Here is a 246648-nt window from a genome sequence, read left to right as displayed (position 1 = left end):
CCCCCACCTGGCTTTGGCCCCAGTCCTATCCCAACTGCTGTGGGCATCAGGAGATGTCCTGATGTCCCCTCTCCCCAAATAAAAATTTTAAAGAGGTAGGTCCTGGTAGTAGGCAGTTAAGTCATTGGAAATGCTGCCCTTGGGATCCTTTCCTCAGCTTAGTATAGAAATAAACAGGAAACAATTTGCAAAAAGGCAGAAACTTTTATTTGATAGAAAAACGTCTGTTCTAAGAGAAGACCAGTCTCCTTAGGGGCTAAGTCCCCTCTTCTACTAGCTCTGGGTGAAAGATTGCACCCACCCGGAAGGTGTGATTTAAAGCAGCAAGGTCACACATGCAGCGCAAGAAGCTCTTAGTGGGGGAGATGCTGGCCAGTCTGGAAACAAGCTTCCCAGCCACAGCTGACAGCATGTTTGTGGAGGACATTCTACCTGTGTCTGAGGGGCCCACAGACCCCTAGCCCCACTGGACTGCCTCACCCTTCTAAGGGATAAGGTCATTCTCATGCAACCCCAGGTAGTTCTCAAGGGAGTTGTTACTAAAATGAACCTGGTCCCTGCATCTTTCTCTCTGGCTGCTTCTTTTCTATTAAAGGGTGACAGTGGGGCAGACGTTTGGCCTAGCCCGTCTTTATCAGAGTGCCTGAGTTCCATACCGAGCTTCTGCTCCTGACTCCAGCTTCCTGCCGGTGGCAGCAGTGATGGTTCAAGTAATTGAGCCACCCACCTGGGAGGTCTCGGAGACCAGGAGTCCCAGTTCCTGACTTCAAACATTTAAGGAGTGAACCTGAGGGTGGACATTGCCTTATTTGTTTGTTTCAGAGGCACACACACACACACACACACAGAGCTCCCATTTGATGGTTTATTCTCCAAACATCCACAATGGACAGGGCTGGATTGAGGCTGAGACCAAAGCTGGAAACTAAAACTCAATCAAGGTCTCCTACATGGCTAGCAAGGACCCAATTACTGGGGCTGACGCTGTGGAGTAGCAAGTAAAGCCACTACCTGTGGTGCCAGCATCCCATATGTGCAGTGGTTTGAGTTCCAGCTGCTCCACTTCCAATCCAGCTCCCTGCTAACGTGCCTGAGAAAGCAGCGGAGGATGGCCTAAGTGTTTGGGCTTCTGAACCCATGTGGAAGAACTGGACCCGAAAGGAGTTCCAGGCTCCTGGCTTAAGACCGGCCCAGCTCTAGCAGTGGTAGCCATTTGGGGAGTGAAACAGCCAATGGAAGATTTCTCTGTCTCTGCCTGTCTATATATAACTCTGCCTTTCAAATACATAAATCTTTTCTTAAGGCAGAGTTACAGATAGCTAGAGGCAGAGAGAGAGAGGTCTTCTATCCTCTGGTTCACTCCCCAGATGGCCACAGCAGCCAGAGCTGCACCGATTCAAAGCCAGGAGCCAGGAGCTTCTTCCAGGTCTCCCAAGTGGGTGCAGGGGCCCAAAGACTTGAACCATCTCCTACTGCTTTCCCAGGCCATAGCAGAGAGCTGGATTGGAAGTGGAGCAGCCTGGGTTCGAACCAGCACCCATATGGGATGCCAGCACTGCAGGTGGTAGCCCCCAAATAAAAAAAAAATCTTAAAAAAAAAAAGGACCAATTACTTAAGCCATTACCTGATACCTTCAAGAGTCTGCACTGGCAAGAAGCTAGAGTCAAGAGACAGAGCCAGGTGTTGAACCCAGGAATCCTGAAATGGCACACAGACCCCCTAACTGCTAGGCCTAATCCCCACCTGCCAGATATATAGTAAAACTGATAGGTCAAATAAGTTTGTAAACTTTTTGAGTCTTCTGATGTATATTAGAATATTGCTTGGCTCATTCAACTTGGTGGTCCCTGAACCTGGTGTACTTATGCCTTGTATCTCCTTTTCATCCTCTCCAGCTGCTTTTAAACTGCAGACCACACTGTCATGGGGCCATATGAACAGGTGTTGGTTGACTCACTTCATAAATAAAAATACGAAAATAACAGGTGGGAAAACAGCAGCCTGAGGCATCAGAAACTCATCAAACAGACAGGCATGATGATTGGTGATTATTTAGACTGATTATAAAGTGAAATTTGACTTTTAGAAGAGACAGGCCCTAAAATACTTGTAGTTTTTGTACCTGCCCAATTCATTGATTAATCAGATGGCATAAAACCCCCAACATGCCATATTGAGCCATCATCACCCTGAGCTGTAGTAGGAAGTTACCTGTTCCTTCCTTCTCCATTCAGAATGACTTTCTGGCAGTTGTTGATTAACCAAATATCTATTCTGCCCTTCTTTCTCCTAAGAAAATGTCTATATTGGCCGGTGCCGCGGCTCACTAGGCTAATCCTCCGCCTAGCGGCGCCGGCACACCGGGTTCTAGTCCTGGTCGGGGCGCCGGATTCTGTCCCGGTTGCCCCTTTTCCAGGCCAGCCCTCTGCTGTGGCCAGGGAGTGCAGTGGAGGATGGCCCAGGTGCTTGGGCCCTGCACCCCATGGGAGACCAGGAAAAGCACCTGGCTCCTGGCTCCTGCCATCGGATCAGCACGGTGCGCCGGCCGCAGCGCGCCGGCCGCAGCGGCCATTGGAGGGTGAACCAACGGCAAAAAGGAAGACCTTTCTCTCTGTCTCTCTCTCTCTCACTGTCCACTCTGCCTGTCAAAAAAAAAAAATGTCTATATTGTTGGTTGATCACTGTGTCTAGCTGAAATTGTAAGTTTGGCAATCCTCACTTGAAAATCTGGTCATGGTCAATGAGATATTAGGTGACATTATACATGGAATTTCTGGAAGCCTCCTTTAAAAAAAATGCATATATTTGAAAGGCAGAGTGACAGAGGAATTCAGAAGAAGAGACAGAGAGATCCTCCATCTGCTGGCTCACTCCTCAAATGCCTGCAATAGCCGGGGGTAGGCCAGACCAAAACCAGGAGTCAGGAACTCCATCCTGGTCTCCCACATAGGTGGCAATACTTGGACCATCATCATCTGCTGCTTTCCCAGCCACATTAGCAGGAAGCTGTATCAGAAGTGGAGCAGCCAGCACTTGACATCATAGGTGGCAGTTTAATCTGCTGTGCCATAGCATAGGCCTCAGGAAACATTTAAAAGACCCCTCAGTGCTGTGGCCTCAGGTAAAGCCTTCACCCACAGTGCCAGCATCCCATAGGGGCACCAGTTTGAGTCCCAACAGCTCCACTTCCGACCCGGCTTCCTGCTGAGGCACCTGGGAAAGCAACAGAGGATGCCCCAAGTGCTTGTGCCCTTGCACCAATGTGGGAGACCTGGAAGAAGCTCCAAGCTCCTGGCTTCAGATAGGCCCAGCTCCAGTTGCAGACATTTGGGGAGTTAACTTGCAGATGGAAGATTTTGCTCTCTATCTCTCTCTCTCTCTAAGTCTGCCTTTCAAATAAATAAAAATTTTTTTAAAAAAGGCCCTTTAGTCTTTTCTTTGCTCTCCCAGCCTGGAAGATAAACGTGATGACTACATATCTCATAGCCATTTTTAAAAGAAGGAAGTTGAGTCCTTATGATTTAACGCAGGAGCAGCACTTACCTCGCGTGCATGGTTCTGGGTATCTTTTATTTGAGAGAGAAATAAATTTCAGTCTTGCTTATGCCACTTTTACTCCTAGAATACATTACTAACAGTCAAAAGCCATTCCCAATAGGTATAATACTTATACCCAAGTCAGATTTTAACTGACTGTCTCTACTGAGAAAGTGGTAAGGTCCACAGCTGCACACCCAGTGAAGGTGCATGACTCCCTGCCACGTGTAGTTGTGCCCTAAAGGGACCACTCACACAGAGACCACTGTCTGGGGACTCTGCCTTCTGGAGGTGGACACATGACTGGTTCTTGGCCAGCAAATGTGAGCAGAAGTGATCTGTGTTATTTCCAGACTAACAACATTAAAAGGAACTATGAGTTCTCCATACCATCTTTCTGCTGCTGAATACAGAGATCTAACCAATGACACTGGGGGCTTAGGATATAGGAGAGTCACAATAGGGAAGGAGGTAGTTGCCCTCTATCACTACGAGGAGGTAAGCCACCGGCAATTAAAAATACCATGGTGGGGAGGGAGGGGCAGGGAGCAAGTGTTGGCCACAGCAGCCACTTGGACACCTGCATGCCAGATTGGACTGCCTGGGTTCAAGTCCTGGCTCTGTTTCCAATTCCAGCTTCCTGCTGGGAGGCAGCAGGTGATAGCTCAAGTAGTTGAGTCCCTGCCACCCATATGGAAGATTCAGGTTGAGTTCTGGCTTCCTGGCTTTAGCCTGGCCCAACCTTGGTTGTTATGTGCATTTGAAGAGTGAACAAGCAGATGGGATATCTCCCTGTGTCTGTCAGTTTCTGTCTCTCTGCCTTTCAAATAAAAATAATTAATTGGAAACATCATGGGATATCATATTAGTGAAGAATATGCATCAATCATGTTTGAGCTACCATACATTTAAAAAATTTTTCATTTTGCCTGGCACCACGGCTCACTAGGCTAATCCTCTGCCTGCGGTGCCCGCACTCTGGGTTCTAGTCCCGGTTGGGGCGCCGGATTCTGTCCCAGTTTCTCCTCTTCCAGTCCAGCTCTCTGCTGTGGCCTGGGAAGGCAGTGGAGGATGGCCCAAGTGCTTGGGCCCTGCACCGTATGGGAGCCAGGAGGAAGTGCCTGGCTCTTGGCTTTGGATTGGCGCAGCGTGCTGGCCATAGCAGCCTTTGGGGGGTGAACCAACGGAAGGAAGACCTTTCTCTCTCTCTCTCTCTCTCTCTCTCTCTCTCACTGTCTAATTCTGCATGTCCAAAAAAATTTTTTTAATTAAAAAATTTTTTTCATTTTTATTTGAGAGGCAGAGAAAGAGACCAGAGAGAGATTTTCCATCTGCTGTCTCACTTCCCAAATGCCTTCAACAACAAAGACTGAGCCAGGCCAAGCCAGAAGCCCATGACTCAATCCAGGTCTCCCACGTGGGTGGCAGGGACCCAAGTACTTGAACCATCATCTGCTGCCTCCCAGTGTATGGCCTAGCAGGAAGCTGGATCAGAAGCAGAGTGGCCAGGATTGAACCAAGCACTCCTATATGAGGTGCAGGCATCCCACATGGCAACTTTAACTGCTGCACCAAACATCATGCACTAAACATCCTGCCCCATCAAGCATGTTTTCATTTCTTTGTTACAGCAGCCAAAATTACCTTATCTAATATAGAAATTGGTCCCAGCAGTGGGGGGTCGATAAAGCCCGAGTTAGTGATCAGGTGGAAGCAGTAAAGACACTTATATCGAAGTCTTTGATAAAGGCTGTACCTCGCACCCACAGGACATTTGGTGAAACTGTCTAACTGATATGGTGGAAGGAGGAGCAGAGCTCTATTGAATCAATAAAAGAAGTAGTTGGTAAGAGTGTGATACTGTGTGTGTGTGTGTGTGTGTGTGTGTATATATATATATTTTACAGGCAGAGTGGACAGTGAGAGAGGCAGAGAGAAAGGTCTTCCTTTGCCATTGGTTCACCCTCCAATGGCCACCGTGGCCGGCGCGCTGTGCTGCTCCGATGGCAGGAGCCAGGTGCTTCTCCTGGTCTCCCATGGGGTGCAGGGCCCAAGCACTTGGGCCATCCTCCACTGCACTCCCTGGCCACAGCAGAGAGCTTGCCTGGAAGAGGGGCAACCGGGACAGAACCTGGCGCCCCGACCGGGACTAGAACCCGGTGTGCTGGCGCCACAAGGCGGAGGATTAGCCAAGTGAGCTGCGGCGCCGGCCTAGAGTGTGATACTGTATATTGACTTTTACTATCTTCTTTTAGCGAGTTTGTGTAAAAAAAAGAAATGGACTTCAGGAAATAACAGAAGGGCAATAGAGAAAATTGAGAATAGAGAAAACACTTAGGGTCTTTAAGGGTTGCAAAATATATTTGCAGGGGCCAGCGCTGTGGCACAGTAGGTTAATCCTACATCTGCAGCACTAGCATTCTATATGGGCTCCGGTTCTAGTCCCAGCTGCTCCCCTTCTGATCCAGCTCTACTGCTATGGCCTGGGAAAGTAGTAGAAGATGGCCCAAGACCTCCGGACCCTGTACCCATGTGGGAGACCAGGAAGAAGCTCCTGGCTCCTGACTTCGGATCAGCACAGCTCCAGCCATTGCAGCCATTTGGGGAGTGAACCAGCGGATGGAAGACCTTTCTGTCTCCCTCTCACTGTCTGTGGCTCCACCTCTCAAATAAATAAATAAATAAATAATTTTATATATATATATATATATTTGCATATATACTCCAGCTTGGGCTAGTGATCTGGGCCTGGCTGAACATGGATGTAAATACCCTGCTGTACAGCAACCCAGGACAGCCCAGTGACTCAAGTCCGCTTTTCTGAGCAACCACTGAAAGTGAAATCCTCCCTCTTTCCCTGCTGTAGTTTAAACTGTAAAGCTTTGGGGCTGGTGCTGTGGTGCAGTGAGCTAAGCTGCTGCTTGTGATGCCTATTTGAGCCCTGGCTGCTCTGCTTCTGATGCAGCTCCAGGCTAATGCACCTGGGAAAGCAGCAGCAGATGTCTCAAGTACCTGGGCCCCTGCAACCCACATGAGAAACCACTAGATGGAGTTCCAAGCTCCTGGCTTCAGCCTGGCCCATCACAGGTTGTTGGTGGCCATTTGGGAAGCAAAACAGTGGATGGAAGATCTCTCTCTCTCTCTCTCTGCCTTTCAAATAAGCAAATGTCTAAAAAACAAACAACAAACTCCACAGAGGCTTTAAACATGGCACTACTGGGCCCATCTATGGAGACAAATTGGTAAAAGCGAAGCCAATATAAATAAAATAAAGGGAAGTGAGGGGGAGAAGAGATATCAGGTTCTGATGTGGTTTATTCTTGATCCAGCTATGCCTGTTTCACTCTTGGATTTTTTTCTTGAATAAAGTCCTTTATTTTACTTACTCTAGATGGGTTTTTCTGTTGCTCACAACTTGAAGGATCCAGAATAAATGAGAAAATTAGTTCCAAATCCCAAATTATTTAATTCAGCCTTGATTAAAGTTTCAACTAGAGATCAGATTTTTTTTTTTTTTTTTTTGACAGGCAGAGTGGACAGTGAGAGAGAGAGACAGATAGAAAGGTCTTCCTTTGCCATTGGTTCACCCTCCAATGGCTGCCGCGGACGGCGCACCGAAGCCAGGAGCCAGGTGCTTCTCCTGGTCTCCCATGGGGTGCAGGGCCCAAGCACTTGGGCCATCCTCCACTGCACTCCCTGGCCAAAGCAGAGAGCTGGCCTGGAAGAGGGGCAACCGGGACAGAATCCGGCGCCCCGACCGGGACTAGAACCCGGTGTGCCGGCGCCGCCAGGCGGAGGATTAGCCTAGTGAGCCGCGGCGCTGGCCGAGATCAGATTTTTAATGGTAGAAAACTGAGAATGAAAAACTGCAGTTGGTGCTTCCATTGTGGTGCAGATTAGTTAAGTCGCCACTAGGGGCGCTCCCACCCACGTTGGAGCACGTGGTTAGAATCTCAGCCTCTGCTTCAGCCTCCAGCTAATTCACCTGGGAGGCAGCTGATAGGCCAAGTACTTGGGTTTCTGCCACCTGTGTGGGAGCCGTGCCTGGAGCTACGGGCCCCTGGCTTCAGCCTGGCCTAGCCCTGGATATTGTGGCCAGCTGGAGAATGAACCAGCAGATGGAACATCTTTCTATCTCTTCTTCTCTGGTACTCTGCCTTTCAAATAAATAAATAAATCTTTAAAAAATAAGTTTTAAATTAAAAAAATTAGAATTCCATGCAGTTTCTTCATACCATGCATTTGTCATGAACTTTTGGAAGTGCCCTCATACTGTGTACTTTTTTTTAAGATTTATTTTATTTATTTGAAAGGCAGAGTTAGAGAGAGATGTAGAGAGAGAGAGAGAGAGAGATCTTCCATCTGCTGGTTCCTTTCCCAAATGGCCACAACGGAGCTGAGCTGATCTGAAGCCAGGGGCCAGGGGCTTCTTCTGGTCTCTCGCGTAGGTGCATGGGCCCAAGGGCTTGAGCCATCCTCTGCTGCTTTCCCAGGCACATTAGCAGGGAGCTGGATCGGAAGTGGAGCAGCCAAGACTTGAAACAGCGCCCATATGAGATGCTGGCACTGCAGGCCTGGGCTTTAACCCGCTGCGCCACAGCACCAGCCCTGACCGTGTACTTGTTTATTCATTTGCTGTGGTAAACTGAATTCAAATTGACATATGAACCTAAGGATAGCTAAACTGGAAACTATAACTCCATTGATCTTGGAGTTATAGCTCAAGTGGCATAGATCAGATTCTTGTAAAGAAAAATATTCTTGCTCTTGCATATGTTATGCAAGTAGAAACAATTACAAAATAATGCAAGTTAGTATTTGTTTTGCTTGTTTGGGTTCCTCAAGTTCTTTTAACATCATCCGTTAATTTTGCAAAGAAAGGTAACATAATGGAGAGCAGTAAATCCAGTGGTAAAGCAGCAGATGGAATGCAGCTCTTTGGGGAGGGACAGGAACACACAGCCTGGACCCTTGTGGCACAGAGGCTAAAGCCTAGGACACCATCATCTATCAGAGGATAGTTTATGGCCTGGCTGCTCTGATTCTTTTTTTTTTTTTTTTTTAATATTTATTTATTTGAGAGACAGAGACAGAGAGAAAGTCTTCCCATTCACTGGTTCACTCTCCAAATGGTCACAACGGCCGAAGCTGGGCCAATCCAAAGCCAGGAGCCAGGAGCTTCTTCCGGGTCTCCCAGACAGGTGCAGGGACCCAAGAATTTGGGCCATCTTCCACTGCTTTCCCAGGCCATAGCAGAGAGCTGGATCGGAAGTGGAGCAGCCAGGACTCCAAATGGCAAACCAGAGCCCATATGGGATGCTGGTATCCTAAGCAGCAGCTTTACCTGCTACACCACAGTGCCAGCCCCTGCTCGGATTCTGATCCAGCTCCCTGTTAATGCACCTGGGAAAGCAGCAGATGATCCAAGTATTTGGACCCCTGCCATCCATGTAGGAGACCTAGAAGGAGTTTCTGGCTCCTGGCTTCACCATGGCCCCAGCCCTTGCCATTGCTGCCATTTGAGGAGTGAACCAGCAAGTGGAAGATCTCTCTCTTTCTCTCTCTCTCTCTTTCTCACTCTGCCTTCTAAATAAACAAATCTTAAAAAAAAAAAAAAAAAACTCAACTTGACCTGGTCCTTCCCCTTAACCTTCACATGGGTTTTGCCATCTGCATGAAATTGAAGGCAATAAAAGGTGTATGTTTTTAGACTCTTGATTGGTTTTGTTCTGGGAATTTCAAGTCAGCCTGAAAGATTTTAGTATTTAGTATTTAGTATATTTGGTCTCTTGGCATTATTCAGAATCTATACTTTATTGCTTTTTCAGTGTGCTTTATTTTCTATGCTTTATGGATGTGTGTATGTTTCTGTTTGGTATTATAATTACTAAAAATTGTTTTCATATCTTGGATTATTGCAAACATTAGCCTAGTAAATTAACCACATTAAACCTAATGTTGCAAATAACTCATGCTAATGTTTTGGAGTTGTATTTTAGGAATGAATATGAAGATGTGTTCTTTAGCAGAAAAAATAGCAAAAAAAATATGAGACTGCTTAATAGGTTACGGTCACTGAGGTCTGCAGTAATTAACAGTTTCATAAGAAATTAATGGGTGGGATCGTCACTATTGTGCACTAAGCTAAGCCCCCACCTGTGACACTGGCATCCAACACGGGCTCCAGTTCATGTCCCAGCAGCTCCTCTTCCTATCCAGCTCTCTGCTATGGCCTGGGAAAGCAGTGGAAGATGGCCCAAGTCTTGGGCCCCTGCACCTGTTGGGCAGACCCAAAAGAAGCTCCTGGCTCCTGGCTTCAGATCAGCACAGCTCTGGCTGTTGCAGCCAATTGGGGAGTGAACCAGCGGGTGGAAGACCTCTCTCTCTCTGCCTCCCCTTTCTCTCTGTAACTGACTTTCAGATAAATAATTAAATCTTAAAAAAAAAAAACACAGACTGAGCATTTAGGATTATGGATTCCTTTTCCATTTTCTGTTGAAGGAAAATAAAAGCTGATTAGGAAGTACCTAAGCAAGATGCTCTAATAGGATGCTTTGGGATGCAAGAAAGAAATACAACTAAGAGGAACTTAAACAGAAGGACACTTATCACCTTACATAATACATCTGAGAAAGTGAGGTTCCCCAGTGGGTTACGCAGCTCAGCACCCCCAAGGATCAAGGTGTTCTCCATCCCTTTGCTCTGTTCTCCTCACGATCACAATGAGGACCAGCACCTGGCTTCACATCCTCCTCATATAACAAGGATCAGAGAAGTGGGGAATAGGGGGCCAGCATTGTGGCACAGTGGGTTAAAGCCCTGGCCTGCAGTGCTGGCATCCCATATAGGTGCTGGTTCTAGTCCTGGCTGCTCCTCTTCTGATCCAGCTCTCTGCTATGGCCTGGGAAAGCAGCAGAAGATGGCCTGAATCCTTGGGCCCCTTCATCCACGTGGGAGACCTGGAAGAAGCTCCTGGCTTTGGATCAGCTCTAGCTCTGGCTATTGCAGTCATCTGGGGAGTGAAACAGCAGAATGGAAGACCTCTCTCTCAGATCTCTCTGGCTATACCTAACTCTTTAAAAAAATAACAAAAAATTGGGGGATAAATAAGAGATTTACAGGTGTAAAAAATTTTCCCAGCTTCAGATCCATTCTGCCAGATTTGTGCCACAAACCTACTCCTACACCAAGGGAAAGACAGGGAATGATTTAGGATTAATCCAGCTAGCCCTTGGAAGGAGCACTACTTGCCCCTGGGGTGTACAATTTGACACCTGAACAGAATCCAAAATGTCAGAGGGAGAAAACAGCTGTAGGACAGGTAGCTGAAGCTGTCTGTGTTGGTGACCAGGTGAGATGTCTTGGACGAAGTCCAGCCCAGCATTCTCCTGGGCCTCCGGGTTTCAACCGAATATCTCAAAAGAAACAAAACCCCAAACACAACATGTCCAACATGGGTTCTTTGGCTTTTTTTTTTTTTTTTTTATCTACTTGAAAGTCAGAGATAGAGACAGAAAGAGATTTGCCATCTGCTCGTTTACTTCCCGAATGCTCAGAGCAGCTGAGGCTGGACCAGATGGAAGCCGGGAGCCAGGAATTCAATGCAGGTCTCCTACGTGGGTAGCAGAGATCCGGCTACTTGAGGGGCATCACCTGCTAGCTCCTAGGGTGCGCATGAGCAGGACCCAAATCAGGCTCTCTGACGGAGCATGTGGGCGTCCCACGTGTCGTCTCCACTGCTCAGGCTCCATGCTCGCCCCTGGGACTGAGCCCCTAATTGTCATCCAAGTGTTCCATCCCGGGACTCTATTTCTTTGTGATTAGCACTACCGTTCCAGAAAAAACAGGAGTCCTCATGTTCTCCCTCCTCAGCGCCCACACCCAGGGCACCCCCACGTCCGGCCGGCAGAAACCCCCATTCCTCGGCTCTGGACTCCACTCTTGGCACCTCCGCGGCCACCGCGTCACTATCCCTGCGGGTTCCACCTCCAGCCCCTCTATCGCAGCCAGGAAGGCCTCTTCAAACCCAAACCTGCTCGTGTTCAAAGCCGGTTTCCCACGGCTCTTGCAATAAGGACCGACACGAGCAGTAGCCCTGGCGTCTGGGCGGGGACCCCCCCTTCTCCCTCGGCCGAGCCGGCATCGCCTAAGGAAAGCCTTTCCCGGCTTCCCCATCGTCGGGTCACGAAGCTTCAACCAAGAGAGGAAAACAAGAAACACGGACCCACTCGCCGGGAAAACACGCGTGCCGGCCGCTGTCCGCCCGCCCGCCGCGCCACCACTGATTCTCTTCACAGGTTTCTCCTCACAGGAGCCCCGCCCCTGGCTCCGCCCCCCGCGCCCGGCCGGAGGGGGCGGGGCACACGCGTCGCGTGACGTGACAGCAGCCGGCCTGTGATTGGGCTTCCGGATGCAAAGGCTGGGGGGAAAGGGGCGTGTCCGCACACGCTGATTGGCTATCGGGCGCCGGCTGGGCGGGCGGCGGCGGCGCCGGGGCGGGCACCGGGAGGGACGGGACCGGGTAGGGCAGGGAGGGCGGTGGCGGAGGCGGGCAGGATGGGTCTTCGCTGCCGTCTTCGCTGAGACTCGATCGCGTGGGCTGCCCGCGGCGGGGCCACAGGCGGCCGCGGCGGCATGAAGGGCGCTCTGGGGAGCCCCGTGGCCGCAGCCGCCGCCGCCGCGATGCAGGAGAGTTTCGGCTGCGTCGTGGCCAACCGCTTCCATCAGCTGCTGGACGACGAGTCGGACCCGTTCGACATCCTGCGCGAGGCCGAGCGCCGGCGCCAGCAGCAGCTGCAGCGCAAGAGGCGCGACGAGGCGGCGGCGGCGGCGGCGGCAGCAGCAGCAGCTGCGGCGGCGGCCGGAGCCGGCGGCCGTGGGGGCCGGAGCGCGGCCGGGGCCTCGGGCCACAGACCCGGCGCGGGCGGCGGGCGCAGGGAGTCCCAGAAGGAGCGCAAGAGCCTCCCGGCCCCCGGCGCTCAGCAGCCAGACAGCCCCGGCGGCGGCCCGCAGCCGCTCGGTACGCGCGTCCCTCCGGGGCTGGGGATGAAGGGGAAGGGGGTCACGGAGGTCACCGCTCCTCGACCCCCGTGGTGGGCCGGGGGTCTGGGAGAGACGAGTCAGGGTCGAGTTCAGAGTTCTGTGGCCTTGGCCGAGGGTCTGCGCTCCTCGGGCAGTTCTGGGGGTCGGCGGGCTAGTGCGGGCTGGCGGGGCTGGGGTCCGACGGGCTGGGCAGAGTTGGGGGTAGTGCCGGGGAAGCGTGTGGTGGGGTCGCTGCCTCCCGGCTCCCGAAGGTCGAGCGGGCAGCGGGGCGGGGGCCGGCGGAGGAGCCAGGGCGCCCCCTGACTCGGTGGTCGGGTGGCGCGGGAGCAAAGGCCCGGGTGGGCGCCCGCGCCCCGCGCCCCGCGCCTCTCCGCACGCACGTGGCTGCCGGGGGTCGGCGGCGGGGCTGGTGGCGCGGTGGCTCCCCCTCAGAACAGCAGCCTTCGCCAGCCGGTACCGGCCCGGTTCCCTGAGCGCGGCCCTGGCCTGCCTCGGGGCCCGGCGCCCTGGCCCGGGCCGCGTCACTGCCACTGTCCCCAAACCGGGGCTTGCTGAGAGCGGGCGGTTCCACCGCTCCAGCGTCTGTCCGTGCACCCCGGCTGGGGAGAGGACCTCCCGGTTAGAGTGTTAGGGCTGTGACCTCTGCGACCAGGTAGTGTTTACCTGCGTCTGGGAAGTTGAGCCCAGGAGCCCCAGTCGAGAACCAGAAAGTCGAGTCATTACAGCAAAGATGTTGGAAAGCTTAAGAAATGCTGCCTGCCCGTGCTAGGCCGGTAAATGTATAGGCTGCTTTGATCTGGGAGGTTGAGATCCTGTTTGCGTTATGGCCTTTCTCTTAAGTAAATATAATGGCAGTTGGAGAATCCAGCAAGGCTAGGCTTTCCGCTCCCTGCTTATCCTGTAGAAGGATGTCAAAGTGCAGTGCGTGCGGTCAGTATGTTCATCTTTAGCCCTGTAACAAAATGCCCTGCATTTGTGTTACAAAAATGTTAAAACAGTTCCCGCATGAATGAGGTGAAGTGAACATCCTCTTTTTCCCGTTGCTGGCACTTTCTGTTTGTATACATACATGCATAGCACTATTTTTTTTTCTAAATTTAAAATATCTGATGGAAACTGGGTTGCAACCTACTTCTTTTGCTTGACATTGTAATCACCTGTAACGTTTTTCTGTCAGTTCGTGGTACAAGTGCTCTGACTGTTGAGGTCCAATATTAGAGATATGTAGTTGACTTTTTTGGTTAGAATGAAAATTTTTTTAAAGATTTATTTTATTTATTGGAAAGACAAAGTTGTAGAGAGAGGTAGAGACAGAGAGAGAGATCTTCCATCTGCTGGTTCACTCCCCAGATGGCCGCAATAGCCAGAGCTGCACCAATCCGAAGCCAGGAGCCAGAAGCCTCTTCTTGGTCTCCCACGTGGGTGCAGGGGCCCAAGCCTGGGCCATGCTCTACTGCTTTCCCAGGCCACAGCAGAGAGCTGGATTGGAAGAGGAGCAGCCGGGACTAGAACCTGTACCCATATGGGATGCTGACGCTTCAGGCCAGGGTGTCAACCCACTGCGCCACAGCGCCAGCCCTAGAATGAAAATCTTGTCATTCTAGGTTTTTTTTTTTTTCCCCAGTATGTTATTTCAGGAGCAAATATCTCATTAATTTCTGCTTATGTAGTTACTGTGCTAAATCTGTCTGCAATTAGTGCTGGGGAGCTTCTCTCTCAAGGTTTTACAGTCCTAATTGGTATGAAGGACTAAGCTTTTCCAACAGGCAAGATTTTAAATTTGGTAAGAATGTCACGAGTACTTAGTGTAGACAAAAACCAAGCAGCTTCGATAGATAATGGAAATGTTTATTAATCTCACAAAAGTGTATCATAAGATTTTCCCCCATGGTTTTTAGAGTCTGTGACTATCTAACAATGTACATAAATCCTGTGGCAAGCCTTGCTCTGTAAATTCCTTCTTGAAGCGGTCAGAAGCTAAATGAATCAGCTCTGCTTTTCCTAGAGCTGAAGTTCAGCTTCATTTAGTAGGAAACCTTACTGCAAATGTTGTTGCATTCTGTTGTTGCATATGAACTTGGGTTTAGATCAGTGGTCAAACTGCGTGTGCCAGCCTTTTATTGGAAAGGGTGGTGAAGTGCAGTGTTTGCATTATCTGCTTGGAGCTGCTGATCCAGCACACAGACACAAGCTGGGTTCAGTGGCGGTCTTGATCTCTTGGGTCTAAATTGTGGAGGAAAAAACAACACTGGTTATCTTTGTTTTGAGAGGGAGGTTTGGGAAGAGTAAAATGTTTGCAGGGCATTCACAATCTAATGCTTGTAAATAGCCAATTATATTTAACTGTTTTCAAATTTTGCACAAACTCTGGAAGAGACTTTAATATATAAAGTATGCAGTAAATGTGGTATTTTAAGTTTTGAATGGTGAGTTCCAAGTTCAGTTGATACAATTACAAAATAACTTGGAAGAGGTAGAAGATGAGCCTAATACCTAAGTGATTCTGCACTGAAGTGGAAAGTAAAGATTTTTTAAAACTACAGGTTACAAATAGGAAATCTAAGATTGTATTAAAATAATGTTACATTGAGGGGAAAATATTGTTACTTTGACAGATTTCCTGATGATTATGCCATGGTCTGTTACAGTTTCAACTTGTTAAATAATTAACTTTCCTAATGACATTTTCTGCCTTGTATTTCAGAGACTTCCAGTTTTGAGCTCTTTGTAACATGTGCACCCACAGAGCTGACATTGCATGCTCTCCGGTGCTGTTGCAGCCTGGTGTCAGCCTCCAGTAGAAGCATAATGCTCTTCCTTTACCCTAGCATGTTACACACTCAGACTGTCACCTCACCACAGGATGCAAGTTGGACTGAAATTAAAATCACAGCGAATGGAACTTAGAGCTGTGTGCAACTTTTCACATTAAAAAATCAACCTTGTACGAGCAAAAAATAAGTTGTGTCTATGTACTTGAATGGAAGAGGAATCCAGCAGCTTAAAAATTTACCCATTAACTTGAATAAGTTTAACATTTTATGCCCATACAACCCTTGTGAAGAATATACCAGAACAGTCAAGCTGCTATAGTAAAAAAATAATAATAATGTTTGAGAGATCTTCTAAATATGTACAAAAGAAATGGACATTTCTGGGAGAGGATTTAAGAGCAACAAAGCTCTTCACAACACATTTACCAACTCTTAGCTGGCTGCACAGATAGGCTTTTCTTAAAATCTTTAAATCACCAAAACTAAAGGGACCAAAGTTAGGTGAGAAGAGAAAAGATTAGAGTGGCCCCGGTAGCCTGTCCCTACCCCAGCTGGTTGCTTGCTGGGCTTTCAGGGGACAGAGTGATACCCTCTCTGGTAGTAACCAGCTCTTGGCTGAGTTGGCAAATTCCAGTTTGGGCTCATGTTTGAGCAGTGATCCCAAATGTGTAAATCCTATCAGAGAGCAAACAACTCTTCCTAAGAAGTCGTATACTACAAGCTATTTAAAAGGAAAAATCTTATAAAAAAAATACGAAGCTGATGATAAACCATTGTTGCCCTTGGGTTATGACCAGTCAGGTTTCTCAAATTACAGTCTGAAATGCAGGGTATTTTACCTTTAGTTTTCTGGGTGGAGCTTTGGTGCCATGTTTTGGTAAAGCTGCTTTCATGAAATGCAGGTTAGTGAAATATACCCACAGTTGTCAGTGTTTCTGTGAGATACCAGTCATTACAGGCTAGCTTGTGTGGTAGTACGCTTTTCTAGGACAAGGGAAACCATGATTAAGATCATTAATAAAGCCTTTTATTACTTTTTTTTTTCTCTGACATTTTTCAAAATAAATAATTTTGCTTGGATGAGGATTTGTAGAAAAGTGACGTTTACAAGCACCTGCGAAGCCCAGGTGTCGTGTTCCAGCGCTCTGCTTTGATTTTCCGTTGGCAGGCCAGAAACGAATTCCCAGAAGAGGGGAGCAGCAAGGATGGAATGACAGCCGGGGCACGGAGGTGACGCTGGACAGAGCAGAGCGGAGACCCTACAGGGAATATCGCCCCTATGAGACCGAGAGGCCGGCGGACTTCGCAGCCGAGAAGTTTACAGATGAAAAGTATGTACCGCAGTGCTGGGGAGGGCGAGGTGGGCCAGCACAGAGGGTGTTCAGGAAGCTTGTAGCCTTTGTGGCCTTCTCGTGGCTCCAGTCCTAGGAGCATTTTGCCAATTTAACCAGAAAATTTTATTACCTTAGGTGACACATGAAAAATCTTCAGTTCATCTCAGATAGTCATTGATCAGTCAGGAAATGATTATACAGTTAAAAAAGGAATTGTTCATTGGTAATTATGAAAAGCATCCTGAAAATACACAGGAGCAAGTAGCACAGGTTAATTTTCCTGTTACGTTCTAGACTAAGGATGCAGTTTGGGGCTAGGGACATAATTGTACTTTTGAGTGAGCATTACTAGTTTAGACTATATAAAACTGATCTAAACAAAAGTCCATAGGCTATCATAATGAAATCTGAAAAAAAAATCTTGCATGATGGGTAATACCTGATTCTGGCTCACAAGCTTTCTCTCTAGTAGTATTAGCTGCAGGCCAGTACAGTCCTGCCTCCCTCCTTTGTTGTCCATGGCCCACCTGCATACAGGTAGCAGTTACTTTATATGAGATGAAAAGAGGCTTGTTAAGTAACATATGTATGTTAAGGGTAGGGGTAGGGTAGGACATGGAATTGTGGAGGGATGATTTTTCTTTTAAAATTTCAAATGTATAGACATATTGTAGGAGTTATACAAGAATTTCCATGTGCCCTTAATCCACATTCCCGAAATGTCACCTTTTTAAAATTTCTTTTATCTTAGATTCTCCCTCTCTTTTTAAATACAATTACACTTTTTTTCACTCATTTGAGAATAAAGTATAGAAATGCCTCTTTATTTGACATGTATTTCCTAAAAACATGGTATAATTATCATACTTATTGATACAATGCTGTTTCCTAATTCTCTAAACTGTATCATCTACAGATTAATCAGATCTTACTCAGCTGCCTTCATGATAGGCTTTTAGCAAAAGAGAAAACATTTCTGGTTCAGATTCCGTTCCAGGAATGAGCACTGTGTTCACTCTTCTTTAATCTGGAACAGCTTCTTAGTCTTCCTTTGCCTTTTATGAACTTGACATAGAAAATTTTTACTTACTTGTTTGAGAGGCAGAGTGAATACACTCCCATGCCTGTGGGTGGAGGCAAGGCAAGCTGGGAGCCAGGAACTCTACCAGGTCTCCCATGAGAGTGTAGAAAGTCTGCTTGGGCTGTCATCCATGCCTCCCGGAGTCCACATTAGCGGGAAGCTCAACTCAGGAGCTGGAGCCAGGAGGCAAACCCAGGCACTGCCCTGTGGGACAGGGGCAGCCTACCTGCTGTCCTAAGTGCTAGGCCAAGTGCCCACACCTGAGTCTGACATTGTGGAAGAGCAGGAGCCAGTTATTTTGTGGCACATCTCAGAGTTTGAATTTGTGTGCTGTTTCCTATGGAATGAGGCTTTGTACTTTTGGTGGGAGCACCACAGAAGTAATGTATTCTTAGTGTATCACATTAGGAAAATTTCATTTCCAAGGAAATTTGAATTTTAAATTTCATCATATGGCATTGGAAAAGATATTTTCCTTTTTTTTAAAAAAAAAAAATCTATTATATGAAAGAGTTACAGAGAGAGAGATCTTCCATCTGTTGGTTTACTCCCTAAATGGCCACAACAGCCAGGGTGAGGCCAGGCCGAAGTTAGGAGCCAAGATCTTCTGGGTCTCCCATGTAGGTGGGCCATTTTCCACTGATTTCCTAAGCATATCAGCAGGGAACTGGATCAGAAATGGAGCAGCCGGGACTTGAACCAGCATCCATGAGGGATGCCAGCTTCGTGGGTAGCAGTTTACCCACTGTGCCACTACACTAACCCCAGATATTTTCCTTCAAAAAAATTTTTGAGAGCAAAAGATAGCACCTATTTGCTGGTCCACTCCCGTGCCTACAGTGACTGAAGCTGGGCTGAGGCTGAAGCCAGGAGCCAGGAACTCAATATAGATCTCCCCTGTGAGTGATAGGAACCTGATCATTTGACCCATCACTGCTGCCTCCCAAGGTCTACATTGGCAGGAAGCTGGAGTCAGGTGTTGGAACTGAGTATTGAACCCCAGGTACTATACTGTAGGAAGTGGGTGTCTTAACCAGCGTCTTAGCTACTGACTAAATACCTGCCCTCATACCTTTTTTTGCCATTTTTTTAAAAAAAGATTTATTGTATTCATTTGAAAGGCAGAGCTACAGAGAGAGACCAGGAGAGGGAGAAATAGAGGGAGAGAGATATGTAGAGAGAGATCTTCCATCTGCTGGTTCACCCCCACAAATGGCCACAATGGCTAGGGCTAGGCCAGGCTGAAGCCAGGAGCCAGGAGCTTCTTCTGGGTCTCCCACATGGGTGCAGTAGCCCAACCATTTGGACTGTCTTCTGCTGTGTTCCAAGGCACATTAGCAGGGAGCAGGATTGGAAGTGGAGCAACCAGGACTTGAACCAGTGCCCATATGGGATGCCAGCATTGTAGGCAGAGGCTTAATTCATTATACCATCATGCTAGCCCCTTTCTTTGCTTTTTAAATACTCTTCTGATAATAAAGGGTCATAAGATCTTTTGTATATATACATATTTATGTGTGTGTGTATAGTTTAGATAATTTGGGATAATGTATAAAATTATAAACAAAAAATACCTATCTCACCATCTGAGGTGATTACACTTTGGCCCATTTTATTCTCTTTTAAAAAAATGATTATTTATTTGAAAGGCAGGCTGACAGAGAGAAGAGATCTTTAATCTGCTGGCTCACTCTGCAAATAACCACAACAGCCTGTGCTGGTCCAGGCTGAAGTTAAGAGCCTGGAACTCCATCTGGGACTACCATGTGAGTGACAGGGGCCCAAATCCTTGGGCCACCTTCTGCTACCTTCCCAGATACATTAGCAGGGAGTAGAATTGGAAACAGTAGCAGAGTCTCCAACCAGCACTCCCCTATGGGATGCCAGTGTTGCAAGTAGTGATTTAATCCACTGTGTGGCAACAGTGACCTCTTTATGTATTAATAAACTTGGATTTTTTTAAAGATTTATTTATTTATCTGAGAGAGTTACACAGAGAAGGAGAGGCAGAGAGAGAAAAATCGTCCATCCGCTGGTTCACTCCCCAGTTGGCCACAATGGCCAGAGCTGCACCGATCTGAAGCCAGGAGCCAGGAGCTTCTTCCTGGTTTCCCAGCAGGTGCAGGGGCCCAAGGGCTTGGGCCATCTTCTTCTGCTTTCCCAGGCCATAGCTGAGAGCTGGATCGGAAGTGGAGCAGCCTGGAGTCAAACTGGCGCCATATGGGATGCTGGCACTGCAGGTGGCAGCTTTACCCACTACACCACAGCACTGGCTCCTGAATTTAGATTATAAGATAATAATGCAGCCGGCGCTGTGGCTTACTAAGCTAATTCTCCGCCTATGGTGCTGGCACACCGGGTTCTAGTCCCGGTCGGGGCGCTGGTTCTGTCCTGGTTGCTCCTCTTCCAGTCCGGCTCTCTGCTGTGGCCCAGGAAGGCAGTGGAGGATGGCCCTCTGCACCCGCATGGGAGACCAGGAGAAGTACCTGGCTCCTGGCTTCGGATCAACGCAGTACGCCGGCCGCAGCACACCGGCCGCGGCGGCCATTGGTGGGTGAACCAGCGGTAAAAGGAAGACCTTTCTCTGTCTCTCTCTCACTGTCCACTCTGCCTGTAAAAAAAAAAAAAAAAAAAAAAAGTAAAAAAAGATGATAATGCATCCACAACTGAGCATTTACTTTGCTAAACCTCTCACTGTGAATTTTCTTGGATTTGTCTAAGATTTTCTATTTTTTAAAATTGGTATATTTTTATTTGAAAGCCAGAGAGAGAGAAAAAGAGAGACCTTCCATATGCTAGTTCATTATCCAAAATGCTCGCAGTAGCCTGAGCTGAGCTAGGCTGAAGCCAGGAGTGAGGAATTCAACTAGGTTAGGACTCATTGAACCATCAGCTGCTACCTCCCAGGGTGCATGTTAACAGGAAACTGGAATTGGGAGCAGAGCTGGGGCTCCAGTATAGGGTAAGGTATCCCAAGTGACATCTTAACCTCTGCACCAAATGTCTGCCCTTTTCTTCTTTTTTTGTTTTTTAATTTTAATTTATTCTTTTGAGAGCCAGATAGAGCTCCCATCACTAGTTCACTTTCATAGATAACTGTAGCAGGGCTGGGCTAAGTGACTGAATCCAGGAGCCACGAACTTAGTCCAGATCTCCTACCTGGATAGCAGCAGGGACCTGAATACTTGGATCACCACCTGTGGCCTTCCAGGGTGCACATTAGCAGGAAGCTGGAATTGAAAGCAGAGCCAGGACTCAAACCCAGGCACTGTGGTAAGGCACATGGGCATCCCAAGCAGCATCTTAACAACTGCCCCCAAAGCCAATCCTCTGTACTTTGTATTCTGTTTTCTGCTTGACATAGGATAAGCCTTTTTTCCATGTCAATAACGATTTTTTTTTGTTTATTGTTGTTTTTAAAGATTTACTTAGTTGAAAAAGTTAGAGAAGGAGAGAGAGACATCTTCCATCTGCGGGTTCACTCCCCAAATGGCCACAGTGGTTGGGCTGGGCCAGGTCAAAGCCAAGAGGCAGAGGCTTCTTCTGGGTCTCCTCTGCGAGTGCAGGGGCCCAAGCACTTGGGCCATCTTTAACTGCTTTCCCAGGCACATCAGTAGGGAGCTGGATCAGAAATGGAATAGTTGGCACTTGAACTGGTGCCCATATGGGTTGCTGGCGCTGCTGGCAGCAGCTTAACCCACTGTGCCACAACTCTGGCCCCAGTGACAATGTTTGGTAAGCATTCTTAATAGCTCTATTAGGATTTTTTGCATGTATCATAATATATTCATTGCTTTTGTATTTAACCTTTGCTCTTCCAGATTTTTTTTTTTTTTTTTTTTACAGGCAGAGTGAACAGTGAGAGAGAGAGACAGAGAGAAAGGTCTTCCTTTGCCGTTGGTTCACCCTCCAATAGCCGCCGCGGCCGGCGCGCTGCGGCCGGCGCACCGCGCTGATCCGATGGCAGGAGCCAGGAGCCAGGTGCTTTTCCTGGTCTCCCATGGGGTGCAGGGCCCAAGCACTTGGGCCATCCTCCACTGCACTCCCGGGCCACAGCAGAAAGCTGGCCTGGAAGAGGGGCAACCGGGACAGAATCCGGCGCCCCGTCGGGACTAGAACCCGGTGTGCCGGCGCCGCTAGGCGGAGGATTAGCCTAGTGAGCCGCGGCGCCGGCCCCCAGATTTTTTTTTTTTTAAGATTTACTTATTTGAAAAAGAACAAGAAAGGGAGAGATAAAGAGATATCTTCCATCTACTAGTTTGCTCCCCAGACAATCACAATATCTGGGACTGGGCCAGGAACCAGGAGCTGTTTCTGGGTCTCCCACATGGGTTGCAGGGGCCTGAGCACAAGGAGGCATCCTCTGTAGCCTTCCCAAACCATTAACAGGAAGCTGGATCAGACATGGAGCAGCTGGGACACAAGCCATCTCCCACGTGGGATGCTGGCATCTCAGGCAGCATCTTTACCCACTACACCACAACACTGTTCCCCACCTCCTGGCCCCCACATTTTTAATGTCTTTGTGTGTAGGTGATTTCCTAGGTGGAGTCCCAGCAGTGGAGTCCCAGGTAGCTATTCTTGGTTGTGTGTTGGGTATCCAGATGGGGATCCATCTCGTGATTCACAGCAAGGTTGGATGATCGCACTGTGGGGACCAGAGCAGTTGATACATGGTGACAACTCACTTATCCTAGTAACATGTCAGTTGGTTTTAGTGCTAACAATCTGTGGGAGCTTTTTCCTTAGTACCGTCTCCAAGCTTGAATATAATGAACTTTGCTTTGCTTATCTGATAGAAAAAAATGGTATCTTCTTGGGCCAGGCATTTGACTTGGTGGTTAAGCTGCCATTTCAGACAACCACATCCCATATTGGAGTGCCAGGTTCAAGTCCCAGATCCACTCTGCATGCTAGCTTCCTGCTCGTGCATACCCTTGGAGGCAGTAGGTGATGACTCAGGTACATGGGTCTTTGCTTCCCATGTGGGAGACCCTGGTAGAATCCCAGAATTCCAGTGTCTTGTCTTCAGCCTGGCCTAGATCTGGATGTTGCAGGCATTTGTGGAGTAAACCTGCAGAGGGAAGTTGTTTTTTAAAGATTTATTTATTTATTTGAAAGATAGAATTAGGGAAAGACAGAGAGATCTTCCATCTGCTGGTTCATTCCCCAGATGGTAGCAACTTCTGGAGCTGGGCCAATCCAAAACCAAGAGCTTCTTCTCGGACTCCCATGTGAGTGCAGGGGCTCAAGCACTTGGGCCATCTTCTGCTACTTTCCCAGGCACATTAGCAGGGAGCTGGATTGGAAGTAGAGCAGCCAGGACTTAAATCAGTACCCGTGTGGGAATGCTAGCATTGCAGGCAGCAGCTTAACCTCCTGTACCACAATGCTGGCCCCTGGAAGCTCTTTCTCCATCTGTCTCTGTCTCTGTGTCTCAAATAAATAAAATAAATACATTTTAAAAATGGTATCATCTTGAATTTTTTGATTCATATACATGTTTTTTGACAGGATTATACTCATGCATGGATTTCAAAGTTTATTTGGTACCAAAATAAGTTTATCTTTTAATCCCATTTTCCATGGATTTGTTTGAAGCAACCTCATGGAATCTCTGTATGAATCCCTGCTCATGGCTGGCTGACATGGATTTTCACTCTGCTCAGACAGCATGTTTTCCCGTAGATGCAACGCAATGTGCTGAGATTGACTGTCTGCCCGTCTGCCCCCCAGAGCAGCTCCATCTCTGGGAGTCCTTATTCTGCGAGTGCAGCTACTCTTAAGGCAGTAGGAATTTTTCCTTTGGCTGCAGAGGAACCTAATTGAGCCCTTAGGACATAGAGTGTTAGGACAGGAGTCTGCCTGTCTGAGAACATGTCTGTAGTTTACTGCTGGTCACTTAGAGTCAATTCCAGTTTTGAGAGAGTCACTGGGCTCTTTCCAGCGCCTTTTCCCGGAGGAAGTTTTCCAAAGGTTCGTGGTAGCATTCACTGTCTCACTCACTTCACGTGCTCTGCTGATGGGCGTGAGGCGCACTGCTGTTTTTGTGTAGCCTCACCGCCACCCAGCTGCACATCTGCTCCCAGACTGAAACTGGGAACCCACTACACAGGAACTCCCCCGTTCACGCCGCAGTGAGCACCCTCTCCTGTAAAACAGGCACTCCTGTCCCCTAGAGCTGTTCTCAGAGTGAGAGTTAGAAGTACGTAAAGCGAGGTGCTTGGCTCTGATTCACTTCCCTTCCTCCTGCTTGTGAGCTTATCACAAATAAAACTTCGAGTAGAGCGCATCCTCAATCCTCTCCAAGCCTTTTATAAAGGTTGTTATACGTATAGAAAAGGTTTATTTGAAAGATAGTCACAGAGAGGGACAGAGACAGCTTTCATCCACTGGTTCACTCCCCCAATGCATACAATAGCCAGGAGCCCAGAGCTTCCTCTGACTCTCCCATGTGGGTGCAGGGGCCTAAGCACTTGGGCCATCTTCTGCTGATTTCCCAGGTGCACTGACAGGGAGCTGCCCAGTCTAGAACCTGCGCCCATATGGCGTGCTGGCACTGCAGGCAGTGGCTTTACCCACTATGTCACAATGCCAGCCCCAGAGGTACATGTTTTAAGTAAGCAGATTATAAGAAAGTAATTGAGGATGTGTTTAATTGGAGGTGGGTATACACTTGCAGAGGAAAGAAAAGAGGGTTTAAGGGATTAAAATGACCCAGAACACACACAAAGCAATTTTTAGAGTTGGATTCCTTCCTTATTTTTTAGAAACTTGGTGTTTCCTTTGTGTGTGAGCTCGGTGTCCACAGACACAGATGTGGTCCGATGGTGATGTTTTATTCCGTGTATGTTTTGCTCTCCATTTTCAAATGGACTTCTTATCCTTTATTACTCTGTTCGACTTCCTAGTTAAAAGTTCACTGTTACTTTTCATTTGTTACTGTTTTAGAACTTTGCTTGGACATTTACTATATTTTACAATCAGGTTTTACAAAGATTTCTGTTTGAAAATCTGGTTTTGTTTGAGGGGAGATGGGAGACAGAAAAGCCAACTGTAGAATTTATTTAGAATGATGTTTCCTGTAAGAGACTGGCATAAAGTTAATCATCTGTACTCCTCTGTATTTGTTTTCAAGTAAGGAAAATTGTATTTTGTATCTTTTTACTCACTGTGGCATAGCAGCTTTTTTTTTTTTTTTTTTTTTTTTTTGTAACATTTATTTTATTTTTTTGAAAGGCAGTTAGAAAGAAGGAGGGAGGGAGGGAGAGACAGAAGTCCTTCATCACTGGCTAACTTCTCAAATGGCCGCAGAGCTTCCTCTGGGTCTCCGGTGTGGGTGCAGGAGCCCAAGCATTTGGACCCTCCTCCGCTACCTTCCCAGGTACGGCAGGGAGCTGGATTGGAAATGGAGCAGCTTGGACATGAACCAGCGCCCACATGGGATGCTGGTGCTGCAGGTGGTGGCTTAACCCACTATGCCACAGTGCTGGCCCCAGTGTAGCAGCTTTTTAATGTAACATTTCTAGCCTGCAGCTTACCTTTAGTGCTGATGTTTGTGCCACTAATGCCACTAGATTTCTTAATGCCCAAACCTCTATTAAATAAAGAATACATTGTCACTTTAATCTTACTAGGATTATAATGGTGGAAAAGACGTGGTCCCTTCCTATAGGGGGCGAGTCTGGTAGAGGAGAGACAGGGGCTCAGAAACAGCCGTGGTAACCAGAGCCAGGACAGGAGGTGGGCGTGACAGGAGGTGGGTGGGCAGCCTGGAAGTGGCAGGGGAAAGAACAGGGAGGACTCGGAGTGGACATTTGGTGCAGTGGTTAAGCATGCGACACTTGTATCCCTTCTCAGAGTGCCTGGTTCAAGTCCAGAGGATCTGCACAGGGAAAAGAGAAATGGGGTGCTGGCATAGTTAAGCACCACAGGTACCCCAAGAAGGAGGGAAGCAGCTCTGGGCAGTGTACCCAAACATGGTTCTGTGCAAAGGGCAAGGTGTGGACCTTCTCCCTGTGTGTGAATCTCGAAGGGGCTGCCTCTCGGAGGTGGAATTGGGTAGCTGAGGAGCAGTGTAGATTTTGCACCATGTTTGGGTTTGTCTATTCCAAAAATGACTTCTTATGCTTAGGTAGGGAAAGAGAAGCTGGAAAGAGCAAAGGAAAATTAGTGGTTGGCAAATAATATTCAGGGGTCAAGTGACTTTTTTTTTATAAATTTGTATTTTATTTATTTTAATTTATGTGAAAGAGAAACAGACAGATCTCCCATCCATTGGTTTGCTCCCCAAATGTACACAACAACTGGGACTGGACCAGGCGGAAGCCAGGAGCTTAGATTTCAATCCAGACCTCCCACATGGGTGGCCTAAGTACTTGGGCCATCACCTGCTGCTTCCCGGGGTCATACTAGCAGGAAGCTGGAATCAGAAGCGGAGCAGGAACTAAAACTCAGGCACTTTGATATGGGATGTGAGTGTCTCAAGTATCAAAATGCCTGCCCTTCGACTGACATTTAAAATTTTTCTTTATTTTTTAAAGATTTATTAATTATTTGAAAGGCAGAGTTAGTGAGAGGGAGAGGCAGATCTTCCGTCTTCTAGTTTCCTGCCCACTTGGCCACAACAGCAAGGGCTGGGCTAGCCCAGGAGCCTGGACCTCCATCTGAGTTTCCCACATGGGTGCAGGGGCCCAGGCACTTGGGCCATCTTCCACTGCTTTCCCAGACACATTGGCAGGGAGCTGGATCAAAAGCAGAGCAGCTGGGACTCGAACTGGCACTCACAGGGGATGTTGGTGTTGCAGGCAGTGGCTTAACTCGCTAGACTACAACATCCAGCCCCTGAAGTGACATTTTTAAGACAGAAGTCTCTGTTGGCTATTTAACTAAGAGCTTTCCAGCTGTCATTGGAAGTTTATGTGTGGTGATGAGGTGGAAGTCAGGTTATAGCAAGTTAGTTTTTAGTCCCAAATATCACCAGTTGGTTATGTGGGAGAGAGATTTAGGAAGGGCTGTCATTTTTTTTTTTTTTTTAAGACTTATTTATTTATTTGAAAGAGTTACACAGAGAGAAGGAGAGGCAGGGAAAGAAAAGAGGTCTTTGCTGCAACAGCTGGATCTGCACTGATCCAAAGCCAGGAGCCAGGAGCTTCTTCCAGGTCTCCCACGCGGGTGCAGGGACCCAAGGACTTGGGCCATCTTCTACTGCTTTTCCGGGCCACAGCAGGGAGCTGGATCAGAAGTGGAGCAGCCAGGACTCGAACTGGTGCCCATATGGGATGCCGGCACTGCAGGCAGTGTCTTTACCTGCTATGCCACAGCGCTGGCCTGAAGGGCTATAACTTGAAGTGTAACCATTTTTTTTTTTTTATAATCAAAAGGTGTCAAATGTAACTTGAAGATTTAGTGTTAGGACAGAAAGGAGCCTTAGAGTTTCTTAATCTAAAGTGGGCATTTGTAAATGAAGGAACCATAGCCAGAGGAAAGGAACACCCTGCTTGGACCAGTGTGAGGCCTGCCTGGCACCCACCTATCCAGTGCTCAGTCTCCCCACTCATGGGCAGTAGAGATTTGCCGTGAGAAGGTAAAAATGACAGCTGTACAGGATTCAAACTCAGTGGCAGCTGACTGTTCATGGATTATTTAAGCCACCATTCTTTCCAGTATGTTATAGCCGTGATGTTCTGAATTGTTCCCTTGGAAAGACGCTAGGCCTTCAATTCACTGCCTTTTGTCACACCCCTGTCTTCCTAGACCAGTGGACAGATTTGATCGTGAGAGGCCTCTTCGTGGACGTGGAGGCCCGAGAGGAGGCATGCGAGGCAGAGGCAGGGGCGCTCCCGGAAACAGAGCCTTTGATGCTTTTGACCAGAGAGGAAAACGAGATTTTGAAAGATACGGTGGGAATGATAAAATGTAAGTTTCTCTGTTCTTTTACTTACTGATTTTTGGTAATATGTGGTGCCCATCTGATAGGTGCTGAGATGTAATTAACTGAAACTAGGCTCCCACGGGAAGCATTGTGGGATGACTTTGCTGATGTGGAGACTGGCTGGAGAGCAGCTTCCATCTGAAAGGCGTCTTTATTCTCTCTCTCTAGAGCAGTCAGAACTGAAGACAACACGGGATATGGAGTGCGCACTTGGGCATCAGGGAAAGACACCAGGTATGGTGTGCGCGTGTGGCCTCCGAGAACCTGCAGTGCAGTGGGAATTCTGGCTGGGTTTGTTTTTCTCTAAAATGGTGTGCCCATAAATGGAGATAGAGCTTGGGCTTTTGGTTAGTAAGATAACTTTTTTTTAATGTTTATTTTTATTTACTTTTACCTTTGAAAGAGTGTCAGACAGAAAGAGAGGAAGAAGAAGGGAGAGAGGGAGGTATCTTTTACTCACTACCCACTGGTTAACTCCCCAAATGCATGCAACAGCCAGGGCTGGGCCAGGCTGATGCCAGGAGCCTGGAACTCCTTCCTGGTCTCCCACATGGGTGGCAGAGGCCCAGTTACTTCCATCGCAGGATGCATGAGCAGGAAGCTGGATTGGAAGTGGAACAGCTGGGACCCAAACCCAGCACTCTGATGTTGGATGCACTGTTGGATGCAGTGTTCCAAGTGGTGGCATAACCTGCCAGGCCACACCACCCATCCCCAGTGAGATACTTTAAAAATAAGTTTTCTGTTTCATGATTATATTTGAAACTACTTTTAATATTTTACTATTTTGGTCAAACTTGTGACAAATAATCACATATTTGCCAATGCCCAAAGCACATGTCCATTTGTACATGCCTTTGAATGCTTTGAGTTTTCTAGATAGCTAATACTTTATTTTTCTCTGACTTTGCAAAAACTCTTTTTTTAAAGATTTATTTATTTATTTGAAAGTCAGTTACACAGAGGCAGAGAGAGAGAGAGAGGTCTTCCATCCACTGGTTCACTCCCCAATTGGCCACAATGGCTGGAGCTGTGCCGATCTGAAGCCAGGAGCCTCCTCCAGGTCTCCCACGTGGGTGCAGGGTCCCAAGGACTTGGGCCACCTTCCACTGCTTTCCCAGGTCTTAGCAGAGAGCAGGATCAGAAGTGAAGCAGCCGGGTCTCGAACCGGCGCCCATATGGGATGCCAGAACTTCAGGCCAGGGCCTTAACCTGCTGCGCCACAGCACCGGCCCCGCTAAAACTTTTGTTAATCCTTGATGTTGCATGGTGGTTTTATAAAATCACTTGCGGATGGATGCTCATCCACAAGTTTCACAAGGTCAGGCTGGGTGTTTCTCTGAGGCGTCAGGGTGCCTGGGTCTGTGCCAGTTTTGCTGGTTGGAATAGGTACTTGCTTGGCTCTTCTTTTCTTTCATTTCTCAGTGGCTGAGAAGCGGTGTTGCAGGAGGGGTGGGATGGGAATGTCCTGCAAGCTGCAGGGCTCAAGGGGGCCCAGAGTTCCACTTGGCTGCTTTGAAGAGGAGAAACTTTTATTTTTAAATTATTATTTATTTTATTTATTTGAAAGGCAGAGTTACAGAGAGAGAGAAAAAAAGAGAGACCTTCCATCCACTGGTTCACTCCCAAGTTGGCCACAATGGCTGGAGCTGGACCGATCTGAAGCCCAGAGCCAGGAGTCTCTTCAGGGTCTCACACATGGGTGCAGGGGCCCAAGGACTTGGGTCACCTTCTACTGCCTTCCTAGGCCATTAGCAGGGAGCTGGATCAGAAGTGGAGTAGCCAGGACTCAAAACTGGCACCCATATGGGATGCCGGCGCTGCAGATGGTGGCTTAACCATGTTTTATGTAAACATATGTAAATCATTGTCAAGGGTCCTCAGAAGCAGATTAAGCCACTGCCTTCATGGCAGCATGCCATATGGGCACCAGCTGCATACCAGGCTGCTCCACTTCTGACCCAGCTCCCTGCAATTAGCACAGAAAAGCAGCAGAAGATGGCCCAAGAGTTTGGGTCCTGCCATCCACATGGGAGACCTGGATGAAGCTCCTGGCTCCTGAGTTGGACCTGATCTAGCCCTGGCTGTTGTGGCCTTCTGGGGAGTGAACCGAAGTTGGAAGATTTCTTTCTCTCTGTAACCCTGTGTTTCAAATAAATAAATAAAAATCTTCTTAAAAAATGCCATTGTCCTTAAAGACAAATGAGTATACACAATAATATCAAATGTAAAGTTAGTTTTATTATCATTGCTCATCCTATTGTCCTGAAAAAAGACAAACTCCTTTTATGTGTCTCAGTGATTTTGACAATAAATCTTTTTTTTTTACTTTAATAATATATAAAAATGTAATATAGGCCTCTCCTAAATCATCTCATTTACCACATTACCTATTGTTGCCACTTGAACCTGAAGTCATTTCGGCTGCACCTGGCTATTTACCCTGAGGGGCCAGCACTGACCTGGCAACAGGAGCAGGTGGCTATGTGTGCCCCTGACAGGCACCCAAGTCCCAGTGTTAACATGATACTTGCCCTGTGACACTGGTTTGGATTGAGTTGTGAGTTGCAAAGTTAATGCCCTTAGATGGTAGTAATTCATAACCGAAAGGTTGTCCTAGAATGAACAATGCAGTGCAGTGGGGTTGCATGCTACCTTGGATGAGTGAGAAAAGTGGAGGTGAGCCCGACACATCGAGTGATGCTCTGTGGCTGGAAAAGGCAGAGCTGCACGGGGCATTGTGGGTGTGAGGGTTTTGCTCTAGTTTCATTTCCTTACTTGAAGAACTGGCAGCAATAGCTGCCATTAAGGACAAGAGTCTTTGAAATGGTGTGATGGAGCCATTTGCAGTATTATTGGTTTTCTTCAACGGTTTGATAGTGTGCTGAAAATAGAACCTTTTCCATCTGCAGTCATTTTAGAAGAGTAACATCAAATACATTTTCTTGTTAGCAATTGGAATAGACACTCGTGATGTAGTTTTCAATGATGCTCCTTCCAACTTTTATTGTGAGGAGCAAGACAGTTTATGTCAGTATTAAGCACCATCAGGTGGAAATCTATTCCCAGTTACAGGTTTGGTTAAGTGTGAAGTCTGATGAAATCTGAACTAGTGGGAGTGACCTTCTAGCCCAGGTGGCTAAGATGCCTGCATCCCTTGTTGGATTACATGGGTTTGATACCCTGCTCTGCTCCTGATGCCGGCTTCCTGCCAGGGCACACCCTGGAAGGCAGCAGGTGATAACTCAAGTAGTTGGGTTCCTGCCACCCATGTGGGAGACCTGGGTTGAACTTCTGGCTTCTAGCTTCAGCCCCAGTTAGGAGCTGTTGTGGACATTTGGGACGTGAACCAGTAGATAGGGGCTTACTCTCTTGTCTGTCTTTCTGCCTATCAAAGGGAAATAAAAAAAAACCAATTTAGGTAACAAACCTTTGAAGTGTTTGGCATTGTTTTTGGCACACACTTGCCAGAACAGGCATTTTCTGCACTAATCTAACTGAAGTAAAGACATGGGCCCTGGGCTGCATCTTCCCCATCAGTCCAGCCTCAGCAACTTAATTTCAACAGAAGGACATACTGTGAAAATTGATTGTTTTGTTATTTTGCTCACATGGTTCTGAAAGAGCTTTAAACAAGAATTAGTTTCATGTTTATTTGCAAAATAATCTAAGCCAACACGGAATAATCTGTGATTTTGCTTCAAGTTTACAAAACAATGAATTTTAGTCTCTTTGTTATGTGTATTCTGCTTCATTTTTTTCTTCCTCTTCACTTTGTAGCCATTTTATGATATTTTGTTGTCAAAAGATATAAACTTTCGGCCGGCGCCGCGGCTCACTAGGCTAATCCTCTGCCTGCGGCGCTGGCACACCAGGTTCTAGTCCCGGTCGGGGCACCGGATTCTGTCCCGGTTGCCCCTCTTCCAGGCCAGCTCTCTGCTGTGGCCAGGGAGTGCAGTGGAGGATGGCCCAGGTGCTTGGGCCCTGCACCCCATGGGAGACCAGGAGAAGCACCTGGCTCCTGCCATCGGATCAGTGCAGTGCGCCGGCCGCGGCGGCCATTGCGGGGTGAACCAACGGAAAAGGAAGACCTTTCTCTCTGTCTCTCTCTCTCACTGTCCACTCTGCCTGTCAAATATATATATATATATATATACACATACTTTCATTAATTGTATTTTGTTAATGCCCTTGGTTTATTCATGCTAAGGGACAAAGAGAACGTCGGAGGAACTCAGTACTGCTACTATTGCTAGACTTTGGGACTACTCAGCGCTTAAAGTTCCAGTGACTCCCCTTGAGTCAGGCAGATGTTCGGGTGTGGCCATTTGTGAAGGCTGGCAAGTCTGCAAGTCTGCAGCATCTTTTTTTTTTTTTTTTTTTTTTTTTTTTGTGACAGGCAGAGTGGACAGTGAGAGAGAGACAGAGAGAAAGGTCTTCCTTTTGCCGTTGGTTCATCCTCCAATGGCCGCCGCGGTCAGCACTCCGCAGCCAGCACACCGCGCTGATCCAAAGGCAGGAGCCAGGTACTTATCCTGGTCTCCCATGCGGGTGCAGGGCCCAAGGACTTGGGCCATCCTCCACTGCACTCCCTGGCCACAGCAGAGAGCTGGCCTGGAAGAGGGGCAACCGGGACAGAATCTGGCGCCCTGACCGGGACTAGAACCCGGTGTGCTGGCGCCGCAAGGCAGAGGATTAGCCTAGTGAGCCACGGTGCCGTCCTGCAGCATCCTCTTAAACATAGAACATATTTGATTTAGGATCTATTTCCTTTAAATTTTTATCTATATAAAGGGACCCACACTGTGGCATTGTGGGTAAAGCCGTCGCCTCCAGTGCTGGCATCCCATATAGGTGCTGTGGCCTTGGAAAGCAGTAGAAGATGGCCCAAGTCCTTGGGCCCCTGCACCCACATGGGAGAACCAGAGGAGGCTCCTGGCTCCTGGCTTCAGATTGGCACAGCTCTGGCCATTGCAGCCATTTGGGGAGTGAACCAGTGGATGGAAGACCCCTCTCTCTGCCTCTGCCTCTGTTACTCTGCCTTTCAAATAAATAAGCTTTTTTTAAAAATTTATTTATATGAAAGGCTAAGACAGAGACAGAGAGATTGTCCATCTACTGGTTCACTGTGCAAATGCTCTCAACTGCCAGGGCTAGACCAGGCCAAAACCAGGAACCTGAACTCCATTGTGGACTCCTCTTCGGTGAGAAGTAGTGGCCTAACTACTCAACCATGGCCTCCTGCCTTTCAGCTTGTGCAGTAGCAGGAAGCTAGAATCAGAAGTGGAGCAGGGACTTGGATGTAGGCTCTCCAATACGTGATGGGGGCATCCCAGGCAGCATCTTAATTAACCACTATGCCAAGTGCCACCTATGGGACCTATTCTTTTCTTTCTTTTCTTTTCTTTTTTTTTAGAGATTTATTTATTTATTTGAAAGGCAGAGTTACAGAGAGGGAGAAACAGAGAGAAACTGAAATCTTCCACCTGCTGATTTCACTCCACTAATGGCCACAATAGCTGGGGCTGGGTCAGGCCAAAGCCTGGGGCCCTGAATTATATTTGGTGCTCCCACGTGGGTGGCAGGATCCAAGCACTTTGGCCATCTTCCACTGCTTTTCCCAGGCGCATTAGCAGGGAGCTGGATTGGAAGTGGAGCAGTCGGGACTTGAACGGGTATTCATATGGGATGCTGGTATTGCAGGTAGCAGCTTACCCTGCTGTGCCACAGAGCTGGCCCTCCAGGACCTATTTTTAAGAAAAGAAAAATATTACTCAAATTTTCTGTTAAAAAACAATGTTTTTAAAAATTGATTATAATTTAGAGAATAAAAAATTATAAATTGAAAAAGTCCATTCTGTTATTACAGTTCAATTTATATTTATATTTACTTTTTAAAAAATAACATTTTTAAGCTCATTGCAGCTTTTTAATGAAAAGAGTTGAAAAAGTGCTAGATTTCCAGTGTATATGTTTATGTTGGTTAATTTAGCAGTTTACTGAAGGTGAAATTTCTTTTGCTGGGAGGTTTTATTTAAAGTGCTGTTTAGATAGGATTCGTGTTAATATAAAATTAACATGTATATTAACGTTCATATTTTTTCATCGAGTTGTCGTTTCTCACCTATGGACTGTGTTTATTTGGATGCGATGGTGCATAAGTTTCAAAGCTCTGGCTTTCTTGGACAGTTATCACTAACTTATTTATAATCACACATACTCGTTTTTGTGAGGCCTATTTCTACTTTCTTATCATTTTTCTAAAAGATATGGCATATTCTTAGATTTAATGAATGGCTTAATCCTTGTAGTTTAAAAAGAGGAGGACTTGGGGGCCAGCGCTGTGTCTCAACAAGTTAAGCCATTGGCTGTGATGCTGCGTCCCATGTGGGCACCCACTGAGTCCCAGCTGCTCCATTTCTGATGCAGCTCCCTGCTGATGCACCTGGGAAAGCAGCAGAAGATGGCACAAGTGCTTGGGGCCCTGCACCCACGTGGGAGACCCAAATGGAGTTCTGGGCTCCTGGCTTCAGCTAGGCCCAGCCCTGGTGGTCACAGCCATTTGGTGTGTGAACCAATGGATGGAAGATCTCTCTGTCTCTCCTTCTCTCTCTGTAACTCTGACTTTTAAATAAATAAATAAATCTTTAAAAAAAAAAAAGAGGACGACTCTTTAAGAAGTTCAAGGAAATGCAACTTTTGAAAAAACTATGCATGGATTTAAATTTTTATTGCACCATTATAAAGTTCTCTTTTAATTCCATTTTTTTTTTGGGGGGGGGGGACAGGCAGAGTGGACAGTGAGAGAGAGAGAGACAGAGAGAAAGGTCTTCCTTTTCTGTTGGTTTACCCTCCAATGGCCACTGCGGCCAGCGTGCTGCGGCTGGCACACCGTGCTGATCCGAAGGCAGGAGCCAGGTGCTTCTCCTGGTCTCCCATGCGGGTGCAGGCCCCAAGCACTTGGGCCATCCTCCACTGCACTCCCTGGCCACAGCAGAGAGCTGGCCTGGAAGAGGGGCAACCGGAACAGAATCCAGTGCCCTGACCGGGACTAGAACCCGGGGTGCCGGTGCCGCAAGCGGAGGATTAGCCTATTGAGCCGTGGCACTGGCCTAATTCCATTGTCTACAAACTTTTTGAAGTCCCTTCATATTTATGTTTTTTTTTTTTTTTTTTTTTTGGACAGGCAGAGTTAGACAGTGAGAAAGAGATACAGAGAGAAAGAGAGAGAAAGGTCTTCTTTCCGTTGGTTTACCCCCAAAATGGCCACTACGGCTGCCGTGTTGTGCCGATCTGAAGCCAGGAGCCAGGTGCTTCCTCCTGGTCTCCCATGGGGTGCTGGGCCCAAGCACTTGGGCCATCCTCCACTGCCTTCCCAGGCCACAGCAGAGAGCTGGACTGGAAGAGGAGCAACCGGGACAGAGTCCAGCGCCCCAACCAGGACTAGAACCCAGGGTGCCAACGCTGCAGGTGGAGGATTAGCCTAGTGAGCCGCGGTGCCAGCTCATATTTATGGTTCCTTTTAATACTTCAGGTTCTCTAGTATAACTAGGAGTTTTGAATACTTTTTCCTGATTATTTACAGTCTACTGTTAATTTAAGGTCATTCATGGAAACTTCTGTTTCTTAAGGAACTTTTCACATGTTTGGAAATTACATATATAGATAAGCAGCTCAGACTGTTACCTATTAATGTGGGTATATATATATATTTCCTTGAAGGACATATCCTTAAGAAAAAGACAGTTGAAACATTTTCTCAATTTTTTTTTTTAGATTTATTCATTTGAAAAGCAGAATGAGAAAGGAAGGGAGGGAGGGAGGGAGGAAGAAAGAGAGAGAGGTCTTCCATCCACTGACTGGTTCACTCCTCCAAATGCCCACAACAGCCAGGGCTGGGCCAGACAGAAGCCAGGAGCCAGGAGCTCCATCCTGGTCTTCATGAGTGTGGCAGGGGCCCAGGCACTTGGCGCCATCACCTGCTGCCTTCCCAGAGGCGTTAGCAGGGAGCCAGATCAGAAGCATGGAACGGTCATGACGCAAACCAGCACTCTGGTATAGGATGCGGGCCTCTCAGGCAGCACCACAACCCCTGCCCCCGTTTTCCATCTTGATTATATTAGGACATGGATGTGAGCACACCTGTGTGACCTGAGGGGCTCTTGCTGTCTTTCAGTGACATGGAGCCGACCGCCGCAGCAGAAGAGGCCGCAGTGATGGAGGAGTCCCAGGCCACCCTGGAGGAGGAAACCCCAGCCAAGTAGGGTGTTGGGTTCCTTGTCCCCAGTGGGTGGGTGGTCTTTTTCTTAGGTGTCTAAGAGCTCAGCCCTTTGTCATATCACATCCTATGCACTAATGGCTAATGGTCAAACTAATTAATGATTTGTTCAAGTAATCTCTTAAGGACTATTAATAACAATTGATAGGTTAGATTCAAGTACCGTGTCCTCGGCCCACAGCCTCTCTCCCACCAGCTGCTTGCTGAGCCCTCCATTGCGGTCAGGACTCCTGTCTTCCCATTGTCCTCTCCTGGTCCTGCTGCCTCTCTCTTCCTCATCTGCAGCACCTGTGCCAAGTTCCTAACCTCCCTTGCCCTTTGAACTTTGTGTTGCACCTTGCTTCAAGCCCCCTGTTGGGTGACTGCTAAGTGCACCCTCCCTTTGTCCTGCCCATAAGCCTCGAGCCCTGCAAGTCGCATAGTGGGGCCAGCGGGGCCCCTCAGCAGCACCTGCCGTCCCCGTTTTTTGGACTCACTCTTTCCTCCACCTGCCACTCTTCACTCCCCTCTGACCTGGCCCCCACACAGCCCCCCACCTGATGAGCCCCCCATCTGTTTCTTGACCTTTCGTAAGCACCTGGCTGCCGATTCCATCTTCCCCACCCTCTGCCCGTGGTTTCTGTGGGGATGACCGCCCTGGTTTGCCCTTGTCCCTCAGCACCTCCTTTGCACGCTCACCCTTGTCTTTCCTCTTTAAGGTCTAGTAAATCGTCCAGGTTCTCAGGGCTCTGGGATAGGCCTCTTCAGTCTCTTTGTAGGACCGTACGTGTGCACCCCTGTGATGTGGGTTGTCATCTGTACACAGACTGCAGGACACACGTCTCTGGTCCAGGCCTGCTGTCCACCTGCCCACTGGACACCTCCTCTTAGATAGCCAGCTGCTTCTCCTGCCTGGCATGTCTGGCACCAAGCTGATCGCTCCCCTACACCTCTGTCCCTCACTGAGCATTTCCATCTGGTGGAATCACACTGCCATGCTTCCAGCTGCACAACCAGAAACCTAGGAGTCACGCCCTCCTTCCCTGAAATTCAGCTCTCTCCTTGCCCTAGCGATCTGTGCCTCCTGCATCCACCAGCACCATCTGACCTCCCTGTAGCTCCTAACCTGGCCACCTGCATCCTCACCTTGTGTACCAAAGTGCCTTTCACAGTGGCTTTCTGATTGCCGTGCCCCCAGCCCTGCCCTGAAGCCCCAGGGGCTTCCCGTCCTTCTCCCGTCCCTTGTCCTGACCTGTGTGCTCCTGGGAGACAGGTTCCCTGTGCCTTCTCTGGGCTCACATGTGGCGTGTTTCCTGTCCTCAGTCCCACCTTCCTCTGCCCCCACCTCACGCCTGCCCCGCAGCCTTCACAAGTGCTGTTTCCTCAAGCCCCTCGCCCCTCACGTGTGAGCCCTCCCTTGTCCTGCTGTTGCCAAAGGGCAGGTGCCCATGTGCTGAGTGCAGCTTCCCGCGCTGCCACTCACCACAGCGGACGTCCTGCGTGGTCTCTCTTCCTTGGTGGCTAGTTTGGTTTATGCAGTTTTGTAAAATCAGAATAATAAGGCATCTATTCAGAGGTTGTTTTCAGGACTGGTTGTGTGTGTGCGTGCGTGTGACCTGCAGTGATGCCTGGCAGGTGGTCAGTCCATTTGAGTATGTGCTGTTGTGATTTGTTGCGAGAGTAAAATCCCACAGTGAGCGATGATACTGAACACTGTCCTTTTACTATTCAAGATGACTGACAGATGTGGAGATTTTCAAAGATTTGTGTATTTATTTGAAAGATGGAATTACAGAGAGAGACATCTTCCATTTGCTGGTTCAGTCCCCAAAGGGTTGCAATGGTCAGGATTGGTCTGGGCAAAAGCTTAATCAGGATCTCCTGCATGGGTTGCAGGCACCCAAGCACTTGGGCCATCCTCTGCTGCTTTCCCTGGCTCATCAGCAGGGAGCTGGATAGAAGTGGAGCAGCCAGGACTTGGGCTAGTGCTCATAGGATGCCAGTATCACAAGTGGCAGCTTAACCCTAACCCTAACCCTAACCCTAACCCAACCCTAACCCTAACCCAACCCTAACCCAACCCTAACCCAACCCTAACCCAACCCTAACCCTAACCCTAACCCTAACCCTAACCCTAACCCTAACCCTAACCCAACCCTAACCCAACCCTAACCCTAACCCAACCCTAACCCTAACCCTAACCGTAACCCTAACCCAACCCCAAGCCCAACCCCAACCCCAACCCTAACCCTAACCCTAACCCAACCCTAACCCAACCCAACCCTAACCCTAACCCAACCCCAAGCCCAACCCCAACCCCAACCCCAACCCTAACCCTAACCCTAATGCTAACCCACAATACCAGCCCAGAAATGTTTAAATGAATAGGATCAACTATTCATGTGAATAGTTAGACAGTCCTTTAAGGAAATAGATAGATGGTTTATGTGGATGTTAAGGCGAGTTAACTAGGTAGCTTCCGGAAAATATATCCCTCTTGAGTCAATAAACATTTATGCAAATTCAGTTAATGTAAAGGTAAATTATAGCATCTTTTTCATCTATTGAATTGAGATAGTCTAACATTCATTAGATAATAATTCTTCATTTTAAAAAGATTTATTTATTTACTTATTTGAAAGGCAGAGTTACAGAGAGAGAGGGAGAGACAGAGAGATCTGCTGGTTCACTCCCCAAATGGCAGCAATGGTCAGGGCTGGGCCAGGCAGAAATCAGGAGCCAGGAGCTTCTCTCAGGTCTCCCAAGTGGGTCCAGGGACCCAAGCACTTGGGCCATCTCCCTTTGCTTTCCCAGGCTATGCCACAGCGCTAGCCCTAACAAAATTACTCTCTAAATTAGTCACTCTGAAAGGCAAGATAGTGCTGATGCGTTGGTGCCGCCTCACTGTCTGTGATACCCTGCCAGCGCAGACCAGCAAATCTCCCTCTCTTCTCTCCTGTCGTTGCGCGTGAGCATCTGTTTAGAACTGTAGGTGCTGCACGGGGAGCAGCCGTGTTGCTGACTGCTCTGAGCAATTGTTTCTGCACTGCCACGTCAGATTCTAAGTCGCTGCAATTCCTGGTAGCACAGTCCTGACTCTTCCGTGGCTCCAGGTCGGGGCTGGCTTCCAGGACGTAGATCTGGCGGTGGTGACGCTCCTGCCGGCCTAGCCCCCAGGCCGAGCAGCCCGCGCAGCGGCACGGGCAGCATGCCCCCTCCCTTCCTCTCTCAGGGCCGCTTGCTGCATGAATTGATGCACTCTCACTTCTCAAGCACACGGCCCAGACCCCGTACATCCCTCTCATATTTGACACACTTCACGATGCCCTTCCTCCTTCCTTTCACTAGAATTTATTAAATTTTGGCTCGTCACGTAGTATTCCAATGTCTGAGGATCCTGTGACAACTTCTTTAGGAGAAGTCTAAGGTTAGTGAAGCCCTTGCCCTTTGTAAGGACTGCTCTGAGTTCTGTGTCTCCATGGCACTGAGGCACAGCGGTCAAACAACGCACCTTACGGTCACACGGCCAAGCGCCGAGCCAGAAGTTGAACCAGGTGTTGTGCAGACGTTCATGCTGTAAACTGTAGTGAGTGGTGGGAGCAGTCAGAAGTGCCCTTTAGGTGGCCTTGTTGTTAACAGCAGAGATGTTGGTTCTGTAAGCATGAGGACGAGCTGCCAGGTCATCGAGGGTTTCACTGCTCACAAGTGTGGAGCAATAGCTTCCTTCTTTCAGTATACCTTTTTTTTTAAAGATTGCTTTATTTATTTTGAAAGAGTTATAGTGAGGGAAGGAGAGAGAGAGATGGAGACGGAGATCTTCCATCAGCTGGTTTACTCTCCAGATGGCCCCAGTGGTTAGTGCTGGGCCATGTCAAAGCCAGGAGCCAGGGGCTTTTCCAGGTCTCCCATGTGGGTGGCAGGAGCCCAAGGACTTGGGCCATCTTCTGCTGCTTTTCCCAGGCCATTAGCAGGGAGTTGGATCAGAAGTGGAGAAACTGGGACTTGAACCAGCGCCCATGTGGGACCCCAGCGTCACAGGTGACAGCTTTACCCACTACAACAGAATGCCAGCTTCATCTCTCTGTAAAACGTAAAAGGCATGATGAAAATAAAATGTTGAAAAGGCATTGATATAAAATATCTACAAGTAGGCCGGCTCCGCGGCTCACTAGGCTAATCCTCTGCCTTGTGGCGCTGGCACACCGGGTTCTAGTCCCAGTCGAGGCGCCGGATTCTGTCCCGATTGCCCCTCTTCCAGGCCAGCTCTCTGCTGTGGCCCGGGAGTGCAGTGGAGGATGGCCCAAGTGCTTGGGCCCTGCACCCCATGGGAGACCAGGAGAAGCACCTGGCTCCTGGCTTCAGATCAGCACGGTACGCCAGCCGCAGCGCGCCGGCTGCGGCGGCCACTGGAGGGTGAACCAACAGCAAAGGAAGACCTTTCTCTCTGTCTCTCTCTCACTGTCCACTCTGCCTGTCAAAAAAAAAAAAAAAAAAAAAAAAAAAATCTGCAAGTAAGTATTAGTTTTTCATTCGTGAGGCAGAGAGCTCCCGTCACTGGTTCACTCCCCAGATGCCTGTAACAGCTGGGGCTGCACCAGGACTGAAGCCAGGAGCTAGGAAGGTAGTCCAGGCCTCCTGCGTGGGTAGGAGGAACCCAGCTTCTTAAACCATCACTGCTGCCTCCCAGGGGCTGCAGCGGTAGCGCGCCTTGTCCATGAACTTTCTGAAGACCCTGTGTACGCTTGCACTGGTCCTTCCTGGGACAGAGGGATACATCTCTTCCTGTTGCATACCGGGTTTTCACTGGTAACACTGCATTCAGTGCCAGTTCAAGTGGGAGGTGGAACACGTACCACTGAACTGTCCCATTATGTGTTTTTGGTAATGACTTTTGTTCAGTAGGGAGCAAGGTTAAGGAGCTTGACCTTCATGACCCCATACTGCTCTGCAGTGTCTTATTGAAACAGTTGATAAGCAGAAAGACAAAGGGCATCTACAGCTATATTCTTGAGTGAGAATGGGGTACATTCAGATAAATACTAGCAAGCTCTGATACTTTTAGTGGAGGATATCTCATGTAATTATATATATATGGGTAGATAGATGTATTTATTTGAAAGGCAGAGTTACAGAGAGGCAGAGAGAGAGAGAGAGAGAGAGATCTTCCACCTGCTGGTGCACTCCCCAAATGGCCAAAACTGCCAGTGCTGTGCCAGGCCAGAGCCAGCAGCTGGAAACTCCATCTGGGTCTCCCATGCAGATGCAGGGGCCCAAGCACATGGACCTTCATCCACTGCTTTCCCAGGCACATTAGCAGGCAGCTGGATCAGAAGTGGAGCTGCCAGGACTTGAACTGGCACTCTGAAATTTGATGCCAGCCTCACAGATGGAGGGTTTAACTCACTGTACCACAACAGTGGTTCCCATTCCCATTTAACAATCAATAAGAGAAAGAAGAAAGAAAAAAAGAAAGGAGAAAGGAAATTAGGAACATAGCTTCTCTGAGCTTTAGTTTCTTTTCATTTGAAGTTTATTTATTGGGGCTGGTATAGTGGCTTAGCAGGTAAAGCTGTCACTACAACTCTGGCATCCCTTATGAGCTCCAGTTCGTGCCCCGGCTGCTCTACTTCTAATCCAGCTCCCTGCTAATGGCCTGGGAAAGCAGCAGAAGATGGCTGAGTCCTTGGGCCCCTGCCACCCACATGGGAGACCTAGAAGAAGCTCCTGGCTCCTGGCTTTTGTCTGGCCCTGCTGTGGCCACTTACGGAGTGAACCAGTGGATGGAAGATCTCTCCTCTCTCTTTGTCTATTTATTTGAAGGCCAGTGTGACAGAGAATCTTTTGATCTTCTGGTTCACTGCCTGAATGCCTGCAACAGCAAGGTCTAGGCCAAGGGGATGCCAGGAGCCCAGGAGGCAGAAACACAGAACCCAAGAAGTTGAGCCATCACCTTTTGCCTCCCAAGGGTGCACATTAGCAGGAGCTACAATCAGAAGTGGAGGCAGGGCACTGTGGTATAGTGGTGTCTGCAGTGCCAACATCCCATGTGGACGCCAGTTCTAGTCCCAGCTGCTCCACTTCCGATCCAGCTCTCTGCTGGGAAAGTAGCGAAAGATGGCCCAAGTCCTTGGGCCCCTGCACCCATGAAGGAGGCTGGGGTGAAGTTCCTGGTTTCAGCCTGGCAAAGCCCAGGTCATTGCAGCCATTTGGAGAGTGAACCAGTGGATGGGAGATCTCTCTCTCCCTCTCTCTGTAATTCTGACTTACAAATAAATAGAAAGGGCCGGCGCCGCGGCTCAATAGGCTAATCTTCCGCCTTGCGGCGCCGGCATACTGGGTTCTAGTCCCGGTCGGGGCGCCGGATTCTGTCCCGGTTGCCCCTCTTCCAGGCCAGCTCTCTGCTGTGGCCAGGGAGTGCAGTGGAGGATGGCCCAAGTGCTTGGGCCCTGCACCCCATGGGAGACCAGGAGGAAGCACCTGGCTCCTGCCTTCGGATCAGTGCGGTGCGCCGGCTGCAGCGCGCAGGCCACGGCAGCCATTGGAGGATGAACCAACGGCAAAGGAAGACCTTTCTCTCTTTCTGTCTCTCTCACTGTCCACTCTGCCTGTCAAAAAATAAATAAATAAATAAATAAATAAATAAAATAAATAGGAAGGAAGAAAGAAAAGAAAAGAAAAAGGAAGAAAAAAGAAATGGAGGCAGGACTCGATCCTAGGCATCCATTATGGATTGTGAGTGTCCCCGGAAGCTGTCTGAACCATTGTACCAATAACTGCCTCCACTTATGTCCCTTTTAACAGTGGCTTTATAGGGAGTTCGTTCACATCCAGTAAACAGCACATGATTAGTGTGCACAGTTTCACAGACTTTGACATATGTGTACCCTTGAGAAACTCCCCATGGTCACAGCCCATCACCCCAAAGTGTGTCTGTGTCCCTTTGTCGCTCCTCCCTCACCCGTTTCCCCCAGGCAGCCAGTGGTGGACTTTGTTGTCACCACAGATGTGTCACAGTGGCTGTGGTTTTCTATAGCTGGAATCACGCAGCTGTACTCATTCTCAGTGTGCTCTGAGCAGGCGTGTTTTAAGGTTCGCCCAGGTTGTCGCATGTGCCAAGGTTTGTTCAGCTTTATTGTGAGTAGTGTTGCACTGTCCAGCCGGACCGTGGTTTACCTGCTGTCCTGGTGGCACTCTGTTTCTGTGCCCTTCATAACGTCCACTGTAGTTGTTTATGTGGTGATAACATCCCACTCACCATCACCTCTCCGCGACTGAATCCTTACCCTTTGCTTCTTTTCCTTGCAGTTGATTGAATAAAGTGGGTCCTGGGTCCCAAAGAATTTCTCAGAGTCAGACTTCTGCTGACTACCCCACCGTGGCCCACTACTCACGGACCCCGCATCTAGGTCTCTGGTGAACAAGCCCTGAACGAGCACTTCCGCCAGTGTCTGTGCTGTGCGTATTCCCACCAGCTCTGACTTAGTTTTCCAGTGTGACACTGGCACTGGCTGCGCAGTTGAGGGCATCAGATGCAGCAGTAGGAGAAGCACAGGGGCGTGGGTCATAGTAACGTCCGCGAGATAATGAGGAAGCAGTGAGTTGTGTTTGTTACCCTGGTTTTAACCTACCTAATGATGAGTTTGATAGCTGGTTTATAAAATTCCTCAGTGTCTGGCAGTTGGCTCTTATGAACTGCTGTGAGCCAGTCCCGGCACAGTTCTCTTTTCTGTGTTTCTGGAAAACGAGTAGTGAGAGGCAAAGGTTGATGAAATCAGGGGCGGCGGCTCATTTTCACTGCTTTGTCATTTATTCATTAGGGTGCAGATTGGGATTGATTAATCCTGTCATTCCTTCTTCGTTAGCAGGCGTGGTTCTGTCAAGAGAAGCTCACCTAGAACCCAGTAATCACACTGAGAGCACACTTGTTTAGGAGGTGCAGGATAATTACTTCTTACCTGTTACTTACCCTAGCATCCTGGGAAGGTGCCGGGGACTCTACCGGTCACTATGAACTCACAGTGCAGCCACTGAGTTCTTATGCTTGTGGGTGCTTAACCTGGCGCAGGTTTTTGGCTAGAAGGAGCTGTGGATTGATCCCCAGTCCTTTCAGTACACACATCTTAGATAGTCTCTTTCCTTTCTGGCAAGACAAGTTACTGCCGGCCCCAGACTTCCCAGCCTTCAGACGCAGCCATTGTTCCAAGGAGCCATACACTTTTTAAAATATTTGTTTATTGGGGCTGGCGCCGTGGCTCACTTGATTAATCCTCTGCCTGCGGCACCGGCATCCCATATGGGTGCTGAGTTCTAGTCCATGTTGCTCCTCTTCCAGTCCAGCTCTCTGCTGTGGCCCGGGAAGGCAGTGGAGGATGGCCCAAGTGCTTGGGCCCCTGCACCCGCATGGGAGACCAGGAGACCAGTGTCTCTCTCACTGTCTATAACTCTACCTGTCAAATAAAAAACATATATGTTTATTTATTTATTTGAAAGTCAGAGTTACAAAGGGAGACAAGGAGAGGCAGAAAGAGAGAGAGAGAGAGAGGTCTTCCATCCACTGGTTCACTCCCCAGTTGGCCATAACGGCCAGAGCTGCACCGATCCAAAGCCAGGAGCGAGGAGCTTCCTCCAGGCCTCCCACGTGGGTGCAGGGGCCCAAGGACTTGGGTCATCTTCCACTGCTTTCCAGGCCACAGCAGAGAGCTGGATGGGAAGTAGCAGCTGGAACTCGAACCGGCGCCCATATGCGATGCTGGTACCGCAAGCAGCGGCTCTACCCGCTACACCATGGTGCTGACCCCAAGGTGCGGATTTTTATCTAAACTTTCTTAGATTTGTTTCTCCTTTTCTACCATTCTGAAAACCTAATTCTCAGCGACATCACACAATTACTCATTGACTACATGCATACAGGTCACAAGTGACATTGCCAACAATGCCGTCAGTAACATGACCACTGCACAGTTACCTAGAGGGAGACGGTAATCCAGTTTGTATTTAAAATCATTTGAGATAGTTTCTCTTCATGGTCATGTCGCCAACTTGATATTTGGGTGAATTTGATTTATTTTACTTTCAAATTTCAGAGATTGAATTTTAACTCAGTCCTTTTATAATTAAGTAAAATATGAACATGTTTCCCAAGTTAAGTCTGAAAAATATGGTATTTTAAAATAGCTTCTATTCCTGTGTTTTCCTGATGTATGTTGGAATTTTTTTAAAAAATACATATAGGGGCCACTGCTGTGCAATAGCAGGTTAACGCTCTGGCCTGAAGTAGTGCCATCCGTGTGGGTGCTGGTTCGGGACCCAGCTGGCCCTCTTCCATCGAGCTCTCTGCTATGGCCTGGGAAAGCAAGCCACACTTGTTAGTATACACAGACACTGCAGTGTGAATGTCTAGTGCCGGGTGCACAGCTGTGCTGACTCATGCCGCACTGTTAGTGTGCACACACTGCAGTGTGAATGTCCAGTGCCGGGTGCACAGCTGTGCTGACTCATGCCGCACTGTTAGTGTGCACACAGTGCAGTGTGAACGCCCAGTGCCGGGTGCACAGCTGTGCTGACTCATGCCGCACTGTTAGTGTGCACACAGTGCAGTGTGAACGCCCAGTGCCGGGTGCACAGCTGTGCTGACTCATGCCGCACTGTTAGTGTGCACACAGTGCAGTGTGAACGCCCAGTGCCGGGTGCACAGCTGTGCTGACTCATGCCGCACTGTTAGTGTGCACACAGTGCAGTGTGAACGCCCAGTGCCGGGTGCACAGCTGTGCTGACTCATGCCGCACTGTTAGTGTGCACACAGTGCAGTGTGAACGCCCAGTGCCGGGTGCACAGCTGTGCTGACTCATGCCGCACTGTTAGTGTGCACACAGTGCAGTGTGAACGCCCAGTGCCGGGTGCACAGCTGTGCTGACTCATGCCGCACTGTTAGTGTGCACACAGTGCAGTGTGAACGCCCAGTGCCGGGTGCACAGCTGTGCTGACTCATGCCGCACTGTTAGTGTGCACACAGTGCAGTGTGAACGCCCAGTGCCGGGTGCACAGCTGTGCTGACTCATGCCGCACTGTTAGTGTGCACACAGTGCAGTGTGAACGCCCAGTGCCGAGTGCACAGCTGTGCTGACTCATGCCGCACTGTTAGTGTGCAGATACTGCAGTGTGAACGCCCAATGCCGAGTGCACAGCTGTGCTGACTCATGCCGCACTGTTAGTATACACAGACACTGCAGTGTGAATGCCCAGTGCTGGGTGCACAGCTGTGCTGACTCATGCCATGCTTGTCGGTGTACAGAGCACTGCCAGTTGGCAGGAAGCCCCTCTTTGCTCCTCAGGGCAGCCACTGCTTTCTTTTCCTTCTTAGCACCAGGTATTTTAATGTTGTGCAAATGTGTCTATTTTGGATGTTCTGTGATTAACTTCTGCCTTCTTTTTGCTGTGTTTCTCATGTTATTAACCTGTATAGATATCTATAAATCCTTAAATTACGTTAGCCCTGCAGTGAAGGTATGTTTGTAATGACCTCCCCATTCCCTACTTGCTGTTTTTCTCTTTTAAACGACTTTATTATTCTCATATTCTATGACCCAGACATTTAAAGTATACAATTCCATGGTTTGAGGATATTACATCAATTTTTTAAAATTATGGTAATGTAAATAATATAAAAATCGCTATGTGTACCCTTTTAAAAAAAAAGGTTTATTTATTTGAAAGAGTTACAGAGAAAGACCGAGAGACGCAGAGAGAGGTTGTCCATCTGCTGGTTCGTTCACGTGGCCACAGCGACTGCTGGGCCAGGCTGAGGACAGCAGCCTGGAGCTCCATCCAGGTCTCCCACGTGGGTGGCAAGGGCCCAGGTACTTGGGCCATCTGCTGCTGCTCTCCCAGGCTCATTAGCCGGGAGCTGGATCCTATGTGAAGCAGTGCGAACTCTAACTAGCACTCATACAGGATGCTGGTGTTGCAGTAGTAGCTTAACGCCAGCCCCATTTGTACAATTTTAAAATATACAATTTGCTAGCATGAATTACATTCACGTTATGTATAGCCACCTCTAGAACTTACCACCCCAAATGGAAGCTCTACCCATTAAACACGGACTTCCACATCACCTCCCCTTAGCCCATGTGGCCTCTGTTCTACTTGGTTTTTGTGAAGTTGCTTATTCTAGAGGTACCTCCTGTTTACATTAGAGGAGTCTTTTAATTGTTTTTCTTATTTAACATAATGTTTGAGGTTTATATATGATGTGGTGTGTGCCCGTACTTTTCTTTTTTGCCTGATTTTTGTGGGCTGGTAAAATACTTAAAAAGTTTACAATTTTAATCCTTTTAAAGTTTGTGATTCGGTGGCTTTGAGCACATTCACAGTGGTTTGCAGCCATCACCATGATCCCGTCCCAGAATGCTTTTGTCACAAGGAAACCAGGCCCTCCCCCTGCCCCGCTCCCCTAGCCCCTTATGCCCCCGATCTGCTCTTGGTCTCTCTGAATTTGCCCCTTCTGAACATGGCATCTATATGGAATCAGGCAGAAGTATTGTTGTGCCTGGCTTATCTCACTTGGCATCAGGTATTCAAGGTCCATTCCAGAATACCCTATTTAGTGTATCCATTCATCAATTGATGGACATTTAGGTTGCTTTCACCTATAATACTCTATGACAATTTGTGTCCCAGTTTTCATGTGCATGTATGTTTTCCTAGCGTGAAATTGCTGCGTGGGGTACTGACTCTAGATTCTTAGAACACTGCCAGGCTGTTCTCCCCGCTGACCACACCATTTTACATCCCACCCGTGAGGCGTACGGGCTCCGATTTCCCCACATCCCCGACAGGACTTGTTAAGTGTTCTGTTGTGGAGTGCTGTAGCTCATGGTGGTTTTGATGTTCACTTCTGATGGCTCCAGATGTAGCACGTCTTACCCGGTACTTGTACATCTTCTTTGGGAAAATGTTCAGATTGTTGCCTCATTTTAGTTGAGTCATTTATCTCAACATAGAAAAAACTCGCTATGAATTCCGGGTGATCTCTGATTGGAAGTATTTTATCCTTTCTCTGAGCTGTGTTTTCACTTTCTTGAGGCATCCTTGGTAGCACCAGAGTTTTTAATTTTAATGATGTCCAGTTTATCTGCTTTTTCTTTTTTTACCTATGCTTTTGATGTCATATGGAATAAACCATTGCTAATCTACTCTTACGAAGGTTTTTTTTGTTTTGTTTTGTTTTGTTTTTTAAGATTTGTTTATTTGAAAGGCAGAGTTACAGAGCGAGAGGAACAGGCAAGAGATAGAGAGAAATCTTCTATCTGCTGGTTCATTCCCCAGATGACCACAACAGCCAGGGCTTGGCCAGACTGAAGCCAGAAGCCAGGAGCTTTTTCTGGATCTCCCACATGGGTTCAGGGGCCCAAGGACTTGGACCGTCCTCCGCTGATGGATGGGAAGTGGAGCAGCTGGGATTCAAGCTGGCAACCATTTGGGTAGCCGGCATTGTAGGCAGTGGCTTTACCCACTACACCACAACTCTGACCCCTATGCCTATGTTTTATGTCAAGATATTATACTGGTAGCTCTTGTGTTTATGGTGTGAGGTAGGGGTCCAGCTTCATTTTTGTACATGTGGATATCCAGTTATCCCAGCACTGCTTGTCACTGTTTCTTTCTCTGAATTAATTGCCTTTGGCAACCTGGTATAAGTAAATCAGTTGACCACAGATGTGAGAGTTTATTTCTGGATTCTGAATCTTTTCTATCGATCCATATGTCAGCTTTCTGTTTTTAAAACTGATTAACTTAAAAAGGATACTTACAAAAATATACATTTGTGAGCCACTGTTTTAAAACTTCCATTCATGGTTTCCTACAGTTTATTTCAATAGCTTCTACTATTTTCTTCCACAATTACTCATTTTGTCTGCAGTGCCATCTGGAAGGGAGCACTGGTAGGGAAGTGTAACGGTAATGTCATTTGGATGGTGATGTTCCCATTTCTCATAGACCGCTTTGAACGCAGGAAGTATCTTTGGTTGGAAATGATAGCATAAAATGACGGAATTAGCATACAGGAGCTTATGATTCAAGTATTTTCTTACCTTATTTACATTTGAGATACACCACCACAAAAGTGTGCTCAGCTCTTGGTAATAACTCTGTCTTTGATGAAGTAGACCTTTCAGCCCTGTCAAAATTATTTTTTATGACTATTCATCTTATAGAGTTCCTGAGTTGGAGGTAGAAGAAGAAACTCAAGTTCAAGAGATGACCTTAGATGAGTGGAAGAATCTTCAAGAACAGACCAGACCAAAGCCCGAGTTTAACATCCGGAAGCCAGAATCCACTGTCCCTTCCAAAGCAGTGGTGATTCACAAGTCAAAATACAGAGATGATGTAAGTCTGCGTCTCATCCGTAGAGGGGCCTGGACTCTTGCTCGGTTAGACACAAAATGGGCCTGTCCGCTTCCATTCTAGTATGCAACATTAGTAGTCAGCATTCTCCTTTCTACTTAGGAGTGCTCAGAGGTGATGTGTGTCTAATTTTACTTTGTGTTTACTGTCTATCAAGAAAAGGAGGTGCATTTTTGCTCACCCTGGGGCTGCGCTGAGACGGCAAATACTGTGTGCTCATTGTGTTTCATTTTTATCTCAAGGGAGAGTTAAGACTCCTTCCTGTGTGATGCTTTTCAAAGGATAACTGCTCTTCATTTTCGTAATTAGGTGACTTTCCGCTGTGGTTCTCGGTAAGAGCACTTCATTGGCAGTGGCAGCTCTGGGCTCCGTGTTGCCCTTTTCACGCTGTTTCGGCAGCTTTGCGCCCCGTGCCTCCCAGCAGAAGCTACAGCAGGTAGCGGCAGCCGGCACAGTCAGCTTGCTCAGCAGCCGGCTCTGCTGCGAGCGGGGCCCAGGCAGCTCCCGTGTGTGACGGCCTCTTCTCCTCTGTTCTTCCTCGCCGGGCATGTTCAGTCCTCAGGGGAGGCTTTGGGTCCTTTTTTTTCCTAATGTTGATTTTTTGTGTGTGTCTACTCGAATGGTAGAGCAACAGAAAGACAGAGTGAGTGAGATGAAGGGAAGAAACAGATTGGTCTCCCAGCCATCGATGCACTCCCCAGATGCCCGCAACGTGGGGCTGGGCCAGGCGCCTGAAGCCCCATCTGGGTCTCCCGTACGGGAGTGACGGGGTCCAGGTCCTTGTGCCATGTGCTGCTGCCTTCGCAGGCACAGTTTCAGGGAGCTGGGTCCGACCAGCTCTCTAACGGGATGCGGGCATTTCAAGCAGCGTCTCAGCCCTCTGCGCCACAACACCCGCCCCGGACCAGATGCCTCAAGTTCTGAAAGGAGACGTTTCAGGGCAAATAGCACATTGTGTTTAAGTTATGTGCCATAGGGGTTCACCGAGAGATTTAAATTACAGAATTTGGGATTGGTACTACGCAGTCATAGCTTACGGCCAGTCACCACGGAGGTGGTGGTGACAGCACACGCCTCCTGCCTGTGGGGGCCATTTACTGGTTTTCGTCAGGAATGCATCGATGTGGGTTTGTCTGTGTCTCCACTTTCATTTGAGGGTCATTTGTGACAGTGTCCCCTGCCACCCATCCGTTCTGGTCAATCTGAGCCCTTGGAGGCCCGGCTGGTGACTCCGGAGCCAATTCACTGGACCGGCTTTCTGTCGGTGAGGAAGCCAGAGCCCCCTCTGGGGAGCTGTGTGAGGGCTGTGACAGATCTGGCAGCGCGTGGGGCCTGGCCCTCACCTGTGTGCCTTCTTGCTTCGTTCTGGTTGCTGGCTGACGTGAAAGAGCTGGCAGGATGTGCAGCGTGCAGCCCTTCCTTGGTCCGCATCACATTCGCTCCCCGGCTCAGGGCTCTCGGAACATCTGAAGCAGCCACCTTAGCTGAGTCATTGAACTTGGCCTTCATCCAGCTCACGAGTTTGGTCCTTGCTAACCTTACAGCACTGGAGGATGTATCCAGGGATTGTTCTTGTAGCAACATAGGCCAGCTCTGAGGGTCACCTACTTTCTGTGTTCTGGGCACCCCGAGACAGCAGCACTGGAGCCGTCCGTGTTGACCGCATGGAACTTTGTAGCCTTGGCAGCAGCCTCATGAGATGAGCCCTGGGGCCCCCAGAGCTGGGGGAGGAACCTAAGCCGCAGACTGACTTCTCCTGCATCCCACTGCCCTGGTCCTCGTGCCGGCGGGAGGCCGGAGGCAGCCCTCACCCCCACGTCCTGTTGGTGCATGCTGATGGCCAGCTGTTTCCCGGAGGAGGCAGTGGCTTGCTGCTGTGTCCCTCACTCTTCTGTGTTGATCCTTCCACCCCAGGGCCAGTGCTCCGGCGTGGTCCTTTCAGTTGCAGCTTCAGGGCCCGTCCGCCTAACCCATGTATTTTGTTTTACTCTGAAAGTTTGAAGGGGGCGTAAGAGTTAAACATGAAACCTGCAGTAAACACAGGACCCAAGGATGTTGATATGCTCCTGGAAATTTTATGCCATTTCCTGAAGTTAAAAAAAAAAAGCTGTAGGAATGGTTACCTTTACAGCACTTGGGAGATTCTCATCCAAGCTCATTGACATGTTTCGTTGGTTTTTGTTGTTGTTGTTTAAGGTATGTTTATTAGTTTGAAAGGCAGAGCGACAGAGAGTGAGGGAGAGACCGAGAGAGGTCTTCCATCTGCCGGTTCACTCCCCAGATGGCTGGACCAGGCTGAAGCCAGGAGCCTGGAACCCCATCCTGCTCTCCCACGTGGGTGCAGGGGCCTGAGCAGTGGGCCGTCTTCTGCTGCTTTCTCAGGTGCATTAGCAGGGAATCGGATCAGAAGTGGACTCAGACGGGCACTCTGATATGGGGTGCCAGTGTCACAAGCAACAGCTTAACCCACTGCACCACAGTGCCGGCCCCCGACAGGTTTTCTTATATAGTATATGTTTACATATATGCTTATTATATTTTAACATATCTCTAGATTTTGAGTGAGAATTATTATAAGTCGTGCTGTTTTTAACACATGGGTATTTTGTGCAGTCAGCACCCACAATGACAGACTTCCCCATAAGTGCTGTTCTGGGAAGGCGCTGTGTCCTTATTTATCCAAGTCGTCATTGTGAGCAAATGAGACGGAATAAGCAGGACTGAGGACGTTTTAATCACAGCAGGATGCCCCTTAGCCTGCTAAACTGATGGACATTCGGTGTCCCTTGAAGCAACTGAGTTCAAAGGCGATGTGGGACGCAGGTGCGTGGGGCGGCTCCTCCCCGGGACGCAGCGCCCAGCAAGGGTGCCGGGGGCTGTGCGAGTGATGCTGTAACTGTGTTGTAGATGGTAAAGGATGACTATGAGGACGACTCCCATGTTTTCCGGAAAGCTGCAAATGACATCACGTCCCAGCTGGAGATTAATTTTGGTAACCTCCCTCGTCCCGGGCGTGGAGCCAGAGGCGGCCCCCGGGGAGGCCGGGGAAGGATCCGAAGGGCAGAGAACTGCGGACCCAGAGCGGAAGTGGTGGTAGGTGTTCGTACGCAGGCCCTGGGAGGTGAGCTGAAGGAAGTGACAGGCGGAGGCCGGCCTGGGCCCGCGCAAGTCACTGCGTCCTCCAGCAAGGGTGGCTCTGAGCTGGGGCACTGGGAAGCTGAGTGCACGCCCAGAATCGGAGAACAACTCCCTGCAGACCGTGTCAGCCTTGGGAGTGCACCTGGTTGGCAGCGTGCCCCAGTGCTGCTGTCCTGGCACTGGCCATGACCGGTCCGTGGTGCTGCTCCTGCACCCCTGCCTGCTCGGCTGGAGCAGCCCCTCCCCCCTGCCTCCTCAGAGGCTCTTTGATCGCACCCCTTTGAGAGCAGCCAGGCTTCTCTTTGTAGCATTTGTATCCGTGTCCCCACAGGGGTGACTGTCGATTAGTGCCTGCTGCCTCACAGTGGCCAGAAGCCACATCTGCTTCTGCTCGCGTTTATGTTTTTTTTTTTTATTTTTTTTATTTTTGTTGTTGTTTTCTTTTTTTTTTTTTTTTTTTTTTTTTTTTTTTTTTTGACAGGCAGAGTGGACAGTGAGAGAGAGAGACAGAGAGAGAAAGGTCTTCCCTTGCCGTTGGTTCACCCTCCAATGGCCGCCGCTGCAGCCGGCGCACCGCGCTGATCCGATGGCAGGAGCCAGGATCCAGGTGCTTTTTCCTGGTCTCCCATGGGGTGCAGGGCCCAAGCACCTGGGCCATCCTCCACTGCACTCCCTGGCCATAGCAGAGAGCTGGCCTGGAAGAGGGGCAACCGGGACAGAATCCGGCGCCCCGACCGGGACTAGAACCCGGTGTGCCGGCGCCGCAAGGTGGAGGATTAGCCTATTGAGCCACGGCGCCGGCTCGCGTTTATGTTTTTAATTTATTTGACGGGCACAGAGGCAGAGAGAGCTTCCACCTGCTGGTTCACTCTCGAGTGCCTGCAACAGCTGGGGCTGGGCCAGGCTGAAGCCAGGAGCCCAGAACTGCATATGGGTCTCCCATGTGGCTGGCAGAGGTCGGAGGACGTGGGCTGTCACCTGCGGCCTCCCAGGCACGTTAGCAAGGGCCTGGGATCTGAAGTGGAACAGGCACTCCCGAGTGGGATGCAAGCGTCCCAGGCAGGGTCCGATCTGCACCGCAGTGCCTGGCCCGCTTCCGCTTGTTGTTGGCCTCCAGAGCGGAGCACAGGGCTTGGCACACAGGAGGTGTTTCCTAAGTGTTCGCTGAGCAAACACGGAGTTTCACGTCAGGGGGTCGAATGCTGGGCCAGTGTGAGGCCTTGGGGGCAGCACCTGGAGCAGGAGCAGAGACACGGTACTCCTGGGCACAATGGAGCCAGGATGGAGAAAGGATCCACCTGGGAACGGGTTATATACGGTCAAGCCTCTCCAATGGCAGCCCCGCTCCAGCCCCCTGCAGTCCTGGCCGTGGGCCTGGCACCCCGCCCCGGGCTCCCCCTGCCCAGAACTGCCTACCCCCTCATGGCCGAGTCATGCTTTGCAGATCCCTGTTCCCCAGGCCCTGCCTGCCTGTGCTGGCCGCTCTGCCACCACATCGCACGGGATGTGGGTCCCGTGAGCCCCCAGGGCCCGGCCACGTGTGACCAGCATTCCCGTACCACTGTGTGTGATGCCGTGAGCTCCGGGGGCAGGCTCTGTGCCCAGCCCTCCGTCCCCGCCCAGCATGTCACACACGTTCCGCTCACTGCGTGCACTCACCGAGGATTTGTGGGAGGGCCGCAGGCCCCGGCTGCCTTGCTGGCCGCCCTGTGCCCCCCCCCCCCAGGCCAGGCCCCTGGCTTCCTCCCCTGGGTTGCACAGCTGCGGGGAGGGGAAGCAGGGGGGCAGCTGCTGACTCAGCCCTGACTTTGCCCCACAGACGCAAGACACGGCTCCCAACCCCGACGACCCCGAGGACTTCCCTGCCCTGGCCTGAGGAGACTCGCCTGGCCGGGCTCTGAGAACAATAGATGTTGCTTTTCCCGAGCCTGGATTCCTTGCACTTTGTTTGGTCTGGGTGTGGGAGGCGGCACTGTCCCAGGGAGGGGAGGGCTGGCGGCCGTGTTTGCCGAAGGCACTGCGGGTGGAGTTGAGTGAGGCCTGCGGCGCGCAGACTGGAGGGACTCCCACAGGGAAGCAGCCTGGCAGGCCGGGGGGCGAGCTGCGGGGCCCCCCACTGTGCCCCGCAGTGCAGAGGGCCACGGAGAACGTGACCAACTCATTTCAAGCAGTCACAGCCTAGTTCTCGGAGACCAGGAAACTAGAACCCAAGCGGATTCATGCTGACTTGGAGCTGTCACTGCCAGAGCGCCCGCGCTCTGGGTGCCATCCAGCAGTGGTCCGAGAGCTGCTGTGCAGCCACTGGCCACCATCTGTGACAGAAGTGGAAACAATGGCGATTTTAATGGTGAATTAAACTACCTCGTGGTGCGTGCGTGTGTGTGAGTGACACACACTTAGTGCTCATGTGCATAGAGTGCAGGTGGTTTGTAGGCTGAGCATCGAGTGTGTGGTTTGAAGTCATGTTGTTTAACCCACAGCCTGAGGAGAAGGGTCTGGCAGAGGCCACACCAAGTCCTTTCCTCCCTCAAAGCTCACGCCAGAATCCCGCGGCCCGGCCCAGCCAGGCTTGCGTGAACAGCCCTGTGCAGCTTTCCCCCGTGGGCCTCGCCCCACTTCTAAGCTCCTCTGTGGTGGGAAGTTCGGGGCTAGATGCCGCCACCTCCGAGGTTCGGTCACCCACCCCGAGTCCCACCTGAAACAGCGGAGCTGAGCCCCGGGGCCCAGCATGTCCCCCACGGAGCCGCGGGGAGCTGGGCCGATGCCTGCCCGCTTCCCTGACGCCTGCCTGCGTCACAGCTGCACGCTTGCGACGGCGCGGGCCCCTGCTCCCAGTCTGCCCTGTCCCCCACTTTGCTTGCTCCACTGTAAGGTGGCTTTGAACTGGAACCCACGTGCAAATAAAGGTTGGTATTCTCTCCTGACTCATGTGTGGAAGACTGAATCCTTCTGGGCACACCACGTCGTGGTGAGAGGCGGAGCCTGGCCCCGGGTCCGAGAGGCGGTCCCGGTCAAGAGTGTTTGCCTCGGGCAACAGCCGGCTCTTCATCTCTTGTTGGTAGCCAAGTACTAAGGTATATTAAAAATATTCTTTTATTCTCTCTCCATGGGAAAAGGCGGCAGATGTGGATAACCTCATGGAAGAGCTCTGGGGAGAAGTGGGTGTTGGCGGTGAGGGCTGGGTGGGCACTTGGCGGGCGTGAAGCCATCACTGTCCGTTCGCCTCAGCCTGGCTCTGAAGATGGGCCAGGCGGGCCCCCGTTTAAGGAACTTCCCTGTAGCGTTATGAGTAACACGTGGGAAACGCATGGATTCAATGTTAAGTTTCCAAACACCATACCCTAAGAGTCACGTGTCAGAAACGGGGGGGGGGGGGGGCGGTACAGTCTCTGAGCCTCACGTGCTCTTCTTGCTCACCAGGCCACCTGTCAGTGCATGGGGCAAATGGCTGCAGGGCTTTTGTTGTGCCCTTTCTGGAGTGTTCTAGGTTGTCCACACCCTGACTGCTGCAGGGAAGTTGTTAATGTGTCCCAGGTAGGACCGCGTGGGGACCCGAACCAAGAGGCGGCCTCCGGCAGCTCCTGGAGGGAACTGTGTGACCCTCGGCACGGCTGCTTTGGGGAGCGTCGTGAGCTTCCTGGCGGGGCTGGCCCTGCTGGCGTCACGCACACTGCAGATGCTCCCTTCCAGCCGTCCGGCGGTGGTGGCCCGTGCAGCGGGCAGCTGGGCTCCGGGGACGAACACCTGCTCCCCACCGAGCTGCGGCCAGTGGCAGGGCCACCTCCGCCCTGCTCATTGGCTTCCCACGGCATCCCTCAGGGCCTGTGTGTCAGTGGTAAAGGCGACGAGGTAGACAGCAGGACGGTTTAAGAACCTTTTTATTGCTAAATAAAACTCAAGTGAAACACATGGTTTCCTTGTAGCCACCATCCAACCCAGGCCCCTGAGTCCCCGGGAAGTTGTCCACACAAAAGGCGATACAAGATGGTGGCTCTACCTTTACCTGGACAACCTGTGTGACCCCTGCACGTGGCCCCACCCCGTGCCCGAAGGTGACCCTGGGCTACTGAGGGACGCAAGCTTGCCACCTTGTTCCACAGGGCAGCTAACAGCAAGGACACCGGTCTCCTTTGCTCACGCTAGCCAGGATTTCAGCAGGAATGGAATGAGATGGGGTGGAAAAAATTCAGTCCCCAAGCCCAGGGTTCTTCCTACACTCTTGAAATGCCCCATTAAATAATTAGTCTCAGGCAGAGCTGCTGGGGAGCAGGGACAGGGGACAAAGGAGCCCCCACCCCCACCCCAGGAGATGCTTGTGCAGGGCCGTGGTGACGGTAGCAGTTAACACTGACCCTGAGGCCTAGCCTCACAGGTGCTGCACGCAGCGGTGGGGAACCAGGTGTGCCTCTGACTCAACATGACCGTCACGGCCCTGACCACAGCTAGGGGACAAAGGGATCCTGCGCGGGGAGGGAGGTGGACCTCAGGAGAGCCGAGACACCTGCCTGCTACGCACTGTTTCTAAGAACGTGCCCTGTTCCCGAGCGCTGCCCTACCTAACTTGCGGAGCACAGAGCTGTCAGGGGCAGCAGCCCTGTCCTGTCAAAGTGCGGTGGCTTCGACTGGCAGACGCCCCAGGCGGCTTCTGGGCTGTCTCAACTGAGCCAAGGTGAAACCGTTCTTGGGAACAGCCACCCCACCGGCCGCCCCAGGGACACCCTCCCCACACCTCACGGGCGCCCCCTGGGGCCTGTGCTGTGCACTGCCCAAGCTTGAGGCTGGACTCTCGTGAACCTGTGTGCACGGCTCCTCCCTGGAGCGGCGTGATGACCAACCTGAACAAGGGAGCCGGGGGCCCCTCAGATCCTAGCTGCTGGCCTTGGGTCAGCAACAGCGAGAAGCAAAACTGCTGAGGTCTCCAAGGCGGGTCCTGCCCCAGCTCAGCAACGCAAACTGGACAGCGCTCGCATGGGAATGCCAGGGGGCCAAGCAGAGACCTGCTGAGGGGCTTTAACTGGGGTCCTGGGAAGGGCCCAGCAGAGCCACCAGACACCTGCGCCACACGTCTGGGGCAGGGCACAGCCAGCGGGGTCCTGGTGAGCCTGGCCAGGCACTTTTCAGGAATTCGGCAATGAGCTTCCCTTGGGACACAGAGAGCCTTCAGCTTCCACCAGGGCGCCTGAGCTCAGGAGCAGCAGGCGAGGCAGCGGTGAGGACGCTGCTGGGACCCCGGCCAGCCTGCACCACAGTGCCAGGGCTGTCCCAGCTCGGCCACCAGCCCCAGCTTCCTGTCCACGCATCCTGGAGGCAGCCGGTGGTCAACCAAGTACCTGGGTGCCTGGCCACCCGCCTGCTAGTCTCCCCAGCTCCGCCTGGCCAAGTTCTGGAGACTGAACCAGTGGGTGGAAGGATGCACTCGCTCGCTCACTCTCTCCCTGTCTGCCTCTCAAATAAATACTTTTTTTTTTTTTTTGACAGGCAGAGTGGACAGTGAGAGAGAGAGAGACAGAGAGAAAGGTCTTCCTTTTGCCATTGGTTCACCCTCCAATGGCTGCCGCGGCCGGCGCGCTGCAGCCGGCACACCGCGCTGATCCGAAGCTGGGAGCCAGGTGCTTCTCCTGGTCTCCCATAGGGTGCAGGGCCCAAGCACTTGGGCCATCCTCCACTGCACTCCCAGGCCACAGCAGAGAGCTGGCCTGGAAGAGGGGCAACCGGGACAGAATCCGGCGCCCCGACCAGGACTAGAACCCGGTGTGCTGGCGCCGCAAGGCGGAGGATTAGCCTAGTGAGCCGCGGCGCCGGCCTCAAATAAATACTTTTAAAGTAAAAAGGTTCAAGAGGCACTGCCCTAACTGGGTTTGGCGTTGAGCAGTTCCCAGGGAGCCCCTCCCAGTCCTGGCCACCCCAGGCCACTGAAACCCCAACCCCCGTGGAAGGAAGGAGGCAGAAACACTGCTTCGCCGAGAGCCGGGCACGGGCCCGGGGCGAGAGGCTTCAATTGCACCAGAAGACAATGTCTAAGTGGAGGCAGTGCCGGGCTTCCAGAAGAGGGATCTTCTCCGGGGGGCCTAGTCCCTGTTGAAGCCGAGCCAGATCAAAAGGCGGTCTAGAAAGGTGACAGCACGGGACAGCCAGCCGTCGCTGCAAGAGGACACGCGGCGTGGTCACCGCCACAGCAAGGCCTGGCTTCCCCTGGCTACACCTGCTCCAACTCCTGGCTCACTGCTGGGTAGACCCAGCACGGGCCAGAGCTGTTGGGGGCGGGGGGTACACGCCCTCCCTCCGGCCTCTGCCTCTGCCTGCCCGAGCAGAATGAGGCACCTGCCCAGGCAAAGCTGTGCTCCTTATTTGGTTGGTTCCGGTCCTAGGGGCGGCCCTGCCCCCATGGCGGGTGACAATGTGTGTGGACACGTGGACTGTGCCATGCTGGGAATGTCACACACACAGTAGGGGTGGGCGGGTGCCAGGGATGCATCCTCGGGAGTCCTTTGGAAGGAACCGACCCAGCAGGAAAGCTGTCCCCTTCCTCCTGGGGACACACACAGCCCCGCAGCCCCTCCGCTCCACCCTTCCCCACCCACAGCCGGGCCCTGGCTCGGGCGGGGGCCTCCATACCTGGGGATCTCGGTGTGGACAGTGCACCCGTCCTGCAGAAGCGCATCAAAGCCATGCAGACTTGCTGGCAAAGAGATGAGACACAGTCAGAGACGGGGCACGCCGGCCACGCATGCGCGGCGGTGGCAAGGAGCGCTCCCCACCTCCACACCAGCCTCACTCCCCAGGGTGAGACGGTAACACAGGGAGCAGACGGTGACACCCAGCGGGAAGACACACCGTCCCAAGTCTGAATAAGGGGGCAGCCGAAGGACAGGTCTGCGTAGACACTTCAGAAACGCAGTGCAGGGCTGGCGTGGCGGGCCAGCGCGTTAAGCTGCCACCCGTGACGCTGGCCTCCACATCAGAGTGCCAGTCTGAATGCTGGCTGCTGTTTTCAACCCGGCTCCCTGCTAATGCTCCTGAGAAGGCAGAGGAGGAAAGGCCAAGGCCTTGGGCCCCTGCACCCATGTGGCAGACGCAGAGGAAGCTCCTGGCTTCTGCCTGGCCCAGCCCTGGCTGTTGCAGCCACTTGGGGTGTGAACCAGCAGACAGAGGATCTCTCTCTCTCTCTCTCCATCGCTCCATCCCTCTTAATTCTTTCAAATATATTTTTTAAGATTTATTTACTTGAAAGAGTTATAAAGAAGGAGAGAGAGAAAAAAAGAGAGGTCTTCCATCCACAGGTTCACTCCCCAAATAGCCACAAGGGCCGGAGCTAGGTCAATCTAAAGCCAGGAGCCAGGAGCTTCTTCTGGGTCTCCCACACAGGTGCAGGGACCCAAGGACTTGGGCCATCTTCTACTGCTTTCCCAGGTCACAGCAGAGAGCTGGATTGGAAGTGGAGCAGCTGGGACTCAAACCAGCGCCCATATGGGATGCTGGCACTGCAGGTGGCGGCTCTACCCACCATGCCACAGCACCAAAAAGCCCAAATACATTTTTTTAAAAATATGGTAAATAGTAGGCTAAGCTTCCACCTGCAGCACTCGCATCTCATATAGGTGCTAGTTTTGGTCCTGGCTGCTCCTCTTCCAATTAGCTCTCTGCTTATGGCTGGGAAAGCAGTAGAGGATCCACATACTTGGGCCCCTGCACCCCTGCACCTGCATGGGAGACCCGGGTGAAGCTCCTGACTGTCCCAGCTCTGGCCACTGTGGCCATTTGGGGAATGAACCAGTGGATGGAAGACCCTTCTGTCTCTCCGTCTGTCTCTAACTCTACCTCTACCCCTCACGTAAATAAGAAAAATATTTTAAAAATGTGGTGGAGGGGCCGGCGCTGTGGCACAATAGGTTAATCCTCCGCCTGTGGCGCCGGCATCCCATATAGTAGCCGGTTCTAGTCCCAGCTGCTCCTCTTCCAGTCCAGCTCCCTGCTGTGGCCTGGGAGGGCAGTGCAGGATGGCCCAAGTCCTTGGGTCCCTGCACCTGTGTGGGAGACCAGGAAGAAGCTCCTGGCTCCTGGCTTTGGATAGGCACAGCTCCGGCCATTGCAGCCAAATGGGGGGTGAACCGACAGAAGGAAGACCTTTATCTCTGTCTCTCCCTCTCACTGTCTGTTCCTCTGCTCTCAAATAAACAAATTAATTTTAAAAAATGTGGTGGAACCCAGCACTGGGACACAGTGGGCTAAGGAGCTGCCTGTGAGGCTGTATTTTGAGTTCTGACTGCTCTGCTTCCAATCCAGCTCTTGCTAAGGAGCCTAGGAAGACAGCAGATGATGGTGGCCTAAGTGCTTGGGCCTCTGAGCCCACATGGGGAGACCAGGATGGAACTCTGGGCTCCTGGCTTAGGCTTAGCTCAGCTCTGACCCTTGCAGCTGCTTGGGGAGTGAACCAGCAGATCTTTGTCTTTCAAATACATCTTAAAAAAAAAAAAAAGTTGTGGAGAAACAAAATATGCTTATTTGGGTGTAAAAAATTATAAATGCTGGCACTTTTTTTTTCTTTAATATAAACTTTCCAGGCCAGCGCCAGGGCTCACTAAGCTAATCCTCCACCTTACGGCACCGGCACACCGGGTTCTAGTCCCGGTCGGGGCGCCAGATTCTGTCCCGGTTGCCCCTCTTCCAGGCCAGCTCTCTGCTGTGGCCAGGGAGTGCAGTGGAGGATGGCCCAAGTGCTTGGGCCCTGCACCCCATGGGAGACCAGGAGAAGCACCTGGCTCCTGCCATCGGATCAGCGCCGTGTGCTGGCTGCAGCGCGCCGGCCGCAGCGGCCATTGGAGGGTGAACCAACGGCAAAGGAAGACCTTTCTCTCTCTCTCACTGTCCACTCTGCCTGTTAAAAAAAAAAAAAAAAATTCCATGAACTTTTTGAAGATCCTTTGTCTATCAGGGCTGTGATGGTGACCTATGACCTATGGCACTGGGGCCCCACTCCTGCTACTAATGAACCAGCTCCCTGGTGTCACAAACTGTCAACAGCCAAGAAGGGAGAATGAGTGGTGTGCACTGTTGTAGTCCTGCTGCAGACTCTAATGGCAGTACTTTATGTTTATTTTATTAACACAACACGTGCAGCCCTCAGAAACTGCCAAGCACTTTTTTTTTTTTAATCTGAGTTAGAGGGAAAAAGAGAGAGGAGAGAGGTGTCTTCCATCCGCTGGTTCACTCCCCAAATGGCTGCAACAGCCGGGTTCTGTGGCAGGACTTGGGCCATCTGCTGCTGCCCTTCCAGGTGCACTAGCTAAGTAATTCACTTAGCGGGTAAAGCTGCCGCCTGCAGTGCCGGCATCCCACATGGGTGCCGGTTGAAGCCCCAGCTGCTCCACTTCCGATCCAGCTCTCTGCTATGGCTTGGGAAAGCAGTGGAAGATGAACCAAGTGCTTGGGCCCCTGCACCTGCGTGGGAGACCCGGAAGAAGCTCCTGGCTCCTGGCTCCGGATTGGCGCAGCTCCGGCTGTTGCGGCCAATTGGGGAGTGAACCAGTGGATGAAGACCTCTCTCTCTGCCTCTCCTCTCTGTGTAACTCTGACTTTCAAATATAATAAATACATCTTAAAAATAAATAAGCACTATTAAAAAAATCCACCAACACTACCTCAGTGATCCTGGAGGTAGTTCACTGTGCACTTGACCCAACCCACAGAGCAGTGAGCCGCGGTGCCATGGCCCACACCCCAGCAGGCCAGGCCCCGCATCCCTGCTCCACACAGGTATCCCAGCGTGCCCTTGGAGGCAGCGGACAGCAAGACCTGAGAAAGTCGCCCAACTATGGCCCACGGGCTCCTTTGCCAAGGGCGTGATCGGCATTGCTAGAATTCACACCCTCCACGGCCAGCACCAAGTCACGGCAGAACCTGGGGAGGCCGTGGGTGCACTGGGCGGGAATCCCTCCCCACGTGCTGCCTTCCAGCACCCACAGCTGTGCCTGGGCATGCAGAAGGGAAAACGGCAGAGCAGGCGGCGTCCTGCACAGCAGCATGGAGGCCATGCTTTTCATCCACACGGCACGCACTTACCATTCTGCCAGGCATGCTTGGGAGGCAGGTACAGGAACCCCAGAGCCGCAGACCGAGCGGCAGGACCAGGCTAGGAAGCACATCCCTGGAACCTGGTCCCACCACCTGTCACCTGCTGTGGCATCACTAAGGGGCCTCCCCACCGGTGACCCCTGTCTACCAGCCAAGCCCGAATGAGGGCACACTCTCCTGCCCGTCAAGTCATGGCAGGTTACGCTGGGACAGGTGCACAGAATTGTGTCAAAGGTAGCACACACTCGGACTATAACCTGCTATCGAAAGTCTGTCTTTAACCCGGTTATCTACAGCGGGTTAGAAAGCAGGACAGGCAACTACTGACAGCTCTGTGCCTGATACGGTTTGTTAGCACACTGCATCTATCACCTCCCTTAATTCCCACACAAGACTGCTAACGCGGCGGTTCTTTTTATTCACATTTTACTTCGGACACAAAGGGGCCAACAAGTTGCTAGAATGGGAGATGGGCACTGGCCAGTGTGGCTCCAGATGACAGTGCAGGGGCCCCCAAGGCCAGGGGCCTCTGTGGCAGCTCACCACGTAGCCCCTCCCCCTGTGGTGAGGAAGTCCCACCTGTTGACCCTGGCACCATGCTGGTCCATCCCACCACCCACAGACAGGAGCTGGTGGCTCAGCAGGTGGGCAGGGTGCAGGGCACAGCCTTGGGGGAAGCCACTGAGGGGTGGGTAGGTGCTGCCACTTTCAAGGGGCCAAGCTGGCAGCCACCCCACTGGGGGAGTGCAGGAGCTCGGGAGAGCAAAGCCCAGCTCCCCTGGAGTGTGAACAGGAAGAACAAAGTCCTGAGCCCAACACAGCCTCCGTGAGAGGAGAGAGCACTGGGTCTCAGGGCTGGGTCAGCACCAGACCTCCTGGAGGGAAGACAGGAAAGAGGCCGCACCCCACAACCCACTGCACTGCCCTTTGCCCTCCCCGCCTCACCTTACAGCCTCCCAGAGCCAAATGCTGACGCCTCGGCTGGGCATATAGGTGGAATGAGGCCGCCAGGTGGACCCTACTCCACTCCAAACTCCTGGGTAGGTGGACAAAGGCCATGTCCATCAGAGAGGAGGCGTCGGCCTCAGGACACAGCACATGGGTGGCGGTGGGGAGTGAGCTTCCATCTGAGGCGCTGGGCCTGCGGTCTTCCACCAGGGCAGCCGGGGAACCAGCAGAGGACGGCTCCCTCTGCTTGGCGTGGTCCCCACCACCTGCCCTAGCCCAGACCGCTCCAGAAGGAAATGCACCAAACCAAAGGCTGCTCGGTTAATCCTTTTAATGACACAGTTGTAATTATACAATTCCCACTATTCAACATTTTATATAAAACTGGGTAACAATACGCAAGATTTCCAAATGCAACAATATGTATCAAACTACATGTATCTGCAGAGATCACAGCCATTGTGAAGCTTTATCTTAAAAATACCTTCAGGAAAATAAAACATCCACCCAGCCAGTTCTCTCAGCTTTAAAAAATAGCATTAGAAATATACATTTTGATAAAAAAATCAAGACGATCAAATACTGATTACTCAGTTACATCTTAAAACTTTTAATATCTGTACACGAGTGCACATTAGATAAAAGTCTGCAAATTATCTGTATAAAACCGCAGTACTCTTGTCAGAGGACCGTGTCTGCTGACAGTGAACTTGACTGGGTAAGTAAGGAGGTAACTTCCTGCACAGTCTAGGCCAGCTGTCCAGTCACGGGGCACTCCGCAGTGCTTCTGCAGAGAGGCAGGCGGGGCATCAGGAGCAGCGGGCAGCTCCCCCCGCCCCCCAGGACGGCTTCAGCGGGACACAACGAGGAAGGGGCAAAGCGGTTCAAGGTCGTTCGCGATGCGCCACTGCTTTCCAAAGCGCAATCACGGTTTCTTTAAAAAATGCATGAGAACAAGCGGTGGTGATATTTCTGGAATACACAGCGACACAGTGCATTGCCCATTTGTCAAGACGGGTGGCGCAGGCGAAGGGAAGGTGCCAGGAGTCCCGGGGATGCTCGGGACTCCTCTCACCCTTGCAGGACCCAAAGAGGTAGAAATCCCCCAGGGAGGGGGTGGGCAGAGGAGGCTGAAGCCTTCTGGGGAGCTGGGGACCAGCCACACTGCACCGGGGAGCTCCCTGCTGGACCCTAGGGCCTCGGACAGCTTCGTGGGAAGGGCCTGCGGGCCACGGGCGCTGCACGACAGAGACCTGGGAGTCCAGCTTTGCAGACACCCGTCCCCTGGGCCGTCCCTGGCTCTGAGGACTTGAGTCTCCCAGAGCTTCAAGGGCGCACTGATGATTTAACCCACTGCAAAGGGTCGGGGGCACCTGCGGGTCTGACAGGCGCGACAAGGACTCCATGTGAGAACCTCAGAAGCTGCGGGGTGTTCCAGGGTTCCCCCTGGGTGAGGGAGGGTCTGCTCTTCTTCGTGGCAGGAAGACCCTTCCACAGCTCGGATTCAGAGCCTCCCTGGACTCCAACCACGGCCCTAGTCAAAGTGTGCCCGCTGCTGTGCGATCGGCCACCCGGCGCTCCCGGGAAGGCTTCCCGACCGCCTCCCCAGTCTCCGGCAAGCAAAGCCACTACAAGGCTTTCCTAGCAGGGCACAGTGATGGCGGTGCTAGCTGGGAACACAAGAAGGCAACTATGCAATACAAAAGTGACACAGTAAACAGCGAAGCCCTAACGTCCCACTCTTGGCCAAGCCCGAGTAGCCTGTGGCCTGGTTCCAATGGACACAAAGCCAAATCCAGAAGGATTACGGGGGTGGGTGGGGGATGGGGGAGCTGGGCCTTCCTCGCTCCCTGGGTCACGTGAGGAGGGGACGGCCCTGACAGGAGTAAGGGAAGAAAGGTGCCCTGAGAATTCCATGTTTCATGCTTGGAACAGTCTGGATACTTGGCATCACCTCTTGGCACAACACAGCGAGTGGGAGGTTCCTCCTCCCACCCAAACCTTACACCTGCTGGTTTCTAAGGACACAGAACCACTGCTGTTCTGTGACCTGAGAGCCAGCAGTGGAGAAAGGGCACCTGCCAGGCTAAGACGCTGGCCATGTCCAGCAATCCGCCTGCTACCCATGGGAGCAGCGCCGAGACGTAGCCACCGCCTGGCCATGACCGGCTGTGTTAAGACTAACCTGCTCATCCCAACCACTTCTTACTCCTAATAGCTCTGTGGCAAAGGCAGCTTTATAAACGGAACGGCCTTGCTCGGCCTGGACATTCATCCTGCCTTTTGCCTCTCCGCTGCCTTTCAACAGTGCATCCCTCACGCTCCAGCCCGGGGCAGGCAGGAGCTGTTTCCCAGGAACTAAAACCAACACTCCTTCGTCCAGCAGCACCCAAGGCGACTGCAGAACGTTCCTGCGGTAGGGACCCCGGTGGTTTTTTTTTTTAGCAGCAAATAAACTGGAGTTGTGCGATTGCTTGATGTCACAGCCCTGCTGCGTGTCAGGGGCTGAGGGCAGAAGGCACTCTGCTTGGAGTTCCCGGCGGATTCCCGAACCCAAGGCAACAGTGAGTTCTCTCACCACAAGGGTGTGCGGGCAGCCTCGGGCAGCTCCCAGGAGAAAACATTCCACGCTGTCACGGAGAAAGACTAAATTTTCAAAGGCATCAACGTCTTATGTTCTGTTTTGTTTTGAAAGCCACTACTGTTCAGGACTGCTCTTTCCAAGCGCGGAACCCAATAGCGTGGGTGCTTTTCTTTTTTATGCACGGAAGGAAACATGATTTGAAGGGCAACCAAAGAAAGGGTAGCCTTGTGCTCCGTCAGTTCCTGCGTGACATAAAAAGGAATGGCTTGCAACCATCTTCCAGCCAGAGCCGGCTTCGCCTCCGAGTCTGCGCGCTGTGGGCTGGCAGAGGACTGCTCTGTACGACGCGCGTCCCGGGTGCACATCTGGTTTCCACAGACACGTTAATAAAGCACTCTTTGGTGGGAGACAAGCAGTGTGGGTACTTCACAGAGTAACCACCCAACACTATTAACCGAGGGTAAGGTGAGGACGCGCAAACCGAATCGTGTCCCATGACAGGAAGTACCGTTTCGTCTTCAGGAATGTGGACACGGGGCCACGGGGTGAACAGAAAATAAATACACGAGGAACCTGCACGGCAGCCTCCGGCCAGCACGCACCTGCACCTCACCGGCGGGGCAGCTCCCTGCACAACAGAGGGCCTGGGGATTCACACCTGAGACTACATTTATGACAGCTTTTCTGTGGTTCAACATGAGCCTGCTCTACAGAGCTGGGCCCTTCTTCAAGGCGTCCGCTCGCACCCCAACGTGGGGGAGTTATGGATCCAACTCCAGTGCACGGTGTCTTCACTGAAATCGACTTCTTAGGTGGAAAGCAACTAAGGCTGTTGCAATTCTGCGTTTTGTTCGGGTGTAAATTGTGCTAAGTCTGGTCGCAGCCTGCGGTGCCCGGACTCTTCCTTCTGTTCGGGCCACAGGTTTGACTTAACGCAGGACTGCTTTAGTCCTTGAAACGGAGGGACTGAGGGAGGAAAGGAGAGAAAGGATTTTACCACGGAGGTTGGGGGAGAGTCCCAGAGGCAGCCACCCGAGACAAGGAAGGCGACATAATAAAAATATCGACATGCTAGGAAGTCTACACTGTGTGGAACCGTTCAATGACAAATACTGTGGAGGAGACAGGACGATGTCAACCAGAAAGTAAAGACAAACAGGAGAGGAAGGGCAGAGAAAAGGCTCAGCTCTGTAAACAAATAAATCAACACAATGAGAAGAGAGACACAGAAATGGACAGACAGGAGGGCGCGGGCGGCACAGCAAGGCCAGTACCAGAATGCCGTCAAGGGCATTGGTCGCAAAGCACTCCTTTTCCTTCTGCCCCTCTGCGGAACCAGGCTGTGGGAAAAGTGGAAAGAACGAGAGGATAAGGAAGGGTTACTGGGCGATCCCAAAAGGCAGGGTCCGCTCAGAGGAAGGCTCTGGCCGGCCTGTCTGCCAGGCCACGGCCCAGGCGAGGATATCCAAGGAGCCCCGTCCTGCTCCCGACTCTCCCCCGCCCTCCCCCACTCTCCCCATCACCCCGTTTAGGATGTTACACCCGCAGCTCTACGGCAGCTTTCAGAGGAAAAAGGCAAAAGCAGAGTGAGAAAAACCACTTCCAGTCTGGAGGAACCCTCCCACAAAAACCATCATCGGTCAGTGTCCAGCCACCCCAAGAGAGCCCCGAGTGAGAAGGTACGAGTCAGCGGGTGCAGCCAAGGGCAAGACAGCTGGAATTTCAAAGGCACATTAATGTTTCAAAAGATCAGCAAGAACCAGCACTTATCAAAGGCCCATTCAGAGAGAACACATTCTGGGACTCCCACACGAATGTGCTTTTGGAGTTGGCAGAAGAACCACAACAACAAAAAAAATTAAAGGCCCAGAGGCAGCGGCACAGGCACTGCGATCCACCCAGGACCAGGAGGCACGGTGACAGGTGTGACGTGGCGAGAGCTGCGGGCGAGAAGACTCACAAAGCGGTCAAGCCAGCTGGGCTCAGAAGCGCAGGGGACAACCCGAGTGTCTCTCTCCTGCTGCAGTGTGAGGAACTGGTTGAAAAAAAAAAAAAAGCAAACCAGCAGACGTCCACGACTGGTTTGGCACCTGCAGTGGAGAGTGAGGATTCCCAGGGATGCGACTCACAATAAAGAAGTCACGTTCTCAGGACGCGGATGGAGCAAGGAAGAAAGCAAAGACGGCCCCCCGAGAACCACGTGGCACACGCGTACGAAAACGCGCTCAGCGGAAGCTGCGCAAGGCCAGGAGCGGCGGCTGCTGGGGTCTCGACTCCAGGAGAGCTCTCTGAGAGCCGATGCAAGAACACGGGAACACAGGCCAACTCCGTGTCGCCAGCTGCTCGCTGGACGCCCTGGCATTGACAGAGACATTTTCAAGCGGACCTGCAGCTCCAAGCGGGAGGAGGTGCCACACAGTCTCGTCTGCGCCCCAGGCCACTTGATCTAGGGGTTCGCTGTGCCTGGACTGAGGCTCTCAGGTTTAGGTGTGCCTATGTCCACTGGACACATGAGCAATAACCATCTGTCACAGGAAACACAAGGGGGCACTGCGAAAATGTCATGGAAAATGAAACTAAATTTTGGTGCAAAAAAAAATTTTTAAATCCACTCAGACATCTTCAGATTCCATTTTCCATGAATTTTTTGGACAACAGCATTCGTATTTCGTCAGCTCCTCTGCCCCAAGTCACGATTCTTCTGTCTGTGAAAACGTTCTCCTAAGGCCAAGAGCCTCTCAACAAACTGTCCGGAATAGAGGGGCAGCTCGGGGCAACGGGAGTCTAGCTGGGGTCCTCATCCGGGAGCCTCTAAGAACAGAGCAGAACAGGTAGTGAAAGGTCATGGCCAAGGTCAAGCTCTTAGCACCAGAGACGATGGAGACGGACAAGAAACCAACCTGCAACAGAGAGCGCCTCAGCCAGGGTCACAGAGCCGCGGGCGGCCCCTGCGCCCTGCAGCTTCAGGTGAAAATGCACTGAAAATCTGTGCGGCGTTTTCTTTCTAAGTATTGCTGTTTAAAGAAACAATTACGATGCAGGACTTGCAATTGCTCAGCACTTTTAGCTCAGACTCTTTTCCCCTGACTCAGATGATGCAACAACATGTGAACTCCCTTGTTACCCTCCAGTAACAATGAGTAGCAGTCAGCAGGACAAGAGCGCGAGGCTGTAGCCTGGCTGTCCTCAATTCTCCTTAGGCCCTAGAGGCAGGAGGGGGACCATCAGTCATCTACTTCCCTTGGATCAGCTGTAGGAGTAACACGTGATACCAACACAGGCCAAAGCTCTGAGACCAAACAAAACTGAAATGGAAACCCTGCATAGGACAAGGTGGTAAAGGACCAGCCCACTTCACTCCTTGGCTCTGCAAATCATCGCTCAGGGTCCAACGTGGAATTTAAATATAAATATAAATATATATATAGTTTTTGGCACTTTCTAAAATTCCGGAAACGGCCGTGGGCCATCTCAACATTCCAACCTGCTTATCCAGTGTGAAACCCAATCTAGGTCCTCCAAGCCTTCCATCCAGGGGCTCTGTGTGATCGGTTTAGGTCGCTGGAGTGACACACAAAAAAACCCCACAAAAACCTATGTGCACGAACTGATGCGTGGCCAACTCCCCTCAGAGCACTGAGGCATGGCTCAGGAAGCTGCCTCCAGGCTCGTGGGCTCTCTTCCTCTGTAACAGGAAAGCACAATCCAAGAAAGTAAAAGTGGCATTAAGTGTGCAAGACAGCAGGCTGCAATGAAGGCCTGAGCACTTAGATCCATTCAACCCAGGGCACAGTGACCTGGTGTTTGAATTTTTAGTATTCCTACTCACCTGAAAATGCCAGTGCTAAAAAACAAAAAATATCATTTTCCCCATTATAATTAGAAAATAAATCATAAAAAAGACCTCCTGTGGTGTAGCAGGTAAAGCCACTGCCTGCGGTGCCCGCATCCCATATGGGAGCCAGTTTGAGACCAGGCTGCTCCACTTCCAATCCAGCTCTCTGCTGTGGCCTGGGAAAGCAGTAGAAGATGGCCCAAGTCCTTGGGCCCCTGCACCCACATGGGAGACTCAGAAGATGCTCCTGGCTCCTGGCTTTGGATCAGTGCAGCTCTGGCTGTTGTGGCCATCTGGGGAGTAGACCAGCAGATGGAACACCTCTCTCTGCCTCTCCTCTCTCTGTGTAACTGTGACTTTCAAGTAAAATAAATAAATCCTAAAAAAAAAAAAAACCAAAAAAAAAAAAACCTCCCCCTAACTTTCCTACCAATCAGAAGTGAGAAGTGTTATCATTATAGTTTATTTTTCTTTATTCTTATTTGTATACATCTATAACGGTATAAATTATGTTAATAGAATAAAGTATTATTTCTGAATGTTTATGTGTGGTTCCTTATAACTTACTGCCTGGTGAACATTATCTAAGTTCCTTAATTTTCTTTAAAAACATGACTTCCAATTCATTTGCCACAATTTAACCATCTGTAGCCCAATTCCTATGTCTCACTGTAGGAAGAGCATTCTGATGTTGTAACTTTGATGTTTTGTCAGTATTCCTACAATGTTCTTCTCAAGTGCAATCGGAGTAAAAAAGGTATGAACGGGGCTTGCGCTGTGGCTTAGTGGATAAAAGCCGCTGCCTGCAGTGCCGACATCCCATATGGGTGCTGGTTCAAGACCCAGCTGCTCCACTTCCCATCCAGCTCTCTGCTATGGCCTGAGAAAGCAGTAGAAGATGGCCCAAGTCCTTGGGCCCCTGAACCCACATGGGAGACCTGGCTCCTGGCTCCTGATCGGCACAGCTCCAGCCGCTGCGGCCAACTGGGGAGTCAACCAGCAGATGGAAGACCCCTCCTCCCGCCTCTCTTTCTTTCTCTGTGTAACTCTTTCAAATAAATAAATAAATCTTTAAAAAAAAAGGGGGGCGGGGTATGAGGGCCGGTGGCATGGCTCACTTGGTTAATCCTCTGCCTATGGTGCGCCGGGCATCCCATATGGGCGCCGGATTCTGACCCGGTTGCTCCTCTTCCAGTCTAGCTCTCTGCTGTGGCCCGGGAGGGCAGTGGAGGATGGCCCAGGTGCTTGGGCCCTGCACCCACATGGGAGACCGGGAGGAAGTACCCAGCTCCTGGCTTTGGATCGGCACAGCCCTGGCCATAGCAGCCATTTGGGGGGTGAACCAACGGAAGGAAGACCCTTCTCTCTGTCTCTCTCACTGTCTAACTCTATCTGTCAAATAAAAAAAAAATTTAAAAAAGGGTATGAATGTATGATACATTCCTAACAAAAAATTTTAAAATCCTAAAATCATGAGTCAGAGCGCATGACAACTCTCTAATGCTTGTGCTCAGTCGTCTCATGCCCAGCTGAGTGTAAGTGTGCAGGAACACCCTACAAAGAAAGGATCGGCAAAGAGAGAAAGGGATAGATCTGACCCACTCCTTACACACACGGCCCAAGGAGCTCCTCTGTGCACCTGCCCCTGGGGCCCGCGGGCCTGAAGCCTCCAAGACACAGGGCGGAGAAATGGAAAAGCAGGAGGGAAACTGCCAGGGATGACTGGATTCTGGGTCTCACTCTTCAGGTGGTGTGTGGCAAACGTCTAGAGATCGGTCGGACCCCGAGTGCAAACACAGGGCTGCCTGGGCTGCCAATGCCACACAGAGATGCACGAAACAGGAGAGGGGGTCCCCACCTTCCACGGCCGATTCCCTCTGCCCTCCAAAGGACCTGCTGTTGGAGTGCCTGGAAACTGAAATGTCCACCCTGGGCTCCTGGTGAGCAGCCAGAGACAACAGGTGAGTCCCTGGCCTCAGCGCATGTTCATCTTCTGGTGCCTTCGGGCATGAGCAGAGAACTCTTAGGTCAAGAAGGCTCTCAACACGGCCACCAGCACACTCCTCTGCTGCACATTCTCCAGCAATTCATTTGCTGGGTGATTGACAGAGAGACCCCTGCTGAGTCCTGACAGAGCTGGGGAAACCCTTAATGAAAACCTCTCAACTCTCCTGTGCCATGCCCTGGAGAATTACGTCTATACAACAGAACAGAGCAAAAGCCTACACTCAAACGCTCCAGACTTTCTCAGATGATGGACAAGGGAAAACACAGCTGGTTAAGTCCTGGTTCCCAGGGACTCTGCCGCCTCCCGTCCGCACGTCCATCTCCAGAAGCAGGAACCAGAGGGTTAAACTGGAAAAGCAACGCCTGGAACGCGTCAGGAGAGTGGGACCTTTTCTCACCTTTTAAAACTGCTTTTCCTTGAAGCAGACCTGGTGGTTCTGTGAGTAATGCCTGCACTGCCAGAAGCGTCAGGTTCAGACGTTTTACAGCTCTGAACACTGGACTGCAGAATTACTCTGGAAACAGTGGGAAAAAACAGGATTACAGTCACCAAAACAACGTCGAACACCCGACAGGGAGGACACTTGAGTGCACACTGCTGGTTGAGAATGTATCAGGCTTTTCCCATCGACATATCTTCCGGGAACACATTTTCACAGCCAGGCCTGGTGAGGGTCACACGGAGACAGCCGGGGTGCTCCATTTTGGGAAATCCCCATACTGAAGGAAACCGCCAGCCTGGTAAAGCTCTGGGCCGCAAAGTACAAGGAGAGCCTCACGTTTCTAGTCATAAAAACAATCCATCGTTAGGGAGCCCCAAGCCCTTAAGAATATGCAGCTAACTCGGGGAACACCTACACCACGTGCACTCCTCAGAACCGACGATATGGGCAATCAGTCGGTATTATTTTCATGAGAGTTACAAAAATGTTAAGTCTGTTCAAGAAAAATTCAAGGTTTGTCTGGATTGTAACCACTTACTAATCTCCAAGAGCCATTTAAAATCAAAGTGAAGCCATTAGAATTTGGAGAAACTTGCCTTAAACTCTCATCAATTTTATGGAACTGACTGATGCCTCATGGGCACAGACAGACTGCCCAGGAGGCCAGTTATCAGAGAGTAAGGAACAGCCTCGGGTAGAGGCACACAGACCACTGCTCATAAACAGAGGTCTCTGGGCTTTCCTGATTAAATGCTTTAGGGAAAACAGGGGGAAAAAATATCCAACTTGTCACATGCTGTTCCTTTCTTGAAGGGATCATCACTGAAAAACAGAGCCACTCACACACATGTTTACAAGCATCAACTGTGACTTATCCTCCCATACTCGGACATAAAGGAGACACGGCCTTCATGAACAAGCAGTTCCATCTCATCCACCTGTGTCACCCCCGTGGTACTTAACAACCAACGCCAGGTCATTAAAATGTAGTAACAAGGAGTAAATCTTGGCACTGTAGTGGTACCCAAACCCAGGACGTCCAGCGTGTAGTAAAATGCTCCCTTCGTCACCAGAAGAGTGGCCAGCTTTACTGTGCCAGTGAAACCTGCAGCTGGGCGAGGCAGAAGGGAAGGGCAGGGGCTGCTGGCCCCTGGGCTAACTCCCTCAGCCAACCCCTGACTGCATGTTTCTCAGCAAGTATGGTCACTGCACACATGGGCTGTCCTAACAGAACAGAGAAAGTATATGCAGACGTGGTCGCTTCTCCTTAAAAGAAGGATTTGCTGAGACGTCTGGTCTGCTGCGGCAAAGTGAGGGGGAACCATTTATTCCTCCCTGTCTGGGATCTGAACGTAGAATTCTGCACCAAACAAACGGCTGATGCACCCCCAGCTCCTCCAGAGACCACAAATGGAGGAAGCAATACTCTTACAAGAATTTGAGGCCAGTGATGGCCAAAAAGTACAGCTGAGCACCACGCTGTAAAATCACTAACAGGAGGAAAAACAAGTGACAGCACATTGCCTACTTGGGGGACCAACGGTCTCACTTGTCAGATTCACCACTAATGGAGGGGCTGGCATTATGGCGCAGCAGGTAAAGCTGCCGCCTGCAGTGCCAAAATCCCATATGAGTCCCGGCTGCTCCACTTCCGATCCAGCTTTCTGCTATGGCCTGGGAAAGCAATAGAACATGGCCCAAGTCCTTGGGACCCTGCACCCAAATGGGAGACCGGAGGAAGCTCCTGAGGCCTGGCTTTGGATCAGCCCAGCACTGGCCATTGCAACCAGCAGATGAAGACCTCTCTCTCTTTGCCTCTGCCTCTAACTCTGCCTTTCAAATAAACAAAATCAATCTTTTTAAAAAAAAATCAGGAGCACTGCTGTAGTGTTCCATTCTTATGCTGATGGGAAGCATCTTTTCAACCTATTTCTTTCTCTGTAAAAATTAGCATAAATTAACGTGAACTAAGTAATCTTATCCACTAATGATATATGCAGAGCTTTGAAACCAAGAGAATGGAAGAAATTCAGAGTGTGTCAATCATACTGGGTAGGCTGCTATGATTCTGCACTAAGAACAGGCAGTCATCACACCTATGGCCTGCGTCAACAAAGGGGAAAAACCCCAGCCACTGCACCTGCAAATCACACTGACAGCCTGATGAGACGCACGCAGCTGACAACAGTGGAACAGTCACCCTTTCATTCCTTGCTGAGCAAACTTCAGCACACGTACTTGTCTCCCTCCTGTCTTTCCGTCAGTCCTACTTATCTCCAGGCTTGGTCACCGTATACTCTTTTGTATCTTTAGGGCCTCAGGACTCCCAGATTTTACATGCAGTGGTATCTGCAGCTTAAGCAAAGTAAACACTGAAAAGCCAAGTCTCATCTACCAAGATACAACACGCCTGAATGCTCCATTCCAAGTAAAGAAGCCATCAGGGCACCTCTGCACTATCTATGCTGTCCCCACTAATAAAAAACTCTCAGGAGAATGGGCCTGGACGCCTCACACAGCAAGGCCAAGGGTTGTTCCGGACGAGCACTCCAGGCACTCCTGGAAATAGTGACAACTCACCAAACAGTGCTCCCTCACCTGCCAGCACAGGTGAACAACGGTGTGCAAGAACAGCCAGCTTCATAAATGAAGCCTGGTTGAAGGAAAGTAATGGGGAGAGGGGGGGGGGGGTGCGCACCTGTGGACACTGCTGCACTCTGCCCGCTAGGAAGGTCTCGGCCACCGGGAATACCTGGGGAAGAGTGAATGTCGGCAGAGTACAGCACTCTCAAGTCAGCAAACGTGAAAACTGACTCTTACCAAGAGACAGGAGAAAACCTCAAAGGTGAAATTACATCAGAAGCACAGCGTACGTGAATACGCCGGGATAGGCCTGTGCTACTAAGCCAGTCAAGAATATGCCACGAGTGGGAACACATGAAGCAAGTTTCCCTAACTGAAAAGTGGAATCTGTTCAGTTTTGAAACCTTTCTCAGCCCTAGGAAGGAAAACACTCAATGAAACCACAACGTACCAGAGGTGGATGCAATGGAGTCTTACTTTGGAAGAGTCCCCGGAAGGGACTTCTGCACTCTTTAGTTAGTTCCAAAATCAAGTTGGGGCAAGAGAAGACATTTTTGAAAAATGAGTTAAAGAAAAAGCTTCAGAGGAAAAACAAAAGGACGCAACCTGGATACAGAGCCGGCTCTTTGCCTTTGGTCTCAACTACGATGTTCCGTGGAGTAAGAAGGCACTCATTCTGTGGATGAAAGATCTCAAAAAAGTCACAATGGCCTCTATTCACGTCAAAAGACCTTCTGGTTACTCTGGGGCAAGCGCAAAAGCAGGAGCAGAGCGAGGGCCAAGCAGGGGCACAGATGTGGACAGCACACTCATCTCCCCTGCGCTTCCCCTTCTCAGTGGAACAGCCCTGCCTGTGTCCCCCAGGCGGGAGGAGGGGACTCGGGAGAGCTGCTGTCCAGTGGAAAGCCAGGCTAACACACTGGTCAGTAGCGCCACAAAAGCAAATATTTACTGAGAGCAGAAGATGAGCGGGGAAACTTTTTTTCTTTCTAGAAATGGAGAGGACATACTCAAGGTACACAAAACTAGAGGGCGGTCACTGCCCGACTGACCAAGCTAACTGAACGTCTTCTACAGTGAAGAGAAATTGCTCCAGTGTCTTTACTTATAAACTGCTATTTCACAACGTCTGCCAAAAGCAAGCACAGATAAAAACAAGGTAAGCTGCCTTCAATATCCCTTCTGTGAAAGAAACAATGAGGCCTCCCCTCCCCGCCACCAACCCATTCACGGCAAAGTTTCAGAAAAAGAACCTTAGAAAATAGGCAAACCAACAAAGCCAAGAGAGCCGCCAGGGGAGGGACATGCACCGGGGAGGACCACGTGGGAAACCAGGAGAGAGCGGCGGGAGGGGCACGAACGGGACACTTACACAGCAGCTCTCTGCAAGGGGTCCTCAAGGCTACTGTGTTCTGAAACCATCGAGACAGAACAGCAGGACGGGAAGAATGTAGTCACACACAATCCACCAGATGACAACACTACACAGTGCAGAGGTCAGCACAGCTAGGGGACATCTGGAAAGGGGTGAAGGGGAAAGAAGAGACGTTCAAATCGGGAAGCCAAAATAAACAACGCACCAAACACACCAATAAAGCCCCAGATGAGTATCACACACCCTAAAAGGCCCAGAGCGGGGAGCTGGGATGCAAGGGGGCAGGGAAGCCAGGACCAGGCTTTGCCACTTATGCGGAGACAAAGGATTCATATTTAGGAACAAAAGGTTGGGCTCGATCTCTAGGTGGACACTGCCCCTTGTTAGTTAAACCTGCCGATTCTGAACTCAGTCATCGGTGGCTGGCATTCTTCAGAGAGCACAAGATACACAGGCGAAACTCAACCAAACCATGGAGAAAAAAGAGGCAAAATCAAACTACCAACGAAACCCAACCAACCAGAAAGCCCTAGACTAGACTAATGAACAAGAGCACAGGAGGCAGAGCTACGCCGGAACGGGCCCAGCAGAGCTAAGCTGCTCTCACTGCCGTGGAGGGACACTTCAACCCCGGGAGCACACTGTGCATTCTGCCAACACGGCCCATGCTGGCACCCACGCCACACCAAGTGAGCAACGGTCCACTTAGGTGCCCTCCACACCTATCTTCCCTGAGCTGGTTTTCTCATTTTTCTCACATTAATCCCCTGGCCTGGGTGCTGGCAGTGAGGGACGACAGCCCGCTCCCATGGAAGGGTGGCAGCTCCCTCCAAACACTGCCCTTCCAAATGGCCTCCTGTTCCACCCATGACCACATACCAAAGGCTCTGTGGGGCACCTGGTGCGGGGAAAGCACGGGCCAATCAGGTAGGAAGTGACTGTCGGGGTGCCCTCAGCATCATCGACATCATTAACAGCTACGTGCCAGGGGTCCTGCCCAGGACAAAGGGATTACACCAAAGGCTGGGCCCAAAATAAAAACCCAGCCTCACCCTGCAAGTCACACTCACGCTATCTCCGCACTGTGTGTGTTCCTCTAGTGAAGCTCACGGCATGAGAATTCTTTCTAGCTGCTGACTCACACACGCACCCCTACTGCGCTAGCTACAGAGGGGACCGAAGGGTTTTTCCAGGCTAACTGTATTTCTCTGCTTACTTAATCCCACATAAGATGCAACTGCAATCTTTGTAAGGCATTTTATTTAACATTAAGGCATTTTCTTTAACAATCAGCATGCACAAAGACAGGCCTCCGGCTCAAGTCAGAAAACCTACCAGATCAGTTTCAGCACAGGGAAGAGACCTGCCCTCAAGTCCTGGAAATGAGCCCAGTGTCACGGTGCTGCGTGACCTACAGCCTCCATGGAACACGGGATCGGGGGGGCTCTCAGAAAAAATGGCCACATCACAACTTCTGACAACTTAAACTCTCCCAAAATACTGACCGCTGATAAAAGAGGAAGCAGTAGTTGGAACAGCATTTTAACAACTACAGCTTTCTCCTGAGAAATCACCAGTGCTCACGTATTTCACTAACTTGTATTCTCATCTGACCAAGCAACCGGTCTCAAAGCAAAGTAACTTGCCCATGGCAACGGGTGAGTCAGCGACTGAATACATGGGAGGCCAGGGACTGAGTTTACGATTGAATTTAGATTTGATTTAAAATTTAGGTTTCCCAACCAAAGCTGCTGTCGCACACGGCTGGGGACCTCACATGGACTTCCTGTTCTGAGGCCACAAAAGCTACAAACCAAAAAGGGTAGGTACAGGGACAACCAAAGTGGTGTTAAAAAGGCCAGGACCAAGATTTGCTGTGACGCATCGAAAAGCCCACATATAATTAACAGCTTGGAGAAATTTAGTGTTTCGCTTTCTTCTTTAGAAACGTGGCCTAGAAATCTGTTAGCTGTGTAACGTGGAGAGGGGACGGTTTTGAGGCGATTCTCTTGTTTTTAGAATTGCCATTATGAAACGGATCCTGGGTAACTTGATGTTGTAAGCCTTTGCCATTTCACTTGATTTAACATAGTGCCCGGTATAGGCAACGCTGGAGCAGAACCAGGAAACTGAACCAATGCTGGCCTGGGAGCCATCTCCCTCACCCCGCCATGGTCTTAGGGTCTTCAGCTTCTTTCCCTTGACCAACAAGAATCCCTTCTGGGCCAGCGCTGTGGCTCAATAGGCTAATCCTCCGCCTGCGGTGCCGGCACCATGGTTCTAGTCCCGGTCGGGGCGTCAGATTCTGTCCTGGTTGCCCCTCTTCCAGGCCAGCTCTCTGCTGTGGCCCGGGAGTGCAGTGGAGGATGGCCCAAGTGCTTGGGCCCTGCACCTGCATGGGAGACCAGGAGAAGCACCTGGCTCCTGATCAGTGTGATGCGCCAGCCGCGGCAGCCATTGGAAGGTGAACCAACGGCAAAAGGAAGACCATTCTCTCTGCCTCTCTCTCTCACTGTCCACTCTGCCTGTCAAAAAAAAAAAAAAAAAAAAAAAAAAAAAATCCCTTCTGACATTCATCTCAGCGAACCTCATCAATCCTGGCAAATAGAACCCTACAGAGGCTTTGTCATCTGGTGCTGGTAGTATGTAAAACTGGCATCTTTGTTGTTTTCTGCTACCACACTTATGGCTGGGAGAGACTTGTTCTGGGGTATCTTTTTTTTTTTTTTTTTTTTTGGACAGGCAGAGTGGACAGTGAGAGAGAGAGAAAGGTCTTCCTTTTGCCGTTGGTTCACCCTCCAATGGCCGCCGCGGCTGGCGCGCTGCGACTGGCACACCGCGCTGATCCGATGGCAGGAGCCAGGCGCTTCTCCTGGTCTCCCATGGGGTGCAGGGCCCAAGCACTTGGGCCATCCTCCACTGCACTCTCTGGCCAGAGCAGAGAGCTGGCCTGGAAGAGGGGCAACCGGGACAGAATCCGGCACCCTGACCGGGACTAGAACCCGGTGTGGCGGTGCCGCAAGGCGGAGGATTAGCCTAGTGAGCCGCGGCACCGGCCTGGGGTCTCAATTTTCCTGGAAAAGGGGAGCAGGTTGTGATCTGAACTCTTCAGAAACCACATTCCAGAAGGCACCAGTCTCTGAGGGGCACCGAGGAGATGCTCCAGCAGCCTACTTAACACGACCTTTTCACTACGCAGAATTTCCGTCCCCTGGACCTAATGCGGCAATAAAACACTGACGTGGATGCGGGTTCTCGAGATGAAACAGTGGGGCACAAGCTACAAGCAACCCACAAAGCATCCATTTTGTGGGCTTGTAAGCTGAGGGGTGGTCCCTGCCCCCGCAGTAACTGCAACATGGGGGAACTTTCCAGACACGCAGCACCTCAGGCCCGGCCCGCCTGCGTGGCCGCGGCTCCCCCAGGTGGCTCAAAGGCAGAGTGGAGGCTGAGCACTGTTCCAGGCTCGTCAGGGCAGGAGATCCCTTCAGGACGATCAGCTGGAGGCACGCGGTAGGCAGAAGCAGACCCACTGAAACGTCTTACACCAGGCTGGGGCCATCCGCCCTGCCAAGCCAACAGCAGGCAGGACTCCCCAGCTGATGATTTTAATGGCCCACGAATGATGCTGACAATATCCAAATAGCCCTCAAAAAGAAAAAAAAAATTCCCCACCCCTGACTTAGATGAAGACTTTTAACAAAATCCAAATGCAAATGGCATCTGGAGTTAAAATACGTTACACCATGTTTTCATGCAGACTAAATTATACAAAAGGTACCATTTGTAAAGCAGTCTATAAATGCCTAAAGTCGACAGTGATGCCCTAACTTCACGTGGCACCTGATCCTCTGTGCCGGGTGGTTTAAGTACCTATGAGGACACATTCTTTGTGTATGTCCACTTCATTACTTTAGATTAGAAGGACACAACCTGTGGGGAACCAATTTTAGTTTAAAGGAAAGCCTGGTCTGCCTACATCTGGGATGTGCCATTACCATAACAAGACACTCACTGCCTTCCTCTCTCCACCTCCCTCCAAACAGGCAGGAAATGTGACTCCCACAGGAAAAGGGAGGCTCCCTGGAGTGGCACAGGTAGAACCAGCTCCTGAAGCTTGGCTTGGATTGCACGGCCCATGAACCTTGACTCTAAGCACTTTCTAACAATTCTGGACATTCCATGAAGTTGAATCCAACCTAACACCACACAAGAAACCATCTGCAATCGGAACATTACTATAACACACACACACACACACACACACACACACACACACAGATGTGAGTAAGCCATCATGTCACAGCTGACTAAATGCTACGGTATCAAAACAAATGCTCTGGGGTTGGCACCGGACTTGGCAGTTAAAGGCACCAGTTAGGATGCCCTCAGCCCGTACCAGAGTATCTGGTTCTATACCTGCCCCTGCAGCTCCACTCTTCATTCCAGCTTCCTGCCAATGCAGACCCTGGGAAGCAGAGGTGATGATGCGAGTAACTGGGTCCCTGCCATTCATGTGGGCAAACTGTGTTAAGTTCCTGGTCCTGGCCACTGTGGGCATTGGGGGAATCAATCAGTGGATGGGAGCGCTCTTTCAGTCTGGCTGTCTCTCAAATGAATAAATAACTTTTTAACATTAAGAGAAAATCCCAAATGATCTGTAATGTGGTAGTGAGTTGAACAGAACTGACAGCTGTAGTAGCCATGGGCAAGTCTGCTGTTCTGAACTTTACATCCGCTGTCACTGTCACTCCCCTGAGGCTAGCCCATGCTGCCCATCCATGGAGAAAAGCACTGTTAATATTGCTTGCCCACGGATAAAGGCTCCTGAGGTTACCCCAAGAGCACGTAAATAAACCTAGGATGGCTGGGAGAAACACCCTTGGGTTTTCAAATAACAAAGAAATTAACTGCAAAGTGGCACAATGGACATGCAAATTCAGAGAGAAATGCATGGGGCAAAGCGTTCGCCAGGAAACCCCCCCACACCACACAGCACCATCACCCCACAGAGGGAACCGGACTCACGTGAGGGGGACAGCCTTTGCTTTTGATTGTCTTCTGCTTTTCAGAACCCGAAGTCTATCACCTTGTGTCACGCCATTCATTTCGTCGTCATCACTGTACTGTGTAAGTAAAAAAACACTGAGCTAATGGTTTAAGTTGCACTAGGAATGCAGTCAAGCGCAGCAGATAGACACAAACCCTTACTGCTACACACCCCCAAGTTTCTGCTGAGCTTCCTGCAACATGGAGCTACAGGTCCCATTTTGAGATGACCAAAGTGGACCCGCACAGAGAGACGAGACCCCAGCAGCCTCCTGTCATACACTGAAGAGGCACCATGGGTTTTCATGGGTAAGAACGTTCTTGTTACGATTTCCCCAGGTACTTACCACCACTTAACTGAGTACTGCTACTCCCTAAATCCCTAAACTCCACGTGGAAACTAATGAGCTGTCGTGATGAGAAAAGGGATAGGGGCAGAGCAGTACTAGGTCCATCTAAAGAGCTCCCTTCACCGTCCTCTCTCCCACCTGTGCCTGGTAAGTAAGAGATACCTTCGGTTTTATGGACACTTATCCTTCCGTTAACTGATTTGACTATGATGTTCCCAGAGAGGGCCGTACATATAAAAGGCTGTGTGACGATAATCCCTCAAAACGCGCTTTATTGTTTTCACCTACAATTTTCTGCATGCCCTACAAGGTTCTCAACAGCATTTAAAGCAATAACAACAGCGCGATGAGGGTGGTTCCATTACCGGTTCTGCTTCCTGCTTGTCTCGGTTCTCGACCCCATTTATTGAGATGTCATCGACACCAGAAAGGAGTCTGGAGAGCGAGGTTCTGTGTTGTCCATTCTCCTGCCCCGGTAACTTTTGTCGGAAATAGTCCCCTTCCAGCCACAGGCTTGCTTGTTTCCTAGAGCGTTTAAATGACAACAAAACACAGCTTTCCAGAAAGACACATCAATAACCTAACCTCTTCCTATTGGACAAGCAGATGTCACTGGAGACTAACAAAATTCCACTTGCTGTCAGTTTCCAGGGGAGACCACAAGAGCTTTCCAGCTACTTACATCACCAGAAACTGCTGCTGAGGCCCAATCACCGAGCCGGGCCTACAGATTCGGACCCACGCGATGGTCTCGGCTGCTGTCATCCTGTAATGCTTCATGATGTAGCAGGCTATCAGGGTGCCTGTTCGACCGAGGCCAGCTAGGGAAAGAGACAAATCAGTGACACCTAGTCTCATGTACCCCACGATTCTGTTGGCTTCCTATGACAGTGCTTTCCCTCAAAATACTACTCAGTCAGCTGCGTACTAACATGAGCTAGAGAAAAACACTGGTGGACTGATCTTACCACCCCTGGGATTCTGATTTACCACTCAGCAGCACAGCTGGGATGCAGAGATTCTCAAATCCCCCTGATGATTCTATGTACAGCCAAGGTTAAGAATCATTTTCTGGGGGCCGGAGCTGTGGTGAAGCGGGTAAATCTGCCACCTGCAGTGTCAGTATCCCATATGGGCACTGGTTCAAGACCTGGCTGCCTACTTACGATCCAGCTCTCTGCTGTGGCCTGGGAAAGCAGTGGAAGATGGCCCAAGTCCTTGGGCCCCTGCACCGGGCCCCTGCACCCATATGGGAGACCCGGAAGAAGCTCCTGGCTCCTGATCAGTGCAGCTCCGGCCATGGAGGCCATCTGGGGGGGAATCAGCGGATGGAAGACCTCTCTCTCTGTCTCTCCTTCTCTCTCTGTGTAACTGTGACTTTCAAATAAATAAGTAAATTAAAAATAATAATAAAAAGCGTCGTTTTCTGAACAGTGGTGCTCAGGTAAGGGGGGAAGGTTTTCTGTCCTGGGTGTTGTTGATGGTATCACCATCTTTCCCAAAGCGAAGGCTTGAAAGCTTCACTTAACTCCCATACCCAACAAAAGCTTCTACTCTGGCTTGATACCTAGTTCCACTCTTACATATACCGCATCAGTCCGCTGTTTCTCCTAAACAGATCATCTTCCATGTCAACGTGGAAGATATCTGGAGATAGCAGTGTGAACTGGTGACCCCCTCAGTAGGCACAGGCTCTCTGCAATGTAGCTGTGCCTCAACCAATCAGCTGAAGGTCTGCACGACAGAAAGACCAACCTGCCGGGGCCGGGGAATTCTCCAGGACACGATCTTGGGATTTCTTCTGCAACATCCACAGATCGGCTACCCCACGCTGTGGGTTTTGGACTCTCCAGGCTTCATATTCACAGAGCCAGCACCTCAATCTCCTGCATCTCTAACTGCTCTCTTGATTTTACTTCTCCGGCTAACTCTAACAGAGATCAGGATCACAGCACAGGGCACTGCTCTAACACACTCATAAAGGAGGAGAGTAAAAATTGAAATTGTTGAGTTAGAAGAATTCTCAAGGCCCTTGTTAAGAAAAGGAATTGTCTTGAGAAAAGCTGTTGGAAGGAGTTATCTGTGTGGATGTGAAAAGTGATTCTGATTCAATGTCAGCCAGAAATCAATAATAAACTAAAAAGGGTGATTCTGGAGCAGACTTGACTAAGCCTAGTGGTTAAGTAGCCTACATTCTACACCAGAGTGCCTGGGTTCAATTCCCAGCTCTAACTCCTTACTCTCTGCTCCCTGCTAGTGGACTCACAAAGAGGCAGTAACGATGGTCCAAGTAATTGGGTAACTGGCACCCACACAGGAGACCTGAATTGAGTTCCCAGTTCCTGGCTTTGGCCATGGCCCAGCCCCAACTGGGGCATCTGGTGAGTGAGCCCTGGGATGTAAACTCTCTGCCTCTCAAATAACTGGAAGAAAAGGAAGGCAGGAAGCAGGAGGGTGGGAATCCTGGATCCCTTTGGATAACTCAGCATAGTAGACTTGTAAAGAAAATACTGAAGGTACAGCCTGGTTTCTCCTTACTGATCATAATAAAACAGAAGAGCAGAGAGATGAACTGAATAAGGAACCAGGAGGTAGATTCAGAAAATTCTCAGCCTGTACATACTAGACAAAATGAGAAGGTACACCCTGGAGGGAATATCGAAGATGTGGCTGGATAATGTTCCGTGGAGATTACCCAAGGATTTAATCACCTGTCTCAGCAGCGGTGGCCAGACAGAGATGGGATTACACCAGCAGACACACTACTAGTTTGGACTAAAGGGGACAGATGACACGAAATAAAGGCCCACCGCCACCAACACCCAGAGCACACAGGCCAAGACACTGCATTGAAGCTGCAAGGTGCACCTAAGGAGGTGGGGTGCACAAACCAGAATGTCACGGACTACAGTGCAACTCCCAGTGCGATTGTCTCTGGAGACAGGGCACTTACAAAGGCAAAGCCTAAGCAAGGTTGTAAGGATGCATCCTGTTCCAACAGCCCCTATAAAACGAGGCAGACACACGCAGAGGAAGAGCCGCAGCATGACAGCAGCAGAGCAGGTATCGGGAAGCAAGGGAGGCCTCACCAGTAACCGCCTTCTACTGGACCCAGATCTTGGACCTCCCACCTCCAGAACGGACTGTGAGAAATGCATTTCTGCCATTTAAGCCATCGTGCTGTATTCTGCTACACAGCCCCAACAGATTAACACACTGCCTAATGAATCTCTATTTTCACAGCACAATCCAATTTTCATACGGTCATCATCTTTCTTCTCGGAAGAAAGCTCTAATCACATGAAATCTTCTTGTAATTGGTCATCAATCTATTTCAGGGTTACTCAGCCTCAGCAGTACTGAGTGACATTTCTGGATGATTAGTTGTTGCAGGGACTGTCCTGGGCATTGTAAGATGTTCTGTAGCACCTTTGGCCTCTCCCCACTACTACTACCTGTACCCAGACATGCTGAACTGTGAAAATAAGAAAATGTCACTGGGGCCGGCACTGCGTCGTAGCAGGTTAAGCCTCTCCATGAGATGCCAGCAACCCATATGGGTGCTCATTTGAGACCCAGCTGGTCTACTTCCGATCCAGCTCCCTGCTAATGTGCTTAGGAAAGCAGTGGAAGATGGCCCAAGTGCTTGGACCTCTGCACCCATGTGGGAGACCTGCAAGAAGCTCCTGGCTTCAGCATGGCCCAGCCCTGACCACTGCAGCCATTTGGGGAGGGAACCAGCAGATAAAAAATTCTCTCTGTCTCTGTCTCTCCATTTCTCTCTCTGTAACTCTGCCTTTAAAATAAATTTTGAAGAAAAAAAAAAAAAGGAATAAAATGTCCTATGGGGCAAGAGGCTAAAAGTACACTGGATAAGAATAATATTAACCACTTATTGCAGTAAGAATTTTTAAAAGGGGTGGGTGTTTGGCAAATCAGAATGCTGCCTGGGACAGTCACATTTCAGATCAGAGTGCCTGGGCAGCTTCCTGCTAGGGTGCACCCTGGGAGGTGACGGCTCGAACACTTGGCTCTGCGCTAAACATCTGGGAGATGTGGATGGAGCTCTGGGCTCCTGGCTTTACCCTGGCCCAGCCCTGCCTGTTGTGGGGATTGGGAGAGTGAATCAGAGGACAGGAGATGTCTGCCTTTCAAACGAATAAAAAATAGGCAATTTTTTTTTTTTTTTTTGACAGGCAGAGTGGACAGTGAGAGAGAGAGACAGAGAGAAAGGTCTTCCTTTTGCCGTTGGTTCACCCTCCAATGGCCGCCGCGGCCGGCGCGCTGCGGCCGGCGCACCGCGCTGATCCGATGGCAGGAGCCAGGAGCCAGGTGCTTTTCCTCGTCTCCCATGGGGTGCAGGGCCCAAGCACCTGGGCCATCCTCCACTGCACTCCCTGGCCACAGCAGAGGGCTGGCCTGGAAGAGGGGCAACCGGGACAGAATCCGGCGCCCCGACCGGGACTAGAACCCGGTGTGCCGGCGCCGCTAGGCGGAGGATTAGCCTAGTGAGCCGCGGCGCCGGCCAAAATAGGCAATTTTTAAAAACAGAAGGATGTCATATGCTGGATTTTATTTTTTATTTATTTGAGAGACAGAGAGACAGGGAGGTATCTCCTGTCCATTAGCTCGCTGCTGAAATGTTCACAATAGCCAGATCAGGGCCAAGCCAAAGCTATGAGCACAGTGAGCACAGAACTCAACCCAGGTCTACCACGTGAATGGCCAGGGACACAAGCACTTTTATGGAAGAGTCACCTGCTGCCTCTCAGGGAGTGCTCAGCCAGAATCTGGAATGGAAAGCAGAGCCAGGGCTCAAACTCAAGTATTCCCATACCAGATGTGATATATGAAGTGGCGGCTTAACCCTCTGGGACAAACGGCCACTCTAGATTTGGTTTTTAAATCGAGGTAAAATACGTGTAACAAAATTCACCACTTTTATCACTTTTGTTCATGCATCATTTTCCTGACTTCATTTAATGGCTCTCTGAGTTCTTTTTTAGCTCACTGAATATTTTTAAAGTATTTTTAAAAGATTTATTTATTTGAAAGGCAGAGTTACACAAAGAGAAAGGGAGAGAGGGAAGAAAGAGAGGAGGGAGAGGGAAAGAGAATATCTTCCACCTGTTTGTTCACTTTCCAAGTGGCCACAAGGACCAGGCAAAAGCCAGGAGCTTCTTCCAGGTCTCCCACGTGGGTCCAAGCACTTGGGCCAACCTCGGCTTCTTTCCCAGGCACATTAACAGGGAGCAGGATTGGAAGTTAAGCAGCCAGGACTTGAACTGGCATCCGTATGAGATGCTAGTGTTGCAGAGGGCAGCTTTACTTGATAATTTAAAAAGACAGTTAATTTAAATATTCTACTGAACTCAGAGACCTATGTTTTACTACAGTGAGTTCTGGGAAATCATTTCAACCATTTTATATGTGTACAGTTCAGGAACATTAAATAATTCAAGTTGCTGTGCAAACATTAGCACTACCAACCTCCGAAAGACACTTCATCTTTCAGAACTAGAACTCTGTACCCATTGAACAAGAAGTCACCAACCCTGCCTCCCCTCAGCCCTTGGCAGCCTCTGTCCTACTTTTTTGAATGAGATTACTCTGTGCGCCCGATGTGAGTGAACTCACACAATGCACCTGACCTTGCCCAACCAGCTGACTTCTATTGGTTTTATGTCTCCAAGGTTCATGTTCATTGTTTTTAAGGCTGCATAATATTCCATTGTAAACATGTCGATCACATTTTGTTTATTCCTTCAATTGCTGAGTGACCCTCGTTGCTGCTACTTTCTGGCTACTGGAAATAATGCTGCTATAAATACGATGTACAAATATCTGTTCATATCCCTGTTGCTAATTCCTTTGGAGATAAACCCAGAAGAGGGATTACTGGATCATGGGATAGTTCTATTTTTAGTTTTTTGAGACACTCACATGCATCTTCTTACATTCCCACCAGCGCAGACAAGGGTTTCAATTTCTGCACATCCGGGCTAGTACTTGCTTTCTGTTTTGTTTTAGACAATAGCCATCCTAGTGAGTATGAGTGGCAGTTCACTGAGGCTGTGATTTGCTTTTCTCCAGATACTGGTGATGCAGAGCAATTTCTCACAGGGTTACCGGCCATGCCACTTGAGCACCTTTTTCAGAGGATATTTACTGAGGAATGTTTCCATTTCTGAATTGGATTATTTTCTGTTGTTGAATGGTAGGTGTTCTAACCAAATATTCCAGGTGTTACTATCTTACCAGATACATGATTTGCAAATGCTTTCTCCCATTCCATGGTTTGTCTTTTTATTCTGTTTGTGTCTTTTCATGTAAAAAAGCTTGAAATTATAATACAGTTTGTCTTATATTATTGTCTGTGCCTTTTGTGTCTATCCAAAAATCATTGCCAAATAAAATGTCTTGAAGCTTTTCAATAATGTGTCCTAAGAGCTTTGTGATTTCAGGTCTGACATTCTGATCTCTGGCCCATTTTGAATTAATTTTTGTACTCTGTGTTACATAAGGGTTCAATTTCATTCTTTTTCATGTAGATATCCAGTTTTCCCAGCAGTATTTTTTGAAAGACTGTTCTTTCCCATTGAATGAATTTGGCACCATCATTGAAAACCATGTGACCATATACATGAGGACTTCTTTCTGGGATCTATTCTAAGCACCACTGATCTATTTATCTATCTTTGATTGAGGTAGCTTTGTTCTAAATTTTGAAATTGGGAAGTACGAGACTTCCAACCTTGTTCTTTTTCAAGATTGTTTTGGTTATTCAGCATACGATGAGATTCCACGTGAATTATGGGATGAATTTTTCTATTACACAAAACGCTAGGTCTCCCATATGGGAACTAAAGACAAGGTACTTAGGTCATCATCTGCTGCTTTCCCAGGCACACTAGAAGGAAGCTGGATTGGAATAAGAGCAGTCCAGACCCACAGCAGCACTCTGACAGGGGATGATGGGGCTGCAAGTGGTGGCTAACCCACTGTGCCACAAAACTGGCCCCTAGAACTTCTAATTCTATGCTGAACAAAGGTCACAGCACTAGGCGTTCTTGCCTGCTGCCTGTTCTTAGACGAAAAGGTTTCCTTCCTTTTTTTTTTTTTTAAGGTTTATTTTATTTATTTGAAAGAGTTACAGAGAGAGGTAGAGACAGAGAGAGAGAGGTCTTGCATCCCCTGGTTCACTCCCCAGATGGCCACCTCAGCCAGAGCTGAGCCAGTCTGAAGCCAGGAGCCAGGAGCTTCTTCCAGGTCTCCTCTGCCAGTGCTGGCCTCATACAACGAGGGAGTTAAGTGTTCTCTTCCAATTTAGGGGAAAAGTCCGCAAAGAAGTGATGTTGCTTCTTCGAGTGTTTGGTAGCATTCCCTGTGGTGCCATCAGGTTTGGAGGTTTTGGATTCACTCATGACTCATGACTCCATCTCCTAACTAGTTGAAGAGCGAGTCCCATTTTCTATTTCTCTGTGGTTCAGTCTTGGCAGGTTTTGTGTTTCTAGGAATTTGTCCACTTCATCTATACCACCCAGATTGTGTCCTAAATTTGCTTTCAGGCTTCTACTGTCCTTTCCATGTCTGTAGAATCAGTAGTAACAACTTTTTCCCTTTTTAAATTTTAGTACTATGACTTTTTTTTTTTTTTGACAGGCAGAGTGGACAGTGAGAAAGAGACAGAGAGAAAGGTCTTCCTTTGACGTTGGTTCACCCCACCATGGCCGCTGCAGCCGGCGCACCGCACTGAAGCCAGGAGCCAGGTGCTTCTCCTGGTCTCCCATGGGGTGCAGGGCCCAAGCACTTGGGCCATCCTCCACTGCACTCCCGGGCCACAGCAGAGAGCTGGCCTGGAAGAGGAGCAACCGGGACATAATCCGGCGCCCCGACTGGGACTAGAACCCAGGGTGCCGGCCTAGTAATATGACTCTTTACATCAATCTAGCTAAAATGGTCGTCAATTTTGTTAATTAACTTGAAAAACCAATCAGTGACTCCTGTTAACCTTTCCAGTGTATTTCCACTCTCCGTTTTAGAATTTACAGGAACGCACCACACGCTATCGTACATTCCAGTGGTCTCAGCCTTTAGCTGTCTTGTCTCTCCTCATGATCTTCATTTCTGCTAGTTACTATGCAAGGTCCTTTCTTTCCACTTCAACGTGAGGCATTTCTTGCAGGATAAGCCTAGTGGTAACACATTGCCTCAGTGTTTGATTACCTGGAACTGTCTTAGTTTCATCTTTATTTTTGAAGGAGTTTTTCTACATGCAGGATTATTGGTTGGAAAGCGTTTTTGTTTATTTGAGAGGCAGAGGCACAGACAGAGAAAGGGAGAGAGAGAGAAAGAAAGGTTTTTCACCTGCTGGCTCACTTCTCAAATGGCTCCAACAGCCGGAGCTGGGCCAATCCAAAACTAGGAGCCAGGAGCTTCTCCCGGGTCTCCCATGCAGGTGCAGGGGCTCAAGCTCCTGGGCAATCTTCCACTGCTTTCCCAGGCCATAAGCAGAGAACTGGATCAGAAGAGGAGCAGCCAGGACAAGAACCATACGGCGTCCCATATGGGACGCCAGTGCCACAGGTGGAGGCCTAGCCTACTATGCTGGAAGGTGTTTTTATAATTCAACTGTTTGAATATATCAGGTACCTCTCCTCTGGCTCTCATAGTTGCTGATTTAAAAAATCTGCCCGTAAGTTTAGTAGTTATCCCTTGTATACTCTAAGTTACTTGTATATTGCAGCTTTCTAAATTGTGTCTGCCTTTGGACAGTCTGATTATAATGTAACTCCCTGTAGGTCTCTGAGTTTATCCTGCTTAGCTTGCCGACCTTCTTAGACATTTACATCCATGACTGTCATCGAGTTTCAGAAGTTTTCAGTCAAGTAACCTCTCTGCTGCCTTCTCTCTCTTCTCTTTCTGGGACTCCCATTATCCTTATGTCGGTCTCCTTGGCTTTATCTTAGAGATTCCTTAGATGCTGCACAGTTCACTTCATTTCACTTGAATCTCAGAGCTGATAATTTTTAATAGCATTATCATCACTTCTGTTGATTCTTCTGTATCTTCAAATCTGCTCTGGAATTCCTTCAACGAATTTTTGTTTCACTTACTTAATTTTCAGAATTTATTTTTCATTCACTTTTGTGTTTTCTTTCAATTGCTATTTTCATTTTGTTCATTCAACATGTCCATCAACTTGAGTCCTAGCTCCACTCTGGATTCCAGGTTCCTGCTAATTTGTATCCTGGGAGGCAGTGGCAATGGCTTAAGTACCTGGGTCTCTGCCATTCACACTGGGGAGACCTGGATTGAGCACTGGGCTCCTGGCTTCATCCTGGCTATTAAGGGAATTCAGGGAATGAACCAGATGGAGAAGATCTCTCTGTCTCTAACTGTCTCTCTGCCTTACCAACAAATGTAAAAATAAATATACAAAATAAAAGACCCTTTCTAAAAATTAAGTATTTGTCTGGGGGCCGGCGCTGTGGTGCAGTAGGTTAACTGTTTGCCTGCGGTGCCGGCATCCCATATGGATACTGGTCCTCTTCCAGTCCAGCTCTCTGCTGTGGCCTGGGAAAACAGTGTAAGATGACCCAAATGCTTGGGCCCCTGCACCCACATGGGAGACCAGGAGGAAGCACCTGGCTCCTGTTTCGGATCGGCGTAGCTCCAGCCGTTGTGGCCATTTGGGGAGTGAACCAATGGAAGGAAGACCTTTGTCTCTGTTTCTCCCTGTCTGTAACTCAACCTCTCAAATAAATAAATAAATATTAAAAAAAATATTTCTCTAGTAAGTAGAAAACATCTGGTTCTTCACAGAAACAATTTCTGTTGATCTATTTCCCACCCCCTCATTAAATAGGCTCTTTCCTGATTCTTTGTATGTCCTGTGGTTTTTTTCACTGAAAACCAAATATTTTAACTATAGTTATATTTGGAATTACAAATATAGTTCAAACTCTGGAAATCAGTCTCATCATTCCCCATAATTCACTGTCTTTGTTTTTTCAATGTTAAATTTTTCTTAACAATAATATATTTCTCTCTCTTTTAAGATTTATTTATTTATATGAAAGTCAGAGTTACAGACAGAGAGGGAGAGACCATCCATTGGTTCACTCCTCAGATACCCACAATGGCCAGGACTGGGCCAGGCCAAAGCCAGGAGCCAGGAGCTTCTTCCAGGTCTCCCGCATAGGTAGCAGGGGCCCAAACACGTGGGCCATCTTCCACTGCTTTTCCCAGGTAATTAGCAGGGAGCAGGATTGAAAGTGGAACAGCTGGGACACAAATTAGGGTCCAAATGGGATGCCAGCATCATGCTTGGCAGCTATACCCGCTATACCACAATACCAGCCCTATTTCTTTTCTTTATTAACTATGTAACAAGAGGAGAAAAACTACATCAATCCAAGTGCATTCCTACAGTATTACTGCATAGTGATTCACTGATAAAATATGAATTAGTTAATAAAATATTAAGTAATCTGTTGTAACTGCTGCAAACAGAAACTCATTAGAAAACAGTCTCCACAGAGATAATTTTTAGTCTGCTCAACTCTCTGGTGCTTTCTAGAAATGATCATACAGTGGCTGCCCAAGAGACAGCTGATGAATGAGTGAATGCATTTCAACGTGAAGCCTTTATACTATGGTTACTTATGAAAAAACTCAACATACTACACTTTTCACATGAAATTCAGGTTTTTAAAAACATTCGTTTAAAAGTAAAGGCAGTTCCAAGCGTCCTGGTGAAACAATTTGTTTCTATACCTGCATTCCACATGTCCACCATTTTTTAACCAACACTAGAAACATACCTTTACAATGAACTGCAATGGCGCCCTCGGCATTTTCACAAATATCCAGAAATTCTTTGACAATGGTGTCGGTAGGGGTGCTGCCATCCGCAAAGAAAAGGTCATGGTGATCGAACCCGGCATCTGTAAAGCGCTTAGCATCGTACATCTTTTTATTCAGGCGAATAATGGTAGTGACATTGTGATTCTTGAAATAGGGAATGTAAGTCTCAGGAGAATGTTGGTGGTAACCTGTATAAAGAAATGCACCACTTGTAAAACGCATAAAGAAAACAACAAGTAACAGTTATACCTATAATTGGGCGGAAACATCAGAGTGGGGACTGAAAACCAATTTGATGGTAACTGCTTAAAAAAAACATAAAAAAACAAAAAAAGTTAAAATCCAGGATGAATGGTAAACAAAAATGATCAAGGATATTTAAATAGTTAATACTTCATCAAGTTCGTTCTAACTCTCTTTCTAAAGAAAAATACAGAATGGACACTTTCAATAAGAAGACTCAACACAGTTTTTCCTACCACTTTCAAGCCTGGATCTTGCGTGAGGTCCACAGAAGGCAATAAATCGGTCTGGTATTATCCAATTAAAGTCTCCATTTTCTGCTTTCTGCAGAGAGAAAACCAGCACAATTCATTTTTAGAGGCAACCTTCTCCCCCACCTCCTTTCTCAATACTCAGTCTCTGAAGGTCTTTGAAACCATTTGTCTTAGCAGAAGGCTGTTTATAAACAACCATGAGACGGGAATCTAAAATTCACCCTGCTCTGTGTATTCCCAGGGAACAGTTAGGTAACTGAATAGTGTTTCTTTGCTAGGGTAGTCAGACCTTGGAAAATAGAGCTAACTGCTGCCATCCAAAACACAGTATGTACTTGGCTTTTGATCCAAAGTCATTTGATTACCTGAATAAATTCTCATCTGCCGTTGTACTTTCCTTAAGAGGGACTTGTAAAACTTCCCTCTTTTCCTAAATTTACTGATTCCTTAAATAAGGAGAAAAACCTTACCATTTGTTTCTGTTTTTTCAATACACCTTTCCTTCATTTTTCTATTTAATAAGAAAGCAATCAAATTTCAGTAAACCAACCAGGAAGTTAAAAATTACAAGTATACTGAGAACAGAGTATGTCACCACAAAGAAAATTAGTGTAAACTGATATGTAAAACACGTTACTTCCTGTTACGCTAACTCAGTCATTTGGATTGAGTTACCACTACAAAAGCCCTAATAAGAGAAACATCTCTTAACGAAATGGATAAGGAAACAGAACATACTTGATGGTGGAGGAAGAGACAACCAGTGTGTGAGGGGCAGACAGATCAGCTTGGCATTGAGGTACTTAGATGTATATTCAAAACGAGTAAGAAATAAATAGTCTATGAACATCTACATGGTCGGTCTAAGCAGGGAACCCAAAACCAAATTCAGATAAGATAGGAAAAAAATGGACATTCTGTAATCAATGAAATATACTAATTTCAAATTTTAAAATAGACCAGTGGTCTGTGCCTACCCTACCTCTGTGTCTCAATGCCCTTTCAGTAAAGGTTAAAAAAAAAATAGAGTGGTGTCCTTGCTCCTCCCCCATCCTCAGTGCCCCCATTTTTCACAGCAGTGAAAGGGAAGCAATCCAGTTCCTGTATTACTCCTTAGCACCAAAAGGCACCCCTTCTGCCACAGAGAACAAACGCCAATTAGTGTTCTCAGTAGTTTTGCTTACCTACATGAGAAAGTATATTTTACTTCAAATCTTTATTTTCAAAACACAAGGGCAAAAGAAGTTATTTGGTAGCAAAAGATGGCCCAAGTGCTTGACCCCTGCTACCCACAGAAGTAGGGTACCCAGATGAAGTTCTTTTTTTTTTTTTTTTTTGACAGGCAGAGTGGACAGTGAGAGAGAGAGACAGAGAGAGAAAGGTCTTCCTTTGCTGTTGGTTCACCCTCCAATGGCCGCCGCTGCAGCCGGCGCACCGCGCTGATCCGATGGCAGGAGCCAGGAGCCAGGTGCTTTTCCTGGTCTCCCATGGGGTGCAGGGCCCAAGCACCTGGGCCATCCTCCACTGCACTCCCTGGCCATAGCAGAGAGCTGGCCTGGAAGAGGGGCAACCGGGACAGAATCCGGTGCCCCAACCGGGACTAGAACCCGGTGTGCCGGCGCCGCAAGGTGGAGGATTAGCCTATTGAGCCACGGCGCCGGCTTAACCAGATGAAGTTCTATCTAGGCTTCGACCTGGCCAAGGTCCAGCCATCGCAGTCACTTGGGGAGAGAACCAGCAGGTGGAAGATCCTTCTCTTTCTCTCTTAGTCTTTCCCTCTCTCTGTGTAACTCTTTCAAAGAAATAAATGAATGAATAAATAAATAAAACTATCTGTGCCTGAAAAATGCCATTAACATAGTACCTAAGTCATTATCTATGTGGAGCATAGAACACAGAATCAAGTATCTTCTTTTTCACAAACATACTGTATTAGAAAGACACCCGTGGTTTTAAAGGCCTGAACTCTCTCAGTGGATGGACAGGGCTGACCCCGGGATCCTGGCTCCTCAGATGGCCAGAAAACGAAGACTCACAAAGTATTCCACAGCCCCCCAGGGCACAGAACACAAGCTGGTTCAGGGACTGGCAGGGTCTCCTACTGCAGGCCGTAAGAGGCTTTTGTGGGTCTTCTGCAGGAGCTAAGAATATTCTTTTCTGATAAATCAAAGCTGTTGGTAGCCATCCTGATCACCATGGAGGGGACTAGCCTAGAACCAACGTTGGCTCCAGTCCAGGTCCTCTAAGTGGTTGGGCACCTGAATGTGGTCATGCTGGAAGTCACACCTGCCCCAGGGCTTTTCATTTATGAAGTCCAGTAAGTTTCCTTTTTAAATTTAAGCCATTTGTGTTTACTTTTATAACATAAAACTAGGATTTTTTTTTAAAGATTTTATTTATTTGAAAGGCAGAGTTACAGAGAGAGGGACAGACAGAGAGAGTCTTTCATATGCTGGTTTACTCCCCAAATAGCCACAATGGCTGGAGCTGGGCTGATCTAAAGGCAAGAGCTTCTTCCAGGTCTCCCATATGGATGCAGGGGCCCAAACACTTGAGCCATCTTCCACTGCTTTCCCAGGCCATAACAGAGAGCTGGATTGGAAGAGCAGCAGCAGTGCCTATATGGGATGCCAGTGCCACAGGCGGAAGCTTAGCCCACTATGCCACAGAACTGGCCCCAAAAGGATATGATAGTTCCCCAAGGTAATTAACAAGATGATTTAACAACTACTGATGGGGCCAGTGCTGTGGCGTGGCAGGTAAAGCCACTACCTGCAGTGCTGGCTTCACACAGCAGTACTGGTTCAGCTTTGGCTGCTCCACTTGCAATCCAGCTCTCTGCTGTGGCCTGGGAAAGCAGTAGAAAACAGCTCCAGTCCTTGGGCCCCTACACCTGCGTGGTAGACCCCAGAGAATGCTCCTGGCTTTGGATCGGCCCAGATCTGGCCATTGCGGCCATCTGCGGAGTAAACCAGCAGCTGGAAGACCTCTCTCTTCTCTCTCTTGCCTCAGCTTCTCCAATAAATAATCTTAAAACAAAACACAACACAACTACTGATGTACTAAATGCCATCTATCCCTATGCTAAAAAATTTACAAACTCAACCACCTTGTGGAAATCAATAAATACCAACAGACAAAACCAACAGGAAAAATATACGGTGCACACTCATTTACCACGCATCAAATGCAGGAATCACCACAAAGTGCTGGGACTGCTGAAACAGGGAAATGAAATGAAGACTGAACTTTTTTACCCTACACACGTCTCAACTGTTTGACATTTCTGTCTTTGAAAGGTAAGGATATTACTTCCATAAGTACAGTGAATGAAGAAAATCGTTAAAATGGGAAGAGAAAGAGGAATTCTGGTCAGTGAGGACAGACTCTGAGTTCTAAGATTAGTAGGTACGGAGGACTGATGTAGACAGTGTGTATGAGAAATCTACTGAGTAGATCTTCAGTGTTCTTGATACAGGCCCAAAAAGGTGACCATGTGGGGTGACAGGCACCTTAATCAGCTTGACTGGTAGTAATTCCACAATTACATGTGTATCAAAGCATTAGTCTGTACTCCCTTAGATATACACAATAGCTATCTGCCAATCACACCTCAAAGTTAGGGGGGAAAGAGTTCGAACCTTTATTCTGGAAGACTTACTTCATAGTGCTCATATTCATCAAGGTTAAATGTGTTGAAATCAAGGAAGCCATACTGCATTGCCTAAAATCCAAAAGAAAGCTATTAAGAACAAAGACGGGAATAAGCCATATTTTAACACTCTAGAAAAATATGTCTATATTTAAATTACTTTACACTAAAATAGTCTCAAAGGAAGTAGACTGTACCTTTTAGGTGCTTCATTATCTGGAAATCAGGTCTAACAGTATTTCATGAGACTTGATTTTTAATCTGAACTCCGAAGTCCTCTTATCCATACCTAGTTAATTCATCATGCCTCCAAAGTAATCCTACAGTACTACATCACCACCCACCCTTGGCTGAAGATTCAGAAGTTTAAGACTCAAGTACGATGCACAACACAATGGTCTCTAAATAAGTAATAAAGAGGAACAAAACCATGGGCTAGCTGATTCCAAACAAAGCCCACTTCATAAATATGTACCTTTTTAATACTTGAATTACGAGATCATTGTTCCTGACACTTTTATAGCCCAGACAACAATCCTAAAATGCAAATTTGAGGGTGAAAAAAGTACCCTTTCCACAAGAAAATAAAATTTGTGTTTTTCAAGAGCCTCACTGAGATGCAGGAACAGAGCGTGCAGAGGGGAACAAGCAGAACCCAGACCTTCTGGGTCAAGGACAAAGAGTCAAAGTCTCTGAGAAGTGTTCTGGTTCACAATCACTGAGGCCAGGGGGGAGGAAGCCAGAATTCTGGTCAACAAGGCAGTCTTTATTCAAGGGGGTGAACCTTGCAAACCCAGTTTTCAAAATTTAAACTTCTGAAATATGAATGAAAAACAAGAAGGCCAGAGTGCAGATCGAAGAGTCCTCCTTTTATAAAATAACTGTTCACACAATCATTTCGAGAGCAAATCCATGACACACTTTATTTCCTTAAATTCAAAATGCTTGACACAATTCATGATATTTGGAGTAGAGGTGCTCCTAACAGAATAATACAGTAACTTGTAGTTCACAGGTAACTTCTTGGAATTACACAAGGTGATGCTATTCAAAGTAGAATGAAAATGAAGACATAACTACACTGATAGTGTTGCACTATGCAAGAATATTCAGAATCAGTCACAAATATAAAATGCTCCAGCTGAAAATCCAAAGTTGCTGACCCCTAAGTAAAATGAATATAGTTTGGTGTGGGGGACAATCTTTGACCTGTCAAATACCAGTTAATCACTCGGGGGAAAATGCCTCATTAAAAGAACAAGCCAGGCCAATAAAGAACAACTGAAACTGCTAGGCAGTGTTACAGAAGACCATTTCCAAGCTCCACCAAGCTCTCCTCTTCTCTGTGTAAAGGTGAGAGTACCCACACGTCAGCCATCCCCCAGGGTTCACCTGGCAGGGATGGCCGCTGACCTTAGAGAAGCCCAGCTGAAGGAGCGAGAGGTCTGCACTGGGCCTGCTGGCTGCACAGCCCAAGTGAACGAGTTCATGGAGAATGTGGTTATGAAACAGGGTGGTCCCAGGGTGCAGGGCAGCAGTCCAAGTTGAACCACTGGGCAGGTTTTAGAAACAGTTGTAACAAACCAATTGGCTACTCAAATCCTGTTGAGCTTGAGATTTAATGCCTGAAGAAACAAACCTGTGTTTGACAGCTATGTTCTCAGTACTATGGTGGTAATCAGACCCATAAAAAACACACATCAGCGGCAACCTGGACTAGTCATCTATTAACTTTTTGTTTTTCTTTTAAATCACAACACACTAAAATCAATACTGAATCCAGAACCAAAGTGGCTTTCGACCCAAATCATGCCAGGAAGTACCCAGAAATTCTGAATGAACCGTGTCCTAACGCCAGCTGAGAAACAAAGGGCATCTGACATCACACAGATCCTGAAAGAAATTCTAACCACGGGTCTCTGGAGGAGTGCGACTTCCATCACACTGGAAGCAACCTCTGGGCACTTACCTTCTTTACTGCATGGAAACAGTCAAGCAGTGTGATGTAGTAATTGCAGCTTCCATAGGCAGCGTCTCTGAAATTCCAGAAGCATGAAATAGACAACTCAGTGAATCAGATTTCAATTATCTACAGTACACCTACCTCAAGATATGGCTGACTAAAATTTAAAAAAGAAACACATACTCAGAGCACCTTTCTGAAAATTGATTCCAAAATAAACCCTTGCCTTTGGTTTTAAAATAAACGATAACACCCTGTTGGAAATTTCACAGCAGTTCCTACTGATTTCAATAGGTATTATTTCATGGACTTGGATCCATGAAGACCACTTCCTACAGTTTAAATGATCTGCCGTTTTTGGCTCTTGACAGATGAGCTTCATCTTGAATCCACCTTATCAATAATATCTGTCCCTTCCCCCCAAAAGGCAGGCCATTTGAATTTTTTCTTTAAACTGGAAAATCCCATATAAAATTGTTAGCAGGCAAAATACACTTTTGAATAAAGTGTGTCTTACACAATGTTGCAGGTGTCTCCATCCAAATAGAAAATACTGAGAAACTGAGATATTTGAAATATTAGATGCAAGGTGCTAAGCATTTTATCCTATAATTACAATAGACTTTTTTAAAAAAAATTTTATTTATTTGCGAGGTAGAGTTACAGACAGATGGACAGACAGAGAGAGGTCTACCATCTGCTGATTCACTCCCCAAATGGTGATAATGGTGGGCTGATCAGGAGCCAAGAGCCAGGAGCTTCCTCTGAGTCTCCCACGTGGGTGCAGGGGCCCAGGCACTTGCACCATCTTCCACTGCTTTCCCAGGTCATTAGCAGAGAGCTGGATCAGAAGATGAGGAGCCGGGACACAAATTGGTACCCATATGGGATGCCAGCCCTGCAAAGCAGAGGCCTAAACTGCTGTGCTATAGTGCCAACCCCTAGAGTTGGACTTTTAATTATTTAACAGGATTTTTTTTAAAAAAAAGATTTATATAAAAGAGAGGGAGAGGGAGAGGGAGAGGGAGAGAGACAGAGACAGAGATCATCCATCCACTGGTTCATTCCCCAAATGGTTACAAAGGCCAGGGCTGGGCCAGGCCAAAGTCAGGAGCCAGGATCTTTACCCAGGTCTCCCAGGTAATTGGCAAGAGCCCAAGCACTTCAGTCATTTTCTGCTGCTGTCCCAGGCGCCCTTAGCAGGGAATTGGGAGTCAAAGTGGAGCAGCTGGGACTTGAGCTGGCCACTGCACCACAAGGCCAGCACCAACAAGATTAACCTCCTTCTAATTCTTAAGGGCCAACAGGAATGAAGAACAGGAATGAAGGGGTTGGTTACCTTGGTAGAATCATTTTAGTCTTGGGAAAGTACTTAGTTTACAAACAACTCCACCCAAACTCTGCATCAACACCTATCAGTATTTTTACAACAAATTTTTTAACAGGTAAGATTTTTTTTTTCCCAGAAGAGTAAGACATGCCCACCCCTATCAGCTTCTCCTTTTGAAGGCTATCTTGAGTCACTACAAGATGATACTTCCTGGAATCAGGAAAGGCAAAAATAAAGTTACTGTCGCTACCCTAGGTCCAAACAAATGTGCCTACCTTACTGGCACTCATTTGTTCCCCAAGTGGAACAGGACTGCTCCTGGAGCCATCAGTAACCACTGCCTTAGCTGGGTTTCCTGATGATAATTCTTGCCTGAGACATTAAACTACACATAAACTTTTGATTCTCACACAAGCCTTAACAGCCAACACTGTTATTTATAGCAACATCAAACCAATAACCAAGGAAAGAGAGAGCATCCTCTTCAGCTAAAATGTTTTTTTTTTTTTTTCATGAAACAAGGAGCATTTTTTGCAAAAAGAAATTATGGCAAGGAAATTAAGTATTTTATTTAACACAAAGCAGCCCAAAGTTGTTCATGGGAATAGGGTGAACTCTCAAATTGCATGCCAGTGATTCTGACCGTGTCTCCTGGGTTAGCCACCATCATTACTGCCTTCCCAATGACAGCTCTCCCAAGCCAGCGAAAAGAACGCTCATTCAGTCGTGGTGACAACTCAATGGACCTAGAAATTTCAGACCCTACTATGGGCCAAGCCGTGCGCTATTCAGCAAGGATTTGAGAAGCTATCGTCTGTACTCAGCTCAAATGCTGCCTCCTCCTACACATTATCTGAATAGACTGAATCTTTGTTTATTCACTCAGGTTTCATGAACACCTCCAACTTCACACATACCCGCACCCCTCCCTCCCACCCAAGCTTCCTGAGGCTTCCTCACAGGCAGAACTGCAGCTATGCAACTGGAGGTCAGCTTTCAGGAGGGAAAAAGCCTTCTCACCAAGATCATTCAACGAACTTGGGAAAGTAGATGAAAATCAACAAATGGGTGCTGCTTGGAATTTGTAAAGCAATGTGTAATACAGGTTTTGAAAATAGCAACTCTTTTTTTTTTTTAATTTTATTTATTTGAGAAGTAGAGTTACAGTGAGAGGTAGAGACAGAGAGAGAGGTCTTCCATCTGCTGGTTCTCTCCCCAGATGGCCTCAACGGCCAGAGTTGCACCAATATGAAGCCAGGAGCTTCTTCTGGGACTCCCATGTGGGTTCAGGGGTCCAAGCGCCTAGGCCATCTTCCACTGCTTTCTCAGGCCATAGCAGAGAGCTAGATAGGAAAAGCAGCAGCTGGGACTAGAACCAGTGCCCATATGGTATGCTGGCGCCGCAGATGGAGGCTTAACCCACTGTGCCACAGTGCCAACCCCAAAATTAGCAACTTTCATAACAGCTTGTATTCAAAATCCAAAAAGAAACCCATCAAAAAAGCAATGGATACATAAAATGTAGTATATTAACAGAAGGGAATGCTATAAAAGCAATAAAAAAGATTGACTATTCAAATGTACAACAACATGAATACATATTACAGATATTATATATTTTTTGCTTAAAGATTATTTATTTATTTGAGAGGCAGTTACAAAGAGAGGGAGAGACAGAGAGGTCTTCCAACTGCTGGTTCACTCTCCAGATGGCCACAATGATTAAAAGCTGGCATGATGTGAAGCCAGGAGCTTCCTCGGGGTCTCCCACATGGATGGAGGAGCCCTAGCACTTGGGTCATCTTCCACTGCTTTCCCAGGTCATTAACAAGGAGCAGGATCAGAAGAGGAGCAGACAGTTAAGCTGCTGCCTGTGGTGCCAGCACCCTATATGGGCACTGATTTAAGTCCTTGCTGCTCCACTTTGGATCCAGCTCCCTGCTAATGCACCTGGGAAAGCAGCAGAAGATAGCCCGAGTGCTTGCACCCCTGTACCCATGTGGGAGACCCGTGAAAAGCTCCTGGCCCAGACCATGACATTTTTGACATCTAGGAGTGAGTCAGTAGATGGAAGATCTCTCCATGCACACCCTGCCCAAAACCACATCTCAAAACTCTGTCTTTAAAATAAATGAAAATAATTTTTTTTGAAGAAAAGGTGCCACCTTTCCAAATACAGAGTGTGTATGATTGCAGTTACATGACATTCAAAGGCGAGCAAAAATAATTTATGGTAGAAGTTAACTGATACAATGAAAAGTGACTGCAAAGGGCTGGGATCTCTCGAAGTTCAAGGCATTTTTGCACCGTAAACTGTGTGGTTGCTGCACATACAACATTAACACTTTGCTGTATACTTAAGATCAATGGTTTCTGGGGCCAGTGCTGTGGCATGGTGGGTGGGGTCGCCACCTGCAGTGCCAGCATCCCATGTGGGCACCAGTTGGAATCCCGGCTGCTCCTCTTCCAATCCAGCTCTCTGCTATGGCCTAGGAAAGCAGTGGAGGATGACCCAAGTCCTTGAACCCCTGTGCCTGCACGGGAGACCTGGAGGAAGCTCCCGGTTCCTGGCTTCGGATGGGTGCAGCTCCAGCTGTGTGGCCAATTGGGGAGTGAACCAGCAGACGTAAGACCTCTCTCTCTCTCTCTCTCTCTGTCTCACCAGCAGACATAAGACTTCTCTCTCCCTCTCTGCCTCTCAAATAAATAAATACATAGATCTTTAAAAAAAAAAAAAAAGAAGAAGAAGATCAGCAGGTTAACGGCCTGGCCTGAAGCACCAGCATCCCATATGGGTGCTGGTTCAAGACCCAGCTGCTCCACTTCCCATCCAGCTCTCTGCTATAGTCTGGGAAAGCAGAAGAAGGCCCGAGTCCTTGGGCCCCTGTACCCATGTGGGAGACCTGGAAGAAGCTCCTGGCTCCTGATCGGCGCAGCTCCGGCTGTTGCGGCCAATTAGGTAGTGAACCATCGGATGGAGGACCTCTCTCTCTCCCTGCCTCTCCTCTCTCTGTGTAACCCTGACTTTCAAATAAATAAATAGATAAATCTTAAAAAACAAAACAAAAAAAAGAATTGCCTATAAGCTATAAACCAACTTATGAATATTTAATAAATGTCAGCTAAGGACAAAAACACTACACCAAGTGTTTTATGAGCAGAATGTCCCTTATACCTCACATCCGTTTTAGGGCTCAGACTTGGAAAAGACCACAGAAATATTAGCAGAGCTGTAAGCCAAACCTCCACCAGTCTGCTGTCAACAGCTGAGCTTTAACAACTAGTCAATATTATCTCTCAAGGAAACAGAAAGCAGATAAATAAATCACACACACACACATTCTTAAAACTCAGTGGTTGAAGAATTTTACCCATGTTGGATTAAGCCCAATGAAACACTGCTATTGAACATAAAAACATGATTTACTGCAAATGAATGTTGTGTTAGCAATACTTTGTTATATTTATTTTATACAAAAGAAGTAGCAAGGATTTAAAAATATATAGTTTTATCAGGCTTCTTAAATTCGGGTTGGTGTACTTTCCAATTAGTAAATGCTACAAAACAGTAAAATGAGATGAAGCACCAAATTTTAAAACTTAAGTTCATCATAGACTGATACCAGTAAAATACAGCAAATATGAAATACAATAATATTGTTACATACTCAAAATAATGCAATAATCCTAGTTTGATAAAGAAAAATAAATTACAGAAGGAATGGAAAGGGGGACATGAAATACAAATGCGTATCTTCTATTATTTGACTCCAGACATACAATTACTATATTAAATTACTATAAATATCTCTAAAATCTAGTCTCAATGTCTGCATTTAATCCGTCACAGGTTGGCGACAAAAGCTAGAGAGACTGGGACCAGTTCACAGGCCACAGTTACAGAAACACTGCTCTTAAGAGGAATCAAGTGTCTGAGAATTTTAAGTCTTGCTTAAAAGTTTCAGAGAACTGGGATCAAAAGTAACTATTCATTTCTCATGAAAAATTTCAGTAATTTTTAAAAAAGATTTACTTATCTTATTTGAAAGGCAGAGAAGGACAGACAGAGAGAGGTAGAGACAGAGAGAGGTCTTCCATCTGCTGCTTCACTCCCCAAATGGCCTAACCCAGGAGGAAATTAGGAGGACTATCTGGGGCTGGCACTGTGGCACAGCAGGTTAAACTGCTGCCTGCAATACTAGTGTCCCATGAGCACCTGAGCATGTCCTGCTCCGTTTCTGATTCAGCTCCCAGCTAATGTGCCTGGGAAAGCAGGGGAAGGTGGCCCAGCCTCAGCAACTGTGGGTATTTGGAGAGTGAACCAGTGCATGGAAGATTCCTGTCACTCTACCTTTCCAATAAATGAATAAACCTTTAAAACAAAAGGGGAGATGCCGATTTCAAGTCACTTTTTCTAATTTGCTGAATCATTAACATAACCTTCAATGCTATATTTTCTCTAGTTCATGATGTGGGGGACACATCTCAAAGCTCCCCTGTGACAAAGCCAGGTTCATAACCAAGTCTTTGTGACAGCAAAGCCACACCTGCAAACTCAGGCCTTAAGAGATCCATATAGCAATCCCAGAACAACTATGGGTGTAGTGTCCCTAATCAGGCCTTGAATTGAGCAATGTTCAAATGGTACAGTCTATACAGATACTCTCAAATCTGAAAAAAAAAGAAAAGAGAAACCCACTTCTGATTCTCAGCATTTTGAGTAAGGGATTCTCAACAATAACTAATTTGTGAGTGACGAACAAGGCAGTGTTTGCAAATATCAATAAAATAAAATGATGCAACAAGTAAAGTTATTTCACCCATCTGCTACCCACTAATTACCATAAAGTATGTAGACTATACAGCTAAGTATTTTGATAAACAAGCAGAGAAATTTTTAGGGCTAAGCCTGATTGACAAGGGAGAATATCTTCTTTCAAAACAACTCCCACACAAGCCCACGGCTGAGAGTGAGACGAGGTGGCATCTGTGTGTGTAAGGGCGTCAGCGCCCTCCACCTCCCTGCACAGCTGCTGGACGGGCTTTCCGGCAGTGGTGCTGCACTACAGCAGCCTCACTATCCCCTCTGCTGGTTGTCTCCCTGGGAGAAAGGGTTCTCGCCCCAGAAGGCAACTCCAGGTTATTGGAGAAAAACTAACTCCTGGGTGGTAGTCCAAGTCCTGTAACTCCAGGATTCTCAGATGAATACAAAGCTTAGCTTTCAATCAGTGGCTCTCAACCAGGGCAGATTTCGCTCCCTCCACCCCAACACCACTTCCAGGTACACTGGGTATTTTTTGGAGATATTCTGGGTTTTGACAACTTGCACTAGTGGGCAGAGGCCAGGGATGGTGCTCAATACCCTTCAAGACAAGATAAGATAAAGCTGCTGCTGAGAAATCAAGATTAGATCTATAGCATCAGTCACACATTCCTTAAAACAACTCCCCCCATCTCACCCCACAACAACTGCTGAAACGGTTCTGGTGAGGATCTGATGAGATCAACCTACCACATCACTTCTCTATTTACCTGAAAGGGATATACGACGTATCTCCAAAGATTAATATTCTATATGCTTCTTCCGGAGTTCTCCCCAAATATATAACCTGTTTTCGAAGAGAAGAAAAAGCAGTTTACTTGTAAGTGAAGGTACAGTGCTGTCACTGAAGCACAGGTTGCGCACTTCGCACTTTCCAGCCAATCAGTGGAGCTTCGGGGGCTGCTGGGTCATGCAATGAATCCCTTCTCTGCTTGGCTTGTGGTACCTGCCTTCGGAGCCCTGCCCCATGATGTTACAAATCCACCTGTAAGAAACACAGCACTCTGAAGGCAGTCTGCACGTCCAATGTTAGAGGCAGCTCATCCTCGTCTCCCTCCCACAGGTATCCTCCTGAGCTGACAGCAAAGTGCCAGGCATGGTCTGGGACCATGGTGAAGCAGAAATACAAAAAGGCAGAAGAGATTTTGACTGGCTCCACCCACGTAGACAATTAGAACACTGCACACGGTTCCTGTAAAACTGCATTTGTGTCCTATACTCATTTATTATTTCTGCTTTAGAATTATGATATGCGTCATTTTCACTTGCTTGAATATTTCCAAATACAGGTTGAATATCTTTATCAGAAATACTTGGGACCAGACATGTTTCAGCTACTGGATTTCTTTCAGATTTTGGAATAAATGCACAAACACAATGAAGTGTTTAGGGGCTAGGACCCAAGTCTAACCATGAAGCTCATTTATGCTTCCTTACACACACAGTATTTCTCCCGTTCCTGTGTTCTGACTCCCACCTGTCCGTGTGATCAGGTGTGGAATTTTCCACCTGTCCTGTCCTGTCTGCACTCGGGAAGTTGTGACCTTAGTGCATCTTGGATATCAGATCTCTGAATCAGGAATACTCAACCTGTATGTTCTTTGGTATTTAAGATGCATGGCTGGTATTCCTTGCATTTCCAAAATTTCCTCGTTTTGCTGTTACATTATTTTTGGACCATGAATAGGACATTTTTGGTCTGTGGTTTGTTTCAACAGTTTAGAGATATTAATGTTGCTCTACCTGCCTTTTCATTTCTAGTGTTCTGTCCTCCCCCTCCTCCACACAAATAATCTATTCTAGCTAGAAACTTGGAATTCGAGACTCTTACCAGTATCTAAGTAAGTCATCCGCTGAAGCTAGCACTGTGGCACAGTGGGTTAAGGTGTTACAGTGCTGGCATCCCATGTGGGGGCCGGTTTGAGTCCTGGCTGCTCCACTTGTGACCCAGTTCCTGCCACCGTGCCTGGGAAAGCAGAGGAGGATGGCCCAAGTGCACCCATGTAGAGACCCAGATCTCCCAGCTTCAGCTTGGTCCAGCCCTGGCTGTTGTAGCCATTTAGGGAGTGAACCAGTGAACTGATCTCTCTCTTTCTCTTCTTCCCTCCTTCCCAGTAACTCTATCTTTTAAGTAAATAAAACAAGTCTTTAAAAAAAAAAAAGTCAACCCCCCTCTTGGGACACCTATATTCCATTTCAGAGTGTCTGGGTTCCATTCCCAGCTTCACACCCAATTCGAACTTCTTGCTAATGTAATACCCTAGAAGACAGCAACTGAAGGCTCAAATAGTTGGGTTCTTGCCACCCACGTGGGAAATCTGAACTGGGTTCCCACGTCTTAGCTTCAGCCTGGCCCAGCCTCTGTTGTTGTGAGCACCTGGGGATGAATCTGCAGGTTTGGAAGGGCTGTCTGTCTCTGTCTCCCTCCGCCTCTGTTTCTCTGCCTTTCAAACAATTTTTTAAAGACAAATTTAAAAGGCTTGTCATCTTCATATAAAAATGACAACATTTTTAGAAATTATTACATTTAGATACATTATTTTTATTACATTTAGATACATTATTTTTCCAAAATCAAAGACCCAGAAAGGATCTTGGAACTTTAGAGAAAAGAGGTATCCTAAAATCAATCAGTCACTAAGGGTTTCCAGAGGGCACTTAACCAAGTTTCCATTTTAAGACTCGTGAATGGAAACTCTTCCCAATGCACAGATGGTGTGATTTCATCTTACTTTAAAAAGAATGGACGAGGTCAGCGCCACGGCTCAATAGGCTAATCCTCCGCCTGCGGCGACTGCACCCCAGGGTTCTAGTCCCGGTAGGGGTGCTGGATTCTGTCCCGGTTGCTCCTCCTCCAGTCCAGCTCTCTGCTATGGCCCGGGAAGGCAGTGGAGGATGGCCCAGGTCCTTGGGCTCTGCACTGGCATGGTAGACCAGGAGGAAGCACCTGGCTCCTGGCTTTGAATCGGCGCAGCGCCGGCTGTGGCGGCCATTTGAGGGGTGAACCAACGGAAGGAGGACCTTTCTCTCTCTCTCTCACTGTCTAACTCTGCCTGTCAAAAAAAAAAAAAAAAAAAAAAAAAAAAAAAAAAAAAAAGAATGGACGAGTGGGTACTGGGTCCAGTGGTTTAGACACCTACATCCCATCAGATTACCTGAAACTCAAACCCAGTTTGTTTGTTTTAGATTTTAATTTATTTATTTGACAGGCAGAATTAGAGACAGTGAGAGACAGACAGAGAGAAAGGTCTTTCTTCTGTTGATTCACTTCCCAAATGGCCGCTACGGCTGGTGCTGCGCCAATCCGAAGCCAGGAGGCCAGGTGCTTCCTCCTGGTCTCCCATGCGGGTGCAGGGCTCAAGGACTTGGGCCATCCTCCACTGCCTTCCCGGGCCACAGCAGTGAGCTGGACTGGAAGAGGAGCAACCGGGACTAGAACCGGTGTCCATATGGGATGCCAGAGCCGCAGCCAGAGGATTAGCCTAGTGCACCAGGGCGCCAGCCCTTCAAACCCAGTTTCACACCTGACTCAACTTCCTGCTAATGCAGACCCTGGGAGACAGCAGTGATGGCTCAGGCAGCAGCTCCTGCTACCTACATGGTCGACCTGGATTACATTCCTGGCTCCCAGCTCTGGCCCCCATTGAGAGCCACACCACATCATGGGCATTCAGGGAGTGAATCAGCAGATGGTAGCTCACTGGCTCACTCACTCGTTCTGTGATCCTCAAAAAGAAAAATATACAACTGTTAACTATATAGAATCTTTAAATATTTATTTGCAGCAGCGTATGACCCTCAGAAGATCACCTCCAAGAAAAAGAAATACTTTGTTAAATCTTATCAAATATCATACAAATTTTAAAACACATTACTGACTTGTGTGCAACTATAATTTATCACGAACTAACTAACAATATCATCTGTAGTCTCACTCAACAGATTGTATTTGTGAAACGTGCTTGTTCATACATTACTCACTCTACATTTAGATCTCCCAAGCGTCAACTGATCATCAATTTTCTATTTTACTACTCTTTCCTTGGAAAAACAGTGCAACAATTACTTCATGAAAATTTAAAATTATTTTAAATCCAGCATATTTTCTCGTTCCCTTCTACTTTCCAATGTGTCTTCTGTCTCTTCTAAGAATTAACCCAAACCATCCGTTACTTTTTTCTTTTCTCCATTCCATTTTAGGACTACCCAACAAATCCCTTCCAACAAAAACCTTTAAATCAAAACCAAAATTTAAAAAAAAAAAATAGTTTGAAGGCCAATGAGGGTAAGAACAGGGTTTGAGAATAGGGTTTGACTGATTTGTATACATGGAGGTATATGTGTATGCCGCATGTGTGTATATTTAAAACAAACTAATAAAATGAAACCTAGAGGTCTCTTTGAGAATTTTCCTAAATTTGTAAACCTTCTGCCAAATTATGTAAGTTTTCCTTAAGCACCAATTTAAGTTAATTCTTTCTACGTAAGACTATGATTCTTTGGTTCCTTTAATTACTAAAACTGCAGTGGTATTTCCCTCTAACTTTCAAAAACAAAAATAGTCTGCAATGCATTAAATTACTGTTGGTCAGTCTTGGAACACAAGCTCAATTCAAAGAGCACAAGAAGAATGGAACATTTTTTCCTACAGGGGAAAAATTCCTAGCAATGAACTTCTAAATATCAGAATAGTTAAATCCAGTGGGAGAAAAAAATAGACTCTTGTGAGGCACAATTACTTGTGCTTAATGAGGTAAACTAAGGAAACTGAATAGATTTAGAATACATCTATTATATATATGTTGTCAAGGAAATATTTGCTCAGATCTGTAATTTTTGCTTTAACAGCTACTCCACTCTAATTCGAAACTTTCCCAAATGAAATTATTCTGAATTTATTTAAGAATCTCATAAATGACTCCTGTATTAACAGAAATTCTCAGATGAGTACATTCTAATAAATAAATCAAAATGAAATTTATGATCAAATTGTTTTGGCAATTTGGACTCTAGGTGCTTGTTAGATCTATGGCAAGTTATATACATATAATGGCCACTCTAATTCCACAGGGATATTTAAAAACAGGAAAATGACAAATGACAAAGAGAGATGATGAACAGCTGTGACAGCCAGCTTCCAAGACAGCCCCAAAATACCTCCTGGTATTTCCAGCCCTGGAGACTCTCCCCCCTTGGCATGTTCTCTGTCCCACAATGAACAGGGTACTGCTGTACAAACACTAGGACAGTGCAGCAAGGACACAGTGCGACTCAGGCTAGCTCACAGAAGACCTGGCGGCTTCTGCCTAGCTGCCTCTTGGATCCCTCCTCGTGGAGTAAAGCAAGCTGTCATCGGGGGAGCATGCTCACGAAGCTGTGTGCTGAGAACGGAGGTCTACCAACCCCACTAACTGGCTGGGCACGGAAACAGGCCACCCAGGCAGATCCAGGAGACTCACTCAGGGGCAGCTACTTCTGGATCCCAACCCACAAGAACTGCCTGAGATAATCTCTACCATCGGCTGAGGTCTCTCTGCCCTGGGGTAACGACAGCGCAGTATCACACCTCACCAAGGAGTAAGGAAAGGATCGCTGCAGTTTGTTGGAAGCGGCTGAGCAGAGGTGAGGCTTAGGAAGCTAGCTTAGGGGCTAGCATTACGGGACTCCGGCATCCCACACAGGGGCTGGTTCATGTCCCAGCTGCTCCACTTCCTATCAGCTCCCTGCTAATGGTCTGGGAAAAGCAGCAGCAGATGACCCAAGGGTTTGAGCCCTGTACCTACTTGGGAGTCCTGGATGAAGCTCCTGGCTCCTGGTTCCTGGCTTCAGCCTGGCTCAGCCCTTGCTATTGTGGGCATGTGGGGAATGAACCAGTGAATGGAAACTCTCTCTCTCTCCTTCTCTCTATATAGTTTCAAGTTTCAAATAAATAATTAAATCTTGAAAAGAAGGAAAATAAAAGGAAAAACAAAGAAAAGTTCTCTCGGAGCCAACAGCAATCCCAGAACAACAGGCAGAATAAATACCACGGTGGCAAATACACGGGAAGTCAGCAGTGCTTTCAAAACTCACAGTGCAAGAACCCTCTCTTGCTCAACAACATCTGACCCATTCCTAGGACTTTGCACCACCCACCCCATTTCCAAGACCAGCGCCTGCATGCCCAGCCCGTGAGGATGTCCGTGCTTCAAAACCTGGGAGGTGCTCAGTAGCAGAAGGGCCCCAACTGGATCACGGATCGGTTCAATTCTGACAAGCCAGGCCTCAGATAATAAAAACCTCATTAGACATGTGTTTCTTATTTCTATGCTTACACACGACATGTGAAAGCTTTATCAACGTACTCCAAGAGTCTCTAGTGCCGTTTAAAAACAAAAAACATTACATAAGTCATCACGCCCAAGAGGAAAGAACAAAGGACACTGAAATCCCTACAAATGTGGCAGCTTGAGGAACCATTAACTATTTCCAAATTTTTTTTAAGAGATTTATTTCATTTACTTGAAAGGCAGAGTTACAGAGAGAGAGGCAGAGAAAGAGAGAGGGATCTTCCATCCGCTAGTTCACTCCCCAAATGGCTGCAATGACCAGAGCTGGACCAGGCTGAAGCTAGGAGCCAGGAGCTTCTCCCAGTTCTCCCACATGCGTACAGGGGCCCAAGCACTTGGGCTATCCTCCACTGCTTTCCCAGGCGCATTAGCAGGAAGCTGGATTGAAGTAGAGCAGCCAGGACTCGAAACAGCATCCGTATGGGATGCTGGCACTGCAGGCCGGAGCTTTAATCCGCTGTGCTGAAATGCTGACCCCTCCAAATAAATATTCTTTGTGGGGAAATGTCACACTATTTCCAGCACTTACAAGTTCTTGCAAGTATTTTCACATGTCAGCCAGATGACAGCCTTCGCTCTGCCAAGAAATTCATTGATCACTAAAAAATAATTCTCTACAATTTAACAGAGAATGTTCCCAAAAAATCAGTGCAAGTTAGAAATAAGCATATATGTTCACCTGCTGGACACAAAAGGGAAGCAAGGGATAGGATGTGTGTAATACATATATTATGTGATAACATAAGTAAATCGTCACATCTCCTCCACAGCAAAGAAAAAATTCTGCATCACTTAAAACTTTTTTTTGAATTTGAGAGAGAATATACACGAGCACACGACAATCTACTAATTCACTCCCTGAATGCCCACCACACGTGGGGACTACATCAAGGTCCCCATTACGGATGGCAAGAACGCAATCGCTTGATTCATCACCCCTGCCTCCCAAGGTCTGCACTAGTAGGAGAAAACTGGAGTCAGCAGGGAGCCAGATATGCAACCTAGCAATTCGGCTATGAGTATCTTCACTGCTAGGCTAAACGCCTGGCCCCTAAATCTCTTTAAAAAAAAATTACACAGCCTTTCAGTTCAATAGTTTAAACTTTTCAAATTAGTTCAGCTAATGAAAATGAGTGAATTGTCCCTGGATATGATTGCACATAAGATATATTGTTTGTGTAGCAGGGACATTTTTTTAAACATCTTTTTTTTTTTTAAAGATTTTTATTTTATTTTTTTGAGAGGTAGTGTTACAGACACAGAGGGAGAGACAGAGAAAATGGTCTTCCAGCCACTGGTTCACTCTCCAAATGGCCTGTGCCAGGCTGAAGCCAGGAGCCAGGAGCTTCCTCCAGGTCTCCCACGCGGGTGCAGGGGCCCAAGCACTTGGGCCATCTTCCACTGCTTTCCCAGGCCATAGCAGAGAAAAGGATCAGAAGAGGAGCAGCTGGGACTAGAACCGGTGTTCATATGGGATGCCAGCACCACAGGTGGAGGCTTAGTCTGCTATGCCACAGCACCAGCCAGCAGGGCCATTTTTAAGACAACAAAAACAACAAAATCTTGGGCTATTAAAAACTGTAATCTCTCTCTCTCTCTCTCTCTCTTTTTTTTTTTTTTTTTACAGGCATGGTGGACAGTAAGAGAGAGAGACGAGAGAGAGGTCTTCCTTTGCCGTTGGTTCACCCTCCAATGGCCGCCGCGGCTGGCGCGCTGCGCTGATCCAAAGGCAGGAGCCAGGTGCTTCTCCTGGTCTCCCATGGGGTGCGGGGCCCAAGCACTTGGGCCATCCTCCACTGCACTTCCTGGCCACAGCAGAGAGCTGGCCTGGAAGAGGGGCAACCGGGACAGAATCCAGCGCCCCGACCGGGACTAGAACCTGCTGTGCCGGCGCCGCAGGGCGGAGGATTAGCTTAGTGAGCCGCGGCGCCAGCCAAAAACTGTAATCTCTTAACACTGGGCAGGAGGAACCCCACAACCACTTAGAAATACTCTGAGTTATGGGCCGGCGCCGCGGCTCACTAGGCTAATCCTCCGCCTAGCGGCGCCGGTACACCGGGTTCTAGTCCCGGTCGGGGTGCCGGATTCTGTCCTAGTTGCCCCTCTTCCAGGCCAGCTTTCTGCTGTGGCCAGGGAGTGCAGTGGAGGATGGCCCAGGTGCTTGGGCCCTGCACCCCATGGGAGACTAGGAAAAGCACCTGGCTCCTGCCATCGGATCAGCGCGGTGCACCAGCCGCAGCGCGCCGGCCACGGCGGCCATTGGAGGGTGAACCAACGGCAAAGGAAGACCTCTCTCTCTGTCTCTCTCTCTCACTGTCCACTCTGCCTGGAAGGAAGGAAGGAAGGAAGGAAGGAAGGAAGGAAGGAAGGAAGGAAGGAAGGAAGGAAGGAAGGAAGGAAGGAAGGAAGGAAGGAAGGAAGGAAGGAAGGAAGGAAGGAAGGAAGGAAGGAAGGAAGGAAGGAAGGAAGGAAGGAAGGAAGGAAGGAAGGAAGGAAGGAAGGAAGGAAGGAAGGAAGGAAGGAAGGAAGGAAGGAAGGAAGGAAGGAAGGAAGGAAGGAAGGAAGGAAGGAAGGAAGGAAGGAAGGAAGGAAGGAAGGAAGGAAGGAAGGAAGGAAGGAAGGAAGGAAGGAAGGAAGGAAGGAAGGAAGGAAGGAAGGAAGGAAGGAAGGAAGGAAGGAAGGAAAGAAAGAAAGAAAGACTGACTCCGAGTTACATAAAATTGGCAGACTACATCTTTCCACAGTGTGGCATTCATGGCTCCTCCCCCAAGACCACACTGCTTGTTATCGATGGGAGAGGGCCTATGGCTCAGGCTTTATTTTAGACAAGAAATCAACCCTACTTTCTCAAACAAGGCCTGAAGCCAGGACGCCTAACAGATCTGCAACCAAGGATCATAAATGATCAGAGGGCCACTTCTCTCCCCCAGGATCACAGGCAGCTGAAATTCAGGCAGGTGCACTTGGGTGACGAGACAGTGAAACTCTTTAGAATGTGGTGAGTGCAGCCAGCTGCCTCTGCCACAGGTCATTTCTTACTGCCCTCACGCCTCCACTCCTGGCTGCTGTTCAGTTGCCTAGTAACTGGTGGCCCTGCCCTTCACAACACCCAAGAAGGGTGTGTCCCCGGGTAGGTGTTTATGAAGACTTCGGCCAATCCACCTGTTCAATCCTCTGGTTTCCGTGGCTACATATGGATAGTCATTTGCTGAACTGGATTTCCACCTGCTGGTCCCACATCTTCATCCCATGATCCCTTTTCCCTGCAGCCACCTCAGCCCAGCACTGACCAGTCCAGAATAACTAAGTCATAAAATAGACCACCACGTCAAAAGATCATCATTAAATAATAGGTCTCAAGACTGTTATTAAACTGCTGAGGCAACCTCAGATTGGACACAATTAGTATTCTACTCACAGAATGCTGAGTTAATGTAGTCCTAGAATTTAATTAGCATCATAATTTTCCACATAAATGCTTACAATGTAAGCCACACTAAAGGCTATACAAACTGCTTGAGAATAAAAAATAATAACATTTTGAAAGGGGAATCTACATGTTACACAATCAGCTCTACCAAAGCAAACTATTAAACACCGGAGGAAATAAAATTTGCAAGCTATGCACCAATAGTACATGTGTGCCATTACTTTTCTTTCAAACGCTTCGTATTGGGGCCGATGTTGTGGCACAGCAGGTTAAGTCACTGCTTGTGATGCTGGCGTCCCATAGGGACACCGGTGCATGTCCTAGCTCTTCACTCCTGATCTGGCTCCCTGCTAATGGCCTGGGAAAAGCAGCAAGGATGGCCCAAGTGTTTGGGCCCCTGCTACCCATGTGGGAGATCCAGATGAAGCTCCTGGCAGAGGCAGAGAGAGGGTTCTTCCATCCGCTGGTTCTCTCCCCAAATGGACACAACAGCTGGAGCTGGGACAAATTGAAGCCAGGAGCCAGGAACTTCCTTCAGGTTCCCCTCGTGGGTGCAAGAGCCCAAGCACTTGGACCATTTTCTACTGCTTTCCCAGGCCATAGATCTTGTATATGCAAATGCAGTAAAAGCCTCAATGACTGCGTTTACCAAAGACACACAGTTGGACCTCAGTGCTCAAGAGGGACTGATTTCAGGACTGTCCTCAGATCCTAGAAGCCCTCACAGAGGCCACACTAAGCCCAGCAGACACCCATGTGCCACCAGGAACGCCTGCTCAGCTTCTCGCTGAAGCAGACCTCAGGAGGCAGCAGATGATGGCTCAGGTAGCTGCAGTAGCTGGAGTTATGTCACCCTTAAGGGAGACCAGGACTGACCTCCTGGCTTCCAGCTTTACCCCTGGCACAGACAGACAGACAGACAGACACACACACACGCACACACACAAAGCTAACAGCATAATATGTGCATATATCCTCTTGAATACTTCAAATCATCTCTATAATGTTTAGGGAATATGACAAGGAAAAGTCTGTGCATGTCCCCACACACACAGAACTGCTTTCAGTAATTCTGAGCTGTGGTTGGTTGAATCCATGGAGGTAGGGCTCTCAGATTTGAAGGCTGACTGTACCCATTTTTTAAATCCCAATCAACCATGAAGTACACCTAATTACTCAAGTTCCAACTTCCCAAATGCTAATAAGTTGGTAAAAACCAATGGGAAATTGCTCTACCTTTGGAAATTTATTTAGTAAATGAACCCAAAACCTACTGAAGCTCTGTTCGATGATTTTAAAACAGATTGTAAAATTCTGCTTTGTGGCTACTAGAACAACACTTAACCATGAAAACTGTTAATTAAAAGGAAACAACTATTCATTCTGCCTCTTCATCAGGAAATTTGGCTTCAAGGTAACCAAAAGCCCCATCTGTTTGAGGGAAAGTTAAAATATCATAAAAGAGAGCCAGCTAATAAATGAAGGATGAATGATATAATTAAAATAATATAATAACTGGCATTGTGGCACAGTTAGGCAGCCGCCTGTATCCGGTGTCAAGAATGTTGGTACGAGTCTTGGTTACTCTGCTTCCAATCCAGCTCCCTGCAAATGTGCCTGGGAAGGTAGCTGATGGCCCAAGTGCTGGAACCCCTGCTATCCACATTGGAAAACCACATGGGAGATCAGGGTTCCTGCCTTTGGCCTGCCCAAGTCCTGGCATTTGTGGCCACTGAGGGAATAAAAAAGAGGACGGAAGATCTCCACACCAACCCCACCCCCAATCCCTAGACCCCGGCTACATTCCCTCTGGGCTCTCCAATTCTCTCTGTCACTTTACCTTTCAAATAAATATAGCAAAATCCTAACAAAACTTATTCAAGTAAGTCTTGTCAATTGTTTAAACACTAAATGAAAGGTTGATTGCACGGAATACTTCAGGTCAATTTTGGAGAAAAACCCTAAACACTGAAGGGATCTGATTGCACCTAGTTCAGTGGTTGTTTTTAGCCACCTTTGATGATAATGTATTTTATGTTTCTGATGAGATGCAACCTTCACTGTTAACAAACAAACCTTTAGATAGAACTTCCCATACAGAAGAAATATACAGAATGAAGAAACAAGCTAAAATTCACCACCAAATTCAAAAGGTAGCACATTCTACAGGACGACAGGGCTCATCTCTTCAGAAAGCCAGTGTTGCCAAGAAAGAATCATATGGGGGGTGGGAGGGCAGCGGAGAGAGGTCAAGGGTACAGCTACTTCACCTGTGGTCCATGTGAGGTACTGGGGAAATGGGAATACCATCTGGGTATAAAGACGGTAAAACTAGCACTGAAATGGAAGAACAGATCCCTGACAGAAAGTGCATGTTTGTGTGTGTACAACGCACACTCATACATATACATGGGCACATGTCCGGCTTCCACAAATACAAGATTTTCTTCTTAAGAGAGACTTATCTAAATGTCTCAAGGGTACAAATATTTGTTTTGTACATGACATCATGTTTTATTTACAATGAAGTGACAGAACAAAATTATAATCTTCCATTTTCAAACTGTGCTTTCAATACATAAAAATTTGCTTTAAAAGCCCTTAGGTTTCCACTTAAAATTTCACTCTGCTTTGTAATGATGGGTTAAGTACCACCATCCCAAAATCTGCTAAGTTTCAGCCACTGACTTATCACAGAACACAGCAAACTAATCTTGGAAGACAATAAGAGAGAACGAAGGAAGAAAGAAAATCCCAAAACTTAGGGCATCATTTATGTTCTTCAACATTTTCACAGTGGTGCCAAAGATGTTTAGCTTTGCTCTGACTTGTTACGGAGGATTCTACCAATTGGATAGGAGAACGGGTAAATCTATTGCCAGTTCATATGAGGCATAATGCTTTCAAGCATGCTGAAGACAATGACCAGGCAAACTGCCCTTCCCACTCCTTGTGGGCGCCTCAGCATCTGAGAGAAGGGCTAACAAGGACAAGTGGTATCTCAATCTGCACCTTAAGTATCGGTGAAGCCTAATCTCTTTTAAGATTAAAAAAAAAAAATACTAATGCTTTATTCCTGTGACTCAAAGGATCAACTCACACCACCTCCCCACTCCATATTGTCTTTTTTGTGCATATGAGGCCAGATGGAAGAAGACTCCTTTCAGAAGCCCAGAGTTTAAAAGGGCACATAAACAGAGGGAATCCATTTGGAATATTTCCTCCCTGACAATTCTTCCTCCAGATCTTCTGCTTTTGTCTTAACATGACCATGCCACGTCGATCTCTAAAAAGCCTGTCTCCAAAATTTCTCAACAACACCAGAAAAGGTCACCAAGCCTGCACATCAATTTTGTACAGGATTATTACTCATCTGTACAAATCTTTAATCCCAGTATTTAGAAGATTTCAACCAGATCAAAGCTGCACTTTGGCTTTTAAAAAAATTATTTTATTTGAGAGGCAAAGAGAAAGAGAGGCCTCCCGTCTGTTGGTTCACTCCCTAAATGTCTTGGAGCAGGGAACTTGATCCGGGTCTCCCACATGAGTGCCAGGGACCTAACCACTTGACGTGCGGCAGGAAGCTGGAGTCAGGAGAGGAGGCAGGACTCAAACCAGGCACGCCCACATGGGGTGCAGCCATGCACGGTCGCGCCTCAGCTGCCACACGGATGCCTGTGCCTCCCTTTGACCTTCTGAAGCGTCTATATTATATCTTGACATAGGAGGGGGCTTTCAGGGGAAACGGTCATGGCAAACACCACTGATGAACGTCTACACGAGGATGTCAAAAAATCGTGCACTACAATAAACTTATCTTTGAATTTAATTTCCCACAAACTTCTTGAGGTACCCATGTATGTTTTACTATATTATCATATATATACTTAGGCTGTCTTATCTAGCATGGGTGCAGCTCTAAAAGGCCGCAGTCCTGGTCCTGGACTCCAATCATATCGTATCTAGCTTTGAAACGAGCAGAGTACAAAGCTAGGGTCAATGACTCCATGAGCTCACCTGGAATTTTCCTAACCAATCAAGTTAGCACTGACCTGAATGTGTAAGATCCTGGGAGGCTTTCTAAATCTAAAATATATTAACTATAGAAAAACAAACTTCTATGCCAAATGCAACCACAGAGTCAGTCAAAATGTGAATCCAAACTGGGAACAAATAAGCCAAGAAACATTCAGCAAAAGTATCAAGGGGTTTTTGTTTCTCCACTAGCAGTTTTTAAAAAAAGACAGCAACAAGAAATGATTTCCCTTTTTGTTTAAAGAATTATTTATTTACTCAAAAGGCAGGGGAGGAGGTAGGAAGGGGCGTGCCAGTAAGAGAGACCTTTCACCTGCTGGTTCACTCTCCAAATGTCCACAACAGATGAGGCTGGGCCAGGCCAAAGCCTGGAACTCCATTCCAGGTCTATGTGGATGGCAGGGACCTAGCACTTGAGCCATCATCTGCTGCCTCCAAGAGCGTACAGTAGCCAGGAGCTGGATCGGAAGTGGAAGGACCAAGCACTTTTACGGGAGGTGGGACATCCCAAGCAGCCAGCATCGGAACTCCTGCACCAAATGCCTCGCCTGCCCTGGCTTTTGTTCTTAAGACAACTCTGAGTTCCCGCCACCCCCACAGCCACCTCCTTAGTGGTTCTTCACGGTGAAGTCACCACACCTGGCTCTGACTCCACCACCTGCCAGAGGTAAGTGACTGAGCCGGAAGCAGCCCTGCAGGGCTTGTCTGCTGTGTGAGTTCCACTCAGTGGCGTCCAGTCTTAGAGCTGCCCCAGCTGCCCAGACTTTCTCCTGGGCAGGCAGAGGCAAGACTCAAAGATGCACACCAGGGATCCTCTGGGTACGATGAGACTGCTGGCTGTATGCCTTGCTCTGTGAAGCTGTCACAGGGTGCCTCTCCCTGCTGACTGGCCAAATAAACACCCACCTCACCATACGCTGTCTTTCCTGGGGTCCTGGCACTGCACAGACCCTTTTCTGCCTTTTAAAAATGTTTATCAAGGATGTAGCCACAAGCACAAGAACCACAGAGAGAGAGTGGAGCAGCCACACACCTGTGCACACGCTCCCTCGCCTGGGTGAGCGAGGACTGAGACTTCAACAGACCTCAACCACTGCCCGGGTTTCACACTTTCCGGGATGACAGTAACAACACCTGAAGGTTTCTCAGAAACCCATCTCTCGAGTACTTCTGTGAGTACAAGCAGGAAAATGAAACAACCCCACCCAAAACAAAACAAGGCCTTGGTCACTGTTAGTGATACACCTTACACATCAAAAAGGAAATTACAAAGCAATTTCAAATAGTATCAACCAAAAGTACAACTTTTGGGCTAACGGTTGTAGACGCCACATTATCAAACTGTTTACCAGTACAGAATTTCAAGTGGGGGAAGGCATGACAGGAGCCAGTGGGGAACTGGAGGTCAGGAGTGAAAGAACTCACCCAAAGAGTAACAGCTACACCCCTCACTCTGCGGTGAGGGTAGGGGGCAGGGAGTGGAAGCAACACCCCTGCCCCGGCTTCTCCCTCCACTCCACAGCACAGCGGGCTTCCACACGGATGGGGATCCACCCTGAAGTGGCTCTTAAAACCCACTAAGGGTAGACAAAGCCTGACTTCAAAAACAATCTAACTCTTGTGCCAGTGCTGCCTGTTTTGTGCCTGTGACCTCCTCAGTGAGGTGCCTGTTCTCCTCTACGGCTGACCTGCTCAGTTCCCCAGGGACATGTTCTGAGGCGAAGGAGATGATCTTAGTTAGAAAGAAACTGTCTATCTATATTCAGTTACAAAGCATTTATACCTCTTGTGATATACTCTTAATTTTTCTTTAATCAGTATTAGTCCTGATCCGGTCACCTATCCTCACAACTCACAGCACTGATCAGGAGTTAATAAAAACAGCTTTGTGGGCATCATTTTGCTAACTTTAAGGATCATAACATAATTTTTTAAATGATCTGTTTTAAAATCATCTTTAGGCTCATTGCCAAATAAACTGGAACACGGAAAGATCCAAACCCCCTCAACATAAACCTTCCTAAACTGGTCATTTTTAAAAACCAAGGCATACACTTTATGGAAAGAAATCGGGACATTATCTTAGAAAAAGTAACTTCAAAATTCCAGCCGCAAATCTGAAGGAACCGCAGCTGTGCACATTTTCACTAACACATAGGAACTCAGCACTTACCATATAGCATCCAACAAGGAAAGCAGCATTTGCTTGTTTTCTCTCATCTGAGCCAGTAAAATGAATAATTTTCTTCCTTAGCATTGTAATGGACTGCACAAAAAAAACAGCTGTTAGTATCTTCTTTTTAATTGTGAGTTTTCCAAAATTTTACTTCGTGATGAAGACAAATCCCCAGTCTTACACCTAAGTATTCATATCAGCAAGATGTTTGAAAACATTAGCACCGACACCTCCCAAAATACCATCTCCCTTCTTCCCACAAAAGCCATCTCCTGGGATAAAACAAACGTAATTGAAGAGCAGGAGGGGAAGGAATAGACAATTCTAGAAGCACAGCCCACCTCTAGAAGGAGACACAAGCCAGTCAAGGTCAGGGAAAACTTTCTTTCCTCTTCCTACTATTCAACTTTTTTTTTTTAAAGGTCTTTTCCAAAAGCCTTTAAATTAATAAAAGGGTATACAGGACAGGGCAAAAATAACCCATGATATTAGGGATGCTGACAGTGAGTAACCAGGGCAGGGGTGCTGTAATGGCGAGAAGTGAGGTGCAAGGGGCTCTTCCAGGGTGCTGAGGCTCTGTTCCTGACGTCAGGGTCAAGGTATTTACGCAGGGACATTCAGTCTACAGAGATTCACAGAGCTGTACTCACACGATCTGTGTTTGCTTCTGTATGCCTGTTATACTCTTACCAATGAAGAGTATGGCGTTTTAAAATGAGTGGAGCAATGCACGACCGGTTAGCACTTCCTGGGCCGTGTGCTTCACTCCCGTTGAGTGAAAATCGATTTTCCGGGATGAGTGAGGGAGCAGAATATATTCCACTCAACAGGCATGTCTTTATAGGCTTCTGGAAGTCACTGTTTCAATGAGGAATGTGTACATCTTTCCCAGTACTTGTTACACAGAGCAGGAGATCCAAGATCATTAAGAAAACAGAAACCCAACCAGACATCTAGCAGAACAAGCACAAGACACTGTCCACTCAAACTCTCATCCGTTCTGCTGTTACTAACTGAACAGGAAGTCATGCTTCAGTCAGGCCGCCTGGTCCACATGTTCCCAGGTCCTCCAGTAAACAAAACCTGTTGGGTTCCGTCTTTAAGGGCTAGGACATTTTTGGCTGACCCAATGGATAAAAGTGTACAGATGGCTGAGCCCTCCAGGGGGTGGGGTGGGGCCTGGGACCTTCCAAAATTAAAGCAAAGCAAAGTCCCAGGAAGAAGCAATTATTTTTAGCTTTCTGCCCTGTCTGAAACCAAAGAGCTGCCACCAGCAACTGAAAAAGGGAAGGAGAGATAGGAAATAGAGGTCCTAGAGGAGAGTCCCTCCTGCTATGAATGTGCAGCGGCTAAGACTTAATGCTCAAGGAAAGGACCTGCCAAGTGATCCATACATTGTTAACTGCATTAAACTTTTTGATTAAAGACAAGTTTGACTGACTCTCTAATTCAGTAACTTATTTTTTTAAAGTATCTGCCCTCTTCCCCAAGTTATCGTCCCAAATGCAGTATTTTCTACTAGGGAATCTACAGTGACTAATTGGGAACTGCCAGCAAGCAGTACACAAACACATCTTAAACTCAAATCAGTGAAAGTGCGTGTGTGTGTGTGTGTGTGCCTGTGTATGTGTGCATGCGGGCACACATAGCTCTCAGTGGTATGTTCTCTGCCTTGTTTCCCCGCCTCCCTCATGATATGCATGTATGAAATGTCACCGGGAGAGGTCACAGTTACTACAGTCACATGGGAGCTCCCTGATGGGGCAAGAGCATTCATTTACAGGGGTGGGGCTGTTTGTGGGCACTCCCTGTCACTGCAGAGGCAGAAAGCACACAGGCCGCAGCCAGGAAGAGTTCCTTGCTAGGTTTCGGTGCCATCAGGTCACACAGTAAGAGGTTCACTTCATTTCCACTTTGGCTTTCCAAGTATTTGAAAATCAAATAACTCAAATTTAAACTATTTAATCAAAACTCTAGAAAATGGGGGTAGGTGTTTGGACTAACAGTTAAGACCCCAGTTAGAATGCCTGTTTCCCTTATCAGAGTACCTGGGTTCCAATGCTGCCTCCAGTTTCCTGCTTACTGTAGACCCTAGGAAGCAGTGGTAATTGATTCAAACAGCTGGATTCCTGCCATCCACACTGGAGACCTGGACTGAGTTCCCAGCTCCAAGCTTTGGTCCTGGGGAGCTTTGGGCCCTGGCCATTGCATGTGGGAAGGCAAAAGAGCTTGGAGCGCTCTCTCTCTGCCTTTCCACAATTTTTGAAAAACCTCTATATACATTTATTCTACGCCTGTAGTAACGAAACATCATGTATATGTCCCAAACATCCCTGCAGTGGTAATATGGCATTTCCTTAAAAAAAAAAAAAAAAAGACACAGTAGTCCCCCCTTATCCACGGTTTTGACTTCCTAAGTTTCTGTTTGCAGAGGTTAACCATGGTTCCAAAATATTCAATGGAAAAATTCCAGAAATAAACAATCTGCAAGTAGTAAATAAATATTATAGTATATTGCTATAATTGTTCTTTTATTATTAGTTACTGTTAACAAATCTTTTACTGTGCCTAATTTATAAGTTAAAATTTATTATAGGTATATTCTTATATCTTGAAGTACTCTTTTGAGTACTTCAAGAGTTTGTGGGAAAATGTAATTCAAATGTAGGCTCACTTTGATGCAAAAAAGTTTTGAGATCCATGTACAGTTAGGTTTTTCATAATACATACTTTCTGTGAACGTTCTGAAAACCTCTCATATGGATGGACTACAAATTTTCTTTGCACCACAGCTTAACTTTTAATCTCATTTTCTGCAAACTTTTGGAAGTACTTTTATACGTGGGGGGTGGACCCCTCACAGGAGATACAGGGCGTGGTTCTACCTGTGGTTTCATGTATCTCTGGAGTTCTTAGAACAGACAGCCCCCAAAGAGAAGGACAGACTACTGTGTGTTTTCCTTACTTTTCTCCCCACGATTTAATGAACAATGATTACTTTGGTCAAATCTTAAGTAAAAGAGACTTTACCTTTAATTTCTTATTTATCTTGCAACAATATCTGTAAACCATTGCCAGATTGAGTGGTCCAAAATCTGCATAAAAGCTTTAAAATGAAAAATAAAAACAGACATGTATATTCTTGTGCTCTGAATAGAAATGCCCTGTTTGGGGTCTACAAGATCAGATTAAGACAAGAAAGCATACACTGAATGGCTATTAAGTCACACAATTTAAAGGGACTGCTGCCTTACGTGGAACAAACAATCCGGAAAACAGTGCCCACTAACAAATCCCACAAGGGCACCACCCTAACACCTCAATCTAACCTCAGTTAACACGACAATCACTTCTAAGCAAAAATTTGCTTTTCCACTAGCCAAAAGCCCAGTAATCTTACTTTAGGACATGTTTATATCTCATGGCAGTGTAAGTTATCAGAACAGCAAATCTAAAAGTTTAAATTTAGAAAGGTTCTCTCATTTTAATTTTTCCCCTAAAGATCTATTTTCTTGCCAAGGTTAAAAGTATTCTGCAATTAGCAATGAACAGGTAAGTTTCCAAGGCTACTCCACTTATAACCATACCTTTAGATTTAGACTCTTCAAAATAAAAACTGTTACCAACAATCTTTTAAAAAGCAATACTTACTTCTCATATTCAAGTTCATTATCTATGCTGAAATAATGTTCATTTGATGCACTCTTTGGTCTGCTGTAGAGAATGGCAAAACAAAGGCGATCTGAAATGGAAAAATTGCAATGTTCCTTCCTTCGGACTATTAAGACGTTTCACTTATGATGCAACTCTTCAAAAATGAAGGCAAAATCTTACTTTTCCTATGCATGTTTTGTATGACAGAGGTGGTAATGGGTAACTTCAAAATATTCTATTTTGGTAGGGAACAAATGAGCAAATCTTTAAAGGGGAAATTGCGTTTCACCGTTTGAGAAGTAGTACGTGGTTTTTCTTGTTGGATGTGGTTTAATTCGTGAAGGAACCACTTGACCTAAAACGCCGGCTCCCCTGGACTGACAGGCATCGGCGTTGGATGGCTAGCTTCTCGATCCTTTTGGCTACCTTTCCAAGACATCCTAGAAAGTCGTTTCAGTGAGAAAGCGCCACTTTTTAGGTAATGACAAAGAATGCTTTCAAAATCCCTTCAAAATTACCACTTACGGCTCCAGCACACAGCACAACAAACTATGTGTTTAACCAACTGTTCTGAAGGACCACTACTTTTTTTAGAATTCAGACTCACTACTTGGGGATTCGTGCAATTAGGCAAATTATCATTGCAACAGCAGCAATGCGCGGTTTCTGCAGGATGAGTCTGAGAGGAGCGTGTGTTGCACACACAGGGCTCGCCTGCAGAGAGGTTTGCCAAGATGGGCAGGTAAGCGGAGGGGCTACACCCTTCCCTCCCCCGCTCCCCGAAAGTCACCAACACCTCACAGTAGTAACACTGGTGGGGCTCCAACCCGGGGCAAAGCCAGCGCAGCCTCCCAAATCCGGCATGCGCTCGCTCTCAGCACGGCCGCGGGTGGGCAGAGCGGGGACGCCAGCTGGCTCGCTTCCCCGAGTCCTGGTTTAAACATTTCTTCCTTCCTTTCTTTTTGGTCTGCAACTCAATTCGCACAACGGGCGCCCTCACTTCCTCTAAACCCAGCGACAGCGGCGCTGCACTGCACGGCGGCGGCGGGTGGGTGGCCGGCCCCGAGCCACCGGCGACCTCCGGTCCCGCGAGGGGACCCGGCACGGCCCAGGCCACGGAGTCCCCGAGCACCCACGGGAGCGCGCCCAGCCCCCGGCCAGCGTCCCCCCGAGGCGGCGGCAGCGGCCCTGGCCTGAGATCTCAGGCACCTTGCGCCCGGGCCCCCGCGGCAGCCCCGCACACTCACCTTTGATCACCTCCGCCCGCAGCCGCGGCCCCGCGCCCGCGCGGCTCATGACTCCCAGGCATCTGGAAGGCGGAGCGGAGGGAAGGGCCGGGTGGGTCGGGAACAAGCCACTGGCCAGAGAGAGGCGGCTCCGCGACCACACCCCCAAGTTTAAAAAACAAAGTTTAAAGGGCCGAGCCCCCGGGCCTCACGGAGAGCGGCCAGCCCGGGGAGGCAACCCCGGAAGCTCGCGACTCCTCGCAGCAGCCCGCCGCGGCGCGCTGAGGGAACAGAGGCCGCAACGTGGCCCTGCGCCCCGCAGCCTGCCCAGGGCCATGGGGCCGCGCCGGGGTGCCGCCGGCGCCCCCAGGGACCCAGGGAGTCCGAGCATCTCGCGAAGCCCCTCGGTGGTGACAGGGGGTTGGCGGCCGACCAGCCCCAGGGTGACGCGCCACGCCCGCCCTGGCGCCGCCCCCCCGGCCGCCGCGAGGGGGCGCTGCAGCCGGGCCGCGGCGGGCAGGCGAGGAGGCGCCGGGCGGCCCTGCAGGCCTACGACTCTCCAACTCGTCAAAGACATGCGATGGTTTAAAAACAAGATTTCTGAGACACCGTTCGAAGTAACTACTGAAAATATTTTCAACACATGTTCGTATTTTAATCTCAAGCGAGAAACTTAAGTCACGCAGGTTTTGTTATCTGCTCTCCTATGGTGCTGGAATTGTGGTCATTTTCTTTCCGTATTTCCCCAAGTTTTCTACAGAAAACCAACAGTTCTCTGAGGACGTCTCCTTAAAACCTAATACAGTTAACAAGTCTTCCCCGAGAGCTGCACTTGACCGTCTCACTGCAGTACGTGCAATCCATATGGTGTGTACCTCAGCAGGAACCTGCACCCCTCCTAACCTTACCCGAAAATGCAGGAGGGATCAAAGACTTGAAACCCTTAAAACAAAACTCACACACACACACACACAATCACGAATTCTCTCATAATCTCAACTGGGCAAGACTTTTTTTTTTTTTAAGTCAGAATTAGAGAGAGAGGAAGGGTTAGAGATCTCCCATCCGTTGGTCACTCCCCAGTTGGCCACAACCGGCTGGCCTAAGCCAGGAGCTTCTCCGGGTCTCCCACATCGGTGGCAAGAGCCCAAGCACTTGGGCCATCTTCTGCTGCTTTCCCAGGAACATGAGCAGGGAGCTGGATGGGAAGCTGGGCAAACAGGACATGAACCAGCGTCTATATGGGATGCTGGGCATTGCAGACAGGCAGCTTAACCCACTATGTGCCACAGTGCTGGGGAAGGCTTCTCTAAGAAATGATTCAAAAGTCTTAAGAGAACCGATTGATAAATGGATACACATTTCAAAACGTTTATTATGGCAATAACCACATAAACCAAATTGAGATGAACTGGAAAAAATTCTGTAAATTCATCACAAGAAGATGCTTGCCTACGTTGGTATGTCATTACAAAACTACAAATGCAACTTGCAATATGGGGTATTATTTTTTTTTTTCCCCTCAGACTGGCAAAATTCAAGAATTGGCAAACTATGCCAGGGAAGCTGAGAGTGAAAGCAAACTATCCTATCAGCTGCCTGCAGGGGGACCAAAGCCCAGGGCAACTGCATGAAGGAGGTCTGGCAAAAATGTTTAAGACTGAGACCTGAAAAGAGCACCAGGACAGCCCGTGAGCTACCACCTTCACCTGTGTGTACATAAAATCTTATTTTATTTCATATACATGAAGCATGGTACAGGAAACTCTCCACAGCCAGTCTCTGCAAGGAGACACAGTCTGCTGGCAGTGGGTGCCTCTGTGACATTGAAGTGGGTCTCTGGGAAACAGGAAGGTGTAAAGAGAGGGGCCTTTCTGTAGCTTCTGCATTTTACACCATGTAGTAGCTATTCAAGATTCTGAGGCTCTGGAAACAGAAACTTGTAGGCTTACAGTGTTTCCCCAGAGCTGGCTCCTCATGGGGGGGGGGGGGATGCAGTCGCAGGCAGCTGCATACATTCACACAAGGGCACCGACTGATGACTGCTTTTGGTTTCTACACATCTCATGAAATTGCAGTTTCCAAGTCCAATTCTGAAGTTCAATTCCCTAAGGAACATTTTACTATCACACAGAGCCAAGAGGGACAAGAAATCACGTATTTTTGATGTCCACTTACCTCTCACCTCTCTCATCAGAACTGCAATAAAGCACCATAGGAACTAGAGGGCTAAGCAGATGGACGCTCATGGGGTAACTGGAGCTAGATTAAGAGCTTATAATAGTTTTCCTTAAATGTTCATTATTAATCTTGTAATCCTACGAGGGGGCTTCAAAAAGTTCAGGGAACATGTGTGTTATGAAAAAAAACTATACACTGAAGCTGGTACTGTGACTTAGTGGGCTAAGCCTCCCTGCGGTGCTGCCATGCCAGCTCCACTTCCAATCCAGCTCTCTGCTGTGGCCTGGGAAAGCAGTAGAGGATGACCCAAGTCCTTGGGCCCCTGCACCCATGTGGGAGACCCGGAAGAAGCTCCCAGCTCCTGGCTTCAGATTGGCCCAGCTCCGGCCTTTTCGGCCATTTGGGGAGTGAACCAGTGGATGGAAGACCTTTCTCTCTGTCTCTCCCTCTGTGTCTGGAACCTCTCAAATAAACAAAATCTTTTTTTTTTAAATAAATTAATAAAAACTATAATGGACTTCAAAATTTCTCTACACAAGATTTGTTTTTTTACTTGAAAGGCAGAGAAATAGGAAAAACAAGACAAATCTTTATCCCTCAAATGGTGACAACATGAAAGACTGGGCCAGGTCGAAGCTAAGACCCAGGAACTCCAACCTGGTCTTTCACATGGGTGGCAGGGGCCCAGTGCTCTTGGGCTACCCTCTGCTGCTTTCTCGGGTGCATCAGCACAGAGCTGGATCCAAGGCAGAACAGCCATGACTTGAACTGGCATTCTGATACGGGATGCTGGCTTCTCGCTATAACTCTATAACAAGCAGCAACTTAATCCTCGGTGCCACACTGGCCTCAACATCTTCTTTTTTTTTTTAAAAAATTATCATTATTTGGAGGCCGGCACTGTGGCGTAGCGGGTAAGGCCACTGCCTGCAGTGCCGGCCTCCCACATGGGCGCCAGTTCGAGTCCCAGCTGCTCCACTTCCAATCCAGCTCTCTGCTATCGCCTGGGAAAGCAGTAGAAGATGGCCCAAGTCCTTGGGCCCCTGCACTCATGTGGGAGACGCAGAAGAAGCTCCTGCCTCCTGGCTTCAGATCGGTGCTGCTCTAGCCATTGTGGCCATCTTGGGAGTGAACCAATGAATAGAAGACCTCTCACTCTCTCTCTCTCTGCTTCCCTGTAATTCTGCCTTTCAAAAAAATAAAATAAACCTTTAAAAAAATGATCATTATTTTAAAGGTGGGGATTGGGGTGGGCTGTTCATTCCCCAAATGTGCATAATACCCAGGACTGAGTCAGGAGGAAACCAGGAGCCAGGAACTTCATCCTGGTCTCCCAGGTAGATGACAGGGATCCAAGTACTTGGCCATTACCTGCTACCTCCCAGGGTGTGCATTTTGCAGCAAGCTGGACTAGAACTTGAACCCAGGCACTCCCACAAAAGATGCAGGTATCCCAAGTAGCACTGTAGCCACTGCCCAAAATGCTCACAACAATAAACTTTTAATCAACTTTGAAGTCCATTTCCTGCAGCTTTTTGAAGTACCCCCGTATCATAAACTCATGTATACACCTTTTCATGTTTTTATTTTCAAAAACAGTAATAAATCTTCTTACCTAACCTCCCTGCCTCACTGACTGTTATAACACAGTACAAGGAAATGAAACCTCATGATTTTAAAATGTTGATAAAGGGGCCGGCACTGTGGTATCGTAGGCTAAGCCTCTGCCTGCGGCACCAGCATCCCACATGGGCGCCATCTGTGTCTGGCTACTGCACTTCAAATCCAGCTCCCTGCTGATGGCCTGCGAAAACACTGGAAGATGGCCCAAGTGCTTGGGCCCCTACACCTGAGTGGGAGACCAGTAAGAAGCTCCTGGCTCCTGGCTTCAGATCAGCCCAGCTCCAGCTGTTGAGGCCTTTTGGGGAGTGAACCACTAGATGGAAGACCTCTCTCTCATGTCTCTCCATAACTCTGTCTCTCAAATAAATTAATAAAACTTCAAAAAATCATCACTGTAACATGTTTTAAAATGTTACTAAAAACGTTTAAAGGGCCTCATTTACCTGCAGATCTCTTTTAGCTTTTTTGGGCTGACATAAGCACTGCCTCCTCCTCTAATAAATGTTTGTTAGAGAAATGAAAAACACGTTCCTGTATAACAACTCGATATTAGGGAATAATTAATCATAAAACAGTGAAGTATGTGTTCTAAATTACTGAGAAGGATAAGTAGGAGTCAGCGAGAACAACAATATGATGTCACTTAACCTCTGCAATTTCAGTTACCTGAGTCAGCCGGGCTCTGAGAATATTACTATCTATCATACAGGGAGAAATCTAGACATGCGAGGGAAACAGAGAGAGAAAAGGGAAAGACACAATGCAGGGAGGGACCAGCAGGACTGATGACAGATGATAGAGACAGATTACCGTGCCTAACTTATAAATGAGTATCCGTTATACTTATACCTGAATAGATAAAACATAGTACATACAGGCATGCTGTGTGGTTTCAGGCATCCACTGAGGGTCTTGGAACATATTCCCCCCAGGTTAAAGAACCCCACGTGGACCTAGACACACAGCAGGCATTCTGCACTTCACACTTGCCCCTGGAAGTGCACTGACTTCACAGGTCATAGCACAGCTACTGGAGAAATGCAAGGCTTCCCACAGGGTGGGCAAGTCACTGCAGGACAAGCAGCTGACAGGTGGACTCCCACCCCGGCTAGGGAGCGAGCGAGGAACAGGCCCCCATCTCAGCTCCACAGGAACACAGACAGTAGATACCAGATTCTCATCAAGGGGAGCTGGGGAGAAATGCTTATACAACACTACTCTAGGGGCCGGCGCTGTGGCGTAGCAGGTAAAGCTGCTACCTGCAACACTGGCAGCCCACATGAGCGCTGGTTCAAGTCCTGGCTATTCCACTTCCGATCCAGCTCCCTGCTAATGGCCTGGGAAGGCATGGCCCAGGTCCGTGGGTCTCTGCACCCACGTGGGAGACCTGAAGGAAGCTCTTGGCTCCTGACTTCGGATCGGCTGGGCTCCAGCCATTGCAGCCCTTTGGGGAGTGAACCAGCTAATAGAAGATCCCTCTCTGTAACTCTGCCTTTCAAATAAATAAATAAATCTTTAAAAAAAAAAAACCACTAATCTAAAAAAGCAGACACATAACCCCTAAAATAACAGTGATGGCCAGCAGTTACTCAGAGTTAGTGCCAGATATTAAACTTAATTAACATCCATGCAGTCGGGGCCTGTGCTGTGGTACAGTAGGTTAGGCCTCTGCCTGAGCACCAGCATGCCATAAAGGGTGCTGATTTGAGTCCTGGTTTCCAATTCTGATCTATCTCCCTGCTAATCGTCTGGGAAAGCAGTAGAAGGTGGTCCAAATTCTTGGGCCCCTGCACCCACACGGAAGACTCGGACGAAGCTCCTGGCTCTTGGCTTCAGCCTGACCCAGCCCTGGTTGTTAAGGTCTTCTGGGGGAGTGAACCTGTGAATGGAAGATCTCTTTCTGAGTTTCTTCCATTCTCTTTAAAAAAGAAAAAAAAAAATCTGAACACAGGTCATTTGTTTGAAGCCTCAGACTTTTAAGTATCAGCCTCAGAGACCTGCCCTAATATAAACCAAGAGTAATTAAAACCATGTGATTTTAGCATAGCACTATACAAACTGGACCTCGGCATTTCAATACCTAGTATATGAGAAAAACCAGTGTTTCGACTCAGTGACAAAGAAGGTGAAAAACATCCATATACAGTCAAATTATGAGTCAGTAATTCCTTCTAGGCCTCTATACAATGGAAATTGCTTAAATAAACCAAGAAAGGTATAAAAAATGCTTATACAGTGGACCTGGCGCGTGGTGCTGTAGGTTAATTCTCTGCCTGCGGTGCTGGCATTCCTTATGGGCACCGGTTCTAGTCCCGGCTGCCTCTCTTCCAGTCCAGCTCTCTGCTATGGCCTGGGAAAGCAATGAAGGATGGCCCAAGTGCTTGGGCCCCTGCACCTGCATGGGAGACCGGCAAGAAGCTCCTGGCTCCTGGCTTTGGATCAGCACAGCTTTGGCTGTTGTGGCCATTTGGGGAGTGAACTAACGGATGGAAGTCCACTCTCTGTCTCCTCCTCTCACTGTCTGTAACTCCATCTCTCAAATAAATAAATAAAATCTTTAAAAAAAAATGCTTATACAAAATTGTTGTTCATCGTGGTCAAAAACTGAACATAATCTGAAGATCCAGAAACCGTAGAATGAAACAGTGTGGTAGTGTCTTACAGTGGAGCACCATACAGCGTGAGTGGGCTGGGGCCACACACAGCACGGACGACCCTTACAAACATCGCTTTGCGGAAGGAGCCAGAAAGAAGGGTACACACTAAGACTCCACTCGTACAGATTTCAAAACCAGACAGATTCATGACAACACGAATCAGAAAGGCATTTATCCCTAACAGGGGTGGTGACCAGGGAAGGGCACAAGGATTGGCTTCTGGGGTGTCGCTGCATTTTCAGCTGCTCCAGCAAAGTATCCGAGGTTAAGCACTTTGTCAAAAGGAAAATGAGAGACAGAAATATATTTAGCTCTCAGTCTTGGAGACTGAAAACCCAAGGTTTCACCCCATCCCCACCCCCAGCTGTATCCACGGCGGAGAAGCAGAAAGGGAAGTAGCTTCCTGCAGAAGATGCCAAAGCACAGGGCGGGGGATGGGCTTGCTTCCCAATGGCTCCTGAGTGCGCCAACCGTGGAAAATGCGCGAATCACCACTCCTGCAGGCAGCTCAACATCCCACCCCCCCTCAACATTGCCACACTGGGGACCCAGCTTCCAGCACAACCTCGGGGCACACACAGACCACAGGAGACCTTCGCAGCTGTGGCAGTATTATTTCCTGGTCCTGCGCTAGTTATCACCCAGGACATACGCAGGTGTTCACCGAGTTACTCTGTGGGAGTACCTAGGATTACAAATACCTCTATGTATAGATGTGTGTGTGAGTATATGCATTAAGGTAATTAAGAGCTGAATACACTCATAGGTAGTAGCTGTGTTCCACCAGCCTGGGTTGCAAGAACAGTGATGGGTATGTGTCATGAACAGAAAATATGCTTGTTGTATTGCATGAAGAGTCTGGAAGCAGCATCACAACATATCTTCACCTATCCTGACTGACACATAATTTAAGATTTACACACCGGGCTGGTATTGTGGTGCAGTGAGTTAAGTCACCACTTGCAAATGCCAGCATCCATAGGGGAATGCCCAGTTTCCAATCCATCTCCTTGCAAATGCAAACGCACCTGGGAAAGCAGCAGCAGATGGCCCAAGTGCTTGGGTCCCTGCCACCCACATGGGAAACCCAGATGGAGTTCCAGCTCCTGGCTTCGGCCTGGTCCAATCCTGGCCATTATGGCCATTTGAAGGGGGAAGATCTTACTCTCTTTTCCTCTTTCAAGTAAGTAAAATATGTAAGTACATGATATTGGATTGTAGGAGCTGACATTGTGCAGTGGGTTAAGCTGCTGTTTTTATAACATCAGCATGCTTCTGTCAGAACACTAGGTAGAGATCCAGCTGCTCTGCTTCAAAGCCAGTTCCCTGCTAATGTGGGAAAGGGCCTGGGGGGGGGGGGGGGCACACACACACACATGGGAAACCAGGATAGAGTTCCAGGCTTCTGGTTTTGACCTGGCCCAGCCCTGGTTGCTGCAGCCATTTGGGGGAGTGAATCAGTGTATGGAAGATCAATCTCTCTCCCTCTCCTTTTTCCTTGTCATTCTTTCAAAGGAATAAAATAAATCTTGAAGAAATTATAATACCAGATTACAACCCAAAGTGCAAAATACCATGCATCAACATATACTATTGTCAGGAAGGAACTGGATAGAAAAGAGACAAGTCTTCATTACACGGGAATTCCAAGTAACATACTTCCCTCTGAAAAGCATGGACTTTCCAAAGGAGAAAGCTAGTAAGCACTGCTTTCACCAAGTGATGCTGATAACCCAGCGGGACCAGTGAATGTCACACACCCCAGCAGACAATGTGGCGCTCATGCCCAAAACCCCCAAAACCCTGTACCAGGAGACTATCAGATAAGTAACCCAAGCTGAGGAGCATTCTACAAAACACGTGACCAGCACTCCGCAAACCCATGACGGTCATGAAAACAAGGCAAGATTGGGAGACCTTCTGCAGCCTTAAGTGACTAAGGAGATGGGTGACAACTAAACACAAGGTGGCATCCTAGACCAAATCTTGGAGCAGACAAGGGACGTTAAAGGAAAAGCTATGCTATCTAAATAAGTGAGGAGCAGGATGCTAACAAATGTTGGTTTCTTAATGTGCCACAGCAATATGTTATGAACTGAACAAAACTCATCCGTGGAGGCCCTGGTGCCCAATGTGATGTTGCAGGAGACAAGGCCTTGAAGGCGGTAACTCGGGTTAAAGGAGGGGTACACAGGTGGAGCCCCGTGTCACTGGGTGTCCGCTCTCCCCAGTGCAGAGGACAGGCCACACGAGGACACTGAGAAGGGGGCTCCCTGCCTTGGACTTGCAGGCCTCGGAACTGAGAAAGTACATTTCTGTTCTTTAAGGCACCCTGACCATTCTGTGTGGAGCTAAAAATCAATGAGGCCACCACCAGGAACCAAAACTGCATGAAGAATGAACAGAACACTCTGTACCATCTTTCTTTGCAATTTTCTGCGAATCTACACATAACCAAAAGGAAAAAATACCTGTAGCATGCATAACAAAGAATACAAATACTAAAAATAGTCCTATAAAATCTTAAAATTGTACAATTCAGTAGAAAACTAAGTCATATATAAAAGATGACCAAAAGACATGTTTTATTTACATAATTTATTTAAATTATAAAAATGAAAATTGGGCTGGCGCTGTGGCACAGCAGGTTAAAGCCCTGGCCTGAAGCGCTGGCATCCCATATGGGCACCAGTTCTAGTCCCGGCTGCTCCTCTTCCGATCTAGCTCTCTGCTATGGCCTGGGATAGCAGCAGAAGATGGCCCAAGTCCTTGGGCTCCTGCACCCACGTGGGAGACCTGGAAGAAGCTCCTGGCTCCTGGCTTCAGAGGGGCACAGTTCCAGTCATTGCAGCCATCTGGGCAGTGAATCATCGGATGGAAGACTCTCTGTATCTACTTCTTTCTGTAACTCTTTCAAATAAATAAAATAAATCTTTAAAAAAATGAAAATTATAAAATAATGTAATCTCATTTCCTCTTGTCAACTTGGAAAAAAATGGAAAATACTGAAATTGAGGCAGGAAAACTTGTGAAGACATTGCTACTTCTACACAAAGGTGGCAGGACTGACAGAGTGTCCTGGGGATGGTCTGGGAGTTATTCCTTATAACGTAACCTTTGAGATCTTCCCCTGGTGGAAATGCTGGCCAGGGAGCCCTGGAAGAAATTCTAAGGGTGTCACTAAGACTACAGCAGTCTGTAGTAAAATGTGATGAAAATTAAAAGTCACCAATATGGAGATAATCACACACAACATGACTTACTTACACCATGATGGGAAATTAATAAGGGAAATCAATACGTAATCTTCCCACAGCAGTACAAAGATAAATTACGTATCTTTTTTTTAAAAAGACTTGTACAATATATCTCCAAAGGGTAAAACAAAACTCAGCCACAATTCTACAGGTGAACTGATTTGTATGGAAACAGAAAAACAGCTGAAGAACACCTGCACTCAAGTTACAGCGGTTGCTATGGAGACAAGACTGCCATTAGAGGACAAGAGAAGAAACTCTGCTTCAGGAACAGATACCAGAAAGCTAATGCACCTGGGACAGCAGCAGAGGATGACCCAAGTGCTTGGGCCCCTGCACCCACATGGGAGACCCAGAGGAAGCTCTTGGCTCCTGGCTTCAGATCGGCCCAGCTCCGGCGGTTGCAGCCATCTGGGGAGTGAACCAGCGGAAGGAAGACCTCTCTCTCATTCTCTCTGCCTCTCTGTAACTCTGCCTTTCATATAAATAAATAAATCTTTAAAAAAAAAAATGGGTCCAGTGCTGTGGCATAGTGGGCTAGGCTTTCGCCTGCAGTGCCAGGGTCCTATATGGGCACCAGTTTCTATCCCAGCTGCTCCTCTTCTGATCCAGCTCTCTGCTTATGGCCTGGGAAAGCAGTGGAAGATGGCTCCAGCACTTGGGTGCCTGCACCCCCATGGGAGACCCAGAGGAAGCTCCTGGCTCTTGGCTTCGGATTGGCCCAGCTCTGGCCATTGTGGCTACCTGGGGAATAAACCAGCAGATGGAAGATCTTTCTCAATCTCTCCCTCTCTCTGTAACTCTACCTCTCGTATAAATAAATAAATTTTTTTAAAAGATTAAAATTTTTAAAAAGTGATGTCATAAAAAGAAAAAGAAGTAAGCTGGCTCTATACCTTAACCCCACCCTCTTCCATGCCAAAACAATGTACCCACTTTCCCATGATGCACCTGAGTCTCCCACAGGACCAGGAAGGAGAAAGTGCCATGCTGGGCAGGTGTGCACAGGGCTGCATGTGGAGACTCTCAGAAGGCCTCATGAGTAACCCATCCCATTTGTATACTCATTAGGGCAGCATCCCCTGCCCCGCGAAGGGGACTGACCACTGGACAAGGAGCCCTCCCCCGTTACGGCCTTCCCACATGCTCTCACATGCAGGTCTTCTCCTCTGGCCCTCTCACAGGCAGCTTCTCTCATGGGCTTGTCCATACTCACACCTGAGTTCCCACTTTCTCACTTTAAAAACATGTTGTCTTCAAGGCCGGCGCCGCGGCTCACTAGGCTAATCCTCCGCCTTGCGGCGCCGGCACACCGGGTTCTAGTCCCGGTCGGGGCGCCGGATTCTGTCCCGGTTGCCCCTCTTCCAGGCCAGCTCTCTGCTGTGGCCCGAGAAGGCAGTGGAGGATGGCCCAAGAACTTGGGCCCTGCACCCGCATGGGAGACCAGGAGAAGCACCTGGCTCCTGCCATCGGATCAGCGCGGTGCACCAGCCGCGGTGGCCACTGGAGGGTGAACCAACGGCAAAGGAAGACCTTTCTCTCTGTCTCTCTCTCTCACTGTCCACTCTGCCTGTCAAAAAAAAAAAAAAAAAGTTGCCTTCATTACTGTGCTTTTCACGTGCCTCTACTTTGAATTCTTATCTCACACCGGGACAAGGGTCTGGAATAAAAACTGGGAAGCACATTCCTATAACAAAACATCATGTTAGAAGTCGCGCCCTACCATGTCCACAGTCATTTGCATCACAGCCATGGAAGTCGGATTCCTGATCAAGAGGGAGAAGTTGCACAGAAATACTGCAAGGCAGACAATCCTCCAGGATCATAAGCCAAGAACTTTAATGAGAAAATTCTAACATTTATATCTAAATATTTCAAAGGAAGAGAAACAGAAGCAAACGTCTATCATTTCAAATTCCCTGGCAGTGAATAAAAGACTTCCTGTAATGAGTATTTTGAATATATAAATGCTTTATGGGTAGAAAATTCTTATGCATAATACTTTATCACTAATGGTATTTCAAGTCCCTCCTAACAATTCTTAGGGGATGTCACTAGTCTAGGCCATTGACCACATTAATATGTAATTTTTCTTTAGAACAACTCAGGCAGGTGCTATGGTATAGCATGTAAAGCTGCCACTTGCGATGCTGGCATCCCATACAGGTGCTGGTTTGTGTCCTGGCTGCTCCACTTCCAATCCAGCTGCCTGCTAATGGCCTGGGAAAGTAGCAGAAGATGGCCGAAGTGCTTGTGCCCCTGTTACCCATGTGGTATGAGACCTGGAAGAAGCTCCTAGCTCCTGGCTTCAGACTGTTCCAGCCCTGGCTGTTGTGGCCCTCTGGGCAGTGAAACAGCGGATGGAAGATTTTTCTAATTCTTTCAAATAAAATAAATAAATCTTAAAATGAAAAGAAAAATAGGGGGCTGATGTTGTACTGTAGCAAGTTAAGCCTCTGCCTGCAACACCAGCATCCCATACGGGCTCTGGTTTGAGACTCAGCAGCTCCACTTCCAATCCAGTTCCCTATTTATGCACCCGGGGAAGATGGCCCAAGTGGTTGGGCCCCTCTACTAACGTGGGAGACCCAGAGGAAACTCTAGGCTCCTGGCTTTGGCCAGGCCCAGCCCTCGCCATTGCAGCCATTTGGGGAATATACCAGCAGATGGAAAAGCTCACGCTCTTTTTCTCTCTCTCCCCTCTCTGTAACTCTGCCTTTCAAATAAATAAATAAATCTTAGGTAGACTTAGAAAGCATTAGCATGCCAATTTGTATGTGTTTTTTAAAATGGTGTAGAATGGAATAGATTAATTACACATATATTTTCTCAGAATAGTAATGCAGGCAAAAGATTTTGAAGGCATTTCACAAAAGTTAGATTCACATAGGAATGGCCCCCAAGCTCTAGAAAAGCATTCCACGTCAGGGAAATGGAAATTAAAACCACAAGGAAATACCTCTTTACACCCACTACAAAGCCTAAAATTAGAATGACAACACCAATCGTTAAGAGAAAATAAAGAGCAATTACAACTAATGGGAATGTGAAAGGACTCCAGACACTCAGAGCCACAGCTCCCTACAGTGACGTGGGCTCTGTCCATAACCCAGCCACTCCACTCATAAGAATAAACCCGGAAGAAACTCCTGGCTCCTGGCTTTAGATCAGCTCAGCTCTGGCCACTGTAGCCATTGGGGGAGTGAACAAGCGGATGGAAGACCTCTCTCCGTCTCTCCATCTCTCTGTAACTCTACCTATTAAATAAAATTGTTAACAACAACAAAAAGACTTCAATAACATGCACGGAGTTCTCTCCTCTCCATTTTTCTTAAAGGGTCCAGCTCTCTCATACTACCTAGATCACCGCTGTCCCACAGAACCTTCTGTAGGGTCTCTATGTGCTCTGTCCAGTCCAGCAGCCACTAGCCCCTGTGGTGAACAGTTACTCTGATGTACAGCACAGACTTGGAGGAAGGAGCCTCAGACAAGAGGGAGACTGGAGAACAGCAGCCCTCCCTCAGCAAGGCAAACCCAGGGAGCCCACACTCTCCTGCAATGGGGGCCTTGGGTTACAGGAGGCCTGACCGCTAGCTACCAAGCACCTATGACCAGAAACATACCCTCCCTGGCACAGTTCCTAATACAAACAGGCACTCAGCCAATGCCTGTCTGACAGATGAACGTACAACGGAGGAAGGGCAGGCAAGGACCGATCAAAGGCAGTCTCATTCTGGAGTACACCCTGGCCAAGACACATGGTGTCTCACTTAGCTCCAACCAGTCACACAGGTATCAATAGTCCATCTTACAGAGCTAGGGCAGGGTCACGGAGCACTTGGCATCAGGGTCAAATAAAGCCAAGGAACTGTGTAACCCAAGCACTCCCAATCAATTAATATTCAGGAGCATACAGACCAGCAACCAGCAACCCCCCTACAGCATCTAAGAACAAAAGGCAGCCCTCGCACTTCTTGAAAGCAAGCTATGGAAAATTAAGTGATTTCCAAAACTGCAGTTTCTGTGACTTGGCTTTCAAGATTTTTTTTTTCTTTCCCCTAATAAGAAAGGCAAGGAAACAGAAAACACAATGAAACTGGTTCATGTAAGGAAGGTGCTGTTGTTGAGCTTCCCAAAGGCTTGACACTGACTTTGCCTCAGGTGGGGGCTGAGCCACACAGAACAGCAGTGTGGGTGGCCCAGGAGGGGAGGCAGGGGCTGCTCCACTGAGTGTCGGAGCCCGTGGGGGGTGCCAGCAGGCCATGGACCTGGACTGGCTTGGGCCACCAGGATCTTCCCAGCAGGGGCACTGTCCTTGCCCAGGGCAGCAATTTGTACATGCTGAGAACGCGCAAGGTACTTAAGCATGAGGTTTTTACAGCATTGCTTTCCCTGTGTGAAAAGGCAGTTTCACAAGTTACGACAAATGAATTTTAATGTCAATACTGAATTCTATTCATTATATATTTTTTAAAGTGATATTTAGCTTGTATCTATGGGCAGCTTTATACTTTAAAGCATTATTTGGACAGCTGTAATAGAAAAACACTGCCTCAAAGCAGGAATTAAATCGTTCTGTGGAGAGGAAAAACCATAAAATCTCCAATGAAATTTATAGCAATATATTTCTATTTTTTGTTTAAATTAAATGTGTATTCTATTTATGCTTAGTAACACAACATGAATTTTTCCAAACAATTTTAATTTCAAATATTCTGCTCCATTCCTAGAAGAAATCCTTATACTTGTCAGGCACATTTATTTACTGAAGATACAAGTAAAACATTCATTGAGTTCTTTTTCAAAATTTAAGACTTTTTATTATTTATAGGAGGAACAGAGAGCGCCCATCCATTAGTTCAGTTCCCAAATGCCTGCAATGGTGGGCGGCTGAAGCCAGATCCAGTTCTCCCAAGTGGGTGGCAGGAGCCCAAGTACTGGAGCGATCACAGCTGCCTGTGCACATCATCAGGAAGCTGGAATCAGGGACTCAGGATCAGCAGCCCATGCTAACCCAACACCAGCCCCTGAAATTTGGATTCTTTTTATTTTTAAATTTAATGTGAAAGGCAGAGTGACAGAGGGGAAAAGACAGAGACAGACAGACTTTATCTTTCCTCTGCTGGTGCACTCTCCAGGTGGCTGTAACAGCCAGGACTGGGTCAGGTTGAAACCAGGAGCCCAAGAACTTAAGGTACCACCTGCTGTTTCCCAGGTGCATCTGCAAGGAGCAGAGCCCTCTGGGACGCAGATACTGGAAGCGGCAGGTTAACCCCCTCCATACCATAACGTCGGCCCTGAAATTTGGATTCCTCATCTCACATAACCCAGGAGAATATACTTACACAAATAACAATATTTTTTAAATAAATTTTCTTTTTAAGATTTGAGAGGCAGAGTTGGACAGAGAGAGGGAAACAGAAAGAGAGATCTTCCATCTACTTGTTCACTCCCCAAACGGCCAGTCAGAGCTGGGCTGATCCGAAGCCAGAAGCCAGGAGCTGCTTCTTCCTGGTCTCCCATGTGGATGCAGGGCCCAAGCACTTGGGCCAATTTCTGCTGCTTTCCCAAGGCCTCAGGAGGGAGCTGGATCGGAAATCAATAGCCAGAACTCAAACCAGCATTGCAGGCAGAGGCTTAACTGGCTATTGCCACAGCACCAGCTGCCACAAATTACAATGTTCAGATAGCATGCACGGGGCTGGTGCTGTGACAGAGTAGGCTAAGCCCCCGCCAGCGGCACCCACATTCTACTGATGCTGGGGAGTGAGCCAGCGGATGGAAGACCTGCCAGCAGGTGAAAGACCTGTCTCTCCCTCTCTCTGTAACTCTACCTTTCAAATAAATAAAATCTTAAAAAAAAAAAAAAAAAAAAAAAAAAAAAAAAAAAAGATTAGCATCCAGGCATCCAGAAATGAAACTGAGCTTTTTTAAAATCACAAATTTTTAAACTGAAGTTAAAAACACGTTAACAGGGGAAAGTGTTCGACCTAGTGGCTAAGATGCCACTTGGATGCCTGCATCTCACACTGAGTGCCAGGGTTCCAGCCTCCTGCTAGTGCATACTCTGTATATCTTCTTTAGGAAGAGATCATTAAGGTTCTTGGCCAGTTTTTAAATCAGTGTTTGGTTTTTGTTGTTGATTTGTAGGAGGTCTTTAGAAATCCTATATATTAACGCCCTTGTCAGATACATGATTTGCTCCCATGCCAGGTTTTTTCTCCCTAGTGTTTGCTCTGCTGAGCACAGATGTCTGATGTAGTCTCATTTATCCACTTTTGCTTCTGTTGCTTGTGATTATTGTTTAGATCAGAGAAATCACTCCCATGCGTTTTCCTAAGTGTTCTTCTAGGAGTTTTATTATTTTAGGTCTCACATTTGGGTCTACTGAGTCAATCTTTATATACAGGATAAGAACTCCATTTTTCCCCTGTGGATGTTGTTTTTCCAACATTGCCTGTTGAAGAGACATTTCCCCACTACTGCAACTTGGCATCATGCCAAGCATCACCCGATCATGTATGTGAGAGTCTAGTTGTCCATTCCATCCCACTGTCTGTATGTCTGCTTTTATGCAGATACCTTTCTGCTGTAAGGTTGTAGTATGTTTTGGAACCAGGAAATGTGAGGTTTTTTTTTTTTTTTCTTTCTCAAGCTTGCTTTAGCTATTGTGTCCTTTGAGATTCCACAAGCTGTTCTTCTTTTTCCACAAAAAAATGTTACTAGGATTGTGATGGGGATTTTACTCAATCTGTGGATCACGCTGGGTAGTATGGACATTTTAGCACAGGATGTCTTTTCATTTATTTTTATCTTCCTTTGGCTACTTCCCTTCTTAAACAAATTCCTGTTCACTTATCAAACAAAGATCTAGTCATTGAAATATGTTCATCATTTTGCTGGGCTGGCCCAACTTAGTCTACTTACTACACAGATAGCTAACGGGCTATTAATAGAGCCTTATTTACAAGGGTAGCCTGTAATAAATTACCCACAAGATTTGGTAGTGTAAATACTAGGATGTTAGAGCAACTCCTCACTCTTGACTTCTAAACTTTTTATTTTTAAAGATTTATTTGAAAAGCAGAGAGACAGATCATCTATCTCCTAGTTCACTCCTCAAATCGCCACAATAGGCAGGACCGGGCTGGGTCAAAGCCAGGAATTCCATCTACATCTTCATTTGAGTGGCAGGGACCCTTGGGCCATGATCCTCTCTGCCTTAGTAAGAAGTGGAGCAGCCAGGACTTGAACCTGCGCTCTGATTTTGGATGCTGGCCTCAGGCATCCCAGGTGGCAGCTTAACCCTTTGTGCCACACAGCAGCCCTCAATAGGGGCAGGGAAGCTTTTTTCCTAGAAGGGTTATTAGGAAATTTAAAATATCATTCATGGCCATGCAAAATTACCACCTTAAAAATTAGCCTATAATAAAGATTTATTGAATTTCAAGTGCCACCTATGGTTGCCTTGGCAGGGCCAGACCAATGATTTCAAGGGCTTTATACAGTCCCCATGCCTGTCAACAGCTGCTTCTACCTGCTAACCCCTATGCTCAGCACTAGGAGTCAAAATCAAGTAAAATAAAACATTTTCTCAAAGAGGCCAGCTAGGCATTCAGAGAAGGTCAATATGTGAAATAAAACAGAAGGGGAAAAGTCCCATTCACAATAGGAACAATGAAGACTGAAGACCTAAGAAGTAGTTGGACAAGTGATGCCTAGGACAGGAATGGAATTTCACCACCTTCCGAGGAGACAGACCATGCTTATGAACAGCAGCAGGTCATCCTCATCAAGTTTCCTAGATCAACTCATATATTAATCAGGAATTTTTGTTTAGGCAATAGGCGAGTTGATCCTAAATCTCCCTAAATATGGGAAAATAAGCAAGAACACAGAAACAAAGAGCAATTGAAGGGAAAAGCAGTCTAACAGGCTGAGTACTACCAGATTTAGTAAAAGGCCTCTATCACCAAGACACAGCGTTCCAGGCACCTGCTAGACATACACAATGGAAGTACTAAAATAGATCCAGGCACATCCAGGAATATAATTCATAGTAATGATGATAAATCACACCAGACATCAACTAAATGAAAGATACTGGGTAGGCATCTACAAACCAATGATAGTGGCTCCGTAACTTCACAGTAGGCTAAATTTCAAATGCAGAAAATACTTAATCATAAGGAAGAATATTAGAAAATGAAAACATAAAACCTATTTTTTCCTTTAAAGATTTATTTATTATTTATTTGAAAGAGTTACACACAGAGAGAGGAGATGTAGAGAGAGAGAGAGAGGTCTTCCATCTGTTGGTTCACTCCCCAATTGGCCGCGATGGCCAGAGCTGCGTCCATCCGAAGCCAGGAGCCAGGAGCTTCTTCCAGGTCTCCCACATGGGTGCAGGGGCCCAAGGACTTGGGCCATCTTCTACTGCTTTCCCAGGCCACAGCAGAGAGCTGGATCGGAAGTGGAGTAGCCAGGTGTCGAACCGGCACCTATATGGGATTGCCAACGCTTCAGGCCAGGGTGTTAACCTGCTGAGCTACAGCGCCAGCCCCATAAAACCTATTTTTTTAAAAAGACTTATTTCACTTATTTGAAAGGCAGAGCTAGAAAAGGAGGCCCTACATCCTCTGGTTCACTCCCTAAACAGCCACACAGGCAGGAGCTGGGCCAGGCCAAAGCCAAGAGACAAGAGCTTCTTCCAGGTCTCTCACATGGGTGCAGGGGCCCAAGGACTTGGGCCATCATCTTCCGCTGCTTTCCCAAGCACATTAACAGGGAGCTGGATCAGAAGTGGACCAGCTGGGAATTGAACCCACACAGGATGCCAGTGCTGCAGGCTAAACTTTAAACCACTGTGCCATAGTGCCAGCCCCACATAAAACCTATTTTTAAAAAAGAACAACTCAAGATTTCGATTGCTAGCTAGCCAAATTGGATTATCAAGAACCAGACTTACTGTTCTTCCTGGGGAGAATAAAAGAGGAAAACAATCTACAAACAGTCAAAATGCATAAAGTGATTTTTGAGACTGAGTATCAAGCAATGGAGGAGAGTGGTCCCTGAGACAAGAGATAAAAAGGCAGCCCTTGCAATGGCCTCCCCCTACTGCTGCTGCTGCAGAGGGTAAACTGAGGCAGCACCTGGCAGACCGGAGTAAAGAGATGGAGCTGAGCCAGGGAAGCCAAGGCAGGAAGAATTCACAGGACAGAGAAAGCTACAAAGAGAGAGCTCAGCTAAAGGAACTACTGGAGACCCAGGAAGGAACCATCCAGAAGTTTTAAAGCAAACAGCGCCTGACACTCCCAGGGGCTGGGACGACGTAAAGACTCCTACACAGGGCACAGGATAGGTGCTCAGGAAGGCTGACCTCAATAACGAACCCTAATCAGACCTCAAACAAGGCTCTGATCCACAGTAGTCCAACAAATCATACAAGCAAGATCTGAGAATGCCAGACAACTTCCAAGTCAACAACCGCATCCCTGAAAACAAAGCCCAGGATTTACCGAAAGATGAAAGCATTTAGCACCTACTATGGTACTATTTGGTTTCCACTCAGGAACTGCCAGGTACGCAAAGAAGCAGAAAACCATGACCAATACAGAAGAGAATACAGACCCAGAACTGATGCACAAATCATAGAGTCATAATTATATTATATTCAACTTATTACAACATATTTCACAGATGAAAATATGTATCTACATGAAGACTTGCATAGGAATGTTCTTAGCAGCATTACTGCAAACAGTCAAAGATGGAAACAGATGCTCTTCCGCTGGTGAAGAAACATGGTGTGACTGCAATTATTATTCAGCCTTAAAAAAAAGTTGGCGGCACTGTGGCTTAGCTGGTAAAGCCGCCACCTGCAGTGCCCGCATCCCATATGGGCGCCGGTTTGAGAACCAGCTGCTCCTCTTCTGATCCAATTCTCTGCTATAGCTTGGGAAAGCAGTAGAAGATGGCCCAAGTCCTTGGGTCCCTGACTACGGACTACGTGGGAGACCACGAGGAAGCTCCTGGCTCCTGGCTTTGGATCGGCCCAGCTCCAGCCATTGCGGCCATTTGGGGAGTGAACCAGTGGATAGATCTCTCTGTGAGTCTGCCTTTCAAATAAATAAGTAAATCTTTCAAAAAAAAAAATGAAGTACTACATCCTGCAACATGGACAGAAACCTGTCACCAAAGATGATGAAGGGGACCGGCGCTGTGGCGTAGCAGGTAAAGCCGCCTCCTGCAGTGCCGGCATCCGTGTGGGTGCCAGTCTAAGCCCAGGCTGCTCCACTTCTGATCCAGCTCTCTGCTAATGCCCTGGGAAAGCAGCAGGAACCCTGCTGTCCGTGTGGGAGACCCTGATGGGGTTCCTGTATGCAAGGTGCCTCTTTTTTTTTTTTTTTTAAGATTTATTTATTTATTTGAAAGTCAGAGTTACACAGAGAGAGAGAGGCAGAGAGAGAGAGAGAGAGAGAGAGAGGTCTTCCATCCGCTGGTTCACTCCCCAATTGGCCTCAACGACCAGAGCTGCACCGATCCAAAGCCAGGAGCCAGGAGCCAGGAGCCAGGAGCCAGGAGCTTCTTCCGGGTCTCCCACGTGGGTGCAGGAGCCCAAGGACTTGGGCCATCTTCTACTGCTTTCCCAGACCATAGCAGAGAGCTGGATCAGAAGTGGAGCAGCCGGGTCTAGAAAAGGCACCTATATGGGATGCCAGCGCTTCAGGCCAGGGTGTCAAACCCCTCCGAGGTTCCTCTTGTCAGCCTTGACCTTTGCAGGCACCTAGGGAGTGAGCCAGCAGATGGAAAAGCACTCTCTCGCTCTCTCTCTCTCTCTCTCCCCCTCTCTCCCTCTCTCTGTAGGTCTTTCAAATAAAAAAAAAAAAACTTTAAAAAAATTTCTTATATTCTCTTTAAATAGTGATTGTTTTAACAAAGGTAGCAATAACACATTACGGAGTTCATAATATATGTGAAAGTTAAATTCATGGGATTAATGGGAGAAACAGAACACAGCTGAATTTAATGATTCGGTTAAGTTCAACCATGACTTAAAATCCAGAAGCCAGAAGATAAAGATTTGTAGGCTCAGCTATAAATTTTGCATAGCAAACACACTTGGTTCCACAAGTATAAGCAAATCAAAGGGCAAGTGATGGAATAGAAAATACATTTGTAATTCATCACAGATAATAATTTTCCTAATACTGACTGGGGATAGGTGTTTGGTTCAGTAATTAAAATGCCATATTGGAGTACCTGGGTTCAAATCCCAATTTCCCTCCTAATTCCAGCTTTCTGCTAATGCGCACCCTGGGAGGTAGCAGGTGATGGTTCAGATAGTTGGACTGGGTTCTCAGTTCCCAGTTTCAGCCTGGCTGTTGCAGGTATTTGAGGAGTGAACCAGGGTACAGAAGATTTCTGCCTGGGTCCGGCGCTGTGCCGTAGCAGGTGAAGCCGCCGCCTGCAGTGCTGGCATCCCATATAGGTACTGATTCGAGACCTGGTTGCTCCACTTACGATCCAGCTCTTTGCTGTGGCCTGGGAGGGCAGTGGAGGATGGCCCAAGCCTTGGGCTCCTGCATCCGCATGGGAGACCTGGAAGAAGCTCTATCTTTCTCTACCTTTCCCTGTAACTTTATCCTTCAAATAAATAAAATAAATCTTAAAAGAGAGAGAGACAGAGAGAGAGAGAGAGAGAGAGAGAGAGGTCTTTCATCCGTTGTTTCACTCCCCAACTGGCCACAACGTCCGGAGCTATGCCGATCCAGAGCCAGGAGCCAAAAGCCTCTTCTGGGTCTCTCATGTGGGTGCAGGGGCCCAAGGACTTGGGCCATCTTCTACTGCTATCCCAGGCCATATCAGAGAGCTGGATTAGAAGAGGAGCAGCTGGGACTAGAACTGGTGCCCATATGGGATGCCAGCACTTCAGGCCAGGGCTTAAACCCACTGAACCACATGCCAGCCCCTCTGACTTTCAAAGTAAATAAATAAATCTTAAAAAAAAATCTCTGCTTGCCTTTCAAATAGATAAATGAAACAAGAAATTTAAAAATAGCAATTCCCTTCATGTTCAAGGACCTTAATACATAAAAACTTGAAACAGACAATGCCCCAAGAAAAAAAATGAGCATTAGAGTATTTATCGCTGGTTTTTAGAAACTCAATCTATACTCACATAAAGGAAATATAAATGAATACTACATTTGTTAAATATAAATGAATACTACATTTGTTGAGAATGTGATTTTCCACCTCCCAGACTGGTAAGAGTCTAAGATCTGTAACCCACACGGTACAGTTTAAAGAAGTGCTCTCATACATTGTTAGTGGGACTGTAAAGTGTTATAACATCCATCAAAACTGCAAATGTACGTGCCTTTAACTCAGCAATTCACTTTTTTAAAAATTCCCATGACTTTTTTTTAATATTTTATTTATTTGAGAGGTAGAGTTACAGAGAGAGGGGGAGACAGAAAGAAAGGTCCTCCAACTGCTGGTTCACTCTCCAATTGGCCACAACAGCTGGAGCTGGGCCAATCCAAAGCCAGGAGCCAGGAGCTTCCTCCGGGTCTCCCACTTGGGTGCAGGGGCCCAAGGACTTGAGCCATCTTATACTGCTTACCCAGGACATAGCAGAGAGCTGGATCGGAAGAGAAACAGCCAGGACTCGAACCAGTGCCCACACGGGATGCCAGTACTGCAGCCGGCGGCCCTACCTGCTACACCACAGCGCTGGCCCCTAGCAATTCACTTTTGAAACGTCACTCCCTACATACTTCTATACAAAAGTGAAATGACATATGTCACAGGTTATTCAAATACCATTTCTTCACAGCTAAAAGCTGTAGATAAATGAACATCATCAGTAAGGGCTAGAGTAAAGACCTAGGTACATTATATAAAGTGAAATTCCATGCAGCCATAAAGAAGAGGAAACTATAAAGTTGAAAACTCTCCAGGATGTGTATCATTCTGCATCCATTCTAAAGTGTACATTTGCCCATATTTGAACATTCCTGAAATTAGGCCATATCTTACTCAGTGGCTCACAGTGGTAACTGGCAGCATGTCTGCTTTCTGGGACATACTGAAAATAGGAGTTCTCTTCTATCGTATTTTACACCTGCTCTCAGCCAAAATGCCGAGCATCGACATTCTGGTATATTTTAGAATGAATGAAATATGGTATCAGCTGAGAAAAGCAAGATAAAATATGCTATATTTTAGTTCAAAAACAATTTGTTTAATGCAACGCAGTATTCTGGATTGTATCCTGGAATAGAAGAAAGGAATTAATGAGAAACCTGGGGAAATCCAAAGAAAGTCTGGAGGGTTTTTTTGGTGTGTTTTTTTTTTTTTTTTTTTTTAATTTGACAGACAGAGTTAGTGAGAGAGAGAAAGATCTTCCTTCCGTTGGTTCACCCCCCAAATGGCCGCTACGGCCGGTGCTGCACAGATCCAAAGCCAGGAGCCAGGTGCTTCCTCCTGGTCTCCCATGTGGGTGCAGGGGCCCAAGCACCTGGGCCATCCTCCACTGCCCTCCCGGGCCACAGCAGAGAGCTGGACTGGAAGAGGAGCAATTGGGACTAGAACCTGGTGCCCATATGGGATGGCAGCACGGCAGGCAGCAGATTAACCTAGTGAGCCACGGCGCCAGCCCAATACATGTTTATTTATAACAGTGAAAGATCCTACTACAATAGATGAAGTTGGGAAAAGTAATGCTATAATAGTGATTACCTTGTTGATGTAAAAAGATAGCTATTTCTCTAAAGACATCTGTGTATCTAAAGATGCATTGGACCGGGGTTGGTGCTGTGGCGCAACAGGTTAAAGTCCTGGCCTGAAGCGCCGGCATCCTATATGGGCACCAGTTCTAGTCCTGGCTTCTACTCTTCTAATCCAGCTCTCTGTTACGGCCTGGGAAAGCAGTACAAGATGGCCATTGCACCTGCATGGGAGACCAGGAAGAAGCTCCTGGCTCCTGGCTTTGGATCAGCTCAGCTCCAGCCGTTGTGGCCATTTGGGGAGTGAACCAGCTGATGAAAGACCTCTCTGTCTGTCTCTACCTCTCTCTGCAACTCTGTCTTTCAAATAAATAAAATAAATCTTAAAGAAAAAAAAAAAAAGATGCACTGGACCGTATCCAATGCTAAACATGGTAGTCACTAATGCTGTTCACCAAATACTTCTGGCTCCCTGCATCACAGGCTCATTCCAGCCCCTGCCTCATGGAGTGGGACCATTTAACCCTGGCCAGGGAGTGAGTGGGAATGAGCCTTAACCGTTGACTCAAGACAGGTGCGTATGGCTCTTCTTCCTCTGGCACTGTAGCCAGCAACATTTTTGGAAAAGGACTGCTCATCAGCCCGGGCCCCTGAGCCGCCACAGTGAGCAGAAGCCCCTGCGAACCCACAGCAGGTGTAGAACTGACTCTTCACTTGAAGCTGCAGAGATCTGGGGGGCTTGTCTGTTCTTACAGGGTAACTCAGGGGACTGAGTCAACGGCCTTGCTAGTCCATCACTGACACCTATTTTTTTCTTTTCCCTGCTGTCTGTTTTAAATACAATGAGCACTTACATCACAGCCACTCTGGCAGGGAGGGGGTGGGGAGAGCCACAGAGCTCAGCCTTCTGAACTCAGCACTGAACAGACACGGCCCACGCAGAAGCCATTAACATCACATTTCCATCAAGAGGCTCTCCAGCTCCCTCTGTTCCGATTCTGTGCTCACGCAGCAACCTAAGGGCAGTGAACAAAGCGAGCTGCAAAATGTGGGGCTCAGGCTCTGTGATGCCAATGAGGTAATCAGACACACACACTGCTATGGCTTGTATCCCCAAAAGTCCACAGGAAACTCAGGCCTCTGAGAGGTGATTAGGATTACATGGTGTCACGAGGGTGAGGGAGGTACCCTTGATGGCATTAGTGGTCTTATAAGAAGAGAAAAAAGGGGGCCAGCGCTGTGGCGCAGTGGGTTAAAGCCCTGGCCTGAAGCGTCGGCATCCCATATGGGTGCCGGTTTGAGTCCTGGCTGCTCCTCTTCTGATCCAGCTCCCTGCTATGGCCTGGGAAAGCAGTAGAAGATGGCCCAAGTCCTTGGGCCCTTGCACCTGCATGGGATACCTGGAAGAAGCTCCTGGCTTCGGATCAGCTCAGTTCCAGCCACTGCGGACATTTGGGGAGTGAACCATTAGGTGGAAGACCTCTGTCTCTCTCTCTCCCACTCTCTCCCTCTCTCTCTCTCTCTCTCTCCCCCTGTCTCTGTCTCTCTATCCCTGTCTCTGTCTCTCTCTCACTCTGTCTCTGTCTCTCTCTCTCACACACACACACACACACTCTGCCTCTGCAACTCTGTCTTTCAAATACATTAATTTTAAAAGAAGAAGAAAGCCCTCACCAGATGCTGGCACCATGACCTTGGATTTGCCACTGTCTGCAACTGTGAGTCAATTAACATATTTTCTTTATCAATTACCTGGTCTCAGGTATCTTGTTACAGCAACAGAAAACAGAGTAAGACACAAAGGAACATCTCAGATAAGACATGGAAGAGGCTAGTAGTGCTGACGGATTCTGAAGAGGGAAAACAAGCAGCCAGGTGTCTTCATCAGTACTGTACACTTTTTTTTTTTTTTTTTTTTGGACAGGCAGAGTTAGACAGTGAGAGAGAGACAGACAGAAAGGTCTTCCTTCCGTTGGTTCACCCCCCAAATGGCTGCCACAGCCAGCACGCTGCGCCAATCGGAAGCCAGGAGCCAGGTGCCTCCTCCTGGTCTCCCATGGGGTGCAGGGCCCAAGCACTTGGGCCATCCTCCACTGCACTCCCGGGACACAGCAGAGAGCTAGACTGGAAGAGGAGCAACCGGGACGGAATCAGGTGCCCCGACCGGGACTAGAACCTGGTGTGCCGGCACCGCAGATGGATTAGCCTAGTGAGCCGCGGCGCAGGCCAGTGCTGTACACTCTTGTCTCAGATTCTGAACCACAGGCATGTATTACTTATTCAAAACATAAAATGAAAAGCTAAAATTAAGCAGACAAAAGCCAACTCCTGGGCATGTGCAACAGTGTTGTCTGGTGGGCATGTTCTTGTTGATGTTGTTTTTAGGATTTACTTATTTGGGGCCGGCGCTGTGGCATAGCGGGTAAAGCTGTGGCCTGTGGCATCAGCATCCCATATGGGCATCAGTTTGAGCCCTGGCTGCCTCACTCCCAACCCAGCTCCCTGCTAACGTTCCTGGGAAAGCAGCGGTACACGGCCCAAGTGCTTTGGGCCCTTGTACCCATGTAAGACCTGAATGAAGCTCTTGGCTCCGGATCAGCCCAGCCCTGGCTGTTGCAGCCATTTGGGAAGTGAACTAGCGGATGGAAGATCTCTGTTTCTCCCTCTCCCTTTCTCTGTAATTCTGCCTTTCAAATAAATGACTCAAAAAAAATTCACTTATTTATTTTGAAAGGCAGAGAGATAATCACTTCTCAGTGTTCTTGCTAAGATCAAATGAAAGGCAGAGTGAGAGAGGAAGAGAGAAAGATCTTACATCCACTGGTTCACTCCCCAAAATGGGGGGTAGGTACCCTAAGACTTGAGGCCATCTTCCACTGCTTTCCCAGGCACATGAGCAGGGAGCTAGATCCGAAGCAGAGCAGCGGCTAATACAGGATGACAGCGACGCAGGCAGCAGCTTAACCAGCTGAGTGACAACACCAGCCCTGGGCTATGTTTTAATAAACATATGAAGCACGTATGAAGCAAGGATGAACCTAGAATTGTGCCTACTTCAAATGCAAGGAACAGGGAGAAAAGATCCCCAGCACTATTTTAAAAAGTTCTAAAAGCTGCCCATGAAAGAAACTTAAGAAAAATTATTTCTAATGCTTCCAAAGACGAGGCTTTTATTATTGAATCCTGACCTCATATGAAAGCTTCGGCACTGTTGAATTCCACCTCTTACAAGATTAGCAGTATGACTTATTTTTCCCCTAGGCTAAGAACAATAGACTGAATTCTTCTTCCCAAAGGAAAAATGAAAAGGCACTGTGCAAGGCTTTAATAACGTTAGGGAAAGCATCCAAAAAGCTAACAATGGAAAATAGCATGTAGTTACACACATGTCGGGGAACCTGTGGCTCCCTCACTTCCTATCTGCTAACACTTTGTACAAACATACCACATTCAGATTATGAACGCTCCAGCAATTAAACCAGTGGATTTATTTAGCTTGAAACATTCCCAAGAGTACCTACGCTTGTTATCTGACCTCATCAAAAATAAAAGACTTCAGGTGGTTGGCTTCACACCTTGCGCATTAACTCCATCTAGCTGACTATGAGGAGTTCCTGGAAATGAACTTGAACGGAATCTGAACCTGCAAAGTCTCCATGGAGATCCATTCCTGGCATCCTCTGTTGGCAATGGCTCAGCTCTTTCGGTCACTGCACATTCCACAAGTCAGGAGTTGTCACTGATCGTAATTCTTCTAGATGCTAATCACACATCGCTAGTCAAACCTCTAAGCTACAGTGATCTTTATAAAGCCGTTAAAAAAAAAAATCAAACAACTAGTAACAGTCCTTAATGGCACACCGATCTTCACCTTCTAACATTCTTTTGGAAGGGCCTCATTAAGCCTACATTTTAGACATGCTCTATCAGAATCACCGTATGGTGACCATTACACACTCAACTCAGGATAACGGTTGATATCCAACCAGCTAAGAACTTAAAGTAGTATTAGAACTAAGAGCACAGGGGAAGAAACGAACAACACAACTGGATGCAACAAGCCCTTTAAGAACCCCACGTACCCCTGACCCTCCTCCACCACCACTTCCAATTGCACTGACACCTCTGTAGTAGGGCTGTCTCTCTTCCTACAGGGCCCATTCTGCATACCCTCCCAGCACTTGAAAATTACTACTCACTCCTCCCCTGCAGTCCTCAAACAGTAACTGATTTACTGGTGTACTAAGGTCCTTCAGAAAGTTCACAGAAAATGAGTATTTCCCCCTGCAGGAAAAAAAAAAAATCAGGGTCTGCAATGTGGCACAGTGGGTTAAGCAAACACCTGTGATGCAGGCATCCCATACCCCACATCGGGGTTCCAAGTCTGGGCAGAGTCCTGACTACTCCACTTCTGATCCAGCTCCATGCTGATGCACCTGGGAAGGCAGAGGAGAGCAGCCCAAGTGCTTGTGCCCCTGCCCCTGCCACTGTCACCCACGCAGGAGACCCCAAATGGAATTCCTGGCTCCTAGAGTTGGCTCGGGCCCAGCTCCAGCCATTGCAGCCATTTGAGGAATGAACCAGCAGATAGACAATTGCTCGCTTTCTCTCTCTCTCTCTTTCTCTCTCTTTTTTTTATTTGACAGAGTTAGACAATGAGAGAGAGAGAGAGAGAGAGAGAGAGAGAGAGAGAGAAAGGTCTTCCTTCCGTTGGTTCACTCCCCAAATGGCCGCTATGATCGGCGCTGCACCGATCTGAAGCCAGGAGCCAGGTGCTTCTTCCTGGTCTCCCATGGGGTGCAGGGCCCAAGCACTTGGGCCATTCTCCACTGTCCTCGCGGGCCACAGCAGAGAGCTGGACTGGAAAAAGGGCAACCGGGACTAGAACCCAGCACCCATATGGGATGTCAGCACAGCAGGTAGAGGATTAACCAAGTGAGCCACAGGGCTGGCCTCTCTGTCTTTCAAATAAATAAATCTTTTTTTTTAATGCATGGATTTTAGGGCCGATGCTGTGGCATAGCAGTTAAAGCCACCGTCTGCAGTGCCAGCATCCCACTTCCGATTCAGCTCTCTGCTATGGCCTGGGAAAGCAGTGGGGGATGGCCTGAGTCCGTGGGCCCCTGCACTTACGTGGGAAGACTGGAGGAAGCTCCTGGCTCCTGGCTTCAAATTGGCGCAGGTCCGGCCATTGCGGCCAATTGGGGAATGAAGCAGTGGATGGAAGACCCCCCCAGACACGCCTCTCCTTCTCTGTGTAACTCTTTCAAATAAATAAATAAGTCTTTAAACAAATAAAAATGAAATAACGTAAAATGCATGGATTTCAACTTTTTGAATCAAAATGAACATATCTTTTCGTTCCATTTTTCCGCTAACTTTCTGAAGCAGCCTCACACAAAAACATCCCAACCTCCATCACCCTCAAAGTCACCCCTCACGTGTGTGCTCTGGACTTGCTCCCGGGTTTCCCCAGTGGGCTCAGACTCCAGCTATGACCAAAGTAATCTGGATCATGAATCCGCTGTCTGCCTTCCCCAACCATCAGGAAGTCCCTGTCCTGGGATCCTGGAGGCTGTGTCTGCTCTGGGGAACCCAGCTTTACATATGCCTGTTTATGCTTTGTTAAATAGTTCAAAGACAATATAATTGACAGCAAAGCAGCCCAGGACAGGATTATGTTAAATGGGGTGTGTAATAAGTACACAAAAATTCACGTTATTATTGCTTATATAGCATAAAACTCTACATTCCTACCCATAAATCTATATATTAGAACATCTACTCAATGAACTCATTTTAAAATAAGAGTTCTCAACTCGAATGTTTGCTTCCTTTGGGGAAAAAAAAAGTCCTAGTTTATCTGTTAGCTTTCAGAATATCCCACGTTTGTTTTGTACATCTCCAAAACTGTCATATCAAGAAAAAACAATTCCTTTAGCACTTTAGCTGGAAATGGTTAACGTCGGATTTTCCCAAAGCTAAGCTCTAAAAACGTATTTGGATCAGAGCCATCTCACAAGGTCCTCATAGATACAGGCTGCTTCTCCTGCCCCCGCAGTAACAGGAAGTTCACGGGTGCACTGCTTCTTCATCTTGGAACACAGCTGGTACTTAATGCAGGTTCAATGTCAGTCTCCAGGCTCCTTAGTGACAGAGTGAGGGTGAGGCAGCCCTGGGGAAGGATGAAGAGGATTATCCTGACTGGGAGAGTCTGCCCATCCCAGCAGCCACTCCACGCCCAACTGCCACTATGGGGCGGGGCAGGGGAATGGCCAGAAGAAGGCATATTCTGGGGCAAGTGCTTGGCAGTGGTCAAGCTGACATTTGGGACACCTGCATCCCACAGCAAAGTGCCTGGGTTCAGGTCTCAGGCCTGCTCCCTACTCCAGCTTCCTGCTAATGGAGACCTTGGGAGGCAGCAGGGGATGGCTCAAGTACCTGGGTCCCTGTCACTCTCGTTTAACAAGAGACCCAGATTTGAGCTCCCAGCACCTGGCTGGGCAGTTGGGAAGTGAAACAGGGTACAGAAGACCTTTCTCTGTCTCTGCCTCTAAAATAAATAAAAATAAAAGAATAAATATGTTTAAGAATAGCACCAGCTGGTAGTGGAGGGGACAATTTCGCACCCAGCTGGAAAGCTCTTCGGCAAGGCCCCCACTCATTCTGCGAGGCGCTGACAGGTGAGCTCTTCCCGCGACACAGCCGGCTGCACCAGGCTACACCTGTCTCACCCAGTTCCCCGTGCAGGTGTCACTTCCTAGACATCATTGTGGTCCTGTCTGGAATCTTCCCTGCAGCTCTCGCAGGAGCCACTGCAAGGACCAGACTATAAAACATGTCTTCATTGAGTTTATGCTTTCGGCCACCATAGCTTAAAATTAGAATATGTTACAAGTGAAGATAAAATCCCAGTCTCAGCTAGCTAAACTCAAAGCTTTTCTGACAGTGCACTGTCACAAAGGAAAGAAATGCACATCAAGAGACTTCAGTTCCATGTTTTAGGAGCTTCCAACAAGCTATCTAATATTACAATAATAAATTCCAAGAGCAAACTGAGAACAGCTCCCAAAAATTTAAGACCATAATTTGAATTCTGTTTTACATTCCCTGTCAAAGCAATGCTTCTTTAGCACCCGGAAGAGAATGTGAAAATCAGAAATCTTCTCGGTTCAAGTCACCCAGAGCAGGTCTGGGTCCTTGAAGTATTTAGTCATCTTTACTGCCTTCCATTTAAGAAGCGATATTCAGTGTAAAAGGTGTTCTGTAATTACTTCCTACCAAGAATAAACAAGGAATCTCATTTTTAAATTATCCCCTCTGGGATACTAGATATAGAATTAATTGAAATGTAGACCTGGTTCTGTTTTAGTGGAGGAAGGGTTTTCAGTAAATTAACTATGTGCATTTATATGTGTGTGTATATGTATATATAGACACACCATCCTTTTAAAGGTTAAAACACACACATGAGAAAAGACAGATCCAACCAGATACTAGGAAAAAAAATTCACCTCGTGTAGGAATTACCAAGCACACTGTCTGAGACGTGACACTTTAAATGAAGAAGGGAGAAAAGCGACACAGTGCCTGCTTCCTTCCTTCCCTGTCTTCTCTGATGTGATGACTTCATGCACCTGCCGTTTCGCAGGCCTCGGGGCGGGGCGCATCATCAAGACCCAATCCCTTGCTCCAGGGAATGCTCACGGAACAGACACAAGAATGACTTCCCTAACACTCAAGACACATCCCAGTGAGCATAAATGAGTGGAATGCAGAGAGTGATTCAGCTGAGATGGTCCTGACATAGAGGACTTTACAGGACTCAGCATCTGTAATGACATTATACCATTAAGGACTGAGCATAAAAAGATCCATGTCATAGACTGCATGGTGGTGTGGTGCCAAGACGGTCATTTCACTCTCAAATGAGAACGTGGAGGAACAACAAACACCATCCACATCAGGAACAAGATGTTTTTCTTTTGTGAAAAGTGCACTGCTAACCAAATTTTAATGGTATAAAAGCGAGCTACCTGAGAAATGAAGTCAATATGTGATACGCACCAAGAATTAATTTATCAGGCCTAGCTTACTCAGCTTTTCAAAGACCCAGTCTTTGAAACGACTGGCGAATAAAGCATTCTCTAGACATGCCCTCCCCCTAGAATATAAGAATTTAAAGAGGTTCTATAAAAGATCAAGAGAATGAAAATAAAGCCAGAATTTCTTTTTTGAACACTCTGTGGCCATTCAGATTTGTTCTTTCATTTAATTGTCTTTATTTGAGTAACTTGAAAATCCTGAATGAATCAGAATACTCTTTAATCTTTTAGAAAATACAGGCAAGCATTGTCACACATCAGGTTAAGCTACCACGTGCAAGCCTGGGGCCCAGCGGCTCTGCTTCTGACCCAGCTCCTTGCTATGAGCCTGGGAGCACAGCCATTGTGGGAGATCCAGCTGCACTCCCCGGATCCCAGCTTTGACCTGCCCTAACCCTGGTGGTTGTAGCCATGAGGAATGAACCAGCAGAGGGAAATCTCTTTCTGTCACTCTTTCAAATTAATAAAATGTTTTTTTAGAAAATAGAGTATCAGGGGCCAGCGTTGTGGCATAGTGGGTGGCTATTCTCCAGGCTGCTCCACTTCTGATCCAGCTCCCTGCTATGGCCTGGGAAAAGCAGCAGAGGATGGCTTAAGGGCTTGGGCCCCTGCCACCCACATGGGAGACTAGCCTGGCCCAGCCTTGGCCATTGTGGCCATTTGGGGAGTGAACCAGTGCATGGAAGATTTCTCTGCCTTTTGAATAAATAAATATTTTAAAAAAAAAGAAAGAATCTCTTAAGTACTTCCTTGTTCCCCAAGTTGGAATGAATGTTAACATTTCATGTCCCTCTTGCCAAACACAGTAAATGGATATATCCTGTCTATTACACAAAGAAATGACTAGGATGAATAAGATAACCTAGGGAAAAAATAAAAAATAGCTTTCACACTAAAAACATGGTAAATATCCTTTCAGCAAAGGCCTACAAAACTGAGGTTCGATTTTAAAAGTTCAGTATTTCCAAAAATATCCATCAATTACAAACTTGGCATTCATAGTTAATGGAATAAAATGTCACAGAAACTACTTTCAGCATTATCTATAAACAGAAACCAACAAAACACTTCATATAAATTTCAACTGAAGTCAAAAACACATCAAAGATACTCTACAGATACAGGAAATCAGACCTGCTACCCAAGACTGAGCAGCAGAGGGGAGAACCAAGAATCACAACTAACAGACTGACTACAGCTGAACATCATCAGAGAGCTGAATACCTTTGTTGGCGCAGATCCATGAGAAGCTACAGAAAAGAGAGAGAGAGAAGGGCGTACGACTTACACATCACCTAGAGAGCCGGTCAAGAAGCACACATTCCATGTCAACATTTAGGACGGTTAAAATTCACTTGATTTTGGAAAAACTGTTCCATAGTAATCCCTAAGGTAGAAGTCAGAGCTTCCTGTAAAACTAGAAATGACTAAGTCTGGAAGCTAAGAAGTCAAAGAATTGTGGGAAGGAGTATTTGAAGACAGGCCAGCTCCTACACAACCCAGGCCCTGGGCCCCCTTATTTCTGGTTCCCAACCACCCGGGGCAGCCACTGACCTCACTCCTAACAGTGCTCTAAGCGAGGACCTGTTTGGAGGCACTCAGATCAACACTCCACCTATGTTTTTCACTTCAACGCACAGATCAAAACAAAACTAATTTTCATGTTACCTTACAAGATTTACTTAGAAAACAGTCTGTAGCTAGGAAGGGATGGAAAACAAAACAGTGGCTACTAAAATTCATTTTGTCCAATTGTAATAAAGAACTAGATTTGGATATGATGTCTTATTTTATATCCAACTCCCAACCCTCCCCAAAACTTGTGTCTTGGTGCTACAAGTCAGACATGGAAAGAAGGCACACAATGCTTTACAACAAAACAAACACACATACGTACACATACCTACACACACAAGGCCGACCTGCCCATAATATGCACCACCAGTACGAAGTCTTTCAGATAATCATCCGTGAAATGCTACTTCAAAGTGGGCATTAGGGCACAGTCATGAAGCACATTCGTGTTCACAAAGCCTTATTATTCTAGCAGCAAGAAACGTTATACATTAGTCTAATTTTCGTAACCTTCTACCTGTGGCTCTCCCAAGAGGCCTTGCATCTTTCTGAACCCCATCACCACCACCAGCAGCCGCAGTAGAGCAGCAGCTCAGCCGCGATTTAGTATCAGACAACCTGCAAACCCTTCCAAATGATAAAATACCTAACAGCAGCCGCAGGAAGGAAGTCACAGCTTTGCTTTATTCTTCTCCTTAGAAGGAATCGTTCCAGAAAGCGGTAACATAGCTCCAAAGGCACCAAGACAATGAAGGAAGCCAAACCTCCTCGCCTCTGACAAGTTCTGAGCCCGCCGGCTGCGGAGCAGCCCTGCCCTGGGCTCGCTCTCTGCTTTTCCACTGTGCTGATTCACTCAAGCATTTGTGCACACAGGCAGCTGACGGGGAAAGCTGGAAACCCTTCTAACCATGACGACCGTGCTCCCAGCCCCCAGAGAACACGCATGCAGCGGTGGCCGACGGCAACTCACCGGGCACTGCACACGCTGCCCCTCCGGCTCATCCTCACAGCAAATCCGTGACACATCAAAGAATGGAGAGGCAATTATCTGTGCTCAGCCCCAGGGAGGGGCAGAGACAAGCTTTCCAGGCTGTCTCCTCGCCTACCAGCTAGCCTCATACAACTCTGCAAAAACTCTTCTTCCTCCAACTTTTTCTGCCCCAAACACTTCCACCACAGCTCGGTCCTTCTGTGAGCTATTCTCCCTCAGACCCTTTCCGGTTGATTTTCTCAACCAACACAGAAAACAAAGGCCAGGAGAGCAGGGCGTATCTCCAGCAGTGCTCTATTTTTAGCACTTGATGGGGAAAAAGAAAAAAGAGGTGACATTCATTATGTAGTTGCTGAATGAATGAAACCTCTTGAAAATGTGGGCTGTAATGACAGTCAACTTGGAAATCAGCATGCACTGGTGCTCCTTCCTCCAAACTCCCTAATTACTCATCCCTCTCTGAATTCAACCTTACAGACACTACTTAGGAAGCACCTGCTTCAACACTGTCCTGCAACTCAGTGGCACGGGACTGGAGGAGATGCTCAACCAGTCATTTGCAGACACAACTCTTTGAACCAAAGTTCAAGGTTAGAAAGAGTGAAAGTGAGACAGTGAAGGCTTCACCAACAGGAAACTGCATCCATGTGGCCAAATCAGTTATGGCTCTGGCCCTTGGCTTGTTGCGGGGAAGGTTACATTATTTATTTCTCGATGATCTCCTCAAATACTTTGAAGATAAAACAAAACACACCTGTCCTATCAATTCAGAGAGTCCCAGAAACTAAGAACTCTCCAAGAAATGTGTCATGTATGCACCAAGGCCCTCCTTCCATCCTGAAACTGCAGGATTCGGTTCCAGTGCGCCCTAACCCCAACAGGAACTGGGGAAATTCTTCCCCATTCAAAGAGCAGTTATAAAGCGTATAACTCCCTTTATTCCTTCCTCTTCTTCTGCAGGCCCAACCACTCCTTATGTCCATTTAAGCAGGAACACTTGAAACTGTGCCAATTTTTGCCTCCAGGTGATACTGGATCAATTAAGGACTAAGATGTAAAGTAGACAACTTCCATGAACCATCAGAAGTGAAGATGTTAAGAGTTAAGCAAGCACATCAATCAAGAAAACAATTTCACATTATGCACAAATTTGAAAGTATGGAAACAAGTCACAGGCAAGAAGAATAAAGAACACTACATTCTTTGATGAGCTTCAATCCCAGAAACACAACCATCTACTACAACAGGAAACTCCTACTAAAAACAAATGGATTTATTGGGGCTGGCGCTGTGGCATAGTAGGCCAAGCCTCTGCCTGTGGCACCAGCATCCCATATGGGCACAGGTTCAAGTCCCAGCTGCTCCTCTTCTGATGCAGCTCTCTGCTATGGCCTGGGAAAGCAGTGGAAGGTGTCCCAAGTCCTTGGGCCCCTGCACCCATGTGGGAGACCCGGAAGAAGCTCGTGACTTCGGATCAGCTCAGCTTCGGCTGTTGCAGCCATTTGGGGTGGGGAGTCAACCAGTGGATGGAAGATCTCTCTGTCTCTCCCTCTGTCTATAATTCTACCTCTCAAATAAATAAATAAAATCTTTTAAAAAATGGATTTGTTTTCTCTGACTCAGTGCTCCACGTAACAGCATTACTTTTCTATCAAGAAAAATAGACTTCTATCACTGCAAACAGTTAATATGCATGGTCATTTTACATAGTAAGCATTCAATAAATACTTCTTGAATTAATGAATAAATTTTTCCTAATGATGTCTGCTGTGATTTTTAAAGATCCTAAAAATAGATGGGGTAGGAGGGGAGACGCTGTATCAGGTTAATTTTATTTGGTGAGTATCCTTTATTTGCTGAGTATTGCTTTAAAAGGGCAATCCTGACCTTAACTAGCTTCTCCAATAAAATTATTTGTTATAATCAGACACTGGAAAACTAAAAAAGAAAAGAAAGAAACTTAAGACAAACCACCAAGACTGTTTTGGCCAACAGTTATTACCAACTGTCTTTACTAAGCAGACACCTAGAAAAGGAAAAAGTGGAATCAGTCGATGCTCTGCAACAACTAGTTAAGTCCCACAAATTATCAAGCGGAGATTTTACAGTAGTGCTAGTCTTCAAACAGAGTATCCATTAATCAAAAGGAGCGGGGACTATGTACTGTCCCTTATAGTGGGCCTATGTAAGAGATGGGAAAATCTAGATTAAAAAAAAGATCTGACCTCTGGCACCGACCGAGGAGGCTGAGAAAAAGCACACAGCCATGGCCAGTGCTCAGAACTCGATCATCCTCTAGAGGCCACCCAGGGGAAACCCTCCTCACAGCCCCTCTTCTCAGCTCTCTGCGCCGGCAGCAACTGACTCTGCCCTCTTCCTCATCACCCCTTAGCATTCATGCAAGTTGTTTTCACTGCATATTGACCTTGGGTCTCACGCTGTGCACCTGGATACAGCTGAAGTGGAAAAAAAAATCCACATCACTGCACAAGGAGTCAATGTCCAGTACCGTGGTGTGACCACATAACAAGGGCCAACAGGAACAAAACCAGGCATCAAGTACCCGATACTAAACGCACACAAATGAAATCCTCACATCAATGGGAGTGCAATTTACAGATTAAATAGGCTGACATTAAAATGTCAGATGACTGAAGTTAAAAATTTTTACTGGGGCTGGCGTTGTGGCACAAAGGGTTAAGCCACTGCCTGCAACGCCAGAATCCCCATGTCAGCATCCCACATGCAGGACCATTCAAGTCCCAGCTGCTCCACTTCCGATTCAGCTCCCTACTAATGGCTTGGGAAAGCAGCTGGGAAGGTGGCCCAAGTGCTTGGGCCCCTGCACCCACGTGGAGACCCAGAGGAAGCTCCTGGCTCCTGGCTTTGGCCTGGCCCAGTCCCAGCCATTGTGGCCATCTGGAGTGAATCAGTGGATGGAAGATTTCTGGAGGAAATCAGTGGATGGAAGATTTCTCTCCGCCCCCTCCCACATACCCAACGCTCTTAAATAAATAACTAAATCTTAAAAAAAAAAAAAAAAAAAAGGTGCAGGCATTTGATGCAGTAGTTAAGACTCAGCGTGGGACACTGACATCCCATTTCACAGCCTGGGTTCCAGGCCCAGCTCCATTTGATTCTAGGTCCCTGGGAAAACGCACCCTGGGAGGTAGCAGACAATGGCTCAAGTAGCAGGTCCCTGCCACCAGCCATTGTGGGCATTCAGGGCTGGGTGGAGTGGAAGCACCAGCTAGATCTCTGACTTTCAAATAAAATGAAAATAAATTCTCAAATCTTTAAATAAAAAACTCTATCCAAGGGCAAAAGTGACAACATGCATTAACACCCCATGTTTACAAACCAGCTCCCAGGGGTCCCCGGGATCTAGTAACAAGCGTTGGCAAGGCTGTGGAATGCGGTACACTGCTGGGGGGATGCTAGAGCCACAGCAGCTTTGGAAGGGAGTCTGGCGCCTTCTCAAAACATCAAACACAGAGCCACCACGTACCCCAGCACTCCTGGGCAAACACTCAAAGTTACTGAAAACACGTCCACGCGAAAACCTCACGAATGTTCCCAGCAGCATTATTCAGAATAGCCAGAAAGTCCACTGAGGGATGGACAAGGCCGTACACACTTAGGCCTGGCATTTTCACATCCGGAAGTTTACAGACAGAGCTGCCAACACGTAGACAGACACACACAAACACAGATGCCACTGCATCCGCCTGTAACTAGGGCCTGGAAAACCCCAACCAACCACTTACTTCTCACCACTCAACAAATTACGATTCAGCCACACGAGGCGCTACCAGCCAGCACTAGCAAAAATGCTGGATGGCACAATTTGTGGAAACTCGAATATGTGCAAAACACTGAAAGGGGGAAAGTGTCACCAAGGGAGGCAGACTTTTAGAAGTGCACGTGTACTGCTTTTCAAATTAAGAAAACAGCGACCGAGGGCAAAACAGGCTGGGGAGGGGGGGAGTTCATCTGCCATTTGCAGGCCTCAAGCCTTCCCTGCAAACCCAACGGAAAGCGATGCAAACTCTGCACCCAACTTGCCTTCCACTGGAAGACTGGTTTAGTGTCGTTCCTCCAGGCGGGCGGGACGCCCTCCCTCAGGGACACTTGGAGAAACCCCTAGGGGAAGCTGACCCTGCACCCTCTCCCTCTCCAGCCACCTTCCACAAGACTGGACCCTCCCATGATTGTAGCTTGCAATCCGGCATTTTGGTTTTATGCTTGGTGATGCTTAGTTAATTAATCGGTCACCGCCTCACCTCAGTCATTTTTTTTTATGTCATTGAAAGGAAAAGAAGATTTACTACAAGGACTGCTGTCAAAAACCTTTCCGACCGGAAACAAGTGTTTACCAAGAGCGAGCTAAGCAAGTTAATAAAAACATTTAAATTTCCCCATCTCTCCACATTAAAATTCAAATATATATTTTACGGCTTTACTCTTTAGAACCACATCTACTTTTAGCCCCAGCAGGGAGCTTCGTGTGTACCACTACAGAACAATGGTTCTGCTAAGAAATACTGTGACAACAGAACAATGCGTAACACACGCTGTGGCCTACCATGCATATATATAAGAAAATATATATATATATATATACACATAATACGAACACATGAAAACCTGTTTCTGGAAGTTTCCACGAAACCACCCACAGCGGCCTGGACACCAACTTTTCTGTCTACCCTTAGAGTCTGGGTCGTGGAACCGTGTTATTTGCCCTACAATACAGTGCCAAGAAACACAGATCCTGCAACACAGAAAAGGTGTCAGAAGCCAGGCGCAGGCACCCACCCCTCCCCGGGGTGCACACGGTGCAGAGGGCCCTGAGCTCAGCCTCAGCAAGGTGGCTACAGGTCCTGCGGCACCCCTCTTGTACTTTGGACCCAGGCAGGTGCCAGCCGGGGATAGGTACTTACAGCAAGCCCGCCTCTTCCCTCCTCTGCTCCTCGGATCCATCCACCAAACCCAACCTCCCTCCACTCGCAGCTAAACCTTCCGTGGACCGTGCTTCTCGGCAACCCGACACGGTAACGGGTCACTCAATGTACGTGCAGGCTCTCACCGCTCCGGCACACCTGGCTCATCAAAGGCTAAGGGCGGGAAACTCTTTATTAAAAAAAAAAAAAAAACCACAGGCACCGGCTCACGCAGTCCGCGGGACACAGTCCTGCGGTTCACAGCACCACACCGGACTCCTGCACGCTCGGGGTCAAGCCAGGCAGACCCAAAGGCTGCCAAGTCCCACTCACTGGACTTCCGGAGTAACATCATCCATCAACTCAAATGCAACAGCCACCCCAAGGGCCTGGCTGGGACTGTTCCCAGGTGACAACCCTGCCCGTTCGGCACGCCGGCGGGTTACGAAGCGACAAACGCGACCCTCCTCTCGGAGTAGAGGAACAGCAAGACCCCCGGTGTGTGGGGGGGCACTGGAGAGTTGCGTGCGTGAGCGCATACTAGGGACAAACAGGACCCGCGGTCGGCCGGGGACGCCGCGCCACGCGGGACGCTTCTGTCCACTGGGCAGCGGTGGCTCGGCCAGCCTTGCAAGGGGGCAGCTGCCGGGCCAGGCGTGCCCGGCGCACTCGGGGAGCCCTCTGGGACCGACCCCCAGGGTCCAGAGGCCACGAGCTCGCAACCCCGGGAGGTGGCGTGTAGCGGAACGCCGAGAAAAGCCCGCGGGGAGGAACCGCACGTTCCGGGGCGCCGAGCTGACGCCCGCAATTTAGGAAGGTGACCCTCGGCCCTCCCCGCGGGAGGAGGGTGCTGCACGGATAAAGTTACAGCTGACGCCGCTGCAAACTCGAGGCGGGGGGCTCTCCCAGGGAGCCCGCGCCCCGCAGGGGGTGTGGCGGCCGGGACACCCACGGGCACTGGGGGCCGAGAGGCCCCCGCAGGCGCCTCCGCAGCCCCGGGGTGGGCAGCGGGGTGCGGCCCCCCGCGCGCGCGCTCGCCCGCCGGCTCACCGGTGATGTCCAGGTACAGGTCGTCCTGGTCCAGGCGGTGCAGCTCCTGCGGCGTGGAGCTGCGGCTCTTCTTCACGCCCGGGGAGGTCGACGAGCAGCGCCGCGAGCAGGGGGGCGCGGCGGCCCAGCTCGGCCGCCGCTCGCTCTTCCGCTTCATGGAGGCGGCCGCGGCCCGTCAGGGGACCACGACCATGGCCCCGCGCGCCCGCTTGTCCGCCGAGGCCCCCGCCAGTCCCGCGCGCGGGCGCTCGGGGCGGCAGGCGCGGAGCAGCAGCGCTGCGGGGACAGTAGCAGCAGGCGCCGGCCGAGCCTGCTGGGAGGCGGCCGCGCAGGAGCCGGAGGAGGGGCCCGGCCCACGGCGCCTGCCCCGCTCCCTCCCGCGGCCGCAGCGGGACCCGCGCCGCAGCCCTCGCTACAGCGCCTCCTGCCGCGGCCGGCGCCCCCCAGCCCGCCCCCAGGTGCCCGCCGCCCGCTGGCGCGGCCGAGGCGCCGCTGCTGCGGCCGGCGGCAGGGGCTGCCCGGGCAAAGCGCGCGCGCCCACCGCGGCCGCGGACGCTGCTGCCGAGGCGCCCGAGCACAGCGGGCCGCGGCTCCCGGGGACCCCAGGAGGGCTGTTCCGTGGAGCTTCATTCACAAAAAAGGGCCCACAACCCTCCTCGGGGCCCGCAGGCGGAGGCCTTTCATTGGCCGGCGCCGCGTGACGTCACGGGGACGGGGCCTTTCTACAGGCAGGTAGTCGGTGACGCCATAAAGAAAAGTCTGAGCGGCTTCACCAATCAGAGACAAAGCGCGCTCGCGACCCCCGGAGGGGGCCCCCAACTTTTGTTTGGCGTGCGGCCTCCGAGGGCCGGCCGGACCGCCTCTGAGTTCTCTCAGGCAGACCCTCCCCCAGCGTTTACGGAGACCCCCGCCTGGCCACTCACTCCGGGTCTGGGGCACGCACAACTCTTTTAAGTATTTTTGGGCGTCCCTCGTTATTCGCGCCAAGCGAAAGGAAAGGGACCCCTGCCATGGCCGCCGGCTTGGAAAGGAGCCCGGAGTGGCTAAGCCGTCCGCACCTCGCAGGCTGAGGGGAGAGCTGGTTTCGGACCTTGCCGGGCCGTGCGAGGCAGGTACGCCCCACGTGTCTCCCAGCAAGCCGGAGCCGGGCTCCCCTCAGGAGGTGACGGAACTACTCCCGCCGAGACGCGGCGGAGCGGGCGTGCGTGCGGCTCCGCGCCTCGGGGAGCCAGTGCCCGCACCCACCCGGGGAACAGTGTCTACACCTGCGGTTGCGGGTGGCGGAGGCGTCCCCAGGGCAGGGCCGAAGCTGGGAGGACGTCCCGAGGCCAGCGGCTGAGTTTCGTCCTTGAACTTCTACCTAGCGAGCTGTGGGGGCGGGGGGTCACAGCCCCTTCTTGTTTCCTCCTGGGTTTCCAGACCGTCCCGTCCTCGTGGGAGCTGTCATTTATTTACACGGATGTCCGTGGTAGCATTTAATGGCGGGGGGGACTGGAAGGCAGCACTTCGGTTTTCTGGGCCCCCGAATTCGCGGTCTGCGAGCCGTTCCCATCCCCCCCTCCCCCCCGGCATTCTTCACATTTTACCCCGCGGCGACCACCGCCAGCCTCCGGACGAGGAAGGTGGCTCCGAGCGGGTCCCCCGGAAGCCTCTCAGAAAGGCTAATTTCTCGGGGAGGGGCCGTTGGGCTCCCACGGTCGGTGGACGGACCCCCTAAGCAGCGCTAAATAAGGAAGGCGGGGAGTGTGGCCGGCCCGCCTCCGTCCGGCACCCGCGACCCGCAGCCCAGTGCCCCCGTCTGCCCCCAGGAAGCCGCCGAAGGCCGAGGATCCGCGAGTGCGGAGCCCGTGGCGGGGCGGCGCGCCCGGGCCTCGGGGAGCCTGAAGCGCGGGGCTCGCGAGCCTGGTATTGGGACCAGGAGGAAGGGGAGGCCTTGCGGCAGACTGCTGGCCGCGGCAGTAGCGAGCCCAGCTGTCGGCCCAGGCTCCGAGGGGTTTACCCCAGTAGGGCCTCCGAGCACCCAAGTAGGGACTCCACGTGGTTCCCCCAGACTCAGAGAAACGTAAGGACCCCCAGGGCGCTGGCACTAGAAATCCCAATAAAAGGCACAGACTGTACAGAATTGTCATAAATACCGCCCGAGCATTCCCCTAGTATATGAAGAGGAAACCCTATCATTATGTGGAAATAACTTCCCTTCCTGGGAAACAAGGAGCCTGGGAAATGCATATTATGGGGAAAAAATGTGGATTTCAAAAGCTTTTCACACCAAAATGGACACCCTTTAATTGCATTTTTCCATTGTCTTCTAAGGGTGGATGTTAAGTTGTACAGAGGCTAGGAGGGAGAACTAGTACCTGCAATTCTTCCATGACTGTTGTAAGGTGTATATCCACAGGAGATGTAACAGGTAGATCAAAGGGTATTCACTTTTTAAAAAATTCTCATTGAGGGGCCCGCACTGTGGCTTAGTGGGTAAAGCTGCCTCCTGCAGCACCGACATCCCATATAGGCGCTGGTTTGCGTCCCGGCTGCTCCACTTAAGATCCTGCTCTCTGCTATGGCCTGGGAAAGCAGTGGAAGATGGCCCAAGTGCTTGGGCCCCTGCACCCATGTGGGAGACCGGGAGGAAGCTCCTGGCTTCTGGCATCTGATTGGTTGCAGCCAATTGGGAAGTGAACCAGTGGTTGGAAGACCTCTTTCTCTGCCTCTCCTCTCTCTGTGTAACTCAGACTTTCAAATAAATAAATCTTTAAAAAATTTTTTCATTGATACTATATTTAAGACTACTTGTTTTCCCCAATATAACCAACATTTTAAGTTTGAGAATAAAAATTCTATCTCATTATTTTCTTTTAAAAAACTATTTATTTATTTATTTGAAAGGCAGAGTTACAGGGGAGGAGGGACAATCCTCTGGTTATTCCACAGATGACCACAATGGCCAGGGCTGGCCCAGCCCCAACCCAGCAGCCAGAAGCTTCATCCCCAGGTCTCCCACGTGGGTACAGGGCCCAAGCACTCAGGCCATCTTCTGCTGCTTTCCCCAGGTGCCTTAGCAGAGAGCTGTATTGGAAGTGGAGCAGAAGTTCAAGTCCAGACTCGAACCTGCGCCCATATGGGATGCTCCATCATAGGCAGCAGCTTAACCCGTTACGCCACATGCCAGCCCCTCACCTTTATTTTCATTGCATTCCCCTGATCACAAGTGAAGCTGAGCATATTATAGAGTTCCCAGATATTTGCAATACTTTTTCTAACAATTTCTTACTCATCTCCTTTGCCTATTTTTCTACTTGACTGTTTTCATTTTCTTTTAGATTTGTGGGAGCTTGTTATACATTATGGGCAGCAGCCCTTCAACATTTTGCAGATTCTGCCCATTTAATCTTCATGACATACTCTCTCTATTCATGGTGCTCTACAATCGATTTGTCAAGTCAGTTTCACCAGTTTTTTTTTTTAAGGTTTCTAGGTGGTGTAAATTTTTTGTTTGTTCTATTTACTTTAGACATATTCTTGAATAAGTATTTAGCTTTTTATCTGGAATTCATTTGGGGGATACAGAATCTATTTTTATCCCAAAATGTTGTACTACACAGATCATTTTCCATATTAATTGAAAATGTTACCCTTTTATAAATCGGTTCTCTTTTATACTGTGCTCTGATTCTGGTCTTTTCTATTGATCTTTTTGCCTATTTGTATCTGTGCACATTATTTAAATTACAGTAGCTTTATAAAAAATGGTTTGATGTCAAGTGGGATAAGTTCCTCTTCCTATTTTTGTTTTCCAAAAATATTTTATCCTTTTTATTTTATTTACTTTTAGAAAACTTTTTTATTTGAAAGATAGCAATCTCCCATTCTTTGGCTCATTTCCCAAGTGCTTACAACAGCCAGGACTGGACCAGGCCAAGGTTGGAAAACAGGAACTCAATGTAGGTCTCCCATGGAATGGCAGGGACCCAAGGAGCTGAGCTCCCACCTTCACAGGACGCTGGACCCAGGACTGGAACCCGGGCACTCCAGTGTGGCACTCCAAGTGGCATCTTAACTGCTGCACCAATGCCTGTCCCCAGAAAAACCCTATAAATATGGCTGTCACCACCTTAAACTCTACATCAAATTTTGCCTCCCTGAAGAGTGAGCGAACAAGGTATTTTGTGCTTCCTGTTGTGATACAACAGGATGAGCCCAGGAATACTTACAGAGTATTCCAGTCAAAAATGTTTGCTGTGCATCTAATCAAGCCTGGAGACCTAACTTCATTTTACAGGCTACCTAGGGTTAGAGGAACACTTGGAAGACTTGTAAGGAAACAAGGGCCCTGTGGTAAAGGAGCCGTTTAGTACTCAGATTTTTCTCTCTATACCCAATGCCCAAACATAATTGCATCAAGTCGCTATAATCTATTAACCACTTACCTTAAGTAATTAACTGTTCACATAAGACTGTGGGATTTAAGCATCGGTATGAGTGAGGGAGCCAAACGGTGCTCAAACCATAGCAACCTTAAGATGCGTGACAGGGGCTGGCCTTGTGGTGCAGCAGGTTAGGCTGCCACTTGCAACCCTGGCATCCTGTATCAATCACCAAACTCAGTCCTGGCTGCTCTACTTCCTATCCAGCTCCTTGCTAATGTGCCCAGGTACTTGGCCCCCTGCCATCCAGACCCAGACAGAATTCTGGGCTCTTGGTCTCGGCACGGACCAACCCTGGCCGTTGCAGCCATTTGGGAAGTGAACCAGAGGATGGACAATCTCTCTCTTTCTGTCTCCTCCCATTATCACTCTGCCTGTAGAAAAATAAGTCTTTTTAAAAAAAGATTTTATTTATTTGAGAGGTAGAGTTACAGACAGTAAGAAAAACATCTTCCCTCTGCTGGATCACTCCCCAAACAGTCGCAATAGCCGGAGCTGAACCGATCCAAAGCCAGGAGCTTCTTCCAGGTTTCCCACGTGGGTACAGGGGCCCAAGCTCCTGGGCCATCTACTGCTTTCCCAGACCACAACAGAGAGCTGGACTGGAAGAGGAGCAGCCGGGACTAGAAGGGATGCCCATATAGGATGCCGGTGCTGCAGGCAGAGGATTAACCTACTGTGCCACAGCGCCGGCCCCAGAAAAATAAATCTTTAAAAAATGCAAAGCAACCTGAGGGGAGAGGAGACATTTAGCCTAGTGGATAACATGCATGTATGAGGGCTGGCACTATGGTATAGCAGGTAAAGCTGCCGCCGGCACTGTGGGCATCCATATGAGTGCCGGCTCCACTTCTGATCCAGCTCTCTGCTAATGCACCTGCAGCAGAAGATGGCCCAAGTGCTTGCACTCCTGCACCCATGTGGAAGACCCAGAGGAAGCTCCTGGCTCCTGGCTTCTAATTGGCCCAGTTCTGGCCATAGTAGCCATTTGGGGAATGAACCAGCAGTTGGAAGATTATTTCTACCTCTGCCTTTCAAATAAATAAATCATATATATATGTATATATATATATATATATGGGAACATGTTTGGGACAGTTTGATGACACTGGGAACTACTGTTAAATATTTGAGGTGTGATAATAGTAATGCATGTATGTAGGTGAGTGGCATTATTCTAATGTCACAGATTGAATTGTGCCTACCCCCAAATTTCTATGTTGAAGCCGTAACCCCCACACTGTATTTGGAGCAGAGGCCGCCTTTGGCAGCTAATTAGGGTTATATTTGGTTATGCAGGTGGGGCCCTCCTTATGGGATTACTGTTCTTAGAAGAAAGAGTGATATGGTATTTCTGTCTGACATGCAAGGACACAGTAAAGGGGACCTCCTATATGCCGAAGACCCTTTTCAGCAACCTAGTCGGCCATCACCTTGATCTTGGATTTCTCCAGACTCTTGGAGAATAGAAATAAATGAAATGAACAGACTGAGAAATTCGTGTCTGCTGCATTTTATGACAGCAGCCTGAGCAGATTAGTAGATCTAAGGAGATGCAAGCAGTGTTAAGAATCATGGACCAAGATAACATCAGCCCACTTGAGAAGGAAGAATTAAGTTTACTTGGGGCTCATTAGGATTGCAGTATGCAAACAGAAAATTCAAGCCGAGAGAAAACGTGTTGCAGGTTTTACACAGCTGCAGTTGGTTCCACGGCCCATATAGCAAAGGGACCGCCCTCCCCCACCCTTTGTTAATTACATCCAGTGTTTGTCAGGAATTAGGATTGGTCTCACCAAGGTCAAACTGTCTTGCCAGACAGGGTTTGGACACAGTGTCTGCCCCCAAGGGGGATGTTTTCACAATCTGTTGCAGAGGCTGGTGAATTTCACTCCAGAAATAGGTTTGTACCAGTCCACGGGGCCTGTCTACCTGGGTCACCCCGTGCAAGAGTGGAGCTGTCTGGACAGGAAGCCTCCCCCCACCACTGCACCTTCTGCTCCCCAGGTGAGGGCTGCTCCCCTTTCACTATCTTTTTTAACAGAAGTGGGAACTTTACAACACTTCAGTGAAGGCAGACCGCATGTCTTTAGCCCTTCCTGTTAATGAGGCGACTGTAACAAAGTATCAAGGATGGTTGACTGGGATCAAGGATCACTGGTTTTCCAGTCTCTTTCTGTTTGAAAACTTCCATAATACAAGCTTACTTTTTTTTTCTATGTTCTTATTTTTTTTTAATTTTCACTGTGACTTTGCTTTGGGAATAGCCTTCAGTTTTTAAATTAACAAGGAAAGTGTATATATTCACAATACTGAATTTCTTTAATCTGAAATTTTTAAAGATTTTTTTAATTTATTTGAGAGATAGTACAGACAGAAGAGGCAGAGAGAAAGGTCTTTTTTAAAATATTTATTTATTTATTTGAAAGTCAGAGTTACACAGAGAGGGAGAGGCAGAGAGAGAGAGAGAGAGGTCTTCCATCCGATGGTTCACTCCCCAATTGGCCACAACAGCTGGAGCTGCACCAATCTGAAGCCAAGATCCAGGAGGTTCTTCTGGGTCTCCCACGCAGGTGCAGGGAGGGGCCCAAGGACTTGGGCCATCTTCTACTTTTCCAAGCCATAGAAGAGGGCTGGATAGGAAAAGAAGCAGCTGGGACAGGAACCGGTGCCCATATGGGACGCCAGCGGCAAAAGCGGAGGTTTAACCTACTGCACCACAGTGCCGGCCCCAGTGAATTTCTTTAAAGCATCTTCTCATTTGTCTTCTACGTCCTTCAGTAAGAAAACCATCATCTTTATTTATCTGAAAGTGGGAGTTACAGAGACAGACGGAGAGAGAGAGTGAGAATCGGCCATCTGCTGGTTCACTTTCCAAGTGATCACCATGGCCAGGGCTGAGCCAGGCTGAAGGAGCCAGAAGCTTCATCCAGGCCTCCAACTGGGTGACAGAGTCCCAAGCACTTGGGCCACCCTCCACCACTTTTCCTAGGCCCATAGCAGCTAGATTGAAAGTGGAGCAGCTGGGACTTGAACCAGCACCTATATGTTACAGACAGCAGCTTTTACCCCCTACACCACAATGCTGGCCCCCATCATAATCGTATTATGAGGCATTGCACCATTTTGGCTTAATTGTGATGCCCTTCTCTCCCAAAACAGTTTGTAAGTGGTCATTGCTAATAGACAAACTATTGGTTTTGAGTATTATTGTTATAGCTTGCCTTTGTTACCATAGGGTATAGCCTATATCTATACTAAGGGATGATGACTAATTTTTTCATTAACAAACTTTGCAGATTTTTGGATCACAGATGTGATATTTTGAACTACTGTGCAGAGTAGATTCAGTTGCTGGTAGCTTCTCACAGTGTCCAGAAGCTTGAGAACTTCATGGAAAAATGGAATTCAAAGGAAAATTTGTTTTTGGTGCAAAAAATTTTGAAATCTTGGGCGGGCTTTTAGCCTGACAGTTAAGCTGTGGGCTGGGATACCCACAGCCCATATCAGTTCGGGGTTCAGTACCAGGCTCCAGTCCTGATTCCAGCTCCTGCTAATGGGCTTCTTGGAAGGCAGCAGTTACGGCTCCAATGTTTAGGTCTCTGCTGCCCACATGGGAGACCCCAACTGAGTTCCTGACTTCTGGCATCAGTCTAGCCCAGCCCTGGCCATTTAGGGAGTGAACTAGTGGATGAGAGATCTCTGTCTGTCTCTCAAATAAGTAATTAATTGGCATGCTCCAAAATATATTTTTAAAAGAAGAAAAGTTTTTTTTAAAGTTTTTTTCTTAATATGCATTTTCCATGATCCTGAAGATTCTTATATGTATAGATTTCAAAATTTTTTGCACTACAACAAACTTTTTTTTTAGGATATTTTATTTATTCGAAAGAGATAAAGTCAGAAACACAGAGAGAGAAAAAGGTCTTCCATCTACTGGTTCACTCCCTAAATGGCTGCAATGGCTGGGGATGGTCAGGCTGAAGCCAGAAGCCTGGAATTCCATCTGGGTCTCTATGTGGGTTGTAGGGGCCCGAGCACTTGGGCCATCATCTGCTGCTTTCCTAGGCACATTAATAGGGAGCTGGATTGGAAGCAGAGAGGCCAGGACTCCAACTGGCACTCAGATATGTATGTTAGCATTGCAAGTGGTGCCTTAACCTGCTCTACCACAAAACAGATTTATCGGGCCGGTGTGTGGCGCAGTGGGTTAACCCCCTGGCCTGAAGCGCCAGCATCCCATATGGGTGCTGGTTCTAGTCCCAGCTGCTCCTCTTCTGATCCAGCTCTCTGCTGTGGCCTGGGAAAGCAGTAGAAGATGGCCCAAGTCCTTGGGCCCCTGCACCCACGTGAGAGACTGGGAAGAAGCTCCTGGCTCCTGGCTTCAGATCGGCACATCTCCGGCCATTGCGGCCATCTGGGGGAGTGAACCATCAGATGGAAGATCTCTCTCTCTCTCTGCCTCTCCTCTCTCTGTGTAACTCTGACTTTCAAATAAATAAATAAATCTTTAAAAAAAAAAAGATTCATCTTTCAATTTCCTTTTCCATGAACTCTTTGAAGTACTCTCATATCATTAGCAAACAATAAACGCAACAATCTTAGGTGTCAGTTCTGTGAATTGTAAGAATTACAGCCACCTGGATAATCACTGCCAAAACAGGGTACGGAGTCAGTGACCTTTTCCAGCCACCATGCGTGGTCCAGGTGTGGGGCCCTACCCTGACCCTCTCCTTCGGCCACTCTTCTGCACCCTCCTCCCTCCCCCCTGCTCTTGCTCTTGCTCACTGCTCTCCAGCTCTGGCAGCTTTTTGGCACCATGTCTCAGCGACTGAAGCCTACCTTCAGCTCTGTCACCCTGACCGAGTTGGACAAGGCTCTGCTGGCTGGAGCCTTGGCCCTCTTCTTCAAACAGGACTTGGATGTTCCACCTTGGGCTCTGCAACATTTGCTGCAGATCCAAGCTGTCCTTGCCGTGGCCCCAGCTGCTAGGAAGCCCCACTATGAGACTCCCACAGGGCGTGGTGATGGTGCGACAGAGCACACTTCAGGTGGGAATCGGCGAAGATCATCAGGTAACAGCCTGATGATCAGCTAACAGCCTCCTTCACCCTCCTACACACCTTTTCTTTCCAGTTGTTGCAGCACAAGACAGTCAGTCTTGTCTGACTCTCCCCTTACCCACACTGTTAGAAGAAATTAAAAGCATCAATTTTAAGTCATTTTTGTAGTTACAGAAATGTAAAATCAGTTGTTCTCTATATCCTGACGTGGCTTCAAGAAAATTCCTTGCAAAGACTCTTCTGGCTTTGGAAGCAAACTAGCTACCAATTCCAATATATTGGATGATTTTCTTTTCTTTTTAATTTATTTTTATATACTTGAGAGGCAAATAGAGAGAAAGAGAGAGATCTCCCATTGGCTGGTTCACTGCCAAATGCCCACTATGGTAGAGACTGTGTTGAGTACCAAGCCAGGAGCCCAGATTCCAATCCAGGTCTCCCAAGTGGAGAGCAGGAATTAGGAATTCAGTTAGTTGAGCCATCGATACTACCTCCCAGGGTCTGCAATGGCTGGAAGGTAGAGTCAGGAGCTGAGCTGAGAATCAGGACACAGGCATCATTTTTTTTAAAGATGTATTTATTTGGACTGGTGCTGTGGCACAGAGAGTTAAATAATGCCCTGGCCTGAGGCATCAGCATCCCATATGGGTGCCAGTTCTAGTCTTGCTCTCTGCTATGGCCTGGGAAAGCAGTGGAAGATGGCCCAAGTCCTTGGGCCCCTGCATCCACGTGGGAGACCCAGAAGCAGCTCCTGGCTCCTGGCTTCGGATCAGCCCAGCTCCAGCCATTGTGGCCAACTGGAGAGTAAACCAGTGGATGAAGACCTCTCTCTTCCTTTTCTTCTCACTCTGTGTAACTCTGACTTTCAAATAAATAAATAAATATTAAAAAAAAAAAAGAAAAGGGAGGGAGGGAGGGAGGGAGGAAGAGAGGGAGAAGGGAAGGGAGGAAGAAAGGAAGGGAGGAGGACAGATCTTCTACTTACAGGTTCACTCCCCAAATGGTCACAATAGCTGGAGCTGGGCTGATCTGAAGCCAGAAGCCAGAAGGCAGGAGCTTCTTCAGAGTCTGCCACTGAAGTGCAGGAGCCCAAGGACTTGGGAAATCTTCCGCTGCTTTCCCAGGCCATCAGTTGGGAGCTGGATCAGAAGTGGAGCAGGACTAGAACCTGGGATACTGGCACTCATATGGGATACTGGTGCTGCAGGTGGCATTTTACGCACTATTTACCCACTATTCCATGGCACCAGCCCCCAGGACACAGGCATCTTAACCTGTGTCTTTTTTTTTTTTTTTTTTTTTTTTTGACAGGCAGAGTTAGACAGTGAGAGAGAGACAGAGAGAAAGGTCTTCCTTCCGTTGGTTCACCCCCCAAATGGCTGCCACAGCCAGCACGCTGCGCCGATCCGAAGCCAGGAGCCAGGTGCCTCCTCCTGGTCTCCCATGCGGGTGTAGGGCCCAAGGACCTGGGCCATCCTCCACTGCACTCCCGGGCCACAGCAGAGAGCTAGACTGGAAGAGGAGCAACCGGGATGGAATCCGGCGCCCCGACCGGGACTAGAACCCAGGGTGCCGGCACCGCAGGTGGATTAGCCTAGTGAGCCACGGCGCAGGCCAGAGCTGTACACTTTTGTCTCAGATTCTGAACCACAGGCATGTATTACTTATTCAAAACATAAAATGAGGCCGGTGCCATAGCTCACTAGGCTAATCCTCTGCCTTGCGGCGCCGGCACACCGGGTTCTAGTCCCGGTCAGGGGGCCAGATTCTGTCCTGGTTGCCCCTCTTCCAGGCCAGCTCTCTGCTGTGGCCAGGGAGTGCAGTGGAAGATGGCCCAGGTCCTTGGGCCCTGCACCCCATGAGAGACCAGGAGAAGCACCTGGCTCCTGCCATCGGATCAGCGCGGTGCGCCAGCTGCAGCGCGCCGGCCACGGCGGCCATTGGAGGGTGAACCAACGGCAAAGGAAGACCTTTCTCTCTGTCTCTCTCTCTCTGTCTCACTGTCCACTCTGCCTGTCAAAAAAAAAAAAAAAAACATAAAATGAAAACCCCGGGGTGCAGGCGCTGCAGACAGAGGATTAGCCTAGTGAGCCACAGCACCAGCAACCTGTGTCTTAACAACTAGGCCAAATACCCATCTACATTTTACCATTTTTAAACGCAAAGTCAAGTGAGCAGTGATTATTTTATCCAAAATTATGGACTGTGTGAAAGAACTAAACAAAAGGTTGAGGTGGGCCACAATATACAAGCAGACAATTAGCTTCCAGACTGTCAGTGAAAGTGAATTGTCATTTAACAATATTTACCTAAAGAAAAGCAGTTGGGGGTGGCACAGTGGAGTAGCCTCTGTCAGCAGCTCCTACACCCACATGGGAGACCCGGATAAGGCTCCTGACTCCTGGTCAGCCTGGCCCATCCCTGGCTGTTGAGGCCATTTGGGGAGTGAACCAGAGGATGGAAGATTTCGCTCTCTTTTTCTCCCTCCCTCTCTTTTCCTCTCTCTCTGTAACTCTGCCTTTCAAATAAATAAATCTTCAACAAAAAGATGTTATGTTGTGCACTCTTGAATGTTATGTTAAAAAAAAAAGTACACTTCCAACTTAAAAGTAGCTGCCAAAATAATATTAGACTATATTTAGCAAACGCCAAGCGGAGAATTTGGGATTTGGACTTGCCCTCTAGCCTACATGTTCAGCTCCTGGATCACGGTCCACCCTGCTCCTCAGTAAACTTTCCACGTGGAAAATGGAATCCTGTCATTTTATCATTTAAAATGTCCTGCCCCTTTTAAGAAAGTTCTACTTGGCTTTTTCTCCTGGCCCATCATACACATTTCTACAAGGGTGATCATCTTTGTTTTGTTTTCTTTTGGTTTGGTTGGTTATCTATTTGGTTTCCTTTTTCAGTTTGGAAATTTTCAAAAAAGTTAAAAAAAGTTAATTTAGGGAAAAAACAACTCGGGAGCCGTCTCACAGTGCGCTGGAGACTTAATCAACTGTCTCCTAAGATCAAGGACGCTTTTTTTTTTTTTTTTTTTTTTTTTTTGACAGGCGGAGTGGATTGTGAGAGACAGAGAGAAAGGTCTTCCTTTCGCCGTTGGGTCAGCCTCCAATGGCTGCCGCGGCCGGCGCACTGCGGCCGGCGCACCGCGCTGATCCGAAGGCAGGAGCCAGGTGCTTCTCCTGGTCTCCCATGGGGTGCAGGGCCCAAGTTCTTGGGTCATCCTCCACTGCCTTCCCTGGCCACAGCAGAGAGCTGGCCTGGAAGAGGGGCAACCGGGAAAGAATCCGGCGCCCCGACCGGGACTAGAACCCGGTGTGCTGGCGCCGCTAGGTGGAGGATTAGCCTAGTGAGCTGCGGCGCCGGCCAAGGATGCTGTTTTGCACCATCATACTGCAATTGTCATATTCAGGAAATGTTATTAAGTTATTAACATTACTACAATGCAATTAGTCCGTCTTCCTATTTCACCAATTGTCCTTAAAAAAAAAAAAAGTCCCCTAAAAGCATTTTTTTTTTCCTGATCCAGGAAGCAATCCTGAATTCCCCAAGGATTGGCCTCAGGATACACATTTTTGCAGGAATTCTGTGTACAGATGATGGTGCATGGGCTGGCACCATGGCGCACTAGGTTAATTCTCCGACTGCGGTGCTGGCATCCCATATGTGCGCCGGTTCTAGTCCCGGTTACTCTGTCCAGCTCTCTGCTGTGGCCCGGGAGTGCAGTGGAAGAGTGGAGGAGTGGAGGATGGCCCAAGTGCTTGGGCCCTGCACCCGCATGGGAGACGACCAGGAGGAAGCACCTGCCTCCTGGCTTCGGATCGGTGCAGCTCTGTCCATCGTGGCCATTTGGGGAGTGAACCAACAGAAGGAAGGCTTTTCTCTCTGTCTCTCTCTCTCATGGTCTGTAATTCTACCTGTCAAATAAATTAAAAAAAATTTTTTTTAAGAAGATGATGGTGGTGGTGCCAGCGCCGTGGCTCACTTGGTTAATTCTCTGCCTGCGATGCTGGCATCCCATATGGGCACCGGATCTAGTCCCGACTGTTCTTCTTCCAGTCCAGCTCTCTGCTGTGGCCTGGGAGGGCAATGGAGGATGGCCCAAGTCCTTAGGTCCCTGCACCTGTGTGGGAGACCAGGAAGAAGCTCCTGTCTTTGGATCGGCGCAGCTCCAGCCGTTGCAGTCATTTGGGGAGTGAACCAACGGAAGGAAGACCTCCCTCTCTATCTCTCCATCTCACTGTCTGTAACTCTACCTCTCAAATAAATAAATAAAATCTTTAAAATAAGTAAATAGATAAAAAAATATTTTATTTCTCAACACTAAATAGGCACATTTCCCACTCTACGAATGTGCCTCCAGTTGCTTCAGCTGTTTTTCTGTGGCCATGGGTCTCTACAACGATGTCCCTGGTGCTGTGTTTTGTGGATCATTTTTTCCCATGCATTTCTGGAAATGGCTGTTTTTGCTAGTGCTCTGCATGTGTGCAAAACAGAATTAATTCTTAGGAGATCCTTGTCAATAGGGACACGAGCAACAATATCCCAATATCTGAGCGTTCAGTCCGGCAGACTGGAGTGGAAAGCCCACCGGTTTAAGACGGATGAGCCTTGTGCCTATGGGACGCAGGTGCAGGGTGCCTGGAAATCTGCAGCTACTCTTTGCTTGTGTTGTCAGCAGACACCTTCATATTTGGGATTTTAAGTCCCTGCAAGTCGGTCTGGAAACGTCAGTGCTTGCAGCGTGAAGTTAGATAACAGCGTGCTGCAAGGATTTCTACAGAAACTTTAAAAAATACTGTGACTAGTCACCTATTTTTTAAAATGGCATTGTAAGGAGACTGGCATACTATTTGAAAGAATTTTCTGGAAACTAGCTTTACTTCCACAAGAGCTTTGATCCAGTGCCTCCTCAGGATGACTCAGGCTTATCACACGTGTGGTCCATGTGAGCGGCTTTTAAGTTCAGGCATCAGCTTTCCTTGAGCTCTTCATCCACTGTGACCCCTCCATGACCTTCTACAAACTCCTGTGAGATGGGGCTGGCACTGCGGCGTAGCAGGTAAAGCCTCCACCTGAAGTGCCGGCATCCCATGTGGGCACTGGTTCGAGTCCCGGCTGCTCCTCTTCTGATCCAGCTCTCTGCTGTGGCCTGGGAAAGCAGTGGAAAATGACCTGAGGTCTTGGGTCCCTGCACCCGAGTGGGAGACCTTCCTGGCTTTGGCCCAGCTCTGGCCGTTGCTGCCATTTGGGGAGTGAACCAATGGATAGAAGACCAACCTCTCTCTCCTCTGTCTCTCTCTCTGCAACTCTTTCAAATAAATTAATCAATTAAAAAAAAAAAAAAACTAGGAGATTTACTGCATTGAGCAAATGGCTGCTCATCCTCTGCTGCCAGGTTGTTTTTTTTTTTAGGTACCCAGAAATTCTTTCCACCTTCTGCATTACCTGGCCTTTAAATCAGTACCTGGGCTGGCACTGTAGCATAGTGGGTATAGCCACCGCCTATGATACCACCAGTTTGGTTCCCAGCTGCTCTACTTCTGATCCAGCTCCCTGCTAATGCACCTGGGAAAGCAGTGGAAGATGGTCCAAGTGCTTGAGCCCCTGCACCCACATGGGAGACCTGGAGGAAGTTTCTGGCTCCTGGCTTTGGCCTGGCCCAGCTCTAGCCATTGTGGCCTCTGGGGAGTGAACCAGCAGATGGAAAAATCTCTGTTTGTGTGTGTCTCTCCCTCTCTATAACTTTGACTTTCAAACAAAATAAATAAATTTAGGTGCTGGTGCTGTGGCATAGTAGGCTAAGCCTTTGCCTGTAGTACGGGCATCCCATATGGGCACCAGCTCCTGTCCTGGCTGCTCCTCTTCCAATCCAGCTCTCTGCTATGGCCTGGGAGGACAGTGGAGGATGGCCCAGGTGCTTGGGCCCTGCACCCATGTGGGAGACCTGGAGAAAGCTTCTGGCTTCAGATCAGCCCAGCTCTGGCTCCCAGCTTGGCCTAAGCCTGGCCATTATGACTATTTGGGGAGTGAACCAGCAGATGGAAAATCTCTCTCCCTCTTTCTATAACTCTGCCTTCCAAATAAATAAATTTAAATTTTTTTTCTTTTTAAATTCAGACAGACACAGAGAGAGGGAGAAATACAGAATGATTTTCTATCCTCAGGGCTGGATCACAGTGGCTAGGGCTGGGCCAGGCTGAAGCCAGGAACCAGGAGCTGTCTTCCAGGTCTCCCACATGGGTAGCAGGGGCCCAAGCACTTGGGGCCATCTTCCACTGCTTTCCCAGCTGCATTAGTAGGGAGCTGGATCGGAAGTGGAGCAGCCAGGACATGAATCGGCACCCATATAGGATGACGGCACGGTAAGTGAAAACTTTACCTTTATCCACAATGCCTAAGCCAGTTAGCTTTTCATTGCTTCAGGTAAAATACCTAAAAGACCAACTTAAGAGGGAAGAAGACTTATTTTATCTTATAGTCCAGTCAGCTGGCCCCACTGGTTAAGGCATTGGGTAGGGCAGAGGATGGTGTAGGGATGACTGCTTGGACAGCCCGGAAGCATAAAGAGACAAGAAGCATGCTCTGTTTACATAACCAGTTCTTGTGAAATAAGTACTACCACTGGGCCCATCTCCCAGATGCCACAATGAGATCACCCCTTAGTCCAATAATATTAATACATTAACTTTTTTTTTGTTTATTTATTTTTTTGACAGAGTGGACAGTGAGAGAGAGAGACGAAGGTCTTCCTTTTTGCCGTTGGTTCACCCCCTAGTGGCCGCTGCGGCCAGTGCACCGCACTGATCCGAAGCCAGGAGCCAGGTACTTCTCCTGGTCTCCCATGGGGTGCAGGGCCCAAGTACTTGGGCCATCCTCCACTGCACTCCCGTGCCATAGCAACCGGGACAGAATCCAGCGCCTCAACCATGACTAGAACCCGGGGTGCCGGCACCACAGGTGGAGATTTAGCCACGGCACCAGCCAATATATTAACCTTTAAAGTAAACTTTAGGGTTTAAATGGCTACATGAGTTTGAGGGGCCAAACTGCATTCAAACCATACACACACAGACACACACGGCGTGGGCCTTTGATCCGACAGTTAAGAGCTGGTTAGAATGCCACATCCCACCCATTGGAGCGCCTGGGTTCGATACACAGTTCTGGCTGATTCTAGATTATGGCTAATGCAGACCCTGGGTGTCGCTCCCCCATTCGCGGAGGAACAACACTGGACCCTGCACTGTTCTTTTGTCTGCTCGGCCCTTCCCGGGTTAGCTGCCGTTCCCTCACTTGCGGAGGAACGACGCTGTCCCGGGTTAGCTGCCAGTCCCTCCACCTCCGTGGAGGGGCGGCACCACCCACCCCCCCACCCCGCCACTTTCCCCGCTTCCGCGGAGGAGCGGCACACCGCAGGCCGGCTCTCTCGGGGGCTGCTCAGATGTTCCTCAGGTGTTCCTTCAGATAGATGTTCCTGGTGCATGTTGTCTCTCTCCTCCTTTATAGTCCTCTTCCATCAATCCCAACTCTGCTACCCACACACGGAGTACGCTGCTCTCCTCCAATCAGGAGCAGGTCCTACAGTTTATTGGTTGAACTGGAGGCAGCTGTGTAGAAGCTGTTTCTCCCTTCTCAGCGCCATATTGTGGGAGAGCAGATGCATAGAATAAGTCTTAATTCCAGTAACTTAGTCTAGTCTCAGTTGCTCCCCACACCTGGGCAGCAGTGGTGATGGCCCAAGTGATAAGGTTCCTGGCATCCAGATGGCAGACCTGGGTCGAATTCCTTATTACTGGCTTTGGCCACAAACCCCTGCCAATGTGGTCATTCAGAGAGTGAAACAGCTTTCTCTATGTTTGCCTCTCAAAAAAGTAACAATTATTTTAAAACTACATATATGAATATATATGTATATATGCAGAACTTTTAAAAAAAGATTTATTTACTTATTGGAAAGGTGGAGTGACAGGGAGGAAGGAAGGGAGATGGATCTTCCATCTGCTGGTTCACTCCCCAAATGACCACAAGGGCCAGGACTGGGCCAGGTTGAAACTAGGAGTCTGGTACTTCATCAGGGTCTCCACCTGGGTGACAGGGGCCCAATTACTTGGGCTATCTTCTGCTGCTTTCCCAGGCGCAGCAGCAGGAAGTTGGATTGGAAGTGGAGCAGCCAAGACCTGAACTGGCACGGAAATGGGAGGCTGGCCATTGCAGGAAGCACACATAGCTCACTGGGCTATGTTGGCTCCATAACACATATTTATTTAATTTTAAAATGTATTATATACCACTTAGAGTACAAAAGGTATGAGGATGACACAACAGATACCCATGAGCCCCACCACCCCAGTGAAGTCATGAACTGCTGCCACCTCACCCACAACCCAGTTGTCTACACCACCCTGTAATCCCCAAAGGACATCCATTATCCCAAATTTGCTACTCACCTTGCATTTCATTTCTCTAAAACTGTAACACATATGTAAGTACCCTTAATCAATATGTGCTTTTAAAAATCTTAGACAGGGGGCCGGCTCTGTGGTATAGCAGTGCCGGCATCCCATATGGGCACTGGTTCAAGTCCTGGCTGCTCCACTTCTGATCCAGCTCTTTGCTATGGCCTGGGAAAGCAGAAGATGGCCCAAGTCCTTGGGCCCCTGCACCTGTGTGGAAGACCCAGAGGAGGCTCCTGACTCCTGGCTTTGGATCAGCCACAGCTCTGACTATTGTGGCCAACTGGGGAGTGAACCAGTGGATGGAAAACCTCTTTCTCTCTGCCTCTCCTTCTCTCTCTGTGTGACTCTGACTTTCAAATAAATAAATAAATCTTAAAAAAAAACCTTAGACAAATAATGTTGACCATTTATAAATACCATAGTAAAACATGCATTTTTCTGTAATTGCTTTTTTGCTAGGATTCCGTTTCCAAGATTCAGCCTCTTTGATATGCATAGCTTGCATTTTTTTTCCACTGGTATGGATTTCATTGCATACACGAGCCACAATTTGTTCATTCTTTTTTCTTTATAAAGATTTATTTACTGGGGCCTGTATTATGGCACAGTGAGTTAAGCTGCTACCTGCATTGCCGGCATCCCATATGGGCACCGGTTCAGGTCCTAGCTATTCCCCTTCTGATCCCAACTCCCTGCTAATGCACTTGGGAAATCAGTGGAAAGTGGCCCAAGTGCTTGAGTCCTTACACCCACGTGGAAGACCTGGATGAAGCGCCTGGCTCCCAGGTTGGCCTAACCCTGGCCATTATGAACATCTGGGGAGCGAACCAGCAGATGAAAGATCTCTCTTCTTTCTGTAACTCTGCCTTCCAAATAAATAAATACATATTTTTAACAAATGTAGACAGACACAGAGGGAGAAACAGAGTGATTTTCCATCTACTAGTTCAGTTCCCAAACGTCCCCAATAGCCAGATCTGGACCAGGCTATAACCAGGAACTTGGAGCTCCATTAGCGTTTCCCACATGGGTGGCCAAGGCCCAAGGACTTGGACCATCTTTGATTGCCTCCTAGGCACATTTATAGGAATCTGAACTGGAGGCAAAGCAGCCAGGACCCCAGCTAGCTTAACCTGCTGTGCCACATCATTGGACTCCATCCTTTTCTCTAGGTGATGGACATTTAGGATGCCTCCAGCTGACAGCTACGACAAATAATGTCGCTAGAGACATTCTTGTGCATTTCACCTTCATCTGTGAGGTACCCTCTGGAGCTGTGTATGCTCTCAGTTTTACGAGCCTTTGCCACACTATTCTCCAAGTTGCTTCTCCAATAAATGCTGTCAACTGGCAGCATGAAAGGCACTCAAAAAATTCATGGAAATGTGTGTCATCTCTTAATTCCACTTTCCCTGAACATTTAAAAGCCATTTTAAAAAAAATTAATTTCAAAGACAGAGAAAGGGAGGCAGAAGGCAGAGACAGAGACGGATTCCCCCATCTGCGAGCTGACTCCCAAAGTGCCTGTGACAGCCAGGGCCAGCCCAGGCCAAAACCAGGAGCCCAGAACTCAACCCCAGTCTCCATATGAGTAGCAAGGACTCAGTTACTTGAGCTGTCACCCGCTGCCTCCCAGGGAGGAACAGGAACCCGGAGTCGGACTCAAACCCTGGCACTCTGATATCGGGTGTGGGGGTTCTAAGTGGCAGCCCAACCACTGCGCCCAAGAGAAGCCCCACTCTCCAGGGGCTTTTTGAAGCCCCCCACCCCCACCCCCACCCCGGCTGCATCCCTACACTTGTTATTATCATGTTTACTTTTCTGCAGAACTGACGGCACAGAACGTTGCCTGTGCTTTTAATTTGCTAGTCCTTAATTACTCGTGTGGTTGCACATTTTATGTGTGTATTAGCCATTTGCTTTTGTTGCTGCTGTAAAACAGTGGCCGTTTTTTATAGCCTGGTCTTTGTCCTCTGCTCCTCATAGGTCATCTGTAACCCCCAGGGATGTCATACCTGATAGGAGTGTCTTTGCCTGGGGCCCCTGGGTCACACTGGATAGGTTAACAGTGCAATTAACAAACCATGTAATTTATGGTGGGGGCTTTGAGCCCACCCTTCTCATCCCATATCAGCCTGCCCTCCTGAGCCCAGGAAGACTCTGCGCTGGCTGTCGGGCTGGGAAGATCTGGCCAGCATCCTCACACAAGCACGCCGGGGGAGGGCCACGGCCCCGACTCAACTCAGTGGACTGCGGGCTCTACATCTGGTGCTTTCCTGCACTCCACCCTACGTGCGCTTTTCCCCTTGCTTCACTGTAAACTTTTTAAAGATTTTAAAGACCTCTTGGTCTTAATCCTTTCCTTACAATAAATTGTGAGTATAACAGCGTTTAGTGAGTTCTGGGAGGCCTTCCAGCAAATTCCAAACCTGAGTGTGGTTTGGGAACCCGGACTTGCAGTTGGTGTCAGGTGTCTCCTGCATGGCATCCCTCTAACTTTGCAAAGCTTTACCTCTGTGCCTGCTTATCCTGTTACACTGTTTGTCTTGTTTAAAAAAAAAAAGTCATTGGTAGTATTTTTTTTTTTTTTTTGACAGGCAGAGTGGACAGTGAGAGAGAGAGACAGAGAGAAAGGTCTTCCTTTTCCGTTGGTTCATCCCCCAATGGCCACTGTGGCTGGCGCACCACGCTGATCTGAAGCCAGGAGCCAGGTGCTTCTCCTGGTCTCCCATGCGGGTGCAGGGCCCAAGCACTTGGGCCATCCTCCACTGCCTTCCCAGGCCACAGCAGAGAGCTGGACTGGAAGAGGAGCAACCAGGACAGAATCCAGCGGCCCGACCAGGACTAGAACCTGGTGTGCCGGCGCCGCTAGGCGGAGGATTAGCCTATTGAGCCGCAGCACCGGCTGGTAGTATTTTTTAAAAAGTCATTCTTCTTTTCTTTTTTCCTAACATTTATTTGAAAGGCAGAGAAAGAAACACACACACACACACACACACACACACATACAGAACTCCCACTTGCTGGTTCACTCCTCAAATTCTGGCAACAGCTGGGGCTGGGCCAGGTTAAAGGCAGGAGCCCAGAACTTCATGTGGGTCTCCCATGTGGGCAGCAGACGCCCAACTACTTGAGCTATCACCTGCTGTCTGCAGGGTGCATGTTAGCAGAAAGCTGGAATGGAAAGTGGAACTGGGGGGCCAGCACTGTGACACAGTGGTTTAGGCCAGGGCCAGCATCCTATATAAGTACCAGTTCGAGTCCTGGCTGCTTGACCTCTAATCCAGCTCCCTGCCAATGTGTCTGGGAAAGCAGTGGAGGATAACCCAAGTCCTTGGGCCTCTGCACCCATGTGGAGACCTAGAGGAAGCTCCTGGCTCCTTTCAGCCCTGGCCTCTCTCAGCCCTGGCCATTGAGGCCATTTCAGGAGTGAACCAGTGGATGGAGAATCTCTCCATTTCTCTGGGATTTTGCCTTTCAAGTGATCTGGTGTTACAGGTGGCAGGTTAACCCACTGCACCACAATGGCAGCCCCTAGGTTCTTATATCTTTTGCTGTTTTTTTTTTTTTTTAAAGATTTATTTATTTATTTGAAAGGCAGAGTGGCAGAGAGGGAGAACAAAGATCTTCCATCCACTGGTTCACTCCCCAAATGGCCACAATGGCCCAGGGCTGGGCCCAGGAACTCCATCTGCGCCTGATGTGGGTGACAAAATGAAAGCACTTGCGCCATCACCTGCTGTCTTCATAGGTGCATTAGCAGGGAGCTGGATCAGAAGTAGAGCAGCCTGGACTGCAACCAGTGTTCTGCTGTCAGATGCTGCCATGGCAAGTGGTGAATTAACCCAATATCCCACAACAGCCCCCTTTTGTTTCGTTGTGGTTCAGGGCTGGCTAGAACTCTTAATGTAATGTTGAATACTAGGAATAATAATGGACATCCTTGTAGTATACTTTCCTTAAAAGGTAATACTTTTCCATTAAGTATGTTGTAGGTTTTTGGCTGAGAACTTTCATCAGCTAAAGGAAATTCCTTTTATTCCTAAATTGCATCAAGGCTGTAAAAAAAAAAAAAAAAAAAAAAAATTGGCGCCACCACCTGCAGTGTCAGCATCCCACACAGGAGTCAGTTAGAGTCCTGGCTGCTTCACTTCCAATCCAGCTCTCTGCTATGGCCTAGGAAAGCAGAAGATGGTCCAAGTCCTTAGGCCCCTGCACCAGGTAGGAGACCTGGAAGATGATCCAGGATCCTGGCTTCACTGCGCCAGTTCCAGCCATTGCGGCCATTTGGGGAGTGAACCAGCGGATTTAAGACCTCTCTCTCTCTCTCTGCCTCTTTAACTCCACCTTTCAAATAAATAAATAAATCTTTAAAAAAAACTTAATTATAAACAGATGCTAAATTTCATTAAATTCTTTTTCTGTTTCTTTGAAATGACTATAAACATTTTTCATCTTTTCTGTTAATATGAATTATCTTCAATTTCACTATCAACAAAATTTGTATTTCTAGAATAAACCTCTTTGTGATAGATTAAATCTTTTTTTTTTTTTTTTGACAGGCAGAGTGGACAGTGAGAGAGAGAGACAGAGAGAAAGGTCTTCCTTTGCCGTTGGTTCACCCTCCAATGGCCGCCGCAGCCAGCGCGCTGCGGCCGGCGCACCGCGCTGATCCGATGGCAGGAGCCAGGAGCCAGGTGCTTTTCCTGGTCTCCCATGGGGTGCAGGGCCCAAGCACTTGGGCCATCCTCCACTGCACTCCCTGGCCACAGCAGAGAGCTGGCCTGGAAGAGGGGCAACCGGGACAGAATCCGGCGCCCCGACCGGGACTAGAACCCGGTGTGCCGGCGCCGCTAGGTGGAGGATTAGCCTAGTGAGCCGCGGCGCCGGCCAGATTAAATCTTTAATGCATTGATTGGTTTGCCAATGTTCTATTTAGAAATTTTCTGTTATTCATGGGGAAGTCCAACCTATGATTTTCTATTCTTGTATTATTTTAGCCTGACTTAAGTAACAAAAACTGTCTCATTATTCTACTTTCTTTTTAAGATGTATTTATTTATTTGAAAGATTTACAGAGAGAGAAAAAAAAAGAGAATGTTTTATCCACTGGTTCACTCCCCAAATGGCTGCAATGGTGGGGTTGGGCCAGGCTGAGGCCAGGAGCCTGAAACTCCATCCAGGTCTCTCACGTGGGTACAGGGGCCCAGGCACTTGGGCCATCCTCTGCTGTTTCCTAGGTGCATTGGCAGAGAGCTTGACTGGGAGCAGCTGGGACTCAAATGGCACCATATGGGATGCTGGCCAACCCACTGTGCCACAAATGCCAGCCCCAAGGGTCAATTTTTACAACTAATTTAGAGCAGCATTCACTATGTCAGATAACTTTTGAGAAAATGAACTTTGACAGGTCTTGCTTTGACTTTGTAAACTGGATGAAAAACAAGAAGTCTGTGAGGAGTGAATGTGTCTGCTTTTCTGCTTCTGTCCTCTGAGAACAGGAATATGAAACTGGCAGCCTGTAGCTGTTGTCAGCAGTCTTCTGAAGAGCCAGCACATGGGTAGCCACGGCTTCATGGCACGTGGCTTAAACTCAGACCTGAAAAGGAATGAACTTGAAAGAACTCTGATCTAAATGACGTGCATGTGCCTTCTGCAACTGCCCTGTGTGTGGAACACTCTCCAGACTGCTGAATTCTGAAGATGACCTTGTTTCTTCAACAAGCTTGCCTTCCCACTCCCATGCAGTCAGTGGTACCACGCCAGCCCCCACGGTAGATGGCCGTGTGAACAGACACTTCATGCAGGGCGCCAGCTCACCGTGCGGCGTCTGGAGAAACCCAGGTGTCACGTGTTGTAATTCCACATGGACTTTCGTCTTACTGAGACTTCCTCACAGCCGCAGCTCAGGACACCCCCTCCTCCGCACCCCGTCGCTGACTGGGCTGGACCGCGTTCGCAGACGGTGGCAAGCAGCCCCAGGTATCACTTTGGAGTTGGCCAAGGAGGCACCTTCTCTGACTTCTGGGATGAATTCCTGCTCCCCAGGGCAGTCATGGCTTCCACTGTGGTCAGCGACCTAGTTTTTGCTTGCTTTGGGCCCTGTTGGCATTTCCTCTTTCCTGAAAGCTCTCTGTAAAACAGAGATGATGATGATGGTGTCAACTCCACGGAGTTAATGTTTGTAAAGTACTTGGAATAGTGCCCAGCAAATAATTAACACCAGGATGCTAACTGTGCAGATGTTTTGTCATATTCTAATATGAGTGTTTTTGTTGCAGGAAGGCATTTCAGAATGTCAAGTCCAGTGTACAACTGGGTGCAGAGGTGAGCTTCCGTCGTTCATGATACGTTATGGGGAATTTTATATTAAATACATTTATCTGGTAGGCAGTTTACCACTGCACCGTGCTTATGTAACTGTACCTCCTGAAGCCACATGGAGTACATCCATTTATCTGAGAAGAGTGTGATGCGGCTTTTTAAACGTGTCAATTTTTCTGTAAGCTTATGAGTCAGCAGTTTTAAGGAATTTGGATCACTAGATTCTTTACTATAAAAGAAATAGCACAAAATAGTTTCATTTTAAATGGTTAAGAAATTTCATTTTTATTGATTAAAAACATTTACAGGGCATAAAAATACATTCAAATATTTGGATATTTTAAATATTTTTTCATTACTTTATAGGCTTTATATGAAAGTATTATAAATTCAAAGCAGTATTATACTTGCTAGTAATTACCAGTATGTTGATTTTAATGCACCTTTCATCAGAATTTCTGGGACACTTCCCAATGAGACATTACTAAGATTCTAGAAAAATAAGAGATAACAATAGTCCTCTAAATAAGAGCAATTTTGTGGGAAAGAAGTAGCAACAACTCCAAAGAATGTAAAACCAAACCACAGTGTATGTTTAAGTTAAAAATGTTTTAAATTTATTTTTTTTTAATTTTTTTTTTTGACAGGCAGAGTGAACAGTGAGAGATAGAGACAGAGAGAAAGGTTTTCCTTTGCCATTGGTTCACCCTCCAATGGCCGCCGCGGCCAGCGCGCTGTGGCCAGCGCACCGCACTGATCTGATGGCAAGAGCCAGGTGCTTCTCCTGGTCTCCCATGGGTGCAGGGCCCAAGCACTTGGGCCATCCTCCACTGCACTCCCTGGCCACAGCAGAGAGCTGGCCTGGAAGAGGGGCAACCGGGACAGAATCTGGCGCCCCAACCGGGACTAGAACCCGTGTGCTGGTGCCGCAAGGCGGAGAATTAGCCTAGTGAGCCACGGCACCGGCTCAAAAAATGTTTTAAATTTAAATGATCCTTAAGATTCCATTAAAAAACATACAGACCATATTTGAAAGGTATATCTTAAATATCTAAAATAAATCATTTTTCCTTAACTCTCCCTCCCTGTCACACAAACTCCAGTGAAATGAACACCGTACACGCGGGGGCCAGGTGCTCTCCATGCAACAGGCTTGGTGCGCCACACTGCCTGGGCGTGCAGCGCTCAGGGTAGAAACCTGTGGGTCGCAGCCTCCTTGTGTGATGTGCACCTCTGTGGAGAATGTTCTGTAGGAACATCTCTGTCATGTCAGAGACCTTTTCCTGGCCCAGCCAAAGCAGTCATACTCATTCTAGAATAGTTGGGAAATACAGAAAATAAAAACACCTGTTAATGTCGCACATGGAGACAGCTATTGGCAATGTGCTGATGTGCTTACCCATACGTTCAAAAGCATAAACAGGGGCCGGCACTGTGGCATAGTGAGTAAAGCTGCCGCCTGCAATGGTGGCATCCAATATGGCGCTGGTTCAAGTCCTGGCTGCTTCACTTCCAATCCAGCTCTCTGCTATGACCTGGGAAAGCAGTAGAAAATGGCCCAAGTCCTTGGGCCCCTGTACCCACGTGTGTGGGAGACCCTGAGGACGCTCCTGGCTCCAGATCCGTGCAGCTCCAGCCATTGCAGCCAATTGAGGAGTGACCCAGTGGATGGAAGACCTCTCTCTCTCTCTGCCTCTCCTCCTCTCTGTGTCTAACTATGACTTTCAAATGAATAAATAAATCTTTAAAAACCAAAAAAAAAAAAAGTATACCTGCCAAACTGTGGGTATGTTTGCAGAATTTGATACTCTCTCTAGTTTCTTCAATGACTAAAATGGTGTCAAGCTGCTTTCCTTTCCCCTTAAATATTCTTTGTAAGAATTCACAATTTTAATTGCTAAAAAAGGAAATCTTTCATAAAATGTATATAACACAGGTAAAATAATTAAAAGTTATAATTTTATAGCTTTTACAGTTTTATTGTATGTATTTATAAACTGTTTTGTGTAAAACTGTTAAAAGCCATAAAATTAAAAACATATACCACATTTTTGACATCTGACACTTCTTGGCACATAATCCAAGCAGTAAGAGTTTCATCACAGGGATACTACACCTGGTGTAACAGCCTCCATTCCCCAGGGTCCATTTGCAGGCAACAGATTCCTGTTCGGTCACACATGCATGACTGAAGGTCTGTTTGTGAAGTTCACTTGCTGCACTCCCACCAGTTGCAGAACAGAGTTTATGGGCTTGTGATCCAGCCTGTTTCTATCCAGGTGCATGAAATGGATGTTGTTACCTGCAAGAGGAATTGAAGGCTCAGGTGTGCATGTTAACCATCATTTATTCAGTTTATTGCTTACTAGAATCAAGGAAGCTTTTCAACTTTTAACTAGTCCAAAGGGAAAAATTAATTACCTGGAGCATATTACATTCTCTATATAATGCCATAATAATTTTTAATTATGGTAATAAACTATGACAAGGATTATTGGTTAAATAAGAGCAATATTTAATGCTTTATGAGATCTGAGAGGAAAGACTGTTAAATTATAACCTTCTGTTAGAGTTTATTAAATATAATTAAATAAAATGTCCTGTCAGGCAAGCAGAATATGGAACTGACATAAACATCAAGCCAGAGAATCATATTCATAAATATATATATAATAACAAATAACTCACTTCAAAAAAGTCATTCCCAAATACTGATGTAATTAGGCCCTCAGTATTATAACCACGAGCCCAAAGAGGCTCAAAAATAAGGCTTTATGATAATCAGTTATAATACACTTAGTAATCTACAATCCTTATCTGCTCAAATCAAAAAAGTCAACATTGATAAACCCAAGTTCCATGGACTCTGATTCCTGGGACTCAGCCAGAATTTTGATTTCAGACAGAAGGTAGAAGCATGGATCACGTTTTCTGCATGCACTCACCTACCTTCTATGACAATCACTAGGGTGAGTATCAAAGTGGCTCATTACCAAACAGGGCGAATGCAATAGTACATTAACCATGGCAGGTGCTATCAGTAAGTACACCCGGCTCCCCTCCTCAGAAGGCTGCATTTCTTCCAGTGGGCAGCATCAGGACGTTCTCCTTACTAAGTGGTTTCCCACATTGGCACACGCGCTCCACACCCCGAGCAGAAGCTATGGTCAAATGATTCAGAGATATGGAGTTGAGGGACTCAAAAAATAACCCCTTCCAGCCTGGAGATGGAAACAAGTCACTCAAAAATGCAGCTCACTGTTGTTCCAGGTTATTTTACAGGACTCAGTCTCAAAACACAGGGCTGCTTCTTAAATGAATCTAACTGGTGTAAATTCATGGCAAAAAGGGAGAGCCAGGTGTCAGTCATAATGTTCTTTTTTTTTTTTTTTTTTTGACAGGCAGAGTGGACAGTGAGAGAGAGACAAAGAGAAAGGTCTTCCTTTCCCATTGGTTCACCCCCCAGTGGCCACTGCGGCTGGTGCACTTCTGCCAGCGCACCGCACTGAATCGAAGCCAGGAGCCAGGTGCTTCTTCTGGTCTCCCACGTGGGTGCAGGACCCAAGCACTTGGGCCATCCTCCACTGCACTCCCGGGCCACAGCAGAGAGCTGGGCTGGAAGAGGGGCAACCGGGACTAGAATCCACAGACGGAGGATTAGCCTATAAAGCCACGGCGCTGGCCAGTCATAATGTTCTAGCTGCAAGAAGCCCTAATGCTTGGTCAAAATCCTCCATCTGAAGCCTTCCTTTTAAATGTTAATTTTGTCAGTTTCCTAAGTGATGATAGGACTGGCACTGTGGCACAGCAGGTTAGGCTGCTGCTTTTACCACCAGCACCCCACTGGAGCCGTAGCTGCTCCACTAATGCATCTAGGAAAGCAGCAAATAACGCCCCAAGGATTGGGCCCCTGCCACCCATGTGAAAGACCAGGATGAGTAAATTTATTTCAAAGTCAGAATGACCAGAGAGAGAGAAGGAGAAAGAGGGATCTTCCATCCGTTGGTTCACTTCCCAAATGGCCATAACGGCCAGGGATGGGCCAGGCTGAAGCCAGGAGCCAGGAGCTTCTTCCAGGTCTCCCACGTCCGTGCAGGGGCCCAAGTACTCGGGCCATGCTCCACTACCTTCCCAGGCGCATTAGTAGGCACCTGGACTGGAAGTGGAACAGCCAGGACTTGAAGCGGCACCCCATATGGGTTGCTGGCATTGTAGACGGCGGCTTAACCCACTGCTCACTCATGCAGAGTTTTAAAGAGGAAGGGCCAAGAGGAATCAGTTTACAAGCGTGAACGAGCGTCCTAGCCCTGTCACGTACACAGGGTATCTGTCCCACACAGCACACCTGAACATGGTGGAGATCTAACTTTAACTCTCCAGTAGAGTGGAGCCAAAGGATCTCTCAGGTGACCCAAACTGGGCGAGAAAGCTGCTCCAAGTCTGTGGCTGCCGAGAACTCTCACCAACTCACTTGCCTCCCGACACCGGGCAAGTCTCAAAGTGTCGTGAAGTGTAACTAACTAGATTCTTTTATTGAAAAAAAAAAAAAAAAAAAAAAAAAAGTGGAACTGGTGTTGTGGCACAGCAGGTTAAACTGCCCCTGCCACGGGGCTGGTTCAAGTCCTGGCTACTCCAAGTCCAATCCAGCTTTCTGCTAATGTACCTGGGATGTAGCTGCCACCCAGGTGGGAGACCAGGATGGGGCTCCTGGCTCCTGGCTCTTGCCGGGCCCAGACTTGGCTGTTGTGGCATCTGGGGAATGAACCAACAGATGGAAGATATCTCCCTCCTTGCATGTCTCTCATTCTCTCTTGCTGTCACTCTGCCTTCCAAATAAATAAACATTTAAAAAAAAGAAACGTTCACTCCACTGAATTTTACAGGGTGTCACAGCCATGTATGGCTCTCCAGCTCACAGCTTGCTTTCCCGATCCTAAACACCGGTAGGCACTGCAGCAAGGACTGCTGGGTGGTTTCACCGCGGGTCTGGACATCAAAGCACAGTGACTCCTCTGCAGACGCTGCCCCCACCAGAACACGCGGAGGAGCCTTCGTTTACACGGTACTTATGTCATGAACAAAGTGCCAGGGCTCTGGACTTGGGAAAGCCGCAAGTGTGCTGCTGAGCCAGGGCTTTCTCTGCTGCTTACCTGGACCTAAAATGAGGGTCCCGCCTTGCTGAGCTGGGTCGCCTTGAAAATCAAACAGAGGCCCGGTCACTGCCCGCCACAGGCTCCGGAGGCTTCCCGAGAGGAGACTGGACTTTATGTGGGGGCTCCGTCCTGAAACATGGAGAATTTGCTTTAGCTAGCATCACACCTCAGTCCTCTGCAACATCACATCCTCCTGTCCACTGGGTTTCTCTCCCGCCGAAGACTGGTTCCCCGCCTGTCACTACTGATGTTCTGGCTCGGTTCCTTCTTTCCCCTGTGCGATGAGCCTTGTCCTCCACACCTACTAAAGGTAACAACGCAACTGTCTCCAGACAGGGCCCCGTGTCCCCAGGGGAAGGGGACAATGTCCACTGCTTTAAAGGGACACCAGGCCCAGAGCATTTCTGCCTGAGAAAAATGTCACCTGCAGAATTGTCAAATTAGTCGTGCCTTCCGATTCCTCAGGTACATCCTGCTTAGTCTCTTACCTATTGCTGCATCCTTTTAAAATTTCTTTATGTTATTTATTTATTTGAGAGATGGGGAGGGGGGGAAGAGAGGGAGAGGGAGGGAGGGAGGGAGGGAGAGAGAGAGAGAGAGAGAGAAACACTCCTCCATCTGCTGGTTCACTCCCCCAAATGCCTGCGACAGCAGGGGCTGGGCCAGGCTGATGCAGGAGCTGGGTCTCCCACGTGGTGGCAGGGATGAACTACCTGAGCCACCACTGCTGCCTCCCAGGCAGGACTCAGAGGCAGCTATCAAATCCAGGTATCTCAATTGGCAACTTCCTCCCTGGGCCAGAGGCCTGCCCCCGGGATCCGCACCCTTTCCGAGAGATGCCCAGGCCGAGCGCTGACACTGACAGGCTCTCATTCCTCCCTCTGGGCCCACGACGGAGCTGCATTTTCCAGTCTTCCTTGGACAAGGCCACGCCCTCGCCAACGAGCAAAGCACTGTGTGCTGCTTCCTTGCCAGCTCCCAAAAACCTGCCACAAACAGTGCTTGCCATTCCTTCTGTGCTCCTGGACAGCGCTTACAAGATGGAAACGGTCTGGGACTCAGAACTGCTGCTTGGAGCAGAGGCGCCTGCAGTTATTTTAAAGAAAACCCGCTACCTTGTTCCGTCGCAGCTACTACAGTGGCCTCTCTTTCCATGGCGGTCTGTCTTCTATTTCTGCTCTCACCAGACTGATAACCTCATCTCACCTTCCTCTGAGCAGGGAAAGCCTCTCTACCACGCTTTTAACTTACTTTTCTCCAATCTCTGCCTTGTTTGTTTTGCTTTTTTTTTTTTTATTTTATTTTATTTTTTTTTTGACAGGCAGAGTGGACAGTGAGAGAGAGAGACAGAGAGAAAGGTCTTCCTTTTGCCGTTGGTTCACCCTCCAATGGCCGCTGTGGCCAGCGCGCTGCGGCCGGCGCACCGCGCTGATCCGATGGCAGGAGCCAGGAGCCAGGTGCTTTTCCTGGTCTCCCATGGGGTGCAGGGCCCAAGCACCTGGGCCATCCTCCACTGCACTCCCGGGCCACAGCAGAGGGCTGGCCTGGAAGAGGGGCAACCGGGACAGAATCCGGTGCCCCGACCGGGACTAGAACCCCGTGTGCCGGCGCCGCTAGGCGGAGGATTAGCCTAGTGAGCCGCGGCGCCGGCTTGTTTTGCTTTTAAGCTTTTTATTTTTTACACTTTGTATTTCAATGACTACACAGCCTTGGTCCTGCCTGGTCTCCAAATACCCAGTGTTTCTCTCCATCTCTTCTGTTTCTTACTGTTTTTGTTATAATGAATATTCAACTAACCTGGAAAAATAAATATAGGCTCAGCAGCTCGGAAGCACGGGAAAAAGAATAAACTCCAATGTCTTACATGACTCTGAATCTAAAACAAAGGTTCAGAAATCCCCACTCCCTCCCGATGTACAAAGGAAGCATCACTCAATGCTTACGACAGTTTCATCAACTGGAGGAGATGCCTGTCTGAATCTAGACTGGAACCATCTTTGCCATGAAGCATGGACCACTTCTGCCAGTTTGAATTCAGTTCTGAGGTGTAAAACTCCCGTTTTCCAATCCTCTCAAACCTACGACGCTGTTGCATTTAACGACTTTATTTGCTTATTCTTCATTTTTCTACAATGAGTCCAGTAACTTTAAACTCTGATTGTATATTCCCAGAGCCTTAATTTTTCAAGTAGGAGTATTCTGAGACTGATCCTGAGTTTCACATTCCTCAAGGAGGAGTCTTCAAAAACATTATTTCATGTGAACCCATTATATGCTGGTTGGCAATAGAGCTCATTAACACAGATCATAGGAATTTAACAGGTCTGAATGGATCTCCACTTACAATTACAAGCACGTATCTGACTCGGCAGTCATCTGTTTTCTTTGCAGGCCCCTCCCCACCGCGGCAGTGAATGATGGGGTGTTACTGAAGTGAAGCCCCCAGTTTCTACGTATGGTGCTACATGAGAAAAAGTCCTTACACATGCTGAGACAGGTGTAGCACTTAAAAACAGTGTACCAGAAAGGTGCACTATCTGTTCTGTTGTGACTTCCCATACTGAAGAGAGAGAGAGAAAAGATCAGACTTTGCGCTGATGTCAGCTCAGTGCGCATTAACACAGCTACCGCTGCTGGTCTTTAAGGTCAGGGGCAGAGGGCCCAGCGCTTTGGCTTAGTGGGTGAAGCTGCTGCCTGCAATGCCAGCATCCCATATGGGCACCGGTTTGAGTCCCAGCTGCTCCATTTCTGATTCAGCTCTCTGCTATGGCCTGGGAAAGCAGTACAAGATGGCCCAAGGCCTTGGGCCCCTGCACCCATGTGGGAGACCCAGAGGAAGCTCCTGGCTCCTGGCTCCTGGCTTTGGATCGGCTCAGCTCCGGCAGTTGTGGCCAATTGGGGAGTGAACCAGCGGATGGAAGACCTCTCTCTCTCTCTCTCTGCCTCTCCTTCTCTGTGTAACTCTGACTTTCAAATAAATACATAAATCTTTAAGGCAGCAGCAGAGACCACACAGTTCCACTGGGACTAGCTCTCACATCCTCCCCTCCTCACCGTTTCCACCGGAAGTTGGATCACTCCTTTTTAGCTGATTACAACAACCTCGCCACAAACACCACTGGTTCTAATTTGGCAGGTTCCAATTCCTTAGGCACACAGGTCACATGACCTGTCTCCTCTCTCTGCTTCAAATAGTCCTGTGACTCTCCCAGCTGTGTGCGGAGTAAACCTAAACTCCTTGGCATGACACTTGGACTCAGCATCATCAGCTACAACCTGCCCCTTGACTCACCCCAATTCCCCACATGGCTAGAGTTTAATTCTCCAGCCAGAGGCAGGGTCCCACACTTTCCTAAATGTACCTGTTTTCCACCTCTTTGTGCTTCTGCACCCTGGGTACCCTTCCCCACCCTCATGCCTCCGGCTATCTCCCTCAGGGGTGAGCTGAGTGGAGCCTCCCCAGAGCCTTTAAAAAAAATGTAAAAATGACAAAAGTTAATTTTTTCACTCATCCATAAACACTGCAGTATCTCTTAAAACTTTTTCTCTACAGTTTCTCTGTATCTAGATCTTTATGATTTTTTTTCCAGAAATAAAATCATACTGAAACACTGCTCTCCAGCTTGCCTTTTCTCATCCAACAATTCTTTGCCAATAGCCTTTTAAGTCATTACATTCAGAAAATGAATCTCTCAGTCTGGTGTATCTGGACCATTTACAGAACCAGAGAAAGCAGCCTTATTTGTGAATATGCCATTTGCTTCCCTGTATATATCCACACTTACACATAATCTGAAAACATGTTCTACTTGAGACATGTTCTATCTTACCTGAGGAGGCAATTTCTTCACCTCTTTTCATCCCCAGTCTTTTATAAATCTCTCTCTCAGGATCAACATAGATTTCATGAGAATACCCAGTCAGTTTGCAGAAAGGCTAAAGAGAGAAAAGAGTTGGAATTTTTCTAAGAATGAGAGAAACGTAATGATAAGGCAACGAGCTACTTTAATATACTCATTGGTTCAAATAATGTAATTTCTACATCTGAAAGATTCAAGCAGTTTCCCAATCTGCTAGATATTTACCTCAATATGATGGTAGGATGACTGTCCAATCACTATAAGGGTGACATCTGCTTCCTTTAGGGGGAAAAATAAGACATGTACACATTATTAGGAATTGCACGGGTTCTATACAGTTTCTACTAATTCAACTCTTTATTTCATTCTAATGCCATCTATAGGCTTCTGGAAGAATAGAATACACAACAAAATTGTGTGACTCAAATCAGGTAACTTATGCTGGAATGTTCAATGAAATCAGATCATTGCTTTGCTAACACTTTCAAGGCTTAACATCTAAACTTGAAAACTACTTGAGGAACACGTCAGGGCAATGCTCGCATCCCACAACACTGGTCTGGGCAATGATTTCTTGGATATAACCCCCAAAATGCAGGAAACCAAAGCAAAAATAAACAAAGGATTGCATCAAACTAAAAAGCTCTGCACAGTAAGGGAAAGAGTTAACAAGAGCAAACAGATGACCTAGGACTGTGAGAAACTATTCTGTGAAGTGTACACGTGACAATGCATTGATAGATGGAAACTAAGGACCTGGCGTTGTGGCATCGCTGGTAAAGCTGATGCTGGCATCCCACATGGGGGCTGGTTCGAGTCCTGGTGACTCCACTTCCAATCTAGCTCCCTGCTAATGTGCCTGGGAAAGCAGTGGAAGACGGCCCAAGAGTTTGGGTCCCTACTACCCATGTTGGAGACATGGATGAAGCTCCCAGCTCCTGCCTTTAGCCTGGTCCAGCACTGGTCGTTGAGGCCATCTGGGAAGTGAACAAGCAGACAGAAGATCTCTCTCTCTCTCTCTCTCTCTGTCTCACCCTTTCTCTGTAACGCTTTCAAAAATAAATAAATCAATCTTAAAAAATAATAAAACCACAAGGTATTACCTTACACCTGTTAGAATGGATATTAGTCAAAAAGATAAAGGTTAACAAGCATTGGAAAGGTTCTGGAGAAAGGGAAACTGTGTGTGCTACTGGCTAGCATATATAAATTACTACAGCCATTATGGACAACAGTATGGAGGCTCCTCAAAAAAGTTAAAAATAGAATTACCTATATGAGTCAACAATTCTACCACTGGGAAATAATCCTACCAAAGAAAATAAAATCAGTATGTTAAAAAATGTGCATTCCCATATTCACTGCAGCATTATTCACAACACTTAAGCTATGGAAGCGACCCAAGTCCAGCAATGGGTAAAAAAAAATGTGTATATGACTTAACAGCCGACTTGCTGGTTAGGATGCCTGTGTCCCACACTGCAGAGCCTGGGTTCCATTCCTGGATCCAGCACCTAACTCCAGCTTCCTGCCAATACAGATCCTGGGAGGTAGCAGTGATGCCACAAGGAGTTGGTTCCCTGCCTCCCATGTGGGAGACTGGGACTGAGTTCCTGGATCCTGGCTTCAGCCTCAGCCCAATCCCAGTTGTTGGAGCCATTCAAGGAGTGAAATGAGGGGCCGGCACTGTGGCGTAGCGGGTAAAGCCGCCACCTGCAGTGCTAGCATCCCATATGGGCGCCAGTTCAAGACCAGGCTGCTCCACTTCCACAGCTCTCTGCTGTGGCCTGGGAAAGCAGTAGAATATGGCCCAAGTGCTTGGGCCCCTGCACCCACATGGGAGACCTGGAAGAAGCTCCTGGCTCCTGGCTTCGGATCGGTGCAGTCCAGACGTTGAGGCCATCTGGGGAGTGAACCAGAGGATGTAAGGCCTCTCTCTCTGTCTCTCCATCTCACTGTCTGTAACTACCTCTCAAATAAATAAATAAATAAAATCTTTTAAAAAAAATTACTAAGAGATTACAAATATTTTCATTGCAAAAAATGGGATGTATGTGAAGTGATGGGTAAGTTGGCTGCACTATAAATACATACTAAAGGGCCAGCACTGTGGCACAGTCAGTTAAGCCATGGCCTGTGGTGCCATCGACATGGGCACCAGTTCAAGTCCCAGCTGCTCTGCTTCTGAATCAGCTCCCTGCTGATGTGCTTGGGAAAGCAGCAGAGGATGGCCCAAGTCCTTGGGCCCCTGCACTCATGTGGGAGACCTGGAGGAAGCTCCTGGCTCCTGGCTTCAGCCTGGCCCAGCCAGGGTTACTGCAGCCATTTAGAGAGTGAACCAGGGCATGGAAGATCTGTTTCTCCTTCTTTCTCTGTAACTCCTTCAAATAAACAAATTTTTAAAACACACAAAGGAATATTCTATTTTAAATATATGTATATGTATTAAACTGTGGCCAGCACTGTGGTACAGTGGGTAAAGCTGCTGCCTGCAAGGCCAGCACCTGTATCCCATATGGGCCCTGGTTTGTGTCCTGGCTGCTCCACTTTGGATCCAGCTCCCTGATGATGGCCTGGGAAAAGCAAAGGAGGATGGTCCAAGGGCCCCTGCCACCTGGGTAGGAGACCTGGAAGATGCTCCTAGCTTCACCCTGGCCCAGTGCTGGCCTCTGTGGCCATTTGGGGAGTGAACCAGTGAATGGAAGCTCACTCTCTCTGTAACTCTTTCAAGTAAGTAAGTAAATCTTTTTTTTTTTCATTTATTTATTTGAGAGATAGAATTACAGTTAGAGAGAGACAGAAGGAAAGGTCTTCTATCTGCTGATTCACTCCCCAAATGGCTGCAAAGGACAGAGCTGAGCCGATCCAAAGCCAAGAGCTTCTTCTGGGTTTCCCATGCGGGTGTAGGAGGCCAAGCACTTGGGCCATCTTCTACTGCTTTCCCAGGCCATAGCAGAGAGCTGGATCTGAAGAGGAGCAGCTGGGACTAGAATAGGTGCCCATATGGGATTATTCTACTGCACCACAGCACCAGCCCCATTAGTAAATCCTGAAAAAAAAAAATGTACCAAACTATTACCCCATTAATAGACATGATTATTGCCAATTTAAAAATGATAAAAGGGGGCTGATGCTTGCATTCCATATGGGCTCTGGTCTGAGTCCCAGCTGCTCCACTTCTGATCCAGCTCCTGGCTAATGTGCCTGGGAAAGCAGCAGAGGCTGGCCCAAGTGCTTGGGCCCCTGCACCAATGTGAGAGACCCTAAAGAAGCTCCTGGTTCCTGGCTTTGGTCTAGCCCAGCTCTGGTCATTGTGGCCAGCTCATAAGTGAACCAGTGGATGGAAGATCTCTCCCTCTCTCTCTAAACTCTGCCTTTCAAATAAATAACTATTTTTAAAAGTACAAAAAAATTGTAAAAGGACATGCAGAAGAATTTTTAACAATCAAATAGACATAATCAATAAATCTCTATACTCCTCCCAGAGAAATACAACAAAAAGTAAGAACTGTAAATGTTGAGTAACTTAATCACACAAAATGTCATATTCTCACATTCCAACTGACAAGGCTGGTTGAAAATAGATCATGGGGCCGGTACTGTGGCGCACTGAGTTAAAGCTGCGGCCTGAAGTGCTGGCATCCCATATGGGCCCTGGTTCTAGTCGTGGTTGCTCCACTTCCGATCTAGCTCTCTGCTGTGGCCTGGGAAGGCAGTAGAAGATGGCCCAAGTCCTTGGGCCCCTGCATCCCCCGTGGAAGACCGGAAAGAAGCTCCTGGCTCCTGATGCAGCCATCTGGGGAGTGAACCAGCGGATGGAAGAACTCTCCACCTCTCTCCCTCTCTCTGCCTCTCCTCTGTGTAACTCTTTCAAATCAATAAAATAAATCTTAAAAAAGAAAATAGCTCATACTGCCCAATGCCATTGCTCAGAGAGCTTGCAGGGCCACAAACCTGCTTAAGCTAAAAGAAAAGCACATGGTGGCACTGGTAGGATGCAGAACTCGCATTTTATCAGAAACACCAATTTTGCAGCTGTGATATATGTTACAACGAGCAGCTGTCTGGAGTGTCACCAGCACTGAGAGAAGACATCACGGACTTGGGGCGTCTGCTTTCGGAGCATTTTCATTCCACATCTGAGGGCACTACTGCGGTGAATACGTGTCCGAGGTGGCGTCGGGGCACACAGGAGACAGACCCCATCGGCAACGTGCCCCCAGCTCCGAGGGGCCGGGGCGAGCAGGCGTCACCCACGCCCAGGACACTCACCCGTAAGAAACTCTGGGGGACTTTGGCCAGATCCTCGACGTATTCCTTGCAGACGTAGCACAGGAAATGCTGGAACGAACAATGCCAATGCCGAGAGCGAGTCCGCGCCGACGCCAGGGGAGCAGACAGGGAAAGGCGTCAGGGGGCTTTCCTTCCCCGGGCGCCCTCCGCCCAGCCCCCGGCGCTGTGAGGACGCGGCCTCGGCCCCAGGCTTTGCCCCGCGCAGTGAGGACGCGGCCTCGGCCCGGGCAGTGCCCCGCCGCCCTGCACTGTGAGGACGCGGACGCGGCCTCGGCCCGGGCAGTGCCCCGCCGCCCCGCGCTGTGAGGACGCGGACGCGGCCTCGGCCCGGGCAGTGCCCCGCCGCCCCGCGCTGTGAGGACGCGGCCTCGGCCAGGGCAGTGCCCCGCCGCCCTGCACTGTGAGGACGCGGACGCGGCCTCGGCCCGGGCAGTGCCCCGCCGCCCCGCGCTGTGAGGACGCGGCCTCGCCGGGACGGCCGGGGTCCCGTTCCCACACGAGTGCCCGCTCCCCGGGCGCTACAACGGAAAGGGCCAGGCCCGGGCGACGCCCGTTCTCGGGCCGCCAGCCCAGGAGGCTCCCAAGGTCCGCGTCGAGGTCGCCTCAGCCCCCCGCGCTCACCCGCACGAAGACCACCACGGCCCGCCGGTCCCGGAACAGGGAGCCGAACGGCACCAGCCTCCCGCGCGCGTCCAGCACTGGCAGCTCCGCCACGGCGGCCGCCAGAGGCTGCCCGCGCTCGGGACCGGTCGGGACCGGGGCCAGGGCTGCGCCGCCGAGGACCTGCCGCGTGACCGGGGCGGGGGCGGCCATAGCCAGCGGACTTTGAGGACCAGGGAGCAGTCCACTCCCGGGCGGGGCACGGCGGCGCGGGCGGCGGTGTGGGCGTGGCGCGGCGGTGTGGGCGGTAACGACTGGGCGTGGCGCGGCGGCGTGGGCGGGCCCTGGGCGGGCCCTGGGCGGGGCGAGTGCGTCGCTGCCTGGAGGAGAGTTTGTGCATATTTACTGACTGGGGTGGGAAGAGAGCGAGGGGTGGGTTTGCTAAGGGTGAGACCCGAGTTCCAGAGCAGGAACGCAGCCCGCGCGTCCTCGTTATCGGTGGCGTCTGTTCAGAGGGCCCAGTTGGGGAGCGAGTGGGAAGGAGTTTTTCTATTCTGTGTTTAGGGCACCCTCAGTTCTGAAGCCTTTTTTTTTTTTTTTTTTAGCATAGAGGTCTTACCTGCAGAGTTCAGTTAGATTTTCCCAACATTTCATTATGAACATTTTTAAGATATCTAAGGAGTCTGGAAACATTGGCGTGGACATTGCTTATCAAGCACCCAGAGTGCAGGCACTGGAAAATTTAGGAATTTCTGTAGCTTTTTCTTTCTCACACTGTACGATAGGTTGTAGTTTTTAAGAAATCAACAAAGCATCTGTTTTCCTATAGTACACTATGAAAGTATTAGAATGTACTCATTGTTCAACATGTAATTTTTTTCAGAGACAGCGAATAAAAAAATAGGGGGGTGGGGCTCTTTCAGACTCAGTGCTGGGAATTGGTCTGTATCCAAAAGGCCTTTGTGAGCCGTGCCTGGGGATTCCTGTGGGCGGTGAGCTCTTGTTCAGAGTCTCTGGGGCAGGACCAGCTAGGGTAGCTTCTTTGCCCACCGAATCTCGCTCTCTCTTGCATCTGGGTTGGGATGTAGAAGGCACCACACTCTACCGAAGGCATCTGCTGGTGGCAGCCCCTCACGGGGCTCCGTGCAGGCTGGGTTTGAGGCCAATGTCACTGCCCACCAAGGGTGGGGGGACATGTGCTTATTCATTAAGAGCTCCCAGTAGGAGAAGCCATGCAGCAGGGTTAGAAATGTTAGATAGATCTTGCAAATAAAGATACAGAACAAGATATCCCCTAGGCACCCTAAGCCGCTACAGTGAACACTTGAAGATGCAGCGGGTTGTTTGAAGAACTTGAGAAAAACATAGAGTTATCTGTCGATATTTGTGTGTGAACTGGAGATGGTTCCTAGTTTCCGTGTTAGACCTCACACATTCCTCTGGATGATGTCATATCTTTACAAATCTCAGTTTCAACAGTTGTAATAACAATCTAGAGCCACGCGCAAAAAAAAAAAAAAAAAAAAAAAAAAAGTGTGAAACAGGAAATGAGGGTAGCTGTGTCCAAACTGATTCTGAGGTTTGAGTTTTACAGTGTTGGGAATGAAATAAAAGTCGTAGTTTTTATCTACTTTTTTTTATTTATTTTTTTAAATTTTTTGACAGGCAGAGTGGACAGTGAGAGAGAGAGACAGAGAGAAAGGTCTTCCTTTGCCGTTGGTTCACCCTCCAATGGCCGCCGCGGCCAGCGCGCTGCGGCCGGCGCACCGCGCTGATCCCATGGCAGGAGCCAGGAGCCAGGTGCTTTTCCTGGTCTCCCATGGGGTGCAGGGCCCAAGCACCTGGGCCATCCTCCACTGCACTCCCTGGCCACAGCAGAGAGCTGGCCTGGAAGAGGGGCAACCGGGACAGAATCTGGCGCCCCGACCGGGACTAGAACCTGGTGTGCCGGCGCCGCTAGGCGGAGGATTAGCCTAGTGAGCCGCGGCGCCAGCCTACTGGTGTTATATTTTTAAGTGGGTATTAAGTTGGAATATAAATATGCATTGTTTGGACCTGACTTGTTTCGTTTTTTAAAAGATTTATTTATTTATTTGAAAGGCAAAGTTACAGAGAGAGAGGGAGAGACACACAGATCCTCTGTCCACTGTTTCATTCCCCAAGTGCTGCAACGGCCAGGCCAAAGTCAGGAGCCTAGGACTCCAACCAGGTCTCCCTTGTAGGTGTCAGAGACCCAAGCACTTGCCCAGGTGCATTAGCAGGGAGCTGGATCTGAAGTGGAGCTGCCTGAATATGAACCTGTGGGCAGCACAGGCTGGGGCTTAATGGCTTAACCCTTTGTGGCTGTGCCACGATGCTGGCCCCAGATCTTTTTTTTTTTTTTTTTTAAGATTTAATTGAAAGGTAGAATTACAAGGGAAGGTGAAAAGGAGACATAAAGAGAGAGCTACTGGTTCACTCCCCAAATGGCTGCAACGGCTAAGCCTGGGCCAGGCTGAAGTCAGGAGCCAGGAGCTTCTTCTGGGTCTCCCATAGGTGTGCAGGGGCCCAAGCACTTGGGCCATCCTCTACTGCTTTCCTAGGCACATGAGGAGGAAGCTGGAGTGGAAGTGGAGCAGCCGGGACTGGAACAGCCGCTCATATGGGACGCCAGTGTCGCAGGTGGCAGCTTTACCCGCTAAGCCACAATACCACCCCCAGACCTGACTTTTTAATGAAGGCAATTATCAGGTGTTTCTTTTGGCCTCAATGTACTGAGACACGAAGGAGCACACAGGCCAAGACCATTTGGGACCCTCTGAATCGGATAGCAAACTCCTTGCCTTCTGTGGCACTATAGAATCTTCACGGCCTATTATAAAGCTGGACACACTGTGGACCTCTGTGAATAGTGTTTGATTGATGAATGCATGAAATAGATGCCCAGACAGCTCTGGCCAGCGGTGTGCATGGAGTATGCACGAAAGCAGGGGGTCGCAGGGCTTCCACACCACTGCTGTCTCCTCCCGGCCAGGCAGAGCCCTAAAAGCCTTCTTGTGCTTCCTAGCCCCAGCCAGCCTCTCCAGCAGAGCCTGGAGCATGGAAAGTGTCAAATGAGACGTTTGTTGCTTTTAGGGTTTTCTTTTGCACTTTTTTTTTTTTTAAAGATTTATTTATCTATCTGGAAGGCAGAGTTACAGAGAGACAGAGTTAGAGAGCGAGAGAGAGAGAGAGAGAGGTCTTCCATCTGCTGGTTCACTCCCCCAAATGACCACAATGGCCAGAGCTGTGCCAGTCTGAAGCCAGGAGCTTCTTCTGGGTCTCCTACACAGGTGCAGGGGCTCAAGGACTTGGGCCATCTTCTACTGCTTTCCCAGGCCATAGCAGAGAGCTGGATTGGAAGTGGAGCAGCCGGGACACAAACTGGTGTCCATACAGGATGCGGGCACTGCAGACGGCTACTTTCCTCATTACAGCACAGCGCCGGCCCCTCTTTTGCACTTCTCCCTCCATGTCACCGCTGTGTTTCTGGCTGGTCAGTATCAGCTGAACACCAGGCCTAGTCCTGCACTGCACCTGACTGAAAACAGAGCACTACAGGTTATTCCTCTCTGCTGCTGTCACTAATGAGCCGTGGTTTTCCAAAAACAAATAATATAGCTCCCAGTTGGTTAATTCAGAAGAGAGTAACTTAGGTTGGAGGGATAATCAATGCAAAATATACCCTTTCAGTATTTTAGATAGAGCTCTGCACAGAGAAAGGCAGAAGCCAAGGGTTTCATTGTGCCCTGTTTGGGTTTGGCTATTTCATTCTGGTTACTCAAACGTATTTGTTTTCCACAGTATTGCTCGCGGTGTGTTGTTTCCTTTACCCTCTAAGCTTCGTAAGGTTATGAACCGTTTCGTGGAAGTCACTCAGGGGCAACAGGCTGAATCACTTGCACAGTCAACAGATATTTTTATCTATTAGAGAGAGGGAGGGAGGGAGGGAGGGAGAAAAAGCGAGGGAGTTCCTCCATCTGCTGGTTTGCTCCCCAAATTCCCACCACAGCCAAGGCTCAAGCCAGGTGTCCCACATAGCTGGCAGGAATCCAATGACTTGAGAGACCTCCCAGGGTCCTCATTAGCAGGAAGCTGGGTACACAACCCAGGCATTTTTTTAAAAGAGTTACAGAGAGAGAGAGAGAGAGAGAGAGAGAGATCTTCCATCTGCTGGTGCATGCCCCAGATGGTCGCAATGGCCGGAGCTGTGCCGATCCGAAGCCAGGAGCCAGGAGCCTCTTCTGGGTCTCCCACATGGGTGCAGGGGCCCAAGGACTTGGGCGTCTTCTACTGCTTTCCCAGGCCACAGCAGGGAGCTGGATCAGAAGAAGAGCAGCCAGGACTAGAACCAGTGCCCATATGGGATGCCGGCGCTTCAGGGCAGGGCGTTAACCTGCTGCGCCACAGTGCAGGCTCCCAACCCAGGCGTTCTGATATGGGATGCAGGCATTGCAATTGGTAGCTTAACCACTAGGATGAATGCCTGCCCCTAGAGTCAACAAACATTTACTTAGCAACGGTCCTTGTTTCAGACGTTGTGTTGGAAACTAGGAAGATTAAGGGAACTAAGAAAAGTCTAAGGACAGGAACTTGTAGTGTAGCTGGGGACAGAGTGTGGAATAAATAATTGTGAAGAGCAATAAAGATAGCAGTATGAATCAGGCCTGCTCTGGAAAAATCTGATCAGGTGATTCCTTTGAATTCAAGTAACAGGAAATCTTGACCCAAATGGTCCTGCGTGATAAGGATATTTATTGTCAACATAACAGGAAACTCAGAGACAGTGGATTCTAAGTGCGGCATCATCAGGGCTACTGTCCTCAGCTGTCCTATTTGCTCTGCCTGCTTTGGTGCTGGCTCCAGCAGCACTGAGCGGAATTTCCTGCTTTGGATAAAGTGTCAAACACCTTCACCCTCCGGAGCCCCAGGTAAAACTCTTCCCTGTCGTCCAGATTGGCTGGGCCAATCTCCCTCAAAGGAATGAAGTACCCATGATACATTTAAACTGATTTTGTTAAGTGTGCCTGCTGAGAAATAAACCAGAACACCCACGTGAGGAGTGATCGATTTCCCAAAGAACACAAATGAAATAAAGACGCGGAGTAATCAGAGAGGAGCTCGGCAAGTGGATGATTAACTGGTGGTCGTAAGGTCATGATGCATGGAGTCATCTTCCAGGGTAAGTGGTCCTTCCTCCCTTGCCCCACACTGAGCTGTGCCCTGTGGGGGGTGGGGTGGGGTGGGGGCTGCAGTAGCCATGTGTGGCTGTTCTTTTGCTCATCTCAAGTCCTGCTGAGGCTGGAGGGGCTGCCGCTCCCAAGGCTGGCCAGTTCCTAGCGACGGTAAATGACCTGCCTTACAACATGCCCATCATCTGCAAACCAGCCGACTCACAGCCCAAACCCTGCGACGCCTGTGTTTTGGGACCTTTATGCTCAGGGCCACTCTTCCCCTGCCCTAGTCTTCCAGATCCCTGCTCCCTGCGGCCCACTGACGTTACGCAAAGCAGCCAGTCCTAACCCTGCTCATTCTGCTCAGCCAACTTCTCCCATCTGTTCCTGGGAGACTCACAGTGAGCACTATGGCTGCAGTTTTCTATTTCCGCCTCCTGGCCAACCTGGGGCTTCCCCGCATGGCCTGCACGACCTCTCCCTCGGGGGAACTGTGATGGACAGACTCTCTGTGGCAACGGTTTCTTCCTCTAGTGGCCTCACCACTCCCAAACAACAACAAAGCCTACAGTTTAAAACCGGAGGTTTAATAGTTTACGGTGCTGGTTCGAAGGCCTGCGTCTCTCATATCTGAGTGCCTGGGTTCGAATCCTGCCTCTGGCTCCTGACTCCAGCTTCCTGCTAATGTAGACCCTGAGAGGTAGCAGGTGATGGCTCAAGCAGTTGAGTCCCTGCCACCCACTGGTGAGACCTGGGTTGAGTTCCTGGCTCCTGGCTTCTGCCCTGTGGCCATTGTAGACATTCATTGGTGGATGTTCACGTTTGTGAACCAATGGATGAGAGCTTGCTCTCGGTCTAGCTGTCACTCTGCTTCTGAAATAAATTCTAAAAATTACAACAGGGAGACTAGAGGGACATTCCAGGAGTTACAGATGTGTTCGCGTGGTTTCGATGTCTTTTCCTTTCGCTTGAGAATGACAGGGGATGTGTGTAGCCGCGAACAGCAATGCTTTCTCCCAGCTGTGCAACCAGGAATGTGCGCTGTCTCAGCGAGCTGGCCGCCCCAGCCCTGGCCCGCTGACCTCGTACTGTGCTGCTGGGAGATGCCCCTGATGCCCTGACTGCACCTGCTCACCCCTTGCCAACTCAGCCCCTCCACTGCAGGGAGTTGTTTCCCACGGCCTCCAAATGAAGGCACTGCACACTCCTGGTACCACCCAGTGGGCTACAGATGGCAAACTCCCTCTTTTTTTTTTATTAATTTATTTATTTGAGAGGCAGAGTTAGAGACAGAGAGAAAGGTCTTCCTTCTGCTGGTTCATTCTCCAAATGGCCACAATGGCTGGAGCTGGGCAGATCTGAAGCCCGGAGCCAGGAGTTTCTTCCAGGTCTCCCACATGGGTACAGGGGCCTAAGCACTTGGGCCACCTTCTACTGTTTTCCCAGGCCATAGCAGAGAGCTGGATTGGAAGAGGAGCAGCCGGGACATGAACCAGTTCCCTTATGGGATGCTGGCACTGCGGGCGGAGGCTTAGCCCACTACATATACCAGGGCGCTGGCCAGCCAACTCCCTCTGCATGCCTGCAGGGAGTCTGTGCCCACCTGCCACCTAGCAGGGACTTTTCTGACTCAGGTAACCTAAAAAATGTCTTTGTTGTCCAGTGGAGTGAATCAGTCCCTTCTCAAGAGACCAGCGAGTCTGTCGGCAGGAAACCCACCGAAACCAAGGCTGTAAAAACAGCCTGTGAAGAGGTCACAACCAAGCAAGCTGCCTGTGAGTCGTGAAGAATTCTCAGGCAGGAGCACGAAAGGAACAGAGAGCCGCAGAGCCCACCCAAGCAGGCAGCAGTCGCGGGAGGCAGGTGCACTCATGGTGATAAGTGCTTCCAAACCAAACGGGCAGCTGACAGAGGGACATCAGCAGCGCCCAAGGCCAGACCATGCGCTGCGGCGTCCGCTGGTGGGGCGGGGGTTGTGGCACAGCTGCAACACCTGGCAAACCAGATGGCACGAAAGAAGAAAAGAAGAAATCACGAATGCCAGTTGTGCCGGTTGAACCCAAGCCAGGCAACCCACCTGGAAGGCCAGGCGCAGGCGCTGCTTTGGGTAACTTAGTGGAAACTTTCAGGAGAACTTTAAGTTAACGAAGAGGATACGGTAACACCCACTGGGGCAGAAGTGTTGTATCCAGTGATTCCCGCCCACATAGAGAGATTGGGTAAAAGACAAGTTACAGTTCCTCCCAGATGTAGGGAACTTTTGGCTAAAAAAGCAAGAACCACAGCACCTCCTCTAGGCTCTTGGAACCCAGGGGGCCTGTGATGCTGCAGGCACCTTGTCTGGTGGAAAGAACACTGAGAAAGAGCTGTCGGCAAGAGAGGTGTTAGAGCCTCGTCATCCGGGTAACCAGGAGTGCCGGCTTTCAAAGAGGAGACAGACAGGCAGAGGAGGATGCAGTGAGCGATGAGGCCCTGGGGGCTCCGTCAGCTTTGCTGGGCACTGGAGACCAGAACCTGAGCTCGCACTCAGCACTGCCAAGGTGGTCAATGGGGGTCGGGGTGCTGGATTCTGTCCTGGTTGCCCCTCTTCCAGGCCAGCTCTCTGCTGTGGACTGGGAGTGCAGTGGAGGATGGCCCAAGTGCTTGGGCCCTGCACCCCATGGGAGACCAGGATAAGTACCTGGCTCCTGCCATCGGATCAGCGCGGTGCACCGGCCGCGGCGGCCGTTGGAGGGTGAACCAACAGCAAAGGAAGACCTTTCTCTCTGTCTCTCTCTCTCACTGTCCACTCTGCCTGTCAAAAAAAAAAAAAAAAAAAAAAGCTAAGAAAACCCAGCGGTGATAAAACAGCAGGGTGAAAGCAGCCGTGGATACCAAGGAAGGATCACTATCACCAGAGCCTGGGCAGGGTTCCTAGTGTGTGAATGAATCCGCTCAGCGAGGAACTCTGGGAAGATTTTCACCAGTCTGAGTGTAGACGGTGGCGTCCAGGGCCCCCGCTCCAAGGCCTGCGGGCAGAGGCTGCGCCCCAGACCCCTCTGTGTCCTTACAGTCAGTGCCACCCACGCCAGCCTCCCGAAGCGCACGGTGCCCCAGGACGCTGTGGAAGCCCTGGCCGAAGCGCAGGGAAAGGGAAGCAGAGTCAGGAGGTGGAAAACGTGTGGTGGAGAAAGTCGAGGAGAAGCTGAAGAAGACACTGTGGAAGACTTGGCGGAGGAGAAGAGCGCGCTCCCTTGGACTGCACATCAGAAGAGGCAAACTGCTCCCCTGCTCCACTGCTGCTTCCTTCTCTTTTTTTGTCAAATGTTTAAATTTTTTCCTTTATTTATTTGAAAGAGGTACAGGGAGAGAGGGAGGGAAAGAGAAAGAGACAGAGATATTCCATCCACTGGTTTACTTCCCAAATGGCTGCAACAGCCAAGGTTGTGTCAGGCTGAAGCCAGGAGCCAGGAGCTTCATCTGGGTCTCCTATGTGGGCACACGGGTCCAGGTGTTTGGCCATCCTCTGCTGCATTTCCCAGGCGCATTAGCAGGGAGCTGGATTGGAAGTGCAGCAGCCGGGACTCGAACCGGCATCCGTATGGGATGCCAACACTGCAGGCAGCAGCTTTACCCACTAGACCACAGCGCCACCCCCCTCCCCTTCTTATGCTTTGTCTGAGGACCTCCCCAAACACTTCATCCCCACCATTCACGGTTGCTAAAGTTGGAGCTGTCAACTCTGAAGTGGTTTCCCGAAGCCTAGCTTTCACCATGCGCTCTGCAGGCCCCCATCCCCTACCAGCACTCTGCCAAGTTACTCTGGCCATCCCCGGGAGACACTTTCCAACACTCAGGAGTCCTGGCAGCCTGCCGCAGATGAGAACAATCCCGTGAAGACAGAGGCAAGGAAGAAGCTGCAGCCAGAGACCTGCGGGGAGAAAGAGGTGACACTGTCCCACTGTGAAACAGACACGGCTGAGGAGCAGGACACACAGTGAGGCCCCGACAGGTTGAGAAAGCTGAGATGGCCGGGACCTCACGGATGCCTTCCCAGGAGGGCTGGACAGCTCTGCCTCGTCCCCAGCACCCTCACAGGGCGCAACAACGGATGCCAGCAGGAAGACACTGCCAGTCCCACAGCACCAGGAACAGACGTGGGGCCAAGGACTCAGCAAGGCCTGCATAGGGAGCTTCCACGCCAGACACTGATGAAAGACCCACACAGTGAGGTTTACACCATGTGGCATTTGCTATCAAGGCTTTGGCTGGCGCAGGCTGACGTTTAAAGAGCAAAATGCTTTGGCAGCAGCAAACGATCTCCCGGATGGCTTCCGCACAGCAGTGTTTGTAGAGTCTTTGAGCATCCTAAGTGTTGGTTTGTTACGCTTTTCCAGAGAGAAACTTGAAGTTGGTGCGCCTCGGTTCTTACAGGGAGTGTTGATAGATTTTGAGATTTTCAAAATTGCCTTCAGTTTGGAAAGCAAGATTTGTGTTTGTAAGAAATACATTCCATAAAGTTTCTTAAAGCAACAACAGAAAGAAAAAAGGAAAGAACCTTGCCATCTATACATAGTGCCTGCAGATTGCATCAGTATGTTCAGTTTGTGCTGAATATTTTTGTTTTAGTATTTGGAAAATGTTGCGGGGCCAGTGCTGTGGCGCAGCGGGTTAACGCCCTGGCCTGAAACGCCGGCATCCCATATAGGCGCTGCTGGTTCTAGTCCCAGCTGCTCCACTTCCAATCCAGCTCTCTGCTATGACCTGGGAAAGCAGTGGAAGATGGCCCACCTCCTTGGGCCCCTGCACCCACGTGGGAGACCCAGAAGAAGCTCCTGGCTCCCGGCTTCAGATAGGCGCAGCTCCAGCTTTTGCGGAGATCTGGAGAGCGAACCAGCGGATGGAAGACCTCTCTCTCTGTCTCGACCTCTCTCTGTAACTTTGTCTTTCAAATAAATAAAAATAAATCTTTTTAAAAAAAGAAAGTCGCATCCTGGTTGGGGAGCTGCTTCCCCTGATCTGTGGACTTGTTGCTCAGTACAGAAATAAGGAGAGGGGCCAGCGCTGTGGCGTTTTGGGTGCAGACACTGTGTGCAATGCTGGTATCCCACATGGGCACCGGTTTTAGTCCCGGCTGTTGCACATCCAGTCCAGCTCCCTGCTATGGCCTGGGGAAGCAGCAGAGGATGTCCCAAGTCCTTGGGCCCCTGCACTCATGTGGGAGACCTGGAAGAAGCTCCTGGCTTCTGGCTTTGGCCTGGCCCAGCCCTGACTGTTATGGACATCTGAGGAGCGAACCAGCAGGCAGAAGATCTTTCTTTCTCTGTCTCTCCCTCTCTCTTTGTAACTCTGCCTTTTGAATAAATAATAAGTCTTTAAAAAAAAAGATTTAAGGAGAAAAGCCCAAGAGTGCAAGAGCAAAAGCAAGCTTATTTGCCATAAGTGGGAGCGGGGCCCCAGGGCTGGGGCATGCAGTAGGGGTGGTATCTGGATTGGCTCCAGGCTTGTGTCCCTGAGCATGGAGGGGTGGGTGGTTGGATCCCCCCGACCCATGTCTACCTGTAGGGAGGCTCTGTAGCTGGTGGGTAATCCCCGCACCCATGTCTTAGGTGATCTAAGGCCGCCTTCCTCCCGCTGGTCTGTTCTAAATCGTGTTTTCTTCCATTTGTTTTATCCAGGGAGCTGTGGGATTTTCCAGGAAAAGTGCTCTCTTTTTCTCCCCAGCCCTGCCCCAGGGGTCCTCTTTCTGTACAGGAAACTTTCGATATTCTTCAATGTTGAGTTCTCATTTTGCCCCGTTTTCCTGTTATTTCCCATCTGCATTTGATGTCTGTAAGTGAAAGGGGAGCTGTCCTGTGCTGGCGCTGGCCACACAGCAGCTCCTGGGCGGCCAGAGACAAATGACCACCAGGTGGCCAGGCCAAGCCGGACTCAGGGCACTTCTGCCCTATCTGAACTCTCCTTTGCTGGGGTGAGGATGCAACACAGTCACACCATGCAGCACAGATCACACCAGACTCCGGTCAGCAGAGCACAGGCCAGCTCTAACCTGAAGCAGTCCGGCAGCTCGGTCTCTGTTGGTCTACCAAGTTATTAAACTCTATTTTCTGTTCTTTGAGCAGCAACTGTTTCCTTAGAGCCTCTGCCACATTAGTCTTTGCACTGTTTGGCATCTGGCCTGATGGGAGTTAAATTTACCAAACACAAAAGCAAACCTCTACAGCAGGCATTTGGTACGATGCTTCAGACGCCACTTGAGATGCCTGGATCCCAAATTGGAGTGCCTGGGTTCAAGTCCTGGCTCCACTCCCAGTTCCAGCTTCCTGCTAACACACACCCTGGGAGGCGGCAGCAAATGGTTCAAGTACTTGGGCCCCTGCCACCCATGTGGGAGACCTGGCTTGAATTCTGGGCTCGTGGCTTTGGCCTGGCCTACTTGGGGATGTTGTAGGTATTTGGGGAGTGAACAGTGAATGGAAGACCTTTTTGTCTCTGTCTAACTCCCTGCCTTTCAAGTAAAATGGAAAGAAATAAATAAAAACTAAAAGCCACAACCAAAAACCAAAAAAGGAAATCTTTGCTTACAAAAACAGAGACATATATGTGATAGTCACAGTCTGTCCTTCCCACACAGCAATTTATTTATTTTCTTTTTATTTGAGAGGTAGAATTACAGAGAGAAAGGGCTTCCATCCGCTGGTTCACTCCCTCAGTGGCTGCAATGGCCAGAGCTTTCCCAGCCATAGCAGAGAGATGGATTGGAAGAGGAGCAGCCAGGACTAGAACTGGCTCCCATATGAGATAGCGGTGCCACAGGTAGAGGCTTAGCCCACTACGCCTCAGCACTGGTTCCCCACCCCCATTTAAGAAGTAAGCTTCAATGTTCTATAACTTTATTTTTTCAGACCCTTCTGAATGAACAGTTTATGAACATTGCACTGATACTGTGGGAAAAAAGGACAGGTACGCTGGGCCATTTTGCTAGCAGGTCTGACAATTGCTAAGGGTTCCAAAATAGGGATGAAAAACAGAACTCAGTCCCACAGTCTTCTCAGGAATCCACACCTGCTTTTCCTTCTCCTACCGACAACAAAACACAAATGCTAAATGTTCTCCTATTTAACCCGCATACAAGCCAACACAGCTATCCGGAACGCGCATCCTGTGATTTCCCCAAGGAGATTCTTCATGTGTAAAATAGCTGACAGCGCTTCCGCGTAAAAGATGATTCTTTTGTCTTCTTGTTCAGTAGCCAATCTGGCATCTAAAAATATGAGACTTTTTTGCTTCACTGTTTTCTAACCTACCAGAATAATTTACATAAATTCGTGCACTATTAGGCTTGCTTTTTTACTTTTAAGCTATTTCTAGTCCCTGTTTTCACCAACAAGCAGAGGAGATAGTGAGTTGTGACTTCATTTTGTTTTGTCCTAACGTATGTCAAGTAGCTTCAGGAAGAACTCAGTTCTAAGCTCTTTTCTAAGCTCTAAGAACTCTGTTCTAAGCTCAGTTCATAATCTCCCTGAGAAGTGGCTGTCAGTAATCAAAGTCACCATTCTCCACAGCATCAGTATGTTTACTGTTTTTTTTTTTTAAAGATTTAGTTATTGGCCGGTGCCACGGCTCACTAGGCTAATCCTCCGCCTTGCGGCGCCGGCACACCGGGTTCTAGTACCCGTCGGGGCACCGGATTCTGTCCCGGTTGCCCCTCTTCCGGGTCAGCTCTCTGCTATGGCCCGGGAGTGCAGTGGAGGATGGCCCAAGTGCTTGGGCCCTGCACCCCATGGGAGACCAGGAGAAGTACCTTGCTCCTGCCATCGGATCAGCACGGTGCGCCGGCCGCAGTGGCCATTGGAGGGTGAACCAACGGCAAAGGAAGACCTTTCTCTCTGTCTCTCTCTCACTGTCCACTCTGCCTGTCACACACACACACACACAAAAAGATTTAGTTATTTATTTTGAGAGGCAGAGTCACATCACAGACAGAGAGAGAGAAAGGTCTTCTGTCTGCTGGTTCACTCCCCAAATGGCTGCAAACGGCTGGAGCTGGGCTGATCTAAAGCCAGGAGCCAGGAGCTTCTTCCAGGTCTCCCACACAGGTGCAGGGGCCCAAGGCCTTGGGCCACCTTCTGCTGCTCCCCCAGGCCATGCAGAGAGCTGGATCAGAAGTGGAGCAGCCGGGACATGAATTGGTGCCCATGTGGGTCGCCGTACCAGGTAAAGAGCCACAGTCAGCTGAAGTAATTGCTGAAGGCATAATACTTGTGGAAGAGTAATGAGAGATGGCAGCAATGAACCGCAGATTTAGGAGCGGGCGTTCCAGCCTCGCGGTTAAGACCCGGGCTAGGACGCTCACATCCACTGTCAGAGGACTTCCTCATGATTCAGGCTCCACCCCCCAACTCCAGCTTCCTGCCTGGGGTCCAGCCCTGGCTGTAGTGAGCGTCTGGAGAGTGAACCAGCAAGTGAGAGCTTGTACGTGCTGTCTTTCTCTCTGCCTCTCAAAAACAAATTTTAAAAAAAGATTTACAGGGGCTGGTGCTGATGCCGCCTACAGTGTTGGCATCCCATATTGGTGCTGGTTTGAGTCCCGGCTGCTCCTCTTTTGATCCAGCTCTCTGCTGTGGCCTGGGAAAGCAGTAGAAGATGGCACAAGCCCTCGGGGCCCTGCACTGGCATGGGAGACCCAGAAGAAACTCTTGGCTCCTGGCTTCGGATTGACTCAGCTCTGGCAGTTGCGGCCATTTTGGGAGTGAACCAGCAAATGGAAGACTTTCTCTCTCTCTTTCTCTCTCTGCCTCTACCTCTCTGTAACTCTGACTTTCAAGTAAATAAATAAATCTTAAATATATGTGTGTGTGTGTGTATATATATATATATATAAAGACAGAGTGACAAAGGGGACAGAGACAGATATATCTTCCACCTGCTGATTCACTCCCCAAATGGCTGTAACAGCCAGGGTTGAGTCAGGCTGTAGCCAGGAGCCAGGAACTCCATTTGAGTCTCCCATTTGGGTGACAGTGACCCAACAGTTGGGCCACCTTTCATTGCCACCTCAGGTGCATTATCAGGAAGGTGAACTGGAAGTGGAGTAGCCAGGGCTTGAACTGGTTTTCCAACATGGGATGCAGGTGGCAGAAGTGCTGGCTTAACTCACTGTGCCACAGTGCTGGCCCTCAAATGAACTTTTTTTTTTTTTAAAATGAAGGGCCGGCGCTGCGGCTCAATAGACTAATCCTCTGCCTGCGGCGCCGGCACACCAGGTTCTAGTCCCGGTCGGGGCGCCAGATTCTGTCTTGGTCACTCCTCTTCCAGTCCAGCTCTCTGCTGTGGCCCGGAAGGCAGTGGAGGATGGCCCAAGTGCTTGGGCCCTGCACCCCATGGGAGACCAGGAGGAAGCACCTGGCTCCTGCCATCGGATCAGCGCGGTGCACCAGCCGCAGCGACCATTGTGGGGTGAACCAAAGGAAAAGGAAGACCTTTCTCTCTCTCTCTCTCTCCCACTGTCCACTCTGCCTGTCAAATAAATAAATAAATAAATAAAGACATTCTTTAAAATAGAATTAATATGCAAATACCAAGTACAAATATGACCAGTTGCAGAATTGAGGATAGTAGTTATTATGAACACTTCTTATGTTGTTACTAACATGTTTGTGTGAGTAAAATTGTTTCCTTTCCTCCTTTATCCCTTTTTTATGTACCACAAAATGCATCAGCTTGGGGCCGGCGTTGTGGCATAGTGGGTTAAGCCAGCGCCTGTAATGCTGGCATCCCACATGGGCACCAGTTCCAGCCCTGGCTCCTCCACTTCTGATCCAGCTCCCTGCTAATGCTCCTGGGAAAGCAGTGGAAGATGGCCCCAGTACTTAGGTTTCTGCACCCTCATGGAGACCTGGATGAAGCTCTTGGCCAGTTACTTTTCAGACTGATCATCACCACCCTCCACACCGTGGGTGGCCCTCAGTGGGGCCAGTCAGTGAGGGTCTTAAGGCCAAAGACAGGTTTCCCAAGGTAGCTCCTTCCCGCTGCAGCTCGGGGCATCCTACCCAGGCGTCCAGCCTCCTGCCCGCACCACTCACACTCCCAGGTACTTGGGCCCCTGCACTCACATAGGAGACCTGGAAGAAGCTCCTGGCTCCTGGCCCAGCTCCAGCCATTGTGGCTATTTGGGGAGTGAGCCAGGAGATGGAAGATCTGTATTTCTGTAACTCTGCCTTTCAAATGCATAAATAAATCGTTTTTTTTTTTAAAGAACTGTACCCTGTACCTAAGAAATCTGTTCTCTTTATGGTAATAAAAATGAAAAATTAAAAAAAATAAAAAAGAGACCTAGAGACAGCCTTGCTCACCCCTGGGGAATACTGGCGTGCCAAGACGGACTTCACCAACTCCACGCTGCAGGGCTCATGGCCAGGACTCCCTGGGTGGGAGAAGGAGGTGGGGGAGGTGGGAACTGAAGAGCGGGGCCTCAGCGAAGGTGTATTCGCATCGGCTCCAGCCTGGGAACTGCAGCTGTGCAGCAGGGGGTCCCTGGGTGGCGAGGGTAAAGACAGCTGGTCCCTTCTGCAAGAGCTACACGGAGAGGGCCGAAGGTGAGAAACTGACCTATAAGCCAGATCAGCCGGGCTGAGACAATGTCACCATTTGTTTTCCTTTCCTTCTCTCAAAAGCCAGTAAAAACCGGTGCGCAGGTCCGACTGGGTTCAGCCAAGTCACTGGGATAAGCAGGAAGCCCGGGCGGGTTGAAGGCGTGAGTGGGCGGACAGCGCCTCCTTGTGGTCAGCGCGAGGGCGGCGGTGTTTAAGAAAATGGCTCTTTGATGAAGAATCGCCTTGTTGAATTGTAAGGCGGTCTGCCCAGAGCGTCGGAATCCATCCTGGCCGAGGTAGCAAGGGGAGAACCTGGGCCAGGTGCTGGGGTCCACCAGACAATCATGGAATCCGCAGCTCTAAAATCCACCCGTCCCTAGTGTCAGAGCCTAAGAGGGGCTCCAGCCGGCCCCCGGACCCAACGAGATGGGATCATCCCACACCACAGGGCATGAGGATTCGCTGCAAAACCCGGTTCTCCTTGCAACACGGGACACCCACAGCACAAGTGTGTGCCCTGTGGCCTCTGACAAGAAACTGGGAGACCAGGGGCTGGCGCTGTGTCATCACGGCCACGGCTTGTGAAGCCTGCATTCCATAGGGGCTCCAGTTCAAGTCCCTGCAGGTCCACTTCCCGCCCTGCTCCCAGGTAATAGCCTGGGAGACCCAAGTGCTTGGGTCTCTGTCACTCACTTGGGAGACCTGGATGAAGCTCCTGGCTTCGGCCTGGCCCAGCACTGGCTGTTGGGCTATCTGGGGAGTGAACCAGTGGGTGGAAGATCTGTCTCCGCTTCTCTCTGTAACTCGGACAGAAAGAAAGGAAGGAAGGGAGGAAAGGAAGGAGGGAGGGAAGGAGGAAAGGAAGGAGGGAGGGAAGGAGGGAGGGAGGATGAAATGAATGCTGGGGAAGTCTGAGAGGCTAGTGCAAAGCCAGGTCCAGTTAGTTTAAGGGGTGTCCCAGCACACGAAGCATTTTGCTTTATTTGTTGCTGTGCATGGCATACAGCAAGGAATAAAGAATCTCCTGTGCCTGCAATTCTCCCCCTTTAAAAAAAAAAAGATTTATTTATTTTATTGAAAGAGAGAGAGAGAAACGTCCACCCTCAGGTTCACTCCCCAAATGGGCCAGGCCAAAGCCAGGAGCCAGGAGCTTCAGCCCCTCCAATTCCTTCCAATTCCCTTCCCACTTCCTGTTCTGCTGTGGTGTTGCAAAAAGGCTTTTTAAAGGGAAAACAGGTAGCTGGATGGGACAATGAGTCCAGTCAACTGATAAACAGGCAGCATTTGCAGGCTTTGTTCTGATGATCCCCTGGGAAACCCAGGGTGTCAGGCCCAGGCTTCCTGGAGCTTATCATTAGTCAGGTGAGTCAGGTGGAAGCTTTCTTAGCCCCCTTTCAAGGGGCCCCAGAAATTCTCATGGGGTTATGCCCAGTTCAGTCGTTCCCAAAGACCACCAAGGAGCCGATACCGCTGTAAAACGCACAAGAGTTTTATTACAGGCCCAGGGCTGGACTCTCAACCATCACCGACACAGCGGGTCTGAGTTGAGAGCCCCGACCCTTCAGTTAACAGGGTTTTTATAGGGTTTTGAGAGACATTCTATACATCATGGTACCATTTAGCAAATCATCTCATCCCGCGGGAAATTCAAAGGACATCTCTTAGAATTGATTAGTGCATCCAGCGGCGGGAATGGACCTAGTAAAGGTGATTGGATGGCTTTGGGGTTGATGCCTTTTTAATTGATTGGCTAAAGTATAGGGTCCGAGCTGCTGGGGTGTAGTGCCAAACCCCAGGGTCTCGGGATGTTATCAATCGCCTTAACTGCCTGAAAAGACACTTGGAACTTTGGGTATTTCTCTGCTATCTGCTGATTGGCTGTTGCTAGGAGAGTTTATTGCAAGGGGAGTTCATTTATTTATTTATTTTTTCTTTTATGAACTTTAGGGTTCAGGGCCCGGTCAGGCTGAGTTACAACATGGAGGTCTATTCTAAAATAGCTGTGCCTTGATCCAGGCTCAGGTCTCTCAACGGATACATTATTGCTCATAAGATTAGTCACAGGTAACTCAGGACTGACTCCTCATGGGTCATTCACCAGAGTGGTTGGGATAACTCTTGACAATATTAGTAGCTGGGTTGTGGTTAATGAAAATGTGAAGAAGAAAGGACAGTGCTGTGGCTTAGCAGGTAAAGCCACCTGCAGTGCCAGCATCCCATATGGGCACTGGTTCAAGTCCCAGCTGCTCCACTTCCAACCCAGCTCCCTGCTATTGGCCTGGGAAAGCAGCAGAAGATGGCCCAAGGCCTTGGGCCCCTGCGCCTGCACTGGAGACCCAGAAGAAGCTCCTGGTTCCTGGCTTTGGATCAGCTCAGCTCTGGCCGTTGTGACCACTTGAGGAGTGAACCAGTGGTTGGAAGATATCTCTCTCTCTAAGTCTGCTTTTCAAATAAATAAATAAATCTTTTTAAAAAAATGTAAAATAGGGCCGGCGCCATGGCTCAACAAGCTAATCCTCGCCTTGCAGTGCCGGCACACCGGGTTCTAGTCCCGGTCGAGGCACCGGATTCTGTCCTGGTTGCCCCTCTTCCAGGCCAGCTCTCTGCTGTGGCCAGGGAGTGCAGTGGAGGATGGCCCAAGTGCTTGGGCCCTGCACCCCATGGGAGACCAGGAGAAGCACCTGGCTCCTGCCTTCGGATCAGTGCAGCGCGCCGGCCGCGGTGGCCATTGGAGGGTGAACCAACAGCAAAGGAAGACCTTTCTCTCTGTCTCTCTCTCTCACTGTCCACTCTGCCAGTAAAAAAAAAAAAAAATGTAAAATAGAAAGGCAGGCAAGATGCCTTGGCTGTGGGTACAGGAGAGCTTCCCTCCTGCCCTGTGGACCCACAAAATCAGTCCTGGATCAAAGGGAGCTCTCTACTTGACCTTGGTATAAATCTCTGCCCTGTGACGGCAGAGGTAAGACGCAGACCCACTGCCGTCCCTGAGAACTCCTGGGAAGCACAGCCTCTGGGTAGCTGAGTACAGGTTGCGTCTAACAGGTCCAAGTGAAGCAATGGTTCACGTTTTCCATTGTCTCCTGAAAACCTTCTGCGCCAAAGCCTTGAATCCCCACGTGGCTGCGGGGTTATTTCATCCTATTTGAATCAACCTCTAAAAATGTATTTATTTGAGAGGCAGAGAGAAAGAGAAAGAGGAGGAGAAAGAGAGAGAGAGAGAGAGCGAGAGAGCCAGTTCCCATTCTGCCGGCTCATTCCCCCAAGTGCGTGCAACAGGCTGGGCTGAAGCCAGGAGTCAGGAACGCAATCCAGGTCTCCCACATGGATGGCAGGAACCCATTACTCGAATCATCACCTGTTACCTCCCAGAGTTTGCATTGGCTGAAGCTAGAGCCAGGAGCCACAGCCAGGGCCGGGAATCAAACCCAGGAACTGTGACACAGGACATAGGCATCTTAACGTTCAGGCTAAACGCCCCCTGCTGGTCAGTTTACACTGGTGCGCCATCACTAACACTGGCCGATGGGGGAGGTGCCCTGCCCTGCCCCAGTGTGTGCCAGTCTCTGCCAAGGGGGCTCTGTACGAGAGAGCAGGCCTGGAGCCCTGGTGGGGAACTCTTGGTCGATTCTGTCTTTCCCTAAAGATGGTGAGTGGATTCCTGTCTGGTTGCTACAATAGAGAAGGATCAGAAAACATAGTGGTTAAAACACAACCCAGCTGGCAGGGCTGGGTGTCAGGAGGCTCTGAGGGGAGACACAGCTTCCTGGCCTGCACTCCTTGGCTCGTGACCCCTTCCTCACACCATCACAATCTCTGTGTCAAACCTCCTCCTGCTTACCCTGGACTACCCAGGATAATTCTCCCGTCTCAAGTCCTTGTCTAGGTGCAACATCACTTTGGCCGTATCAGGTAACATTCATAGGCTTTGAGGATCCTGATGTGGACATGTGGGGGCCATTATTTAGTCCAGCAAGATGGGGACCATGCGGTTCTCTCTCTTTCTCTTAATTAATTAATTATTTATTTATTTGAAAAGTACTTACATAGAGTGAGGGGGAGAGAGAGAGAGAAAATGTTCCATCCACTGGTTCATTTCCCCAAATGGCCACAACGACCTGGGATGGGCCAGGCCTAAGCCAGGAGCCAGGAGCTTCTTCCAGGTCTCCCACATGGGTGCAGGGGCCCAAGCACTTGGGCCATCTTCTGCTGCTTTCCCAGGCATATGAGCAGGGAACTGGATTTGAAGTGGAGCAGCCGGGACTGGAACTGGCACTCAAACCACCTTTCTGTCCCCTCTGCTAGACCCTAAGATGCACAGTGTTTTGCTTTGTTTTTGTGGCTTTTAGTGGCTGGTGCACACCCAGCACCTGGAACATAACGTGCAGCATGATGGGTGCTCGTGTGTGTGCTGCATGGAGGAATGAGAACAACAAAGTCCGTCTGCAGTTTCCTCTCCTTCTCTCCGTTTAATCCCACAGCCAAGGCTTTGGCAGGATTCTTTCTCCCAGCAATGGTAGGGGAATATACTTGCCTTTTTTGCTTTTTCTGATGTTTGGTCCAACTATCCTTATATCCAGCTTGGTGCCATTTATGCATTTACTGGTTAACTGATTGCACACCTCTGGTGGGTAACTTACAGGGCTTCCCCCTCCCCCAATAACGGAAGGTTCTCTACTCCCTTTGCAGATATAGTCCCTCTGCTCCATCCACCCTGAGCTCCTGTGGGTGTCGCACGACGTGTCTCCTGGGAAATGAGGCTCCTCTAAAGGGCTGGCCGCTGCGCTGAGAGCCGCCTCTCTTCCGCCACAGTGAGCTGGGTGTTGGCGTCTCCACAGCTTGCCTAGCTGGCACCTAGTCACCCACGTGAGGCTAACAGGAGGTGGGACCTGTTGGGAGAGGAGCAGTCTCGCTCTCAACACTGGGATCAGTGCCCTGACCCAAAGCTCCTTGCCTTGCATAAATACACAGCTAGAGGGCGCACCTGCAAACCAGGAAGTAGCCCTCACCAGACACCAAGCTTGCCAGTGCAATTTCTGCTGGTGATTAGCCGACCAGTTGATGGTGTTTTGTTACGGCAGCCTGAAGAAGCTAAGACACCCACCCACATTGTGACGCTCTTTTTGCTGCCTGGCCAACCTCCTCCCTCTGAAAAGAGCGTCTGGGAGCCCAGGACGAGCCTAGGTCTACTCTCAAAAGCCTTATTCTTCCCCTTCCTCGGCCTGCAACAAATTCACACCAGAGCCAGTTCCTCCAGCCACAGTCTTTCCTGCTCCTGTGCCGGAAGCCCCACACGGGGCTTCTCATGGCTGTTACCTGGGTCTCAGGGTTCCCGGATCTCAGCCGCCATGTCTTCCCAGGTCAATAGAATTTCAGATGTAGAACCAAACATGCATATTGAGAACACACATCCTCCTTTACAGAAGATGGTTACAGTATAAACACACAGAGCGTCAGTGGAAGCAGCCTGACCCTCACTGTGACACCGGTGAGGGGTGAAGAGGGTACACAGGCGTCCACAGACAGTTTTACTACGAAACACTCACTGGTGGTCCCACGGCTAGGAGGACTCTCGGGAAGACCTTTCATTCCTGAGCCCCCAAAAGTCTTGGTGTGGGTTCAGTGGAGGCAGGAGGTGGCAGTAGAGACCTGGACCCCTTGGAGACATCACTGTCTATGGCATCATCAAAGGTTATGTGAGGATGAAAAAAAAAAAAAAAAGGAGGGAAAAAAACCCCACCTCCATCATAAAAAGAATGCAGCCAAGATGCTGAGACCTGTGGTGAGTAATGAAGCAAATGAGAGGTCAACCAACTGGGGAATTATGGGGCCATATTCCTTCAGGGCTGCTCTTCAGGTGTCGGGTCCCCATGCCCTCCTCAGGAACAGAGACCCCTCCTGTCTTTGACCCCTTTCACCCACTGTCCCCAACTGCCACCTCCTCCATTGGCTTGCCCCTCCCCCAAAGCTAAAGGAGAGACTGTGTTAAGAACAGCAAAGCCAGTTCAAGTCCTGGCTGCTCCACTTCCGATCCAGCTCTCTGCTGTGCCCTGGGAAAGCAGTGGAAGGTGCCCCAAATCCTTGGGCCCCTGCATCTGTGTGGGAGACCCAGAGGAAGCTCCTGGCTCCTGGCTTCGGATCGGTGCAGCTCCGGCTGTTGCAGCCACTTGGGGAGTGAACCAATGGATGACCTCTCTCTCTCTCTGTGTATGTCTCTGTGTGTGTGTGTGTGTGTAATTCTTTCAAATAAAATAAAGTTTAAAAAATCTTGGAAAAGAAGATTTCCAAATTTCATAGCTAACTGAGGAGACAAGACAGTGTAGGAACAACAGAATAAATTGGCTTCAGGAAAAAACAAAACAAAACAAAACAGAAAACTGGACTAAAACTCGGTCCAGAAATAAACCATGACATTCGCGGTGAATTGACTTTTGAGAAGGATGCCAAAACAATATGATAGGAAAGGAGTAGTCTTTGCCACAAATAGTGCTGGAGAATTGGTGATCCACAATCAAAAGAATCAAGCTGGACACCGTCCTACAACATAAAAATTAACTCAAGACAAATCTGGCTGAATAAGAGCAGAAACTACAAAACTCTTAGAAGAAAACATAAATGTAAATCTTTACGACCTTGCTTTAGGCAATAGTGTTTTTTGTTTCTTTTAAAGATTTATTTATTTGAAAGGCAGAGTTCCAGAATCAGAGGCAGACAGAGAAAGACAGAGAGAGAGAGAGAGAGAGAGAGAGAGAGAGAGGGAGATCTTTCATCTGTTGGTTCACTCCCCAGTTGGCAGCAATGGCCAGAGCTGGGCCGATCTGAAGCCAGGAGGCAGGAGCTTCTTCCAGGTTTTCCACATGGGTGCAGGGGCCCGAGCATTTGGGCCATCTTCCACTGCTTTCCCAAGCCATTAGCAGGGAGTGGGATTTGGAAGTGGAGCACCTGGGACTTGAACTGGTGCCCATATGGAATGCCAGCACTGTAGGCAAGCAGCTTTACTCACTACACCACAGCATCCAGCCCCAGGTAATAATTTCTTAAACATGACACCAAAAGCACCAGTAATGTAACAAAAAATAGGGCCGGCATCCCATTTGGGCACTGATTTGAGTCCTGGCTGCTTCACTTTTGATCCAACTCTCTGCTAATGGCCTGGGAAAACAATGGAAGATGGCCCAAGTGCTCGGGCCCCTGCACCCACATGGGAGATCCAGAAGAATTTCCTGGCTTTGGTTCAGCCCAGCTCCATCCGTTGTGGCCATTTGGGGGAGTGAACCAGCAAATGAAAGACCTCTGTCTCTATCTCTCCCTCTCTCTATCTGTAACTCAACCTCTCAAAAGCTAGAGTCAGAGTTACACAGAGTCAGAGAGAGAGGAGACAGAGGGAGAGAGAGAGAGGTCTTCTATCTTCTGGTTCACTCCCCAATTGACTGCAATGGCCAGAGCTGTGCTGATCTGAAGCCAGGAGCCTGGAGCTTCTTCCAGGTCCACCCAGGTGCAGGGACCCAAGCACTTGGGCCATCCTCTGCTGCTTTCCCAGGCCATAGCAGAGAGCTGGATGGGAAGTAGAGCAGCTGGGACTTGAACTGGCGCTGATATGGGATGCAGCACTGCAGGTGGCGGCTTTACCTGCTACACCACAGCACCAGCCTCAATAAATAAATATATATATTTAAAAAAATTTTTTTTTGACAGGCAGAGTGGACAGCGCACCGCGCTGATCCGATGGCAGGAGCCAGGAGCCAGGTGCTTTTCCTGGTCTCCCATGGGGTGCAGGGCCCAAGCACCTGGGCCATCCTCCACTGCACTTCCTGGTCACAGCAGAGAGCTGGCCTGGAAGAGGGGCAACCGGGACAGAATCCGGCGCCCCAACCGGGACTAGAACCCGGTGTGCCGGTGCCGCTAGGCGGAGGATTAGCCTAGTGAGCCGCGGCGCCGGCCAATAAATAAATATTTTAAAAAATAAGCTGGACTTATTTTTAGATAAGCTGGACTTAAAAACTTTTGTGCTAATGGACACCATCAAGAAAGTGAAAAGACAACACACAGAACAGGACAATACATTTAGAAATCACACATTTGATAAAGATGTTATGTCCAGAATATATAAAGCACTCTTTTTTTTTTTTTTCCCAGGCAGAGTGGACAGTGAGAGAGAGAGAGACAGAGAGAAAGGTCTTCCTTTGCCATTGGTTCACCCTCCAATGGCTGCCGCGGCTGGTGCACCGCGCTGATCCGATGGCAGGAGCCAGGTGCTTCTCCTGGTCTCCCATGGGGTACAGGGCCCAAGCACTTGGGCCATCCTCCACTGCACTCCCGGGCCACAGCAGAGAGCTGGCCTGGAAGAGGGGCAACCGGGACAGAATCCGGCGCCCCGACCAGGACTAGAACCCGGTGAGCCGGCGCCGCAAGGCGGAGGATTAGCCTATTGAGCTGGCGCCGGCCCCATAAAGAACTCTTAAACCCAGTAATAAAAAGGCAATTAATTGGGTTAAAATGCAAGCACAAAGGATCTGAATAGACATCTCTCTGAAGAAGATACATAATGTCTCATAAGTGCACAGAAAGCATCATTAATCCTCAGGGAGGTACTAATGAAATTCACCGTGCAATACGGCTGGAATCAACCGGTGAATGGGAAGCAGTGATGGCGAGGATATGGAGAAACTGGAGCTCCACACACTGGTGCGAATGCAAAATATAAAACTGCGTTGGTGAGTGGCCTGGGAGCTCTTCAAAAAGCTGTACACAGAGTTACCACCTGCTCTAGCGATTCTACCCCCAGGAATCCACACAGAACCGCAAACACGGTTCCCACAAAAACGCGCAGCCGAAGCTTCAGGCCCCGCGTTCGTCCACTGACTGACAGACAAACAAAACGTGGTGCATTCATATTCGGCCACACGAGGACTGAAGTTCCAGTACGGGACGAACACGGATGGACTCTCGACACATCGTGCAACGGTCAAGAAGCAGAGGGAAATCCACAGTGACAGGAGGTTGAGTGGGTGCCTGGAACCAGGGGCAGAGGGGAGTGAAGAGTGGCTTCTAACAAGCATGGGGTTTCCTTCCCTCCCTCCCTCCCTCCCTCCCTCCCTCCCTCCCTCCCTCTCTTCCTTCCTTCCTTCCTTCCTTCCTTCCTTCCTTCCTTCCTTCCTTCCTTCCTTCCTTCCTTTCTTCCTCTCTCTCTCTCTCTTTCTTGATTTATTCTACTTGAACGAGTTACAGAGAGGCAGAGAGAGAGAGAGAAAGAGAGAGAGAGGTCTTCCGTCCGCTGGTTCACTCCCCAAATGGCTGCAACAGCCAGAGCTGGGCTGATTCAAATCCAGGAGCCAAGAGCTTCTTCCAGGTCTTAAGGTCTTTTGAAATAATTGAGTCACACTTAAAAAAAAAATCTTAAAAATGAAAAAAACACCTGCTGTATTAATAGGTAAATTTAGCAAATATATAAGATCAGAATTTAGGCCGGCGCCGCGGCTCACTAGGCTAATCCTCCGCCTAGCAGCGCTGGCACCCCGGGTTCTAGTCCCGGTTGGGGCGCCGGATTCTGTCCCGGTTGCCCCTCTTCCAGGCCAGCCCTCTGCTGTGGCCAGGGAGGATGGCCCAAGTACTTGGGCCCTGCACCCCATGGGAGACCAGGAAAAGCACCTGGCTCCTGGCTCCTGCCTTCGGATCAGCACGGTGAGCCAGCCGCGGCGGCCATTGGAGGGTGAACCAACGGCAAAGGAAGACCTTTCTCTCTGTCTCTCTCTCTCACTGTCCACTCTGCCTGTCAAAAAAAAAAAAAAAAAATCAGAATTTAAAAATCCATTGTATTTTTTAAAGATGTATTTATTTATTTGAAAGTCAGAGTTAAACAAGAGAGCAGAGGCAGAGAGAGAGAGAGAGAGGTCTTCCATCTGATGGTTCACTCCCCAAGTGGCTGCAACGGGCCAGAGCTGTGCCGATCTGAAGCCAGGAGCCAGGAACTTCTTCTGAGTCTCCCATGCGGGTGCAGGGGCCCAAGGACTTGGGCCATCTTCCACTGCTTTCCCAGACCATAGCACAGAGCTGGATCAGAAGTGGAGCAGCTGGGGCTGGCCCTGTGGCGTAGTGGGTAAAGCCACCGCCTGCAGTGCCAGAATCCATATGGGCACCAGTTCGAGTCCCACTGCTCAACTTCCGATGCAGCTCTCTGTTAGGGCCTGGGAACGAAGTAGAAGGTGGCCCAAGTCCTTGGGCCCCTGCATCCACGTGGAATACCCGGAAGAAGCTCCTGGCTTTGGATTGGCACAGCTCCGGCCTGTTGCACCATCTGGGGAGTGAACCAGAGGATGGAAGACCTCTCTCTCTACCTCTCCTCTCTCTGTGTAACTCTTTCAAATAAATAAATGAATCCTTAAAAAAGAAAAAAAAAAAAAAAGAAGTGGAGCAGCTGAGATGAACTGGCACCCATATAGGATGTGGGCACTGCAGGCCACGGCTCTGCCCATAACGCCACAGTGCTGGCCCCTGGAGTTTCTTTTATTTTTTTATTTATTTATTTTTTCCAGGCAGAGTGGACAGTGAGAGAGAGAGACAGAGAGAAAGGTCTTCCTTTTGCCGTTGGTTCACCCTCCAATGGCCGCCGTGGCCGGCACGCTGCAGCCAGTGCACCGCGCTGATCCAATGGCAGGAGCCAGGTGCTTCTCCTGGTCTCCCATGGGGTGCAGGGCCCAAGCACTTGGGCCATCCTCCACTGCACTCCCTGGCCACAGCAGAGGGCTGGCCTGGAAGAGGGGCAACCGGGACAGAATCCGGAGCCCCGACCGGGACTAGAACCCGGTGTGCCGGTGCCGCAAGGCGGAGGATTAGCCTACTGAGCCACAGCGCCGGCCTGGAGTTTCTTTAAAGGATGACAAAACATTCTGGAATTACACAGCAGTGATCAAGGCACAATTTAGTGAATATGGCCAAAACTTTAACTTTTCAAAAACATTTATTTCTAACCTTTTGTTATAAGGCAGATACTCAAAACACAGGTATTGCTTAACAAAATAAGGGGTGGGTGAGTGTTCGTCCTGGTGGGTAAGACGGCGTGTCCCTTGTTGGAGTCCACCGTCAAAATCCAGCTCTGTCTCCCGGCTCCAGCTTCCTGCCAGTGTAGCCCCCAGGTGATGGCTCCATGACTGGGTTCCTGCTGCCCACGTAGGGGAACTGGATGAGTGGCAGTGCCAGCCACTGGGGAGTGAGCCGGTGGGCGGGGCCTCTATCTTTCCATAAAAAGGGACGCGGATGTGGAGACTTTTCACTGCTGCCTAGTCCAAGGGAAAAAACTTGGTCAGCCAACGGAGGAGCCTCACAGCGGCGAGCTCTCTTCTCCACAAGTGGCCTCCACGATGTCCCTGTGGTCATGTGCACCCCTACCCGCTAGAGTGTCATCCTCGGTGACTTCTAGATCTGTCCCAAGTGTCTCCCTGCAGGCTTGCGACAGCGCTGGCGATGGACTGGCCTCCCGCCCGCGTGCTGGACGCGTCCTGGCACACAGCTGGTGCTGCTTCTCCACTCAAGGGTGTTCTTGCTGGACTCCCACAGCTCTTTTCCGCAGTCTCTTTTTTCCAGGGTTTCCTTTGCTCTTCTTTAGCTTTCCCGCATTCCCTTCTTTGCCTCTGGTTTTCCTTTGTAAACCAGACTGCTCGCACCATTGTAGAATTCACCCACTTTCTCTGACGGGATTTTCCGATGCACTGACCTCGTCTGATGGCACTGTAGGAGAGAGCACTTACAATGTGAAAACCACAGCAGGTGCAGAGACGGACAGCACCCGGCCAGTGGTCAACGTTCAGAGAGGGACAGGACCTGGGTGGTTGTTAACATTCCACCTGCTTGCTTGACAGGTAGGGACAGGCCCAGAGAGCAGAGCCACTTGGCAAAAACTTTTGAAGTGGAATTGACCACATCAAGAGGGAACTGGGGCTGGTGTAGTGTCGTGGTGGGTTGGGTCACTGCTTGTGACACCAGGATCTGATATTGGAGTGCTGCCTCAAATCTCAGCTGTTCTACTTCTGATCCAGCTCCTTGTTAATGCACCTAGGGAGGCAGCAGATGGTGGCCCAAGTGTTTGGGCCCCTGCCACCCATATGGGGGACCTGGATGGAGTTCCTGGCTCCTGGCTCAGCCCCAGCCACCGTGGTTATTTGGGGAGTAAATCAGCAGATGGAGGATCTTTCTCCCTATTTCCATCCCCCCCCCACCATTTTTCCTTTTAAATAAATAAATAAATTTAAAATGTAAAAGAGTGCTCTTTAGAATAAGTCAATTATATCACAATAAATCTGCTGTATTTAAAAAAATTAATAGTGCTTCCTCCTTGTTGAAGAAGTCATGAAATGTTAATCTTCCACTTAGAAAAAGCTAATATACAAAGGTTCTGAAAAGGTTAAATCACAGAACAATCTAAATGTACTCAAAATCAAAATGGTATGGCCGGTGTTGTGGCGAAGTGGGTTAAGCCGCTGCCTGTGACACCAGCATCCCACATGAGCACTGATTTGAGTCCCGGCTGCTCCACTTCTGATCCAGCTCCCTCTACTGTGCTTGGGAAAGAAGCAGAAGATGGCCCAAATACTTGAACCCCTGCTGCCCACGTGGGAGACCTAGATGGAGTTCCAGGCTCCTGGCTTCAGCCTACCCCAGTCCTGGCCATTGTAACTGTTTGGGGAATAAAACAGTGGATGAAAGATCTCTGTCTCTGTCTCTCCTTCTCTCTTTGTGACTCTGCCTTTCAAACAAATAAACAAATCTTTAAAAAAATTAGTTATTCTTAGAGAACACTGAGTTTATGGCTGTTCAGTTCTTTACTTATTGTGGGGAGCAACTCGGACTAGACTAAGTTACTGGAATTAAGACTTATTCTATGCATCTGCTCTCCCACAATATGGCGCTGGGAGAGGAGTAAACAACTTCTACATAGCTGCCTCTCACCAATTTGATTGACTGAGCTGCAGGAGCTGATCCTGCTCCTGATTGGAGGAGAGCAGTGTGCTCGGCGTGTGGGTAGCCGAGTTGGGATTGGTGGAAGAGGACTATAAAGGAGGAGAGAGACAACATGCACCAGGAACATCTAAGGGGAACACCTGTGCAGCCCCCGAGAGAGCCGGCCGGCGGTGTGCCGCTCCCCCGCGGAAGTGGGGAAAGTGGCAGGGGGAGCCGCCCTTCCACGGAGGTGGAAGGATCGGCAGCCAACCCGGGAAGGACCAGCAGCAAACCCGGGGAGGGCCGAGCAGACAAAAGAACAGCGCAGGGTCCAGTGTCATTCCTCCGCAAAGAGGGGGAGCGACACTTATTTTTTTTTAAGATTGTATTTATTTATTTGAGAGGTAGAGTTACAGACAGAGAGAGGGAAAGACAGTGAGGTCTTCCATCTGCTGGTTCACTCCCCAGATGGCTGCAACAGCCGGAGCTGAGCTGAGCCAATCCGAAGCCAGGAGCTCTTCCGAGTCTTCCGTGTGGATGCAGGGCCCCAAACACTGGGGCCATCTTCTACTGCTTTCTCAGGCCATAAGCAGAGCGCTGGATCAGAAGAGTAGCAGCCGGGACTTGAACCAGTGCCTATAGGGGATGCTGGCGCCGCGGGCAAAGGATTAGCCTACTATACCATAGCACCAGCCCCCAGTTCTTTACTATTAACATATTTTTATGTTGTCTTTATATACATCAGAAAAGAAATGTAGAAAGAACACTAGCAAGCAATTTCCTGTCTTCCGAAGCTATGTGGAGGGATCCGGGCACACTATTACCCTTAAACGTGGTACACACAGCAGATGCCCATTACAGGTGTAAAGTGCTGATGCCACTCTCTGTTACCATTTTTTTTAAAACTGGAAATGAAGTAGGGGGCTGACCTTATGCCGTGCACTGATAAACCGCTACGTCTGACACACAGACACCTGTGCTGCTACATCAAATCCCTTGCTAACAGCAGCCTGGGAAGGAGGGGCTTTGTCAGAAGGGATGAAAGAGGTATTTTTCCCACAACTTGGCTACTGCACAAAAACACTGGGGAGCTCTGTGTAACGCTGTTCATGATGAATAAGTCCTTTGTATCCCATTGAAATCTCATCACCACGACATGCACCTAACACACCCTTAAACAAACCGAAGCCCTTCCAAGAGCGCAGCTCGGAAGCCCATCAAAACGACTCTTGTGCTTAGCCTCTCCAGCACCTGTTGTCAACGAAGCTGCTCGAAAACTGATCAGGCCTGGCAGCTCTCCTCCACGTTCCTGGTAGCTGGGGAGTCCAGCAGGACACCCTGGTGTAGGAAAACCTTCCCTCTGGTTCCTGGGAGATCAGCCAGGCCAGGTTGGGATGGGTGGAACACATATCACAGTGAAATCAAGTATGAGCTGAACTCTGTGTCTGCTTAAAATGATGCTAATGGCCAATCTTCTTTAGGTTTGACTGGACATATATAATATATCTGTTTTAGTGAGCAAGTTTCATGAATATTGTTTGGAAGCTGCGTTTAACATTGAGGGGCTAGTGTTGTGGTACATGGGGTTGTGCCATCCCATATCCGAGCCATCGTTTGAATTCCAGCTGCTCTGTTTTTTCTTTTTTTTTCTTCTTCTTTTTTTAAAGATTTATTTTATTTATTTTAAAGGCAGAGTTACAGGGAGAGAGAGCGAGCTAGCGAGAGAATCTTCCATCTGCTGGGTCACTACTCAAATGGCCACTAATGGCCAGGGCTGGACCAGGCCAAAGCTAGGATTTTCATTTGGGTCTCCCACATGGGTGCAGGAGCCCAAAAACTTGGGCCACCCTCTGCTGCTTTCCTATACACATTACCAGGGAGCTGGGTCAGAAGTGGAGCAGCCAGGACTTAAACCAACGTCCATATGGTTTGCTGGCACTGCAGGCGGTGGCTTAACCTGCTATGTCACAGCACCAGCCCTGCTGCTCTGCATCGATCCAGCTCCTGGCTGTTGTGCCTGGGAGGCAGTGGAAGACGACCTCTGTCACCCACGTGGGAGACCTGGATGGAGATCCCGGCTCCTTGTGTCAGGCTGGCTCAGCCCCAACTTTTGTGGCCATTTGGGGCGTGAACCAGCAGATGGAAGATCTCTCTGTCTCTCCCTCTGTAACTCTGCCTTTCAAATAAATAAAGTAAATAAAAAAAAAAAAAAACACAGATACACACATGAATGTCAGTAACCCTGGAGTCCTGAAATAAAGCATATCTAACTACATCAAAGGTATCTTTATAAAAAGAGGTCAATGCTGATTAGTAATGGAATTCTAACCTATCAATACATGAAGATTTATAAACCTTAAGATTTAATTTTTTTTTTTGACAGGCAGAGTGGACAGTGAGAGAGAGAGACAGAGAGAAAGGTCTTCCTTTGCCGTTGGTTCACCCTCCAATGGCCGCTGCAGCCACGCTGAACCGATGGCAGGAGCCAGGTGCTTCTCCTGGTCTCCCCATGGGGTGCAGGGCCCAAGCACTTGGGCCATCCTCCACTGCGCTCCCGGGCCACAGCAGAGAGCTGGCCTGGTAGAGGGACAACCGGGACAGAATCCGGCGCCCCGACCGGGACTAGAACCCGGTGTGCCGGCGCCGCAAGGCGGAGGATTAGCCTAGTGAGCCGTGGCGCCGGCCCAAGATTTAATTTTCTACCATCATTCATATTTTATTGATACTAAAAATTATCAGATGATAATAATACGAAAGAAAATACCTTTATTTCATAGAGCTTTGACCATTCACGACGCCATAGTTTATAAATGTGAACGAATAGATAAGGTTTACCTGAAGCTCAATCATGGTTGATAAAGGGATTACACAGTTCTTTTTGCTCCACTATTGGAACAAGGTTAAGAACTGATGCTAAACTTGCTGTGGGTTGTTCAGAAAATCCACCCGTTCTTTCTGTTGGCCCTGTGCTTTCTCATTCACCCTCCTTGCCTCCTGCCTGGGGGTGTGGACTGGCACAGTAATCCCAGGAGAGGGGCTCCCCTCATAGATGAATGCATCCAAAAGTAAAGGAGCCACCGAGCCAGGGTGAGAGCAGGGCTACTCCTGATCAGCTAAGAAAGAAAGCTGTTTATCTTTGGGACTGTGAAGCCCCTGTTTGTGAACACACTGTAGGAAGAAGAGAGGAGGGATGTCTGTGGAACTTTGCTCTGTTTTCTGCTACAAAATGTGAATAGTGCAGAGTGAAAACCTTTTGTGCTGGTTGATGTCTCAGGAATAAGCTGGATCTCCAGTGTTTGGGGGATGCTTTGACTCTCAAAAACCGATAATCAGAAAAGTATTTTTTGTGTTTGTTGAATGTGTCCCTGTTCTGATTAATTAAACTCCAAATTTCGCTTTAAAAACAAACAAACAAAAAAGAACTGATGCTAAAGAGGACAGCGACAATGTTCTTGTACAGAATTTAGAGGTTGCTCAATAGCATACATGGGAAACCAGGGACATTCAAACACTTAAATGCTGGCTGAGTAACCAACTACGCAACAATTAGATAATCACAGGGGCTGGCGCTGTGACTTACCAGGTAAAGCCGCTGCCCGCAGTGCCAGCATCCCATATGGGTACCAATTCTAGTCCCGGCTGTTCCACTTCTGATCCAGCTCTCTGCTGTGGCCTGGGAGAGCAGTCGAGGATGGCCCAAGTCCTTGGGCCCCTGCACCCATGTGGGAGACTGGAAGACGCTCCTGGCTCCTGGATTCGGATCCGATCAGCCTAGCCACTGGGGGAGTGAACCAGCGGATGGAAGACCTCTTTCTTTCCCTCTCTCTGCCTCTGCCTCTCTGTAACTCTGCCTTTCAAATAATAAATAAATCTTTAAAAAAAATAATCACAGTGTTTGGTACCATCTCAGCATCAGATTCACAGCAGAAGGGCAAAGAACAACGTTACCGAGGGCTGGAGAAGCTGGGTAAGGCTTTAGAAGTCACAAAGTAACCTTAGAACAGAAAGATGTGGACAATAAGGCTAAGCAGAGGGCTCCCAAGGGCTTTCTGGGAGCGAGATGCATTGAGTTCGTTGGCATAGGCACTGGCAAGAAAACCACTAGACTGGACAGGAAGATTCAGATTGAAGAAGATAGGAACGCACAGCGAAGTGGAAGGCAGTCAGAGTCTGAGACTTTGTAAGCACCCTGATTACTCACTCATGCATTCATTCTAACTACTTAAAAAGGATGAGATGTTTCACTGCTGAATTCTACCGAGCACTTAAAGAAGAACAGAAACGAATTCTTAACCTATTACAAAAAATAGAACAGGAAAGAATTCTTCCAAACATTCTGTGAGGCCAGCATTACCCTGATACCAAAACCAGATAAAGATATAACACACACAAAAAACAAAGCCACAGGGGTTGGTGCTGTGGCATAGCATTTTTTTTTTTAAGATTTATTTATTTATTTGAAAGTCAGAGTTACACAGAGAGAGGAAAGGGAGGGAGGGAGAGAGAGAGAGAGAGAGAGAGAGAGAGGGAGTCTTCTATCTGCTGGTTCACTCCCCAGATGGCCATTGCGGCCATTTAGGGAGTGAACCAGCAGATGCAAGACCTCTCTCTCTCTCTCTCTCTCTCTCTGTCTCTACCTCTCTCTGTGTAACTCTTTCAAATAAATTTTTAAAAAAGATTTTATTTATTTGGTTGCAAGGGAAAGTCACAGAGAGAAGAAATATGCATGTGTCTTTCAGGTCTCCCACGTGGGTGCAGGTGCCCAAGTACTTGGGCCATCTTCTGCTGCTTTCCCAGGTGCATTAGCAGGGAGCTAGACCAGAAGTGGAGCAGCTGAATTCAAACAGGCACCCATATTGGATGCTGGCACTGCAGGTGACGGCTTTATCTGCTACACCACAGCACCAGCACCAGCACCATGTCTTTACATGAGTAGAGTGATTACTCTCAGCTTATTCTTTATCAAAATTGTTTTAGCTATTGTGATTTCTTTGCCTTTCCATATAAAGTGTAGAATACACTTGTCTTTACAAAAAAATCTTTCTGGGATTTTGAAAAAATGATTTATTTATTTATTTATTTGAAAGGCAAAGTTACAGAGAGGCAGAGGCAGAGGCAGAGTGAGGTCTTCCATCTGCTGGGTCACTCTCCAAATGGCTGAGACAGCCAGGGCTGGGTTGGTCCAAGGCCAGGAGCTGGGAACTTCTTCTGGGTCTCCCACATGGGTGCAGGGGCCCAAGCACTTGGGCCATCTTCCACTGCTTTCCCAGGCTACAAGCAGAGAGCTGGATCAGAAGTGGAGCAGCCAGGCAGCTGGGACACAAATCGGTGTCCATATGGGATGCTGGCACCGCAGGTGGAGGCTTAGCCTACTATGCCACAGCGTCAGCCCCTAAAGCATGAATTCTTAAACTAAGAACTAAACAAAACCACACAACAAAATCCCCCAACTTAACAAAGAAACAGGTTTATCTAATTGGGGTTTGTGTTGGAGAAGCTGCTCCACAGTAGTGGTGGGAAGATGCAAGTGGAAGAATAATTCTCTTGTATACAAAGTGCTATCTCTCCAGCCCAGGTTTCATGTTGAATGGGGAAGGGGATGGTCCCACAGGTAGACTAGGGCCGAAAGACGGCACCAGCAGAGCCGGCGCCGTGGCTCACTAGGCTAATCCTCTGCCTGCGGCGCCGGCACACCGGGTTCTAGCCCTGGTAGGGTCGCCGGATTCTGTCCCGGTTGCCCCCTTCCAGGCCAGCTCCTGCCTTCGGATCAGCGCGATGCACCAGCCGTGGCAGCCATTGGAGGGTGAACCAACGGCAAAAGGAAGACCTTTCTCTCTGTCTCTCTCTTTCACTGTCCACTCTGCCTGTCAAAAAAAAAAAAAAAAAAAAAAAAAAAAGACTGCACCAGCAGTCAAGACAACCTGAGAGCTTATTTTAAGGATGAATACTAGCAGCAAAGACATAGCTGCGCTGAATCTTGCAGGCTGATGTGTGCCGACCAGGCACGGCAGTCTGGGCAGGGTAGACTGCACCTTTGGAAGAGGGGCTGGCACTGTGGCATAGCGGGTAAAGCTGCCGCCTGCAGTGCCGGCATCCCATATGGGCACCCTTTTACTTCAAGTCCTGGCTGCTCCACTTCCAATCCAGCTCTCTACTATGTCCTGGGAAGGCAGTAGAAGATGGCCCAAGTCCTTGGGTCCTTGCATCTGCATGGGAGACCCAGAAGAAGCTCCTGGCTCCTGGCTTAGGATCAGCACAGCTGTGGCCATTGCAACCATTTGGGGAGTGAACCAGTGGATGGAAGACTTCTGTCTCTGTCTCTCCTTCTCTGTAACTCTGCCTTTCAAGTAAATAAATAAATCTTCCAAAAGCAAAAAAAAAAAAAAAAAAAAAAAAAAAAAGAGTTGGAAGAGGCAGGGTAGGAGCTGGAGGAGGCCTATCTTTGTAACACTTAAACCACCATTAAAAAATGCATGTATGTCTTCAGCTCAAATGGTTTTGGCTCACAACAGGGTGTTCCTGAGGAGTTGTGGGCAGCATCAGGGAGAGTAAGAAAGAAAGCGGGCAGCAGCAGTGGGGAGGGGGCCGAGGCTTCTCACCTGCCTGTGTAGGGGGCAGCTGAATCCACGTGCATTAAGGCAGTTGCTCCTCATGGAGTCCTCGGGGTTCGGTCTCCCCCTTCTCCCTGCTCCTGGGCTCCCATGTCTCCACCTGGGCCAGTTACAGCTTCTGCCAGTCAGGAGCAGCTCCATCACACTGCAGCCAAGTAAAGGCAATGGTCAGCCTCCTAGAACTGGAGACAAGTAAGAGGGAGAGGGGGAAGGGAGGGAGGCGGGGAGAAGAAAGACGCAGCCAGGAGGAGTCAAGCCACCACCAAAACAGCAGCCTGAAGCCATCAGGAGTGAAGGAGTGAGCCAGAGAGCCACCAGAGCCTGTCTGCTCACACTCACTGTGTTCTTGCACACGTGTGTGTCTGAGTGTGGATTTGTTGAGACTGGAGCTGACTTGGGCCATCCTCTGCTGCTTTCCCAGGCCTGTTAGCAGGGAGCTGGATCAGAAGTAGAGCAGCTGGGACTCGAACTGGTGCCACAGTGCTGGCCCTCGGCCTGTTTTTCTACATGTACTGTATTCAACTTATATTTTCTATAGTCAACTGTTATTCTTTCTCTTGTGAATATTCATTTTTAAAATTTTTTTGATTTATTTGAAAGGGGGCAGGGAGAAGGAAAGAAAGATTTTCCATCTGTTGGTTCACTTCCGAGATGCCTGTAACAGCTGGGACTTGGTCAGGTTCAAGGCAGGAGCCTGGAGCTTCTAGGTCTCTCGTATACTTGGCCATCACCAGATGTCTCCCAGGGTGTGCATTAGCAGGAACTTGGATCAGACTTGATCCCTGGTACTCGGATATGGGACATGGCTTCCCACGTGATGCTTTCCCCATGAGTTTTCTCTGATGTCCAATGAGTCATTGACAGAAGAATTTTCCAGTTATCGTGTTTTTTTTCTTTTTCTTTTTCTTTTCTTTTTTGACAGGCAGAGTGGACAGTAAGAGAGAGATGGAGAGAAAAGTCTTCCTTTTCCATTGGTTCACCCCCCAAAGGCCACTGCAGTTGGCGCACCGCGCTGATCCGAAGCCAGGAGCCAGGTGCTTCCTCCCGGTCTCCGATGCAGGTGCAGGGACCAAGCACTTGGACCATCCTCCACTGCACTCCCTGGCCACAGCAGAGAGCTGGCCTGGAAGAGGGGCAACCGGCACAGAATCCGGCACCCCGACTGGGACTAGAACCCAGGGTGCTGGCACCGCAGGCAGAGGATTAGCCTAGTGAGCCGCAGTGCCGGCCCAACTATCGCATTAAGAGGGCTTCCCTTGCTCTGTGGGTTTTCTGGCGTACATTTAGAGGTGACTTCTTTCTCATTCCTTTCCCTCTATTCATTGTATTCATAAGATTTTCCTCCCTTGTGAGTTTTCTGATGTGTTCTGAGGGATGACATCTGGCCGAAGGCTCCCCACATTTATCACAATGGAAGGGTTTCTTTTTTTATTTTTATTTTATTTTTAAAGACTTTTTATTTATTTATTTGACAGGTAGAGTTACAGACAGAGAGAGAGAGAGAGACAGAGACAGAGACAGTAAGGTCTTCCTTCCATTGGCTCACCCCCCACATGGCCGCCACGTCTGGTGCTGCACCGATCTGAAGCCAGGAGCCAGGTGCTTCCTCCTGGTCTCCCATGGGGTGCAGGGCCCAAGCACTTGGGCCATCCTCCACTGCACTCCCTGGCCACAGCAGAGAGCTGGACTGGGAGAGGAGCAACCAGGACTAGAACTCGGCGCCCATATGGGATGCCGGTGCCACAGGCGGAGGATTAACCAAGTGAGCCATGGCACCGGGCCCCAACAATGGCAGGGTTTCTCTCCTGCGTGAATTCTCTGATGACTGCTACAAGTTGCCATCTGGAGCAGTGTTCTTCCCACGTCGGTTTCCCCCCAGTGTGGATTCTGTCATGCCTTCTGCAAGCTGGTCTCTGGGTAAAAGTTCTACCTCAGGCACCACATTTACGTGGTCTCTTTCCTGTGTATTTTCTCATGTGGAACAAGATGTGTGTTTCTGCCAGGAGGGTTTTGCACACTCATTACATTGCTGAGGTTTCTTCCCTGTAGGAATTTTCTGATGATGGCTAAGGATTGCCTTTTGGGCAAATGTTTTCCCACATTCATTACATTTAAATGGTTTCTCCCCAGTGTGGACCCCATTCTGCCCTCCTGAGCCCTATACACAAGCCAAGTGCCATACTACCGTGCTCTGGGAAGCTATCAGGACCGGCACCGTGTGGGTTGGTGGCTCAGAGCACCCTCCTGCATCCCCAGGAAGCTACGAGGTGTCCTACCCTGAGCAGTTTAGACCCCTGAAGGTCTGAGACATAATTTGATGGCTCAAATCATCCTCCTGAGACCTGTAAAAAAGCCAGGCGGCCCAGCCACATAGGTGCAGTCCTGGGAAGCCCCACACTCATGCCTCAGAAGTTCTGGGAAGCCAATGAGTGGTCCCATCTATGCCCCTACGTGCTCAAGAAGCAGCAGAGCAACCTGCCCGGTGCAGCTTAACCTGCCAAAGTCCTGCAAAGACAAGTGTGCCACCCTTGGCCATAGATGGAGGCCACTGATGCAAACCAGTCATGATTGCATGGCTTTCAGGCACTGGCAAGTACCCCACTCCCACTGTTGGGAGTGCAGTACCATGACCACTTGGGCTGCTGAAGCGGCCCACCCCAACAGAGCCCTCAGTATCTGTTTGGGTACCCTGTCTCCACTGCTCCAGTGCCATGTGCCTCACCTGCTCGGACCTGCCAGAATGGCCCTGCCATCACATGACCTGAGAAAAAGGACAGGTACCCTGCACCCACAAAGGCACACAGGACACCCAGATTATCAGTGAACTGACCCTGCCTGCCTGAGAGTGGTATTCTAACTGGTAGAGCAATCCCACAAACCCCTGCAGCCGAGGCCACTGGGACACCTGCAGGCATCACTGGTGCTGATGATGGATGGCCAAGCTGTGCAGAGACCGTACTACTGTGCCCGCCAGGAACAAAACCCACCTAGTCCATTCTAGGCCACATAGCCAGGGTAAAAAAAAAATTTTTTTTTTTTTTTTTTTTACAGGCAGAGTGGACAGTGAGAGAGAGAGACAGAGAGAAAGGTCTTCCTTTGCCCTTGGTTCACCCTCCAATGGCCGCCGCGGCCGGCGCACCGCGCTGATCCGATGGCAGGAGCCAGGTGCTTCTCCTGGTCTCCCGTGGGGTGCAGGGCCCAAGCACTTGGGCCATCCTCCACTGCACTCCCGGGCCACAGCAGAGAGCTGGCCTGGAAGAGGGGCAACCGGGACAGAATGCGGCGCCCCGACCGGGACTAGAACCTGGTGTGCTGGCGCTGCAAGGCGGAGGATTAGCCTAGTGAGCTGCGGCGCCGGCCTTAAAATGTTTTATGACACAAACCACTTTAGAAAATCAGACAAGGCAGGGCAGGCATTTGGTCTACCAGTTAGGATGGCTACATCCCATCTTATTGGATGCTTGAGCTTAATGGTGCCTAAGCTCCACTCCTGGCTCCTGACTCCAGCTTCCTGCCAGTGCAGACCCTGGAAGACAGCAGGTGTTGGCTTACGTAATTGGGTTGCTTTTGCCCTCATGAGACCTGGACGGAGTTCCTGGTTCCTGGCTTTGGTCTGGCCCAGTCTAGCCACTTGCAGGCATTTGAGGACTGAATCAGCAGATGGGAGCGGTCTTCCTGTCTTTCTCTGTGTTTCTGGAACAAATAAATAATCCTCCCCCCAAAAGTTAGAAAAACTGATTCACCAGATATGCAAATATGAACATGGGGACATAAGAAGCATGTAAAAGCAGAGTGCATGATGCCTCCAAGGGAACACAACGACTCTAGCACCAGACCCCCCCAAAAAGGAAACTGGTAGATTGTCTGATCAAGAACTGAAAATGATGACTTGAAGCAAACTCAATGAGCTTGAAGAGAATACAGACAAGTAAGAGAAAGTAGGGGAGCAATTCCTGGTATGAATGAGAAATGTAAAAAAAGATACAGCAATCACAAAACAATCAAACTGAATCTTACAGTGGAGAGCTTCAACAACAGAACACGCCAAACAAAAGAATTTTTGAGCTTTAAGACTCAAGGGTCTTAAGGTCTTTTGAAATAACTGAGTCACACTTTCAAAAAATGAAAAAACAACTGCTGTATTAATAGGTAAATTTAGCAAATATATAGGATTAGAATTTTAAAATCCACTGTATTTTTTAAAAGATTTATTTATTTATTTTAAAGTCAGAGTTACACAGAGAGAGGAGTGGCAAAGAGGCGAGAGAGGGAGAGGTCTTCCATCTGATGGTTCACTCCCCAAGTGGCCACAACGGCAGGAACTTCTTCTGGGTCTCCCACATGGGTGCAGGGGCCCAAGGACTTGGGCCATCTTCCACTGCTTTCCCAGGCCACAGCAGAGAGCTGGATCGGAAATGGAGCAACCAGGTCTCGAACCAGTGCCCATATGAGAGGTTGGCCCTTCAGGCCAGGGCGTTAACCCGCTGCGCCAGAGCGCCAGCCCACAAAAATCCATTGTATTTTAATAAACCAAGAATAAACTAGAAAATGAAAAAAATTAAAAATATTATTTCAAATACAAAGCTAGTGAGAAAGAGGAAGATATCTTCCATTAATCCCCAAGTGGCCAGAATAGCCAGGCCTGGGCCAGGCTAAAGCTAGGAGCCAGGCGTTCCATCCTGGTCTCACATAGGGGTGACAGGGCCCAAATCCTTGGGCCATCATCTGCTGCCTTCCCAGGCATGTTAGCAGAAAGCTGGGGTGGAAGTGGAGCAGTCAGGATTCGAACTGACACTCTGATGTGGGGTGCTGAAGTCACAAGTGGCAGTTTAACTTGCTACACAGTGGCAGCCTTGGAAAACTGTAAAAATAGTACCATTAGCTCTAGTATTGAAATAGGTTAAATACCTTCAAGTAAATCTAAAGAAAAATTGCCTGATTTCACCTGTATTCCGAAGCACTTCCCAGAAGGATTTTCAGTGGGAAACTGCTAACATTTCCATGAAAAAGTAAAGGACCTTAGCATTTATAATTTTTTGAAATAATTTTTAAAAAAATATTTATTTGAAAGGCAGTTAGAGAGAGAGAGGGAGAGGAGAGAGATCTTCCATATGCTGGTTCACTCCCCAGATGGCTGCAATGGTCAGGGCTGGGCTGAAGCCAGCAGCCACGAGCTACCGCCAGGTCTCCTACATGGGTGCAGGGGCCCAACGACTCGAGTCATCCTCTGCTGCTTTCCCAGGCTCATTAGCAGGGAGCTGGACCGGAAGTAGAGCCACTGGGACGGGAACCAGCACCCATGTGGAATTGCTGGCGCTGTAGTTGGCGGTTTAACCTATTAGGCCACAATGCTGGCCTCTATCCATTCTTGAAGAACTTGGATGCCTTACACTTCCGTATTTCAGGAGTTGCTATAAAGCATCTGTACTGAAAATAATGAAGTAGCAGCAAAAAGATAAAATGACCAAAGGAAGAGAATACACAGTGTAGACACAGATCCATACATACATGCACTAATTATATGAGAATGATCTTTTTCTCTCTTTTTTTTTTTTAAGATTTATTTATTTGAAAGTCAGAGTTACAAAGAGGCAGAGAGAAATCTTCCAACCGCTGGTTCCCTCCCCAATTGGCTACAACAGCTAGAACTGTGCCGATCCGAAGCCAGGAGCCTCTTCTGTGTCTCCCACGTGGGTGCAGGGGCCCAAGGACTTGAGCCATCTTCTACTGCTTTCCCAGGCCACAGCAGAGAGCTGGATCGGAAGTGGAGCAGCAGGGACTTGAACTGGTGCCCATATGGGATACTGACTCTGCAGGCGGTAGCTTTCCCCGTATGCCACAGCGCTGGCCCTGATCTTTTTGACAAAGGGTTTGAGGCCGGCGCTGCGGCTCAGTAGGCTAATCCTCTGCCTTGCGGCACCGGCACACTAGGTTCTAGTCCCGGTCGCCCCTCTTCCAGGCCAGCTCTCTGCTGTGGCCAGGGAGTGCAGTGGAGGATGGCCCAAGTGCTTGGGCCCTGTACCCCATGGGAGACCAGGAGAAGCACCTGGCTCCTGCCTTCGGATAGGCATGGAGCGCCGGCCGCGGCGGCCATTGAAGGGTGAACCAATGGCAAAAGGAAGAGCTTTCTCTCTCTCTCTCTCACTGTCCACTCTGCCCTTCAAAAAAAAAAAGGGGGGGGTGGGGAGGTTTGAGAGGGATGGCAACACAGCTCCCATTTACAAGCACAGGTTCGAATCCTGGCTCCTCTACTTCCTGGCTTTGGCATGGCCCAGCATTTGGGGTGTGAAGTAGCAAATGGAAGATTTTTTTCTTCTCTGTTACTTGGCCTTTCAAATAATTTCGGCAATGCCAGAGTCCCATATGAGCACTAGGTTGTCTCCACTTCTGAACAGCTCCCTGCTAATAGGCTGGGAAAGTAGCAGCAGGTACTTGGGCAAGTACTTGGGCCCCTGCTGCCCACATGAGACCAGGGGTTTCCAGCTCCTGGCTTCAGCATGGTTCAGCCCCAGCTGTTGTGGCCACTAAGGGAGTGAACCATTGAACATATCTAATTTTGCCTTTCAACTAAACTAAAAAAAAAAAAAGCCAATAGTGTTAAGGATTGATTTCTGGACCCAAAAGGTGCTCCAGTAAATAACTCTTAAAAAAACCTAAATCCCCACTCATCCCCCATCCCCCGCCTCCTGCCTCCACGGTGTAACAGCAACCTAACATCCATCTGGGAATAGAAACCTGACATTTACCTTTTACCTTTCATAAAAGCTGTTTCCAGGGGGATGAAGCCTAAATAATCAAGTATCTATGACACTGTAGAATATCTTTATGGTCTTAGAGTGGGAAAATTCATCAAACAAGGGTACCGATTCATTAAATTTAAGCACTTAGCTTAATATTGAAACTCCTACTAATAAGTAAAGCAATCTAATGAAACAAGAGTTGAACAGGTTCTCTTGTTACATGAGATATCCAAATCATCACAACACAAATAATAGTGATGAACATGAGTGTTCATCACACTAAACTATAGAATGGCTTAAATAAAAGATTGACAGTAGCAAGTATTGGTGATGACTTGCTAGAACAGGAATGCTTGTGGATATATAAACTGACACAACTACTTTGGTAAGCTACTTGCAGTAGGTTATAGCTGAATGTTTATTCTGTGAAGCAGAATTTCATTTTCTAGGTATTTCCCCAAGCCTGATGGGGGCAAAGGGGTGTTGAAACACTCTCTAACAGAATGAACGAATCATGGTTCATTCCTACGAAGAAGTCTGCTAAGCAGTGAAAGGGATACTCAAACTGCAGCAATGA

At 48.7% G+C, this 246648-nt stretch overlaps 3 protein-coding genes across 22 annotated transcripts; 1 reads left to right on the top strand and 2 right to left on the bottom strand.

Moving 5' to 3' along the window:
• The first annotated feature begins 12043 nt into the window (after positions 1–12043).
• On the top strand, positions 12044–55426 carry HABP4 (hyaluronan binding protein 4). The gene is made up of 8 exons (XM_051818565.2): positions 12044–12557; positions 16523–16685; positions 27526–27687; positions 27872–27937; positions 35880–35963; positions 49175–49346; positions 52272–52457; positions 54322–55426. Exons 1-8 carry the CDS (start codon positions 12173–12175, stop codon positions 54376–54378), a joined length of 1275 nt encoding a protein of 424 aa, XP_051674525.1. The 5' UTR covers positions 12044–12172; the 3' UTR covers positions 54379–55426.
• Positions 55427–58458: 3032 nt separating this feature from the next.
• Positions 58459–166139, bottom strand: CDC14B (cell division cycle 14B). Of its 17 annotated transcripts, none has more exons than XM_051818497.2 (15): positions 165846–166138; positions 124502–124592; positions 123881–123956; positions 120848–120940; positions 105591–105667; positions 98735–98801; positions 96775–96837; positions 93096–93183; positions 92574–92804; positions 82430–82568; positions 82113–82272; positions 81377–81474; positions 72346–72462; positions 59118–59181; positions 58505–58643 (listed from the first exon to the last, which is right to left on the bottom strand). In XM_051818497.2, the coding sequence occupies exons 1-14, from the start codon at positions 166000–166002 to the stop codon at positions 59163–59165; spliced, it is 1476 nt and encodes a 491-aa protein (XP_051674457.2). In that variant the 5' UTR covers positions 166003–166138; the 3' UTR covers positions 58505–58643; positions 59118–59162. The 17 variants fall into 17 exon arrangements, 14 of the variants coding, with proteins under 14 accessions (XP_051674462.2, XP_069905779.1, XP_051674457.2 ...); XR_011379078.1 differs by lacking the exons at positions 58505–58643; positions 59118–59181 and adding exons at positions 63836–67071; positions 76346–76490; XR_011379083.1 differs by lacking the exons at positions 58505–58643; positions 59118–59181; positions 165846–166138 and adding exons at positions 63836–67071; positions 76346–76490; positions 125752–126078.
• Positions 166140–172664: 6525 nt separating this feature from the next.
• PRXL2C (peroxiredoxin like 2C) lies at positions 172665–204306 on the bottom strand. 4 transcript variants are annotated; one of them, XR_011379114.1, is made up of 7 exons: positions 204046–204306; positions 203404–203472; positions 199357–199410; positions 199102–199207; positions 195269–195400; positions 192235–192420; positions 172665–173075 (listed from the first exon to the last, which is right to left on the bottom strand). XR_011379114.1 is itself a non-coding variant. In XM_002708252.5 (6 exons), the coding sequence occupies exons 1-6, from the start codon at positions 204235–204237 to the stop codon at positions 192293–192295; spliced, it is 681 nt and encodes a 226-aa protein (XP_002708298.1). In that variant the 5' UTR covers positions 204238–204305; the 3' UTR covers positions 190378–192292. The 4 variants fall into 4 exon arrangements, 1 of the variants encoding a protein (XP_002708298.1); XR_011379116.1 differs by lacking the exon at positions 172665–173075 and adding an exon at positions 188417–189927; XR_007908723.2 differs by lacking the exon at positions 172665–173075 and adding an exon at positions 190378–190610.
• Between the last annotated feature and the right edge of the window lie 42342 nt (positions 204307–246648).

This window comes from Oryctolagus cuniculus, chromosome 1, assembly GCF_964237555.1.
Source record: "Oryctolagus cuniculus chromosome 1, mOryCun1.1, whole genome shotgun sequence".
NCBI lineage: Eukaryota > Metazoa > Chordata > Mammalia > Lagomorpha > Leporidae > Oryctolagus > Oryctolagus cuniculus.
This window is presented reverse-complemented; position numbering and strand designations above follow the sequence as displayed.

What these genes read in the sequence shown, in the direction of transcription:
- HABP4 (XM_051818565.2), top strand. Translation starts at nt 12,173, where the DNA reads ATGAAGGGCGCTCTGGGGAGCCCCGTGGCCGCAGCCGCCGCCGCCGCG. An exon ending in CGGCGGCCCGCAGCCGCTCG is followed by an intron (nt 12,558 to 16,522) that starts GTACGCGCGTCC and finishes TTCCGTTGGCAG; the next exon opens with GCCAGAAACGAATTCCCAGA. An exon ending in GAGAAGTTTACAGATGAAAA is followed by an intron (nt 16,686 to 27,525) that starts GTATGTACCGCA and finishes CTGTCTTCCTAG; the next exon opens with ACCAGTGGACAGATTTGATC.
- CDC14B (XM_051818489.2), bottom strand. Translation starts at nt 166,002, where the DNA reads ATGAAGCGGAAGAGCGAGCGGCGGCCGAGCTGGGCCGCCGCGCCCCCC. An exon ending in ACGTCGTATATCCCTTTCAG is followed by an intron (nt 98,802 to 105,590) that starts GTAAATAGAGAA and finishes CTGGAATTTCAG; the next exon opens with AGACGCTGCCTATGGAAGCT. An exon ending in ATGAATATGAGCACTATGAA is followed by an intron (nt 93,184 to 96,774) that starts GTAAGTCTTCCA and finishes TTCTCTCTGCAG; the next exon opens with AAAGCAGAAAATGGAGACTT.
- PRXL2C (XM_002708252.5), bottom strand. Translation starts at nt 204,237, where the DNA reads ATGGCCGCCCCCGCCCCGGTCACGCGGCAGGTCCTCGGCGGCGCAGCC. An exon ending in CCGTGGTGGTCTTCGTGCGG is followed by an intron (nt 203,473 to 204,045) that starts GTGAGCGCGGGG and finishes TGTTCGTTCCAG; the next exon opens with CATTTCCTGTGCTACGTCTG. An exon ending in CATCCTACCATCATATTGAG is followed by an intron (nt 199,208 to 199,356) that starts GTAAATATCTAG and finishes TTCTCTCTTTAG; the next exon opens with CCTTTCTGCAAACTGACTGG.